At 45.9% G+C, this 288,358-nt stretch overlaps 3 protein-coding genes across 6 annotated transcripts in view; 2 read left to right on the forward strand and 1 right to left on the reverse strand.

Annotated features, from left to right (window-relative positions):
- Positions 1-1,857: 1,857 nt before the first annotated feature.
- On the reverse strand, positions 1,858-36,190 carry CHP1 (calcineurin like EF-hand protein 1). Its single transcript, XM_030214076.1, has 7 exons — positions 35,952-36,190; positions 21,469-21,541; positions 8,785-8,865; positions 7,444-7,571; positions 6,016-6,077; positions 4,441-4,563; positions 1,858-3,429 (listed from the first exon to the last, which is right to left on the reverse strand). The coding sequence occupies exons 1-7, from the start codon at positions 36,016-36,018 to the stop codon at positions 3,376-3,378; spliced, it is 588 nt and encodes a 195-aa protein (XP_030069936.1). The 5' UTR covers positions 36,019-36,190; the 3' UTR covers positions 1,858-3,375.
- A 27,426-nt stretch (positions 36,191-63,616) lies between these two features.
- Positions 63,617-188,867, forward strand: EXD1 (exonuclease 3'-5' domain containing 1). Of its 4 annotated transcripts, XM_030214545.1 has the most exons (12): positions 63,617-63,698; positions 64,142-64,302; positions 104,034-104,102; positions 117,446-117,506; positions 130,850-130,980; positions 133,086-133,144; positions 133,896-133,982; positions 137,452-137,556; positions 137,659-137,739; positions 154,693-154,836; positions 157,638-157,829; positions 187,786-188,867. In XM_030214545.1, the coding sequence occupies exons 2-12, from the start codon at positions 64,170-64,172 to the stop codon at positions 188,440-188,442; spliced, it is 1,719 nt and encodes a 572-aa protein (XP_030070405.1). In that variant the 5' UTR covers positions 63,617-63,698; positions 64,142-64,169; the 3' UTR covers positions 188,443-188,867. The 4 variants fall into 4 exon arrangements, with proteins under 4 accessions (XP_030070405.1, XP_030070406.1, XP_030070407.1 ...); XM_030214546.1 differs by lacking the exon at positions 104,034-104,102; XM_030214547.1 differs by lacking the exons at positions 63,617-63,698; positions 104,034-104,102 and having other exon boundaries at positions 64,222-64,302; positions 130,855-130,980.
- A 60,292-nt stretch (positions 188,868-249,159) lies between these two features.
- INO80 (INO80 complex ATPase subunit) overlaps positions 249,160-288,358 on the forward strand; it is a 462,811-nt gene continuing 423,612 nt past the window's right edge. The window contains exons 1-2 of the mRNA XM_030213886.1: positions 249,160-249,297; positions 263,413-263,613. Coding sequence (XP_030069746.1) covers positions 263,471-263,613 — 143 coding nt within the window. The 5' untranslated portion in view covers positions 249,160-249,297; positions 263,413-263,470. The remainder of the gene's footprint in view (positions 249,298-263,412; positions 263,614-288,358) is intronic.

A 288,358-nucleotide genomic window follows, 5' to 3' on the forward strand; every position in this document is an offset into this window, starting at 1 on the left:
AGGTAACATGAACAGCTTAAAGGCACGGCGGCAGGAAGGAGAAGGCGGCAGGAGAGAATCGCTGGACACGGATTGGATGGGAGGGCAGGTCAGAGGAGAATCGCTGGACATGGCGAGGACGGCAGGGGAGAGAGGAGGAATCGCTTAGATGAGAGCCTTCCTAGGGCCAGTTTCATTTTTCACGAAACAGGCTTTGTTGCTTGTTTAACATGTTGTGAAGGACCTTCAGAATTCATGCATCCAGACTGCTAAACTCACAGTTTTCTGGTAGGCAGGTGCAAATAGTCATTGATCCTTTGGTGTATATTAATGTTATTTTTTATTATTTTTTTGTACTTTTTAGTGCTCCATTATTCAAAAATTTCATATTTAATTTCACAATTTCTTCATTATAATACTGTTTAGGCATGTTCATTCACTTAACTGGCAACAAAGTGCAAGACCTCAGGAACCTCAACTGACTGCCATTTTGTCCAAGAAGACGACCGAAGCAGAAGAGTAAGAAAGAACCTTCTGCCCTGACCAAGTTGCTAAACCTGGCCAAGTTGGTTGAGGTTCCTGAGGTCTTGGACTTTGCTAGCAGTTAAGTGAATGAACATGCCTAAGCAGTGTTATATTTAAAGAAATTAGTTGTGAAATGAAATATGAGATTTTTGAATAATGTAGCACTAAAAACACAAAAAAATATACACCAAAGGATCAATGATGATTTGCACATGACCGCAAGAAAACTGAGTTTAGCAGTATGCATGCATAAATTCTGAAGATCCTTCACAACATGTTAAATTATATTAAAAATTTTTGATTTGTGCTTGGGACGGGTTTGAAGGTATTTATATATGTTAATCCCCGCACTGCCTTAAGTAATACTGTCCAGCACTCAGCAAGATATGTACATAAGTATTGCCATACTAGGACAGACCGAAGGTCCATCAAGCCCAGCATCCTGTTTCCAACAGTGACCAATCCAGGTTACAAATATCTGGTAAGATCCCCAAACACTACAATACATTTTATGCTGCTTATCCTAATGCATTTTCTCCAAGTCCATAATGGCTTATGAACTTTTCTTTTAGGAAGCTATCCAAACCATTTTTAAACACCGCTAACCTAACTGCTTTTACTACATTCTCCAGCAACGAATTCCAGCGTTTAATTACAGGTCAAGTGAAGAAATATTATTTTCTCCAATTCACTTTAAATTTACTACTCTTAGCTTCATTGCATGCACCCTAGTCCTAGTATTTCTGGAAAGAGTAAACAAAAACGATTCCCATCTACCCGTTCCAATCAACTCATTATTTTATAGACCTTTATCATATCTCCCCCTCACCCATCTCTTCTCCAAGCTGAAGCATCCTAGACGCTTTAGCCTTTCCTCATAGGGAAATTTTCCCATCCTTTTTATCATTTTCATCACCCTTCTCTGTACCTTTTCTAATTCCACTATATCTTTTTTTGAGAGGCGGTGACCAGAATTGCACACAATATTTGAGGTGCGGTCACAATGGAGTGCTACAAAGACATTATAACATCCTCATTTTTGTTTTCCATTCCTTTCCTAATACCTAATAAGTTGTTGGGTATTATTTACTATTTACTTTCTTAGCTGCCACTGCACACTGAGTAGTGCATTTCAATGTATCATCAACAGTGACTCCTAATGTGGAACCTTGCATTACATAGCTATAGTTCGGGTTCCTCTTTCCCACATGCATGTGCAAATCCAAAATGTTACCAAATATTGTTATCACCCAGTTATCACTAGTTGGCTCATTAGCCAATTTAGTTTAATATGCACCTCAACAGCACACAATTTTGCATGCCAGTTATATGACATATATAAAAGGCACAACATTCACACTGCAAAATTTAATAACTAAAGTGCACACTGTTCAGTCTTAAGACTACACCAATACATTTAGTCACAAGCAAAGAATTTCAAAACTGATTTAACAGTTGAATTTTAAACAAAATCACAAAGATTACAAAATATAACGTCTCAGTTAACCAATGAGTGTTCATTGTGTTTCTTCTCCTTAAACAAAAAAATCCTGCATGGCATAAATTGAAGGAAAAGAAAAAGGCAAAATGGCACCCACCACTTCCTTTTCCTTCATATGGTACTTGGGGAACTGGCAGCAGTCCATACTTTTTGACCATGCTAAGCTTTGGTGCTCTTAGTCAAGAAAATTAACAATAATTAAAAAAAAAACAAAAAAAAACAACAACCCCACAACAACCTTCCAGTAACCAGATGGGCACAAGTTTAGAGTTATAATTCTGATGACCAACATGTTCTGTGTTCTTTCCTAAAAAGTAACGAGACATCACCTAAATTATATATTAAAATTATGTCCTAAAAAAAGTGATTCAAGTAAAATAATAAACTAGATAAACTATGCCTCCTCCTTCAAAGCACTTATAGATCAAAGCACTCAGAAATGCAGTAGTGTTGCAGAGCCAGTCTGGTTGCTGGCCTTGTCTTTGCTTTACCCATGAGGACACAGAAGTGTGCATCAGTACTGCCATGGGGAGCTAGGTACAGAAGCAGATGACTGGCACAAAAAAAAAAATCTCTGCTCTTACAAGTATTTCCTAAAGAAAATTGTTTGTGCCAAACCACTTATAATGGCAAGACATAGCAGCAGTAGGATCCTAAGACAGAAATGGAATATGAAAGAAAGTCACAGAGGGATAAGGCCCCAGCCTATTCCAGTTCATTGCTGCCGACTCCAGCTCTCTCAGATCGTGCTCAAGTTAGAAACTAAATGACAGCTTTCTGATCATTGGCTCTGGGAAGTATAATTAACAAGCTGTGGCCCAGCTCTTTGATATTCTGGAAGGAGCACAGTTTGGGTAAGGTCACAATGCTTCCCTTGCCACACTATCCACTTACAGCACCTTTATTAACACCCACCGCTCGTAATCTCAAAGATTGCACTGGCTAGATTAAAAAATTAAATGCTGGCTTGGGGCAAAAATGCTCTTCATAGAAAGGAGCACAGGTCTTCAAACTACTGCCTCTCAATATAGCAACAGCCTGGAGGTAAGAGGCAGATGTACTGAATAGTTAGTAAATCAGGTCCAAAACACAGAGAGCTGCTAAATTCACTCCCTACCACTTCACTTTAAACAGAATGGGAAAGTCTTAGGGTGTACCACATTATAACTCGAGTAGCTGTACTAGAGTACTGAAGTCCTGTTTTCATCCTCTCTCCAAAAGGGAAAGTAGGGGTAATGAGAGATAACGTAGGTGTATAAAAAGCTTGGGAAAAGAATGTAGGGGAAGAAGTTGATATTACAGGACAAATTCACTGAGGCTGAAAGCGAGAGGGAAAATGGTCCTTTCCACGAGGCAGAACTTCTCTTACATCAATGCAGGAAGCGTATGCTCATTTTCTGTTCAACATCCACCTTCTCCAAAACCTGTAAATAAGAATATGAGATGAGAGATCTGACAGAGGCATAGGCATATAGGTCAGGATCCGCCCTCACCAAAGCCTTAAGCTAGATGTATATTAAGTACAGACACAGCAGGATTCAGAAGCTGAAGAGGCCCTGGTGCAGAAATATCCCCAGTGGATGTAAATGGAAGTCAGCTTCCAAAAGGAGCAAAAGAAATTACCAGAATGAAAAAGGATGGTAGCGACACTGAATAGACTAACACTGGAAAGGTATTATTGCTTTGGCCTTGACCATTAAAAAAAAAAAAAAAGGCTAGCACACAAGGAAGAACGATTAAGGATCAGGTTGCTTTGGAGCTGTGGCACGGGATCAGACAGACAGATTAGCCTTGCAGTCCCTTTATGCTTTTTTTTTTAGTGGAAGCAAAGTGAGGTTTTCACTAGCAAGGTCAGCCAAGAATGCTACGGGGACATTGCTCACAGCCCTTAGCAACACTTAGTAAGTGGATATTGGCATGAGGGGGGTGTCTTATGTTTGAAAGCACTGAAAAAGGACATTAAAAAAAGGGGGACATTAAATAAGGGAGTGGAGGAGTGGCCTAGTGGTTAGAGTGGTGGACTTTGGTCCTGGAGAACTGGGTTCGATTCCCACTGCAGGCACAGGCAGCTGCTTGTGACTCTGGGCAAGTCACTTAACCCTCCATTGCCCCAGGTACAAATAAGTACCTGTATATAATATGTAAGCCGCATTGAGCCCGCTACGAGTGGGAAAGTGCGGGGTACAAATGTAAGAAAAATAAATAAAAATCCAGGTTGAGTTGCAAATGAAGGTTCCTGCTGCTTGCTAAACCCAAATGAGTAGGTAACCCCCCCTCCCCAAAAAATACAAGATATTACAAAAAGCACCAGAATTCTCCCACCTCTGTACTCCCCCCTCCCCCCCCCCCAAAGGCAGCCCTAGCTTAACAAGATAACTTCAGTCTTAAAATAGCAAAGGATGTGGTATTCTTGTCATAAGGAGTTATTTTCTAACCTTCACAAACTCAGTGAAGGAGATGGCACTGTCTCCATCCAGGTCAGCCTCCTGGATTGTCCGATCTGCAATGCTGCCCAACTGCTCATCTGAGATGTTCACACCAACCATCATACGCAATACCTGCAGAGGTACAGGGACCTGAATGTTATGCTTTGTATTCCAAGCATCTACTACCCCCAGAGTCAGTCATGAATGCACAATTAACCTCAGACAGAAGAGGCTCTGCCACCCCATCTTTTTTATAAATATCCCAAGACCATATCCACTGTGTGAAAAGCTATACCATCAGATTCAGGGTAGCAAAACAGATGAAAGCAGCTATGTTCAGTCACAATGTGCCCCTCATCTGTCATTGTAATCCAAAAATAGCTTTGCTGTTCAGATGTATCTAGCATGTAATTAGATCATTCAATGCATTCATCAGCACAGTCACACCTTATTAAAAGATACAAGCAGCTTCAATCTCAAGGTGAGGGCTGCCAGGGTAAACCCAGTTAACCCATTATCAAAACAGAAAGCCTGGTGCTAGAAGCAGCACTTAGAGTTTCTCACAGTTTTAAAAAGCATACATAGTCTCTCTTATAATTGCAAGTAGTATACTAATGACATACTTTGTATTGTTATTTGAATATTTTTTACTGCTGTAATTGTCTATTGCTCATGTTTGATTTACTCTTACTGTACACTGCCTTGAGTGAATTCCTTCAAAAAGACGGTAAGTAAAAAATAAAAATGTATACATTTATAAAACAAAACCTCCCCCCCCCCCCAGCTACCAGTGCTTCAAGTGAGGTGGCTTTACTTGACACTAGATAGGTCAAGGGTGGGGAGCTTCTACTCTACCCTGATGGCCTATGAGGACAGTTTAAGCTGTCGCTTAAGACGAACTTCACTATGAATTTAATAGGAGACAGTATAAGGATGGGCAATTGTCTTGAAGTTTATGCAATATCAAGAGATTTCATGCTTGCAACTGCCCATAGGGCTCTTGATATCATCAGCAGTAAGCAAACATCTGCAAGGGTGTGTCAAAGCACAAGCCTTGGCGTCTCACAAATCTTCAGTGGCTGAGCCAGGAGTTTATTTAGAATGTTTCTAAGCCACCTCTGCAATCCAAACGTAAGTAGTGTATAAGACAAAACCAAAAATGTAAAAAAAAAGCCTATAGTGAGCACATCAACCTCTTCCCCTTGAAATCCCAAATCCACCTAACAAAGAAATACCATGAGACCTAAGGTGGGAGGGGGGGGGGGGGGTCAGGAGAAATGCTCTCACCATGTAACAGCCTAGCTTTCACCACTAAGGAACTAGTAATCTATTCTAAAAAAAACTGGTGCCATAATAGAGAACACCCCTGCCCTAGGATTTCTTAAGCTCATTTACAGAAGGTCTAATACCCCTTGACTAAAGCACAGTCATACCATAGTGTATGCCAAGTCAGTTCTGACTAACAGACTAAAGCAGTTATTTAAAAACACAAGACTGCATATAAGACGGAGTCCAGATACATATCTCTCCCATACAAAAAAGGATACAAAACTGGTGCACCAAACCACAAACACTTGAACTTACCTGAAGGAGCTCATCCCGAGAAATCCTGTCATCTTTGTCCAAGTCATAGAGACAGAAAGCAACTTGGAAGGAAAATAAACAAAAACAGTATTATTCTATCTGTCTTCCTATCCTTGAGAGCTGTGCAGAGCAAAGGAATGGAGCCTCCACAGACTGACTTGGGGCAAGAAGGGCTGAAGGTCTCGAGCTACGAGGCTTTACTTGAATGGTACCTGCTTGAACATCCTCGCCAGACAAATTTAGTTTCTGTAGAGATGGCATACATGAGAGACAAGGAATAACATGCCCAAAGGGGAAAAGGTATGTTCAAATCACTATGTACAGAATAATGGTTTAGGCTCGTATAGCAAACCACTACCATTCACCTAGTTGGCAAATTGTTTTAACATTAAACAATTTTTATTGAATAAATAAAAAACAAATATTCAATATTTTTACCCCATAATCCTTCCCTACTCCCTTCCCCTCCTCCAACGAGCATCCCATACAAGCCAGATACAAATACTGAAGGGCTTGGACTCTTACATCACTCCAAAACACCAACAATAATTTATTCCAGTACAGCCCCCCGCCACCCAAAAAAAACTAGCTCAGAAACAAAGGAAGCAAAAAGCTCTCATCCCCAAACTTAGCAATGTAAGGCATAATGTATAACGATTCCCTCCTGTTGATGTACACTGCAATACTGAAAGACCATAACCAACAACCCCCACCCCCCAACAAGTACAAGGAGGGCTGAAAGGAAAAAACATGAGAGGTAGAACCTGAAAATCTCACCATTCCTTCTTTCCTCCCCTTTCACCAATCCCCTTCAAATTTTGAAAACTGGAAAATAATAAACCCCAAAACACAAACAAACTTATGCTCCTATACCTCCTACTGTTATACAATAAGTGAAAGCCCTCCTTCTCTTCGCCAAATCCCCCATCCCCTAGTCTAAAAAACCTCTCCCCCATCTAAACAATAATTCTGTGGAAAGCAGTCCAAACTTAGGTCTGAGATTACAACTGTCTGGAAAGCCCACCCAAAATATTTACAGTGGAACTCCGTACCCTCGGAGAAAGATGGTAAATTGTTAAAAAAAAAAAAAAAAATAGCACTGAACTGAAGAAGGTGCAGCAGAGGCAGTGTTCATATCTTGGGGTGTGGGGGTGGAGCTCCAGCTGCTGCACAAAGCTGCCACTTAGTGAACAGCCTCAGATCTGTACAAGTATTGGGACCTCCAACCATAGACCCAGGGCTATCATTACAAGGACTGGACTAGAGAATGAGGAGGCTTTAACACAACAAAAACATATTCCATATCCTTAAGAAGGTTCTAGATGTGAAGGCTGGCTCACGGTGCCATTACCTAACTCAAAAGGAACAAAAAAAAAGTAACACATTGAACAAGTAAAAGTACTGCTGAAGCAACAAGCGGATTCTTACAGCGAAGTTTGTTGCTACGGCTATTTAGTGGTTCTGATCCACTTAGGTCTTTGCTCTTCTCATTATCTTCAATAGGTCGAAAATGAGCCAGAGTCCTCATGAACCCACGGAAGTTTACCTGGTCCTCTCTAGGGTAAAAAAAAACAGACACACTAAATTATATACCATCATTAAACTCTGAACAATGCATGGATTCAAGTGGGCTTCCTCAGCCAGCCCTGGGTTGTTAAGTACAATAAACAGACTGACCCAATGTGACTTAAACCAGGGAAGTATGAAGCAGACAAGCTGAACATGCAATTTAAGTGTGGACCCTACTACATATGTGTAGTAATGCACTACAACCTTTTCCTAAACCTGTCCTGGGGACCTCACAATCTGTAGTGTTTAAGATATCCAAAATTTGCATTTAATGGAAACCCCAGATATGCATGTTTGGGAAGTCTTCATCCACACAGAGCACAATAGTTCCAAATTCACTTACAGGCAACATTAAGAGATCCACTTTAAAATTCAACCCACAGGAAGCATTGTCATACTGTTAAATAACAGCTACTCGTTTCTTATCACATTTACTCTCCCCTCTTGCATTCTTGCTACATGTTTAACTTCCCTGAAAGTAGTTAAGAGTATAAGAAGTCTGTGGGGTATTTGGTTTTCCTGCTGTTGCTGGTCCTCCAGTTTGAGAGCTTGTGCTCCAGTACAAGTGGTGTCTAAGAAGCGGTCAACACCATACGCCAAACACTTCAGTCTTTGGCAGATATGAGCAGAAGTATCCAAGTCTACCTTGAAACTCACTTAGAGTGACTTCAGTCTGACTGGCAGATACAAGCAGAAGTATCCAAGTCTACCTTGAAACTCACTTAAAGAGAGACTTGAAATATGCATTATCTATATGGGGGGGGGGGGGGGGGGTGATCTGTATGCAGTTTGTTCCGAGTGAATTTATGGAATATCTTATATTTGTTCTTATTACTAATGCATTTTTTGTACATTATGTCCTCCTACCTTGCACCTTTGGTGATAAGCAGGCTATAAATTGCAAGCAAAACACATTAGTGATGTGGGCAGGGTTTCCGATTCAGAAAGCCTGAACTTTGTCTGCTGACCTGTAATTACAGGACATGGTGCTGGTGTAGAAGGGGTGGGCAAAGTTCAAGCCTTCACGGTTCAAGGTCATGCAAAAGGGAACCTATACTCTGGTCTTAGGTCCAACTTACTTCTCTGCTAAGGACCTGGCTGACTGAAAGAAGGCATCACTCCTACTCTACCTGAAATATTAACAGCTTAAGCCACCGATGAAAAGGCATGAGGCAAACATCTAAAAGATAAGAAACTTACCCCTCAGGGAAAAAGGCATTGATAATCCGGTCTCCTAGCGGGTTGATGGCCAGCTCTGGAATACGCTGGAAGTCTTCCCGGCTGCAGACAACAAGAAACAGAATAGTCTGTTTATTAAAATTTGCTATACCAAACTTTCACAGACCAGAGTTGACTATACATCTAAAAAAAAAAATGTTTGAAATTATATATTAAAAACAAAACACCTCCATTGAAGATCAAGAACCTACAGCTCACACTCAGACCAGCCACACTTAACACGATGAATTCAACATCCCACAGGTATCAGTATGATATAAAAGCGTGAGGTTTAGAAGCAGAAATAATTTTCTTTTAATTATAGAACATCAAATCGTGGAGTGGTTGGTCAGAGGGCTTCATATTATAATCCCACATGAAATCAAAGTAGAATGTATCTCACAGGAAGGAAGAGAGGGCTACCTATTCACAGTTAGCAAATAGAATTATGGAGAGGGATCGGGGTTGTGTGAAATTTTAGAGTTTTGATATCCATGCAGTGGAGGAGTGGCCTAGTGGTTAGGGTGGTGGACTTTGGTCCTGGGGAACTGAGGACGTGAGTTCGATTCCCGGCACAGGCAGCTCCTTGTGACTCTGGGCAAGTCACTTAACCCTCCATTGCCTGCCGCATTGAGTCTGCCATGAGTGGGAAAGTGCGGGGTACAAATGTAACAAAAACAAACATGCAGTGTAATCTGGAGTCCAATGTAAAGAAGCATATGGTATAATGAGACAGGTACATGAGTTATGGCCTCACAGGTATTTAGGGCAGCCATTTCTTTGGTTATTATTAATGGGGCTTCCAAAGAGTGTTAAGAATGCAAGCTTATGAAAAAAACAAACAAAAAAAAAACCCAGGAAGGACAATGGGAAGCTTTGTAATGAAAGGGCTTCTCTTGTTGCAGGAATTGGAAAGGATTATATTTCTAATGGTAACTTTTCAGCACTCAGGAATAACCAGCCCAGGTACTTAATATAGGCTGGGCCACCGGTTACGGTCAAGTCAGGATCAACTGTTAGAAATTCCAATGGTTAAGGAAATTAAGATGGAAAGAACTATACAGGACATTTTTAGTAGTGGCCCCCACTTCACCATTTAAGGATGTATGGATGAATTATATATGTTAGAAAAACTACCTAGAAACTTGGCTACTCCTAGTTTAAGCGATGGGCATTTGGAGATATAGAAAAGCCAACTCATTATTAAATTTCAGGTGATGGAAGGGAACTAGTGCGGTAATCTAGGGATCTATTAATTATGATTATTTGATTTATAAAGGATTTTAAATTAATGTTATGTTAACTATAAATGTTACTATGAACAAACTGTTCATTGTTCCCTCCCATCGACAGATGGCCATCAAAACTCTTTCGTAATGCAACTTCTAGTTGTTCCTTCCCCCCCCCCCCCCCCCCCCCCCCATGAAGTCAGAGCTGCATGAATCCCAACGGTTCTCGCAAGTCTACAGTGCCCTGAGAGATTCTAACTTAAATTTAGCAGAGACAGGAGCAGCAAGTGAAGAGACATTACTTGAAAAATTTGAAGAATTATTTTGGCCCCAGATACACATTCAACGCATGTGCCATTTCTTTCCAACATGCCATTCAGTTGGAAAGAATAAAAAAAGAAATAAATAGTAACTGAATGTCATGAATCCTGCCAGTAATCTTATGTAAATTTCCATCCCTCAGGCATCCTGAACATGGTGTCTAACGAACTGGAAGAATTCTTTCAGTACAGTCAGGATTACCAAGGAAAGGGGATTTCCAATGTTAAGAGCCCCTCCTCTGGCAAGCTTACATGCCTCCAGTACTCAAGAAGCGTTAAAGCTAAAGTATTTTTTTTCTGCCTCTCCTTTTAGAAAGATGTGTTCCCTTGGCTCACTTAAAAAAAAAAAAAAAATCCCAAAAAGCCTTAAACCCACAATCTACTTCTGGGTAATCAGATTATGAGGCTTCAGTAGACTGGTACAGATGGAACCTATATGCAAGGGTAATTGAAGTGTAGAAGACACATCAGCTTTTGACAAGCTTCCTAAAACCATCACATTTTTCAACTAGCTCTACCAAGAAGCTGAAGCTGTTTTGTCAGAAGAAAGTGGGGTTATGCCTCATTAACTGCAATTGGAGGTCTCTAGCCTTAAGCTGAACAAAAAAGTACAAAGCTTGCACACTCCCACAGATCAGACTTTTTGCACAGCGCAGTGTCCATCACTACTGAAGATCAGAATTTCACAACAGACTGTATGGTAAACATTAGGGAGCTTTTGCTGTACAAGAAATCATAACCCTCACTACTACAGATTGCATTCCTAGGTAACTAGAAGTTATGATGCGGTTCCATAGAACGTTAGCAGGTTTGGGACAGAGAGAGGGGCAATGGTGAGTTATATTAAATATGAGAACTAGTATGCTCATTTATCCAAAATAGTAGAAGGCCATACAGAAGATGACAAAACTAATGTTGAGAAAAGGGACATCCTGCAGGAAGTAAACCTTATGCTACCAACAGCTAAGATGTCCTTAGTTTGGACAGACTAAGTAGTACAGGAAACAGAACAGGACTGCTAGCAAGGCACCATAGGCCTTTCGGGATGGGTTTTTTTTTTTTTGCCCTTCATCCTTACTCCTGCTCCACCACTGCAATTATCATTCTTTGGCTCATGGATAGGCTGAGCAGGTCTGCACTGGTTTCACCTAGTAGGAATTCTGGTTCTATAAAAAAAATGTAAGAACATAAGCATTGCCATACCGGGACAGATCGAAGGTCCATCAAGCCCAGTATCCCATTTCCAACAGTAGCCAATCCAGGTCATAAGTACCTGGCAAGATCCCAAAACAGTAAAACAGATTTTATGCTGCTTCTTGTAGAAATAAGAAGTGGATTTTCCCCAAGTCCATCTTAATAATGGATTCTTGACTTTTCTTTCAGGAAGTTTATCCAAACCTTTTTAAAAACTCTGCTAAACTAACTGCTGTTACCATATTCTCTGACAATGAATTCCAGAGTTTAATTACATGTTGAGTGAAGACTTTTTTTTCTGGTTTGTTTTAAAAATGTATTACTTAGTAGCTTAAGCTTAATTGCGTGTCCCCTAGTCTAGGTATTTTTGGAAAGAACATGGGATTCATGTCTATCTGTTCCACTCCACTCAGTATTATAGACCTCTATCATTTCTCCTCTCAGTCGTCTCTTTTCCAAGCTGAAGAACTCTAGCCGCTATAGCCTTTCCTCATAGGGAAGTCGTCCCATCCCCTTTATCATTTTCGTCACCATTCTCTGTACCTTTTCTGATTCTGCTATATTGTTTTTGAGATGCAGTGACCAGAATTGCACACAGTATTCGAGGTGCGGTCGTACCACGGAGCGATACAAAGGCATTATAACATCCTCATTTTTGTTTTTTATCCCTTTCCTAATAATTCCTAAGATTCTATTTGCTTTCTTAGTTGCTGCTGCTGCTGCCTGAAATGCAAGCCTGTGTTCTATTACTATGTGTTCCATGTCTCTTAAATGAAGAATTTGTAATGAGACTATAAAAGGTGAAGGCAATGAAGCATCTCTTTACACCCGGAGGCCTGCTTTCCTGGAACAGCTGCTGGAGACCTGAGCCTGCTGGCCCAAGCTGGAGTATACAGAGAGCAGTGGCAGACAAGGAACCAGTTTTACCAACACATAATTTTTTTAATTAAAATTCTCTTTAGAAACTATTAGTTTCCTCAATCCTATTTCCATATCAAAATTGGAAGTGGTTTATGGCTTCAGTGATTCAAAGAAAGATTTTGTTATGTTTTGAGCTCAGCTTTTTGATGTTCAAGAACTATTCTTTTTCAATAAAAGAATGCTGAAGCAAATGGGACATTTTCATTTCATTTTTTCATCCCCAAAAAGTGGGGTAAGCATGTAGAGCATGGCTCATGAAATTCTTCCCAGTCCCTCTGCATGTAAAATGTATGGGTGTATGATGGGGTGGAAGTTGGTGTGTGCGTGTGTGTGTGGGGATCATCAGGAGATTGGGGGGGGGGGGGGGGGGTAGATTAGAAACATGCAAATCGCTACTAGCATACAAGACCCTGTGCGACTGCTCCTGTCGCCCCTGCTCAAGACCAGCCCTGCTCAGGCTCGTATGCTAGTAGCGATCTCCGATCTGCATGTTTTATTGTATAGTCTCTGTACAATTTTCAATCACCATCTACTTCTGGGACCGCAGCTTCTTTAAATTGCTCTAAAGCAAGGGTTCTCAACTCAGCCCTCAGGACACACCTAGCCATTCAGGTTTTTAGGATTTCCACAATGAGTATGCATGAAATTCCATTCAGATATAAATCTCATACATACTCATTGTGGAAATCCTAGAAACCTGACTGACTAGGTGTGTCCCAAAGACTGGTTGAGAATCCCTGTTCTAGAGTGATTTTCCTAGTCCTCAAGTTGCTCTAGCAGGGTTACCACTTGCACCTCCAGCCAGTTCTTTGAAATCTGTAGCTTGCTCCTCAATTTGGCACTTAACTGCCTCCACCCGCTGCTCTATCTCCACCAGGTGTGGCAGCAGGCCTCGGTAACCTCTTCAGCTCTCAGATGTTGGTCACTACTTCTTGTAGTATTTTAAGCTCTGTAAACATGGCCTACAGGTCTGCATTTGTAATTGTCTCAGCACAGAGGTCTCTTCACATCCTACCCACCCACCTTAGCAGTGGCTTGTAGCCCTGCCATATTGTCTTGTCCTGTTTGGGAGGTGGTCTTAATATTCTTCACCTTCTGCCCTACAATTGATAAAAATGTTTGCAAACCAGTAGTGGGAAACAGGCTGCTCAGTGACTTGCGCACCAGCACCTTTAAGGAGGGGGAGGCATGCTCCTCCCAGTGTTGGTGCTTTTTGGGTATCTGAGGATCTGTTGTCCCGGTGCTCCTGGCACCATGCATCGAGGAAGGCCGATACTAGTGCCCAGTGTCGAGGCAGGTGGAGACCCACTCAATGTTGGTGCACTCCCAGTGGATGCCGAAGTTGGAGCAGTCACGGAGGTCGATGTTACCGGTGCTGAAGTTGATGGTCTGGCCTTCAAACAGCCAAAGAGATGTTCCACTTGAGCCAGTTGCACCCACATTTAACAGATCACAATCAGAGGGGTCATGATCTGGCCCAAGGCACCCAATGCACCAGCTGTGCAGGTCTGTGGAAGAAGTCACGTGTCTACACTTGGGCGCACTTTTGAAGCCACTGGGGGTTTTCTGTGACATTGAAAAGAGAACCTTGGCTCAACTCCTCAATTTTCAGCAGAGATAAAATGGGCAGTGTTCAAATTGAGACACCCGGGAGGGATTAGAAAACATGAAAAAGGATCTGTGAAAGCTAGAAGATTGGTCTAAGGCTTGGCAATTAAAATTCAATGCGAAGAAATGCAAAGTGATGCACTTAGGGAGTAGAAATCCACGGGAGACGTATGTGTTAGGTGGTGCGAGTCTGATAGGTACTGAGGGGGAGAGGGATCTTGGGGTGATAGTATCTGAGGATTTGAAGGCGACAAAACAGTGTGACAAGGCGGTGGCCATAAGTAGAAGGTTGCTAGGCTGTATAGAGAGGGGAGTGACCAGCAGAAGAGAAGAGGATTTAATGCCCCTGTATAAGTTGTTGGTGAGGCCCCACCTGGAGTATTGTGTTCAGTTCTGGAGGCCGTATCTTGCTAAGGATGTAAAAAGAATTGAAGCGGTGCAAAGAAAAGCTACAAGGATGGTATGGGATTTGCGTTACAAGACGTATGAGGAGAGACTTGCTGAATTAAACATGTATACTCTGGAGGAAAGGAGAAACAGGGGTGATATGATACAGACGTTCAAATATTTGAAAGGTATTAATCTGCAAACAAACCTTTTCCACAGATGGGAAGGTGGTAGAATGAGAGGACATGAAATGAGATTGAAGGGGGGCAGACTCAAAAAAAAAGTCAGGAAGTATTTTTTCACGGAGAGAGTAGTGGATGCTTGGAATGCCCTCCCGCGGGAGGTGGTGGAAATGAAAACGGTAACGGAATTCAAACATGCGTGGGATAAGCATAAAGGAATCCTGTGCAGAAGGAATGGATCCTCAGGAGCTTAGTTGAGATCGGGAGGCGGGGCTGGTGGTTGGGAGGCGGGGATAGTGCTGGGCAGATTTATAAGGTCTGTGCCAGAGCCGGTGGTGGGAGGCGGGGCTGGTGGGTGGGAGGCGGGGATAGTGCTGGGCAGACTTATACAGTCTGTGCCCTGAAGAGCACAGGTACAAATAAAAGTAGGGTATACACAAAAAGTAGCACATATGAGCTGTCTTGTTGGGCAGACTGGATGGACCGTGCAGGTCTTTTTCTGCCGTCATCTACTATGTTACTATGTTACATATTTCACTGTAGCCTTCCTCCGTCCTGGCTGCTTTTCGTGCCATTTTACTAGTTTTAAGATGCCATCTGCAGGTCCTTTATTTTGGTTTCCATTCCCTGTGTTCCCTTCCCAGTACTAGTCTGCCTTGTAAATCTTCATGATGCCGATGTGTTCCCTTAGGGAACTGTTTCCGGCTGTACTGCAGGCTGAGTTTCCATGGCTGTGCTTTCTGGATATTCTGCAGCGCTAGCAGTCTGTCTTGGCAGTGTTTTTGTTTTTTTAACTTTCTTTTGGGACAGATCCTATGGAATTCTGCTCCCCTTTTGTCTCTTCAGGGACTCCTTTCCTTTGGGCTTGGAGTTGGCAGGACTTGAGTGTCTATTCTTGTTGATTTCATTACATTTTATATCTACATATGGGAAAAACTTTCAAATAAATAAAAAGTAAAAAAGAAAATCTTTTGTCCTCCACCTTTTAAGACACTACCTATCCAACTGGAACAGCTTTCGACTTTTTACAGCTAGACCACACATAGAAGATTATTAGAAATAACGGACTGCCTACTATTGTTTTGAGTGAACCAGTGTGGTGGCAATCTTCGCCTACTGCTAGCAAGCTCCACCTACTGGCTTCAACCCATATAATGGGCTAGATAGACTCGTACCATCTCCTGTTCTCAATCTAACCTTCTTGGTGCTACAGTAGTAGTACAGTTGTGGGCAAGTATGAAGAGCAATTCAAAGCCTTGGTTGCCCTATCATGAAGGCAAGTTGTATAAGTGATAGAGGACAGACAAGAAAGGGACTGCACCAAGATACAAACATCTGCAAAAACAATTTAAAAAACAAATACGATAAAGTTAGAGGATCAAGAAAATTGGAATACATGCTTTAACATCAGACTGTATGGAATCAAAAGTGGCATATAAATGTTAATAACATACATAAGAAAATTGCTGCAAGCCTGCTTTCCTGAGTTGCCGGCCATATTGCAATTTGAAATTTGAGACCACAAATGGTATTTATCATTCAATAAGTGTTTCTAATTTGTGAAGTTAGAAGACTTAAATATAAACAGTATAATGCTGTTATCTGGAATATATTTCTGATCTGAGAATGTGAAAGGGTAGAATTCAACCAATGTTTCACAACTGCATCTGCAACATATAGCTCTGGGTGCTGGTCAGAACCACATTGCCAAAATACAGAAGTTCACAACCTATTGGGATGCCTTGTACAACAAAAACCTATCATGGCAACAGGACAAAAAAAAAAAAAAAAGACTCAATTTGAGAATGTTAATGAAATTCCTGTAACTATGTCAAAGGCAGTCTTGCATGCAAACAAGGCAATAAAGTACAAATAAAAGACAATATTTTTCACTCACTGTATAGTTAAGCTCTGGAACTCTTTGTTGGGTGGTACAAGCAGTTAATCTTGCTGTATTTAAAAAAGGTTTGGACAAATTCCTGGAGGAAAATAAAGTCTATAAATCAGTGGTTCCCAAACCTGGTCCTGGAGGTACTCCAGCCAGTCAGGTTTTCAGGATATCCACAATAAATATTCACGAGATTTGCAAGCAGTGGAGGCAGTGCATGCAAACCTCTTTCCTGAATATTCATTGTGGATATCCTGAAAACCTGACTGGCTGGAGTGCCTCCAGGACCAGGTTTGAGAATCACTGCCATAAACCATTAAGGTAGACCTAGGGAATGCCACTGCTTATCCTTGGGATTATGTAGCATGAAATCCAGGTACTTGTGACCTGGACTGGCCGTTGTTGTAAACAGGATAAGCAGCTGATGGACTCTTGGTCTGACCTAGTAGGGTAACTTTTTTTCACGCTTTTCAAATCTTTATTGCAAAAATAAACCATACATAACAAAAATAACTAATCATAGCCAATATCCAACAATTTTACAAGCATCCCTAAGCACCCCATCCCTCAGAGTATAATTCCATGGGGATCCCCCTCTAGAACCCAGTAGAGCAACTCTTGTTATCTCATGGTTGCCAAAACTAAGAAGCATGAGAATTGCACCTGCTCCGCAGAGCTTGAAAGGGAGCAAATCTGAACACCGAGATCTTCTGGTTAGTATTATTTATATTAAGGGCCACTGGTCTTTCCTGGTGACACCTTTGAAATTGTGGATATCTTAATATACCCCCAGATTCTATATATGGCACTGAAAGTCTTCTGGGATGCACGCACAAATAAAATTGGATAATGAGCTCCTGCTGGTTCCAATCCCAAAATGGTCACTGGGACCTCCCACAGCAGTCTCACAAGGCTGCTCGGGGAGTCCCAGCAGCCATACTAGCTGAGGAGCCAGCAGGGGCAAGAGTGACTATGGATCGCTCTTGACCAGAAGCCACTAGACCACAAGGAGATTTAAAAGATAGGCTCAAGTATTCCAAAGGGGGGGAGGGTACGCGCAAGTCATTAGACCATCACGACATTTAAAAAGTAGGCCCAGGGAGGGAGGGGGGGGGGGGAATTTACATTATATCTTTAAAAACTAGAAAATGTATACAGGGTACATTTCCTGTTGCATAGAAACTAGTGGCTGCAATGGCTCTCTCTGTTGGTACATACTTCATTGAATCCATGACTTATAATTTATCGTTTACAACTGGCCGTACTGTAATTATTTTGGTTATTTGGTATAAATAAAACCTCTTTTGAAATCAAATTTTAAAAATGTAGGCCTGGGGAGGGCTTTCAGGTAGTAAGGCAGAAGGACTGTGGCAACTGGCCTGGGAGGACATGCTCTCTCCTGGGGAGGGATGGGGGAGCAGCTGTTTTCATTTTTGGCCAAACTGAACTCCAAATTTCAGCTGCTGAGTCAGTTTCAGTCGAAACTGAGAAACCCAGTTTCAGCTGGCCTTTACTCCATTCAAATCAACCCACTCCATTCCCTTGTTACACTGATGTGCGATTTCACTGTATTTTCCCCATATATGTTGAGAGGTAATCTATCTGAAATCCTAAATAAAATACATTTTTTATACAGTCAGAACAAAAGCAGGTAGCTATTCTTTTCATAATTTCATATCAGATTCTTCCTAACCAGTGATTCAGTTTGGATCAAATTCACCCTACTATCAAAAATTTAGATAAAATATAACCACTTAAGTAACACACAAAACAGAGGGTGTGCTTTAGGGATCCCCAAATTAATGAGCTAAGTCTAGGTAATTATCCAATTGGTCAAGTAAACATAAATAAATACTTTTATTTCTCCTGCATCACATCTGTGTAATGAGAGAGATTTAAAAAAAAAAAAAAAAGGTTTTCAGCTAAACAGACTTCAAGTTGGAAGAGATTTTACATATTTCCAAACACCATGCCTTGTGCAATTCTACCAGCAATCACATCACATAGAGAATGACATGGGGACAAAATTTGTTCCTGTCCCCGTGGGTTCTGTCTCTGTCTCCATCCCGTCCCCATGGGCTCTGTCCTCATCTGCAGAAGCCTCGAACAATTATGATTTTACTAGTAAAAAAGGCCCATTTCTGACACAAATGAAACGGGCGCTAGCAAGGTTTTCCTCGGAGTGTCTATGTTTGAGAGAGTGTATGTGAGAGTGACTGTGTGTGACAGAGTGACTGTGCGAGTGTGTGTGTGTGTGTGAGAGAGAGAATGAGTCTGGGTGCGAGTGTGTCTGTGAGAGAGAGAGTGTGTGTGTGTGAGAATGAGAGTGTGTGCAAGTGCGTATGTGAGAGACAGTGCGAGAGAGAGAGTGTTTCACACAGATACAGTGTGTGCGAGAGAGTGTGTGTGAGAGACAGACTCTCTGTGAGACAGTGTATGAAACCAAGAGTGTGTGAGTGACTGTGACACATAGAGAGTGAATGTGATACAGTGTGAGAGACAGTGTGTGAGAGTGAGAGAGAGAAAGACTGACAGTGAGAGAGAGTGTGTATGTGACAGAGATACCTCCCTCCCTCTCTCTGGTGTCAGCCCCCCCCTCTCTCTGGTGTCAGCCCCCCCCTCTCTCTGGTGTCTGAGCATTACTGTGCAGGACGCTGAGCTCAGGCTGTGCTTCAAGGAACTGACCAATCCTATTTAATAGAATGCACCTCCAACATTCTGAAGCCGAGAAACCTCGTGTGGTTGGTCACTTCTGCTTGTGACGAACCCGAAAGTACGTCATGTCAATTCAGGAGATGGATACAGAGAGCAGGAATGCCTCAGCCATGCAGTCAGCTTCAGAATGTTGGAGGTGTATTTTATTATTTAGGACTAGTAAAACAGGCCCGTTTCTGACACAAATGAAACGGGCGCTAGCAAGGTTTTCCTCAGAGTGTGTGAGAGAGAGAGTGTGTGAGAGTGACTCTGTGAGAGAGAGAATGTGCGAGTGTGTGTGTGTGTGACAGAGAGAGAGTGATACTGGGTGCGAGTGTAGACAGTGTGTGCCAGTGAGTTGAAGAGAGAGAGATACAGTGTCTGTGTGTGCATGAGTGAGAGACAGCTGAAATAGTTGGTTTGGGGGGGGGGGGTGTAGACTGTGTGAAACAGAGAGAGAGAGAGAGAATTAGAGTGTTTGTCAGACAGTGTGTGTGTGTCCGAGAGTGGAAGACAGAGATACACAATGTCTGTGGGTGTATCAGTGAGAGACAGGTCCAGTGGGGGATGGTGTGTGTGTGTGTGTGTGAGTGTGAGAGAGAGAGATTTTCTTCAGTCTGCAGCTGTTCTACTGTAGCGACGGGCGGGCTCTTTGCAGCTCGAGTCCTGTCATATCAGTTGGTGCAGGTAGGATTTCAGCGCTAGGAGAGAGAGACCTGCGCGAGGAAGTGAGGCATCAGGTTTTAAGCGGGAGGAGGATTTCAGCGCGAGGGACAGATTCAGGCGGTTGTTTGTTGAGCAGCGCGAGGAACTGAGAGGCAGCTCTTTCTTCTGTTCAGGAGGGCTCAGAGTGCAGGAGGGCGGGACACGGTGCGAGGGGCGGGAGGGCGGAAGACGGCCCGAGCAACTTAGCCAGCTGGCTGTTCTGATCAGCTGGGCTCCGAGGGCGGGAGGGCTTCGAGGGCAGTGCTATGACAGCGAGGAGTGATGACGAAGCCTACGAATGGAGGGCTCATAGGACGGCAGGGCTCCGAGGGCGGGGCTTTGAGAGTGAGTGGTACGATTCCTGTGGAGGGTGGAGCTATTACGAAGCCTACGAACACCAGGGCTTCAGGCTTCACTGCAACGTTGCTGGCTTCAGAACGTTGGCGGTGCTTTTTATTATATAGGATATTTAAAAAGGAATATGCTGTACAACTATTGTGTATAAATTACAAATAGAAAACAATAATAACCCTCTACCCTTCCAACCCCAATAGCTGATTTCTACTACCCCAAGGAATCCTAATCCACCCTGTTAAAATGTCCAGGGGTACAAAATACAACCCGTTCTGTATGCCCTAGAGGGGAGAAATGCGCCCTATGAATCACTGTCTAGCTCTCCTGTCTTCCACAGTCCTTCCTGCACTAGAAGATTTTATTTATTTATTTATTTATTGCATTTGTATCCCACATTTTTCCACCTCTTTGCAGACTCAATGTGGCTTACAGAGTTGTTGTTGTTATTATATAAAGAATAGCAAAATCAAGAATGAACATTTGAATGTAAGAAGCAAAACAGTTTTGATAATAGGTAGTGTCATAAGGTAACATGGTCAAGATTTAAACAAACAGATATAAGCAAAACATTTCTGATAGTAGGTAGGTAGGTAGGTAGTTAATCGTTGATAGTGGGTGGGCAGAGATGTCATGGGTGGGTGGGCAGAGATGTCCTCTTAGAAGATGTGCTGGTAGCAGAATGTACCATGCAAATTTTGCTAGTTGTGGACAGCATGTTTGCTTGTTTTTCCAGAACATCAAAATATAGTTGTCTGCATTACTCAAGCATAAATAACAGTCCAGTTCATTAACAGGCTTCAAAGTAGAAAATGGCATAAAGACAAAGTTTGTCCCCGTCTTTATGGGATCTATCCGCGCCCCGTCCCCATCCCCGTGTCATTCTCTACATCACAGCACATCATCCGTTCTCTGTGAACTTTTAAATAAGGGCATCTCCAAAGTGCCCCTGCCCGCCAGTGTTCATCACCATCATACAGTGAAGACTTAACCTTTCCTATGATATTTGACAGTGGCCTGTGGAACAAATAAAACTTCTTAATCTAATCTAGTTATCTCTGGAAATGCGTGCCAGAAAGCTTCTGAATCCAGGTATATAGGATTAAGGCATTGGTAGTATGGATACCACCTATTCTATCCTCCCCTTAGAAGTAGGCTACAAATGAGATCTGTATGGTAGTGCTTACCAGAGGGTCCCATTCTCTCCTTTGTCCAGGCTAGTGAACCGACTGTACAAGCGAGTGATTTGACTGTGGGAAACTGGGGAATAAAACAGAGAAGAAAAAGAAGAGTGTGAGCCACAGTCAAGCACCAAACTCTGCTCTATACAGTCAAATGCCAGAGTAGCCCAGCTCAGCCCCTGGTTTAGGTACTACATCTGGTCTTATACTAACGGGACAGAAAACTGAATTATATCTTTTCTATTTGTATTGCACAATTTCTACCTGTAAAAAACTATGAGTTGGGAGACAATGAAGTAAGAATCTTGAAATATTTTGTTAGGAAACTACCCTTTTAGGTCCAGAGAGCAATACTGGGCATTTAAAAATTAATTTGCCTTAATGTAATTGAGTGTTCTTTAAATTAAAGGTCTCAGTGTCTCACTAACTCTCAGAAGTATTCACTTGATCAATTAAAAATATTGGAGGCTTCTGTACATGCACTTTGTATACACTTGATAACTGGGGGAGAGGGGGAAAGGCATAAACAAATCTTTAGCTAAAACTTTGTTGTTTTTGTAATGCCCACCAAGTTTCCTGTTAACCAGATTTGCCAGTAATGTGTCTAGTGGTTGATCCTCTCCTTCAGAGAGCAGCTTAAGGAGTTTTTCCCTTCCTTTTCCAGAGCAGACCGATAGGATCTGGAGTAAAGTTTCAGCAATCTGTTTATAGGAGTGTAGGAGGGCTAGAAAGAGGGAGTATTGATTCACAGAGAGGAAAGAGGCAGAACATGCCTGTAATTGCAGAATAAGGCTGAACTCTGACACAGTCATGTCCATGCTTGCCAGATTTCATCTTGAGCAAGAGCAATAGAAGGTGCTGACTAGGGAGTGTCAGTTCAAATAAAAGGAGAGGAATCAACATTCAGACCATAAAGAGATCTCTAGCAAGGAGTTATGACCTAAAGCTTACAGCAATAGGGCGACATCCAGGGCTCCACTGACTCTCTGAGGCCTTTTGCTAAGGTCCCATTGCCATACATACGTTTTTGAGGCTGTAAGCTCTTTGGGGCATGGATTTAGAGTTCAGGTACAATACAAAGAATGTAGTCACCTTGAACACTTGGCAAGGTGGGATCAAGAGGCCTCCCGTCCATAGTTGGGTAGGACTTTTGTAGTACAAAGAATCAGAGGGCAGCCGTTACTAGAGTGCTTGGCAAGGTGCATTAAATCACGGGTGGGCAACCAGTTAAGAGGGCTACAATCCAGATGGGTTTTCAAGATTTCCACAATGGATGTGCATTAAATCTATTTGCAAACAATGGAAGCAGTACATAGAAATCAATTTCACACACATTCACTGTGGAAATATTGAAAACCCTTCTGGGTTGTGACCCTTAAGGACTGGGGTTACCCACCCCTGAATTTGTCAGGAAAAACTCAAAAATTACCTATACAATTGTATGTAAACCACCTCAACTCATACTTGAAAGGAGCAGTATATCAAATGATATACATGATAACATTCAAGAAACATGTCCACAATCCCAATTAAAAATAAATAAATAAAAACATTGGAGCAACACCTGGTTTTGTAAACTGTTACAATATTTATAAAAACTGGTCTGCAATTCCTCTGACAGGAAGCTTATGCAAATTTCTCAAAAGCAGCCTTGAAATTAAGGGAATAGGAGTTGCCCCTGTCCTAGACAGCATGACCTTAGAGCCTCAACAGGAGGGAGGTAATCAGACTCTGGTCAGGTACAGCTGTTCCCAAGATTTTTTGGGAAAGTAGAAATGGATGTAAAGAGTTTTTTTTTTTTTTTTGGGGGGGGGGGGGGGGGGAGGGGGTGTAGCTTCATTTTTCCTGTCCCCTTCCACTCCCCCAATCTAGAGGTGGAAAAAGATTGCCAAATCCTGATTCCCCCCCCCCCCCAAGCATTCATATTTAAGGGAAGAACAAATTCCAGAAAAGGATGCACTACTATAACTATGTGTGGCTTTTTTTTTTGGCCTGCAGTTTTTCCTCCATCTTTTCTGTCTAGCACTAAGATGCTTTATTTGCAAGCGCCTGGAGAGTGTCTTCCTATTTTAAACAGGCCCATTCTCCCCCCATTCCTATTGTAGGAATCAAATCGAAAGGTCCCAAGACTGAAGTCATACACCAGGACTCTTTCAGAATTCTGGATCATGGGCTCTAAATCCAGTCAAGTTTCATACTTCTTGGTAACCCTTCAACTCCTTCCCCCTTAAAAAGGGGGATGGGGAAGGGGAAGCAGCAGACTGAATATGGCCTCCATAGTATCCCCGATGTAAAGAAATCCTAACCAAACCAGAGCAGGTCCAAAGGTTAGCCCATTTATATGTAGTTTTGGCAGGCAATGCAAAATTAGGAAAAAAATTCCCTAGATGATGGCAAAAGCTCAGTTAGTACATCTTATTACTTTAAGGCAATGTTTCCCAACCATTATGTGCAGTGGTATGCTGGAGCAGGCTCTCAAGGGCTCGCGAGAGCCGTTTGTTAAGTTTTTAAGAATTTTGGGAGCCGGTTGTTAAAGTAGGCCTCCCCATGGCTACTTTAACAACTGACTCCCAAAATGTGGGCTTGGGCCCCCTCCTGAATTCATTTTTACTTTGCTGGCAGTAATGCTGGCCACACCAGCCAAGTAAATAGACTGTTGCTCCCTGTTTCTGACTCTGAGCATCAGGCTGAGACTTTTCATGCAAGCGCAAGAAGGTTCCAGAATGCTGTTCAGAACCAGAAACAAGCAGCAGAGAATGGTGGCAGTCCATTTATTGGCTAGTGGGGCTCGACAAAGGTATGCCTAGCATGCCCGCACAAGGGAGGGGAGAGAGAGGCATGTATTCCCCCCAAAAAAAAGAATTTCAGGGCCGGCTATGCCCGGAGAGAGAGCTCATTGTTCAAAATTTACCAGCACACCCCTGATTATGTGCCACTGAAGTGTCACCACTGCCTGATATTTAGATCTGGACAGCACCGAGTTCTGTTCTCAACAACACGCACACTAGACGTGACACATAAATGCACAAGAGCTCCTTTCCAAAAACATACACAGTCACACATGCCTCATCTTCCCAGCTACGGTATCAGTCCCATAGCGGGAATTAGTCGCTGTAAAGGGCACCACTTTCACTGCCAACTCCTTTCTCTCTTTGAACCTTTCCTTTCAAGCTTCAGTTTTAGCCCTAGGCCGAGTATTACTAGCAGCAGTAGTGGAGAAGCTCTGGAAGGTAACAAACTCTGCTCATACCACCATAAAATCTCCCTTCTCTTGCACATAGGAGGGAAGGGTCATAATGAACTAGCATGTGTCCCTCTGCCCTCATCTTTTGTTTTCACAATTTGGAAGATAGACTTATGGGACTTTGAGTTCTGCAAACACTGGCATGGTGCAGGCTTGAAGAGGCTGAGAGCACTGCTTTAACAAAAAAGCAGCTCTGCTTCAACATCCACAACAGGGGTGTAGCCAGATATCAGATTTTGGGTGGGCACCAAGTGTTTTCCCCCCCCCCCCCCCCAAAAAAAAAAAATATTTCAGCTGGTGGGACAATGCTTCTCTCCACCTTGGCAGCCTGCAGCAGGCACGCGCTGAAAATGAGAATACGCAGGTGCCAATATCGTGGAGAGCAGCGTTTTTGTTACCATCAGGATGAAGTCTTCAGCTGGAGGAGCTTGGGATCCCCAATAGCTACCGAAATGTGTGCTACTGTTGGGTGGGCCTGAGCCCTAACTGGATGGGTCTTGGCCCACCCAGGCCCACCTGTGGCTACGCCACTGATCCACACAAAATGTTTGGTTTCAGTCCTTTAAAGAACAGGGCTTTTTAAAGTGGAGTTTTATTTCTGCATTACTGAGGTTCTCTACAGCTGGTTCTGGAAATTGATATTTCTAAATCTTCTAGAAAACTTCCACCTAAGTAAAGGTTTGTTTTGTTTGTAGGGGTTAGGGTAACCTTCCTCCTTCTCCCCCCCCCCCCCCTCCCATTTTGGTTTTTGCTTTTTTTTCTGAATTTTAGGTTTCAGGTTATACATTCTAAGGGTATAGATGACTTGGTTCTCAGCTCTTTCCAGACATGTGTTAAAGGAGGAAGGTTACCCTAACCCCTACAAAGAAAACAAACCTTTACTTAGGTGGAAGTTTTCTAGAAGATTTAGAAATATCAATTTCCAGAACCAGCTTCTGCCATTACTCAAGGGCGACACTAACTGGTCAGACTTGGTTCTCTGGCAGCCAGGTTCTAAACTGAGCTGCAGCTTGCATCCCTAGACCAAGGGCTGTCACTGCAATGGCTAAATTGAGTTGAAAAGGGTACAGAAAAATAGAATAAGTCATTTTGAGTAATTATAAAGGCTCATGAAAATACCTACTGTATCTGCCTTGAGCTACAATTGAGAAAGTTGCAAGCTGAATCTTAAAATTTGAAACACACACAAAAAATAAAAATAAACAAAAAAAAAAAAAAATCAAACACCCATACACAATAATTCAGTGTAGTTCCAAATGGACTGGAGGAGAATGGCAGGCCAGAGAGCATGTGTCTCTTCTTCAGGTGTCAAGAGTTTTACAATACTACTCAAAGCACACTGCCTAACTTCAAAATTGTTAAAACAAAACAAAACAAAACAATATATACACATAAACCTTTCAAGAAATCAGAGGCTGATGCCAGTGTTAACATGCTGTTGGCACCAGATATGCACACACTTTACTGCGTAACCAAATGTTTAGAGAGTTTGAGCATTGGTGTTAATGTTTGCAGTAAAGATATACATTTCAATACAATTTGTGGCTAAGTTTTGTTTTGCAATGCACCGGAGGAAATGACCTATAACACCAAAACGTTTTTGCCACATCAGGGGCAGCATAGGTTTTGAGGAGAGGATTTCTGGTCAAATTTTCAAATTGAACTGTCTGTTTGGTCTTCCTTAACAAAGAGGATCCTGTAAGTTTTAAAGACGGAAAGACGGACAGGAAGGAACAAACATACACGTGTCAGAGCAAAACCAAAAGTAAAGGCACACATTTGCACCTGTTCTTCTGCACCAAAAATAGGAGCCTTGCAAAAATTCCATGTGCTAGTAATATTTGAGAGACTCCTATTTAGGCACTGAAAGAAAAAGCACAGATGTAGGTGGGCTGGCTGGCACTTCTGTTTTTCTGGGCATGCACATGAGACTATTGCAAAACCTTTGTGTGCAGGTGTAGGGCATGTTCCTCCCTTCATTTCCTGTTGAATAGCACAATTTAACCATGCATAACATTTAAATATAATTTGCTTCAAGCATTGCTGATCTAGTTTTTATATTACTGTTGCTCAAAGCCATGCACAGATGGACCAACAACACACTGGCCCCTCAATTTCCTTCAAGAGCTGAATTGAACATCTAGTATCTCAGTTCAGATAACCTTGAATTGTTCCGATGTAAAAGAACAAATCACTTTAAAAAGGTGGAAAGAGTACTGTAATGAAATTTAAGCAGACTCATTTGTTCTCTCCCCCCCCCCCCTTCTTTTTTAAACTGGCACAGGATACCTGTGTCGCTCTGAGCCAGGTGATGAATGCCAAGAACTGGAACAGACATTCTGTGAGCTGGGAGACAGCACAGTAATTCCCCTTATCTGCTGTAAGGCATGTCATTGCTAGAAAGTGAGGACAATACACAAGGTCTGATGTGAAGCATGGAGTGAAGCAGTGATGGCACTAGAAATGCCAGATCCACTGCTGTTATGGAGGTGGCAGCATCCACCAAACATCCATGTGGCAGTGGATTTCACACCCCTTTCATAGGAGCAGACTAACAAAACTGGCATCATCATATATCTATAATTAAGCTTATTTGTTCTATATGCATCTGTTCTCATTTGAAATGTTATCTACCATATTGATGACATGGTTATTCAAAGCATATTGTGGAGGACTGGGCATCCATTTGCCTCGCTCCCTTTTCAGATCATTTCTAAAATGTGTCCTAGGACACTTATTTAACATTCCCCACAGAGGAGGTCTTGTACTAAAGCTTAGCTAGAGTTATGGGCCCTGCTGCAGATAACTGGAGCTAAGCTTTAATAACAGACCCCCCCCCCCCCCCCGCCCCCCAGAGGAAGCTGACCCTATTCTCTCTTTTCTTTAACAGTTCCCAACCCACAACAGGACATTGCCTCCTATTAGCCTTGTGAGATAATTTTCTGAACTAATTTGACCGAGTGGCTAAAATTCATGTAATATTAAAAGCACATTTTTTAAAAATTCTAGAATTGGCAAGACTTTCCTTTATTTAAAAGGATGTTGGCTCTGTCCCATTAAGCCATTCTAGTAATTTTGTTTCAGAATACCTGCTACCATTTCTGATCTTTCCACCATCACCTCTGAAGCTCTTTTCAAAAATCTAGTCACCTTCCAATCCTCAAGTACTGTAGCTGATTGTAATGAGATTTAAATTACAGGGCTATTAGTAATTTTACTTTGAGTTCTTTCAGAATTCTAGGTCTATAAGGAACAACTGTAAGACTGGATGGTAATCTGTCAAATAGCTTGATTACATCTTCCAGGTTCACAATGATGTGCTTCAGTTCCTAAGTCAACCCCATCAAGAAATGTTTCAGGCGTTCTTATATAAAACAGTCTCTTCCGTAAAATACAAAAAAAAACAAAAACAAAGAATTTAGGGTTTTGGGATTTTTTTTTTTTTAGTGCTATGGCCTTGTCCTTCCCAGTGCTCCTTTAACCCCTTATCTAAAAAGGGTCACTGGTCTCCAAGTCACACACTCAGAGGGAGATGCTCAGAGAGTACCACGCTTGCAATGTTTCATTTAGACTGGTTTTAACCACTCTAAAATAAGCTTTATTGTGCATCTAATAAAGAGGCTTTCGGCCACTGCTTTACCGTGCACAGAAGCAATGACCAAAAGTCTCATGCTAATAAGCTCACTAGTATTAAGATGATGAGCGAGCTACCGCTTCCGTGCAGTGCACAGAGAAATGGAGCATGGAAACCCCCTGCTCTAACTAAAATTTGACAGCTTTGCAGCTGTCGGTAGGTTTTAGTTGTTAGGGCAGGACCACTTACAGCCCTCTCTGCCCAGGATTTCTGCTGGAGCGTGAAAGTGAGGACACAAAGGCAGAAGGCTGCACTGCTGCACCTGTCAGAGGCACCTCCAGTTGCTGGAGGAAGGCAAGAGTTCTGGCTGTTTCTTTTTTTGCATTTTCCTAAAGATCAGGCAGCAGCTTAGCACTGCTATGAATCTAGTAGAGGAGGTTGAGTATCCCTGCTTCTGGATAATAAAAAGTCCTCTTCCTACTGTTTTGGAAGGGGTGGTTTTAAATGCATGGGAGCACCCCCCCCCCCCCCCCCCCCCCCCCCCCGTTCACTGAACATGCAAACAAGAACTATGCCTACTGCACAGCTCTTGTGGGCATGCACCAGGAACGTTCCAACCTCTTTACCGATCAATGCTCAAAACGGCTGTTAGTTTTGAGCATCAGTTTCTATTTGCTTCTCATTGTGAGAGCCAATATTTTCTGGCACTGTAGGAAACAGTGACAGTTCTGTGCATCTCCCCCTTCAAATCACAAATTGCATTTCCAACTTTTTTTTTTAGTCAAAAGACAAATATGACTTTATAACCAAAGCTCTTGAAACTAGTCGCCATTCTATCCTCCAGATGTGAGACTTTGCAATCCATAGTTTGTAGGAAACTCTCAGTTCGGGCTATTAGTGGTAGGAGGCCTTTGGCCCAGTGGCGTACCAAGGGCGGGGCGGTGGGGGCGGTCCACCCCGAGTGCACATCGCTGGAGGGGTGCAGAGAGCAGCTGCGCACCTATCGGCTTCGCTGGTTCCCTGCTCCCTCTGCCCCGGAACAGGTTACTTCCTGTTCCGGGGCAGAGGGAGCCAGCGGAGCCGAGAGCCCCGTGGCTGCTCCCAGCAGCTAAGTATGCACCCGGGGGGGGGTGCATCGGTGATCCACCCCGGGTTGCAGCCGACCTAAGATCGTCACTGCTTTGGCCACAGATTAAAAATACATAAACAAAGAACCTGTAGATGAGACTGCATCCTGAGAGTAAAAAGTGATTGGAAAGATAATTTCTCAAGAGTCTTTCCAATGTTTAACGCCATCAAATTGTTTCCAGGTCCATGTATATATACAGCTGGAAGGCTCTCCATGTTCTTTTCATGCATGGCCCAACAATTTGGATGACCCCCTTTGCTTGAATCCATGAAGCACTTCCAGAATCCTACCTTGACCTCCATCACTGTCAAATGTGGAAGGCTAGTCCAGTGGCTCAGTGCAAGTGCTACACACTTCCATGTGGAAAGTGTCTAGTTCCATTATCGATTAGGTTTCCTGCACTCTAGGTCAGCCAGGAATGCTATGGAGGCAGCATTCATAGCCCATGCGGAAGGGAGTCTGGATCATTAATAAGGACATCATTTGGTAGCTGGCGTTGAGTCCATGGTACAGGGTACCTGAGGGAGCCCTGGTGTGTGGCTTTCAGCCCATATACAAAGCCCATAGTTAAGAAAATAAGTGGCCAAAATAGTCATGATCAGGAATCACAGCTCCAGCCTCAGCCAGTTTTGCTTTTAGAAACGTAGAAACATGATGACAGATAAAGGTCAAATGGCCCATCCAGTTTGCCCATCCTCCGTAACCACTAACTCTTCCTTCTCCTAAGGGATCCCACATGCCCATGCTTTCTTAAACGCTGACAGTCCTCGTCTCCATGACCTCCACCGGGAGGCCATTCCACACTTCCACCACCCTTTCCATGAACGAATACTTTCTTAGATTCCTCCTAAGCCTATTTCCTCTTAACTTTATCATATGCCCCCTCATTCCAGACTTTTTCTTCATTTGAAAAAGGCTCACTTCTTGTACATTAATGCCCCTGATATATTTAAACTTCTCCATCATATCTCCTCTGTCCCTCCTCTCTTCCAGCATATACATGTTGAGGTCCATGGACCTGTCCCCATATGTTTTGACAGAGACCATTTACCAATTTTGTAGCCACACTCTGGACCGACTCCAGTCTGTTTATATCCTTCCGTAGGTGCGGTCTCCAGAATTGCACACAGTACTCTAAATGGGGCCTCACCAGAGACTTATACAAGGGCACTATCACCTCTTTGTTCCTGCTGGTCATTCCTCTCCTTATGCACCCAAGCATCCTTCTGGCTATGACCGCCGCTTTTTCTACCTGTCTGGAAACTTTAAGGTCACCAGACACAATAACCCCCAAGTCCCACTCTTCTTTTGTACACAGAAGCACTTCACCCCCTATATTGTACTGTTCCCTTGGATTCTTGTGACCCAAGTGCATGATCCTGCATTTTTTTTTGCATCAAATCTTAGTTGCCAAATATTGGACCATTCCTCAAGCTTCGCTAGGTCCTTCCTCATGTCATCCACACCTTCCTGGGTGTCCACCCTGTTGCAGAGTTTGGTATCATCCAAAAAGAGACAACCCTTAACAGGCAGCCCTTCTGCAATATCATTCACAAAGATGTTAAAAACAGCTGGCCCTAGGACTGATCCCTGCAGTTCTCCACTGATAACATCCCTATCTTCAGAGCAAGTTCCATTTACTACTACCCACAGTCTCCTTCTGTTTTTTAACACAGCCAGTTACTCTAGGTCTCATACCAAGGGTACACAGTTTATTTATGAGTCGCCTGTGTGGAACTGTGTCGAAAGCTTTGCTGAAATCTAAGTACACCACATCTAGTGCCCCTCCCATTTCCATGTCCGGTCAACCAGTGAAAGAAATCAATCAGATTCATCTGACATGACCTGCCTCTAGTGAAGCCATGCTGCCTCGGGCCCTGCAGTCCATTTAATTCAAGAATCCTTTGACTAACTAGAGGGACAGAAGCCATGAATACAAAAGTTTAAAAACAAACAAAAAAAACCAATAAGAAACTATTTTGCTTTATTAACAAGCAAAAGCATGGCCAATTCACACAAGCTTACAAGAAAATATGTTACCAGCTGGTGGAGTACATGCAAGTCTTGCCACAAGACTCCAGACGGAAGGCTATTGGTGGTAATGGAACCATGATACAGGCTAAAGCAACATACATATGCAACTGGAAAAGATAAGGTTTGAGTGTGCCGATGGAAGATGGGAACATACATGCCAAACTTTATTCACCATTGGGGGGGGGGGGGGGAGGTTTGCTCAGGCTAGATAAAAGTGTGTTGGATTCCAGGAGGTAATACTCAGGGCAGAAGTGATAGGACAATCCAGGGACAAGTGACTTGTAAAAGACATGGGGAGGTTCCTCCAGTATACTTTGTCAAGATCTACAGTGCCTCTCCTGGGTTATCTCCAGTGCACAAGCTTTAAGGGGATAAATGCTATACACCAATATACCCCATCCCTTCGTGTTATGTAAAAATGGCTCTCCAGTCTGCTTTTACCTTTCATTTATATGATGATCGTTGAGAGCTTGGAAACAGGCTCAGTCCCCCAGAAGAAGAAAGCCTCTAACCGCCCCAAATTAAAGAATAATAAAAAAAAATAAACCAACAAAACAAAAACACCTTATGGATACTGACAATACCAGTTACTATCCAATTGCAAACTTGTCATCTCTCACCTCAATACACCTGGGTCTTAATTAACTACTATTATCCTATGCGGATGACATCCTGCTTCTCTTACTAGTGACAGCATAAAACAAAGAAACAACTCAGTCTGTAACAACTGGCATGAATGCTGTTAGCACATAAACTGAAATTGAATGCGCAAAAAAACCAAGGTCCTGCGGTTCCGAAAGCAGGGAGTTGAGGTCCCATCATCAATGTCTTTGTCCAATGGTCAAAGTTCTACAGTTGAGTCTGAAACCAGAGTACTAGGGGTCTTGCTTGATTCTTCACTCACCTACTCTTCCCATATTAACTAGCTATGGAAGAAAGTACTATTCAAAATGAGACCGCTACGTCTAGTCAGATCATTCCTTGACCAAAAAGCCTTTGCACTACTAGTCTAAATGTTAGTCCTACCTCACTTGGATTACTGTAACGTTCTATTTCTTGGTATTGTGTCAATATCAGAAAACAAAACTGCAAATCATACAGAATACAGCTGTTAGACTAATGTACAGATTTACTAGTGTTTCAACTCATCTTAAACTGCACTGGTTTCCCACGCAGAAAGTTCAAGGCTGCTTGTTTAGTTTTTCAAATCTTACAAGGTTTCACCTCTGAACTGCTGACTAAGACTGCTTCGCTAAGTTTGGTCCAGTCTAACAGACTGAAAGAACAACTGATGCTAGCATCACCGTTTCAAAAGACAATTCGAAATCAGAAGATTTTCAGCTCTCCATTCCCTGTACTTGGAGTTAAAATATGGAACCCTCTACCTATTGCCATCAGAATAGAAAACAGCTACCTTAGCTTCATAACAATCCATTATTGACTTCTACCTCCTAGTATCATCCATTATCCTTCCCTATAATGTTTTTGATCTCATGCATTACACCAATGGTCTCTAATTGTTCTCATACTTCACACTAACATTATTGGCTTTTCTCTCACCTAGAATGTAAACTGCACTGAACCTAGGAAAGGGTAGCAGTATACAATAATTGATTTGATTTCTAGGAAAGGTAACAATCAGCTGTCTTCAAACAACTAGATTTCCTGAAAAAGACTTAACATTTTACATCCTAACCAAACTAGGTTTAGAAAAGGCCATAGCACTTATAGGGATTACTACATTTCTCTATCAACAATTTGCTCAGGATAAGTCCTTAGCCCTTATTTCCTTATACCTATTTACAACTTTTGATACTATTGATCACACTCTACATCATCATCTATGGGAAACTGGTATCACAAATACTGCGTTTGCTTCATACCTTTCGGGCTGCACTAATAGTGTTATTCTTAGTCCAGCCCTTGCAGTTCCCTCAGTGGTCCCCCAGTGGCCCCTATATTAACTAACATCTTCCTGTCCCCACTTCTCTATACGACACATTCACTAGGCCTCACTCTTATTTGCTGATATCCAGATGTTATATCCTATTGATTACACCAGTGGTCCCCAAACCTGGTCCTGGAGGCACCTAGCCAGTCAGGTTTTCAGGATATCCACAATGAATATTCATGAGAGAGATTTGCATGCACTGCCTCAACGGTATGCAAATCTCTCCCATGAACTGTGGATATCCTGAAAACCTGACTTGCTAGGTGCCTCCAGGACCAGGTTTAGGAACTATATAGAACCAAAACTTAAATTTGAGGCCTCAGATCTAGTGTCATAGGACAGTTTATATAAACTTAAGATTTATGCAGTTCAAAATCTTTTCTCTTCTTCGTCTCTTTGTGTTCTGATCCATTCTTTTATCATTAGCCAATTGGACTACTGTACTGCTCTATACAATGGCGTACGTCAATGGCGTAACTTAGATGACTCCAGATAGTCCAAAAGCTGGCAATCAAACTGCTAACTAAAAAAAAAAAAAAAAAAAATCAGCCATGTTGCTAGATTGTTTAATGTCTCTGGCCCCTCTCCGTGGAATACACTACTGTTATTTGTACAGTTAGAGACATCCAACTCATAAAAAAATAAAATAAAATTAATCCTTGCTGCCTTTGGAAACTAATTCTCCCCCCCCACATTCCCCATTTCACTGAGCCAGATGAGCGCTGGTGTATGCTACTTCAAATCTAATGAAAAGCTGTTTACCAGGGCCGGCTCAAGGGACTGTAGCACCCTGAGCTGAAGTGTAGCCAGGTTGTGACGCAGTAGCGTAGCCACAGGTGGGCCTGGGTGGGCCAGGGCCCACCCACTTAGGGCTCAGGCCCACCCAACAGTAGCACATGTTTAGCAGTAGCTGATGGGGATTCCAAGCTCTACCAACTGAAGACTTCCCCTTGATGGTAATGAAAATGGTGTGCTCCACGTTACTGGCACCTGTGGATGCTCAGTTTTCAGCGCATGCCTGCTGCAGACTGCCAAGGTGGAGAGAAACATTTTTCCACCAGCTTAGATATTTTTTTGGGGGGAGGAGGAGAACACTTGGTGCCCACCCACTTCTAGCCTAGGCCCACCCAAAATCTGCTGTCTGGCTACGCCCCTGTTGTGACGCCAGGGGGAGTGGAGAGGCACGGGCACACACTGCATAACCACACATGCGCATTGCGTAAATGCGACGGACTGGCTGAAAAATAGGCGCAGTCACCATCCAAAGTCCGTTTGGGGAAGCAGTAGCTCCCCTGGTGCCCCACCTTGCTACGCCACTGGCCTTGAGTCAACTTTTGGTTTGGTGCCCTCCTAGTACATCCCCTCTGGCCACTATTAAAATCAGTTTTCCCCTCCTAAATACTAGCCTTAGGTGAAACTCTGTGTTTGGGAAGGAAAAACTACCTTTAAAAGATAAGGGGGGGGGGGGGGGGGAAGTGACCTAAGACAGAGAGGAAGGGGTTTGCTTGCTCTTTTTTTTTTTTTTTTTTGTTATCCCTGCAGACACAACATTAACAGGTAAGCTCTGGGCCAGCTTAACCTACAGCGCCAGTGACATCACAGGCACAGGTATCTGGCACCCTTTATTTCAGGTTGACCTGGGCAAGAGCCTCACCTGGTTCATAGGTTAAGCCAGCCTTGCTGTTTAGGATGCCTTTCCTTTCATCTAGTTTTCTTACTAATTTTTCTATCCTGTTATAACTGGTGTATTCCTTTCATTCCAGAATAACATTTTGGTGTTGTAAACCACCTAGACAGCTTCAATTGAGCAGTATATCAAATTTTTAACAAACCTGGAAACTACGAACATTTTTCGTGCACAATTTGCATCACCTTTCATTAAATAGCACGCTTAATTAAAGAGTTTATTTCCAAAACCTTTTAAGTCCCATGCAAGTCAATTGCACATCTTAAATTTTCCCTAGATCATCTCCATGAAGGGAACATTTAAGCAGTCTTCTTTTAATTAAAAACAGCTTATATTAATCATATCAAGATGGCTAACGTAAGACCCAACAGGGCATTTTACTAATCATATGGTTTCATTTACAACACTTCTACAAATTAAGTACAGAACCCGACACGACAATCTCCGGGCCAAGCAAGTGATCTTATTTTAGCCAAACAGATCAGTAGCTCGTGGGATTAAACGTTAACTTCTCCCACAGGGCCAACAGATAAGAGTTCACAATTGTTGTTGCACTGCAGTATGCTAGTGTAAGAGAAGGGCAAGGTGCCCGTACTGAAGAGCTTTCCTCCTACGCTTTGGCTCTAAAAATTGACAAGTTCACTCAGGATAGAGCACGGTTCAGGTTTAGAAATACCAAATTTAATAAAATCTACTCAAAGCAAAGAGAACTTATTTAGCTCTGATCCATCCCCTCCCTCCTCCAACTCTGGCTAAGCCATCCCTGCTCTTCCTGTCCTTCCAAGAAGCCAGCGACAAGTACAACTTGAATCGGGGCACCAACAGCTCGGCCGGGCCCCGTTCGCCGCTCTAGCCCATGACGTCACTTACAGCCGGTCTCCTTCTTGATCTCTTCGATCTCCTCGTCTCTCAGTAAGGTGGAAGCCCGTGAACCCATCCTCGCCCGCGCACACACTCGATCAGTGTCGGAGAACCAGACACGGGTCCAGCACTATCATTAACCGCCTGGTAACCGTGAATTTGTGATAACACACTATAAAAGGCCAGCCGAGAACAGCCTTGTCTTCTTTAAAAGCCACTCGTTCAGCCCCTGGCCCTAATGTGAACTTGAAGGGGAGGGGATAAAGAGAAGGAGCAGCGGGATTGGCGAACACAGAGATTCGTGCCCCGCCTCATTCTTCTTAGCGCCTGCAGCGGTAGAGACGGTTAATGGCAGCGTATTAATGCCATTATTATGGCTCCTCAAGAGGAATGCAAGAGTAGTTCATGATTTCCACAAATGTTTGCTTTAATATTAACATCTAACATGGGATAAGAAAACTTGAGCTGTTTACAAGTAATAAATAATAATTAAAAAAAGGAAAATCAAATGATGCCTTTCTTATTGGACTAACAATATATATTTTGTTACAAGCATTTAAAGGGAGAACCTTCTTTAGGACAAGTATGAAGAAAAGATTAATTCTCTCTCTCTCTCTCTCTCTCTCTATATATATATATATATTGGGACCCCATTTTCAGCTCACAAACTAAGTGCTCTCCTAACTGGCTGTGCTCCCCATCCTTGTGGTCTGGTATCTCCCTCTTCTGTCCCCCCTCCCTCCATCATCTTTCATTCTCCCCCAAGTTTCCAAGCTTATTCAAATTTTGATGTACCCCCCCAGGGTTGGGGACCTTCAGGGCAGTTTATAAATAACATAAAATAGAGAATACATCAATTTAAAAGGAGAATAAAAAGTAACTCAGATAGCATAGTAGGAATATAGGGTTACCATACATCCAGATTCCCCCAGACATGTCCAATTTTCAGGGGATTGTCGGAGTTCCGGCAATTTTTACCAGCCTGTTTGTCCAGGTATCTGGACAGACAGGCAGGCGGGCCTTCTCTCTCCCCTGCCTGAACCTACCATAATGCGCCCTGGACTAGTGGCCACCTCAGGGCAGGAAAGAACCCCACTCTTTCCTTCCCGCTGTCACTGTGGCCAGGGTGATTATTGCCACTACTTGGAAGTTACCTCAGATCCCTGTCCTCGACCAGGTAGTTCAGAAACTGGACCAGTGGTGCAACATGTACTCCTTACTGCTCTCCGCTGTTTTAGAGTGCGGACTTTCAAGAGGCGCTGGAAAGCGTACCAGCAGTGGAAGGAGGCTTTTGGACAATAAACTTTGAATACCTTTTCTTAGCATAATTGTGGTTCATTCTGTGTTGGGGAGAGAAGAGAGGGTGGGGGTAAGGGAGGTAGAGAATTTGTTTGTTTTCGATAGATACACAGTTTTCTGAACTGGTTGTTGTATTGGTATTTTTCAATAAAATTTAAAAAAATAATAAAACTTTTATATTAAAATAAAGTATTTGTTTATTTAAATAAAAACACAGGCAGGGCAACATATTTAGTAACAACAGGAAACATATATACAATAATCAAAAGGGTGGGGGAAGGAGAAAGGATCACTGAGTGCAGGGGTCAGAGGGAGAGAGGCTCCCTAGAGCTCGTGGAGCTGCCTCAGGAGATGGGGTAGACTAAGGGTCCTGGGCCTAGGATAGGAGCATTCTCAAGGGCAGATAATATGCACCCTTGAGAATGCTCCATCCTGGCCAGAGCTTCCGGTGCTCTTAGTCACCAGTCAATGGCCTTATGCACAGCCTCCTTGGCTCCTTTCCAATATAGCCTCACTTCCAGGGGCAGATACAGGGCAAAGAGCAGCTGCTCCTGGAAGCACCACAGCCTCAGCTCTCAGAATTTATTGTATTTATTTATTGCATTTGTATCCCACATTTCCCCGCCTATTTGCAGGCTCAATGTGGCTTACATTGTACCGTGATGGCGATCGCCATTTCTGGTACAGAAATACAGAGTGGTGATTGCGTTAAAGTTCATAAGTAATAGAATGAATTAGGTAGTCTAGGAGGAAGAATTAAGTATTATCCAGTTCTGGTATAAGTTTCCTTGTGTTGCAGGGTTCAGGTGTTTAGGGTGGGTCGTTGTGGTATGCCTTTTTGAACAAGTTGGTTTTTAGTGATTTCCGAAAGATTGTTAGGTCATGCATTGCTTTCATAATGTTTGGTAGTGCATTCAAAAGTTGTGTACTTATATAGGAGAAGCTGGATGCATATGTTGATTTATAATTTAGACCTTTGCAGCTTGGGTAGTGGAGATTTAGGTATGTGCGTGCTGACTTTTTTTGTGTTTCTGGTTGGTAAGTCTATAAGGTCTGCAATGTAGCTCAGGGCCTCGCCATGAATGATTTTGTGAGCCAGGGTGCAAAATTTGAACGCAATTCGTTCTTTGATTGGCTTGAATAGCAGGTACATGACAGATGTTTGACATGACATGCCTTCTCCTGCCTCCACCTCCATCTCACAGTGCAGCATGATAGAGAGGCTGTTGTGATTGTCAATCCACATAGAACCTTGCAGTATTTGCAGACTATATAACACTAGTGGATCAGTAAAGATACCACACATATTGCAGAGGAGATAGAGTGCAGGATGTAGCCTAGGGGTTGGAAAGTTTAACATCATTCAGGGGTGGGGGGTGGTCGGTTCAAATCACAACACTAGTACCTATCACCCTGAGCTGTTTCCCTCACCTTCCTGCATTTTGCACTCCTCTCCGTAGGGAAGGAGGCTTCCCCATTCTAAGAGACATTGCTATGCAGGGGAGGTAGTCTACTGGTTGGAAGGCTTGACATCATCCAGGGGTGCTTAGCACCTCTCACCCTGAGCAGTTCCCCTCTCCTTGCCTTTTGCACTTTCCTCCCTAGGGAAGGAGGGTTCTCCATTCTAAGAGGAACTGCTATACAGGTGAAGGAGGTAACCTAGTGGTTAGAAGGCTTAACCCTGTCATTCAGATGTTACAAGAAATGATTTATTTTGGGGAAAATAGCTCTAGAGCAACTCGCCACTGTTTATAATTTAAGAGCAGGCGCTGTATTTATAAGTTTTAGGATATTAATTTCTCCACCAATCACCAAAGGTGATAATTGCAATAAATTAAATATATATATAGCTTCAATATACTCAGAACACAAAGAGACCGTATTTTTAGCTTCAAAAAGATTGATTTAATATACAATTGCACACGAGAGTTAGGTTTTTAAGAGATCTTTACAGGTAATCTGTGCATAAAATAGAACAAAGTAGCAGGTAGGTTAACTTACAAGTCCTTGTTACAAGCATGCTGTGGTCCAGCTGATTGATGAGCACATGTTGAGGAGCAAGGCATCAGGGCTTCTGCAGTGAATGGATCTGAGTTGCTTGCAGCTGAAGAGAATCTGAGTTGTTTGCAGTGAAGAGAATCTGAGTCTTGGGGAAACAGCTTTTGCTTTTATACCTTGCAAGCTGCAGGAGGATATGCCATGTGGATCTTTGCTGGCTTCCTGGTTTTTTGCACACAACCCCTGAGTCCTGGTCTCATGTTTGCACACGACCCCTGAGTCCTGGTCTCATTTCTTATGACATCACGAGACTTGCTGTCTGGCAAATGGTCTTTTGATGTCCTGTTCAGTCTCTGGGGCAGATACACATTACAAGTCCTTCCTTTCTGCACATGTCTGGAAGCTGATGGGAGGGGCAGGTATACCTTTGACAAGCAAATGTCCTGTTTATGCTTCCTCTGAGTTCTTTTGTTTTCAATGGGGTATTCAGGTGTCCACCTTAGTCAATCTTTTGTTAGGTGGGAGGGCAGAGGAAGCTCTTTTGTTAAGTGTTTGTACTTAACTATCCCTGCTATCAGAAGTTCCCAGAAAAAGGAATGGAGAGAGAGGGGCTTGAAATGAAACTATTTTCTCTGCTGCAGTGTAAAAGCTGCACAAATATATTGGTGTATATATATATATATATATATAATCCAGCAAAATATAATAAACTGATACCATTACACAGAGACAGTTAGCTCAGATCTCAGCACCAGCCCCCCAAGCCATTCACCTCACCCCACACCACCCCAGAGACAGCCAACACAATCAAGAACATAACTTGTGCACAATACCCTACCCACACCCCCAGGGAAGGAGGCCCAAGCAGTCACTCTCTCTCAGGTCTTCCTGTACCCCAGGTAGGATATTACCCCCCCCCCCCTCGTGAGGATGAAATAGCACGTTTCTTTTATCAGAAACAGCCTTGCTACTAACAAGGAGTCCTGAAGGGAAAGTTAAGCTGCCAACATCTGCATACCATTTTTCTCACTGTCCCCACACACACATCATAACATCATTACACGCCAACATCAAATCAATGCTGAAAGATCAGCACCAATATTTTAGTAGTTCTATAAATGGCATGGAAATGTAGGCAGATTCTATAAACAGCACGGAAACTAGTTAGGCATATTCTGCAAATGGTGCAGAAATTTAGGCAGCAACTGGTGCTATGCATAATTATGTACAAGATGCACAGCCATTATAGAATTATGCTTAGCACCTATATTTTTCCACACAAATTCTTTAGTGCCACGTATAGAATCTGGCCCTACGTGTATAAAATGTATTGTTTGAGAAGGAAAATAAAAAAAGATTGATGGGCATGGAAATATGTTGATCTAAGATTCCTTATGAAATCAAGATAAAAGTTGGGGAATTGTAAGAAAGCACACATTAAGTATTGTTTGTGAGAAACGGAGACATTTGTAAAGAATGCAGCAAGTATGTGTTGAGTTGAAAGTCAAGAGTAAGTGAAAAGGCAAATTTTTGTCACATCTGCATGAGGAGTTTTTGCAAGCAGAACAACATTACAGCAAGATGAGATAAGCAGACCTGGGATGGGAGGGGGAGGCAGAGGGGAAGAGAGACTTCGGAAGAAAAGGTGACAGATGATGCTGGACCAAGGGGGTACAGTGGAGGGAAGAGATAGAGACTGGAAAGGGTGGAGAGATGCTGGATCCCAGAGTAAGTAGAGGACAAAGAGAGAGTGAGAGAGATCAACCAGACCCTGAAGGAAGAGAGGGAGAGAGTGATGCCACACTGTGGAAGAGGGGAAGAGAGAGGGATAGATGGGCCCAGGGTGGGATATGTGGAAGGAGGGAAGATGGTGACAAGTTGGATAAGAGAAGGGAAAGGGACACTGAGAAGAGATGCTAGGAGTGGAGGGAGCATAGAACAGGGACACAGAGAAGAAAATGCTGGACACCTGGGGAGGAATGGGATACTGAGAGGGCAGGTGCTGAATATGGGGGGGGGGGGGGGGGGGAAGAGATAAGGATGCAGAGGAAAGATGGACATATATAGAGAGAAGAAATGTCAAAAGGCCAGGAGATCCTGTAAAAATATTTTAGGAACTCCCCCCCCCCCCCCCCCCCAGAGAAAAACAGAACAGAGATAACAAAGGTAGAAAAAGGGTTTTTTTTCCCTGAAGTTATTCATTGTAATATGTCAGCTTTGGGAAACGTGCACCTCTGTTATCTTGCATTCCAGTTTCTATTATAGTATGAGGCAGGTGCCTTCCCCAAGTCAATGGGTGGCCTAGGAATTCCAAATTTAGAAGTATATTATTGGTCAGCATGTCTTAAATTTTTACAAAATCTATATGGTTAATCTGAACAAACCCACTGGTTAAGATTAGAAGCTTTAATTTTTGCCCCTCTTATGCCTATGGAAGAAATATTTAATCTTCATGTTGTTTTACTAAATAAACGTTCAGATCATCCTTTTCTCAAGTCTCTAATATATAGATTAAAATCTGTGGTAAAGCTCAAAGCTCAAGATCCCTATCTTTATTCACACTCATCTCAGCTACTACTACTACTATTTAGCATTTCTATAGCGCTACAAGGCGTACGCAGCGCTGCATAAACATAGAAGCTAAATAATTTGTCAGAAAAATGGGACCACATATATTTAAATCAGTTAAAAACAGGGAAACTGATTCTATTCTTCACATTATTTTTCAAACTGTACTGAACCAAAAAGACATTGAAAAAAATTATTGGTACAGGAATTTAATCTCTCTAAAATGCTCAATGTACACTATTTGCTCTTAGTACTCTATATTAGCCTCACACCTCCAGGGTAAATGTTCACTATTTAAGTTGTAATAATTTTAAACAACTGAAGTCTCATAAGCCCAGGGTACCTGTATATCTGAAAGAGAAAGACTTAGTTATTTTTTTATTTCTCCTGATGAAGTAGCGAAACAGAAGGATTCTTTTGTCAATAAAGAATACTGGACATGTAGTTTGAGCAGAGTTGAGGGGCGCTCACCCTGGATGTGGGATAGAGGGTCATTAACACCCGGGTGGAGAAGCTAAGTAACCCTTTATTTGTTGTGCTGTGCACATGCCTTGAATTTTGGGTGATTACTTCCAGTTTTTGAAACATTGAATGTTTGAGATATTAACTTTATATCTCTAGGATTTAGTAATATTAGATAGCTCCCTCTGTTTTTTTTTGCTGCAGATTTTTCTCCGATTGGAGTTGTTTTAGTCTGCAGTGGTTTTTGGAGGGGGTTGAAGCCTATGATGATAGACCGTTAAGGGGCTGTCCAAATATAGAGGTACCCTGAGCTTATGAGGCTTCAGTTGTTTAAAATTATTACAACTTAAGTAGTGAAAATTTACCCTGGAGGTGTGAGGCTAAAATTGAGTACTAACACCTTATTGGGTGCTCTTGAGCAGATTTTTGCTCTCTCTAAAATCAAATAAACACAACATATTAAGATCTCAAACTCATTGGGAAACATTACTTGTTAGGAAGTTACATCAAAAGAAATTGATCTCAATTATATCAATGTTTATTCAAAATCTCAAACACTATCATAGAACATAAGAATAAAGCATAAAGAAAAATATGGGTGATTTCTTCTGGGAAAACATATGGCTATATTCTCATATCAATGAGTAGAATAAGTACTCAACTAAAATTCTTAATATTAGTGGTGATCCTAGGTCAGCTGCCACCCAGGGCGGATCGCCGATGTGCACCCCCCCCCCCCCCCCCCCCCCCCGGTTGCATTCTTGGCTGCGGAGGGTGCAGAGAGCAGCCACGGCCTGTCACGCTCCACTGGCTCACTGCTCCTCTGCCCCGGTACCAGTGAGCCGACAGGCGTGCGGCTGCTCTCTGCCCCTCCAGCAGTGTGCACCTGGGTGGACCGCCCCCACCGCCCCGCCCTTCCTACGCCACTGCTTAATATGACTATATATAACTTACCAAATTATTCATAAAGGACTACCTGAATCATCCACTTTCTGTTGGAAAGGTTGTCGGTGTGAAGGAACTTTTGATCACGTGTGATGGGACTGTGTATTAATTAAAAACTTTGGAACTCAGTTATACAGCAATATTAAAAAATAATAAACTCCAAATTTCCCATGACAATAAAATGGCATATTAGGATTAAGTCTAATCACTTTTCTTTCCATTGAAAATTTATTAGTTCAGTCCCTGTATTTGTCAGCAAGATATGTACTAGCAAAACACTAGAAATGTGGATGGACATACACACTCAGAATATACAGTTAAAATGGAAAATTTGACAAATTATTTGAAAGACAACAGCAAAAAGTTTGAAGAAATATAGAACCCTTTTTTAAAACTATCCTTTATGACATTAGTATTTTTAAAGTGGGCTTTACCTCCCGTTTTGTAACATTGAATGGTCATGCTCAAAATATTACATCAATAGTTTATTTTTGCTTTCACAATTTCTTACTATAAATCATAGTATTATTTGAAACAGAATCTTGAAGGCAATGCAGTTTTTGTTAGTTGGTTATCTTTTTACACGTGCTTATAAAGCGAAGTTTCTTACCTGAAGCAGGTATTCTCCGAGGACAGCAGGCTGGATATTCTCACGTGTGGGTGACGTCACGTCGGCCCCGGAGGATTTTCGCAAAAAATCTACAGAAGTCTCTTCTGGAGCGTTCCACAGCGCATGGTGCTCCAACTGCGCATGCGTGCGTGTAGTTTCCCCGCCCATTGTGTGGTCACGCTCCTCAGTTGAATCCAATAGTTAAACAGAAAAACAACTCCAAAGGGGAGGTGGGAGGGTTTGTGAGAATATCCAGCCTGCTGTCCTCGGAGAATACCTGCTTCAGGTAAGAAACTTCACTTTCTCCGAGGACAAGCAGGCTGATATTCTCACGTGTGGGGTATCCCTAGCCCCCAGGCTCACTCAAAACAATAACCACTGGTCAATTGGACCTCGCAACTGCGAGGGCATAACAAGGATTGACCTGAAACAAGAAACATCTGAGAGTGCAGCCTGGAACAGAATAAAAATGGGCCTAGGAGGGTTGGAGTTGGATTCTAAACCCCAAACAGATTCTGCACCACGACTGCCCAAACCGACTGTTGCGTCGACTGTCCTGCTGAAGGCAGTAGTGAGATGTGAATGTGTGGACTGATGACCATGTCGCAGCCTTGCAGATCTCTTCAATAGTGGCTGACCTCAGATGAGCCACTGACGCAGCCATGGCTCTAACAGTATGAGCCGTGACATGGCCCACTAAAGTCAGCCCAGCTTGGGCGTAAGTGAAGGAAATGCAATCTGCTAGCCAATTAGATATGGTGCATTTCCAGACAGCAACTCCCCTCTTGTTGGGATTAAAAGAAATAAACAACTGGGCGGACTGTCTATGGGGGTTTGTCCGCTCCACGTAAAAGGCCAATGCTCTTTTGCAGTCCAAAGTGTGCAGCTTGCTTTCGCCAGGACTTGTATGAGGATGGGGAAAAAATGTTGGGAAGACAATTGACTGGTTCAGATGGAACTCCGACACCACCTTTGGTCTCCGTATCTCAAAAAAGATATAGTAGAATTGGAAAAGGTACAGCGAAGGGCGACGAAAATGATAGTGGGGATGGGACGACTTTCCTATGAAGAGAGGCTGAGAAGGCTAGGGCTTTTCAGCTTGGAGAAGAGACGGCTGAGGGGAGATATGATAGAAGTGTATAAAATAATGAGTGGAATGGATCGGGTGGATGTGAAGCGACTGTTCACGCTATCCAAAAATACTAGGACTAGAGGGCATGAGTTGAAGCTACAGTGTGGTAAATTTAAAACGAATCGGAGAAAATTTTTCTTCACCCAACGTGTAATTAGACTCTGGAATTCGTTGCCGGAGAACGTGGTACGGGCGGTTAGCTTGACGGAGTTTAAAAAGGGGTTAGATAGATTCCTAAAGGACAAGTCCATAGACCGCTATTAAATGGACTTGGAAAAATTCCGCATTTTTAGGTATAACTTGTCTGGAATGTTTTTACGTTTGGGGAGCGTCCCAGGTGCCCTTGACCTGGATTGGCCACTGTCGGTGACAGGATGCTGGGCTAGATGGACCTTTGGTCTTTCCCAGTATGGCATTACTTATGTACTTATAAGAACTTAGGGTGTGTGCGGAGAACTACTCTGTTTTGATGAAATTTAAGGTAAGGAGCATGAACTACTAGGGCCTGAAGCTCACTGACCATACAAGCTGAAGTAACAGCCACCAAGAAAATTACCTTCCAGGTCAAGTACTTCAGATGGCAGGAATTAAGTGGCTCAAAAGGGGGTTTCATCAGCTGGGTGAGAACGACATTGAGATCCCATGACACTGGAGGAGGTTTGACAGGGGGCTTTGACAAAAGCAAACCTCTCATGAAGCGAACAACTAAAGGCTGTCCAGAGATAGGCTGACCTTCTACACGTTGATGGTAAGCACTAATCGCACTAAGGTGAACTCTTACGGAGTTGGTCTTGAGACCAGACTCTGATAAATGTAGAAGGTACTCAAGCAAAGTCTGTGTAGGGCATGAAAAGGGATCTAGGGCCCTGCTGTCACACCAGATGGCAAACCTCTTCCATTTAAATGAATAACACCTTTTAGTGGAATCTTTCCTGGAAGCAAGCAAGACTCGGGAGACACCCTCAGAAAGACCCAGGGAGGCAAATTCTAAGCTCTGAACATCCAGGCTGAGAGAGCCAGAGACTGGAGGTTGGGATGTAGAAGCGCCCCCTCGTTCTGAGTGATGAGGATTGGAGAACTCTCCAATCTCCACGGTTCTTCAGAGGACAACTCCAGAAGAAGAGGGAACCAGATCTGACACGGCCAGAAGGGCGCAATCAGAATCATGGTTCCGCGGTCTTGCTTGAGTTTCAGCAAAGTCTTCCCCACCAGAGGTATGGGAGGATACGCGTACAGAAGGCCTGTCCCCCAATGAAGGAGAAAGGCATCCGACGCTAGCCTGCCGTGGGCCTGAAGTCTGGAACAGAACTGAGGAACCTTGTGATTGAATTGAGTGGCAAAAAGATCCACCGAGGGGGTGCCCCACTCTGGGAAGATCTTCCTGGCGACAGCCATGTTCAGTGACCACTTGTGAGGTTGCATTATCCTGCTCAATCTGTCGGCCAGACTGTTGTTTACGCCTGCCAGATAAACAGCTTGGAGACACATGCCGTGTTGACGAGCCCAAAGCCACATCTGAACGGCCTCCTGACACAAAGGGCGAGATCCGGTGCCCCCTTGCTTGTTTGTGTAGTACATTGCAACCTGATTGTCTGTTTGAATCAGAATAATTTGGTTGGATAACCGATCTCTGAAAGCCTTTAGAGCGTTCCAGATCGCTCGTAACTCCAGGAGGTTGATCTGAAGACGCTTTTCCTGAAGGGACCAAGCTCCTTGAGTGTGAAGCCCATCTACATGCGCTCCCCACCCGAGGAGGGATGCATCCATCGTCAGCACTTTTTGTGGCTGAGGAATTTGGAATGGGCGCCTCAAAACCAGATTGGATCGAATTGTCCACCACTGAAGGGAATTCAGAAAGTCGATGGACAGCTGGATCACATCTTCTAGATTCCCTGCAGCTTGAAACTACTGGGAAGCTAGGGTCGACTGAGCCGATCTCATGTGAAGACGTGCCATGGGAGTTACATGAACTGTGGAAGCCATGCGCCCCAGAAGTCTCAACATCTGCCGAGCTGTGATCTGCTGAGACGCTTGAACCCTGGAGGCTAGACACAGAAGGTTGTCCACTCTTGGCTCGGGAAGGTAGGCACAAGCCGTCTTCGTACACAACAGAGCCCCAATGAATCCAATTTTTGAACTGGGTTGAGATAGGACTTTGGGTAATTGATGACAAACCCTAGAAGCTCCAGCACTCGAATAGTCATCCGCATGGACTGTAAAGCTCCTGCCTGGGAGGTGCTCTTCACCAGCCAATCGTCCAGATAAGGGAACACATGCACTCCCAGTCTGCGTAGAGACGCTGCAACGACTGCCAGGCACTTGGTAAATACCCTGGGCACAGACGCCAAGCCAAAGGGCAGCACACAGTACTGAAAGTGCTGCGTTCCCAGCCGAAACCGCAGATACTTCCTGTGAGCTGGAAGTATCGAAATGTGAGTGTAAGCGTCCTTTAAGTCCAGAGAGCATAGCCAATCGTTTTCCTGAATCATGGGGAGAAGGGTGCCCTGCGAAAGCATCCTGAACTTTTCTCAAACCACATATTTGTTCAGGCCCCTGAAGTCTAGGATGGGACACTGTCTTGTCTGAAAAGGAGGTGAGCCCTTAGGTCCCGCAAGGCCCCGAAGGACCTTAGAGGACAGCCGTGCAACCCCAAGTCTTCACCCGCGGCGACCGCCGTTCACCAAGGGTTGAGCCCCCAGCTGCAGGCGGTCAACGGGACTTCCGGAACCGCGGGGTTGACGAACTGACCCAGAACTGGAACCAGGAGTGAAGAGGGCAGGTGGAAAACAGAGGAGTCCAAAACCGGCAACAGGTTAGGGCAGGCAGCTCACAGCGTAGTCTGAAACAGGCAAAAGGTCAAGGCAGGCGGCTAGCAGAGTAATCCAGAAACTGTCCAAAGGTCAAAACCAGGAGAGCTAGGAAACCAACTGAGAACTGGAACACACAAAGACTGGCCTCAGGAAACAGAACCTGAAGCAATGTCTTATCTCAGGCCCGTTCCTTAAATACTATCAGCAATCAACCGCCCAGCCCCAGCCAACATGGCCGGCCAATCAGAACCTGGTTACTGACAAACTTCTTCTGATTGGTTCCGTCCGACCTCCCAGGCGGGACTACAGCACCGGCCTCCCAATCTAACTCCTCAGAGGCGGAGCTTTGGGTTCTCGCACCTGAAAGTGAAGGAGACGCCGGCCATCGCGTCTCGGCGCCATTCTCCCCACTGACGCAAGCACGGACCCCATAGCCAGCGATCGAGAGCCCAGCAGCCGCGATCGCCGGCCCACGGCCTCGGCCCCGGACTGGGCGGCTATCGCCGCGGTGAGCCCCAGTTCTCCGCCGCGGCCTCGAGAAGGCTGGCCCTCGCCGTGATGGACACCGGTTCCTGCTTTCCGCAGAGGAGCAGCCGGAGGGAGCGACGGATGTGACAGACGCATCCCCCCTGTTTTCTTTTCCACAAGAAAGTACCTGGAATAGAATCCCAGCCCTTCTTGCCCTGGTGGAACGGGTTCAACCGCATTGGCGCTGAGAAGGGCGGAGAGTTCCTCTGCAAATACCTGCTTGTGCTGGGAGCTGAAGGACTGAGCTCCCGGTGGGCAATTTGGAGGTTTGGTTTCCAGATTGAGGGTGTATCCTAACCGGACTATTTGAAGAACCCACCGATCGGAGGTTATCAGAGGCCACCTTTGGTGAAAAAATTTTAACCTCCCCCCGACAGGCAGATCGTCCGGCACGGACACATTTATGGTGGCTATGCTCAACTGGAGCCAGTCAAAAACCCGTCCCCGGGTTTTGCTGGGGAGCTTCAGGGGCCTGTTTAGGCGCACGCTGTTGACGCGAACGAGCGTGCTGTGGCAGAGCCTGAACCGGCTGTCGAGAAGTAGGAGTGTACTTATGGCCCCTAGAGGTGTAAGGCACACTTCTCTTCCCTTTAAAAAACTTCCTAGAAGAGGAAGTGGATGCAGAAGGCGCCCGGTGGGAGAGAGAGTCCATAGCGTTATCACGCTAATAGAGATGATCAATCAACTCTTCGACCTTCTCACCGAAAAGATGATCCCCCCGGCAAGGGATATTCGCAATTTTCTGCTGAGTTCTCTCCTCCAGGTCAGAGGCACGCAGCCATGAGAGTCTGCGCATCGCTATACCCATAGCAGAAAATCTGGATGTCACATCGCAAGTGTAGTAAATGCCCCTGGACAGGAACTTGTGACACGCCTTCTGCTACCTGACCACTTGGCGAAAAGGCTCAGCCTGCTCCAGTGGGAGTGCATTAACCAAACTCTCAAGCTGCCGCACTGAGTTCTGCAAATGAATGCTCGTAAAGAGCTGGTAGGACTGAATTTTGGAAGCGAGCATGCCAGCCTGATACGCGTTCCTCCCAAAAGAATCTAAGGTTCTATGTTCTCGCCCCGGGGGCACCGAGGCAAAGTTCCTAGAACTCTTAGCTCTTCTGAGAGCGGAATCCACCATCGCAGAGTCATGAGGCAACTGAGGCCGGACGAAACTGGGTTCCCCATGGATCCGATACTGGGATTCAGCTTTTTGGGGGATAGTTGGACAAGAAAGAGGCTTCTCCCAGTTCCTCATCAGCACTTCCCTGAGTGTATTGTGAAAAGGAGCTGTGGTAGAAGACTTAGGTGGAGATGGATAATCCAGGACCTCGAGCATCTTGGCCCTGGGCTCATCCACAGTCTCCACAGGGAAGGGAATGGCCTCAGACATTTCCCGCACAAAAGATGAAAAAGACAAGCTCTCCGAAGGGGAGAGCTGTCTCTGAGGTGAGGGGGTCGAATCAGATGGAAGACCTAGGGAATCCTCGGCAGAGAAAACTCCATGACCCCCATCTTCATCAGATGAGCCATCATCGGATGGGGCTAATAACTCAGAAAGAGCCGCCCGGATCCGAGCCTGTCTCGACATAGAGGTGCGGTGACCTTGATGACAGTGTCAAGAAGTAGACTCCCCAGGAGACTCCGGTGAACCTTCCTCCACCGAAGGCAATGGAGAGTTGACCCGGGAGGCAGCTGGCTCCGATACCGGAAGTGGTACCGGAGAAGGCGACCTCACCACCGGCAAAAGGCACGGTGCCGCAGGCGCATCCGGCACCATCGGTACCGGTACCTCCGGTGCCGAGCGCAAAGGTTGCAGCACCACTTCCATGAAATCTGGAAAAATAGCCTTGATGCGCTCATCTACAGACGCTGTCGGGGAAGGCTGCGATGCCGGTGTGGGCGTCAGAGGCAGAATCTGCAGAGGCTGGGGAGCCGGTACCGGGCTGCCAGACGACCTGCGCGTCAATACGTCCATAACAGAGGGAGAGCGATCCTCTCGGCACCAACGCTTCTCGGGTACCGAATGCCTCGATGACCTGGAGCTCGCGGTACTTTGTCGAGAAGGAGATGACGGTGCTTCTTGGCCTTCACCCGACGCCCGTCATTGAGACTCCTCGGTACCTGTGAGGAAGACGTGGAATCCACACGCTTCCTCGGGGTCGGGTCCGATAGAGGTCGGTCCCGGGGGGGCCTGCAAAGCAGGAGGTGCCAAGGCGGGTGGAGACCCGCTCGATGCATCACTGCTCCCAGTATGCATCGGTTTCTTGGCAGCCTGTACCCGGTCTCCCGATGCCAACGCTGCCCTCGACATCGACGGTACCGATGTGGACGCCGACGCCGAGGTACCGGACCCAAAAAGCTTTTCTCTTTGGGCCTCTCGAGAAAGTTGAGTGTGCTTTTTCATTTTCAGGCACAACTTACAACTTTCCTGAAGATGGTCGGGCCCAAGGCACTGAAGGCACCATGAGTGCAGATCAGTGCTAGAGATGGTCCGGTTGCAGCTGGCGCATGGCTTGAAGCCGCTGGGCGTCTTCGATGACATCGCGGGAAAAATCGCCTCCGCAAAATCAAAGGACGCGATTGTGTCAGAAAAAGAGACACACAAAAAAAGGGAAAATACCCGGTCGAGCGACCTAAGAAGGGTCGCACAAAAAAAGAAAGGAAACTTAGAAAAACGAAAAAACTACGAAAGTAAACAGTTTTTTTTTTCTTAAACACCCGAAAGGGTAAAAACGAACTCGTATGAAGAGAACTTCAACTCCGAAGGCCTAAGAAAAACACGAAGCCCTTGACAGAACTCCGTGTCTCCTCAGATGTGGAAAAGAAAGAACTGAGGAGCGTGACCGCGCCATGGGCGGGAAACCACACGCGCGCATGCGCAGTTGGAGCGCCATGCGCGGTGGAACGCTCCAGAAGAGACTTCTGTAGAGTTTTTGCTGAAAATCCTCCGGGGCCGACGTGACGTCACCCACACGTGAGAATATCAGCCTGCTTGTCCTCTGAGAATTACTTGTCATTGGATGTTCTGGACAGTCTGATTTCATCAAATTTTTGTTATATGTTACTACAAAAATCAATAAAATGTATTACAAAGATTTGAACACACTCACACAAAAAAAATAAAATAAATGCCAATCAGTACGATATATACCCAAATATTCAGATAATTCCCAAGAACTCTTGTACTCATTACTCAACCTAGTATGTTGTGAAGGATCTTCACACCTACTGCATCTTGGCAGCTAAATCTATGATTTTTCTGCAGTATTTATTAGGTCTGCCACCTCTGTTCGGGCAGCGGAAGCCATGGGCTCTCTGTACTATCCTGGAAAGAACTGCATATCCCCTCTAGATACTTAATCACCCCAACCTGGTATCTGCTCATGACAGGGTTACACAGTCAAGGCAGTATAAACCTATCAAACATAAACGGCAAGTGACCATACTCACTTGCAAATGCGCAGTACAGACTTACCTCTCTGTCCTGCCCTTGCGTCATGATGTCAGAGGGCGGAACAGAGAGGGAAACGGAGTCGAATTGTCGGCCGCCGCCGCCGCCTGGAAAGGAACATCGCACGAAACAACCTTCAGCCTCCCCCCCTTATCCCCGCTGACGCTCCCGCCCCCCTCCATATTGGGCCCCCTGCACTGACCTGACAGCGCCTCTCACCTCCGTGTAGAAGCGCTGCAGGCAGCAGCAGAGCGATCTGCTGCTGCCTGCAGCGCTTTCACGCGGAGGTGAGAGGCGCTGTCAGGTCAATGCAGGGGGCCCAGCACGGAGGGGGGCCGTGGTTGCTGGACTTGGGGTGAGAGCAGGGCACAGAGGAGGGTTGCTGGACATGGGGGGGGGGAGGCCAAGGGAAAGACGAGGGTTGGTGGATATGGGGGGGGAGGATCGGTGGATGGGGTGAGGCCAGGGGAGAGAGGAGGGTTGCAATACTCGCCTGTGTTTACGGGCTTAACGGCTAGTGTAATTAGAAAGGAACCCAGTATTTAGTAGATAAAGAAATATAGTTTATTAGCATTGAGATCTTACCCAAAGACAGTACAAGCAGTTCAGGCATTCACATGGTAGTACAGTACTTCAGGACTGATGACATGTGCCTTCAAAGGTTACTGGCTTCTTCTCTGTCTCTCCCTCTCTCTAAGGCACTGCTTAGGTAGCAGACCTTTTATACATTTTTCATCCCATAGATTCCAATGAACATTTCACTTTCCCACCTGCACTTTTGTCATAATTGGCACATATATCCAATTATGCTCAAGTTCCAACTTTTCTTATCTTTCATCCAATTAGGACCGAGTTTCAACCTTAGCAAGTTTGCTTATCTCTTATCCAATTATGACCAAGTCTCAGCTCTCCTATCCCCAAACTTCGCTCATCCTTAAATTTAGCTTTTCTGCACCTGGCCCAATTATTTTTTTTTTATAGTTTCTCAGCATGCCAATGTCCAGCTATACACAACCCTTGCCAACCTTGTAACTCTGCCAAGGTTAAGCAGGCTGTCACATTTCTTTAGTGAAGTATCAGGACTGAGAGATGCTATGATTTTAGAGGCCTAGTTTACTTTAGAAAGCCTGAACCTGTTTTTCACTGCATTCAATTTGTGACAATTATTTACAGCAGTCAGATGTAATCCTCATTGATCCTTTAGTATGTTTTTATCTGACAGATTTGTATTTTATATTTTGTTCTTTTGACTTTTCTTTATATATCACTAGTAAAAAAGGCCCGTTTCTGACAGAAATGAAACGGGCGCTAGCAAGGTTTTCCTCGGAGTGTGTATGTTTGATAGAGTGTGTTTGACAGTGACTGTGTGTGTGAGAGAGAGAGAGATAGAATGAATGTGTGAGTGTGTGTGTGAGAGAGAGAGAGTGAGACTGTCTCCTGTGTCCCCTGCCCGCCTTTCCAGCCACTCAGCGATTGTTCTATCTCCCCTGCTCCCCTTCCAGGCACCCAGCGATTCTCCTCTGTCCCCTTTCCCCCCTGTAGCCACCCAGCGATTCTCCTCGCTCCCCTGCCCCCACTCCAGCCGTGTGTGTGTGAGAGTGAGTATGTGGAAGACAGAGACAGTGAAAGTGTGTGTGTGTGTCTGTGTGAAAGTGTGACTGAGAGTGAGTTAAGAGAGTGAGAGTGTGTATATGTATTTGTGTCTGTATGAGACAGAGAAAGTGTGTGTGTGTCTGTGTGAGAGAGTGTGTATATGTGTGTGTGTGTGTCGTGCGCGGTCGTGTTGAAAGAGAATGTGCGAGGCTAGTGTCAAAATGAAGAGACAGCAGCAAAAGTTTGCATAGCAGAGCACAACCATTTGAGCCAGTTGTTACCTTATCTCCCCTGCCGTCCCCTCCATACCCAATGATTCTTTTTTTGTCTTCCATCCCCTCCGTGTCCCGTGTGTGTGTGAGAGAGAGAGAGATGGTAGTAGTCCCTGTGACAGTGGAGGGTCAGTTGCTCCTTATAGGCAGTTGAGAGTGAGAGTGAGAAAAAGTGTGCATGTGGTGTTTTTTTCCCTCCCCTCTCATCTCCTCCGTGTCCCTTGTGTGTGTGTGTGTGTGTCTGAATACAACGATTTATTTTGTTTTTATTTCTCAAGTGTAGTGAGAATGTGTATATGTGTGTGAGAGAGAGAGAGAGAGTCAGAGAAAGTGTATGTGTGTGTGAGAGTGAGTGTGTTGAAGAGAGAGACAGTGAAAGTGTGTGTGTGTCTGTGTGAAAGAGAGACTGTGAGAGTGATTTAAGTGAGAGAGTGAGAGTGTGTATATGTATGTGTGTCTGTGAAAGAGAGTGTGCAAGGCTAGGGTTCAAAATGGGAAGACAGCAGCAAAATGTTCCATAGCAGAACACAACCATTTGAGCTATTTCTCAGTTATAGGCAGTTAAGAGAGAGGGAGATAGTGAGATAGTGAAAGGGAGTGTGTACTGATGGTTTTTTTTCCCTCCCCTCTCATCTCCTCCCTGTCCCTTGTGTGTGTGTGTTCTAGAGAGAGTGAGAGAGAGGTTAGTTTGGATGTTAGAGATGCAGTGAGAGGCAGCTGTGGGAGGGGGGGTTGTATTTGAGGGAGTCTGCCACTCTCCTTGTTCTGTGTGCCACATGTGATGTTACTGAGGTGCAGCCACTCCTTGTGAGAAACTTGTCTGACCTGCCTTCTGTGATGTGTGCTGCTGTTGATCATATCTGTGGTCTCGGGACAGCCTGTCTGCTGACACCATCACCGAGCCTGTCTGCGTCGATTGAGTGTTGAAAAGCAGCAGCAACAACAATGAAAAAGACTTGCCTCTCTCCTAGCCCGATCGTAGCTACTGTTTAGTGTATTTTTTTAATTGGTGGCTCGTGCCAGAAGGCAGATTAATGATCGTGTGAGGACATTTTCGTGCAGTTGCTAACAGTAAAAAGAAAGACGTATGGTGCCCTCGAGATGAATTAAGTGTATTGTTTTGCGATGTTGTCAGTGTTGAGGCTGCATTTTCACCTTTTCGTAGAAATCCTGAGTTTCATGAAAAGGAGATCAGGCTGACAGGCGATCTCAGCGTCTTGTTCTTGAGGACATACCTTTGACACCTTTGCTGCATCAGCATGCAAGCGTGAGGCAGTGGACAAAGAAATGATATTAAAAGTCTGGTGTTTAAAAAGTTCAATTTTTTACCTTGCAACTAAAGTGAAGGAATGCCAGATGGTTCAGATTATTTTCAATGTCTAGCTTGGCCGAGCAAAAGGTTAGAAAGGTCAGTGAGAAATGAAACTCTGTCCCTTGTGATTGATGGATTGCTAATGCAAACACATATGTATCCTATTATGAACAAGGTATATTGCAGGCAATTTAAAAGTAGATTCTAAATAATTCTAGATATAAATGAGTTAGATTTTAGAAGTTCTTGATATGTAGATTTTGTTATAAGGAGATAGCTTAGATATAGATATAGAGACCATTATAAGTATGTAGAATATGTCTTATAAGGATGCTTACTTTAGAATATGCTGTATTCTGTGTAAATTAATAATTCTGTGTGGAATGTCTGTTCAACTCTCTGTCTGACGTTCTGAGTAGGGCTGCAGTGAAAAGATCAACATATGGTTTGACTTAGCCATAGTTCTGGCTGATTTGATGAATGGAGCTGATAGGTGAAAAAGGTCAGGACTAGTCAGCTCTCTTCTCCTTGATTAATTATAGGTAAAATGTAGGAATGGGTCCTGGAAGAAATAACAAACTATAGCTGTATGCTATTAAGTAAGATTGGCCCTTGACCCCTTTAATGAATGCCAGAGTTTAGTTAGCAGTTAGTACTAGGAATATGAGAATAATAAATGTAAGAAGGTAAAATTATGTATAATCATACCTGATAATTTTCTTTCCATTAATCATAGCTGATCAATCCATAGACTGGTGGGTTGTGTCCATCTACCAGCAGGTGGAGATAGAGAGCAAACTTTTGCCTCCCTATATGTGGTCATGTGCTGCCGGAAACTCCTCAGTATGTCGATATCAAAGCTCCATCCGCAGGACTCAGCACTTAGAGAATTACACCCACGAAGGGACACTCTGCCCAGCTCACCACCGCCGAAACGGGGGAGGGGAATTAACCCAGCTCATCCCCACACAAGTGGGGGAGGGGAATCCGTCCAGCTCATCCCCGCGGAGCGGGGGAGGGACACCACACCCGCCGATGCGGGGGGATCTGGCTTATCCTGCAACCGCAACCGCGGGAGGAGCTGACTGACCCGAACACCGCCGAAGCGGGAGGGGTACAAAACTGCCCTACAGCCGCACGAAGCGGGAGGGAGTGCCGGCAGAATTTCAAGTCTCAATCCAGCCCCGTAAAACGGAGGGGAGAGGAATGCAGCAGCTCACTGTAACACAAACTCGTCTTAACTCTTGAAGAATCCAAGTGAAAAAACTTGAACACGAAGTCTTTCTGAAGTAACTGAAGACTAAACTTGAACCTGAAATGCAACCAGAATAAAAACAGTACAGATATCTGGGAGGGGCTATGGATTGATCAGCTATGATTAATGAAAGAAAATTATCAGGTATGATTATACATAATTTTACCTTCCATATCATCAAGCTGATCAATCCATAGACTGGTGGGATGTACCGAAGCAGTACTCACCCAGGGCGGGACATAGAAATCCCTGACCGCAACACTGAAGCTCCAAACCGGGCCTCCGCCCGAGCAGCCACAGTCAAGCGGTAATGCTTGGAGAATGTATGGGCCGAAGCCCAAGTTGCCGCCTTGCATATCTCTTCCAAGGAGACGGAACCGGCCTCTGCCATCGAGGCCGCCTGAGCTCTTGTGGAGTGAGCCTTCAGCTGGATAGGCGGCACCTTCCCCGCGGCCACATAAGCCGCTGCAATGGCTTCCTTGACCCATCTTGCCACTGTAGGCTTAGCAGCCTGCAGACCCTTACGAGGACCTGCATACAGGACAAACAGATGATCCGATTTCCGGAAATCATTGGTCACTTCCAAGTATCTGATGATGACTCGTCTCACATCCAGATATTTAAGAGCAGAGTACTCCTCTGGGTAGTCCTCCTACGAAAGGAAGGGAGACAGAGCTGCTGATTCACATGGAAGCGAGAAACAATCTTGGGCAGAAAGGAAGGCACTGTGCGAATAGTCACTCCTGCCTCAGTGAACTGCAGAAAAGGCTCTCGACATGAGAGCGCCTGGAGCTCGGAAACTCTTCTGGCTGAAGTGATAGCCACCAAAAAGACTGCTTTCAACGTCAGGTCTTTCCGAGATGCCCTTGACAAGGGTTCAAACGGCGGCTTCTGCAATGCTCTTAGCACCAGGTTGAGATTCCACGCAGGCACCACTGAGTGCAGAGGAGGGCGCAGGTGATTAACTCCCTTGAGAAAGCGCACCACATCTGGCTGCGAAGCCAGGGAAGCACCCTTCAGGCGGCCCCTGAAGCAAGCCAGAGCCGCTACCTGGACTTTAAGGGAACTGAGCGACAGGCCTTTGTCCAGACCTTCTTGCAGGAACGCCAACACTGAAGAAATTGGAGCAGTGAAAGGAGAAAGTGAGCTTGCTTCACACCACGCTGCAAAGATACGCCAAACCCTGGCGTAAGCAGTAGAAGTAGAGCGCTTCCTCGCTCTCAGCATAGTGGCGATGACCTTGTCTGAGAAGCCCTTCTTCCTCAGACGCTGCCGCTCAATAGCCAGGCCGTAAGACCAAAGGGGGAGGGATCCTCCATCACCACGGGACCCTGATGTAACAGGCCCTGCTCAACTGGCAGCCGCAGAGGATCGTCGACTGAGAGCCTGATCAAGTCCGCATACCAGGGACGTCTGGGCCAATCCGGACCCACCAGGATTACCCTGCCGGGATGCTTTGCCACCCGGTCTAGCACCCTGCCCAACATGGGCCAGGGCGGGAACACATAGAGAAGCTCTTGTGTCGGCCACTGTTGGAGAAGAGCATCTACTCCCAGGGATCGAGGGTCCCGTCCTCTGCTGAAAAAGCGCGGCACTTGGCAATTGGCCGATGACGCCATCAGATCTAGGCTCGGCTGGCCCCAGCGCTTCGTGATGTCCAAGAACGCCTGAGCAGATAGCTGCCACTCTCCGGGCTCCAAGGTATGGCGACTGAGAAAGTCCGCCTTGACATTCATGACTCCGGCAATGTGGGCCGCTGACAGCTGTTCCAGGTTCGCTTCTGCCCACTGGCATAGACTCATAGCCTCCTTGGCTAGAGGGGCGCTCTTGGTACCTCCCTGGCGGTTGACATAGGCCACAGCCGTGGCATTGTCCGACAGGACCCGTACAGGCTTCAACACCAGTACCGGGATGAACTCCAAAAGCGCCAACCGAATGGCTCTGAGTTCCAGGAGGTTGATAGACCACTTTGCCTCTGCAGGAGACCAGAGCCCCTGCGCTGTCCTTCCCAAACAGTGGGCTCCCCAGCCCGACAAAGAGGCGTCCGTCGTGACGACAATCCACTCTGGGGTCACCAGAGGCATTCCCGCAGACAACTTGTCTGTCTGCATCCACCAGCTCAGCGCCTTGCGCACTGCTGGGTCCAAGGGAAGGCGCACAGCATAATCCTCCGACATCGGAGTCCAGCGCTGCAGCAGAGAGTGTTGAAGTGGTCTCATATGAGCCCTGGCCCAGGGCACTACTTCCATCGTGGCCGTCATAGAGCCCAACAGCTGCACATAGTCCCAAGCCCGAAGAGGAGAGGCTACTAGGAACTGGTCCACCTGAGCCTGAAGTTTGACAATCCGATTGTCTGGCAGGAACACTCTGCCCACTTGGGTGTCGAATCGAACTCCCAGATACTCCAGGGACTGAGTCGGGCGCAGCTGGCTCTTCTCCCAGTTGATGATCCATCCCAGGGAGCTCAAAAGAGCAACTACCCGGTCCACAGCTTTGCCGCACTCTGCATAAGAGGGGGCTCGGATCAACCAGTCGTCCAGATAAGGATGGACTTGTACTCCTTCCTTTCGCAGGAAGGCCGCTATGACCACCATTACTTTGGAAAAGGTCCGCGGAGCAGTAGCCAACCCGAAAGGGAGGGCTCTGAACTGGAAGTGTCGGCCCAGGACTGCAAAACGCAGAAAGCGTTGATGAGGAGGCCAGATGGGAATATGCAAGTATGCTTCCTTGATGTCCAAGGATGCCAGGTACTCCCCTGCCTTCACTGCCGCTATAACAGAGCGGAGAGTCTCCATGCGAAAGTGCCGCACTTTCAAGGCCCGATTGACCCCTTTGAGGTCGAGGATAGGCCGGACAGAACCTCCTTTCTTTGGTACCACAAAGTAAATGGAGTAACGCCCCTTGCCAAGCTGACTTTCTGGCACCGGAACGACCGCACCCAGGCGGATCAGATTGTCCAAAGTCTGCTGCACTGCCACAGCTTTGACCGGAGACTTGCAGGGAGAGAGTACAAACCCGTCTTTTAAGGGTCGGCAGAACTCTAGCTTGTAGCCGTCTCTGATGACTTCCAGCACCCAAGCATCTGAAGTTATTGTGGTCCACTCGCCCAGAAACGAGGACAGCCGTCCTCCAATCTGCACTGGGCCGTGGACCAAGACCCCGTCATTGGGTACGAGACCCTGGGGGAGGACCGGAGGGAGCACCTCCGGGACGGCGGTCTCTGCGAAAGGAATGCTGCTTGGGGGAGAAATTCCTCTTAAAGGAAGAGGGGGCAGAAGAACCCGACCTGCCCGGGCGGTACCGACGGGCTTCCTGAAACCGTCCTCTGGAGGTACCGGGACGAGCACTAGCCCGAGCCCTGACCTCTGGTAACTTCTTGCCCTTAGACGTGCCGAGATCGGTCACGATTTTGTCCAGCTCGACCCCAAAGAGCAGCTTGCCTTTAAAAGGCAATCTAGCCAGGCGGGATTTAGAGGCGTGGTCAGCAGACCAATGTTTCAGCCAAAGCCACCGCCGCGCAGAGACTGTCTGAGCCATGCCTTTAGCTGAGGCTCTCAAGACATCATACAGCAAGTCTGCCAAATAGGCTAAGCCCGATTCCAGGGCCGGCCCCTTTAGGGCCGTGCCACCTTCCACCGGCAACGCCGTTTTCTTAGTCACCGCAGTGATTAAAGAATCCACGGTAGGCCACAGATAGGCCTCACGCTCACTCACAGCCAAAGGATAGAGGCGGGACATAGCCCTAGCCACTTTAAGGCTCGCTTCTGGGGCATCCCATTGAGCCGAAATTAAGGTGTGCATGGCATCATGCACGTGGAAGGTTCTAGGCGGGCGCTTCGTCCCCAGCATAATGGCAGAGCCAACAGGGGCTGAGGGAGAGACGTCCTCCGGAGAGGAAATCTTCAAAGTGTCCATGGCCTGTAACAACAGGTTGGGCAAATCCTCTGGGCTAAAAAGCCGCGCTGCAGAGGGGTCATCCGCTCCAACCGAGCGGGGATCCGTCTCCTCCAAGGAATCCGCAAAGGACCGTTGGGAGACCTCAGACACGCTGCCCTCATCTACATCGGAGGAGACAAATTCCTCCAAGGCCTGGGAATCAACCCGAGGGCGTTTGCCTCTGGGAACCTCAACCTCTTTACCAGACGAGGGAGCAGGGGCAGCGTTGTGCATGAGGAAGGCCTGATGCAGCAGCAAAACAAACTCGGGGGAGAAACCCCCCAGACTGTGCACTTCCGCAGCCTGGGCAACAGCCCTAGACGCACTCTCAACCGGCGCTCGAAATAGCGGGGGAGAGACATGCTGCGCATCCAAAATGGCGTCCGGCGCGAAACTCCGCGAAGGAGCCGCGCGGGAAGAACGGCTCTTAACATTAGCCGGTTTTGTGCCGTCGCCCAAATTAAGGGCGTTCATGGCATTAATGTCTCCAACCTCAAGGGCGGCCCCCGAAGAAGCCGTCCGAGCCGCGTGGCCGGCCAAGATGGCGGAGGCGAGGAGCGGGGGATGGGCGTTTATGGCGGGAAAAAACCGCCACGCCGGAGGAAGGACCGGGACATTCATCGGTCACGAAACTGTCCCCAAACAAGGGCGAATCAGGCTTGAAGACCCCCGCATCCCCTCTAGAAGCGCTCCAGCGATCCGGGGAGCGACCCTTTGCGCCCTCGCCCTCCGACGCCATTGCCACGAGGAGAAGAATCGGGGAACCCCCTGCCCGCTATAAAAAGGTAAAATTACCTGCTTGCCGCTCCGAGCTGTAACGAACTGGTGTCCCAGTGAGTAGCTGCAATGAACGTTTAAATAAACGTCAAAATAAACGCCTTTAAAGACGTTTAAAAATTTTTTTTTTTTTTTTTTAAACGGAGCCAGCGGGAGGGGGGGAGAAAAGGAGGGACCTGGCACCACCAGGTTTGCACTTGCTCAAAAGAGCCCTCAACCCCAGGCCTCAACAAAACCTAAGGATTAGGCTTGGAGGCCTAGCCAGAGCTGCTGCTGTGTGTGACCACCACCTGCTGAGATAGAGAACATACTGAGGAGTTTCCGGCAGCACATGACCACATATAGGGAGGCAAAAGTTTGCTCTCTATCTCCACCTGCTGGTAGATGGACACAACCCACCAGTCTATGGATTGATCAGCTTGATGATATGGAATATCCATTATCCTCTAAGTGAATCCAGGTTAAGCTATAGATGAGAAATCAATCATAATAACATGCAGGAGTTCTGGAGCCCAAATGTCTAGCTTGAGGGGCCCCCAGGTCATAGGTCAGTTTAGGATGTCTGGAACCTATGTAACTGATATTTGTATAGAGCTGATTGGTTGAGGCAAGGTAATCAATCTATTCCTTAACCAATTGGAGAGTAAGGGGGCTAGGCTAGGCTAGATAGAACTGTATTTAAGTGGGAGAAGAAGCAGTTTACGTCAGAAGGAGCTCAGAAGAAAGAGAAGGACAGAAGGAACAGACAGAAGAAGGAGAAGACAGCATAAGAAGAGAAGCAGCTGAGACAGAAGCCACAAAGACACAGAGAGCTGAGAAAGAGAAGAAGAGACTTAATGCTGATGTCCTGCTTTGTTTGCTGGCAAATAAAGAAGATTTCTCTCTCATTCTGGTGTGCTGTTTGACTCCTGAAGTATCATAAATTCATGCATCAATTCCTGCAACAAGCGCTAGTTTTTTTGAGTGTTAGGAAACTTGTTTTAGTCATCTGACATTGGTCGTCTGTGCAGCTGCTCCTCCTCTCCCCTTTGACGTCGTTGGCTGTGCTTCTCCGGGGCTTTCTCCAGGGGCAGTGATGTAAGGAGAGAGGCTGAGCGGCTGCAGGGACCTGGCAGTCTGAGATGGTTCTGAACGGAGGTGCGTTGTATGAGTTGTTTTTCCTGTGGCCCCCCCACCCGTCATCGATGTTGGTGAATTGCTCTGCCTCCGCCCTCAACGTCATAACGTTTGACGCGAGGGCGGTGAATTGCTCCGCCTCCGCCCTCAACGTCATAACGTTTGACGCGAGGGCGGGGTCCAGCGACTGTGTTTTTCGAGGCTTCAGAGTTTCGAACATACGAACCTTGGCTTCAGTGACGTGAGAAGCCAATAGAACGTTGAGGGTGCGTTTTATAGGGGGCAGATGGGCGTGGCTGAGTACTGAGGGTGAGTAGTCCCAATAGTAGCCTAGCCTACCAGGCAGTGTTGCCAGGTGGGCGGTTTTACCGCCCAATTGGGCGGTTTTCCGCGACCCGCCGCGGGAAATTTTTGCCCGCGGCGGGTTGCGGTTTTTTGGGCTGGTTTTTGTGCTTCGGGCGGTTTTTTCGGCCGCGGGGGGGCGGGGTTAGTGACGTTTTTGGGTGGGGTTAATGACGTTTTGGGCGGGGTTAGTGACGTGGGAGGCGGGGCCGATGACGTGGGAGGCGGGGCCGATGACGGGGAGGCGGGGCCGATGACGGGGAGGCGGGGCCGATGACGTGAGAGGCGGGGCCGATGACGGGGAGGCGGGGCCGGTGACGTGGGAGGCGGGGCCGGTGACGGCGGGGGCGGGGTTGATGACGCGGGGGTGGGGGTGTCAGGGGCGGGGTTTGTGTTTGGGCGGTTTTTGGGCTGTTTTTTGGGCTCCAGTGGGCTGGAAAAAAATTTTCCACCTGGCAACCCTGCTACCAGGACAGTTCAGGGCTTCACTGCCACAGATGGAGTGAGCTTCAGAACTCTGAGGGGGGATTTTATTTATATAGATGTTTGCTTATCACATCATTATTTTCATCTCCTCTACTACTCAACCGGCAGCAGAATGCTAAATGCACAGTTCAACCACTGAGAACCTCAACCGACTTCGGGACTTCACCAGGGCACGAAGGCCAACTCCTTCTACAACATACCTGTTCATTCTCCTGTTCCCTGTACGATACAGCACATGGCAATTTCCACTCCTTCAAGTTTACTTAAAAGGCTAAAAACAAACTAAAATGAAAACATAAATCAAGAGATAGACATACAGGGCTTTTTTTTTTTGCGGGGGGGGGGGGGGGGTACTGAGTACCGGCACCTTTTCCATTTTCTGCTAAAATTGACCCTTGGCATGGGATGGACCTCAAGTTTTAATGAAAGAGCTCAGGCTCCACACAACAATTCTGCCTTGCCATAGATTCTGTGACTGATTGCAGGTGGCCTGGCTATTGTGGGGTGGGTCCTCAGTAAATAATCACCTCACCCTTGAAGGGTGGCCCTGGCCAGGCATTTGAGTACCGGCATCGTTTTTGTTAGAAAAAACACGCTGTAGACATGTATTAATCAAGTACAATACCAAATCCTTTAGTTCTAAAAAACGAGATTCTTTGTGTGTGTGTGTGTGTGTGGAGTTCTTTAGTACGGCCAGGCTTTGAAGAGGGCTGGGGGCGGGGGGAAACAGTCCTATAGAGGGCGTTATTCGAATTCCCCCTCACACCCAGCAGTTTCAGAACTTCGGCCCTCGCGGTGCCTCCAGTAGTACTTCTGCGCTTTCTCCAGTAGTTGACTTAACGCTGCTGCCTCCAAAGGTCCAGGGACATAAGGGTACAGGCCAGGGCGTGGAATCATGCTTCCGAGTCTTCTTCGAACTCGTTTTGATTACACAGGGAATAGGAAGGGGGCTGCTGGCGCTTGCTTGGTGGGCGGGAGAGTTTGGATTAAAGTTGAGCTGAAAGTAACCGTCTGCTCATAGGGAAAGCCTTGTGTGCCCTGATGAGGGAAAGATGTTAGCCCCGAGGACGCCGGTGGCGGAAAATCCACACACGCTCAACGCTGAGGAAAGCAAGCGTGACATATTAATACCGAGAACTGACGAAATGGGGGGGGGGGGGAACGTTGGCAAATTGCACTCTAACGTGTGTTTAGGAGCGGTATTTTCTAGTGAAGGACGTCTCCGCTCCCCTGAATCTGTAGAATTCTTACCAATACCATTCCAGGTCTTGTTTTTACAATGCTTCTGAACTGTCTTATTTTCTTGCTTCCCATAGATTAGCTCCTCTATTATCTACCAGATTCATGGAGCCCAACATCGATCGCAGTTTCCTAAATCGTATTCTGGGAAAGAAAACGAAAATCACATTGAGTTACGGCTCCTTCCAGGGCATCTTACAACATGTGGATCCCAGCAGAACTATACTCTTGAGTGACGGTAAATGCGACTCAGCTCAGCTTTAAGGGTATCCGAGGGGGTGGTAGGGTCACTGCTAGGAAACGATTGTAGTTGGTGATTTGCTCAACCGCCTTTCAATATACTTACAAAGCAGTGGCCAAACATGAATACAAACAAAATTTGGACAATTTGCCTTTGTTTGCACTACCAGACTTTAACCCTGAAGACAATGCTTCAGCTGCAACCATTGAAAATAATGCTTTGCCCTAACTTACACTCGCTCCCAATTGGAACCCAAGTCATCCCAATACCATATAACGCCACTCTGTCCTATCAAGTGCCTTTTCTGTATCCCATGACAAAGCAACCAAAGAATCGGGCAACTTAGGTGCAATTGTCAAAGTATCCTAAAAAGTAAATTAATTATCTGAATAAGTACATAAATAGTGCCACATTGGGAAAAGACCAAGGGTCCATCAAGCCCAGCATCCTGTCCACTCAGATCCCAAACAAGGCAAAAATACTGAAAAGTCTCATGGAGAGTTTCTTGGCATAAATTTTGTAATCCATATCAATTAAAGAAATAGGCCTGTAATTACCAACTTCGGAGTGACCATGACCTGGCTTGGGGATCACTGTTTTTGGTTTCCCAAAGGACTCATACTCCCTTCTAACAAAGCATGATAATACCCTACTAAATAGGGAAATCCTTTTTAAATTGTACTAACAAGTGCCCATACCTATTTTGGGAATGGGAAAGAGATCTGGGCAAAAAAATTGACTGCCCTGCCTCTTTACTTAATACTGAATTAGGTTGCAAGCTGCAACCTATCAAAGATGTGTGATTGAAATGTAGACAGACATCTTTATTCCAGCTCTGTTTCTTCCAACCTAATTTCCTCCTCCTGTCCTTGGCTTTGCCCACTATGTAGTTTATAGACTGCCCCAACTTGACATTTCATCCTTTAGATTGTAAGCTCCTTTGAGCAGGGACTGTCCTTCTTTGCGAAACTGTACAGCGCTGCGTAACCCTAGTAGCGCTTTAGAAATGTTAAGTAGTAGTAGTAGTAGTAGTAGTAGAACAAATGTTTATCTCGCCAGGGCCTGCTCAAGAGATTGTTGTGTCCGGAACCAACTTCTGCTTATTGCAGTCTCCAAATTTCTGGGTGGTTCCATTATAGAAGAAGGAAGGAACCTGTATTTTACAATGAGGTTTAATAAACAGGAGTGGTGAGCCTATCTGGTCCATTAAGCAAGGAAGCCAATTAGGAGAGAGTTTGTTTCCCCTTCCCAGCGCAGCCGTCATCCCCGTTTACTCAAAACAGCAAACAAACCTATGAGCTGCTGCATCCACATTATCTTGTTTTTTTTTTTTTTAATTGTTGGTCCATCTGTAACAAGTCTAAAGCTGTTTCATCTGGATAGGCAGTGCCTTAAAAGGTGGAGGACAAAAGTTTTTTTTTTTTAACCTATTGGACAGCTTTTTAATTTATTTGAAAGCTTCCCATTTGTAGATATAAATATCATAAAATAACAATTGAATATCACTAAAACAACTTACAAATTATTATAACTGGTAGAAACAGCAATTTTAAATTCTGTATTTTGTGATCATTTTTCTACACTAAAAACAAAATAAATACACTGTGTACAATACAAATGGCCAAATTTCAGTGAGGATAGCCTGTTTCCTGATGGGTTCATCTTAAATGTTGTTGTAATCTGCCTTGGTAAGCATGGTGTTATAAAAATGATGGAATATATTGAAATTAAATGGAAGTAGAATTAAATTCTCTTTTCACTGGGGCACATGCATTCACATCTTACTACTACTACTATTTAGCATTTCTATAGCGCTACAAGGCGTACGCAGCGCTGCACAAACATAGAAGAAAGACAGTCCCTGCTCAAAGAGCTTACAATCTAATAGACAAGAAATAAAGTAATCAAATCAATTAATGTGTACAGGAAGGAGGAGAGGAGGGTAGGTTTGTAGAATTTTACCTTTTAGATACACAAATGGATTATTCTGTTGTTTGAGCATGTTTCAGGGACAAGTGGTTTATAAGTCAAAATAATAAAAATATTTTCTGTCAAACAGATCTCTCATTTGTGAAAACATAACTAAATGGGCTATAAGCCCCTAATGCAGCCCATTGGTTTTCTTATATTTTGTTCTTGTTATGGCTCATACTGTGCCAAAATTGGAAATACAGTGAGACAGAAAAATAGAATTCAGTAACATCCAAAACTTGTTTTTTTATGTTTTAATCATCTTTATTAAAAGCAAAACATGTTAGTTGATAAGCTTCATACAGAACGAGAAAAAAACAGTAAACCATCCAACATGGCACAATAAAAACTTTTACTTTTACCCCAAGAACCCTTCCCCTCCCATACTCCCCTTCCTCCTTATAAGCCCACCTGACTGTTTCCCCCCCCCCCCCCCCAAAATAACACAATAGATGTATAGATCAGTAGGACTCAAAGTGTTTCATAACAAATAAAGGCATAAACCACACAGTTTATACCAAATTGTTTAACCACACTTTGTTTTTGCCTTTGGGGTTAATAAGCAATACCATGTGCATGTAAGGTCTAGATAAACAAATGTGAACAATATATGTTTAAGGCATATGCCCTAAATATGTAATACTTGGTAGCAATAATTAAACAGTGATGGAATATTCACATAGGCAGCCAACAGATTTATTTTCCACCGAAAATAACTTTGTATAAACTTGGTGACTAATACTGTGCTGCTTGCTATTTTGTATTTTGGCGGTGTATTGTTTGCCTGCATAATAAAATTGCACTTGCAAATATTTTTCTGACACGGACTGAGAAAAATGCTATTAAAAATTATATTACAAAGCATGAAGTTGACTTGGTTAACTTCTGCTGTATATCAACCAGTAGTAAATAATAGTAATAAACAATATTAAGTGCATTTTTATAATATACTACTGCATTCTTCAAAACAGAAGGAGCAAGTTTCCACAAACTATCTAGGCACATGTAAAAAAAAAAAAAAAGCTTTCAAATGTTTCCAGGTTTCAACCTAATACATGTTAAATGTGGGATATGAATGTCATAAATAGAAACTCTGAATGTTAAGCACCTGATTCTCATAACATGATGTCTGTTTTAGTGGCCCATTACCAGGAGAAAAAAAATCTCTAAACGAATATAACACGTGCTAGGGTGTCCCTGTAATCAGCCCCTCCAACTGACCACTGATTTAAGATTTATAACAAATTACTACTCTACCTATGAAAAGTTATCCTGTTTTTATGCTTCCTCTGTTTACTTCCGTATGCTGCACAAGCTGGCATGTTTGAAAATATAAGTGAGATTAAATAAAAATGCTACCAACAATAAAGAACGACAACGTAGATGCAGCAGCTCATAGGTTTGCATGGGGAAGGGAAAACTCAGATTGACCTAATTGGTTTCAGCGTTTTGAAGCCACTTCATCTCCTGTCTATTAAACCTGCTTGGTGTTTTCTGATCACTTTGTTTCCAGTTGGGTTGGGCCTAGTGACTAATCACATTCTACCACTTTCTGTTCTTCATTTTCTCCTAAGACGTTTTTTGGGGATCTTATTTCAAATTTTTTCTTTACCCTTACTGTCCTCTCGCCCCCCCCCTTTCACACCTACATCACATCTGTCTGATATTGATTCCTTCAGTTTACTTTTTGTTCTCAATTTCTTTCCTTTGTATCTAATTATGTGTGAGTTTGTTAAAATATTTGCTATATTGCCTTTCCATAACATCATAGCTACATTTAATTTCTCATTGTCCTCTCTTCATTCTCTTTCTACCTTTCACCTAATTATCAGTGTTCCATTTCCTACCCTTATTGTCCTCATTTCTCTGCTCTCTCATTCTTTCCACAGCCTCTTATTACTTCCTGGCTTTCACCCATTTTCTGGTCCCCTATTTCCACTCTCATTCCCTCTATGGCTTTAACTTCCTCTTTCTCATCTGTCACCAGCCCTATCGCTTTCCCTGTTATTCATCCCCTTTCCACCTCCATTCTCTTTCTTAGCCCCCATCCAGACTCCTATTCCCCTTTTACCTCCCTCATTTGTATCCGTTTTCCTCTTTTTCAGTTCTATCTTCAAAACTACTGTAGTGGGTTAATAGATATAAATTGGGTGAAAGCTTGGCTCTTCAACCAAACCTTTAACAGAAGAAGTAAATGACACTGGCTGCACGTATGGCAGGACATGTTTATCCACTCATACCCTAACCAAGATAATGTTCAAGCTCCTCATTTGCAACTCTCTTTAACTAGTCCCTTATTTTCTTACTCCTGTTACTCTATCTTATCTATCTATATGTTCCATCTTTGCTTACACCCTATGCTATTCAAATGTTTTATTGTGTATTTTGGCATTGTAATGTATATTATGCCATATTTTATGTTGTTGTTTAAATATTTTTACCTCTGTAATTGTCTATTGCTTATGTTTGACTTATTCTTGCTGTAGACTGCCTTGAGTGAATTCCTTCAAAAAGGCGGTAAATAAATCCAAATAAAAACAATTTGTCAGGCAATATGCAGAAATAGTTTTCTGCTTTCATGATGAGCAATATGATTCAATATATACTACTAAAGCCAGAAATTGTGGTGAGCTCGAGTTTTTTTTAATTACTTTTTATTTAATCACAAACAATTCCAAGCATTGACAAACATCTTTTGTTTATACAAAAAAAAAATTCCGACACCCCTCCCTCATCTACCAATCATCCAACCCTAATCCAATGTCAAGAAAAACATCCTGTTCCAAATGTGGTGGGAGTCCTTATACCAAGCCCAGATAGTGATCCTAACCAGGACCACAACAATTAGCTTGCTCAACTAAGGGAGCTGCTAAGAGATTCCTACCTACTTCAGCTCTTAAGATGAATATATATATATTTTTATTTTTAAGATCCGCATCACTATGGGTTTTACAAGAATCATGGTACAGAACCCTTGTTGGCGTTCATTTGATATGTTTCAGTATTTGTTGGATGGAAAGCTCAGCTGCCCCAATTACACCCCTAGACCACCAGGGATTGTAAGATAGGGCCCAGTGGGGGAAGAACTCAGGGGATCCTGGAGGAGGGGCAACTCCTGTTTGGGAGAGGGGGGAGACAAATGGAACAAAACACAAATTCCATATCATCAAGCTGATCAATCCATAGACTGGTGGGTTGTGTCCATCTACCAGCAGGTGGAGATAGAGAGCAAACTTTTGCCTCCCTATATGTGGTCATGTGCTGCCGGAAACTCCTCAGTATGTTCTCTATCTCAGCAGGTGGTGGTCACACACAGCAGCAGCTCTGGCTAGGCCTCCAAGCCTAATTTTTAGGTTTTGTTGAGTGCCTGGGGTTGAGGGCTATTTTGAGCAAGTGCAAACCTGGTGGTGCCAGGTCCCTCCTTTTCTCCCCCCTCCCGCTGGCTCCGTTAAAAAAAAAAAAAAAAAAAAAAGAAAAAAATTTTGAACGTCCTTAAAGGCGTTTATTTCGACGTTTATTTAAACGTTTATTGCAGCTACTCACTGGGACACCAGGTCGTTACAGCTCGGAGCGGACAGCAGGTAATTTTTACCTTTTTATAGCGGGCAGGGGGTTCCCCGATTTATCTCCACGTGGCATATGGCGTCGGAGGGCGAGGGCGTAAAGAGTCGCTCCCCGGATCGCTTGGTCGCTTCTAGAGGGGATGCGGGGGTCTTAAAGCCTGATTCGCCCTTGTTGGGTGACAGTTTCGTGGCCGATGAATGTCCCGGTCCTTCCTCCGGCGTGGCGATTTTTCCCGCCATAAACGCCCATCCCCCGCTCCTCGCCTCCGCCATCTTGGCCGGCCACGCGGCTCAGACGGCTTCTTCTTGGGCCGCCCTTGAGGTTGGAGACATTAATGCCATGAACGCCCTTAATTTGGGCGACGGCACAAAAGCGGCTAAAGTTAAGCGCCGTTCTTCCCGCGCGGCTCCTTCGCGGAGTGTCGCGCCGGACGCCATTTTGGATGCGCAGCATGTCTCTCCCCCGCTCTTGCGAGCGCCGGTTGAGGGTGCGTCTAGGGCTGTTGCCCAGGCTGCGGAAGTACACAGTCTAGGGGGTTTCTCCCCCGAGTTTGTTTTGCTGCTGCATCAGGCCTTCCTTATGCAAAACGCTGCCCCTGCTCCCTCGTCTGGTAAAGAGGTTGAGGTTCCCAGAGGTAAACGCCCTCAGGTTGATTCCCAGGCCTTGGAGGACTTTGTCTCCTCCGATGTAGATGAGGGCAGCGTATCTGAGGTCTCCCAACGGTCCTTTGCGGATTCCTTGGAGGAGACGGATCCCCGCTCGGATGGAGCGGATGACCCCTCTGCAGCGCGGCTTTTTAGCTCAGAGGATTTGTCCAACCTGTTGGTACAGGCCATGGACACTTTGAAGATTTCCTCTCCGGAGGACGTCTCTCCCTCAGCCCCTGTTGGCTCTGCCATTATGCTGGGGACGAAGCGCCCGCCTAGAACCTTCCACGTGCATGATGCCATGCACACCTTAATTGCGGCTCAATGGGCTGTCCCGGAAGCGAGCCTTAAAGTGGCTAGGGCTATGTCCCGCCTCTATCCTCTGACTGAAAGTGAACGTGAGGCCTATCTGTGGCCTACCGTGGATTCTTTAATCACTGCGGTGACTAAGAAAACGGCGTTGCCGGTGGAAGGTGGCACGGCCCTAAAGGTCGCCCAAGACAGAAGATTGGAGGCGGCCTTAAGGTCGTCCTTTGAGGCAGCTGCTTTAAGTTTGCAGGCCTCAATTTGCGGCTCCTATGTGGCCAGGGCGTGCCTGACTATGGTGCAGCGGGCTTTCCCCTCGGATCTTTCCTTGAGGGCTGATTGGCCGGCCCTGGAATCGGGCTTAGCCTATTTGGCAGACTTGCTGTATGATGTCTTGAGGGCCTCAGCGAAAGGCATGGCTCAGACAATCTCTGCGCGGCGGTGGCTTTGGCTGAAACATTGGTCTGCTGACCACGCCTCTAAATCCCGCCTGGCTAGATTGCCTTTTAAAGGCAAGCTGCTCTTTGGGGTCGAGCTGGACAAAATCGTGACCGATCTCGGCACGTCTAAGGGCAAGAAGTTACCAGAGGTCAGGGCTCGGGCTAGTACTCGCCCTGGTACCTCCAGAGGACGGTTTCAGGAAGCCCGTCGGTACCGCCCGGGCAGGTCGGGCTCCTCTGCCCCCTCTTCCTTCAAGAGGAACTTCTCCCCCAAGCAGCATTCCTTTCGCAGAGACCGCCGTCCCGGAGGTGCTCCCTCCGGTCCTCCCCCAGGGTCTCGTACCCAATGACGGGGCCTTGCTCCACGCCCCAGTGCAGATTGGAGGACGGCTGTCCTCGTTTATGGGCGAGTGGACCACAATAACTTCAGACGCTTGGGTGCTGGAAGTCATCAGAGACGGCTACAAGCTAGAGTTCTGCCGACCCTTAAGAGACGGGTTTGTACTCTCTCCCTGCAAGTCACCGGTCAAAGCTGTGGTAGTGCAGCAGACCTTGAACAATCTGATCCGCCTGGGGGCGGTCGTTCCGGTGCCAGAAAATCAGCTTGGCAAGGGATGTTACTCCTTTTTCTTTGTGATACCAAAGAAAGGAGGTTCTGTACGGCCTATCCTCGACCTCAAAGGGCACTTTCGCATGGAGACCCTCCGCTCTGTTACAGCGGCAGTGAAGGCAGGAGAGTTCCTGGCATCCTTGGACATCAAGGAAGCGTACTTGCATATTCCCATCTGGCCTCCTCATCAACGCTTTCTGCGTTTTGCAGTACTGGGCCGACACTTCCAGTTCAGAGCCCTCCCGTTCGGGTTGGCTACTGCTCCGCGAACCTTCTCCAAAGTAATGGTGGTCATCGCGGCCTTCCTGAGGAAGGAAGGAGTTCAAGTCCATCCTTATCCTGATCCAAGCCCCCTCTTATGCAGAGTGCGGCAAAGCTGTGAACCGGGTGGTTGCTCTTTTGAGCTCCCTGGGGTGGATCATCAACTGGAAGTAAAGCCAGCTGCGCCCGACTCAGTCCCTGGAGTATCTGGGAGTTCGATTCGACACCCAAGTGGGCAGAGTGTTCCTGCCAGACAATCGGATTGTCAAGTTTCAGGCTCAGGTGGACTAGTTCCTAGTAGCCTCTCCTATTCGGGCTTGGGACTACGTGCAGCTGTTGGGCTCTATGACGGCCACGATGGAAGTAGTACCCTGGGCCAGGGCTCATATGAGACCACTACAACAATCTCTGCTGCTGCGCTGGACTCCGATGTCGGAGGATTATGCTGTGCGCCTTCCCTTGGACCCAGCAGTGCGCAAGGCGCTGAGCTGGTGGACGCAGACAGACAAGTTGTCTGCAGGAATGCCTCTGGTGACCCCGGAGTGGATTGTCGTCACGACAGATGCCTCTTTGATGGGCTGGGGAGCCCACTGCTTGGGAAGGACAGCGCAGGGGCTCTGGTCTCCTGCAGAGGCAAGTGGTCTATCAACCTCCTGGAACTCAGAGCCATTCGGTTGGTGTTGTTGGAGTTCATCCCGGTACTGGTGTTGAAGCCTGTACGGGTCCTGTCGGACAATGCCACGGCTGTGGCCTATGTCAACCGCCAGGGAGGTACCAAGAGCGCCCCTCTAGCCAAGGAGGCCATGAATCTATGCCAGTGGGCGGAAGCGAACCTGGAACAGCTGTCAGCGGCCCACATTGCCGGAGTCATGAATGTCAAGGCGGACTTTCTCAGTTGCCATACCTTGGAGCCCGGAGAGTGGCAGCTATCTGCTCAGGCGTTCTTGGGCATCACGAAGCGCTGGGGCCAGCCGAGCCTAGATCTGATGGCGTCATCGGCCAATTGTCAAGTGCCGCGCTTTTTCAGCAGAGGACGGGACCCTCGATCCCTGGGAGTAGATGCTCTTCTCCAACAGTGGCCGACACAAGAGCTTCTCTATGTGTTCCCGCCCTGGCCCATGTTGGGCAGGGTGCTAGACCGGGTGGCAAAGCATCCCGGCAGGGTAATCCTGGTGGGTCCGGATTGGCCCTGGTATGCGGACTTGATCAGGCTCTCAGTCGGCGATCCTCTGCGGCTGTCAGTGGAGCAGGGCCTGTTTCATCAGGGCCCCGTGGTGATGGAGGATCCCTCCCCCTTTGGTCTTACGGCCTGGCTATTGAGCGGCAGCGTCTGAGAAAGAAGGGCTTCTCAGACAAGGTCATCGCCACTATGCTGAGAGCGAGGAAGCGCTCTACTTCTACTGCTTACGCCAGGGTTTGGCGTATCTTTGCAGCGTGGTGTGAAGCAGGCTCACTTTCTCCCTGCACTGCTCCAATTTCTTCAGTGTTGGCGTTCCTGCAAGAAGGTCTGGACAAAGGCCTGTCGCTCAGTTCCCTGAAAGTTCAGGTAGCGGCTCTGGCTTGCTTCAGGGGCTGCCTGAAGGGTGCTTCCCTGGCTTCGCAGCCAGATGTGGTACGCTTTCTCAAGGGAGTTAATCACCTGCGCCCTCCTCTGCACTCAGTGGTGCCTGCGTGGAATCTCAACCTGGTGCTAAGAGCATTGCAGAAGCCGCCTTTTGAACCCTTGTCGAGGGCATCTCTGAAAGACCTGACGTTGAAAGCAGTCTTTTTGGTGGCTATCACTTCAGCCAGAAGAGTTTCCGAGCTCCAGGCACTCTCATGTCGAGAGCTTTTTCTGCAGTTCACTGAGGCAGGAGTGACTATTCGCACAGTGCCTTCCTTCCTGCCCAAGATTGTTTTCGCTTCCATGTGATTCAGCAGCTCTGTCTCCCTTCCTTTCGTAGGGAGGTCTACCCAGAGGAATACTCTGCTCTCAATTTCTGGATGTGAGACGAGTCATCATCAGATACTTGGAAGTGACCAATGATTTCCGGAAATCGGATCATCTGTTTGTCCTGTTTACAGGTCCTCGTAAGGGTCTGCAGGCTTCTAAGCCTACAGTGGCAAGATGGGCAAGGAAGCCATTGCAGCGGCTTAGGTGGCCGCGGGGAAGGCCCATACCTTTGCCAGGCATTACCGCTTGACTGTGGCTGCTCGGGCGGAGGCCCGGTTTGGAGCTTCAGTGTTGCGGTCAGGGATTTCTATGTCCCGCCCTGGGTGAGTACTGCTTCGGTACATCCCACCAGTCTATGGATTGATCAGCTTGATGATATGGAAGGTAAAATTATGTATCATACCTGATAATTTTCTTTCCATTAATCATAGCTGATCAATCCATAGCCCCTCCCAGATATCTGTACTGTTTATATTCTGGTTGAATTTTAGGTTCAAGTTTAGCCTTCAGTTACTTCAGGAGGACTTCGTGTTCAAGTTCTTCTTTCACTTGGATTCTTCAAGAGTTGAGACGAGTTTGTGTTACAGTGAGCTGCTGCATTCCTCTTCCCTCCGTTTTACGGGGCTGGATTGAGATTTAAATTCTGCCGGCACTCCCTCCCGCTTCGTGCGGCTGTAGGGCAGCTTTGTACCCCTCCCGCTTCGGCGGTGTTAGGGTCAGTCAGCTCCTCCCGCGGTTGCGGTTGCAGGATAAGCCAGATCCCCCCGCATCGGCGGGTGTGGTGTCCCTCCCCCGCTCCGCGGGGATGAGCTGGACGGATTCCCCTCCCCCACTTGTGTGGGGATGAGCTGGGTTAATTCCCCTCCCCCGTTTCGGCGGTGGTGAGCTGGGCAGAGTGTCCCTTCGTGGGTGTAATTCTCTAAGTGCTGAGTCCTGCGGATGGAGCTTTGATATCGACATACTGAGGAGTTTCCGGCAGCACATGACCACATATAGGGAGGCAAAAGTTTGCTCTCTATCTCCACCTGCTGGTAGATGGACACAACCCACCAGTCTATGGATTGATCAGCTATGATTAATGGAAAGAAAATTATCAGGTATGATACATAATTTTACCTTTCTGGTTTTCACCAACAACATAATGGTAATTTCTGGATGAAACTGAAACCAGGCAGAAAAAGGATTTCACAACACAATCCTGACTCAATCCTTCAAACAAGAAGGCTGCAACCCCAAAACAATCTTCAAGAATATTGCCTCTTCCCTTAAAATACCTAGAGAAAATCCTATTGCAGTACAAAGAGAAGACAGCCATAGAGAGAATCCCCCTTGTAGTGACACACAGTCCAGAGCTAGAAAAATTTAGAAGAATCATAAAAGATTTACAGCTATTAATTCATCCTCAACTGAAAGAGATATTCCCAGCCCCACCAGTGCTGACCGTCCAACAGCCACCTAATCTGAAACAGAAATTAGTGAAAAGCAAGCTCCCAATATAAGCTCAAAAAGAAAAGAATGGGGAGGAAGTGACGTCACGAGCTCCGATGGCTGCCTGTGTCTGGAGCTTCGTCGCATTCCCGCTTTCATTTAACTAACAATAGCACTTCACGTCCTTAAACTGCTACCCGGTTCTGCGGAAAATTTGCTGGACTTCACCTAGATCGAGTGTACCTGGTCGAGGAAGATGTCCGTGGTCCGCAAGGAGAGTGAGCGGCAGTCAGCGCGGCAAACGAGTAAGGCCGCGAGCCGCCCTGTGCAGGCATCGGCTCATGCTTCCCACTGTGATTCAGATTCAGCTGTGTCCACTGCAGAGGCAGGCGGTGTGCCTACTAAACGTGGCATTTCTAAAGATCTAGCCAAGTGCCTGCAGGCGACCCGTGAAGAAATTAAATCCTCTAAGGAGGAAATATTGCACAGAATGGATGTTTTGTGCGTGGATTTGCGCAAGTTGGGGGGCGGGTGGAGGACCTAGAGGCGCGAACTGAAGAACAAGCAGAACATCTGAATGGGGCAGATGTAAAACTTACAAAATGTTTTGATTATATAGATGAGTTGCAATACAAAGTGGACGATCAAGAAAACCGGGGGAGAAGGAACAACCTCCGATTTCGAGGGGTCCCAGAAGTCGGAGACAAAGAGGATGTCGGTGCGGTGGTCAGATTGCTCTGTAGTAAGCTGCTTGATTTGGAGTACATTATGGTGGAATGAGCACACAGAGCATTGGGAAAGAGGTTCGATAATAAGCCATGGGACATCGTGGTTTGCTTTTCTTCTTACGCTATGAAAGAGCGCTTGATGCTGCGGGCTCATCAGGTCCCCTATATCGACTACAAGGAGGCACAAGTCAAGGTGTTCCAAGACCTGTCTCAGCTGACTTTGGCTAAGCGACGCACAATGAAACCTGCCCTGGATATCTTACTTGTAAATAAAATCCCGTACCGATGGACTTTTCCCTTTGGACTTTGCTTCACAGTGGGGGGGAAGGATGCACTGTCTTTGACTTTTACCTGAAGTTTGGAAGATACTACACGAGGAAGGGTTGAAGGCTGCTGAACACCGCCGGTGGATACTGCCCCTGTGGCTCGGGCTAAACTCCAGCAGTGGAAGCGTGTTTCTAACAAATCCAAGAGCCTATTGAAGGCTACCTGAGGAGCTTTCCTGATATGGTTTATATGACATTATGCTTATTGATGGGGCCTATCTCTGTACTCTAATGTTTATTCTTTTTTTTTTTTTGTTACATTTGTACCCCGCGCTTTCCCACTCATGGCAGGCTCAATGCGGCAGGCAATGAAGGGTTAAGTGACTTGCCCAGTCACAAGGAGCTGCCTGTGCCGGGAATCGAACTTAGTTCCTCAGTTCCCCAGGACCAAAGTCCACCACCCTAACCACTAGGCCACTCTAGATAGAGTTTGTTCTAATGTTGCTAGTGATGAGTAAGAAAGGGGTGTGGAGAAGAAGGGGAGTTCTTGTTGACTTCTGTGTGTGCTGTTTTTTTTGGGGGGGGAGGGGGCTGTGTCTGAGGTAGCGGGGATGTGTTGGAGAGTTGGGTATTGGGTGGTAATTCGGGTTAGTGGTTCACTTTCTTTGGTTAGCCTAGTAAAGGGGCCTTGTTGGTCTCTGTCTAGTATTTCATGACAAGTGGTAGGGGGGAGGAGAGGGAGGTTTGGGAATTGGGGAGTATTGTTGTGCTTTCGGAGGGGGGAAGGGTTGGAAGAGGGGGGGGGGTTCTTCCTTTTTTTTTTTTTTTTCTCTTTTCTCACTCATTCTATTTTCTTGCCATTCCAAAGTTGGTGCCTTGCCAGGTCCTTTCTTCAGGCGTTCTGTGGTATAAATGATTGTGGATCTTAAATTCTTGACTTACAATGTTAAGGGTCTCAACTCTCCTCAAAAGCATCATAAGTTATTTAGGGAATTACTGTTACATACTCCCCATGTGGTATTTTTGCAGGAGACCCACTTTCAGAGGGACCATGAAAAATTTCTCACTCATCGTCAGTACCAGAATGTCTTCTGTGCTTCCGATGCCAGCACCTCGAGAAAGCGGGGGGTTGTGATTTTGCTTCATTCTTCTTTGCAGGTCCAGGTGCAGAAAGTTAAGTGTGATCCAGGGGGTTGTTACTTTTGCATGTGCTTCTTAATAACTCTGCCTTCTCTCTAGTTGCTGTCTATGCACCTAACGAATCTCAGGGAGAATTTTATGTTCAGCTTAGCAAGGTGGTGCAGGCTGACCCGTTTGGTAAGTTGGTGTTGGGGTGTGATTTTAACGCAACGTTCAGTCTGCATATTGACAAGACTGGAGTAATTTCTCGGTCTGATCTTAAAAACTCCAAGGCTTTGGCGGCTCTAGCCCACACTTTAGCAGTTTGTGATGTGTGGCACTTGCATCACCCTAGGGAAAGGAATTACTCTTTTTATTCCCACTCTCATGATTCTTATTCTCGCATAGACCATACACTCCTTGATATATCTCTGTCTCAAGGTGGAAGTACCTCTGGTATAGGAGCTATTACTATTTCTGATCACTCCCCTACTTGGCTACATCTTTCATCTTTTTCTGAGGTGGATAAGGACACTAGGTGGACCCTAAATGTTTCGTTGTTACGGGATGAGAAGTTATTAGCTGTATACCACACTCACTTGAAGGAATACCTTGATATCAACTTGGACTCAGGTCCTTCTATGGGGATTGTTTGGGACGCTTTGAAGGCTGTAACAAGGGTTTTTTTCTTAAAGCATGCTAGTATTCAGGCTAAGGCCAGGAGACAAGAGATCGCAGTTTGTATGTCCCAGTTATCTAGTTTGAAGGAGTGGCACAAGGCCTCGCAATCTGTGTCTCTTTTGCAGGAGATTCAGGCCCTTCGTCGTAGATTGGATCATATATATTCCGAACAATTACAGTTTGTCAGAGGCCAACAACAGTTGCATCATTACTTCAATCAGAATAAACCTGGTCGCTCTTTAGCTCTTCGGTTGAGACAGTGGCAGTTTGATCGGACAATCTTGCGCATTGGAGATGGTAAGAATAAGGTATTGACTCAATCTTCCTTGATCCGTCAACGCTTCCAGTCCTTTTACAGGTCTCTATACTCTGCAGATTCCCATATCCATCATGATGCAATCGAGGCCTTTCTTTCATCACAGTCTCTTCCCTCTTTGTCTGATGCGCAGCGTGACGCTATTAAGGTGGATGAAATTGTTTCTATAATTAAAGACTTGCCGACAGGAAAGGCCCCTGGTCTGGATGGGCTGCCGAACGATTGTTATAGGGTATTTAGGGGTGAATTGGCTCCTCTTTTAGCTAAAATTTGTAATGGTGTTCATGAGGGAAAGGTGCTTCCATCTTCAATGATGGAAGCATGGATAGCAGTAATTCCAAAGCAGGGTAAAGATAGGGTTGAATGTGCCTCTTATCGCCCTATATCCATTCTCAACTCTGATATTAAAATTATAGCCAAGGTTTTAGCAAATCGTCTAGCTGCAGTTCATCCTGATCAAGTCGGTTTCATTCCTCATAGGCAGGCTAAAGATAATGTGCGTCGCATGATTAATGTGCTGCATGTAGCTAATAAGTCAAAGACTTCCCTGTGTCTTTTGGGTCTGGATGCCGAAAAGGCTTTTGACTGAGTTCATTGGCCCTTTATGCTCAGTGTGATGGAGAGGTTAGGGATAGGCCAGGGCTTTAGAAGTTTGACTCGAGCTCTTTATCATTCTCCCAAAGCCTGTGTGCATATCAGTGGTGGTAATTCTCAGATGTTTCCTTTATCTAGAGGGCCTAGACAGGGTTGCCCCCTTTCGCCTATGCTATTTGCACTGGTCATGGAACCTCTTGACATTGCTATCCATGCTAATCCTGATATTCCGGGGCTTCAGGTTGCGGGTCAGGAATATAAGTTGGCACTTTTCGCTGACGATATATTGCTCTCTTTAACTAAACCCCTAATTTCATTGCCTAATCTAACTCAGCTTTTAGAGGTATACTCTTCCGTCTCTGGATTTAAGCTTAATATGTCTAAATCTGAGGCAATGGTGGTGGGTATTCCTGGCCCAGTTTTGGCGTCCTTACAAGAAGCCTTTCCGTTTCACTTGGTGACTACTACTACTACTTAACATTTCTAAAGCGCTACTAGGGTTACGCAGCGCTGTACAATTTAACATGGAAGGACAGTCCCTGCTCAAGGAGCTTACAATCTAAAAGACAGGTGTACAATCTAAAGACAAGTGTACAATCTAAAAGATAAGTGTAGAGTCAATCTGATAGGGCATACTATATTTCTCGAGAGGTTAGGTGCCAAAGGCAGCTTTGAAGAGGTGAGTTTTAAGCAGAGATTTGAAGATGGGTAGGGAGGGGGCTTGGCGTAGGGGTTGAGGAAGATTGTTCCAGGCATTAAATACCTAGGGGTTATTCTTACTAGCAAATTCTCTGATTTATTCGCAGTTAATTACCCTCCTCTTTTAAATGATTTATATAAAGATTTGGAGGCTTGGGGATCTATCAAATTATCGTGGTTTGGTAGGATTGCTACAGTGAAAATGAATGTGCTGCCACGCTTGTTGTACCTTTTTCAGGTCCTTCCTCTGCATTTGTCTCGATCCTTCCTCTTAGGCATTCAGAATCGCCTTCTTCATTTTATCTGGTCCAACAAAAGGCCGCCGCGTCTTTCTCGAGTGTTATACAAGGACCAACAAATGGGAGGCCTGGGTGTTCCAAATGTATACTGGTATTATAAAGCTGCTCAGGTGCTTGTAGCTATTGAGTGGTACCATGCCAGCCCCCATAAGAGGTGGATAGGCCTCGAACAAGACTCGGTTGGAGCGTGTTTGTTGCGCCATCTGATTTGGCTTCCGCGGAAGTATCGAAACTTGGACAAGGGGATTTTTCATTCAATTTCGACAACTTTCCATTATTGGGACAGCTTGTTCGCTAAGCAGGATTTGATGCTTTCTAAGTTAACTCCCATTATTATTTTATTTTTTTTCTAACTTTGAAAATTTTTTTATTGCATTTTGTCATAAATGTACATACATCACCATATAACCTTGAATAAACATCAATTATTATAACTATCTCACATGTGTGCCTCAATATTCTCCTTAATCAGTTGCATACCGTATTACATTTAATCATCCATATACCAACATAACCATATAACTTTGAGTAAACATCAATTGTGATAGCTGTCTCTCCACTGTGCCTCTATACACACTCTGATCAGCTATGTTGGGTTGCTTCTTTTCCCGTCCGTTGCATGTACAGTCAACAACCCATAACTTACTTCCCTCCCCAGATCTTGGAGGCTTAACTTTGTTGCAGCAGGCAGACTATCTCTTAGCTACGATATGTCTTCCCGTGTTCAACTCTATAATCCCCCCCCCTGCTCCTTGTACCTTCCTCCCTCCATTAATGCCCCCCATGTAATCCCCCATTAATTATGCATATATATTTAATTTCCCCCCTCCCCTTTCCCTGGAATGCCTATTGGCCTCTTTAAAGATGCTCTATCATGTGTTGTACCCTTTCCCATCCCTTCCTGCGTTTAAGTTCACCCTCCCTTCTATAGACCGTTAATCTCTCCATGTACCACAATTGCCTTACTTGGACTTTCCATTCCCCTATATCGGGGGTGTCCACTGACTTCCAGCCACGTGCAATGAGACATTTTGCTGCTGCCAATCCCCAGCGCATCATTTTACTCTCTTCCCACACCGCTCGTTCATTGTGCATTCCCAGTAAGCAGGCCTTTGGGTTACACACCAGGGATACTCCCATAGTTTTGACCAGCACTTTCATCACTGCTTGCCAGAATGGCACCACCCCCGGGCAGGTCCACCATACATGGAGAAATGTGACTATCTGTGACCTGCATCTCCAACACTCTGCCAAGGTCCCGGGGTACATTTTTTTCAACCTTTCTGGTGTGTAGTACCACCGCGTGAGGACTTTATAGGCATTCTCTTGTATCAATACACAAACTGAGGCCTTCTGAACTTCCCCACATATGTGTTCCCATTCCTCCTCTGTGACGTGACAATGTAAGTCCCACTCTCACGCTCCCTGGAATGAATATGCCCTCTCTTCCTCCCCCTGGAGGTAGCGGTACACCACTGAGATGGACCTTGGGACTTTTCGCAACAAGCTCCACAAGTTTTCCAACCATTCCCCCTCCCGTGGTGTTCCCCATCCCTGCTTCCCCATGAAATGTATTTAATTGTGTATGCGCAAATCTGTCTCCCTCAGGGATCCCATACCTATCTCTCATCTCCTCAGAGGTCCACAAGCCACTCCCATGCATCCCATCTCTAAATCTCTCCACTCCCCTCCGCTCCCATCTAGCAAACGTAGCATTCTCCCTACCCGCTATGAATTTAGGCTCCCACCTAAGGTGAGCCAGTGATGACACTGCCGCTGGGCGCCTCCTTCTTCTCCTCAACATTCCCCATACTTCCAATAGGTGACCTAGAAAAGGGTTGCCCCTCCCTCTTTGCCCTCTCCCCAATCTCTCGGAAGTCCACAATAATGATCTCAACGTCCTCTGTGGCCAGTAGGCTTGTTCCACCTGAATAGCAGGCTTCTCCCTACCCCGTTCCCAATCCAAAATCATCTTCAATTGAGAACCCCAATAGTACCACTCCAAATTGGGGACCGCTCTCCCTCCCCTCTCCTTTCCCCCCCACAAGACCCTTTGTGCCAGCCGCGGTCTCTTGTTTCCCCATTCAATATGGTACTCTGTAGCCTTTTAAGAAATGATTTCGGCACCGCAATTGCCAGTGTCTGGAAGAGAAACAATATGCGTGGTAGCACATTCATTTTAATCACAGCCATCCTCCCGCACCATGATAGCCATTTAGTTTTTCCATCTCAACATGTCATTTTGTATCTGCTCTTGCAAGCGTCCATAGTTAAGCGCAAATAACCTCTCTAGGTCCCCCGGCAATTGGATCCCTAGGTACCTAATTCTGTGTCTCGCCTACTTAAACTCAAACCGGGCTTTTAGCTCTGCCTCCTCCTCCTCCCTTAAGGAGACTCCCAAAATCTCACTTTTGTCCCTATTTATTTTGAGCCCTGCATATTTCTCATACTCCTCAAATATCCCCAAGATAATCGGCAGAGTGTCTCCCGGGTCCTTTATATATAGTAGCATGTCATCGGCAAACATCGCTATGCGGTGTTCCCGGTCTCCAATCCTCATCCCTCTTATCCCTGGGTGGTCTCTGATCGCCAAGGCCAATGGTTCCACATAAAGGGCAAAAAGCAGTGGGGACAGCGGGCACCCCTGCCGGGTGCCTCTACCAATCGAGAAAAAGGGTGAGTAACCCCCATTGATATTCAGGCACGCCTTTGGGTTCTTATACAGTGCCTCCACCCAGAGACTAAAATTCCCTCCCAGGCCCATTCTCTGAAGCACTACCCTCAAGAAGCTCCAATTCAGCCTGTCGAAGGCCTTTTAGGCATCTATCGACAGTATAGCTACCCCTGTTCTTGTGTGCTGTGCCTCCCACATCAGGTGTAGTGTTCTTCTGATATTATCTCCTACTTTGCCTCCCCGGTATAAAACCTGCTTGGTCCGACTCTATTAATGTAGGTAACAGTCTGCCCAATCTGTTGGCCAATACCTTAGCTATGATTTTAGCATCCACATTGAGCAAGGAGATGGGTCTATAGGACCCACACTCCATCGGGTCTTTCCCCGGTTTAGGTATGACCGTCACTTCCGCCTCCATCATTGATCTCGGGAGCTCCCCACCCTCCAGTACCCCATTACCCACCCTCAACAACAACAGGCTTACCAGACTCTGGAATTGTTTATAAAATCTTGCTGTAAATCCATCTAGTCCGGGAGCCTTACCATTGGGTAGTTTTAGAATGACCCCCGTGATCTCCCCCTGACGCATTGGTTCCTCCATCCTTTGGCGTCCCTCCTCATTCAAGCTCTGGAGAGGAAGCGAGTCTAGATATCCAGCAACCGTCTCCGGGGACTTTCCCTCTGGAGCTCTATACAGGCCTTTATAATAGCTGAGGAATCCCTTCTCTGTGTCGGGGTCCGTATACAGCTACCCTCCCGTAACATCTTTAATTTTTTGTATCTTAGATTTTACCCGTTTCGCTCTCAAACATCTGGCCAGCATGGCTCCCAATTTGTTAGCAAACTCGAAGAACTGCTGCCGGAGTCTTGTCCTCATGTATTCCACCTCCTCCATCTGCCCCTGCACTAGCTCCTCCCACACCCGGGGGGACGGGTTTCTCTGGTGCGTTCGTTCTAGTTTGCATAATCTTTGTCGCAACTCCATCATCTTTTGTCCCCGCTCCCTCTTTTTCCTTGCTCCCCATTTAATCAGTATACCCCTCACCACCGCCTTCATTGCGTCCCACAGTACCCCATCCCCCACTTCCCCTGTGTCATTTGTTCTCCAGTACTCCTGTAAACCGGTCTTCAACTTCCTCCCTCACTTGTTCCTCTCCCAGGAGTAACTCGTTAAGTTTCCACCTGGTGTTCTGCCTCCTGGGACCCCATCCCTGTAGTCTAATCCATATCATAGCATGATCCGAGATGTGAATTGGTTCTATTTCAGTCTCCACTATCATTGGCGCCCAGTTGCGGTGTACCCACAGCCCATCTATCCTAGTATAGGTGTTAGCTGCATGAGAGTAGAATGTGTACCCTCTTTGTGTGCCCCGTACTATTCTCCAGCTGTCTACGAACTCCATATTAGCCAAGAATTTTCGTAATGCCTTTCTCCCCAGTCCTGACTGGTACCCCCCTCCTCCCGAGTGGTCTAATCGCGCATCCGGGGCAATGTTAAAATCTCCTCCCACTATTACCTGCCCTCCTATAAACCCTTGAATCTCCTCCCACAGTGTGCGAAAAAAGTCCCCTTGTCCTGTATTTGGGGCATACATGTTGACCAACGTCACCTCCTTCCCTTGTAGCAGCCCCAGAATGGCCACACACCTCCCCGTTGTGTCTTTGAATTCCTTCATGTTAGTCAGTCCACAGGTCTGTCTTAGCATTATAGCCACGCCCCCTACCTTCCTCCCTCCTGTCTCCTGGTGAACGATCACCTCATTGTACATTCTAGAACATAGCAAATGCCCATATCTGGGTCTCAAATGTGTCTCTTGCAAGAACAAAACATCACATCGCAGCCTATTAATCTCTTTCATTACCCTTGCTCTCTTTCCTGGGTTATTAAGGCCATTCACATTCCAGGAACCCACCTTCAAATCCCCCCCTCCCCCTGATCCCCCCCTTCCCTCCCCTACCCGACATGCCTACCGCAGTCAGGCAATAAGGAGGCTCCGCGTTCCCCCCCCCACTCATACCTCCCTTTATTATCCTTCCCTCCCCTTCGTCCCACGTACTCTTTGCGGGCATCATTAAGCAAGTTTGACATTGGGCCCCCTCCCCGCTATTTTACTCCTCTTATGGCCCCGCTTCCCATGTCAAACAGCATCCTAACATCCCCTCCCCAGGCAGTCAAGTTCCTAGACATGTCTTTCATACTCATCCAAGTACTGTCTCTCTTAGGCTTCAGGAAGCAGTTCTATCGCCCTTCTTTCCTCTCCTCACTGCCACCTGCCATGCCGAGTCCGGTCGTGGATCCCCTGCCCTTTTTGGCTGGGGCTCTTGGGCTGGGACGTCCTCGCACCCCAGTGCTCTAAGCGCCGCCCAAGCTTCTTCCAGTGTTTTCACTTTCTTTGATTTTCTCTTCACCGTAAGCCAGACAGCAAAAGGGTACAACCATCGGTACCGGATTCCTTTGTTTCGCATGAACCCTGTCACTTCTCGCATTGTCCTTCTTTTTTGCAGGGTTACGCCAGCCAGATCTTGATATACTCCTATCTTGTATGTTTTCCATGTTATTACTTTCTGCTGCCTGGCTTTAGCCAAAATCCGTTCTTTAGTGGGAAAGTCTAAAAAGCATGCGATAATATCTCTGGGTGCCAGATCTCTCTGTGGCCCCGTGCTTCAATGTGCTCTTTGTAGGCGGATCTCCTGCTGCCCACCCTCCTCTTCTGGATTCAGAATAAACTGACACAGTTCCTTTATCACGGTCTCCGAGTTCATAAAAATGTCCAGCTCTGGAATTCCTTTAAACCGCAGGTTTTTGCAGCGGGATCTGTTTTCCAGATCTTCCACCTGGTCTTTTAGTTGTTGGATCTCCGCCGTGTCGACAGGCGTCTCCATCTTTTTGTCCTTTACTTCCGCCTGCACACGTTCAAGTTGTTCCTCCACCACCTCTACTCGTGTTCCCAAGTCTCGGATCTCCGCCCGCATCTCCCGGAGCGTGTTCTGGACATCTGTTCGGTAGCCCGCCAGCTCCAACTTCAGTTCTTTAAACCAGCCCACCACCTTTGCTTTCGAAATCTCTTCAGCATTTTCCCCCTCATCTCTGTGACTCTCCTCTTCCGAGTCCGATGGGATATCGCTCAGCTTTTCCACTCCTTGGCTATTAGCTGCTGTCTCTGGTTTCCCCTTACCAGCAGGATCCGCCGTGAATCTAAATTTTTCAAGGCTCTTTCTCGGTGGCATCTTGGGGCGCTGCTCTCTTTGTTCCCCCTCCTCCTCCGTTCCGTCTTCTTTGGGCTACGACTGTTTGCTGTGCACTCGTCTGCCCTGAACCCAGTCTGAGCACAATGCTGTGTCTCCAAGGCCGTGCCACTCCCTGCTGCGGGGCCACTCTGACGTTATGACTGCTGGGCTGCTCAGGCTGCTATCTGGCCAGTCACTCCTGAAGCTACTGCCTCCTTGTCTCTGCTGGTCCCGGGGTTCTTCTCCTCTCACTGGAGCACTCCCCTTCTCCTCTCTACTGTCCTCGCTCCCCCCACTTCTTCAATTGCACATAGCTCTCCCTGCAGTCACACCACGAGTCAGGGGGGGGAGGGGAAGAAGGGATGCAGCACAAGCCTCAATTTAGTCCGGTCCCGCCAATCCCCACTCCAGCACTCTCTCTCTAGTGCCTCTGCTGTAGGTTATCTGCTAAAGTAGGGAGGGAGAGCGCAATCCGGCTCTGCTGCACTTTTACCTCCGTCTCCGCCGCTCTCCCGCTCCAGCCGCCATCTTGTCCGGCTTCAGCTGCTCTTTAGGAGGGTTCCCCGTGTCTCCCGATGTTGCTCGCCACTGTCGCGCCTCTCCCCCGTCGTTCCCCTACTTCGCCCTAAGCTGTATTTTTGTTTGGGGGGGGGTCCAGCGACCTCGAACCCGGGGGCCTCGTCAGGGTTCTCGCGGAGCTCACTCCTCGGCGGCCATCTTGGATCGCGGCTCCACCGGAAGTCCGTTAACTCCCATTATTAATAATCCACTTTTTCCCCCCTGGGTCTGGTATTGAACTTTTTCAAATTGGTCTGCAGCTGGCCTAGAATCATGGGGTCAATTTTTTGATGAAGGTGCTTTCATTCTGTTCCAAAGTTTGACTGAAAATTATGCTATCTCAACTAAAGACTTTTTTTGCTTATATGCAGGTGAAACATTTTCTTTCTGCTGGAGAAATAAAGGCATAAGTTTTGTGAGAAGATTCTTTTTTGGAGGACCTGTGTGAGGACTCCAAGGGGACGAAGGGATTGATCACTTGTTTGTATTCATTTCAGCGTTGGCGGATTTGGACCTCTGGTGACTATCGGGAGCTGGGGGTGACGTTGACTGACGATGACTGGAATTTTATGGAACGCGCTTTGTCTAGGATTTCTATTTCTATCCCATTTAAGGAAAATGCATTAAAACTTTTGTACTGATGGCACCTGACGCCTGTTCGTCTTCATCATATGTTCTCGCAGGTATCTTCATTGTGTTGGAGAGGATGTGGGCAAGAGGGCACCATGGGGCATCTCTGGTGGACCTGTGTTAAAGTTTGAGCCTTCTGGAAGTCTGTGCAGTACAGGCTCCAGAGGTGGCTCTCCAAGCCAATAAAGTGGTCCCCAGAGTTTTTTCCTTTTTCCGAAGAAACCTCCTGGCCTGTCCACTTCTCAATCTCTGTTGGTAAGACATGCTATGTTGGCTGCCAGGGTTACTTTGGCAGCTTCATGGAAGTCTCCACAGGTGCCTTCAATTATCAAGTGGCTAAATAAGCTTTGGTATGTGTGTGAAATGGAGAGGCTATGGGCTAAATTCAATAAAACATTATCTAAGTGGGAAGCAATCTGGCACCCTTTTTTGGACAATTGTTCTTGTCATGGAATATAAATAGGTGACAATATAGTAGATGGGGTGAGGGTTTTTTTTCTCCACTAGGATGGGATGGGTTGAGATGGGGTATCTAGGAAACGTGGTATGAAAATCCATAAATATTGAAGTATCTTGAGTTACAATTGCATTGGTGATTGATGTTATCATGGGTGATATGTATGTTCTATGAAAGATAATTCTATTATATTGGCGAGTTGTTTAGTTGCCTTTGAGACTGCAATGTTTGTATTGTCGCTTTTCTCCAGTTTTTTTTCTCAATAAAGACTCTTTCAATTAAAAAAAAAAAAGAATAGAATGGCACACATCCCTGCAATATATCTATGTGAGCAAGTGCAAGGTGATGCATGTGGGAAAAAAGAACCCGAATTATAGCTACGTCATGCAAGGTTCCACGTTAGAGTTACGGACCAAGAAAGGGATCTGAGTGTTGTCGTCGATAATACACTGAAACCTTCTGCTCAGTGTGCTGCTGCGGCTCGGAAAGCGAATAGAATGTTGGGTATTAGGAAAGGTATGGAAAACAGGTGTGAGGATGTTATAATGCCATTATATCACTCCATGGTGCGACCGCACCTTGAGTATTGTGTTCAATTCTGGTCGCCGCATCTCAAGAAAGATATAGTGGAATTGGAAAAGGTGCAGCGAAGGGCGACGAAAATGATAGTGGGGATGGGACGACTTCCCTATGAAAGACTAAGGAGGCTAGGGCTTTTCAGCTTGGAGAAGAGACAGCTGAGGGGAGACATGATAGAGGTATATAAAATGAGTGGAGTGGAACAGGTGGATGTGAAGCGTCTGTTCACACTTTCCAAAAATACTAGGACTAGGGGGCATGCGATGAAACTACAGTGTAGTAAATTTAAAACAAATCGGAGAAAATGTTTCTTCACCCAACATGTAATTAAACTCCGGAATTCGTTGCCGGAGAACGTGGTGAAGGCGGTTAGCTTGGCAGAGTTTAAAAGGGGGTTAGACGGTTTCCTAAAGGACAAGTCCATAAACCGCTACTAAATGGACTTGGAAAAATCCACAATTCCGGGAATAACATGTATAGAATGTTTGTACGTTTGGGAAGCTTGCCAGGTGCCCTTGGCCTGGATTGGCCGCTGTCGTGGACAGGATGCTGGGCTCGATGGACCCTTGGTCTTTTCCCAGTGTGGCATTACTTATGTACTTACAAACTGTGCCAACACATCTCGCAGGATCCCACAGTCATTCACATGGGAAAAGCATTTAGCATAAGGGGATCCTTCACATGCTCATCTTCAAATGTGGTATATATCATTAAATTTAAAAAGTGTGATAAAGGGTGCTATATTGGAGAACAAAGCCAGATGCTAAAGATGAGACTCAATTTACAAAGACATAATATTGAATATCCCAATGCCAACCAGGATGTCACCTATATGGGACAGCACTTTACAAAACCAGAACACTGCATCAATGATCTTATGATGAGAATACTAAAAGGAAATTTTAAGACAATCCAGGAACATAAGACCTTTGAAGTCAAAATGATGAAATATTTTGACACTTACCAGACTGGACTTAACAGAGATCTGGGCTTTCTGTCCCAATATAAACCATTAAATTATACTGCTTTGTCACTGTCTTATCAGCTATCCATCTCTCTCTGTCTTTCACCCACCTAGCTCTCCCTGTTTCTTACCTAATACACCCCATGCTCTTCTGTCTTTCACCCACCTAGCTCTCCCTGTTTCTCACCTAATACACCCCATGCTCTTCCTGTGAAATTGTCATTGGAATTCTTTTGTGTTTCACTTATATATTTTTATATTTGTCAACATTTGCTTGTTTTTGATATGAAGAAGGGTTACTTTCAAAAGCTAACTGAAAAATATATTAAGTTAGTCCAATAAAAAATGTAATGTTCTTTTCTCTGTTTTGATTTATTTCTATTTATTACAAAACAAGTTAGAAATTAAACATTAAATTTAGAAATGAAATGCTTGAGAAAACAAGGCTGTGTTTAGTTTTCTTGTGAAAGCTAATACAATCAGTGACCAACCTAATGTCATTGGAGAGTGAATCCCAAAGACTTGGACCAACAATGGAAAATATCTAGACGGTATAGTGCATTTCCTAACCCTTTTATTTAAAGGAGCCACAAGAGAATTCTGGAGATAAACCTGCAAAGGCTGATTGGCTAAGTATACTTTCAGCATTGGTTTTAAATAGACGATATTCCATGTAGTGCCTTTAAATATGATTAGCAGTAACGTAAACCTAATTTAGTGTAATTTAAAGAGAATGATATGGTCAAACCTTCTCTTTCCCATAATCCCTTTGCCAGCCACATTTTGAAGAAGGCCAGGGAAAATAACATGTAATTGTTTTACTTAATTTATTACTGTCTATTATTAGATGAGGGTAAAGGATAGAGCCTCCAGATGAGCCTGCCCTGCTTGAGCAGCAATAATAATACATCCTTTCAAGGCAAGAGCCAGGTGAGGCACTGGCTAAGGACGCCAAAAGCCTGCTGTTCAGCCTTCACAGTGTTGACAACGTGTCTTACTCTGCCTCCATTGTATGCAAATCTGTCTTATGCATATTCATTGTGGTCTTCCTGAAAACCTGACTGGCTAAGTATATCCCAAGGACTGGGTTGAAACCCCCCCCAGAGGCAGATACTAACTTGCTTTTTAGGTACTCTGGCCTACTTTGTCGCAGGGCCTTGAAAATCAGAGAGTCTAAATTTGTCCCAGTAGGGTACTGGTAGCTATTGTAGGATTTGTGCAGGAAGGGTGTGATGTCATACTGCTTGTAACTCTCTATCCATTGTGCTGCAGCATTCTGAATTAGTTGGAACTGGTGCAAACTTTGATTTGACCAATGTTGAGGGCATTACAGTAGTCTAGCTGTGACACTGATCACCACATAAACCACTGTGATCGACTCATAAGACTCGTGTTACTTTTTAAAACCTCACATGGGATCACATGACGCTATGCGAGGGAGAATGCTAATCACGACTTCTGCCGCCTCTTCTAAAACCTGATTTTGCAACTGAACTTAAGCCCCTTACACACCAAGGTTTGGAGGGCGTACGTTTCTTACCACTATTACTTTGCTACGATTGCACCTTCCTGAAATGGCATCGAAACTGCCAAGGAAAGACAAAAATTGGTCCTGGAGGACAAGATGGTGGCACCCCAGAGCCCCTTAGGCCTGACGATCAGCTCTGCATGGGTTGTGGAGGTTGGAACAGAGGTAACTACCCTGATGGGAGGCTATGCTAGATAAACAGCTCTTGCCAGTCAACAAGAAGTTGGGACAGGTTTAGTGCAAACGTGAAGAGCTAGGCTGAGATTTCATACTATTCAAGCAATGGATCGGTAAATTAGATGACAGTGTAACAATACCAGAGGATTCACAGGCTAAAATGCAAAAAGCACTGGTGACTTGCCAAGAAAACTGGAGGACCTGGAAAACCACTCCAGAAGGAGCAACCTCTGGTTAGTGTGGCTGCCTGAGTCCATTCTTCAAAAAGAACTGCTTGGGTATTTGGAGGCCTGGTTTCCTCTGGAATTATACCTTTCAGACCACCTTGGCCCATTCTGGGTTGAAAAGAGCCCACAGAGTGGGATCTTGGCAATCAATCAGTACAAGGCCACAAGTAGTGATCCTTAAGATTTTAAACTATGGAAGTTCTGTAGGCATTCAAGGCTTTGTCATGAAAACATAAAATGTTCTTATTTTCATAAAACTATTCCGCAGGGATGTCCTCCAAGCAGCGCAGTTTTGTGCCAGTGTGCTCCCAGCTTTTTGACTGAGAGATCAGGTTTGCATTTTTGAGACACATGCAAGTGGACTGGGTTCATCAAGGCTAAACTAATTTTGAAATAGTAAAGGCAGCCTGTGAAATTCTTAAACAGTTGGGTAGCGGGAGCATGAGTGGTAACAGCATAGGATACCTTTCTGGCCCGGGACCGTGAGATGGATTCATTTGGGAGCTGTCAATGCAGATAGAATGACTGTCTATGTGAATGGTGGATATTTGACTACTCAAGTATGTCGTCTGAGTGCGGTTTGGTTTGGATATAGAAGACCCCGTTGGAGTGATCAGAAGTCACAGCATTTGGCAATTTTTCTCCTTTGTGGTATAATATTCTGTTTCATTTTTGGGTATGCTTTGTTCATTATATAGCAGGACTCCTGATGAAGGCATGTGAACCGAAACACAGCCCATGTTGGGTCCATCTAACAGCACATGTACTTCTATTTGAGATTGTACTCCAGTTTGAGACCGTGTGCATGACAATAAATTTTGGATTTATATTGTCCTGGAACATATTTTCTGTGTTCATTTCCACCTTTTTGTTTTCCTGTTGTGATTTGTGGAAGGTTCTTCTTGTTTTTAAAGATTTTACATATTGTGGACAGTTAACACAATCTCTTTGATTAATGTTTGGGCCTGGACCCTAAGGAGTGCGACAGCAATTTGGTTTGCATATTCCCTTGAGGCTATGTGGGCTCTACTACAGCTTCATTGAGCAGAGTGGCTTAACATTGGTACACTTTGTGATTGGGGGAGGGTGAATGTACAGCATCTTTTCATGTCCATCTCTTTTCTTCCCCATATTTGAAGATCTAGAGCAAGAAGATCAGAGAGTGCATGGACTACTTCAGGGTACATTATCTCCCATTTTAATGGAGTACTTTTTGTTCAACAAAACCTGAGTTATGACTAACTTTTCTTGAGCTCTAGTGTTTACAGAGGGGATCTTACGATGTACAACGTTTTAGGTTTAATCTCCCTTTAATATTTTTATTATTTTTTCCATCCACCTTGCTGCACAGAGGTCAACTGACATTTTGGTCAAGATATCGATACTCTGGCATTCTGCACTTATTTTGTTTCCAGTGATGATCTTGCAACTGTATGGCTCATGACTATCTGAGGGGGACTCCATCCATGGTTTATATGTGGGGGTATTATAATTCCCCCTGTTTTGTTACAATTTTCAGTGAGTTGTGTTTGATTAGTTGGACTAATTGGAAATATATTCACTGTTTGTGGGGGATTGCATGTTAGGTTATGGGTTGGGAGGGGAGGAATTGTTATAGCGAGGGAGTGGGATCTACATATGGGAGTCTTTTGAAGGGGTAGCTATTTTACGTGATGTTCCTGTTTTGAGGACTAATGAGAAGGGGGTATGGGATTTTAGAGGTGGGAGGGGTTTTAGCAGGAAATGAGGATGGATTGGAATAGCAAGGGTTTTGGGGGGGGGGGGGGGGAAGGTTGCAACGGTCATATGGATGACTCCTGGTGTGGTCTAAGAGTACAATATATGTAAAACACCATGATTTATCCTTGATATGTTTCTGAGACCACTTAGAATCCAGGGTGAGAGTCCTCACCGAGGCTATACTCAGATACCACAACATGGAGGTGGGGGAGGCAGGGGACTGAGACAGTTCTTTACCAGGGATGGATATAATATATTGAGGTGGATTGTCCAGATCTTGGATGTCGTTTAAAGTGCAGGTTGTCACTGACCAGGCAGTAGAGTACGAGTGGGGTCCTTTCGGTGGCGACCTTGAGGCCAAACTTTTGGCAATCGTACTACCTTGGCGTACTCACAATGCAAAAACGGGGACACACAGCTCAGTTTGAAAAAAATATGGAAAACCTTCCTCCTTTGGTATGAGTGTGATCAAATACCTGGTGTGGCTGATGCTAGTAATCTGAGCTCTTTATAGTTACTCTACACTGTTGTGATCTAATTGTCACTTTGTGGATGAAGCATTAGTTCTTCTGTGTATGGGTTTTTAGGTAGACCAGTGGTTCCCAAACCTGATCCTGGAGGCACCCCAGCCAGTCAAGTTTTCAGGATATCCACTGCATATTCATGAGAGCGATTTGCATGCAAATCTATCTCATGAATATTCATTGTGAATATGTTGAAACTCTGAGTGGATGGGGTGCCCACAGGACCAGATTTGAGAGCCACTGAGGCAGGTAATGGGAGGACTTAATTTTTATACAGAATAGGATTTATGCCTGACTGTGGATTTGGTTACTGAGTGAGTTTTATTTTGGGGGGTTGGGGGAGTTGGGAGGTAGGATTCTGCTTGGTGTGTTGCTGTTTATTGCAAATTTTAAATGGGAGCCCCTCCCCACAAGAACTGATATACTGTATTAAAAATATATATATTTCTTGCAATGTTAAACTCTATAAATTAATGTGCATTCATATTCTGCCTTTTTTTAATTCCAGAGTGCAATAAATTTTTAATTTTTGAAAAAAAAAAAAAAGAAATGTGGGGGCTGTTAATTCATGTATAAAATGTTAAAACGTTTTACAACAGCTACTTCAGAAGTTTGATGTTGTAATTCTTAAGGAAACTCACCATAATGATACTGAGCATGCTAAACTCAGGTGATGGTGGGTTTGTGAATGTGTAGCTGCAGTGGCACAGAGGAAGAAGGGACGGGTAGCCATTTTGGCAGACCAGGTCCTGGTAATTGCAGCTGATCCAGGAGGTGGGTATCTGCTTTGTCAGGTGACGATAGTGCAGCAGGTGTTATTTCTATGGATCATTTATGCCCCTAATCAGTTTTTATAAGAGTGACCTAGCTTGTTGTACAACATCAGTTTCACCCTTTAATATTAGGAGGGGATTCTAACATGGCATGGGACCCAAACTTTGATAAATCGCACAACCCCAGATCGGAGTGGCTTAGCACAGCTAGAGGCTTACCAAACGTGTAGTCTATTAGACCTGGTTGATGTTTGGCAAGTACTGCACCTCTGGGACAGAAATTACACTCACCTTTCTCAAGCACACTACACACAATCCTGCATAGATTATCTTGTAGCATCTTGTACTTTATTTCCTTCATAAATAAGGTGAAGATGGAGCTATATGCTGTCTCTGATCATGCTTGGGTGTGGATGGATTGGGGTCCTCGCGGGGTGGAGGGCAGAAATTTTAGATGGACTTTTCCCTTGGCCCTTTTATAAAGATTCTAAGTTTCAGGAGCGGCTACTTCATTGTTGGAGTGACTATAAGGTATACAACTCTGCTCATGAGATTGACCTGTTAGTTTGTTGGGAAGCGGGCGGGGGGACGGCCGCGCATGTGCGGTGGGCGTGCCCTGCGTGTGGGGCCGCCCGCGATGTTTTTGTTCCGGTTGGTGGGGGCTGCCGTGGGCGTCAACCCCAGTCGTGGGAACAATCAGCCTGCTGTCCTCGGAGAACACCTGCTACAGGTATGTATCATTCGCTAACCCTTTGTGCCAGGGGCTCAATAGAAAGAGCAAATAGCAGGGAAGAGAGAGGGCATCCCTGACGGGTGCCCCTTTGGATATTGAATTGGGCAGAATATCCTCCATTTACTTCTAGCTACCGGGGATTCATACAAACATTGAAGCCATCCCACAAATTTGGTCCCAAAACCCATTGACTGCAGGACTTCCCACAGGTAGGACCATTCTACCCTGTCGAAGGCCTTTTCGGCATCTGTGGCTGTGGCAGCACTCTACCTAGGCAATCCGCCATTATCTTAGCTAAAATTTTTACATCTATATTTAGTAGGGATATCAGCCTGTAAGAATCACAAAAAGTCGGGTCTCGTCCTGGCTTTAAAAGAACCGATATCCCCGCCTTGTGCATGCTAGGAGGGAGAGTGTCCCGAAAAGCAATCGTTTCCCTCCCTCCTCAAGAGAGGGGCTAACTGAAACATATATTTTGTAAAATTTGGCAGTATACCCATCCATCCCAGGGGCCTTCCCCCCTCCCCTCCCTGAGACCTTTTATCACTCTTAACACTTCATCCAAGGATAAGGGGGATTCTAACTCTTCATTTTGCTTATCAGAAAGTCTCTTTAGTCCCAGCTCAGTCAAATACTTTTGTATCTCCGGTTTCGAGGCTCCTTCACCCCTGGAGTATAAAGTGGTATAGAATTGCACAAATTGTTCTCTGATTTCCCTGTCTTGATGGAGGAGGACATCCCCAGCCACTTTTATTTTAGTTATAGTACATTTAGCCTGACGCTGGCGAAGAAAGCGCACCAACATGCTTCCTGCCTTGTTGCTAAACTCAAAAACGTTTTGTTGCACCAAGCGTGTACAGAATTCCATCTTTCCTACTTGGATAGGAAGCCACTTTCTACAAATGAGACCAGGCAGTTGAGTAAATATGACTCATCACTATCTTCTGTTTCATACTTGCTTCACTTTTTAGGTAGAGCGTTTGTGTTGGGTTCTGTTAATGCAGAAATGTCATCATCACGATGATGGAATCACAACTTTATAAATGAGTCATTTTATGAGCTTACAACTATATGGCTTCTCCAGGAACAGTGTATAATGCCATAGAGGTTTCAAACTTTGTCCACATATTGGCCATTATTTACTAATACTTAGCACACGATAATGGTGTTATCGCGCATTATCTGCCACAAAGTCCATTTTATTCAATGCTTAGATTCAGTCACCATGGGGGTTTCAGTAACAAACAAAACAGTCAGTGGGCTCTGAGGTAGGTAAAGCTGTTTATGCACTGAGCACTTATGCTGAGCCATTATGCTGAGTCAATTAATATTGTATTACCAGGAGAGGCTCCTGCCCATTTAAATCACAGTGAGCTGCCCATCCCCAGATTTTCAGTGGCTTTTAACCTCAGAGTGCTACTGAAAAATCTAGTGTGGCTGCTGCAGCAGAGTCAGAACACACCAGGATTTACCTGGCCAGCAGAAATATTTTAGTACGTTAATCAGACAGGTGCCCAGATAAAGTTAGGTCAGCAGCAAGGCAGTCCAGCATAGTCTGGGCACTTATCTGGTACCAGTCTGAATATCGCTGGTACCCAGATAAGTTCTGGTGGCTACTTTTCTCCACTACTGCCAACTCCAGACTTCGCGCCTTCTGTCTCGCTGCACCCTACGCCTGGAATAAACTTCCTGAGCCCCTACGTCTTGCCCTATCCTTGGCCACCTTTAAATCTAGACTGAAAGCCCACCTCTTTAACATTGCTTTTGACTCGTAACCACTTGTAACCACTCGCCTCCACCTACTCTCCTCCTTCCTGTACACATTAATTGATTTGATTTGCTTTATTTTTTGTCTATTAGATTGTAAGCTCTTTGAGCAGGGACTGTCTTTCTTCTATGTTTGTGCAGCGCTGCGTACGCCTTGCAGCGCTATAGAAATGCTAAATAGTAGTAGTAAGTGGCTGTCACGTTTTCAAGGCAGAAACTAGGTTTGTGAGCCCTTGGGGCCACTGCTGTGGAGCAGCAGTGGCAGGCAAAACCACCCCACACCAGAGACAAGGCAGAACTCTGACAGAAACAGCTAGACTTCACCTGCCCTTGACCGCCCTTCCCCAGGAGTTGAGCCCCTGGGTGCAGGCGGCCGGCAGGACTTACTGGACAGGGCAGGCACTGGATACCAACTAGGCTGAACAGGAACTGAGGGTCAGAGGGGAAAGGAATATACATGGGCAGCAAGGCAGAAAACTGGGCTAGGACTCGCAGACAGACAATACTACACAAAGCAGGGAATGGACAAGCTAAAGGATAGGAACTGAAAGCTGCCATGCAGCCACTGAAGCAGGGTTCAAATACTGACAGACAAGAGACAGGACTGAAAGCTGCAGAGCAACCACTAAGCAAGAGACACAGACAAACAGAAACTAGACAAAGAATACAGACCAGAAACAAGACTAGGGAAGTAAGCAAATAAACCTAAGCTAAACTACACACAGATAACTAGAAACAGACAAGGAACTAAACAAGAAACCAGACTAGGCAGAAGTGCAACAAAGCACTAACAAACCAGGGACCTTAGACGATGCAAAGGCAAAATCAGAAGGTTTCCAGGTGGTAATAAACCCATCAGCAGCTGAAACAGATGCAGCAATCATGAGGCAGCTACGGGTGAGGCTAGTTGCCAAACTTCAAACCAAGTCTGGAGGACTGGAATATCTGGACCGAACCAGAAAGAACGTCTTTAAAGTTTGTCAGCCACCGGTTCTGGCCACCAGAGGGCAAGAGGAACACAAACCAAGACACAGGCAGAAAGCATACTGAAGCACAGAGAGGCTTAACACACACAGGTGCAGTATAGTGGAGTAATCAGAGCCATGCTGGAAGCAGCCAGCACACAGAGACAGAACTAACTCAGGAAGAACAGACAGAAGCCAGCTCAGAAGCTGACCGCCGGAAATAAGGTGAGTCACGACCACAATCGTGACAGTGGCAAAAGCTGTCCTGGAGATTATTAATTCAAGTCATTAAAACCCCCCAAAAACTAGGGATTGGGAAATATTTAGATTAGAGAGACAGTTGAGAATAGAACATCAGTGTTTTGGATGTACACATTAGGCCAGTCATAGGCAAAAGCTCTTAGATGTCCACACTGCTTTAAATTAGTTGTTTTAGCACAGAGCAGTGAAATCCCTGAATTACTACAAATTCCAGCTGTACAAACATGGGACTAAGTGCAGTAGACTTATGGCTCGGTTAATATTGACTAGGGAAGGCCCGAAGTGGATCTTGGTTCTTAAAAACAGAGGGAGGATGGGTCACAAAGGATGAGGAGATAATGTACTATCTTTGTCGCCTATTATAAACAGCTGTATGCTGAACCACCTGAGCAGGGGCTACCAAGTCAAATATACCTAGATGGTTTTGAATTTACCGAGATTACATCTGTTGGATTTAGCCTATTTGAATTTACCAATTCAATGTGACAAAATGTATTGGGCAATTAAAGTTCGTTGATGAAGGCTCCAGGGGAGGATGGTTTTAGAGCTGAGTTCTGTAAGCTTCTAGGTAAGAAGATAGTAACACCCCTAGCGAATATGTTTAATGTGAAGGTGAATGCAGAGGCATTGCCTCTACCACTTAATTTGGCTCAGATTGTAGTGTTGCCGAAGCCTGGGAAGGATTTTATTATTCCTGAATCCTATCGACCAGTATCATTACTGAATTATGAAGTTAAACTATTAGCTGAAATTATGGCTAGTTGGTTAATGAGGGTGCTATCTTCACTCGTACATGATTCACAAGCGGGGTTTGTTCAGGGTTGTTCAATAACCAAACATTTGATGATGATCTTCCCTGGAGCAAAGGGTACAAAGTAGATTCCCTTCCATCTTAATTGACTTTGACATGGAGAAAGTGTTTCACCGGGTCCACGTAGTTCCTTTATGCCACCTTAGATAAGTATGGGTTTACTGGTTGATTTGTATCCATGAGCAGGGCTCTCTATTCTTCCCCTAGGGCAAAACGTTTGGTCAGTGGTACTGAATCAGAAAGTTTTCTCTCGGGGCATGAAGCAGGGTTGTCTATTATGTCCTCTGCTTTTTATATTAACACGAGACCCTTTTCTGAGAGAGATTCGTGAGAACCCAGATATCTTGGGTGCCCTTAGTTTCAAAGTAGCAGCTTTTTGCAGATGATGTTTTAGTACATTTAACAAATCCTCAGGGGTCTTTGCTGTTGCTGTTAGAGCTTTTCCAGGAGTATGGGATTCTACAGGTTCCTGCTTGAACCTAAATAAGTTAGAGGCTTTGCCTTCCATCAGATCAGGTGAAGAATATGTGGGGAGACCGGTTTCAATTGAAACGGACTGAGAATTACTTTAAATATCTGGTTATTCAACTAATAATTGATATCTTTTCACTACTCCGCCAATGTTCCTTTGATATTGGAAGCTACAAGGAAGCAGATGTATGGATGGATGGAGGGATTTGCTGCTCTCATTGCTGAGGAGAATCAGACTAAGTGTGGTAATATTTCCCATATGATTGTCTTTAATATAGATGCTTCCTCTTAGGCTATTGCAGAAAGATCTGAGAAGTCTATCAGCTGTTTAACAAGTTTTGTTGGGCAGGCAGGAAACCCAAACTGAGGTTCCATTTTATGTTGGGTAGTTGGAGGCAAGGGGGTGGGCCAGTGGTGTGCTGGAGCCGGCTCGCAAGAGCCGGTTGTTAAATTTTCTTCCGGCTTGCGAGCCGGTTGTTAAAAATAGCAAGCCGGCTCTGGCTCTCTTCCCTCCCTCCGGATCCGCCTCATCGCCCGCTTGTTTTTTGAATTCTTCGGGGCAGGCAGTCTTGCCTGCCCGCTTCCAGCGTTGACTGTCCTCCCTTGCCGATTCGCGCTTTAAAAATGGCCACTGAGACTTCTAGAGGCGGTTTCGTGAGACTTCGGCTGAAGTCTTGGCGGCCATTTTGAAGCGCGAATCAGCAAGGGAGGACAGTCGGCGCTGGAAGCGGGCAGGCAAGACTGCCTGCCCCGAAGAATTCAAAAAACAAGCAGGCGGTGAGGGACTTGATCGGGAGGGAGGAAGGAGAAGAATTTGCGAAACAACTTGGGAGGGGGTGGCAGGGGGGAAAGGGGAGTTGCAGCTGGGCATGGGTGGATGGCGGGGGTCGCTGGGTATGGGTGCATGCAGGGCAGGGGAGAGGAGGGTCACTGCTGGACATGGGTGCATGCAGGGCAGGGGAGAGGAGGGTACACTGCTGGACATGGGTGCATGCAGGGCAGGGGAAAGGAGGGTCACTACTGGACATGGGTGCATGCAGGGGAGAGGAGGGTCACTGCTGGACATCTGGGTGCATGCAGGGCAGAGGAGGGTTGCTGGGTATGGATGCATGCAGGGCAGGGGAGAGGAGAGTACACTGCTGGACATGGGTGCATGCAGGGCAGGGGAAAGGAGGGTCACTGCTGGACATGGGTGCATGCAGGGGAGAGGAGGGTCACTGCTGGACATCTGGGTGCATGGAGGGCAGGGGAAAGGAGGGTCACTGCTGGACATGGGTACATGCAGGGGAGAGGAGGGTCACTGCTGGACATCTGGGTGCATGCAGGGCAGAGGAGGGTCGCTGGGTATAGGTGCATGCAGGGCAGGGGAGAGGAGGGTACACTGCTGGACATGGGTGCATGCAGGGCAGGGGAAAGGAGGGTCACTGCTGGACATGGATGCATGCAGGGCAGGGGAAAGGAGGGTCACTGCTGGACATGGGTACATGCAGGGGAGAGGAGGGTCACTGCTGGACATCTGGGTGCATGCAGGGCAGAGGAGGGTCGCTGGGCATGGGTGCATGCAGGGCAGGGGAGAGGAGGGTCACTGCTGGACATGGGTGCATGCAGGGGAGAGGAGGGTACACTGCTGGACATGGGTGCATGCAGGGCAGGGGAAAGGAGGGTCACTGCTGGACATGGGTGCATGCAGGGGAGAGGAGGGTCACTGCTGGACATCTGGGTGCATGCAGGGCAGGGGAAAGGAGGGTCACTGCTGGACATGGGTACATGGAGGGGAGAGGAGGGTCACTGCTGGACATCAGGGTGCATGCAAGGCATGGCAGAGGAGGGTCGCTGGGTATGGGTGCATGCAGGGCAGGGGAGAGGAGGGGAGAGAGAAGAAATGCTGGACATGGATGGAGGGGAGAGAAGAGTGAGGAAGGAGATGAGATGAGGGAAAAGGAAGAGAGGAGAAAAACTGCACATGGATGAAGAAAATAGGCAGAAGCTGAGGACCAGAAATGAAGAAGAAAGGAGGAAAGAAATAAATGGAAAGGAAGCCCTGGAAACGGAGTTAAGAGGACAGATAGCAGCAGAATCGGATACTGGGCCAGCATGATCAGAAAAACAGTCACCAGACAACAAAGGTAGAAAAAAAAAACATTTTATTTTCATTGTAGTGTTTGGAATATGTTCACTTTGAGAATCAGGTGCTCAACATTAAAAGTTTATATTTATTTACTTATTTATGGCATTTTATCCCACATTAAACATGAATTAGATTGGAACCTGGGATCATTTAATTTTTTTTCCTGGAGAGAGTAATGCATTGCCCCCCCTGGCTATAGCCAGCTCTGCAATTTTGGGGGGGGGGGGGCGCAGAGGTGGACCGGGGAGAGAGCCTGTTGTTAAAAATTTACCAGCACACCACTGGGGTGGGGGCTGTATATGCTGAACTTTAAGATGTACAGTCAAGCTTGCTTGGTGAGACACATTAGAGCAGAGATTTTCAACCTGAAAACCCCGACTGGTTGGGTGTGCCCTGAGGACTACGCCTGCATTAGAGATTGGCTGCTTATGAAGAGTCAGTTTACTCCTATTGATATGGAAAGGACCTCTTATGCTCCCTATAATTTTTACTCTTTCCTTCACACTCCGGGTGCCCAATTTCCCCAATGTTTTAAGAGTATAATCTTGAGTCCAATATGGGTTGTGTGGAGTGGTCTCAGGTCTATGGTGGTGGTGGGGACGGGACACACTGGTTACTGACTGACTTTCATTGAGAGGGAATACGGCTTTTGAACCGGGGATGGACAATATTGCCTTTGTGGAATGGGAAAGGAAGAGTATCACTTGACTGGAGCACCTTTTAATTGAGGATGATAACCTTATATCTTTTGAGGACCTTCAGCAACCTATAGACGCTAGGTGGGGGAATAGGTTTGCTTAATGCCAGGTTCAACACTGTATTGCCTCTCTGGCCAAGGAATCAGTTCAGCAGGGAATGGGAGCACAGATAAGGGAATTCTTTAATGGTATTTCAGAGCATGAGATTTCTGGAATTCATAAGGCCTTGATGAAATTGGAGATGGGAAAGGATTTAGGAGTGGTATGGCAAAATGGGCTAGAGATCGCAACATTACATTAGATGATTGGGATGTGTTGGCAAATATTAAAGGTATACCAGTACTCATAACAGGGATATGACTTTAGGAATGTTATTTTTGTATGTTTCATAGGACTTATTTTACTCAGTTATATTGGGTAGGTTACAGTCCCCTATTTGTCTTAAATGCAATAGGGAGGACAACACTTTGAGGCATATTTTCAAAGCTCTTAGCCTTCCAAAGTTCCATAGGTTTCTATGGAACTTTGGAAGGCTAAGTGCTTTGAAAATGTGCAGGATTGTCACTTATTTTGGCCAATGATAGTAATTTTGGGCTAGTTTGGTTAGATATATGATCTTGACTTTGGGACATGGAGTCTTATGCTCAGTAGAACAATTGCTTTTGGATAAGCCGGGTTCCTTTAGGGGAAAAGACCAGGGGAGAGCGCGTTTAATTCATAAAACATGTCTGGTGGCACTGAAGTGTGTATAACAGTATTGAACATCTGATCTTCCAGCTTATTGGCATTGGAGGAATCAACTACATCTCGCAAGCTGGGAAGCGAGAGATGCTAGAGGTTCCCCAACATGGAAAAAAACGTTTTCTGTTAGTGTGGGAAGCTTACTTGCATACCTTAAGTTTGAAAGGGTGAAGTTTATTGTTCAGTCGCTTGTGATGTTTCAATTTTGAGTGGGATGAGATGTGTGGGCCTACCAGGAGTTGAAAATTTATGGGGTAGGAGGGAAGGGAGTTGGGGTATTCTTGATATATAGACTCTGCGGGTCATAAGAACCAATACCCTTAGATAGTTAAGTCAAGAAGTTGGGTTTGCGAGTGGAATGGGGAGGGGATACATCGCATGTTTTTTGATTATGGATTTTGATGGCAGCTTTGCGTACATGATATATTGCAGTACACATGAGGGAAGGACTGTGGAGCTGTCTTTATTTTTTGGGGGGGAGTGGGGATCTGTTTGAGTTGTATAACAAACTGGTGATTGACTGCTGTCTATTCTGTTATTGCTCTTGCATTATTGTATTTTTTCAATAGTCATCAATGAAATTGTTTTAACAAAGTCTTATTGGTACGGGTGTATGTTTCTTTGAGATGGGAATCCTGGGTGGGAGTGGGGAGAGATAGTATGGAAGAGTTATGATGATATGGCTAGAGGGCTTGGGTATTTATAGGGAGGAAGCTATAAGACCCAATCCTTTCCCCTTTGTAATAAAATATTGAGTTGTTCCTAATTAAGTTCAGCTTTCTGGCTTCTTTTCTAAAGATATATATGATGCTTTGGCATTGTTTGTATGTTTTTCAGATTTATTGAGTTTGTGGGGGGGTATCTTTTTGTACTTCATGGTCTGTGGACTTCATATTCATTTGAGATCTTAGAGAGGACTTCTGTTCATTGTACGAGGTTATTGTAATGTGTAAAAATGAATAAAAACATTTGAACTAACAAAGCCTTGCATGGCATCTGCAAACTAGCTCTAGTTTTATGCTGTTAGCTGTTTCCTTTGCTTTTCATGGAGTAGTTCATTTAATATTGTACTTTAAAAGCAATGCATAAGACTCAAACGAGAGAGATTGTTATTACTGTTGCTGAACATATTTTATAGAATAGCCTTCCAGGTTTCTTGTAACTTGAAACTGAAATCTCCTTACTTTAAACTGTCAGGGATTTTTCTGATATTAACTATATTTTTGCTTCAGTTAAGGACTTGGAAACCAGCAGGAATCTTCCAGGAGTGAAACTGTTTTTTGGTCATGATATAGTGAATGGTAAGAATTTCTGCTGTCTGTTTAGAATATAGCATTAGATCTTGGGTAGTGCCAAACCAGAGAACAGTCACAAGTGAGGTTTCATTTGAGAAAATGCTTGCACACGTAGGGCTAGATTTAATAAAAGGTGTTGTGGTAAATATTGCACAGTGATGTTATAAGTCCTGTTTTATGCAGTAGAGACTAGTTACTAATTATGTGCGTTAATGACAGTAGCACGTGAGTTGCCTACAGCAGGAAGTCAGTTTTCTCATGTCAGGTGCACCAGATAAAATCTTTAATTAGAGACTGAGGAGAGGATGTGGTTTAATGGTTAAAGCAGTGAGCTGAGAACCAGAGAAATCAGGGTTCAAAACCTACTTCTGCCACTGATATTCCTTGTAACACTGGGCAAGTATTTTATCTCCTACTGCTTTGGGTTCCAATTTAAATGTTTTTTTTAATAGCTTTTATTAAAGAGTGCAGCAAATCACAACAGTAAATAATCAGTTTGGGCACAACATCAACCACAAACACAGTAAAAAAATATTTCAACAGATATCTCCCTACTAGAAAGCTGTACAGATATTCTTTAACCCCCCTCCCCAACCTACTCCCCCCCCCCCCCCCCCATACTCTGCTGTGTCTATAGGACAAGAATGGAAGAGTCTGGGCAGGCAGACCACTTCACATATGGGCCCCAAACATTATGGTACGATAATAAGCGTCCAATTTCAATTTAAGCTCTTTTGGGTAGGGTCATATTGTACATGAATACTTAATCCACTGTACCATGCTCTGTGTGTCCAGTACCACTATAAAAAAGGTATTAAGTATTACCTGCCAGTGGTAGGGCAGAACATGATGGCTTATTTCTTCTCTTGTTTGTGTCATCATCAAGTGTTATTTAAAATTACAATTTACTATTAAAATTGAGTAGGAGAAAAAGCAGATTAAAATGATTATAAGAGTCACAAGAGAAAGGGGGTATATTGGATATTCTGTTTAAGGGCTAATAGTTTGGAAAAGGTAAATGAGATCAGAAACTTACATGTTATGTGGTGCAGAGAATGAGAGTTGTGTTAGAACTACTTTGAATATATAATATAAACAGTTTATATTGTCTGCACTATAGTCTTAATAAAAAAAAAAATTAAACAATGAAAAGCAGCTCAAATGGTTGGATCTTGAGTTCTTGAAACTAACCTCGCAGACCATTTAGTAAAATCGGTTCAAAATCTCTGTTCTGCTGTAATTTCATGGGGCAGCTTGTACTGTTTACTTGTGACAGATTATATGGCTGTATATTTATTTAAGCTATATATATGAACCTGATCCCTGTATTTCTGCAGTCCTCTGTGATTAGCCCTTATGAACAACTGTGTTTTGCTCTCAGCATCTTTTGGAGCTTTGTTACTGCTTACCTCTGGGAATGCTAGGAGGAGTAGAATTACTCCCTCCCTCCATTTGCTCTCTCTGAGGAATTTGAGCGAGATGATAGCTGTACCTAGATCATAGATCAATGTGTAGAGGGCTTGAATTCTCCATGTTGTGACAGTAAACTACTGCTTGTTGTTTTTTCCTCTCTGGGTAGTAAGGCATAGTGATTTTTTTTTTAGCTGTGCAGTTACCAGTGCTGCTGCTGTAATTTCTGTTAGTCCTGTGTTTCAGTAGTCAAATTACCAGGCGCTGACAGTTCCTCCTATCTGGAAGAGAGGCTAATCACAGACATGGACTCATTGTGTACAGAATCCCTAATCTGTTGCAATACAACTGTAAATGATTTGTTTAATCTTGTCATCAACTGGATTGAATAAAGAATGGGATTAAGGATTGGAGTTTATTCTTGGTAACTAGCAGTCTCTGGTTTGTCTCTGAAATAGACTCAATACACAACACTACATTTAAGAGCATACTCAGTACATAACACTGATCCTCCATTCTTCCTGATCAATCATCAATTTTTACCATATTTACTATAATAAATCTCCTGAAATTCCCTGTCTATACAAAGTAACCAGAGAGGGAAAAACAGTATACACAAATAGCAAAGCAAAGAAGAAAAGCACAAGTGGGCCTTCAAGACTGAGACAACAGGAGTCCTTTATTTAGATCAGACCCAACACTGACCGACGATGTTTCACAGGAGTCTTTCTTTTCTCATGCGGGGAGTTGTATACTAACCTAGGAACTTGTTTTTAGTGTACTCCCTACTTGTGTACTTTGTTATTGAACTTGGACCCTTGAGGCAGGCATTGCTTACGGCGAAACATGGCTCGTGGTCTTGAAGGCCCAGTTGTGCTTTTCTTTTTTGCTTTGCTGTCTATACAGCATTGTTTAACAGAAATATTGTGAACAGAAATATTTAATAATAGTCTCAATTTCAGCCATACCACACTAAAATTGTGTTTATTTTTTTAACCAGATGTACTTAGTTCTATTCTCTATAGCAAGCTTCTTTTCAAAGTCCCGCTTAGGCTGCCTTATTAATGTTTTATATCTGCCAGTTCTCATTCTTATTTTCTTCATTAGAGTCTGTTTTTTATTTTTTTGGAAGAAGCCTTTTAGGTTTTCAACTGCTTTTTCCAGCTCACTGTTAAAACACACTGGTCATAATTTGATCTTCTTTTGATTTTGTTTTCAGTATTTAAGTTTCCTTAGTGTCAAGCTCCACTGTGGGTGTTATCCCCTCCGACCAGAGATGGAGGTAGAGAAAACTGAGTTTTACCAGTGACCTCACCGGTATTAGCTGGTGGTGCTCCCTGGAAAGATCTAGTATTTTCTTTACCCAAGTAGATGGTAGGTCGTGCTGTCTGTTGCTCCTGTTCCTGCCCTAGTTCTCTTTTTTATCTGCTGGCCGTATAGTGGTATTAGCTGTTGCTGCTCCCTGGAAAGATCTAGTATTTTCTGTACCTCAGCAGATGGTAGGTCATACTATCTTGTGCTCTTGTCCCTGGCCTAATTCCCTGCTGTGCTGGCTGCGGCCATAGCCGCACAGCTGGGGTGAGCCTAAAGGCTGCTCCCAGGTTATCCAGTCCCTGGACTGGACCTGGTCGAGTCAAGCTTGGCTCTGCTGCCCTGTCGCACTTCTTAGCGTCCACTGGGTGAGGGCTTGTGGCTTAGTCCTGGAACCTGCTCAAGGGGTGCAGGTTCCGCTTGCCTGCCCACTCTTTTTGGGTGTCCTTTCCCTGGGCTCCCCTGTAGCTACCAGGCATTAAAAAAAAAAAAAATCAAAATCCTAATTGGTTTGCCTGACTTTATTCTTGGGTGCAGGGTATAAAGATTTTTGCTGAAAAAGAAAAAACATTTGAGAGAGTAGGAGGATTGGCAGAGATGCCAGAGCCCTATGCCCAAGTCAGCTCGAGCAGCTAGGCAGGCCTGCACTTGCCAGTCATGTGGTCAGGCATGCTTGCAAGCAGACGCTGCAGTGTCTGTAAGAGCTGGCAGATCCTGTGATGGGCCATTTCCAACTTTGGAAATGGGTCAGGGTGGGTGGTGGCTGTTGGATCTACCGCCTCTTCTCTGTGCTCCAAGGCATTGGAACCCGCATTCCTGATGATCTTGGCAGGAATGGTGGTTTTTTTGTCCCAGCTTGTGATTTCTCCTCCTGCTATTTCTCATCGGCAGGATTCCTCACAACCCCCATCAGGACTGGGGGGGGGGCTCATCTTCACACTCACCTTGGGTCTGCCTGCAGGGGGGTCACCAAGATTTTTTTGCCTCCAGATCTTGACTCAGATGGTCAAACAAGCCCTGCAGGAGGAAGTTGGCCCTTGGGCTAGTGGTGGCCAAGTCCTGCATGGGATGTCAGTGGGCCGTGTATGTCCCAGCCAGCTCCAGGGCATTGGGGAAGACCTGGAGGTCCTTTCTGACCCTCATTCTCTCCAATTCAGATTTAGACAGTGTTCCTTCAAGGGAAGGAGAGGCGGAGCGGTCCCATGTGATTGGCTCTTCTGTCATGAGGAACTCTCTTACCTCGTTGAGATTACAGAGACTCTTGGGATGCTCAAGTTGCCTGCTGTGGACGCGTTGAAAGGGAATTCTCTTGGAGACCTTGTGGGGCCCCAAACCACTTTATGGTTCAAAAGCACTTGCCCGCATGATGCTGGTGGAGTGGGAGGCCACGGATGGGGCTTAGGCCTTTTGATTAACTTTATTCCTTCACCCCTGGGGAGGTGAAGAAGTACTGGCCAAATTTTAAGGTGGATTCTCTTAGCTGTAACCAAATTGGCACTACAAATCGAGTAGGGCGTTGGAAGTGATGTTGGTGCAAATCTTGTGCTATAGCTGAAGATCTGACCGTGTTTGTGAATCCTGTCGATGGGAGTCAATATAAACTAAAATTCTTCACATATTGCAGGATTGATCACGTCATCTATATATTAAAATGTAGTTGTACTTCCGATTTGGGTATGGTATGGTGAGGGCAGAGGTCTGAATGCTCCAGACCTTCCCCTCCATAATCTGCTACTTAGTTGCACTATAAGTTTGAGAGTTGGGGTTTGTGAGAGACCAAGTGGTTTTGAAGAACCTTGGGAAAATAAGAGCAGCTTTGGAGTGGGCAGGCACTGAGAGGACCCCTTCGTTGCTCATCAGCTTTGATGCAGAAAAAGCATTTGATAGAGTGGTGTGGATATTTCTCCATGGACCACTTTCAGCTTATGGGATGCAGGGTTTTTTTTTGTGTAGGCAATTAGGGCACTTTATACCCACCCTCAAGCTAGAATTTAGGTTAACGGGAGCCTCTCTGACCAATTTGATCAAGGCGGTACAAGACAAGGTTGCCCATTGTCCCCATTGTTGCTTGTTCTCACCCTTGATCCTCTCATTCAAGAGATACAAACTAACCCCAAGATCCTGGAATGCAAGTAGGGATGAGTCAGTTTATGATCACGTCTTTTGCGGATGATGTGGTTTTTCTTACGAGCCCCCATCAGTCACCTGTTGGAAAAAATTTGTGAATATGGGGATTTTGCGGGTTTCCATTTAAATTTAGATAAATCAGAGACATTGGCAGGGATGGAGGCTATGAGGAGGAGATGAACTTCATTTCCGCTTTAGTGGGCACGAGGCTCTGTTAGATATTTAGAGGTGCAGTTATCGATTGGACCTCTCCCAACTTTATCGATAAACTTTTATAAGATACATGAACGCAGTTGGAACTTTGGGCTCACTTGTTGCTTTCATTGATGGGACACATCCAGTTATATTGTATGGTCATTTTCCCACATTGGTTATATGTCCTTCAGACCCTTCCTCTCTGTTTACTGCGCAAAGACATTAAGGCACTGCATTGTATAGTAAGTGCCTTTTGTTGGTCTGGTAGGAAACCCAAACTGCACTGGCATTATATGATTGGTAACTGGCAGCAAGATAGCTTGGGTATCCCTGATATCTGATTGATTGTACAATCAGGCTTGTCTTTTTTTGTCATCTGTGTGATTGGTTTCTGAATACAGATAGGTATACAGATGTTTCCTTGGAGACAGCCTATTTTAGTCCGCGGCATCCCATCACTCTTTTGCATTCACGGTTTTCTACGCTTTCTCCACAGCTTAAATGTAGTCCTTTACTTTGTCTGCTTTGCTACTTGTGGAGGGACTTGCTTTCTGGGTGGGGGCAAGATCCATGCAGTACGGTGGTGTTACCATTGATAGGGAATGTGGGTTTTTGGCCCTGGCGATTGCAGGCTTGGAATGCATCAAACACTTATTAAGTGAAGACGGTCTGATAGGAAATCCAAACTGCACTGGCATTGTATGATTGGTAACTGGCAGCAAGGTGGCTTGGGTATCCCTGATATCTGATTGATTGTACAGTCAGGCTTGTCTTTTATGTCATCTGTGTGATTGGTTTCTGAATACAGATAGGTATACGGATGTTTCCTTGGAGACAGCCTATTTTAGTCCGTGGCATTCCATAATTCTTTTGCATGCATGGTTTTCTACGCTTCCTCCACAGCTTAAATGTAGTCCTTTACTTCGTCTGCTTTGGTATTTGTTGAGGGACTTGCTTTCTGGGTGGGGGCAAGCTCCATGTAGTACGGTGTGGTTACCATTGATAAGGAATGTGGGTTTTCGATCTGGTCTGGATCATGTTTTCTTTTGGCGCTGGCGATTGCAGGCTTGGAGTACGTTGAACACTTAAGTGAAGAAGGGTTTTGCAGCCTTGCAACAGAAAGTTTCCCTCCCACAAGTGGATTGTTTTGCTTATTTGCAATTTGTATTTACTTTTGGGCTCAACTGGCTGGGACTATGATCCTTTCTTTCGGTGCTCGTTGGAGAGAATTTCTCAAAGGTGATGTGTTGGGTCAGTTTTCCATCTTTTGGTTTCATAAATTTATTAACCCAACGGCAAAATGCACTTATGTATCTGTATGGGATGCTTGAAATAGGGAGGTGGGTCACCCACTGAGGGGCACGTTGACAAGTGTTATGTTTACACAAATCCCAGAATTGGTTCATCAGGCCAAACTGCAGGAATGTCAGTATCTATAGTACTGCATCATGCTTACTTTTCTCAATATCATGCCTTTCATGCAGCATATATGGACACCCCTTGCTGTGTGAAATGTAGGGAACAGGATAATACATTTTTCCATGGCATCTGGGCCTGTAGGAAAATTAGGGCCTTCTGGATAGCCCTTAATACCTGTCTGCATTGGAGGGTATTTTTTTCTTTCAACCTCTTTATTGGGCTCTTGAAATAAATGTAAATTAATAGGTAAAGCATACATTGTGGGTAAGAAATCTATCTTAAGTTATTGGCTGCAAGATTCCCCTCCAACATTTTGATGGGAGGAACAAATTTCATGCTTTGATTTGGGAATCCTATGAGGCTAGTACTTGCCCAAAGTGCCAGAAGGCCTTTCTGCTTGTTTGGGACCCTTATCTAGCTTCATTTATGACCACTGCTCATAGCCAAGTTATTAAATTTTGAGACAGGACTGGTACCTGCATAGCGATGGGGGGTGGAGGGGGAGTTGGGGTGGGCAAGTTGGCCTTTCATGGCTGAGGTCATTAGAGTCAAGACCTCAAGCTGTTTTGTGTTTTTCTCTCTCTTTAGATGCTTTATGGCCTGGTGGGAGGTTGTGTATGGGGGGATCTAATGTTCATAAATATATTATGCCATGTTACTGAAAATTTCTCTTGTTTTTTTTTTTTTTCTTGTTTAATAAAAAGATTATATTAATAATGTAATTGTGATAAGAGTTATGTAGGTAACGTGGAGGGGCATAATCGAACGGGGGTGGCCAACTCTAATGACGGCCCCGTAAAGCGGCATGCCCGACCGTATTATCGAAACAAGATGGCCGGCCATCTTTCGTTTCGATAATACGGTCGGGGCTGGCCAAATCTCAACATTTGGGCCGGCCTTAGAGATTGCCGGCGTTAGAGATCGCCACCATGGGTTGTTGCCGATAATGGAAACTAATAGCGGCCATCTCAAACCCAGCCAAATCCAAGCCATTTGGTCATGGAGGAGCCAGCATTTGTAGTGCACTGGTCCCCCTCACATCCAGGACACCAACCGGGCACCCTAGGGGGCACTGCAGTGGACTTCACAAATTGATCCCAGGTGCATAGCTCCCTTACCTTGGGTGCTGAGCCCCCCAAACGCCCCCCAACACCCACTCACCACAACTGTACACCACTACCATAGCCCTTAGGGATGAAGGGGGGCACCTAGATGTGGGTACAGTGGGTTTCGGGTGGGTTTTGGAGGGCTCACATTTACCACCACAAGTGTAACAGGTGGGGGTGGGTGGGCCTGGGTCCGCCTGCCTGAAGTGCACTGCAGTACCCACTAAAACTGCTCCAGGGACCTGCATACTGCTGTGATGGAGTTGGGTATGACATTTGAGGCTGGCAAAAAAACGTTAAAAATTTTTTTTTTTTTTTTTTTAGGGTGGGAGGGGGTTGGTGACCACTGGGGGAGTAAGGAGAGGTGATCCCCGATTCCCGCCAGTGGTCATCTGGTCAGTTCGGGCACCTTTTCAAGTCTTTGTCGTGAACAAAAAAGGACCAAGTAAAATTGGCCAAATGCTCATTACAGCCAGCCTTTTTTCCATTATCGGCCGAGGCCTGCCATCTCTTAACCACGCCCCTGTCTTGCCTTCAGTACACTGCTGACACGCTCCCTTGAACTTTGGTGGGCCCTGCGACGGAAAGCAGTTGAAGCCGGCCAAAATCGGCTTTCTATTATACCGATTTGGCCGGGTTTAGGAGAAGGCCGGCCATCTCCCGATTTGTGTCGGAAGACGGCCGCCCTTCTCTTTTGAAAATAAGTAGGATAGTAACATAGAGGGGCATAATCAAACGGCGCCGGCCATCTTCGGGGCCGGCTCCGCGAGTGGGCGGAGCCAAGCGTATTTTCAAAATATGCTTGGCACTGGCCAAATCGCTCGCCGGGTTTGGAACAGGATCGCCGAGTTTAGATGAGATGGCCGGCTCCGATTTTCAGCCATAATGGAAACTGGACCCGGCCATCTAAAACCCGGCGAAATGCAAGGCATTTGGCCATGGGAGGCGCCAGCATTTGTAGTGCACTGGCCCCCCCTGACATGCCAGGGCACCCTAGGGGGCACTTAAAAAATCTAAAAAAAAAAGAAATTAGCTTCTAGGTGCATAGCACCCTTCCCTTGTGTGCTGAGCCCCCCAAACCCCCCCCCCCCCAAAAAAAAACCCACTACCCACAAGTCTACACCATTACCATAGCCCTAAGGGGTGAAGGGGGGCACCTACATGTAGGTACAGTGGATTTGGGTTTTTTTTGGAGGGCTCAACATTAACCACCACAAGTGGAACAGGTGGGGGGGGGGGGGGGAGGGGATGAGCCTGGGTCCACCTGCCTGAAGTGCAGTGCACCCACTAAAAACTGCTCCAGGGACCTGCATACCGCTGTCAGGGAGCTGGGTATGACATTTGAGGCTGGCATACAGGCTGGCAAAAAATGTTTTAATTGTTTGTTTTTTTTTTTAGTGGGAGGGGGTTGGTGACCACTGGGGGAGTAAGGGGAGGTGATCCCCGCTTCCCTCCGGTGGTCATCTGGTCAGTTGGGGCTCTTTTTTGGGACTTGGTCCTAAAAATACATGGACCAAGTCCGGCCGGCGAAATGCTTGTTCGAGCCGGCCTCTTTTTTCCATTATAAGGTGAAGCCGGCCATCTCGTACCCCCCCCCCCCCCCCCCCCCCCCCCACCGTCCTGCCTTCACTACCCTCCCAACACGCCCCCTTGAAGGTTGGCTGGCGCCGTGACGAAACAGTAGTTGAAGCCGGCCAAAATCGGCTTTTGATAATACCGATTTGGCCGGAATCAGGAGATCGCCGGCCATCTCCCGATTTATGTCGGAAGATCGCCGCCAATCCCTTTCGAAAATAAGCCTGTAAGTAACATAGTAGATGATGGCAGAGAAAGACCTGTACGGTCCATCCAGTCTGCCCAACAAGATAAACTCTTATGTGCTATTTTATGTGTATACCTGACCTTGATTTGTATCTGCCATTTTCAGGGCACAGAAAGTAGAAGTCTACCCAGCACTAGCCCCGCCTCCCTCCACCGGCTCTGCCACCCAATCTCCACTAAGCTTCTGAGGATCCATTCCTTCTGAACAGGATTCCTTTATGTTTATCCCACACATTTTTGAATTCTGTTACCGTGTTCTTCACCACCACCTCTCGCGGGAGGGCATTCCAAGTATCCACCACTCTCTCCGTGAAAAAATACTTCCTGACATTTTTCTTGAGTCTTCCCCCCTTCAATCTCATTTCATGTCCTCTAGTTCTACCGCCTCCCCATCTACGGAAAAGGTTTGTTTGCGGATTAATACCTTTCAAATATTTGAACGTCTGTATCATATCACCCCTGTTTCTCCTTTCCTCCAGGGTATGCATGTTCAGGTCAGCAAGTCTCTCCTCATACATCTTGTAACGCAAATCCCATACCATTCTTGTAGCTTTTCTTTGCACCACTTCAATTCTTTTTACATCCTTAGCAAGATACGGCCTCCAAAACTGAACACAATACTCCAGGTGGGGCCTCACCAACGACTTATACAGGGGCATCAACATCTCCTTTCTTCTGCTGGTCACACCTCTCTCTATACAGCCTAGCAACCTTCTAGCTACGGCCACCGCCTTGTCACATTGTTTCGTCGCCTTCAGATTCTCAGATACTATCACCCCAAGATTCCTCTCCCTGTCTGTACATATCAGACTCTCAAGGCCTAACACATACGTCTCCCGTGGATTTCTACTCCCTAAGTGCATCACTTTGCATTTCTTCGCATTGAATTTTAATTGCCAAACCATAGACCATTCTTCTAGCTTCTGCAGATTCGTTTTCATGTTTTCCACTCCCTCCTGAGTGTCCACTCTATTACAAATCTTAGTATCATCCGCAAAAAGGCAAACTTTACCTTCTAACCCTTCAGCAATGTCACTCACAAATATATTGAACAGAATCGGCCCCAGCACCGATCCCTGAGGCACTCCACTACTCACCTTTCCCTTCTCCGAGCGAATTCCATTAACCACCACCCTCTGGCCTCTGTCCGTCAACCAGTTCCTAATCCAGTTCACCACGTCGGGTCCTATCTTCAGCCTGTCAAGTTTATTCAAGAGCCTCCTGTGGGGAACCATGTCAAAAGCTTTGCTGAAATCTAAGTAGATTACGTCTATAGCATGTCCATGATTCAATTCTCCGGTCACCCAGTCAAAGAATTCAATGAGATTCGTTTGGCACGATTTACCTTTGGTAAAACCATGTTGCCTCAGATCTTGCAACTTATTGGCTTCCAGGAAATTCACAATCTTTCCTTCCGCATCACTTCCATTAGTTTTCCAATAACCGAAGTGAGGCTTACCGGCCTGTAGTTTCCAGCTTCTTCCCTATCACCACTTTTGTGAAGAGGGACCACATCCACTGTTCTCCAATCCCACGGAACCTCTCCCGTCTCCAAAGATTTATTAAACAAATCTTTAAGAGGATCCGCTAGAACCTTTCTGAGCTCCCGCAATATCCTGGGGTGGATCCTGTCCGGTCCCATGGTTTTGTCCACCTTTAGATTTTCAAGTTGTTCGTACACACTCTCTTCCGTGAATGGTGCTATATCCACTCCATTCTCATATGTACTTTTGCCAGTCAATCGCTGTCCTTCTCCAGGATTTTTTTCTGTGAAAACAGAGCAAAAGTATCTATTTAGCAAATTTGCCTTTTCTTCATCATCTACATAGCGGTTCGCAGCATCTTTCAGTCTCACAATTCCCTTTTTAGTCTTCCTCCTTTCACTAATATACATGAAGAAATTTTTGTCACCCCTTCTTCTAGCCATTTGTTCTTCCACTTGCGCTTTCGCCAGACGTATCTCTCTCTTGGCTTCTTTCAGTTTCATCCGGTATTCCTCTCCGTGTTCCTCTTCTTGAGTTTTTCTGTATTTCAGGAACGCCAACTCTTTAGCCTTTATTTTCTCAGCCACTTGCTTGGAGAACCATATTGGTTTCCTTTTTCTCTTGCTTTTATTTACTCTCCTTACATAAAGGTTTGTGGCCATATTTATAGCTTCTTTCAGCCTGGACCACTGTCCTTCCACTTCTTGTACGTCCTCCCAGCCCATCAGCTCCTTCTTCAGGTATTCCCCCATTTTACTGAAGTCAGCATGCTTGAAATCCAGGATTTGAGTTTTGAGTGGCCGCCCTCCACTTCAGTTGCCATATCAAACCAAACTGTTTGATGGTCACTGCTGCCCAGGTGGGCACCCACTCAGACATTTGACACACTATCCCCATTTGGGAACACCAGATCTAGCGTGGCTCCCTCCCTCGTGGGTTCCGTCACCATTTGTCTGAGCAGAGCACTTTGAAAAGCATCCACGATCTCTCTACTTCTTTCCGATTCTGCAGATGGAACCTTCCAATCTACATCCGGCAGATTGAAATCTCCCAGCAACAGCACCTCTCTCTTCTCTCCCAACTTTTGAATATCTTATGTGGGAGGTCTGTAGACAACATCCATGTGGACAGAGGTTCTATCATCTCTTTTTAAGGTGATCCATATCGCTTCTTCCTTTCCCCAGGTCCCTGTCATTTCATTTCAAACCAGCGGACCATCAGTGTTTCAGACATGAAGGAGGGAGCCCCATTAATAGCTCATTGCTTATTGATGCAGCACAGCTTTTCTCAATTTAGTTTTTTTGTGACTGATTGGGTGTTCCGTGACTGAAGAGGCGAGGACTTGACAAGCTTTTACAAAAAGCAGCATTGGATTTTTCATTTGAAATCTCTGATGCCAGTGGGATTGAACAACCATATTGATGTCATTTTATGAATGGATGTTGGCATTATGTTACATAGGAGTTTGTGATTGGTCGGAGGTAGGTGGCGTTTCAGAGGTATAAGAGTGCCATTTTCTCCTGCTGAAATGTTAGCAGCTTCCATGTTGAGAGCAGAATGAAAGAAAGTAAGCCTGGGAGAAAGGGATTTATGTGATCATAGTTGTATTTGGTGAGATTCTAGATAATGGGATTTTATTTTGCAGGTAAATCAGCATTTAGTGGTGGAGGTTTTTGACCAGTGATTGAATTAGCTTGGTTTTGGTGGCTGATACCTCAAAAGAAGTAGAGGACTTAATGCTGTGTCACAGACCTCTAAGGTCTTTTCCTCCAACGAGTGGATAGATCACAAGTAATTGTTGTCAGTTCAATCCTTTTGTCTTCAGTCCACGCATTCACATCTCACTACTGTCTTGAGCAAACACCCCACATGATAGATGGTTTGATCAGACAGTTCTACAGAATTTATTTGACAGCTAGAATACAACTCCATCCTCCTAGACCGTTCTTTTCTGTTCAGTGCTGAACCTTCACAACAGTCCTGTTAGTATTATTTGTTCACCTAACACTTTTTCCTTTTTTCTTCCCAAACAAAACTCTGTAAGCCACATTGAGCCTGCAAATAGGTGGGAAATGTGGGATACAAATGAAATAAATAAATACTGACCTTGCTGTTGCAAGTCCCTATTGACTGTTTTTGGTGAGCCTGGTAGCTAGGGATTCTCACATGTGAGAAGGTAATGTCCTGCTGTCCTTGGAGAACACCTGCTACCAGTGAGTAACTTTGCTTTCTCCTTTGTCTCTTAAAATGTTGAACAACCCTTTTTTTGTAATTGAATGCTAAATATCTGGAATCATCAAACCTTCAGGTGCTGCCAACAGTGGGGCATGAATGAGATGCTGTGCCGTCTTTGTATTAGCAGTGTTGGTGACAAGAATTCACCTGGAATTGTGTGCCGTGGATTCTCTATGAAGGCTGTTATGTTAGTGTTGTCAGTGGACAGAGCTGTTGAAAAAGCTGCTGTTTCATGTTTCAGTGGAACTCATGGATGAAGCAGAACAAAGTGCTATGGAAGAGACTGCATCAGCACCCACCAGGTACGTCAGACAGAGTAACCTCCATTTTCCATTTTTTTCCTAATTTTATAGCAGTAAACAGCTTAGCAAAGTCCATTAATTTAGGATTTCCAAGTCCTTTAATTTGGAAGGAGGAAAAGACCTCAGATGCTCAGCTTGTCTGCATTGTTATAACCCTGACAGCTGTGTGAACGTCCTAATAGGTCAGAAACACCTCCTCTAATTACTTTTGAAAAATGTTTCTTTAGATAATTTTAATTCTTTATTAATCAATGACATTGATAACTTGTAACGTCAAATTGGTATTTTTCCATACAAATCTTAGGACTTGAAGAACACTTCTGTACTGAAGAAGTCTGTCTTTTGTTTGTTTGGTTTGCTCAACAGAGTGCCTCCGTTTCACGATATGCTTCTTCGGGAGCCAAACCATCAGCTTTGTTTTCTTAAAGCCCTGACAGAGTGCCTTCAAGTACTTCCCCACCTGGGGAAGTACTTGAAGGCACCCTTTCAGGGCTTTAAAAAACAAAGCTGACGGATTGGCTCCCAAACATAGATTTATAAAGAATTAATTAAAATTATCTAAAAAAAAAAAACAATTATCTAAAAAGTTTTTTCAAAAATAATTAGAGGTTTTTCTGACCTAGGAGGACATTCACACTGCTGTCAGGGTTGTAGCAATATAGACAACAAGCCGAGCATCTGAGGTCTTTTCCTCCTAAATTAGTGGACTTGGAACTCCTGAAATTAATGGGCTTAAAATAATTTGATTGAACAACAAGTACAATCTATTATTCTTGCTTTCATTGATTATTTGAATATTCTAAACACCAAGATCCCTGCCATATTAGGTTTCAATAAGCTTAGAAATATACCATAACATGAAAAAAAAAGGAATGTGCAGATTAGTACAAGTTTTGCATATGTCATATTTCCCCCTTCTTTCTCCCTTCCTCTCCTCCATCCTATTTATTTATTTATTTATTTATTATTTAGATTTTGCTCACACCTTTTTCAGTAGTAGCTCAAGGTGAGTTACACTCAAGTACACTGGATATTTCTCTGTCCCAGGAGGGCTCACAATCTTCTCTCCTTTCCTTCCTTTCTTTCGTCCATCCCATTTTTTCTTGACCCTCCCTCCCCCCCCCCCCAAAAAAAAAAAAAAAGAAAACAGAGATCCCAAACACTCCTTCACTGATGTTGAGTAGCATCCCATATCACATTGTGACTTATTTAACCTAAGGCTAGTGAATATTAAAGCCTCTCCAGGTATCATAAGGCTCCCATACTTTGGGAAAGGCAGCTACCCTGTTGTAACGCAAGGCTGTCGGTGTTGTCATCATGCAGATGACCATTGATATGGGAGACCCATCTATCTGCTTCCAATACACTAACGATATTCTGGCTGCAGTAGCTATAGCAGCTACTAATAATATTTCCATATCATCATGCTGATCAATCCATAGACTGGTGGGTTGTGTCCATCTACCAGCAGGTGGAGATAGAGAGCAAACTTTGCCTCCCTATATGTGGTCATGTGCTGCCGGAAACTCCTCAGTATGTTCTCTATCTCAGCAGGTGGTGGTCACACACAGCAGCAGCTCTGGCTAGGCCTCCAAGCCTAATTTTTAGGTTTTGTTGAGTGCCTGGGGTTGAGGGCTCTTCTTGAGCAAGTGCAAACCTGGTGGCGCCAGGTCCCTCCTTTTCTCCCCCCTCCCGCTGGCTCCGTTGAAAAAAATAAAAAAATTTTTGAACGTCCTTAAAGGCGTTTATTTCGACGTTTATTTAAACGTTTATTGCAGCTACTCACTGGGACACCAGGTCGTTACAGCTCGGAGCGGAAAGCAGGTAATTTTTACCTTTTATAGCGGGCAGGGGGTTCCCCGATTGGTCTCCACGTGGCCTATGGCGTCGGAGGGCGAGGGCGCAAAGAGTCGCTCCCCGGATCGCGTGTGCGCTTCTAGAGGGGATGCGGGGGTCTTAAAGTCTGATCGCCCTTGTTGGGTGACAGTTTCGTGACCGATGAGTGTCCCGGTCCTTCCTCCGGTGTGGCGGTTTTTCCCGCCATAAACGCCCATCCCCCGCGGCTCGCCTCCGCCATATTGGCCGGCCACGCGGCTCGGACGGCTTCTTCTTGGGCCGCCCTTGAGGTGGGAGACATTGATGCCATGAACGCCCTTAATTTGGGCGACGGCACAAAAGCGGCTAAAGTTAAGCGCCGTTTTTCCCGCGCGGCTCCTTCGCGGAGTGTCGCGCCGGACGCCATCTTGGATGCGCAGCATGTCTCTCCCCCGCTCTTGCAAGCGCCGGTTGAGGGTGCGTCTAGGGCTGTAGCCCAGGCTGCGGAAGTGCACAGTCTGGGGGGTTTCTCCCCCGAGTTTGTTTTGCTGCTGCATCAGGCCTCCCTTATGCAAAATGCTGCCCCTGCTCCCTCGTCTGGTAAAGAGGTTGAGGCCCCCGGAGGTAAACGCCCTCGGGTTGATTCCCAGGCCTTGGAGGACTTTGTCTTCTCCGATGTAGATGAGGGCAGCGTATCTGAGTTCTCCCAACGGTCCTTTGCGGATTCCTTGGAGGAGACGGATCCCCGCTCGGATGGAGCGGATGACCCCTCTGCAGCGCGGCTCTTTAGCTCAGAGGATTTGCCCAACCTGTTAATGCAGGCCATGGGCATTTTGAAGATTTCCTCTCCGGAGGACGTCTCTGTTGGAATGTAATTTGTATTTTACATGCATTGCCTGTCACCTATTATTTCTCTGTGATTACTCTGTGACCTCTGATGTGAATTACTTAGAGAGGTCACACAGCTATGCAACTTCCTGTGGGGGTTAGATGCAGCACATGCAGCACATGGAGCACATGGAGCTCATGATCTCTCCTAACCTGAGAGGATCTATGGTGGTGTGAGCATCCATTACCATCTAAGCACATGGAAGGAGCTGATAATACAAATGTATAGTAATATGTATATATATGCCTGTCTGATTATAATCTAACTACAAACTGTGAGTAAACAGATGTTTTGTTACTTCAACTTTAAAGTGACTCAGCAGTGAATTATTCAGGGGTGAATGAGAGAGAGATGAAGAAAGAAATTAACATTTCTAAAGCTGAAGCTGTGTGTACTAAAATCTGCTAATTATTTACTACAAATAATCCAACAAAAGGGTTATGGGCCCAGGGTCCAGGAATTGAAAAAGAAGAGAAATATTACCAGGCAGAAAAAAAGGCCACATTTTTCTCTTAAGTTTTAAAGGAAAGATTCAGTCTGTCTCTCTCTCCCCCCACACAGCAGACAGAAGGCTAAGAAAATGGCTGAGGGAAGAAATTCACCATTTTTCTATTCTCTCAAGGTGCCTAAATTAACTGAGTTTAATTATCAGAAGTGGGAACTAAGATTCATATGTCTCCTTCGAGCAAAAAGATTAAATATATGCTTAGACCAAGACAGAACAGCTGAAAATATGGCTGAATGGGACAATGCAAACTATTATGTGAAGTGCATGCTTTTGGAAGCTCTCTCAGAGAAACAAGCCATATTAGTGGAGGGAAAAGATACACCAAAGGACATTTTATGTAAACTGAGAACTATGTATGCAACTACATATGCAAAGCAGCAACCAATTTGGCTGGCAGAGTTGAATGAAACCAAATTAAGGGATAAAAGTAAGTGTAATGATCACATTATGCATCTTATGTCTTCATTTCAAAAGTTAGAACTTTCAGGAATTCCCATGTGTGATGCATTGAAAAGAGCATTTCTTTTTACCTCACTATCAAAGAAGTTTGATGTTTTTAGGTCTGTAAATGAGGCCATTGAAGGGCAATCTTTTGAACAGGCAACATCAAAACTAAGGCAGGAATGCATAATAAATGATTCTGAGGAGATGTGTTCTCAAAGCAAGTCAGAGAGAAATGAAACAAATTTCTTGGCAAAGAACAGAGGAAGGCGGAGCTATGGGAAAACTCCACCCAAGGGCAAGCTGATTTGCTACTCATGTGGAAAGGAGGGACATGTATCTAAATGGTGTAAGGAAACACAAAACACTCCCTCTAGCTCACCTAAGCCAATGGAACTAAAGAATTTTCAAACCAGGAAATGTATGAAGGACAAAGATAAACACAAGGGCTTTCTAATGGCAGAAAAATCTTTGACTATGGTAAATAATAATTCAAATGAAAGTACTTGGATTTTGGATTCAGGGAGCACATGCCATTTAACCAATTGTAAAGATTTCTTTCAGGAAATGTGTCCAGAGGAAGGTATTCTTAAAACTGCAAACGCAGGGACTGCTAAGATCCAAGCAAAAGGTATTGGATTCTTAAAATGCAAAGTGTCTAATGAAGTTAAAGAAATTCCTGTAAGTGATGTCTTGTATATTCCCCAAGCAGTTTGCAATATGCTTAGTGTATCTACATTAGATAAGAAGGGATTTGCGATTCATTTTGAAAACAGTAAGTGCACAATCTCTAAAAATGATGAAGTGTATGCTGAAGCTTTTATGCATAATGATGTTTATAAGCTGAACATTTCAGGTGAAGCCTCACATATGGCGCAAGTAAGGAAGAATGATGGTAAATGTAGTCTGGAAATCTGGCATCGCCGCCTGGGACATCGTGATTCTAAGGTGATCCAGGATCTTTACAGTAAGCAACTGGCCACCGGCATTCAGATAAGTGCAGATACTGGTAAAATGGAGAAATGCATAGACTGTGTTACTCAAAAAGGTGTAAGACCCTCATTTCCTGCATACACAGGAAATAGGAGTAATAAAGTGCTGGACTTAATACACAGTGACTTATGTGGACCGTTTAATATCCCATCATTGGGAAATAACAGATTTGTGCTAATATTCTTGGATGATTTCTCTAGATATTGTGTGGCCTATTTGCTGAAAAAAAAAAGTCAAGTCACAGACATGCTGAAGAAATACGTAACCATGGTGAGCAATAAATTTGAAAGAAAACCAAAGGTTCTTCAGACCGACAATGGTGGTGAGTTCACTTCACAAAGCATGCGCACATTTCTAGAACAAGAAGGCATTCAGCATATCACAACAGTAGCTTATACACCAGAGCAAAATTCTGTTGCAGAGAGAAAATTTAGGTCACTTGTGGAAATGACCAGATGTATGCTGTCAGATAGCAATCTCCCTAAAAGACTATGGGGGGAAGCTATTCTCACAGCAGTGTACCTACAAAACAGAATGCCAACTAAAGGCGCTGAGCGCACACCACATGAGACATGGCATGGTAGGAAGCCAAACCTGTCACACATAAGAACATTTGGAAGTACAGCATATGCTCATATACCAAAGCAAAGAAGGCATAAGCTGGATTCCACAACAGAAAGGGGCATTTTAGTTGGCTATGCTCCAGGACACAAAGGATATAGAATTTTGAATCTGAAAACTGGCATTGTTGGAATAAGACATGTTACATATTTTGATGAAAACAAAAGGGTTGATAAAGGCTGGATTATCCCAGATGAGCCTTATCATCCAGAATATGAAACTAGAACCATAATAGACATGCCAGTGTATATAAATGCCATACCAAGGCAGATGTCTGAAAGCAACTCACCTGTATCTAACGAGGAACAGGCAGAGGAAACAGACACAGAAAGGATCATTGAAGAAGACAGTACAGTTGGAGAAGGGGAATCAATTGGAGAAGGACTCTCAGATTTAGAGGATGCGGAAAGGTCAGACCAACCTGTTGTCAGACGCTCATCCAGGGAAAACAAAGGTGTTCCACCCCCAAGACTGTCTTACCTAACAAAGTCAGCAGAAGCTCAAGAGCCCTTAACATGGGATGAGATTGAGAAAATGCCAGCAGAAGAAGCTGCTGAATGGCGTAAAGCTGCACAAGAAGAAATTGATGCATTGGATAAAAATAATACTTGGATTCTTACAAAATTACCTCCTGGCAAGAAAGCTATAGGATGCAAATGGGTATTCAAGTTAAAAAGGAATGCACAAGGAAAAGTGGAAAGGTATAAAGCCAGATTAGTCGCAAAGGGATATCTTCAAAAATATGGAGAAGATTTTGATGAAGTGTTTGCACCTGTAGTGAAACACACGACAATCAGAACACTTCTGAGCATTGCAGTCTCAAAAGGCATGCAAGTCAACCACATTGATGTGAAAACAGCGTTTCTTCACGGAGATATAACTGAAGACTTGTATATGGAACAGCCAACAGGTTTCATAAATACAAAACAAAGACAGCTAGTGTGTAAATTAAACAAAGGTCTTTATGGATTAAAGCAAAGTGCAGAATGTTGGAATGAAAAATTGCATGAAATATTGACAAATTTAGGATTTAAGCAAGGTGAAGCAGATAAATGCTTGTACACTAGGTGCACAAATGGACAATATGCATACATTTTAGCTTTTGTTGATGATCTGCTCATTGCAAGCAAAAGTGAGCAAGAGTACAAGGACATTGTAAAGTGTTTAAACCACAATGTTGAGATAAAAGAACTTGGTAATGTGTCATACTATCTTGGTATAGAAATTGAGAAACAAAATGATGGTTCTTATCTTCTAAGCCAGAAGCAGAAAATAAATGAGCTTATTGAAAGTTTAGGTATGCAAGATGCCCAAGTTGTAAGCACTCCCATGATCACTGATTTTCTGAAGGATGAAACAGTAAGAGAACCTTTACCAGATAACATCCAATATAGATCAGCCATAGGTAAGCTTTTATATCTAGCTACCACATACAGGGCTGATATAGCAAATGCAGTAGGAATTTTGAGCAGAAGGGTCAGCTCACCTACCAAATCAGATTGGACTGCAGTTAAAAGGATGGTAAGGTATTTAAAGGGTACCATTGATTGTAAATTAAAGGTTTCAGCCAATAGTAATCCAAAACTAATATGTTACTGTGATTCAGATTGGGCAGGGGATCATTCTAATTATAAATCCACAAGTGGATATGTGTTTATGTATGGAAATGTACAAATTTCATGGGCCAGTCATAAACAAAGTATTGTGAGTCTGTCTTCTACAGAAGCTGAATATGTGGCCGTATCGGAAGCGTGCAGAGAACTGATGTGGATTGAAAAACTTTTGCTGGATTTCGGAATAGCTGAACAGAGACCAATCCAGATAATGGAAGATAATCAGAGCTGCATCCGACTGTCACAGAATGACAAGGTTCAGTCACGCACCAAGCACATCGCAACGAAATACCACAACGTGCGAGAGTTGGCGAAAGAAGGGGTCATCAGTCTACACTATTGTCACACCAGTGAGATGACAGCTGACATCATGACCAAACCGTTACCCAGAGAACATTTTGTGAATCTGCGTATAAAGCTTGGACTTTGTATGAATAAATAATTGCATGACAGTTATGCATGAGAAGGGGTTTGTTGGAATGTAATTTGTATTTTACATGCATTGCCTGTCACCTATTATTTCTCTGTGATTACTCTGTGACCTCTGATGTGAATTACTTAGAGAGGTCACACAGCTATGCAACTTCCTGTGGGGGTTAGATGCAGCACATGCAGCACATGGAGCACATGGAGCTCATGATCTCTCCTAACCTGAGAGGATCTATGGTGGTGTGAGCATCCATTACCATCTAAGCACATGGAAGGAGCTGATAATACAAATGTATAGTAATATGTATATATATGCCTGTCTGATTATAATCTAACTACAAACTGTGAGTAAACAGATGTTTTGTTACTTCAACTTTAAAGTGACTCAGCAGTGAATTATTCAGGGGTGAATGAGAGAGAGATGAAGAAAGAAATTAACATTTCTAAAGCTGAAGCTGTGTGTACTAAAATCTGCTAATTATTTACTACAAATAATCCAACAGTCTCTCCCTCAGCCTCTGTTGGCTCTGCCATTATGCTGGAGACAAAGCGCCCGCATAGAACCTTCCACGTGCATGAGGTCATGCACACCTTAATTTCGGCTCAATGGGATGTCCCAGAAGCGAGCCTTAAAGTGGCTAGGGCTATGTCCCGCCTCTATCCTTTGCCTGAAAGTGAACGTGAGGCCTATCTGTGGCCTACCGTGGTTTCTTTAATCACTGCGGTGACTAAGAAAACGGCGTTGCCGGTGGAAGGTGGCACGGCCCTAAAGGACGCCCAAGACAGAAGATTGGAGGCGGCCTTAAGGTCGTCCTTTGAGGCGGCTGCTTTAAGTTTGCAGGCCTCAGTTTGCGGCTCCTATGTGGCAGGACGTGCCTGTCTATGGTGCAGCGGGCTTCCCCCTCGGATCATTCCTTGAGGGCTGATTGGCCGGCCCTGGAATCGGGCTTAGCCTATTTGGCAGACTTGCTGTATGATGTCTTGAGGGCCTCAGCTAAAGGCATGGCTCAGACAATCTCTGCGCGGCGGTGGCTTTGGCTGAAGCATAGGTCTGCTGACCACGCCTCTAAATCCCGCCTGGCTAGATTGCCTTTTAAAGGCAAGCTGCTCTTTGGGGTCGAGCTGGACAAAATCGTGACCGATTTCGGCACGTCTAAGGGCAAGAAGTTACCAGAGGTCGGGGCTCGGGCTAGTGCTCGCCCCGGTACCTCCAGAGGACGGTTTCAGGAAGCCCGTCGGTACCGCCCGGGCAGGTCGGGCTCCTCTGCCCCCTCTTCCTTCAAGAGGAACTTCTCCCCCAAGCAGCATTCCTTTCCCAGAGACCGCCGTCCCGGAGGTGCTCCCTCCGGTCCTCCCCTAGGGTCTTGTACCCAATGACGGGGCCTTGGTCCACGCCCCAGTGCAGATTGGAGGACGGCTGTCCTCGGTTCTGGACGAGTGGACCACAATAACTTCAGACGCTTGGGTGCTGGAAGTCATCAGAGACGGCTACAAGCTAGAGTTCTGCCGACCCTTAAGAGACGGGTTTGTACTCTCTCCCTGCAAGTCTCCGGTCAAAGCTGTGTCAGTGCAGCAGACCTTGGACAATCTGATCCGCCTGGGTGCGGTCGTTCCGGTGCCAGAAAATCAGCTTGGCAAGGGACGTTACTCCATTTACTTTGTGGTACCAAAGAAAGGAGGTTCTGTACGGCCTATCCTCGACCTCAAAGGGGTCAATCAGGCACTTTCGCATGGAGACCCTCCGCTCTGTTATAGCGGCTGTGAAGGCAGGAGAGTTCCTGGCATCCTTGGACATCAAGGAAGCGGACTTGCATATTCCCATCTGGCCTCCTCATCAACGCTTTCTGCGTTTTGCAGTACTGGGCCGACACTTCCAGTTCAGAGCCCTCCCGTTCGGGTTGGCTACTGCTCCGCGGACTTTCTCCAAAGTAATGGTGGTCATCGCGGCCTTCCTGAGGAAGGAAGGAGTACAAGTCCATCCTTATCTGGACGACTGGTTGATCCGAGCCCCCTCTTATGCAGAGTGCGGCAAAGCTGTGAACCGGGTGGTTGCTCTTTTGAGCTCCCTGGGGTGGATCATCAACTGGGAGAAAAGCCAGCTGCACCCAACTCAGTCCCTGGAGTATCTGGGAGTTCGATTCGACACCCAAGTGGGCAGAGTGTTCCTGCCAGACAATCGGATTGTCAAGCTTCAGGCTCAGATGGACCAGTTCCTAGTTGCCTCTCCTCTTCGGGCTTGGGACTATGTGCAGCTGTTGGGCTATGACGGCCACGATGGAAGTAGTGCCCTGGGCCAGGGCTCATATGAGACCACTACAACACTCTCTGCTGCAGCGCTGGACTCCGATGTTGGAGGATTATGCTGTGCGCCTTCCCTTGGACCCAGCAGTGCGCAAGGCGCTGAGCTGGTGGACGCAGACAGACAAGTTGTCTGCAGGAATGCCTCTGGTGACCCCGGAGTGGATTGTCGTCACGACGGACGCCTCTTTGTCGGGCTGGGGAGCCCACTGCTTGGGAAGGACAGCGCAGGGGCTCTGGTCTCCTGCAGAGGCAAGTGGTCTATCAACCTCCTGGAACTCAGAGCCATTCGGTTGGCGCTTTTGGAGTTCATCCCGGTACTGGCGTTGAAGCCTGTACGGGTCCTGTCGGACAATGCCACGGCTGTGGTCTATGTCAACCGCCAGGGAGGTACCAAGAGCGCCCCTCTAGCCAAGGAGGCCATGAATCTATGCCTGTGGGCGGAAGCGAACCTGGAACAGCTGTCAGCGGCCCACATTGCCGGAGTCATGAATGTCAAGGCGGACTTTCTCAGTCGCCATACCTTGGAGCCCGGAGAGTGGCAGCTATCTGCTCAGGCGTTCTTGGACATCACGAAGCGCTGGGGCCAGCCGAGCCTAGATCTGATGGCGTCATCGGCCAATTGCCAACTGCCGCGCTTTTTCAGCAGAGGACGGGACCCTCGCTCCCTGGGAGAGATGCTCTTCTCCAACAGTGGCCGACACAAGAGATTCTCTATGTGTTCCCGCCCTGGCCCATGTTGGGCAGGGTGCTAGACCGGGTGGCAAAGCATCCGGGCCGGATAATCCTGTTGGGTCCGGATTGGCCCAGACGTCCCTGGTATGCAGACTTGATCAGGCTCTCAGTGGACGAACCTCTGCGACTGCCAGTGGAGCAGGGCCTGTTACATCAGGGTCCCGTGGTGATGGAGGATCCCTCCCCCTTTGGTCTTACGGCCTGGCTATTGAGCGGCAGAGTCTGAGGAAGAAGGGCTTCTCAGACAAGGTCATCGCCATTCTGCTGAGAGCGAGGTAGCCCTCTACTTCTACTGCTTACGCCAGGGTTTGGCGTACCTTTGCAGCGTGGTGTGAAGCAGGTTCAATTTCTCCATTTACTGCTCCAATTTCCTCAGTGCTGGCGTTCCTGCAAGAAGGTCTGGAGAAAGGCCTGTCGCTCAGTTCCCTGAAAGTCCAGGTAGCGGCCCTGGCTTGCTTCAGGGGCCGCCTGAAGGGTGCTTCCCTGGCTTCGCAGCCAGATGTGGTGCGTTTCCTCAAGGGAGTTAATCACCTGCGCCCTCCTCTGCACTCAGTGGTGCCTGCGTGGAATCTCAACCTGATGCTAAGAGCCTTGCAAAAGCCGCCTTTTGAACCCTTGTCGAGGGCATCTCTGAAAGACCTGACGTTGAAAGCAGTCTTTTTGGTGGCTATCACTTCAGCCAGAAGAGTTTCCGAGCTCCAGGCACTCTCTTGTCGAGAGCCTTTTCTGCAGTTCACGGAGGCAGGAGTGACTATTCGCACAGTGCCTTCCTTCCTACCCAAGATTGTTTCTCGCTTCCATGTGAGTCAGCAGCTCTGTCTCCCTTCCTTTCGTAGGGAGGACTACCCAGAAGAGTATTCTGCTCTCAAATATCTGGATGTGAGACAGGTCATCATCAGATACTTGGAAGTGACCAATGATTTCCGGAAATCGGATCATCTGTTTGTCCTGTTTGCAGGTCCTCGTAGGGGTCTGCAGGCTGCTAAGCCTACAGTGGCAAGATGGGTCAAGGAAGCCATTGCAGCGGCTTATGTGGCCGCGGGGAAGGTGCCGCCTATCCAGCTGAAGGCTCACTCCACTAGAGCTCAGGCGGCCTCGATGGCAGAGGCCGGGTCCGTCTCCTTGGCAGAGATATGCAGGCGGCAACTTGAGCATCGGCCCATACATTCTCCAAGCATTACCGCTTGACTGTGGCTGCTCGGGCGGAGGCCCGGTTTGGAGCTTCAGTGTTGAGGTCAGGGATTTCAATGTCCCGCCCTGGGTGAGTACTGCTTCGGTACATCCCACCAGTCTATGGATTGATCAGCATGATGATATGGAAGGTAAAATTATGTATCATACCTGATAATTTTCTTTCCATTAATCATAGCTGATCAATCCATAGCCCCTCCCAGATATCTGTACTGTTTATATTCTGGTTGAATTTTAGGTTCAAGTTTAGTCTTCAGTTCCTTCAGGAGGACTTCGTGTTCAAGTTTTTTCACTTGGATTCTTCAAGAGTTGAGACGAGTTTGTGTTACAGTGAGCTGCTGCATTCCTCTCCCCTCCGTTTTACGGGGCTGGATTGAGACTTTAATTCTGCCGGCACTCCCTCCCGCTTCGTGCGGCTGTAGGGCAGCTTTGTACCCCTCCCGCTTCGGCGGTGTTAGGGTCAGTCAGCTCCTCCCGCGGTTGCGGTTGCAGGATAAGCCAGATCCCCCCGCATCGGCGGGTGTGGTGTCCCTCCCCCGCTCCGCGGGGATGAGCTGGACGGATTCCCCTCCCCCACTTGTGTGGGGATGAGCTGGGTTAATTCCCCTCCCCCGTTTCGGCGGTGGTGAGCTGGGCAGAGTGTCCCTTTGTGGGTGTAATTCTCTAAGTGCTGAGTCCTGCGGATGGAGCTTTGATATCGACATACTGAGGAGTTTCCGGCAGCACATGACCACATATAGGGAGGCAAAGTTTGCTCTCTATCTCCACCTGCTGGTAGATGGACACAACCCACCAGTCTATGGATTGATCAGCTATGATTAATGGAAAGAAAATTATCAGGTATGATACATAATTTTACCTTATTGCCTCGAATACCTGGGACTCCCACATTCAATAGCATATACAAATACAAAACGGGAAGTTGTATTCCGCTTTTTGCCCAGAGGCTAAGTGTGGATGCCCAATACCCTATTTATTAAACATATAACTTCTCATAACACTCGTGCTTTAGGACAGTTCCACCATATATGCAAGAATGTCCCCTGGTCTCCACATCCACGCCAGCAGCTATTGTGCCTGTGCCATATATCCTTTTCAATCTTTGTGAAACTTACATTATGTGAAAAAAAAATGGGCACAAGAGTAAATCTCTGCTGGCCAGAAACAAATATTCTCCAAGATGCACTTTTTCATCTTTTTGTAGTGTGAGGAAAAAATTCTGCAGGCAGATATTAAAATTTTTGCATTGGTGGAAGCTTTGTAGAATGAGACCATGGTTCTTTATAGCCACCTCTCATAGGGCTGGTCTTGGCTACTACTATTTAACATTTCTAAAGCGCTACTAGGGTTACGCAGCGCTGTACAATTTAACATAGAAGGACAGTCCCTGCTCAAAGAGCTTACAATCTAAAGGACAAATGTACAGTCAGTCAAGAATTATGGCGTCTATTCTTTTAAACACTGAGATACCAGAGCTGCCGTTACTTTTGTTTGATTAGATGATGACAAAAATGGTCCACTTTCTGTGTTTATCTGTCCTCTCTTTAGAAATCAAATATAATTTGTGTAATAAAAGAATAGTTGATGTCTAAATTTCAGATGTGATTAAAGATGCAGTGGTTTAGAGAGCCTGACAACCAAATGATATGCAGCTTTATACGTTTTCCCTCAGTGTGTAGTTTTAACTGGTTTGGAAGAAGAAATTTATAATCTTGTTATGTATATATGTTTTTAAGGATTATGTTGCAAAACAGGCTGTGTGCTCCCAGTTCCCTTGTAGATGATAGGTTTAGTGTTTCACGTTTTGCAGTAAAGATCTATCTGCAGAGAAATTGGAAATGGATGGAAGTAACATTGTCGGATGCAGTGTGGAAGAGCCTGCATCTAGTTCACAGAAGACGTGGACCTGCCCAACAAGTGCCTTCAAGCGAGACCTGGAAGGTAATTGAGTGAAATAAGTCAGTTATAATTTACTTCTTTTTGCACTATCCTCATTTGGGTTCCAGGGCTCTGTCCACTCCTGGTTCTCCTCTTATCTCTCCCACCGTACCTTCAGAGTACATTCTCATGGATCTTCCTCCACCCCCATCCCGCTCTCTGTTGGAGTTCCTCAGGGATCTGTCCTTGGACCCCTTCTTTTTTCAATCTACACCTCTTCCCTGGGCTCGCTGATCTCATCTCATGGTTTCCAATACCATCTTTATGCTGACAACACCCAGCTTTACCTCTCCACACCAGAAATCACTGCGGAAACCCAGGCCAAAGTATCAGCCTGCTTATCCGACATTGCTGCCTGGATGTCCAACCGCCACCTGAAACTGAACATGGCCAAGACCAAGCTCATTTTCTTTCCACCCAAACCCACTTCTCCTCTCCCTCCACTCTCTATTTCAGTCGACAACACCCTCATCCTCCCCGTCTCATCTGCCCATCTCCCTCTCCTTCTCTGCCCATATCCAGCAGACAACCAAGACCTGTCGCTTCTTTCTCTATAAAATCAGCAAAATTCGCCCCTTCCTCTCCGAGCACACCACCCGAACTCTCATCCACTCTCTCATCACCTCTCGCCTTGACTACTGCAACCTACTTCTCACTGACCTCCCACTTAACCATCTATCCTCCCTTCAATCCGTTCAGAACTCTGCTGCACGTCTTATCTTCCGCCTAGACTGATATGCTCATATCACCCCTCTCCTCAAGTCACTTCACTGGCTTCCGATCAGGTACCGCATACAGTTCAAGCTTCTCCTACTAACCTACAAATGCACTCAATCTGCAGCCCCTCATTACCTCTCTCCTCTCATCTCCCCTTACGCTCTTACCCGTAACCTCCGCTCACAGGACAAATCCCTCCTCTCAGTACCCTTCTCCACCACCGCCAACTCCAGGCTCCGCCTTTTTTGCCTCGCCTCACCCTATGCTTGGAATAAACTCCTTGAGCCCATACACCAAGCCCCCTCCCTGTCCATCTTCAAATCCTTGCTCAAAGCCCACCTTTTCAATGTCGCTTTCGGCACCTAACCATTGTACCTCTATCCAGGAAATCTAGACTGCCCCCAATTTGATTGACTGCACTTTTTGTCCTTTAGATTGTAAGCTCCTTTGAGCAGGGACTGTCCTTCTTTGTTAGATTGTACAGCGCTGCGTAACCCTGGTAGCGCTTTAGAAATGTTAAATAGTAGTAGTAGTGTACAGTACTTTTAGCCTGTAAGATGAGCATTAATTAAAAAAAACAAAACACAGTCTTTGGTACTTTAGAAACTACTACTACTACTATTTAGTATTTCTATAGCGCTACAAGGCGTATGCAGCGCTGCACAAACATAGAAGAAAGACAGTCCCTGCTCAAAGAGCTTACAATCTAATAGACAAAAAATAAATAAAGTAATCAAATCAATTAATGTGAACGGGAAGGAAGAGAGGAGGGTAGGTGGAGGCGAGTGGTTACAAGTGGTTACGAGTCAAAAGCATTGTTAAAGAGGTGGGCTTTCAGTCTAGGTTTAAAGGTGGCCAAGGATGGGGCAAGACGTAGGGGCTCAGGAAGTTTATTCCAGGCGTAGGGTGCAGCGAGACAGAAGGCGCGAAGTCTGGAGTTGGCAGTAGTGGAGAAGGGAACAGATAGGAAGGATTTATCCATGGAGCGGCGTGCACGGGAAGGGGTGTAGGGAAGGACGAGTGTGGAGAGATACTGGGGAGCAGCAGAGTGAGTACATTTATAGGTTAGTAGAAGAAGTTTGAACAGGATGTGAAAACGGATAGGGAGCCAGTGAAGGGTCTTGAGGAGAGGGGTAGTATGAGTAAAGCGACCCTGGCGGAAGACGAGACGGGCAGCAGAAACTAAAGTAGATCTTTAGTTGTGCCACTGCTCAAGAAGTGGGTATGTTTATTTTAAGTTTAATGTGCAGAAATCTGCTTTCTATGTGAACAGCTGCAGAATATGTATTAGGACTATAGTGAAGTTCTTCAGTGTCCGTGCATTCAGGATTTGCTCTGATTGTAGAGGATGTGTGCCAGTTACTTCACTGTGGCTTTTTTTCTGTTAATAGAGGCAGAAGATGTGCAATACATTGTAATTGATGGCTTCCAGCATAATTTTGGCCCAGTCGTACGTATGGTTTTTCATTGTGTTTAATATTTTTCATGGATACAGCAACAATCCTATGGACAGTACCAAGGGTGGGTTTGGTGGGCAACACTTTTCTCCAAGACAAATATACAGATACTTCCTTGACAAGCAACAGCAGTGGTAGTGCCGCATATCGGTGCCTAGATCCAACCATGGTTTCCAGCAAACTGGAATCATATTATGAAGCCACATAGAAAGTGGTACCCACGCTCAAGTGATCAACATTGCAAGGCATTGAGCAAAACACTAAACAGCCAGGGCATAAGAGCCCCAAAATAGAGTCCATATATGAATAAATTGAGTAATCTTCTTTTGACTGTACCCAAGACAGGTAGGCGCTCCATGCGTAGTGTTCAGCGTAGTGTTGTCTTAAATCATTTTGAATTTTGTGGCCCTGGTCATTCTGTGGAAAACTGCACTGTACCAACTCCATAGACATCTGAGATTTTCCAACCCATAGCCAGATTGAGTGGGAGTTTAAATGTTTACTTTCAAGCAACTGACTTCTTATTGGCCTGAGTGCACATTTTAGATGTATCTTTCATGTAAGCTTTAGAAACTTAGTGTGTTAAATATGCAGCTGCTCCCTTGGTTGGCTTCCCACTTTGGAAGGGATAGTGCTATAGAAATGATAGTAGTAGTATGTTTTTGAAAAGCAGCCTTTAATTGCCGTTTCTCCCCTTGGGTAGTAGTTGGGAATGAGTTCACACTTGTTTACATCTTTCTCCAGATTCACCACATTAAGTGCCAGAATGTGATTGGCATAGCTGCAGAGGGCTTGAATCTCTGTCGAAATGGAAAGCTTTTATGGCTTCAGGTAAACATGCAAAGGGTGTTATGTTTAATTACTTGGGTTTTTTTTTTGGGGGGGGGGGAAGCTTAGTGGTTTTGGTAGTTCATGGTTCCTGCTGTCTCCTGGAGATTTTGGATTAGGGGTCATTAACCATAATTTACATTCCCATAAATAGCTATCTCCTTGTGCTCTCTGGTGGCTGGTTGGGAGTTCACACCTTATTTGCACACTTGGTTACAGAAGTTCCACTCTGTGACATAGTTTGTATAGGAACATACATATGCAGTTAGGTCATCTCTTCAAAGAGGATATGATGTAATTGTTCTCATAATAAGTTACACACAGTAAAACAATTAATTTGAGAGAACTAAACTCCTGTTATAGCAAAACAAGCCCATTTGGAGCGATTAAACTGAGAGCCACCATAATTACACATTTGCTAGAAAACTATGGCATCAGCTCATAGACATTTTCAAAAGCAATCACCCATGTCAAATTTAATTATCAGTCAGAAAAGATCCTTGCAATACCCAAAGCATGAAGTGTAAGAAAGTGTCCAAAATTATAAGATTTTAAATGTGGGACTTCCACTGTGTTATGATTCTGCTAAGACAGGCAGGGGAATGACTGGGACTCGCTTCTGCTCGGCCTGTTAGGGATTAAGCTGACGTCTGAGGCAGCAGACGTCAGAAGTCAGTTCTATTTAAACCTACCTCTCCCTACAGCCCATGCTTTAGCGTTGATTCCTGTTAGCTTGAGCCTCTTTCCCTTTCTCTGTCTGTGCTAGCAGTGGCATAGCCACAGGTGGGCCTGGGTATTTAGGGCTAAGGTCCACCCAACAGTACCATACGTTTAGTGGTAGCTGGTGGGTATCCCAAGCTCCACCAGTTGAAGCTGAGGGTAACGAAAACACTACTCTCCATGATACCGGCACCTGCGCATGCCTGCTGCAGACTGCCAAGGTGGAAAGAAGTGTTTTCCTGCCAGCTGAGATATGTTTTTGGTGGTGGCGGGGGAACACTTGGTGCCTACCCAAAATCTGTTGTCTGGCTACGCCCCTGTAGTGCTAGTAGCATACTGTGCTTCTGTTGGGGTTTGCTTACTCTGCCTGTTGCTTGTAGCTTCTCTGTGTGCTGGTTGTTTCCAGCGAATGCTTGATTGTTTCCCTGGCCTAGCTGCTTTCCTTGATTACCTTGCTTCCGTGCAGCTGTGGGTGCTCTGTTTGCTCTGTCTGTGTGCTGCTGTCCTGGTAGGAACATTGTTTGTTTTTCCCCTTTGTTAGCTTTAAGCTTTAAACCTTTGTCTGCATGCTTCTTCCGGACTTGTGTGTTAAAAGCAGCTCTTCCCTTTAGCATGCTTTAACTCTTTGTCTGCTGTGTTTGTCTCCTGTTTCTTGTGAGCTTTGCTCATTATCTGATTGGTGTATGTAAAGGCAGCTTTCCCTGTTTGCTTGCTTTTCCCTTTGTCTCTAGTGTCTGTTGTTTGACTCTGTGGCACAGCCTTGTGTATTCTTGTGAGTGGATTCCCTTGACCCTTGAGTGCTGAGTGGCACAGTCTTGTGTATTCCTATAAGTGGTTTCCCTTTATCCTTGAGTGCTGTGTAGCACAGCTTTGTGTATTCCTATAAGTGGTTTCCCTTTATCCTTGAGTGCTGTGTAGCACAGCTTTGTGTATTCCTATAGGTGGCTTCCCTTTACCCTTGAGTGCTGTATGGTACAGCCTAGAGTGTTCCTATGAATGGCTTCCCTTTTCCCTTGAGTGTATGGTACAGCCTAGAGTGTTCCTGTGGAGCTTCGCTCTTGTGTAGAGTCTATGTCCCATTCTGTCCTCGGCTTTCCCTTTTTCCCTGTGAGCTCTGCCTCTGCTACCTGTGTTTCTGTGTAGCCTTTGCATTCTGTTTCTCTGGTTGTAGCCTGTACCTGCCAGCCTTTTGTTTGTCACCCTTCCCCTGTGTCACTAGCTAGCGCTGTGTGCGTTGCATGTGCTCCAGTCCCTTTTCGGACCCCTCGTTGTTCTTTTCCCTTCCCTAGTGTATGACTCGGTTCTAGTTCGACCGTGAGGCACGTACGCTTGGACTCTGTACGAGTGGGTTCCCATTCGGCAGTGAGGCTGAGTGGTCTATCTCCCTTTTCTTGATGCTAGTTGATTATCCTGAGTGTGCGGGGTTTTGTGGCCGTGATATTGCTTAGTGCCTAGGCACAAGGGCTCATGAACAGTTTAACACACTGGCCACAAGTCAATCCCACACACATAAAAGGCCATGCACTGGATCTATTAACATACAAACTATCCAGTGACCGAACCTTTTCGGTAATGGAACAGCAATGGAAAAGCGTACCTTGGTCTGCACTTCAAAATTAACTATGACCTTATGCTGGAAGAAGAAAGGTCTTCCCCAAACGCATCAATGGGCCTTATATAAAACAAGAGGTAAAATAGACCCCAAAACATTTTGGCAAGAAATATACGATAACAATTGGGCACTAAAAAACAATTTAACTGACTTCACTGTTTGGGACGAACGATGCAACGAAATCCTCAACAAAATAGCACCCATACGTATAAAATCAGCACAAAAACGCAATAAAATACTCTGGTTTAACGAAGAACTAAAAATTCTAAAAACACACACTAGAAAATTAGAATGAAACTGGAAAAAAATAAAAAAGCGAACGATCACTAAAGGCCTGGAAAGAAAGTCAAACAAAATACAAATATAAAATAAGACAACCCAAAAGAAACTTCTACAGGGAGCAAATAGGCACAGATTACAAAGACACAAAGAAATTATACAAACTAATAAACAACTTACTTAACACCAAAACGGTAACTACACCGAATGCAAACTTCCCACATGCAGACAATCTTGCCAAATACTTTGAAGAAAAAATTACCAATCTACACAAGAATCTGCATTAGGGAAATATTAATCCAGAAACCTTTATAAACTAACTAGATCCGATCCCAAGGGAGTACCTGGCAGACCGTATTTGGAATACCTTCACTCATCTAAGCACTGAAATAATAGCTCACGCATTCAGAAAATTCTCCTCCGCCCACTGCCAACTAGATACCTGCCCCAACTATATAATGACCCCCCCCCCCCAATCAATACGTCACAGAACTCACCACCTTAATTATCTATTAAAAAAAAGGCCTATCCCTTCAGGACAGAGGAAATATCCTACTAACTCCCATCCCAACAGACACAAAAAAAAAAATCAGAAGACACCTCGAACTACAGACTGATTAGCATCCATGCCCCTAACAACTAAATTGACAGAAGGCATAGTCGCCAAACAACTAACAGTACCTCACTGATTTCAACATACTGCACGAATCTCAATCTTGCTGATCACAGTAACTGATTATTGACCTGATGGTGTCTATATGTCTTCTTTTCCCAGACATTGCAATATCTCATAGCAAAAATGTTTGTAGCATGAACCAAACAGGCTTCTTCTAAATGGATGATTTTTTTTTAAATTTGTAGATTGCCACAAGGAAGCATGTATATCTGTTTGACATTTTGGTCTTAGGGGCCCGAGCCTTTAGGAATGGGCTTCAGACATTATTAGAGGACAAGAATATTTTAAAGGTGAGCTGTGTGAGCATATTTAGGCTACAAAAGGAGGCCCTCTGAAAAACAGAATGAAAGGTAAGGGTTTCTAACAAAGTTTTCATCTTCTTTACCTTTTAGGTCATCCATGACTGCCGCTGGCTTTCTGACTGTCTGTCTCACCAGTATGGGATTGTTCTCAGCAATGTCTTTGACACACAGGTAACCCTACAGTTCTGGGCTAGGTAACATTAACAATAGAGCAGCTTTCCTATCTGGTTCTAAAGTTTCATCTAACAGGTTGAGTGTTTAGGATATCTTTGGTCTGAGATCAATTTGATTATACAAAGTGCAAAAGATAGGCCTGGCTAGCTTATGAACTTTTCAACTGATTGCAGTGCTTGCATTGTAGGTCAGACTATGTGCTGTGAAGAAGAGGGGTGCTGAATCCAAGTGTGGGGCATGTATGCTGGAGTTTGCCAACACCAGAAAACGAGTATCAGTAACCAATACTATGTGAAGGTCCATCAAGCCCAGTATCCTGTTTCCTACAGTAAACATAAGAACAGCCACAATGGTCCATCTAGGCCAGTATCCTGTTTCCAGCACTGACCAAACCAGGTCACAAGTACCTGACAGAAACCCAAATAGTGGCAATATTCCATGTTACCAATCCCAGGCAAGCAGTAGCTTCCCCATGTCTTTCTCAATAGCAGACTATGAACTTACCTCCAGCCTCTTTTTAAACCCAGATACGCCAACTGCTTTTACTACATCCTCCGGCAAAGAGCTCCACAGCTTAACTATTTGTTGAGTGCAGCAGGGGCTGGGGGCTGGGATGGAGGAGATTACTTGCAGGGGGGAGGGTTAGATTTCTGTCCCCAAGCATGTGCAGCCTGAGAGAAAAAGCAGCCGCTTGGCAATGGCAAGCAATGGGCAGAGTGAAGTGCAGCGCTGGAGGAAGATCTGCAGTGGCTGTTCTTTCGGGTCCTCCCCAGCCTTCAAGGGGGGAGTCCAGCGCTGGAGTTTTCTCTCTCCTGCTCCTGTCGGGATGCGATCACCCAGGTCTCGACAGGAGCAAGAGAGAGAGAGTCCAGCGCCAGTCCCCCCTTGGAGGCCTGGGCCCAAGGAATTTTGCCTCCCCCCGCCCCTCCGCAGCCCTGTTCCTAGATAGTATAGAGGTAGGAATTACATCCCTTCGGAGTACTCACCAGATAGGTCACCAGTTAGATCTCATGGCTTGGGGTGCAGACAATGAGAATCGGAAGAAGATATAGGATAGGCCCCCTCCTCCCCTAATATGGTTGGACCATTTGTTATCACATTTTCTAATCCAGACAAGAAAATATAATTGGAAATAAGAAACATAACAACTTACACTCACATATAGTTTGTAGCAGAATAGACCAGGAAACCTTCTGGCTAAAAGTTGAAGACAAACTGTAAAAATTAGACTACTGGAACAATGGAATGACTTAACTGAGGCAGTCTTAGATGAAACAGCCCCAAGGAAGGAAAAAAAGATCAGAAAACAAAGGAAAGTCCCCTGGTTTACTGACACACTACTAATCCTAAAGAAGTCATGCAGGAAACGAGAAAGAATCTGGAGAAAAACTCAGAAGAGTACAGCAGATAGAGAAGCATGAAGAAAATTAGTTAATGCCTATAAATTTCAAATCAAATTAGCTAGGCAAAGCTACTTTTCAGAGAGGATAGGGAAAGGTAAACCAAATTTGAGGAAATTATATCAGATACTAGATTATCTAGCGAAACTCGAGGATCTAATAAACTGTATGACCTCTATCCCCTCCACGGAGTCCTTAACATGTTACTTTGAAAAGAAAGTCACAGATATAAGTTTAATAATAGAAGGAAAACCTGTTGATCAAACAGCCTTCACAGATATTCTATCAAGTGGGGAGATGGTAAAAAAAGAAGAAAATGGAACACACAGCAGAGAGATACTGGACGGGATTTCTTCCAGTATCAGAAGAAGAATTTTAAATGGCAGTACTAAAATACTCAAAGTCCCAATGCGTATTGGATAGACGCCCAGCTTTCTTATTAATAAGACAACCATCAGAGAGCTATCTGAAACTTGGGAAATGATGGATAACAGATTCCTTATACAATAGCGCCTTTCCTAAACAACTAGGAAAGATCATTCTCACCCAATCCCGAAAAATCAGAAGGGTGACCTAGGAGATGTAACCAATTACAGACCAGTGGCCTCGATACCTCTACATGTCAAGATCCTAGAAAGCATAGTTGCTGAGTGGAGTGGCCTAGTCTCATCCACTCTCTCATTACCTCTCGCCTTGACTACTGCAACCTACTCCTGACCGGCCTCCCACGTAGCCATCTATCCCCCCTTCAGTCCATCCAGAACTCTGCCACACGTCTTATCTTCCGCCTTAACCGATATACTCATATCACCCCTCTCCTCAAGTCACTCCACTGGCTCCCAATCAGATACCGCATACAGTTCAAGCTTCTCTTACTCACCTACAAATGCACTCGATCTGCGGCCCCTCTTTACCTCTCTACCCTCATCTCCCCTTACGTCCCTACCTGTAACCTCCGCTCTCAAGACAAATCCCTCCTTTCAGTACCCTTCTCCACCACCTCCAACTCCAGGCTCCGCCCCTTCTGTCTCGCCTCACCCCATGCCTGGAACAAACTCCCTGAGCCCATACGCCGTGCCCCCTCCCTACCCATCTTCAAATCAATGCTCAAAGCCCACCTCTTCAATGTCGCCTTCGGCACCTAATCACTACACCTCTTCTCAGAAAATCTTAACTACCCCAACTTGACATTTCATCCTTTAGATTGTAAGCTCTTCCGAGCAGGGATCGTCCTTAATTGTTAATTTGTACAGCGCTGCGTAACCCTAGTAGCGCTGTAGAAATGTTAAGTAGTAGTAGTAGTAGTAGTAGTAGTAGTAGTGGTTAGGGTGGTGGACTCTGGTCCTGGGGAACTGAGAAACTGAGTTCAATTCCCACTTCAGGCACAGGCAGCTCCTTGTGACTCTGGGCAAGTCACTTAACCCTCCATTGCCCCATGTAAGCAGCATTGAGTCTGCCAAGAGTGTGAAAGCGCGGGGTACAAATGTAACAAAAAATAAATTACTAAATATTTAGAGCAGTTTAACTTATTGCATCAAAATTGGTCAGGATTCAGGAAAAGCTACAGCACAGAGACACTGCTAGGCACACTGTTTAGCGAACTAAGTAAGTTTATGAGTTACGGTCAACAAATAGTGATTTTGCAGTTTGACCTCTCCAGTGCATTTGACATAGTGAATCAATAAATACTGTTATAAATCTTAGACTGCTTTTGGTATAGGAGGCCAAGACCTTGATTGGATAAGAGGATTCCTTGGACACAGAACTTACAGTGCGAAGATGAATGACCTTATTTTAGACAAATGGAAGGTGAGCATCAGAGTGCCACAGGGATCCCCCCCCCCATCTCCAGTATTATTCAATGTTCCTTGTCATCAAGCAGATGAAGCCATTACGTATGGGTTGTGTCCATCAACCAGCAGGGGGAGATAGAGAGCACTCAACTTTTCTCAGTGCCTCATGGCCAGCTAGCTCCACTGCCTCTTCAGTATTCTCTATCTCCCCAAGCAGGGTGGCAGCAGCTTCTTCGAGCTCCATCAAAAATCTGCCTGGGGGTGGCTCCTGGCTTGCCAGTTTTAGCCGGGGTGTTAGAGGCTATAGCAGCTTCACTTTGAAGGCACATAGGTCAGCCCTTTCCCTGCCTTACCCATGCCCCCGTGGATGTGGACATATTAGCTTGCTTTTCCCTGTCCTTTCCCACTCAGTGGATGCAGGCACATTGGTTCGCCTTTCCCTGACTTTCCCACTTATCTGAGCCTCCGGAGTGTTTTTATTTACCTCTTTTGCCTCTGCTTTCCTCACAGCGTTAAAAAAAAAAAAAAAAAAAAGCGATCTTGGAAAAGAGGTTTTTTTCTTGAGATTCTTCTCCAGGACCGGAGCTGTGATACTCGGTCTAGTGAGGTAAGAGTGTTTTCTGACTCCTCCGGGGTGGGCCCGCGATCAGGACATTTTTGGCGCGAACCGCCATTTTTGAATTTTACCGCCGTTTTCAGCGATGACTGTAAAGCTCTGTTCTAAATGTGGCAAGCGCAAATCAGCAGCGGGGCTCTGTAATTCGTGCTGTACAGACGGTAGAGCCGGTCCGAGTATGGCGAGCGGCGATCTTTTGCGCTCTGAGCTGGCAGTGGATGCCATTTTGGATTTTCCACATGGCGCGGCCTCCGTTGCGACGGAGAGCCCTGAATCCGGGGGGGGGGGTCCTCTGAGTGAGGCTAATAATAGAGCTGATAGCCCTGGGCAGGATCCGGGCGGTCAGGGAGCGGTTTTCTCCCCTGATTTTGTTTTAATGCTGCATAGGGCATACATGCTTAAAAGAGCTGTTCCACAGGGATCTTCAGACCCTCTGCCTGCCCCCCCCCTCCCCCCCCCCCCGCCGGTGGATCCTGGCCTTTTGGAGTTGGCTTTGCCTGTTTCTTATCCTCCAGTGCTAATTCCCCTTCTGAGTGTGGCGCACCCCCCTTCCCCCCCCCTCCCTTGGTCGGGCTATGAGGATTCTGAGGGGTCTGGCAGAACTTCTTGGGCTGAGGAGCCAGAGTCGGGTGCAGAATTGCCACAGGAGCTTGATGATCCGTCTGCGGTGAGGATTTTCCACCGCGAGGAGCTGCCAGCGCTTATTTCAGATGTCTTACAAGCCCTCTTGATTGAAGATCCTGGGAGTGCCACAGCCTCCTCGGTTAATCCAAGGATGGCTAGTACCAGAAAGCCTGCTCGAGCCTTTCCTTTGCATGACTCCATCCAAGAGCTTATTTCGGCTCAATGGGCTGACCCCAAGGGACCTTTGAAGGTTGCCAGGGCTATGGGGCAATTATACCCTCTGAGTGAGGAACATTTGGCTCGCTTTGCAGTGCCTAAAGTGGATGCCCTGGTCACGGCTGTGACAAAGAGAACTACCCTCCCTGTTGAAGGAGGTGTTGCCCTGAAGGATATTCAAGACCGCAGGCTTGATTCAGCTCTGAAGCGGTCCTTTGATTTGGCAGGTCTCACTGTTCGGGTGTCTGCATGCAGTTGTTATGCTGCTAGAGCCTGCCTGGCTTGGTTACAGCAGGCAGTGGAACCGGTGATGGAGCGGAGACCTTATCTGAAGTGGCTCCGCGGATGGAGTCGGCCTTGTCCTTTTTGGCTGACGCCCTTTATGATATGGTCAGAGCTTCGGCTAAACAAATGGCTATAGCGGTGGCGGCTCGCCGCACTCTTTGGCTACGACATTGGGCGGCGGACATGGCCTCTAAGCAAAGGTTGGTGAAGTTGCCCTTTCAAGGCCTTCTCCTGTTTGGTGAGGAGCTGGAAAGCATTGTTAAAGGCCTGGGGGATTCCATACCTCAGTGCTTGCCCGAAGATAGGCCGAAGCCTTCCTCTAAGGGTCAGGCAGTCCGCTCCTCTTACAGACCTTGCTTCCGTGAAGCTAGAAGGTACCGCCCGGGGCTTGCTGCTGGGTTAACTTCGCGTGCCCGCTTTCAGCAGAGAAACTCCTTTTGCTCGGACAAACGTTCCGCAGCTGCCGGTTCAAGGCCTGGAGTTCAGGGGCAACCCTCTCAATGATGGTGCGCCAGCCCCCTCCTCGTTTCCTGTCATCGGAGGAAGACTTTCCCTATTTTTTGAGGAGTGGGCCAAAATCTCCGCAGATCAGTGGGTCTTGGACCTGATCAGAGACGGATACTGAATAGAATTCGATGCCCCGGTGAGAGACGTGTTTGTGGAGTGGTTTGCACAGTCTGTGCCAGATAGGGGCTGTGACCCTGGTGCCTCCCACCAAACAAGGTCTAGGCCGCTACTCCATTTACTTTGTGGTGCCACGAAAAGGCGGGTCTTTTCGCCCGATCCTGGACTTAAAAGAGCTAAACAAGTCCTTAAGAGTGCGACATTTTCACATGGAAACCCTGTGCTCCGTCATTGCGGCGGTACAGCCAGGAGAGTTTCTCATGTCTCTGGACCTGAAAGAAGCTTACTTGCACATACCAATTTGGCCCCCGCACCAGAGGTTTCTGCGGTTTGCGGTGTTGGGAAAACATTTCCAGTTTTGGGCCTTGCCTTTTGGCCTCGCCACAGCTCCCCGAACCTTCTCCAAGGTAATGGTGGTAGTAGCTGCCTTTCACAGGCGAGAGGGTATCCGGGTTCACCCGTACCTAGACGACTGGCTCATCAGAGCAGACTCAGAAAAAGAGAGTCACCTGGCTACAGCCAGAGTGGTTTCAGTCCTTCAATCTCTGGGCTGGGTCGTCAATATGGCCAAAAGTTACCTGACCCCATCGCAATCTCTATTTGGGGGCCAGGTTCGACACAGCCTCGGGCTAAGTGTTTCTTCCTGAACAAAGGCGGTGCAAGCTTCAGAATCAGGTCCGTCTGCTCCTGAGGATGCCCCGCCCGCGAGCTTGGGACATTGTCCAGCAGTTGGGATCGATGACGGCCACCTTGGAAGTGGTGCCATTGGCGAGAGCACACCTGAGACCTCTACAGTATTCTCTACTTCAACGATGGTCTCCAGTATCTCAGGATTATCAGTGCAGACTTTCTTGGCTCCCTGCGGCCCGCCTCAGTATGGAGTGGTGGCTCTCGGACAGCATGTTGTGGCGGGGAATGCCGCTGGCGCTCCCCGATTGGTGCCTAGTGGTGACAGATGCCAGCCTGAAGGGCTGGGGTGCACATTGCAAGGGGAAGCATGCCCAGGGTCTGTGGACTCCCGACGAGTCGGAGTGGTCTGTCAACCGCCTGGAGCTGAAAGCGGTGTTTCTGGCTCTTCTGGCCTTTCAAGTGACCCTGGAAGGATTGGCTGTCCGAGTGATGTTGGACAACACGACAGCAGTGGCCTACATAACTCGACAAGGCGGCACTGAGTACAGAGCTCTAGCCGTGCAGGCTGAACAAATTTGCCATGGGCCGAGCTGCATCTACAGTCCCTGTCAGCAGCTCACATTGCAGGTCAGAGCAACGTGCAAGCAGACTATCTAAGCAGGCATCAGATTGATCCAGCGTGGGAACTAGCAGACGATGTATTCCTGCAGATATGTGCCAAATGGGGCAAGCCAGTGATGGATCTTATGGCGAACAGTACCAATGCCAAAATCACGTACTTCTTCAGCAGACGGAGGGTTCCTCTGCCGGGTTGGATGCCTTGACTCAACCCTGGCCCCTGAGCTTGCTGTATGTCTTCCCTCCGTGGCCCTTGATAGGGTGAGTGCTCCTGCGGATTCGGCTGCATCCAGGAGAAGTGGTGCTCATCGCCCTGGATTGGCCCAGGAGGCCTTGGTATGCGGACCTCCGACAGATGCTGTTGGAGGCTCCCTTTCCGTTGCCTCTGGTACCGCACCTGTTGTCACAGGGTCCGGTGGCCATGGAGGATGCCTGCCGCTTTGGTCTTATGGCATGGTGATTGAGAGGGCGCAATTGAGAGATAAAGGCTACTCAAATAAGGTAATTTCCACTCTCCTGCAGGCCCGTAAGCACTCCACTTCCGTGGCTTATGCCAGGATTTGGCGCCAGTTTGAAGTCTGGTGTGTTTCAAGAGCGCTTTCTCCGTTGCGGGCTCCTGTCTCGCCGATTCTGGACTTTTTGCAGGATGGTGTACACAAAGGCTTGGCCTATAATTCCCTGCGGGTGCAAGTGGCAGCATTGCCCTCCCTGCGTGGCAAGGTTGAAGGCGTGTCCTTAGCTGCTCATCCAGATGTGGCACGGTTTCTTAGAGGGGTGCTTTAGCTCCGTCCTCCCGTGCGGGCACCTTGTCCAGCTTGGAACCTGGGGTTAGTATTGAAGGCCCTTCAGGGGGCTCCCTTTGAACCGCTTTGGCGTGCTTCAGAGAAAGATTTGACACTGAAGGCCGTCTTTTTAGTGGCCATTACCTCGGCGAGACGGGTGTCAGAGCTCCAGGTGCTGACCTGTAGAGACCCTTTTCTGCAATTCTCAGAGTCAGGGGTCACGGTTCGGACCGTGCCTTCCTTCATGCCTAAGGTGGTTTCAGCGTTTCACCTAAACCAGCCTGTTTTTTCTTCCCTCCTTTGTTGAGAAGGAGTTTCCAGATTCATTTGGGCAGTTACACCTTTTGGATGTGCACAGGACTCTGTTGCAGTATCTGCGAATTACAAATTCTTTCAGGACCTCTGATCATCTTTTTGTGCTGTTTGCAGGTCCTCGCAGAGGGTCTTCAGCGTCTAAAGCCACTATTGCCCGTTGGCTCAAAGAAGCTATCTTTTCAGCATATCTGCTGTCTGGCCAGGCTCCACCTGAAGCCTTTAAGGCACATTCCACAAGAGCGATTTCCTCTTCCTGGGCGGAAACAGGAGCACTATCTCTTCATGAGATTTGCAGTGCTGCAACATGGACTTCTAAGCTCTCTCTCGCCCGACATTACAGGCTGGATGTGGCTGCCAGGAGGGATTCGCGTTTTGGAGCACAGATGCTAGCGCGTGGTGTGGCTTGTTCCCACCCTATTTAGGGATTGCTTTGTTACATCCCATACGTAATGGCTTCATCTGCTTGATGACAAAGAAGGGAAAATCAGGTTCTTACCATGATAATTTTCTTTCATTTAGTCATAGCAGATGAAGCCATGAGCCCTCCCTGTATGATTGTCTGTATTGCAGTGATTCTGATTTTAGGTGCTGTTCTTGTTTCCTGAAGTTATATTCCTTCCTTGGGGAGTCGGAAAACAGTCTTCAGAATTCTTGTTACAATTATAGGAGGATAAGTTCATTCCCTCCAGTTCATGTTTTGGGAGGATGAGTTTATTCCCTTCAGGAGGATGCAAGTATTCCCTCCGTTTATATAAAGTGGAGGACGAGTTTATTCCCTCCAGGAGGATGTTCATTCCCTCCTTTTTTGAGTTCATGCCTTTGTTAAGGGGCCATCGTTCGCTGTGAGGAAAGTTCATGTTATTCCCATTGCAGTTTGCCATACTGCTTTGGAAGCTTCAAATACTGAAGAGGCAGTGGAGCTAGCTGGCCATGAGGCACTGAGAAAAGTTGAGTGCTATCTCCCCCTGCTGGTTGATGGACACAACCCATACGTAATGGCTTCATCTGCTATGACTAAAGGAAAGAAAATTATCATGGTAAGAACCTAATTTTTCCTTCTTATGGCCTCCTTAGATATTTTCATGGAAAAAGGAGTAAACTGCTTCTCTTATGCTGATGACATCATGTTATACTTTCCTTTTCAAAAAGGATAAGGATGCTGTTAATCTGCTGATAGATGTGGGCTCACCTTAGTAAAATAAAAAAAGGGATCCGAACTTAGGCCCAAAATTAAATTGCGACAAAACCAAATACCTAATTGTTACATCACCGAATGTAGATATATCAGACATACAGTTAAACCTCCAAGATATCCCCCTAAAAGTAGACAGAGAATTGAGAATATTAGGAATCATGGTAGACTGGAAAATCACTGTCAAAAAGTAGTCAAAAAAAGCATTCAATGTCCTTAGAAAGCTAAGACAAATATGTCACTGCTTCAGTGCCGAAAATTTCAAACTGCTGGTACAATCCCTCATCTAAATTGATTATTGCAATGTATTTAATGTAGGCTGCACCAAATTAGTAAGAAAAAGACTGCAGTCGGTGCAAAATATAGCAGCAAAACTAATATTCTCAAAGACCAAATTTGACAGTTACCCCACTATATATCTCTCTACACCGGTAGAAGCAAGAGGGATTTTCAAACGCTGTACAATGTTTTATCTAATTCTACTCAGAGAATTACCAGAATATGTAAATCAGTGGATAATGCTACCTAAAATCAAAAACAGGAGATGAGCTGGAAACCTCTTGGACTTATTCTCCGAGGACAAGCAGGCTGCTTGTTCTCACTGATGGGTGACGTCCACGGCAGCCCCGAGACCGGAATTTACCTAGCAACAAAAGATTGCTACAGCCTTCGATCGCGCGTGGGTGTGCATACTGTGCATGCGCGGACATCAGGTTCCTGCCCGTTGCGCGAGAGTCCTGTCAGTTTTTTCTTTTTCCGCGGTAGAGAGTGGTTGTGTATTAATAGCCGTCTCTCTCTGTGCCCGAGAAAAGCCGTCGTTTTTTTTGTCGCGAGTTAGTGCTTTTTTTCTTTTCTTCGTTCTCCTCTTGAAGACAGTTAATATGTTTAAAAAAAAATCTTTCTAGTAGTTCCCTTATTTCTTAGTTGGGCCCTCTTAAGTTTTCTTTCGCTGCCGTCGCGGCCCTTTTGGGCTGCACGTTCGCGTTTCTCTTTTTGTGCCCCTTTTTTCTTGGCACCATTGCAAATTTTGATTTCGCCGCCGCTATTTTTCCGTCCATGACATCGAGGATTCCCAGCGGCTTCAAGAAGTGCGGTTGGTGCAACCGGCAATCTCAGGTACCGATCCCCATTTGTGGTGTATCCAGTGCCTTGGGCCCGACCATCGCCCAGACGTGTGTAAGTTGTGTCTTAGCCTTAAAAAGTGGACACAGGCGTCGAGAGAGGCTCAGCGGGAACGTCTGTTTTGAGCCTTGCCCGGCACTTTGACGTCGACAGCAGTACTGAGGTCGGCGGCGTCGACATCGGCACCGGAGATGGCATCGACATCGGGAGAGCAGGTAATACCTGTCCGGAGACCACCGCACGCTGGGAGCAGTGCGCCGTCGAGTGGGTCTTCTGCTGCAAAGGCCCATCGGGACCGACCACTTTCGGTCCCGACCCCGAGGATGCGTGTGAATTCCACGTTCTCCTCGTCGGTACCGAGGAGTACCGATGCTGTGCATTGAACGAAGGCTAAGAAACATCGGCATCGATCTCCTTCTACACACGGTACCAGGAGCTCCAGGGCGTCGAGGGACTCGGCACCCGAGAAGCGTCGACACCAGGAGGCCCGCTCACCCTCCATCCAAGAGGTGTTGGTGCGTCGGTCTTCGGACAGTCCGGTACCGCCTCCTTCCTCTGCACAGGTTCTGCCTCCGGCTCCTGCACCGGCCCCACAGCCTTTCCTGGCAGACACTCTTGACGAGCGCCTCAGAGCCATTCTTCCAGGTCTCCTGGAGGGGCTGCTGCGCCAGTCTGTTCCGGTACTGGGGGGTGCTTGCGCCTTCGGTACCATTGATGGAAGCGGCAGCGAGCTCTGTGCCTGTGGTGCTGTCGCCGATGCTGCTTGCGGCTTCGGCTGCCACCCAGATCAACTCCCCATTGACATCGCTGGAGGGAGGTTCATCGCCGCCGGCACAGGAGTCGACTTCTCGACATCGTCATCAAGGACATGGTTCCTCCGAATCGAGTCGGGCCCGGTTTCGGACTGCAGTTCGTGAACTCTTGTCCGACACCGAGGAGGATGCCTCATGGGGAGAAGAGGAGGATCCCAGGTATTTCTTTTCTGAGGAGTCTTGTGGTCTTCCTTCTGATCCCACTCCTTCGCCTGAAAGGAAACTTTCTCCCCCGGAGAGCCTTTCTTTCTCCTCCTTTGTGCGGGAAATGTCTGTGGCTATTCCCTTCCCGGTGGTTTCTGAGGATGAGCCCAGGGCCGAGATGTTCGAGGTCCTTGACTATCCTTCACCACCTAAGGAGTCATCCACTGTTCCTCTGCATAATGTCCTTAAGCAGACATTGCTGAAGACCTGGACGAAACCACTAAGTAATCCCACCATCCCCCAAAAAGCTGAATCCCAGTATCGAATCCATGGGGAGCCTGAGTTGATGAAGTCGCAGTTACCTCACGACTCTATGGTTGTGGATTCTGCTCTCAAGAGAGCCAGAAGTTATAGAGATTTTGCCTCGGCGCCCCCGGGACGAGAATCTAGAACTTTGGAGTCTTTTGGGAGGAAGGCCTACCAGTCCTCCATGCTCGTGTCCAAGATTCAGTCGTACCAGCTCTACACGAGCATCCACATGCGGAACAATGTCAAGCAACTGGCGAACTTGGTGGATAAGCTCCCTCTGGAGCACGCCAGGCCTTTTCAGGAGGTAGTCAGGCAGCTGAAGGCGTGTCGTAAATTCCTGTCCAGGGGTGCTTACGATTCTTTTGATGTTGCATCCAGAGCTGTTGCATAAGGTATAGTGATGCGCAAACTCTCATGGCTGCATGCCTCTGACCTGGATAATAGGGTCCAACAGCAGCTGGCGGATGTTCCTTGCCAGGGGGATAATATTTTTGGCGAGAAAGTCGAGTAGGTGGTCGAACAGCTCAACTAACGGGAAACCGCTATGGACAATCTCTCCCACCGGGCGCCTTAAGCATCTACCTCATCAGGTAGACGTTTTTTCCGGGGAAGGCGGAATGCTCCCTATACTTACAATAAGCGTAGGTACAATCCACCTTCTCGATAGCATTCTCAGGCTCAACCCTAGCGCGCTCGTTCTTGTCAACAGCTTTCGCCTAGACAGGCCCCCGCAGCTCCCCAGCAAAAGCAAGGGACGGGCTTTTGACTGGCTCCTGTTGAGCACAGCCGCTATCAAAGTGTCTGTGCTGGACGATCTACCGGTCGGGGGGAGGTTAAAATTTTTTCACCAAAGGTGGCCTCTCATAACCTTCGATCGGAGAGTTCTCCAAATAGTCCAGCTAGGATACTCCCTCAATTTGATCTCCATCCCTCCAAATTGCCCACCGGGAGCTCTATCCTTCAGCTTCCAGCACAGGCAGGTACTTGCAGAGGAACTCTCTGCCCTTCTCAGCACCAGTGCGGTCGAGCCCATTCCACCAGGGCAAGAAGGGCTGGGATTCTATTCCAGGTACTTCCTTGTGCAAAAGAAAACAGGGGGGATGCGTCCCATCCTAGACCTAAGGGCCCTGAACAAATATCTGGTCCGAGAAAAGTTCAGGATGCTTTCCCTGGGCACCCTTCTTCCCGTGATTCAGAAAAACGACTTGGCTATGCTCGCGACTTAAAGGATGCTTATATGCACATCCCGATACTGCTAGTTCACAGGCACTATCTATGATTCCGTCTGGGAACACAGCACTTTCAGTATTGTGTGCTGCCCTTTGGGCTCACGTCTGCACCCAGGGTGTTTACCAAATGCCTGGCGGTAGTTGCAGCGTCGCTACGCAGACTGGGAGTGCATGTGTTCCCCTATCTCAACGATTGGCTGGTGAAGAACATCTCAGAGGCAGGAGCTCTGCAGTCCATGCAGATGACTATTCAACTCCTGGAGCTACTAGGGTTTGTCATAAATTACCCAAAGTCCCATCTTCTTCCAGTTCAGAAACTAGAATTCATAGGAGCTCTGCTGGATTCACAGACAGCTCATGCCTATCTTCCAGAGACGAGAGTGGACAACCTCCTGTCTCTTGTTTCCTTGGCCAGAGCGTCTCAGCAGATCACAGCTCGGCAGATGTTGAGGCTACAATCCATGTGACTCCCATGGCCCGTCTTCATATGCGATCATCTCAATGGACCCTAGCTTCCCAGTGGCTTAAGGCCGCGGGGGGATCTAGAGGATGCAATCCAGCTACCCACCGAATTTCGCAATTCCCTTCAGTGGTGGACAATTCGATCCAATTTGACTTTGGGACGTCCCTTCCAAATTCCTCAGCCGCAAAAAGTGCTGACTACGGATGCATCTCTATTGGGGTGGGGAGCCCATGTAGACGGGCTTCACACTCAAGGAGCTTGGTCCCTCCAGGAATCAAGTCTACAGATCAATCTCTTGGAGTTGCGAGCTCTAAGGGCTTTCAGAGATCGGCTGTCCAATCAAATTATTCAAATTCAGACAGACAATCAGGTTGCCATGTATTACGTCAAGAAGCAGGGGGGCACCGGATCTCACCCCCTGTGTCGGGAAGCCGTCCAGATGTGGCTATGGGCTCGCGCTCACAGCATGCTTCTCCAAGTCCCGTATCTGGCAGGCGTAAGCAGCAGTCTGGCCGACAGGTTGAGCAGGCTAATGCAACCTCACGAGTGGTCGCTCAACTCGGGCATGGTACACAAGATCTTCTGAGCGTGGGGCACCCCCTTGGTGGATTTTTTTGCCACTCAGACCAATCACAAGGTCCCTCAGTTCTGTTCCAGACTTCAGGCCCACGGCAGGCTAGCTTCGGATGCCTTTCTCCTTCATTGTGGGAGAGGCCTCCTGTATGCATATCCTCCCATACCTCTGGTGGGGAAGACTTTGCTGAAACTCAAGCAAGACTGCGGGACCATGATTCTGATAGCTCCTTTCTGGCCGTGTCAAATCTGGTTTCCTTTTCTTCTGGAGTTGTCCTCCGAAGAACCGTGGAGATTGGAGTGTTTTCCAACCCTCATTGCTCAGAACGAGGGGGCGCTTCTGCATCCCAACCTTCAGTCTCTGGCTCTCACGGCCTGGATGTTGAGGGCGTAGAGTTCGCCACCTTGGGTCTTTCTGAGGGTGTCTCCCGAGTCTTGCTTGCTTCCAGGAAAGATTCCACTAAGAGGAGTTATTCTTGCAAATGGAGGAGGTTTGCCGTCTGGTGTGACAGCGAGGCCCTAGATCCTCACTCTTGTCCTATACAGACCCTGCTTGAATACCTTCTACATTTATCAGAGTCTGATCTAAAGACCAACTCTGTAAGGGTTCATCTTAGTGCAATTAGTGCTTATCATCAACGTGTAGAGGGTAAGCCTATCTCTGGACAGGCTTTAGTTGTTTGCTTCATGAGAGGTTTGCTTTTGTCAAAGCCCCCTGTCAAACCTCCGCCAGTATCATGGGATCTCAATGTTGTTCTCACCCAGCTGATGAAGCCTCCTTTTGAGCCACTGAATTCCTGCCATCTGAAGTATTTGACCTGGAAGGTAATTTTCTTGGTGGCTGTTACTTCAACTCGTAGAGTCAGTGAGCTTCAAGTCTTGGTAGCCCATGCTCCTTATACTAAATTTCATCATAACAGTCCTCCGCACTCACCCAAAGTTCTTGCCAAAGGTGGTGTCAATTGTCTTGCCACCATTCTTTCCCCGTTCTCATACCCGCCCTGCTGAAGAGCCCTAACCTTTTTAACCTTTCCTTATATGAGAGCAGTTCCTTCCCCGTTATCATTTGATCACACTTCTTTGAACCTTTTCTAATTCTGCTGTTTTATCTTTTTTGAGATTCAGTGACCAGAATTGAACACAATACTCAAGATGAGGTCTCACCATGGAGCGATAGAGGCATTATAGTATTCTTGGTCTTTATTTACCATCCCTTTCCTAATAATTCCTAGAATCCTATTTGCATTTATGGCCGCTTCCGTACGCTGGGCAAAAGATTTCAGTGTATTGTCTACAATGACACCTAGATCTCTTTCTTGGGTACTGACTCCTAAGATGGACTCTAATATCAGGTAACTATGATTTGGATTGTTCTTCCCAATGTGCATCACTTTGCATTTGTCCACATTAAATTTTATCTGCCATTTGGATGCCCAATCTTCCAATTTCCTAAGGTCTTCCTGCAGTTTTTCACAGTCCACATATGTTTTGAGAACTTTGAATAGTTTTGTGTTATCTGCAGATTTAATCACCTCACTTGTTGTTCTCATTTCCTGATACTTTATAAATATGTTAAATAGCATTTTTCCCAGTACAGATCCCTGTAGCACTCCACTATTCACCCTCCACTGTTGAAACAAATGACCATTTAATCCTACCCTCTGTTTTCTGTCTAATAACTAATTCCTAATCCACAGAAGGACGTTGCTTCCTATCCTATGATTTTTTTAATTTTCTCAAGCGTTTCTCATGCCCATCCTGGTGAAAGTGTTCTGCAAACAAGCCTTAGTCGTCTTTTTGGAGTTAACTAAAGCCCATAGACAGTCCACCCAGCTTTTTGTTTCTTTTGACCCAAACAGGATCGTGGTAACCATCGGCAAACACATTTTCTCCTTTTGGCTAACAGAGTTCATCTCCTTCGCTTATGTCCAGGCTGGGCTGACATGTCAAGGCTCATAATGTCAGAGCCATGCTATGTCAGTAGCCCACTTGAGGTCAGTCTCCATCGAGAAGATTTGCAAAGCTGTGATGTGGTCTTTGGTCCACACATTCACATCTCACTATTACCTTGAGAAGGATACCTGACTTGATAGCCATTTCAGTCAGACAGTTCTGCAGAATTTGTTTGGTGTCTAGAATCCAACTCCATCCTCCTAGGCCCAGTTCTGTTCTGTTCCATGTTGCACTTTCACAAGTAGATTGTATATAGTATTGATTTCAAGGCCTCAATGTTCCGAGTCCCTATTGTCCTAGCATAGTTGTCTTCAGTGAGTCTGGTAGTTAGGGATTCCCAGATGTGAGAGTACTATCGGCCTGCTTGTCCTTGGAACCATCAAAGTTACTCAACTGTGTTCTCCAACGACAGCAGGCCAACTGTTCACATACCCTCACACTTCCCCTAGTTGTATTCTTTCAGCTGTATTGTTCTACTGAGGAACCTGTGCTCAGTGTTGGGTGGGAGGGCATTTGCATGGTGGGATGCTGCTAGAATTCTCTACGTGCTATATGTGCTAGGTAGCATCCACACTGGGCTCCATTGGATGATGTCACCCAGATATGAGAGTACTTGGCCTGCTATCCTCAGAGAACATCTGCTACGAGTGAATAACTTTGCTTTCTGTGTTCAACTTGACAAAATTAATCCTTCCCAGGTACAGTTCTATTCCTAGATTAACTACTGTAAGAATAATTAATGCTGGATTAGTGAAGTTTTAGGTACAACTTTAGCATTTTGATATAATCTTGGATTGATTCCCAAGTGTGAACAGAACATGAAACGAAAGCCAGTTACTTTGAAAATGAGTTCAGCTGTGAGCAAACAGTAGAAATGTCATGCACTGTGTAGCCCTCAGTAGAACTGGATCTCCAAGTATTATGTGGGGATGCTGTTCATAGAGTTAATGATGTACAGTGATCAGGCAGTAGAACTGAGAGAGCTTTGAAAAGGTAGAACCCAACAACTGGCTTGGCTTGTTGTTTTGTCACAAGAAGCCAAGAATAAACTGAACCATGTCATTCCATTCCTGCTATTTCCATTTACTTGCCACCTTCTATCACTAGCACTCTTGAGCTTTCCTGTGGCACTTCTTTTCCCTGCCAGCTTGATTTATCCTTCTCTTTTCTAAACCTTCTATAAAACGTGTTTTGCCTCATAAAAGTTCTTCTACTATGGTTTAGCTTGGGAATTCTTTTTTCGCCCCTAGATTGCAGATGTGTTGCTATTCTCCATGGGAACAGGTGGCTTCCTCCCACATTGCATCAGTACATTGGAGGAGAGTTTGATCCGCTACCTGGAGATGTCACCTGGGAAGGTGTCCTTTCTGAAGCACAGGCAGTGTGCTGTCCAGGTAAAGGATAGTTCACAGCTTTCCATCAGTAGCTGTGGCCTGGTGTACCTATCTGCTAGATAAGTGTCTAGAAAACGTCTCTCTCTATGTAGGAAGCATAGTGAACTGGCTATTGGCTGTATTAATGTGAGCCTTATTGGTCTGAGGATGACCTCTCCCATCTCCCCACTCCCACCCCACACGCACAAGTACATGCTGGGCTCATCCTACTTCACAAAGGTGCCAGTGACATTTTCAGCAGAACAAAATGACTGTTTTCCATACTGTTTGGAATTGTGTATATGTAAATACCCTGTGTATATATAAATACCTTTTCTAATGGTTGATTGTAGGATTTACCTATCACCTTGGCCACACTTCAATAATAATATTGTTTCAGGAGCCTACTGATAAATATGCAATTATTTCAAAACAGCTCCAAATCTCCCACTTCAATTTCACCGCAATCTTTCCTAGGATTATCATATACAGTTCTGTTCTTTCAGTTAGTCTTTGGGAACCTCAGCAGTGCTCATTGCTAATATTAGCGAGAAGCAATATTAGTAGCACCCACCTCTTCATTGGCTCTCCCAATTACCTCATCTTGAACTATTTATATTTAATACTTATACTTTTTCAATTCAAATTTGAATAGTAATGCTCATCTTTTTCTATAGATTGTATCTGGCTCGGGGGGTTAGAAGCGTCCAACACGCATGTTTCGCCCTCCCTCGGGCTGTCTCAAGGACATTCCCCTGAAAATCAAAATTTAACATTAACATCCTTAAAGAGATACCATTAGGGCTTACCTACTTCAAATGGCCCCATCTGGTTCCCCCATATTAAACTCAAGTTACTTTACCCTTAGCCGTATATAGCACCAGCTCTGCTACTACTTTCAGGGATCACCCCTCCGCAAAGATGGTGCCGGCATTTGTTTGTTGTTATTTAAACTATTCGTCACTAATGACGTCACAGATCCCCTGGTTTCCATAGCAGTGAGCACCGCAGAGGTTCCCAAAGACTAACTGAAAGAACAGACTGTATATGATAATCCTAGGAAAGATTGTGGTGAAATTGAAGTGGGAGATTTGGAGCTGTTTTGAAATAATTGCATGATTGTAAGATTTGTCATGAGTTATGGATGAAACAGCTCTCTAAAAAGTCCTTCAGTATTTTCTGTATTTCAGAACAGCATGGCTTATATGAGGCACATGATTTGGTGGTGGTGGCATAATTTTGATTTTGGTACCATTGCCAGTATAAAATAAACTAACATTTTCTTCTCACTGAAGACTTCATTGACTCCTTCAGTTGTTGAATATGTGGTGGTGGTAGGGTGAGAAGTCCAGAGGTCCAACATTGACTTCTGGTTAAAGGCTTGACTTGTGGATAGGAGATGCAGCAGGTATTCCCTACACTGAAAGGTCTTTTCAGTTGTGCCACTTAAGGAAAATTGAGATACCTGACTTGACAGTATAACATGGCTATGCCCTCTTAATTGTAGCCTTAAACTGCGACCTGTGGCATCTCATTTTAGTACGCTGAGCTTTAATATACTTCTCATGTTAAAGCCAGCAGTTAGTGCACTAGGTTGCTGATTTTTAAAATGGGTTAGTACAAAGATCCCTTATTTACTGAATTAGTCTGAACATAACATGCTGTTGAAAGAAAACAGTGGTGCAAGAATACCCGAAGACAAGGATAGGAAGTCTGAGCATTAGATAGATTAGCTTAAGTTTGTTTCTGTATAGATCGGTTAGTAAAGTACCAAGGCGCTGGTTCTCACCAGGGTGGCTGGAATCAGGAGTCATGTGGAAGATTTTGGGTCTTTGTAATTTTTTTTACAGTTGGGTAGTGATAGGAAAGAGACTGTAGTAGTTAGCTTGGCTAAGGATGTTTTTGTCCTACTAGTTACTCCCACATTACAAGCTTATGTACTGTGGTAGGCTTGTCGCATAGGGGGTCTTTTACTAAAGCTTAGCTCAAGTGTCTGCAGCAGGGCCCATTTTATTCCTATGGGCCCTGCTGCAGATAACTCAAGCTAAGCTTTAGTAAATGACTCCCTCAATGAATTAGCTTTACTTCTAGCTCCCACTCAGGGTTAATACTTTGGTTGCTTGGTGGGTGGTACCCACCAATGTTCAGGTCCCTTCTGCAGCCTATCAGTTGTATCCTTGGTTGAGTGTGGGCAAATATCTTGCTCTACAGATTCTTATGGCGGTGTGTAGGGACAATATAATTCCCACAAAACAGAATTCACCAAACACACACATACTAGAATCCAAAGCTCACTTCTTTGGGTCACTGATCAGTCACAGATACAGAGCTAACAAACTAAGAAGTTTAGTAAATAAAAAAGGAGAAACAGTGAACATGAAAAATACAATTCAGACAACAAATGGGAGAAAAAGGATTATACAAATAACACAAGTTGAAGTTTAGTTTAACTAATTAGTGACAGGGGAAACTCTAGTAACAGTTACCCACAGGATATTGTTCAGAAGTGAAACGGGATTCTGAGACAGATCTGGTTCTTGGAGTTTTAGCACATTCTGGGCTAGTTTTTTGTGGGTTGTTTCTGTAGGACAAATCATAGCCTAAAGCACAGACTTTCTAACCAGTAGTGCTGCAGAATGTTACAATATTATAAGCCTCATTTTGTAACTAATAAAAGTAAGATAAACTCATCAACTGCCAGGTACTGTAAAATACTGCAGAATCTTATCCAAACCAGAATAGCACTTTATGGGGTGGCTTAGAAGAGTAAAGGAAGGTGGTTATAGCAAACTAAGAAGTACTTTCTTTATGTGGGGGTGTAGGAAGATCCCAGTGAATGGCTTGTGCGTCCCGTCCCGCCGTTGTTGCTGAAAGTGTTAGCATTAAAAGTTGTGTACCTGCTGCCCCTCCGTCTAGTCATGCTGGATGAAATGATGTCTGACTTTGTGGCCCTTGTGGATGGATACCTTGATGGATGTCGGCAGAACCCACCAGCCCTACTTGGGAGCATGGAGGTAAGATCTTTGTGTTGGTCTGGGTTTCAGCAACCAAAGTAGCAGAGAGAGCCAGGGAACAAAGGAAAGATTATACAGGAGCCGTGCAGTGTAGATGAGCCTTTATTACAATACAGCCTGGCATGGCCATGCTTTGACAAGTGCCTGTGTCAGGAGTTCTATTAAATATAAATCAAAATATTTTAGTTGGGGGATAGATAAGATGAGGGTAGGGGGGGGGAAGAAGTCAGGAGGGGTGGGAAACAAAAACAAAAATAATTTTGTTGCTGGTTCTGAGCCTACAACTGTCTTTTTTTTTTTTTTTTTTTTGGATCTGAGGAAGCAGTTTGCACTGTGCTACCTTGGCGTTATTAAAATTTTGAAATATAAGAGGGTTCAAGGAGGGTGGGGGGGAGAAGGAGGGCTGACTGGGGATAAAAATGAAAATCTAATTGACGTTTGCTGCAATGACAGTTGTTGGTTGCACTGTTATTGTTCTTTTGTTGCAACATTCTGTGTGTATTTTCTGTTCTTTAAGTCAATAAACAGATTTAAACATAAATATAAATCAAAATAAATACATACATATATGAAGTGATAAACTAGTGAACTCAAAAAAAATATATAAAATCACTTAAGAAAATGAAAATGTTAAAAGATAAAGTGATTACACACAAATTAAATCTGTGACGTATTAAAAGTCAGTGATGAACATATATACATCTGTGACGTATTAAAAGTCAGTGATGAACATATATAATAAAGTTAGTATAATAATGGATATTCAGAGATTCATTTATATTTGTGTTGTGCGTATATGAGTAATAAAAAAAATGATACATATGTCAAAAACCATATCTATGGTATTAAAAGATAAATACAACCAAAACCATTATATAAGCAAATTGTAAACAATAAAGAAATCAATGTAAGAAGGAATATGCTTGCAGTTGCAATGTCCAACCAAAAAGGTAGGGACAGGTGTACCAATAGGATGTGTATCTCATATAATCTTCCAGAAATGGGCTATAGAAAGGAAACTAATTTTGTATAGAAAAATAGTGATGTGCATTGCGCAGGATTAGCTAAAAAATAATACACTGACTGTTAAGTTTATTCCCTCTGTTCTGTCCGATTTCATAAATGATGATTCTGAGATAAATGGCCATTTCAAGTGTGATATGCCCAATTTTGTTGTTATATAAATACAAAATTCTCATTTAAAAAATGGTCCCAGTAGACCATTTTGCATTTCTCATTTTGACCTCCATTTTATCTCTTATTCTTTTCTCTTCTTTTCCTTCCCCCTTTCTTTCCACTATCCCTCATCCTTGGTTTTTTTTCCATTCCACTCTTTCCTTCCCCTTCCCCCTCCACGGTATGAATACCAAATAAAACAGGGAGGAAATTGAAGAAAACTGATGCTAAAAACAGTTTGATGCAGGTCGTCATGTGGTTTGTTTTAGATTTTTAAGGATTCCTACAATTTGGCAGCAGAAATTTTCCTTATGTTAAATCATCTGAGGATTTCATTTTAGGAATCTAAAATGTATTTTTTTTTAAATTTAACTTCTTTATTATCAATACTTGGGCTGTAAGTTGAAATTTAACTTCTTTATTATCAATACTAGGGCTGTAAGTTGATTGCGGTTAACTCTGAAATTATTGCATTAATTATTAATTGCTGTTTCCATATCATCAAGCTGATCAATCCATAGACTGGTGGGTTGTGTCCATCTACCAGCAGGTGGAGATAGAGAGCAAACTTTTGCCTCCCTATATGTGGTCATGTGCTGCCGGAAACTCCTCAGTATGTTCTCTATCTCAGCAGGTGGTGGTCACACACAGCAGCAGCTCTGGCTAGGCCTCCAAGCCTAATTTTTAGGTTTTGTTGAGTGCCTGGGGTTGAGGGCTCTTTTGAGCAAGTGCAAACCTGGTGGTGCCAGGTCCCTCCTTTTCTCCCCCCTCCCGCTGGCTCCGTTAAAAAAAAAAAAAAAAAAAATTTTTGAACGTCCTTAAAGGCGTTTATTTCGACGTTTATTTAAGCGTCTATTGCAGCTACTCACTGGGACACCAGGTCGTTACAACTCGGAGCGGACAGCAGGTAATTTTTACCTTTTTTATAGCGGGCAGGGGGTTCCCCGATTCTTCTCCTCGTGGCATATGGCGTCGGAGGGCGAGGGCGCAAAGGGTCGCTCCCCGGGTCGCTTGAGCGCTTCTAGAGGGGATGCGGGGGTCTTAAAGCCTGATTCGCCCTTGTTGGGTGACAGTTTCGTGACCGATGAATGTCCCGGTCCTTCCTCCGGCGTGGCGGTTTTTCCCGCCATAAACGCCCATCCCCCGCTCCTCGCCTCCGCCATCTTGGCCGGCCACGCGGCTCGGACGGCTTCTTCTTGGGCCGCCCTTGAGGTTGGAGACATTAATGCCATGAACGCCCTTAATTTGGGCGACGGCACAGAAGCGGCTAAAGTTAAGAGCCGTTCTTCCCGCGCGGCTCCTTCGCGGAGTGTCGCGCTGGACGCCATCTTGGATGCGCAGCATGTCTCTCCCCCGCTATTGCGAGCGCCGGTTGAGGGTGCGTCTAGGGCTGTTGCCCAGGCTGCGGAAGTGCACAGTCTGGGGGGTTTCTCCCCCGAGTTTGTTTTGCTGCTGCATCAGGCCTTCCTCATGCACAACGCTGCCCCTGCTCCCTCGTCTGGTAAAGAGGTTGAGGTTCCCAGAGGTAAACGCCCTCGGGTTGATTCCCAGGCCTTGGAGGAATTTGTCTCCTCCGATGTAGATGAGGGCAGCGTGTCTGAGGTCTCCCAACGGTCCTTTGCGGATTCCTTGGAGGAGACGGATCCCCGCTCGGATGGAGCGGATGACCCCTCTGCAGCGCGGCTTTTTAGCCCAGAGGATTTGCCCAACCTGTTGTTACAGGCCATGGACACTTTGAAGATTTCCTCTCTGGAGGACGTCTCTCCCTCAGCCCCTGTTGGCTCTGCCATTATGCTGGGGACGAAGCGCCCGCCTAGAACCTTCCACGTGCATGATGCCATGCACACCTTAATTTCGGCTCAATGGGATGTCCCAGAAGTGAGCCTTAAAGTGGCTAGGGCTATGTCCCGCCTCTATCCTTTGGCTGTGAGTGAACGTGAGGCCTATCTGTGGCCTACCGTGGATTCTTTAATCACTGCGGTGACTAAGAAAACGGCGTTGCCGGTGGAAGGTGGCACGGCCCTAAAGGACGCCCAAGACAGAAGATTGGAGGTGGCCTTAAGGTCGTCCTTTGAGGCGGCTGCTTTAAGTTTGCAGGCCTCAGTTTGCGGCTCCTATGTGGCCAGGGCGTGCCTGACTATGGTGCAGCGGGCTTCCCCCTCGGATCATTCCTTGAGGGCTGATTGGCCGGCCCTGGAATCGGGCTTAGCCTATTTGGCAGACTTCCTGTATGATGTCTTGAGGGCCTCAGCGAAAGGCATGGCTCAGACAATCTCTGCGCGGCGGTGGCTTTGGCTGAAACATTGGTCTGCTGACCACGCCTCTAAATCCCGCCTGGCTAGGTTGCCTTTTAAAGGCAAGCTGCTCTTTGGGGTCGAGCTGGACAAAATCGTGACCGATCTCGGCACGTCTAAGGGCAAGAAATTACCAGAGGTCAGGGCTCGGGCTAGTACTCGTCCCGGTACCTCCAGAGGACGGTTGCAGGAAGCCCGTCGGTACCGCCCGGGCAAGTCGGGTTCCTCTGCCCCCTCTTCCTTCAATTTCTCCCCCAAGCAGCATTCCTTTCGCAGAGACCGCCGTCCCGGAGGTGCTCCCTCCGGTCCTCCCCCAGGGTCTCGTACCCAATGACGGGGTCTTGGTCCACGCCCCAGTGCAGATTGGAGGACGGCTGTCCTCGTTTCTGGGCGAGTGGACCACAATAACTTCAGACGCGTGGGTGCTGGAAGTCATCAGAGACGGCTACAAACTAGAGTTCTGCCGACCCTTAAAAGACGGGTTTGTACTCTCTCCCTGCAAGTCTCCGGTCAAAGCTGTGGCAGTGCAGCAGACCTTGGACAATCTGATCCGCTTGGGCGCGGTCGTTCCGGTGCCAGAAAGTCAGCTTGGCAAGGGACGTTACTCCATTTACTTTGTGGTACCAAAGAAAGGAGGTTCTGTCCGGCCTATCCTCGACCTCAAAGGGGTCAATCGGGCCTTGAAAGTGCGGCACTTTCGCATGGAGACTCTCCGCTCTGTTATAGCGGCAGTGAAGGCAGGAGAGTTCCTGGCATCCTTGGACATCAAGGAAGCGTACCTGCATATTCCCATTTGGCCTCCTCATCAACGCTTTCTGCGTGTTGCAGTCCTGGGACGACACTTCCAGTTCAGAGCCCTCCCTTTCGGGTTGGCTACTGCCCCGCGGACCTTTTCCAAAGTAATGGTGGTCATCGCGGCCTTCCTACGAAAGGAAGGGGTACAAGTCCATCCTTATCTGGACGACTGGTTGATCCGAGCCCCCTCTTATGCAGAGTGCGGCAAAGCTGTGGACCGGGTAGTTGCTCTTTTGAGCTCCCTGGGATGGATCATCAACTGGGAGAAGAGCCAGCTGCGCCCGACTCAGTCCCTGGAGTACCTGGGAGTTCGATTCGACACCCAAGTGGGCAGAGTGTTCCTGCCAGACAATCGGATTGTCAAACTTCAGGCTCAGGTGGACCAGTTCCTAGTAGCCTCTCCCCTTCGGGCTTGGGACTATGTGCAGCTGTTGGGCTCTATGACGGCCACGATGGAAGTTGTGCCCTGGGCCAGGGCTCATATGAGACCACTTTAACACTCTTTGCTGCAGCGCTGGACTCCGATGTCGGAGGATTATGCTGTGCGCCTTCCCTTGGACCCAGCAGTGCGCAAGGCGCTGAGCTGGTGGATGCAGACAGACAAGTTGTCTGCGGGAATGCCTCTGGTGACCCCAGAGTGGATTGTCGTCACGACGGACGCCTCGTTGTCGGGCCGGGGAGCCCACTGCTTGGGAAGGACAGCGCAGGGGCTCTGGTCTCCTGCAGAGGCAAAGTGGTCTATCAACCTCCTGGAACTCAGAGCCATTCGGTTGGCGCTTTTGGAGTTCATCCCGGTACTGGTGTTGAAGCCTGTACGGGTCCTGTCGGACAATGCCACGGCTGTGGCCTATGTCAACCGCCAGGGAGGTACCAAGAGCGCCCCTCTAGCCAAGGAGGCTATGAATCTTTGCCAGTGGGCGGAAGCGAACCTGGAGCAGCTTTCAGCGGCCCACATTGCCGGAGTCATGAATGTCAAGGCGGACTTTCTCAGTCGCCATACCTTGGAGCCCGGAGAGTGGCAGCTATCTGCTCAGGCGTTCTTGGACATCACGAAGCGCTGGGGCCAGCCGAGCCTAGATCTGATGGCGCCATCGGCCAATTGCCAAGTGCCGCGCTTTTTCAGCAGAGGACGGGACCCTCGATCCCTGGGAGTAGATGCTCTTCCCCAACAGTGGCCGACACAAGAGCTTCTCTATGTGTTCCCGCCCTGGCCCATGTTGGGCAGGGTGCTAGACCGGGTGGCAAAGCATCCCGGCAGGGTAATCCTGGTGGGTCCGGATTGGCCCAGGCGTCCCTGGTATGCGGACTTGATCAGGCTCTCAGTCGACGATCCTCTGCGGCTGCCAGTGGAGCAGGGCCTGTTACATCAGGGTCCCGTGGTGATGGAGGATCCCTCCCCCTTTGGTCTTACGGCCTGGCTATTGAGCGGCAGCGTCTGAGGAAGAAGGGCTTCTCAGACAAGGTCATCGCCACTATGCTGAGAGCGAGGAAGCGCTCTACTTCTACTGCTTACGCCAGGGTTTGGCGTATCTTTGCAGCGTGGTGTGAAGCAGGCTCACTTTCTCCCTTCACTGCTCCAATTTCTTCAGTGTTGGCGTTCCTGCAAGAAGGTCTGGAGAAAGGCCTGTCGCTCAGTTCCCTTAAAGTCCAGGTAGCGGCTCTGGCTTGCTTCAGGGGCCGCCTGAAGGGTGCTTCCCTGGCTTCGCAGCCAGATGTGGTGCGCTTTCTCAAGGGAGTTAATCACCTGCGCCCTCCTCTGCACTCAGTGGTGCCTGCGTGGAATCTCAACCTGGTACTAAGAGCATTGCAGAAGCCACCTTTTGAACTCTTGTCGAGGGCATCTCTGAAAGACCTGACGTTGAAAGCAGTCTTTTTGGTGGCTATCACTTCAGCCAGAAGAGTTTCCGAGCTCCAGGCGCTCTCATGTCGAGAGCCTTTTCTGCAGTTCACTGAGGCAGGAGTGACTATTCGCACAGTGCCTTCCTTCCTGCCCAAGATTGTTTCTCGCTTCCATGTGAATCAGCAGCTCTGTCTCCCTTCCTTTCGTAGGGAGGACTACCCAGAGGAGTACTCTGCTCTTAAATATCTGGATGTGAGACGAGTCATCATCAGATACTTGGAAGTGACCAATGATTTCCGGAAATCGGATCATCTGTTTGTCCTGTTTGCAGGTCCTCGTAAGGGTCTGCAGGCTGCTAAGCCTACAGTGGCACGATGGGTCAAGGAAGCCATTGCAGCGGCTTATGTGGCCGCGGGGAAGGTGCCGCCTATCCAGCTGAAGGCTCACTCCACGAGAGCTCAGGCGGCCTCGATGGCAGAGGCCGGATCCGTCTCCTTGGAAGAGATATGCAAGGCGGCAACTTGGGCTTCGGCTCATACATTCTCCAAGCATTACCGTTTGACTGTGGCTGCACGGGCGGAGGCCCGGTTTGGAGCTTCAGTGTTGAGGTCAGGGATTTCAATGTCCCGCCCTGGGTGAGTACTGCTTCGGTACATCCCACCAGTCTATGGATTGATCAGCTTGATGATATGGAAGGTAAAATTATGTATAATCATACCTGATAATTTTCTTTCCATTAATCATAGCTGATCAATCCATAGCCCCTCCCAGATATCTGTACTGTTTTTATTCTGGTTGCATTTCAGGTTCAAGTTTAGTCTTCAGTTACTTCAGAAAGACTTCGTGTTCAAGTTTTTTCACTTGGATTCTTCAAGAGTTAAGACGAGTTTGTGTTACAGTGAGCTGCTGCATTCCTCTCCCCTCCGTTTTACGGGGCTGGATTGAGACTTAAAATTCTGCCGGCACTCCCTCCCGCTTCGTGCGGCTGTAGGGCAGCTTTGTACCCCTCCCGCTTCGGCGGTGTTAGGGTCAGTCAGCTCCTCCTGCGGTTGCGGTTGCAGGATAAGCCAGATCCCCCCGCATCGGCGGGTGTGGTGTCCCTCCCCCGCTCCGCGGGGATGAGCTGGACGGATTCCCCTCCCCCACTTGTGTGGGGATGAGCTGGGTTAATTCCCCTCCCCCGTTTCGGCGGTGGTGAGCTGGGCAGAGTGTCCCTTCGTGGGTGTAATTCTCTAAGTGCTGAGTCCTGCGGATGGAGCTTTGATATCGACATACTGAGGAGTTTCCGGCAGCACATGACCACGTATAGGGAGGCAAAAGTTTGCTCTCTATCTCCACCTGCTGGTAGATGGACACAACCCACCAGTCTATGGATTGATCAGCTATGATTAATGGAAAGAAAATTATCAGGTATGATTATACATAATTTTACCTTTAAAAAAATATTGCATTGTAGCATTTCCTGTCTCCTTCAAACTTCTCTTCTGCCCCCTTTAACCCCTGTCCTCGGGGCAATCCGGCATCATTCCCCCCACCTGCACTGGTCTACCTTTAGAAGTGGTTTTCTGTTGGTTCCCGGCAGGTAGCAGCATTGCACATATACTGCCTGTGGCCTAATCTGAAGCTTTCCTTCTGGCCCAAGGAAAACAAAGCCATAGTGGAGAGATTAAATTAATTCTTTGCTTTGGTCTTCATCAAGGAAGATTTGGGAGAGATACTAGTGCCAGAAATGGTATTCAGAGCTGACGAGTCGGAGAAACTCAGTGAAATCTCTGTAAACCTGGAGGATGTAATGGCTCAATTTGACAAATTGAAGAGTAGCAATCTCTGGACCAGATGGTATTCATCCCAGAGTACGGATAGAATTGAAAAATGACCTTTCAGAACTATTGTTAGTAATATGTAATTTATCTTTAAAATCAAGCATGGTACCGGAAGATTGGAGAGTGGCCAAGGTGTCACAAGGTTAGGAGTAGAAGTGAGCCCTTGTGCTGATCCAAAGACCAGCAGTCAGAAACCCAACGCTTCACCTGCGGTGACCACCGTTCCCCAGCGGTAGAGCCCCTGGGTTCAGGTGGCCAACAGGACTTAGGAGTTGGGTGAGAAAGAGGACTCTGGTCAGACAGAAGGAGGCAAAAACAGAGCAGAGCAAAAGTCAGTACCAGGCAGTGGTCAAGGCAGGCAGTGATCCAGCAGTGGTCAGGTCAGGCAGCGATCCAGCAGTGGTCAGGTCCAGGCAGAAGTCAGGTCAGGCAGTGATCTAGCAGAGGTCAGGTGCAGGCAGTAGTCAGGTCAGGCAGCGATCCAGCAGAGGTCAGGTCAGGCAGTGATCAGGTCCAGGCAGTAGTTAGGTCAGGCAGCGATCCAGCAATGGTCAGGTCCAGGCAGTAGTCAGATTAGGCAGAACAGCAACAAGAAAAATGCACCAGACACCAAACAAGTAGCAGCTGAGGCAATGAGGTAGTGAGCAGTTCCTGGTTTTAAGGTGAAGGCCTCTGACGTCAGAGGAGACTCACCCAAAGTGTAGATGCGCCTTAAGTGTAGACGCACCCAAACTGGAGATATTTAAAGGAGAGGTATAAGTGCATCATAGATGAGTACATCTGGCTCCATGTTTGATATTTCAGGTTCATGACACAATGTAACGCCAATTTTTAAAAAAAGGTTCCAGAGGAGATCCAGGAAATTTATAGAATGGTGAGCCTGATGTCGGTGCCAGGCAAAATGGTAGAGACTATTATAAAGAACAAAATTACAGAGCATATTGAAAAGCATGGATTAATGAGACAAAGCCAAAATGGATTTAGTGAAGGGAAATCTTGCCTCACCAATCTATTACATTTCTTTGAAGGGGTGACCAAACATGTGGATAAAGGTGAGCTGGTTGATATTGTATATCTGAATTTTCAAAAGGTATTTGACAAAGTACCTCATGAAAGACTCCTGGGGAAATTGGAGAGTCATGGGATAGGAGATAGTGTCTTATTATGGATTAGAAACTGGTTAAAAGATAGAGAACAGAGAGTAGGGTTAAATGGTCAGTATTCTCAATGAAGAAGGGTAGATAGTGGGGTTCCCCAGGGGTCTGTGCTGGGACTGCTGCTTTTCAACATATTTATAAATGACCTAGAGATGGGAGTAATTGGTGAGGTAATTAAATCTGCTGACGACACAAAGTTATTCAAAGTTGTCAAATCGCAAGAGGATTGTGAAAAATTACAAGAGGAACTTACAAGACTGGGCTTCTAAATGGCAGATGACTCCCTGTAATTAATCTAACGGGTAAACAATTTTCTACTATACAATTAAAGTTCTTGCAAAAGGTTTAACATTTGTACCTTCGATTTATCGTGATGCATTCCAAACAAGGGTAGATCTGGCTAAATTCATTAGAACATTACAATTACGGGTTCATTTTGGAGACACACATTCAGATCACACAAGTTTTTCGAATGTTCGTCAGAAAAAGAAATGGACTCCCCCGGGACCAATGGACCTGGTAGTTGACACGTTTTCATCATGTATTAAGAGATCTCCGCAGTTTGGAACAAAAAAAGACATTTGTTAGACTTAGAGGGGCATAATCGAACGAAAACGTCTGTCTCCATGGGTGTTTATCTCCGAGAACGGGTCCGTGAAGGGGCGGACCAAACCGTATTTTCGCAAAAAATAGTCGTCCATGTTTTATTCGACAATTTGTGAGCTGGGCGTTTTTGTTTTTCAGCGATAATGGAAAATGAAAGCGCCCAGCTCAAAAACGAATAAATCCAAGGCATTTGTTCGTGGGAGGAGCCAGGATTCGTAGTGCACTGGTCCCCCTCACATGCCAGGACACCAACCAGGCACCCTAGGGGGCACTTTTACAAAAACAAAAAAAAAGGTAAAAGAGCTCCCAGGTGCATAGCACCCTTCCCTTGTGTGTTGAGCCCCCCAAATCCCCCTCAAAACCCACTGCCCACAAGTCTACACCATTATTATAGCCCTAAGGGGTGAAGGGGGGCACCTACATGTGGGTACAGTGGGGTTGGACGACTAATAAGCATTAAGCAGCACAATTGTAACAGGTAGGGGGGGGGATGGGCCTGGGTCCACCTGCCTGAAGTCCACTGCACCCCCTAACAACTGCTCCAGGGACCTGCATACTGCTGCCAGGGAGGTGGGTATGACATTTGAAGGTGAAAATAAAAAGTTGTGAAACATCATTTTTTTGTGGTGGGAGGAGGGGGTTAGTGACCACTGGCGGAGTCAGGGAAGGTCATCCCCGATTCCCTCTGGGGGTAATCTGGTCATTTAGGGCACTTTTTGGGGCCTTATTTGTGAAAAAAACGGGGTCCAGGAAAAGTGCCCTAAATTCTAGCTGCAAACGCATACTTTTTTTCCATTATCGGCGAAAGGCACCCATCTCTGTTCGGGTGATAACCATGCCCCAGTCCCGCCTTCACCACGCCTCCGACATGCCCCCGTCAACTTTGTACGCTTCTGTGATGGAGTGCAGTTGAAAACGTCCAAGTTCGGCTTTCGATTATACCGCGTTATTCGTTTTTGTGAGATAAACGTCTATCTCCCGATTTAGGTCGGAACTTGGGCGTTTTTCTCGTTCGATTATAAGCAGGATAATATAACATTGTAAGAAAGGAATGCTATACAAACCCTTGTGAATGATCCAGACACCATAATTTGATGTGCTGATAAAGGAGGGGCGGTGGTTTTTTTTTACACAAAGATGACTATTTTAGGGAAGCATTTCGTCAGCAGACGGTTCGACGTATTGTAAAATTCAAAAGGATCCTACTGATGACCTTCTTCAGAAAATAAAAAACATCACAGAAGAAGCGGTTCAACAAGGATTTTTATCCAAAAATGAGATGGCATATTTGTGTCATAAAAATGCCAAGATACCAATATTCTATTTACTCCCAAAAATACATAAAACTTTGATACAACCACCAGGATGTCCGATAGTATCAGCACGAGATTCTTTACTAGAGAGAATGTGTAAATACATTGATGGTTTTCTGTCTCCATTGGTCCCACAGATCACTTCATACATCAAGGATACAACCCATTTTTTTAACCAAAATTGAAGATCTCTCCTTAAGAAATATTTCAGGTACCTTAGAATAATCCCATAAGACTTGAGTGAGAAAAAATCATAACGGGAACAAGGGCACTGTCCCAAAGGAAGTTCAAGACAGGCCATAACTGATGGGTAAAATGAATGTGCACAGTTCAAAGAAGATAGCAAAAGGCAATACAAGAAAACAGTTTATTTCAAAGAAAAAGTCTCTGTACAATAAAGTTCAGGAACCTCTTATAACACAAAAAGTTAGTGCTCTCAAACAAAGTAAAGTTTCTGTCACATAACTTAAAACAAGGCAACTAACAACAGAACATGGCTAAATATACAGGCAGCTGATATCTCCCTGAAAGATAGCACAAACTGGACTTCACTCATGCCCACACATACTTACGAAGGATAGCAAAAGAAAGAAATGATCGCTGCTCTAAATCCAGACAACCTCTGCCGGGTAGCAAGGAAAAGAATGTTTAAAAATAAATGACTTTCCTATCCCCAGATCAACTGCTACAAAATAAATGTTTTAGTACACAAAATATCTCTCTCTTGTCAAGTAACACAGACTGTTTGCAACTAAAAAAAATATTCCTCTTTTCTCTACTAAGTGACATTACAAGAAACCTCTCTGTAAAATAAGCTCTCCAGCACTGTTTCTCACTTTATTCCAAAGTTCAAACAGTAATAAATGCTGTAACAAGCTGTTAGCCCTCTCACAAATATCCAAGGCTCTCAACAAGACTACAAGATAACAGGGCAGGAAAGATTCCTCCTTGAACCAGGACAAAAAAGAGGTAGACTTTAGCAACTTATGGAATTTTATTTACATTGTACAATTTAATATCCTGAACCATTAAGGGAAGAACAGTACATACACAAACTACAGATACTGACTTTTTATCATGCTCCCTCTTCCACAAATCATTTACAAGTTCTTTCTCTAATAAAGAATTACTGGTACACACAGTTTTAAACGCACTATTCATTTCCTACTCTCAATGAAATTAGTTGAGAATTAAAAATTAACCTCCCTCTTCAAAATCTAAATTAAAAAACATAGCAATACTTACAGCAGCTGGCTTCAAACTTATTTACATGCACACTTTCAAGTATACCTGTGACGTCTGTACCTCTCACCGCTTTAGGCCAGTGAACTTTATCACACCCTGTGGCCTTCCCCAACAGGATTCAATACCACTTCTCAGTTTGTCTGCTCCAGAGGATCCCTTCTCTGAGCTATCAATAAGTCTCCACAGACCAGCTGCAGGGATAGCCCAGGCTTCTTTTATTGGGGCAATCATGTGTAAATCCTATCGATGTGGTGGTGGTGGAAATTTAGTGTGGTCTGGTAAATTTTGGGATGCTAATTGTTTTTCACCCACCAAGATCCATTTATTAATAGCTTGAAAATGTCAGTCAGGATTTTCCCTTATTCTGTTTCTCATTGTAAGCAGTTAATTGTTTCAATAGGGAACCCTCGAATGAGCCATTTAGTAGCCAGCAAAAATTAGATTGCTGATGGTTCCACTTATACCATTTTTTATTTAATTTAGTAAGTTATTTTTTCTCTAAAAGAAAATATTTAATTACGTAGCCATTATATTAAAAACCTAGTATTTTAAAACACCTAACAATCGAGACTGAGGACCTACTAGGACTTGTTTTCTAAACTCGGTATTGTACTCACACCTAAGGCTGATCAGACCCTAGGACCTACCAGAGGTTTCTGCTATTGTAAAACACCTAGTCAGACAATAGTGACATAGGACCTAGCATAAGAGAAACATTTTTTTTTTTTACAGACTTTCAACATTCTAACAGTGGTTGCTGAATAATACCTTATAACAAACAAGCAAACAGCTCATTATACTTTTTACCCTCACAGCATTAATCAGTCCGCTTCCATTAGCTTGTTGTCCATAAGCAGTTTCTTGGCCTCAGTGATTGAATTACAAGTCTGCCAGCGGTCTTGAATGCAGATCCTTAGCCTGGCAGGAAATTGCAGTGCAAATTTAATTTTTTTCTCTACTAACTTGGAACACAGAAGATGAAACTTTTTCCGTTGCTCCTGCACTGCTAGCGTGTAATCTGGAAAAATCAGAATCTGCCGACCTTCATATTTTAGAGATTCCCTCCGCAGCTTAAACCCCTGGAGGATCTCTGTTCTGTGTTTGTAGTTTAAAATCTTCACCACCACGACGCGTGACCTGTTGTTTGCCTCCACCTTGCACCCCACCCGGTGCGCACGTTCTACCACCAAAGCGCCATTTGAATCTGTGAGGGCCAGCTCCTTCGCCAACCAACCTTCAAGCCATGGCCCTAAGTTCTTTTCGGGTAATTGCTCCGGAAGGCCCACGATTCTTACATTGTTGCGTCGCGAACGTCCCTCCAGATCCTCCAGCTTGTCCTTCTGGGCTTGCAATTGTCGTTGGAGATCTCTCAGATCGGGGCCATACCCACGTGTTTCATCCTCCAGTGCCGACATGCGCGTTTCCAAATCGCTCGTTCGGGTCCCCAAACCATCCAACGTAACTTGAAAATTATCCAAATTATTATTTAAAGCAGTCCATTTTGGGTCCCACGCCCTCTCAATCGCGGCGGTAAGCTGTATTATTTGTTGTTCAGTGAAACCCGATGGCATCACTTCACTCGAGGAGGCCTTCGCCATCTTCCCCTCTGAGGTACTTGCTTTTAATTTATCTTTTTTTGCAGATTTCTGCGCCATTCCGATCGGCGATTTGCCGAGATATTTGTCCATAGACAATTACAAAGTCACTCTTTGTCAAATGGCAGTCCAGCAACCAAAAAAATTAGATAATCCAGGGGTGGAAGTCCCGGAGCTCAAGCAACCCACGTGTGCCTAGCTCATAGTGTCACGTGACCTCTCGGAAAATTTTTTTTTAAAGATGCCACTTACCAATCTTCATCCTTACCAGGACCATCTGTGGTGTTTGGGATCCTGCAGCTGAACTGACACCCTTGTTTCTTTTCATGAATGTACCTGGAAATCTCCGGACTGAACCAGGATAGTTTCTTCTCCTTAAGGTGCCTGGAAATCTCCGGACTGAACCAGGACAATATCCTCTCTATCGACGTCCGGGTTTACCAATGTTTTTGGGCTGCTTGTAGCCCTCCCAAATTAGCATATACCAGCCATCCACAATTTGGGAGGATAAAAGAAACCAAAGCTACGTGCATATGAGAGAGTATTTTTATTTGCTTACCAAGTACAGATACAATTAATAGTTTCTCATGAAATCAGTACAGTTACCTACAGAGATATTCACTGCCTGCATCTTTGAAATACTGTTCTAATTCTGCTGCTTATATCGTTTGTTTCAGACAATGATTTACAAGACTTTTTCTGCAAATCATCCTTCTCATAGATTATTATCTGGTTCTCACCATCTGCTTTCCTAAACCTGTTTAAATCACATTCTCCCTTTTTGTTTACACTAGTTTCTTTCCCAAGCTTCTTGCCCGTAAGGGTATCATAATCCTATATAATAATTCTCACCTCCAACGTTCTGTCTTGCTGCCAGTGTTCATGGCTGAGTTGGTCTGCTAGGCTCCGAAGCCAGGCTGATGTCACATGCAGCACTGACCAACCGCATGACAACAGCAAGAGGCCCCGCCCCCGCCACCACACCCCTCCCACAAGGTCGTCGCAGCTGCTCCCCCCTCCAGCCCCCACGAGGTCACCGCCCAGGCCCAGCCACTTTCCCTCCAGGTCCGCCCACCCAAACAGACCTGCCAAGTCTCCCGCGAAACACGCGGCGCCAGCTCCCATTTCCGGCCACTGCTGCTTCTCCTGTTGAGCAGCAGCAGCTGCTATAAAAACAGCTGATTTTAAAAAGCAAATGCGGCACCGCAGGCAGCCATCAGGCATTGGCTGTCTGCTCTGCAGTTGCTCCTCTCGCCTCTCACATCGCTGCGCTCCTCCGGGTTCGTCTTCCAGGGGCAGAGACGTGAGAGGCAAACACCAATCACTAATCCCCGACTATAGGCAGTAAATCTGTTATCTCACCATGCTGTCTCTGAGGCAGTCTCCTGATGAGGTTGGCACAGATTTCTCCTTAGACTCCAGCTGTATCCACAGCGATTCTTAGTCTCGGATTCAGATAAGGTCTATCTTCTGAAAGCAGGTGTCACAGTCATTCAGTGTAGCGTCTCAGAGTGGATGTTGCTGAACCCAAAGGTATTTTCACCAGATATGTAGTTCACAAGGTTAGAACAACAAAGTCTCTTGCTCTCATCGAGCCTTCTAACCTTGAAGGGTTTCTCAGGTCTCTTTCTTCCTCTTGCCAGTCCCAACTGTCTGATCGTCTCAGAACAACTCACTTTCTTTAGTTCCCGCTTTCTTAGTACCTCTCGGTCAGATGATACCATGGGACCAATCAGGATCCTGTCCAGCTAACTCCATGAGCATGAAGCGTACTTTGTTCATGACCCTGAAGTTGTTACCTTATGGTCTGCATATCTGTCTTCAACCATGCTTTTTGGAGCCATGGGTCTCACTCCCCTTTCAGCTTCTCAGGGTGATAACAGGATGGTTGTAACACAGAATGTCCTTGGATGCGGTCTGCCTGCCAGTGATTTTCCAGAAGCTGAAAAGCTGGATCTTGCTGACACAGATGTGCTCAGGTCAGAGGTTGTAGAATCCATCTTGTTGTAACAGGATGTATTAGGCTTGTATGAACCAAGACCAACTCAGGTGAGATCTCAGGTAAATACCCCTACAGTCATGTGCTGAATGTAACTGTCCCAACCCATTGGAAAGTATTTTTTACGCCTAAAAGATGTACACACCTCCCAAACAAGCAACTGATGGACCTGATTTCTCCATTTCCAATATGTAGGCGGTTCAGTACTCGTCCACAACTATAAAATGTGTTTTCGGGCTACTAGGCACAGTTTACGGATTAGTAATGTACCACCTCTAGAATTCCCCCATTACTCCCTGCTTTGTCCAAAATGAGGTTCATTTGCTAGATGTTTTTGTGTTCTGTGAATTTATCTTTTTTGGTCCATTTTCGAAAAAAAAAAAAAAAAGTCCAAGTGAAAAACGCACAAAATCTTGCCATTGGGATTTAGGAGGAGCCAGCATTCTTAGTAGACTGGCCACACAGAAATCCCAGGAGAGCAATGGGGCACTGCAGTGGACTTCAAATAAATGCTCCCAGGTATGTTATAAAGGGCCTGCGGGAAAGCCCAACTATACCCCTTTGCTCTCTGAGGTCTAATTTGCCAGTCCAACCAAACCAAAGCATGGTCTGATACTGCATAGGGTCCAATTTCCACTTTAACAATAGAGGTTAACAATCCGGTAGAGGTAAAAAAATAGTCAATGCAGGACTGAGTAGAATGTGCCCTCGAAAGGTGAGTAAAGTCTTTCTTAGTTGGATGGAAAACCCTCCAGACATCTATCAAATCTAAGAGTTGACATATGGTAGGCAAGCCTCTCATAGAACATAGTAACATAACATAGTAAATGACGGCAGATAAAGACCTTTCTCCGAGGACAAGCAGGCTGCTTGTTCTCACGACTGGGTGACGTCCGCGGCAGCCCCCACCAACCGGAAAGAAGCTTCGCGGGACGGTCGGCACGCAGGGCACGCCCACCGCGCATGCGCGGCCGTCTTCCCGCCCGTGCGCGACCGCTCCCGCCAGTTCCTTTTTTTCCGCGACTGGAGAGAGTCGTGCTTTGCCGCTCTCTCTACTTCAGCCGCCGGATTCTTGCGATCGCGTATACTACTACTACTACTATTTAACATTTCTAGAGCGCTACGGATCGCGCTTCGTTTAATTAATTTCCTTTTAGTATTTTTCTGTTACAAAAAAAAAAAAAAAAAGAAAAAAGACTGCGCGTGTGGAGCACACGCTCCCCTTTTCCCTCGCTTCCAGCGGGGACGCCTCGTTGCGGCCTAGTGGCCGCTCGGTCGGCTAGTTTTTTCGTGGTGTGATTTTAGCCACCATTGCCGACTTTGACTTCGCCGACGCGATTTTTCCGTCGATGTCCTCGAAGGTCCCGAGTGGATTTAAAAAGTGTGGTCGCTGCGGCCGGCCGATCTCGCAGACCGACACCCACGCTTGGTGCCTCCAGTGCCTCGGGCCGGAGCACAATCTCAAGTCGTGTGCGCTGTGTCTCGGTCTCCGGAAACGGACTCAGGTTGCGAGGCAAGTTCTGCGGGACCGTCTTTTTGGAACTTGCGCCGGCCCCTCGACGTCGACCTCGACGGCATCGGTATCGAAGGCCGGATCTTCGGTACCGGTATCGATGCCCGAGACATCGGCACCGATGGCAGCGACCCCAGGAGAACAGGTCCCGTCGGCCCGCCGGTCCGCCGGTGAGAGTGGGGTTGAGAGGCCGCGTGGGCTGTCGGCCCCGGTCACTCCCTCAGCTCGTGAGCCACGGGACCGAACCCTGTCAGACCCGGTACCTCGAGACCGAGGGGGATCGACCTCCTCCTCCTCCATGCCCTCCGGCGCCGGTGACGTGCACCGGAAAAAGGACAAGAAGCGCCGTCACCGGGAGCCCTCGGTGCACCCTGAAGGGGAGTCGACGCCGAAGCGTCATCGTAGAGAGGAGAGATCTCCGTCGGTGGTGGAGGTACCGACGCGTCGGGGTTCCGGCACCTCGGTGCCGTCTCCTGGCCCCCAGCAGCTTCTGGCACCGACACCCTTACCGGCCCCACCGCCTTTCCCGGCAGCGGGCCTGGACGAGTGCCTCAGAGCCATCCTTCCGGGGATCCTGGAAGGGCTGATGCGCCAGGCTGTGCCGGCGTCGGGGGTGCTTGCGCCCCCGGCGCCGATGACTGTGGCGCCGGCGAGCTCTAGCCCGGCGCCGGGGCTGTCGACACCGCCGCCGCTTGCGGTGCCGGTCTCGACCGCCACGCAGGTGGAGTCCCCGTCGACGTCGATGGAGGGAGCTCCGTCCCCGCCGGCGCGGGAGTCCACCGCTCGACGACACCGAGGCCTCGGTGCCTCGACGTCGAGCCGGGCCCGGTACCGGACTCAGCTACATGAGCTAATGTCCGATACCGAGGATGAGGACTCGTGGGGGGAAGAGGAAGACCCGAGATATTTCTCCTCAGAGGAGTCTACGGGCCTTCCCTCGGACCCCACGCCGTCACCGGAGAGGAAGCTCTCACCTCCTGAGAGTCTCTCCTTTGCCTCCTTTGTGCGGGATATGTCCATAAGCATTCCCTTTCCCGTGGTCTCTGTGGAAGAGCCGAGGGCCGAGATGCTCGAGGTCCTCGACTATCCATCACCACCTAGAGAGTCCTCCACGGTACCGCTGCACAATGTCCTGAAGGAGACGCTGCTTCGGAACTGGGTGCGACCACTAACTAACCCCACCATTCCCAAGAAAGCAGAGTCCCAGTACAGGATCCACTCTGACCCAGAGCTCATGCGGCCCCAGTTGCCCCATGACTCAGCGGTCGTGGATTCTGCTCTCAAGAGGGCACGGAGTTCGAGGGATACCGCCTCGGCGCCCCCGGGGCGGGAGTCTCGCACTCTGGACTCATTTGGGAGGAAGGCCTACCAATCCTCCATGCTCGTGACCCGCATCCAATCTTACCTGCTCTATATGAGCATCCACATGCGGACCAATGTGCAACAGCTGGCGGACCTGGTCGATAAGCTCCCGCCGGAGCAGTCCAGGCCTTATCAGGAGGTGGTCAGGCAGCTGAAGGCGTGCAGAAAGTTCCTGTCCAGGGGGATTTTTGACACCTGTGACGTGGCATCTCGTGCTGCGGCCCAAGGTATAGTGATGCGCAGGCTCTCATGGCTGCGTGCCTCTGACCTGGACAACCGCACCCAGCAGAGACTGGCTGACGTCCCTTGCCGGGGGGATAATATTTTTGGCGAGAAGGTCGAGCAGATGGTTGACCAACTGCATCAGCGGGAAACCGCTCTCGACAAGCTCTCCCACCGGGCGCCTTCAGCACCCGCCCCCGCGGGCGGGCGTTTTTCCCGGGCCCGGCAGGCTGCACCCTATTCTTTTGCGAAGCGTAGGTACAACCAGCCGGCCCGAAGGCCTCGTCAGGCACAGGGACAGCCCCAGCGCGCTCGTTCCCGTCAACAGCGTGCGCCTAAGCAGCCCCCTGCGCCTCCACAGCAAAAGCCGGGGACGGGCTTTTGACTGGATCCATGGGAACATAGCCGCCCTACAAGTGTCCGTACCGGACGACCTGCCGGTCGGAGGGAGGTTAAAATTTTTTCACCAAAGGTGGCCTCTCATAACCTCCGACCAGTGGGTTCTCCAAATAGTGCGGTACGGATACGCCCTGAAGTTGGCCTCCCTGCCTCCAAATTGTCCTCCGGGAGCTCAGTCTTTCAGCTCCCATCACAAGCAGGTACTTGCAGAGGAACTCTCCGCCCTTCTCAGCGCCAATGCGGTCGAGCCCGTACCACCCGGGCAGGAAGGGCAGGGATTCTATTCCAGGTACTTCCTTGTGGAAAAGAAAACAGGGGGGATGCGTCCCATCCTAGACCTGAGAGGCCTGAACAAATTCCTGGTCAAAGAAAAGTTCAGGATGCTTTCCTTGGGCACCCTTCTGCCAATGATTCAGAAAAACGATTGGCTATGTTCCCTGGATTTAAAGGACGCATACACTCACATCGCGATACTGCCAGCTCACAGACAGTATCTCAGATTCCGCCTGGGCGCACGGCACTTTCAGTATTGTGTGCTGCCCTTTGGGCTCGCCTCTGCCCCACGAGTGTTTACAAAGTGCCTCGTGGTGGTAGCGGCCTACCTACGCAAGCTGGGAGTGCACGTGTTCCCTTATCTCGACGATTGGCTGGTCAAGAACACCTCGGAGGCAGGAGCCCTCCGGTCCATGCAGTGCACTATTCAACTTCTGGAGCTGCTGGGGTTTGTGATAAATTACCCAAAGTCCCATCTCCAGCCAACTCAGTCTCTGGAATTCATAGGAGCGCTGCTGAATTCCCAGATGGCTCAGGCCTACCTTCCCGAAGCGAGGGCCACCAATCTCTTGGCCCTGGCTTCGCGGACCAGAGCGTCTCAGCAGATCACAGCTCGGCAGATGTTGAGACTTCTGGGTCATATGGCCTCCACAGTTCATGTGACTCCCATGGCTCGTCTTCATATGAGATCTGCTCAATGGACCCTAGCTTCCCAGTGGTTCCAAGCCACCGGGAATCTAGAGGATGTCATCCGCCTCTCCACCAGTTACCGCACTTCACTGCTCTGGTGGACCATACGGACCAATTTGACCCTGGGACGTCCATTCCAAATTCCGCAGCCCACGAAAGTGCTGACGACGGATGCATCTCGCCTGGGGTGGGGAGCCCATGTCGATGGGCTTCACACCCAGGGTCTGTGGTCCCTCCAGGAAAAGGATCTACAGATCAACCTCCTGGAGCTCCGAGCGATCTGGAACGCACTGAAGGCTTTCAGAGATCGGCTGTCCTGCCAAATTATCCAAATTCGGACAGACAGGGTGCAATGTATTACGTCAACAAGCAGGGGGGCACCGGATCTCGCCCCCTGTGTCAGGAAGCCGTCGGTATGTGGCGTTGGGCGTGTCGGTTCGGCATGCTTCTCCAAGCCACGTACCTGGCAGGCGTAAACAACAGTCTGGCCGACAGACTGAGCAGAGTCATGCAACCGCACGAGTGGTCGCTCCATTCCCGAGTGGTACGCAAGATCTTCCGAGAGTGGGGCACCCCCTCGGTGGATCTTTTCGCCTCTCAGACCAACCACAAGCTGCCGCTGTTCTGTTCCAGACTTCAGACACACGGCAGGCTAGCGTCAGATGCCTTTCTCCTTCATTGGGGGACCGGCCTCCTGTATGCTTATCCTCCCATACCTTTGGTGGGGAAGACCTTACTGAAGCTCAAGCAAGACCGCGGCACCATGATTCTGATAGCGCCCTTTTGGCCCCGTCAGATCTGGTTCCCTCTTCTTCTGGAGTTGTCCTCAGAAGAACCGTGGAGATTGGAGTGTTTTCCGACTCTCATTTCGCAGAACGACGGAGCGTTGCTGCACCCCAACCTTCAATCCCTGGCTCTCACGGCCTGGATGTTGAGGGCGTAGACTTCGCTGCGTTGGGTCTGTCTGAGGGTGTCTCCCGGGTCTTGCTTGCCTCTAGGAAGGATTCCACTAAAAAGAGTTACTTTTTCAAGTGGAGGAGGTTTGTCGTTTGGTGTGAGAGCAAGGCCCTAGAACCTCGTTCTTGCCCTGCACAGAACCTGCTTGAATACCTTCTGCACTTATCAGAGTCTGGCCTCAAGACCAACTCAGTAAGGAATCACCTTAGTGCGATTAGTGCTTACCATTATCGTGTGGAAGGTAAAGCCATCTCTGGAGAGCCTTTAGTCGTTCGATTCATGAGAGGCTTGCTTTTGTCAAAGCCCCCTATCAAGCCTCCTACTGTGTCATGGGATCTCAACGTCGTCCTCACCCAGCTGATGAAACCTCCTTTTGAGCCACTGAATACCTGCCATCTGAAGTACTTGACCTGGAAGGTCATTTTCTTGGTGGCAGTTACTTCAGCTCGTAGGGTCAGTGAGCTTCAAGCCCTAGTAGCTCATGCTCCATATACTAAATTTCATCACAACAGAGTAGTGCTCCGCACTCACCCAAAGTTCCTGCCGAAGGTGGTGTCGGAGTTCCATCTTAACCAGTCAATTGTCTTGCCAACATTCTTCCCCAGGCCGCATACCCGCCCTGCTGAACGTCAGTTGCACACATTGGACTGCAAGAGAGCATTGGCCTTCTACTTGGAGCGGACACAGCCCAACAGACAGTCCGCCCAATTGTTTATTTCTTTCGACCCTAACAGGCTAGGGGTCGCTGTCGGGAAACGCACCATCTCCAATTGGCTAGCAGATTGCATTTCCTTCACTTACGCCCAGGCTGGGCTGACTCTTGAGGGTCATGTCACGGCTCATAGTGTCAGAGCCATGGCAGCGTCAGTGGCCCACTTGAAGTCAGCCACTATTGAAGAGATTTGCAAGGCTGCGACGTGGTCATCTGTCCACACATTCACATCACATTACTGCCTCCAGCAGGATACCCGACGCGACAGTCGGTTCGGGCAGTCGGTGCTGCAGAATCTGTTTGGGGTGTAAATCCAACTCCACCCTCCAGGACCCGAATTTATTCTGGTCAGGCTGCACTCTCAGTTAGTTGTTCTTCGTAGGTCAATTCCTGTTGTTTCCTCGCCGTTGCGAGGTTCCATTGACCTGGGTTCTTGTTTTGAGTGAGCCTGAGAGCTAGGGATACCCCAGTCGTGAGAACAAGCAGCCTGCTTGTCCTCGGAGAAAGGGTATGATACATACCTGTAGCAGTTGTTCTCCGAGGACAGCAGGCTGATTGTTCTCACCTACCCTCCCTCCTCCCCTTTGGAGTTGTGTGTTTCATCTTTTGCTAGTCATTCAACTGGCGGGAGCGGTCGCGCACGGGCGGGAAGACGGCCGCGCATGCGCGGTGGGCGTGCCCTGCGTGCCGACCGTCCCGCGAAGCTTCTTTCCGGTTGGTGGGGGCTGCCGCGGACGTCACCCAGTCGTGAGAACAATCAGCCTGCTGTCCTCGGAGAACAACTGCTACAGGTATGTATCATACCCTGTACAGTCCATCCAGTCTGCCTATCAAGATAAACTCATTTTACATGGTATGTGATACTTTACACCCGAGTTTGATTTGATCTTGCCATTCTCAGGGCACAGACCATAGAAGTCTGCCCAGCACTGTTCTTGTACTAAGTTCTGAAGCTAACGTCGAAACCCCTTAAAATTTGCACTCCAGCACAGACCATAGAAGTCTGCCCAGCACTGTTCTTGTACTAAGTTCTGAAGCTAACGTCGAAACCCCTTAAAATTTGCACTCCAGCACAGACCATAGAAGTCTGCCCAGCACTGTTCTTGTACTAAGTTCTGAAGCTAACGTCGAAACCCCTTAAAATTTGCACTCCAGCCCATCCCTATGTATTCAGTCACGATCAGGGCGTAGACCGTAGAAGTTTGTCCAGCACTGGTTTTGCTTCCCAATTACCAGTGTCGTCACCCAATCTCCGCTAAGATTCAGTGGATCCATTCCTTCTAAACAGAATTCCTTTGTTTATCCCCTCATGTTTGAATTCCATTACCATTTTCATCTCCACCACCTCCTGCGGGAGGGCATTCCACATATCCACCACCCTTTCTGTGAAAAAATACTTCCTGACATTAATCCTGAGTCTGCCCCCATTCAACCTCAATTCATGTTCTCTAGTTCTACCACCTTCCCGTCTCCGGAAAAGGTTTGTTTGCGGATTAACACCTTTCAAATATTTGAATGTCTGTATCATGTAACCCGTTTCTCCTTTCCTCCAAGGTGTATGTGTTCAGGTCAGCAAATCTCTCCTTGTACGATTTGCAACGCAAATCCCATACCATTTTTGTAGCTTTTCTTTGCACTTCTTCCAGTCTTTTTATAGCTTTAGCAAAATACGGCCTCCAAAACTGAACACAGTACTCCAAGTGGGGCCTCACCAACGACTTGTAGAGGAGCATCAACACCTCCTTTCTTCTGCTGGTTATACCCCTCTCTATGCATCCTAGCATCCTTCTGGCCATGGCCATCGCCTTGTCGCATTATTTCTTCACCTTTAGATCCTCAGACACCAACACCCCAAGGTCTCTCTCCTGAGTCGAGCTTACTAATCTTTCCCCTCCTATCCGGTATCTCTCTTGGGTTTCTGCACCCCAAGTGCATTAATCTATACTTCTTGGCATAAAATTTTAACTCAAACTCTAGAAGGAAACCTCTTACTGTATCTTTCTATAACATTTTTATAAGTATTTTCTTATCATCACATTAATTAAATAATATGAATTGTGCTCAGTGTTTGGCGCATTACACATGACCGCAGTCAAGAATCAAGGTTTGTAATGTCACCATCCTATCATCACAGCACAGAAACGCTAACCTTCCTACCTATACAATAGATTGCCTTTGCTTAGCAAATAATTCAAAAGTGTAGATGAAAAATTACACTTAGCGTATAGATTTTGTTTCTTGAGGTGGTGAGCTTGCTTGTTCCAACCAACATGTAGGCAGGGATCTACAGACTGTCCCGGTCAATGTGTAACACTGTGATTCTGTGAATTCAGTGAAAATTCCTTATCCAATACTCTTCTTCTCAAAGGGTTTAGTCACATTAAAAACTGGTAGCCCTCTTTAGTCCCCTACATGAGTCATGTTTCGCTAAGTTAGCGTCTTCAGGAGGACGATAGTAACAGCAGCTTTGGTAGAATCCAGACATACTGGAGTTCCTGAGCAACAGCATTCAAATTAAAACTCAACAAAGAAAAAATACACAATCTCATTCTCTCATCCCAATATAGCACAAACCACCCCACAACCATAAATACCTGGGAATACACTCTCCCAATTTCAGACAATCTGAAAATCCTCGGTATTACTTTAGACTGCAACTTAACACTAGAGAACCAAGCCACAGCCCCTACAGAGAAAATGTTTCACACAATGTGGAAACTCAAACGTATAAAGCAATTCTTCCCGAGGGCAATCTTTTGTAACATGATTCAATCAATGGTATTAACCCACATCGATTACTGCAACGGAATATATGCGGGTTGCAAAGAACAAATCTTAAAGAAACTTCAGACCGCCCAGAACACAGCAGCCAAGCTTATCTATGGAAAAACACGATTTATCTATGCAAAAAACTGCACTGGCTACCAATCAAAGAATGTATTACCTTTAAGGTTTGTACTATGGTTCACAAAATAATCCATGGACTAGCCCCAGGCTACATGACAGAACTGATAGACCTACCAATCAGAAACACAACTGAAATAACAAGAACACACCTAACCCTTCAGTTCCCAAGATGCAAGGGACTGAAGTATAAATCAACATACGCGTCCAATATAACTCTGAGCAACAGGCTGATAAACTACCTCTAAAGAGGCTCCAGCCCACCAGCTACAAAATAGACAACCTGGATAGTGGCGTGGAGGAGTAGCCTAGTGGTTAGTGCAGTGGACTTTGATCCTGGGGAACTGAGTTCGATTCCCACTGCAGCTCCTTGTGACTCTGGGCAAGTCACTTAACCCTCCATTGCCCCTGGTACAAAAATAAGTACCTGAATATCTGTAAACCGCTTTGAATGTAGTTGCAAAAACCTCAGAAAGGCGGTATATCAAGTCCCATTTCCCTTTCCCCTACAACCTGATCCAACCATGATGACCCCCTCCTCCGGGGATCATTCAGCTCCAACTTCTCTACAAATTCCTTCTTGCTGGCCTGATGTGGTGGATGCATTTTTAAAGAGCTAACTAGCTTCCTTTAGTTATATGCCCCCCAACCTCGGTGCCACAACACCACTTTTACCAACAAGCTACAAAGGAGCTTCCTAAGTATTACTGGAATCTCTCCTCATAGGCCAGCGGCACATCCTTCCACTGAACCCATGGACAACAAACAGGATTTCAGTGCTGTCCTAGGTGACCTTCAGGTGCTTATATCTAAAATATATAGTCCACTATGCATTGGGGTGCATACACCCCAGCTTTCCTACCAAGCAGTGACGTCTGAGGTAGCTCTTAAAAAATCTGAAACATCCAAGATGCAAGCCAACATACCAAAGGGGGAAGGGACCTTTGATTCCTTATGACACCAGATCCTCCTTGGTGCCCCAATTCATCGGCTGCATTGATGTGCTCCTGGACTCTCAAGTGATAAGCATACCTTCTTAGATGACTGTACAAAATCAGAATATTGTCCTTGTAACTTCACAATTTAGATCCAGAGCATCTTTTCTGGGTCCTGAGGCATATGGTGGTCACAGTCACCTTTGTAAGATTATGCATGTGAATTGTTCAGTGGCACCTTCAACTCTATTGAGACCAGCATCACCCCTGCCCACAAAAGTCAGCCTGTTGTCAAATGTAAAACACTTCTTGCATTGGTAGCAGGACAACACCAACTTCTCAAGCTGCCCGTTTCAGCCACCAAAATGCCATGTCTCTCTCACGGTGAATGCTACCACAACTGGTTGAGGAGTTCATGTTCCTCACATGTGAGCTCAAGGCTTATGGACGAAACACAAGATCACTGTATTTGTCAGTCAACTCAAGCTGCATGCTATCATCTTGCACTTCGCATGTTCAAAGAATGGGTTTGCAAAAGACATTATGAGGACAGGCAATCAAGTTCTCTATGTTCTATATCAGCAAGCAGGGTGGCTTGGTCTTCCTTTGACTTTGCCAAGAGCCAATTACAATATGAAATGTAGCTCTGTTTTAGGCCATATTGCTTATGGGCAACATAAATCATATGGAGGGGCATAATCGAACGGGGCGCCCAAATTTTCCTGAGGGTGTTCTCGCAGGACGTCTGCGCGAAGGGGCGGGGAAACCTGTATTATCAAAACAAGATGGGCGTCCATCTTTCAGTTCGATAATATGGCCGGGAACGCCCAAATCTCCACATTTAGGTTGACCTTAGAGATAGTCGTCCCTAGAGATGGTCATCTCCGATTTTCGGTGGTAATGGAAACTGAGGACGCCCATCTAAGAAATGACCAAATCCAAGCTCTTTGGTCGTGGGAGGAGCCTGCATTCATAGTGCACTGGTCCCCCTCACATGCCAGGGCACCCTAGGGGGGCACTGTAGTAGATTTCAGAAAAAGCTTCCAGGTGCATAGCTCCTTTACCTTGTGTGCAGAGCCCCCCAAAACCCACTCCCCACAACTGTACACCATTACCATAACCCTTAGGGATGAAGGGGGCACCTAGATGTGGGTACAGTGGGTTTGTGGTGGGTTTTGGAGGGCTGACATTTACCACCACAAGTTTAACAAATAGGGGGGGATGGACCTGGGTCTGCCTGCCTGAAGTGCACTGCAGTACCCACTAAAACTGCTCCAGGGGCCTGCATACTGCTGTCATGGAGCTGGATATGATATTTGAGGCTGGCACAGAGGCTAGAAAAAATATTTTTTAAGTTTTTTTTTTTTTAGGGTGGGAGGGGGTTAGTGACCACTGGGGGCGTATGGGGCGGTCATCCCCGATTCCCTCTGGTGGTGGTCTGGTCATTTAGGGCACATTTTTGTGGCTGGGTCGTAAAAAAAAAAAAAAAGGACCAAGTAAAGTTCACCAAGTGTTTGTCAGGGATGCCCTTTTTTTTCCCATTATCAGCCGAGGACGCCCATGTGTTAAGCATGCCCCAGTCCCGCCTTTGCTATGCTTCCGACACGCCCCCGGGAACTTTGGTCGTCCCCGCGACGGAAAGCAGTTGAGGGTGCCCAAAATTGGCTTTCGATTATGCCGATTTGGGCAACCCTGGGAGAAGGACGCCCATCACCCAATTTGTGTCGTAAGATGGGCGCCCTTCTCTTTTGAAAATGAGCCCAATGGACTCTGTTGCTGACTAAATCTTCACTTGTCTCTCAACAACTCTGTAGCACTGAGCTTATTCAAGAAAAGGGAAATCTTGATGTAGACATTTCTGCCATTCCAGAAAATGGGAAATATTAAAACTTCAATCTGCCTGCCACAGACTAGCTCACATTTATGTATGTTTTACTGTAACCCGCCTTGGGATAAGGCAGAATATAAATATGATAAATAAAAAAAATTACATCCTCTCTTTTTTTTTGTGGAATTGGGGCCAGCTGTATGCCTTTGTTGCATTCCTCCTAGTTTCCAAAATGCTCTAAAAGGGACATCAAAATGGGGCATATAATTCTGATAAATCGATTGGCTGAGACAAATTTATACCCCAGGTTCTTCACTCTTGCCTCATTACCACTTCCTCAAATGGAAAGCAAACCTACTTGCTGACCCAACAGGGAGGCCACTTACTGCAACCTGACTCAAGTCCCCATCCATGACTGATTGTGTGTTGAACACCACCAATTTCCCAGTCTCGCAAAGTGCCCAAGACATCCTTTTGACCTCCAGCTAAGAGCTTCTACCAGTTAAAATGATCTTGTTACACCGGTTGGTGCACAAACAGTAGCCAGAGTCTTGCCAGCTATCTTATTGTCACCTTCTGTCATATCTCTTGTCCCTCTCTGACTCAAGCATGCAGGCCACATTAGTACAGCTTCACCTCTTGGTCAGTGTAGTATGCCTAGTCCATGGCAAACCTGTGTCCATCCATCCCATGGTTACCCATTTCTGAGGGGCCTTATGAACACATAGCCTCCTGTGTAATAACCACCTCCAGCATGAGATCTCACTGCTTTCCTTTCTCAGCTACCCAAGGTCCTCTCCGAATCATTTGAGGGGGGAGGGCTCATTCAAGTGCCTTACCTGGAAAACAGCATTCCTTATAACTAGCTATGACATTTGGCATGCAGGATCAGTAAAGTGGAAACCATGGTACAACCCTCTGTATATCCAGTTACTCCCAAACTGAATAGTGCTCCACATGTATCTGAAGTTCTCCCTAAGGTGATAGTGGAGTTTCACAGCAATCAGCCCATTGTCATCCTGGCTTTCTTCCTGAGCTTCATTTTAGGAGGGCAGAAGCTTTCCTGCAGACATGCTTTACTGTTTTACCTATGGGCAACAAAGGACATTTGCAAATGCTCTCAGCTCTTTCATTTTAACCCAAACTGGCTCGTGAACTGCTAAATGAATTGTCTCCAATTAGGTTTGAGATGATATTGAGTTCTGTTACAGTCAGGATAACATGCTGACTCGAAAAGGAGTTGGGAATACCACACTACTGTTTCACTTTTGATCCACTATGGTCAGGAAATCAGGTTTTGCAAAACTTAACTATTTCTATTTCCATTAAAATTATGTTCATTAAGAAAATTAAATGTTTAAATATTTTGTGAGACATAGATTTCTTCTTTGGTTCACAAAATTGTCACACGATTATGGCTGCATTCATTATATGAATTTCTGTATAACTAATACTACTGTATTAATCATTAGATATCATGTTTGCTTATCAGAAACTAGACAAAACGAATAGAGGGGCCCTTTCACTAAAGGGTTGCTGTGTGACAACCCCCAAACTACTGCCAGCCTAACCAGTTCCGGTGCTGCTGGATTTAAAAAAATATATACTACAGGAGGTGGCAGTAAGTGCTTCCCCTTCCACATGGCCACATGGTAAATGCAAGTTTACTGCATGGCCATGTGATTTTTCGGGCTTTTTACCTGCTGAGGTAAAAACACGCGCCACCACCACCACAGGGCCCTTTTTACCGCAGCTTGGTAAAAGGACCCCAGAGATGCTAGCTTAGAAGCAAGGCAGCTTTGAAAATGCTTGATGATATGTGCTCTGATTGCCTATTCTGTACACCTATTTAAAAAAATAAAAGGGGGGAAAAGGACTGTGAGAGCATATGAAAAGTATGAGCTTAGGTCATTAGACTTTTTTGTCATCTCTTGTACAAATTTAAATGAAATTACATTAATGGTTCAAAAGTTATTTGTGAGACAGTGATCTTATGAGGCCAGCTTTCCTACAGGATACTAAGCTAAAATGGGAAGGGAAGGGATTACCTGTCTTTTCATGGTATGCATCAAATTTCTGTAGTTTTTTTTTGTTCTAAAAGATTTTAATGATAAAAATTTGACACTTTAAGTGTGCTGATACAGTGCTAGAATTTCCAGTCTTTTTGCGGTATATGATAATGTGTCTTCTGCTGCTCAAAATATATTAATGAAAGTGTTGAAACTATTGTAATGCAAATCATAGTTCTAAGATATACTGTGTGATCCTCCCAATGCAGGATACTCATTCTCAATGAATTTTTTTTCTATTTTAAATAGTTCTCTAGCATGGAGTTGCCAGAGGAGTTGCTCCACCTGTCTGCCTTGCAGGAAATGCGCAGAGAGAAAGCTGTAAAGGAATTCAAAATGAATGAGAGGGGTCTCCTGATCCGATCCCACAACCTTGGACAAGAGGAGGCACAGGACCACCTGGACAGTCAGGAACGTATGCATGCAACAAACCTCCACAACCATGGTTGGGTCAGCAACAACCTAAACTTTGAAGGAGAGAAGCTGGCAAAAAAATCTGTTGTATTGCAAGAAAGACTCTTCCTAGAGCATGGAGTATGGGTTTCCAGGAAGTGCAAAGAAGATGAAGCTGCTTCCAGTACAAAAGGACAGGCACAAAAAGTTAGTGCTCAGGTAGATTTCTCAATTCAAGAGCAAATGCAGAAGATGAGGGTGAGGGATAATGATGAAGCCAAGGAGCAGAGTACAGTGTCTGGTGCCATCCCTTTAGTAGTACGTAGTTCTCTTGGTGGCTCAGTTCAGGCCTTGAAAAAGCCAATGTTTTCTGCTTTGCCCTCTTATCCTGGCATCCTGCAAGGAGGCAGTCTTGGCTCCTTTCATTTGTTTAGACCACCAAGAGTAGAGGGTCCTGCAATTCGCTTTGGTCAGCCTCTGCAACTTGGCATCCGTATGCCTGCTCCAGTTTAAAAATCTTTCATTTCAGGTCTGTTTCACATGTACATATGAATACACTTATACTGGGGAAAATACATTTTTAACAAGATATAATTCAAAGCAAAAAAAAATGAAGCATTCATTTTCCTTGGCTCTGGATTCGTGTTTGGCTGTTTTTTCTTTTTACTTGGGAATTGTGTTGGAGAAAAGGTAGTAGAATTCATTGAACCTTCCCATAGGTATAAAATAGCAGCATTTAGCATGTGCTGAACTTTGACTACTTATTGAATAAAGCTTTACTGGTTTCCAGTACATCTGCCTGAGCAATAGCCACACCTAAAGAGGCATAATGGAAATACTTGGGTGAAAGAAGGGTGGGCACCAATTTGAATAATAAAAACCCCACAACCTCCCTCTATGGCTGGCTTAAATTTCAGTATACTGTTGAATAAAAATGCTTTATACTTATGTCATCTCTTTTTTAAGGAAATGCCTATTCTCTAACTTGTTTTAACAATCAGGTATATATACAAGAAGAAAAAAACAAAAGGTCAATTGTACCAAACCTTTTTTTCTCACAGGCACAAAATAGGAGGAAAAATGCTTTTGCGTTTAGCCAGAACCAAGCTTAGATATTGGCACAGGCACACTAAGCCAACATCGAGATTGAGGCTGGAAAAATCAGAGAGGGGGTAGTTCTGTATGGGGATAAAGATTGCTCACCACCTGCTCCTCAAGATAGTTCCATGGCCTTTCAGAGGTAAAAGTGCAGGCATCTCTGTACCCCTCACCAGTGATGTGACCTTTGGGGGACAAAGATATTAGACTGGCCACCCCAGCAATTCCCCCCAACAAAACATTTTTCACAGCTGCTGAGTGGAGCTTGCAGAAAGAGGAAAGCAGCCTCATCTTCCATCTTTGCTGCTTGGGTCCAGCTGGTACTTTGAAATACACCCAACAGTGTAGTTTGTGGCATTAGTTGAACTGGAAGTAGCTGCAGAGGAAGACTGCGGTCTGAGGCAATACTGCTCCCCCTCTACCTGCTGGCTCATATCAGTGTGTGTGAACAGAGGTAAAGAGAGGGATGATTAGGAGGATGTAGGCGGTAATCGTTTGGGGGTGTTTACTTGAGAGAGGATATATGTTAGGGAACAGGCTATGAGTGAAAGTTATTGTCTTGATAACCTACTAAAATATAAACAAAACATGAAGTACGGATCCAAATGTAAGACATAACGCATTATTTCGAAAATCCAATGTTACAGTAGCTTTCAAAGCAACAGTTTTTAGGTGCAAGCATGCTCGGAGCCAAGGTTTATCTCTTGCTAGAAATTCAAATAGTTCAGTTAAGACATCACCTCCAATGGCATGGAATTCCATGAACCAGGTATGTAACATTGAAAGGTTCTAGCCACTACTAAATTAATAGCTGGATATGATGCTACCTCGAAAAAGAATTGCTGGATTGATTTTAGTGTTAGTGATAGTAGAATTCATTACATTTAGCTAACTATCTCTTGGATGGATAAATGGAGGTATCTAAAAACCACCAATAAACTTAGCAAGTTTAGTTTTTGGAAAATAGACATTGCATGATTGCATTTTATTCCTACAAGCAACTGTACTAAGGTTTAGCAGAGGTTGGACAAATATCTACAGCTTCTACAAAACACAGCAGCAAAAATGGATAATCCAGTCAATTTAACCTATAATTAAACAGTTCACAGTTGTCAAGTGCTTCCTATTAAGGAATGATTGTAATTGAGGGAGGTCTTTACTACATGGTGTTCTGTAGTTAGATATGGAGGTGGAGATACAAGAATAGAAGAAACTTCTTACTCCTTTTGCCAGCCTGAGCCTTACTCCCTTTATCCTGAAGTAGCAGAATGATACTAGTCACTTGAGTGGATGTTTCCCATTTAGATTTTAGAAATTGTACACAGCTTTGATGTGTTTTGAGAAGGATAGTACCTAATTCAATAAGACATAATCCATGATATCATCAGATGGTATACACATGGCTAAATGTTTCTGACTTCATAAAAACACAATTTATTTTTCTGAGGATCTGCAGAGGATCCTGTACAGCCTCTTCTTTGCAATAGTTCAGATGAAAAAGACCTAAGGCTATCAAGAGATGTGGATCAGGCTATTTTTGCGTGTGTGTTGGGGGGGGGGGCTTTAATCTTTCTCAAAGCTAGGCTTAACTAGAGTCCTCTTCCACTTCTCAAAAATACATATTGTAGATATATATATATCTACAGTGTACACATGTAACAAAGAAAGTGAATAGTAGTAGAAAGGTGTCAACATTTGAGTCTGATATGGCCAGCAGATTCTTTACTGTGGTGGATGTCTTAAGTGTGGCAGGATGTTCATTACAAATATGCACAAAACTGATATAGATGCTTAGGCTCAGACAACAATGTGGGGAATGCTCAGCATTGTGTGAATATGTCCCCAAAGTCTAGGTGATTCTGAGTCTTAAATATGAAGGAGCTGTGACCTTCCTCTAACTCATTATGCTGTTTTTAGAAGATATATTAAAAAAACAAAATAGTTTTTATATATCTAAAAATTGTAGTTCCTCAGCAATCCTCCAGACCGTTCAAGATGCTTGGGTTATACACTCCTACCAGCAGAGGGAGACTGAGAACACTAAAACTTCTTATACAAGTAGCCTGTGCAGACTTCCTCCTAACCAGTATTTTCTCAGTCTCAGCAGAGGGTAGAAGTGTGCAGCCTGTGCAGTGTACTCAGTCTGGTAGGCCAGTTTGGGGTTTCTAGATTGGGTTGTAAATGTTAGAGAACCCACACTTGAATCTCTATTACAGGGTGTAAGTCCTAAGGGGCTTCTTATTCCCTGTGGGGTGTCACACCCGGGTGGCCAGGTCCCTCCCCCTGTGCTCTTCCTCTGGAGGACTGCTTGACCTCAGCTACAGACCTCGTTCTGTACCCTTGAGGTGTTTAGGCATCAGCAACGAGGTTTAAAAAAAAATAAATGTTTTTAAAAGGCAGCTATTTTGGCCGTTCTTGTGGCAGTCCAGAGATAAAACGTCTTCAAGAGCGTTCTTGCCTTAGGCGGTTTTGCCTATTAGTCTGTCAGAGCACAAAGCAACTGTTTGTTTTTATTGTGTTCACGGCCATTATGTCTAAGCTGGCGAGGTGTCGGTTTTGCGCGAAGTGCGGCGTTGAAGTGAAAGGTGGCCAATGTAAATTTTGTAGGGAGCCTACGTCAGCGCTCTTGCCCCCCGTGCTTTCCCCTGAGTCGGCGGAGGTGTTGGGCGGCGATTTGACCGCACATTCCGGGCCGGCAATGGCGTGGCCGTTTTTTGCGGGAAATGCGGCCATTTTGGCTGCGCGTCTCGGGTCGGCCTCGATGGAGCCGTTTTTGGCGGGAAGCGTGGCCCTTTTGGCTGTGCATTCCGTACCGGCGCCGGGGACCTGTGTGTGGCGGGAAGCGCGCCTAGTTTAGCTGCGGATCACGCGATGGACCTGCCACCGCGTGAGCGAGGGGGGGGTCTGTCGTGGAGACTGCGGGAAGTGTTGGGGCTTCAGCAGCGTCGGGGGGGGGGGGGGGAGTCTGGTTTCCCTCCTGAGTTTGGTCTCTGTATAATGCCTGGAGAGCTGGCCCCTCTCAGGCTGTTTGTTCCCCAGAGGCTGCTAGCTCAGTGGGAGTTAAGCGCCCGCGGGTGGATATTTCGGAGCCTAGGGAGATACTTTCTCTGCCTGGGTCGGAGGTTTGGAGTGACCCAGGAGAGGAGAATCAGGATGGGCTAAGGCCTGGGGAAGATTCTTCAGTGGTTCGCATTTTTCATAAGGAGGAGTTGTTAGAGCTCATTGATCTGGTGATCTCTACTTTGAAGTTTGCTCCGGTGGCCACTCCCTCTGTGGAGGGACCCCAGGTAGATCCCTTGGTTAAGGGGATTCGGAGAGCTTCCCGTTCCTTTCCCATGAATTCAGACATTAGAGACATGGTTTTTCAGGAATGGTCTGTGCCGGAGGCTGCATGTAAGGTGTCTAGGGCTATGGCGCAGCTGTATCCCTTGCCTCCGGAAGATTTGACCCTGCTGAAACCACCTACTGTGGATGCTGTGGTTACGGCGGTTATTAAGGCTAAAGCCATTCCGGTGCATGGCGGTACAGCCTTACGGGATCCTCAGGATAGGAAGCTAGAGTCCTTTCTGAAGCGCAGCTTTGATTTGTTGGCTTTGGCCTTGCAAGCCTCTGTGTGTGGGGGCTTGGTAGCCAGAGCTTGTTTCTGTTGGGCGGAGAAGCTCTTGGATGAGCCTGCATTAGATAGGACTGGTTTGGTTCAGGAGCTGGTCAAATTGGAGATGGGGTCTTCGTTTTTGGCGGACACCCTTTATGATTTACTAAGGGCTTCGGCAAAGAATATGGCTCTGGTGGTGACGGCTCGCAGGGCTCTTTGGCTTAAGGGCTGGGTGGCAGATGCGGCCTCTAAAGCAAAGTTGTGTTCTCTACCTTTCAAAGGTTCTATGTTGTTTGGAGAGGACTTGGATAAACTGATGAGTGGTCTTGGGAATACCAAGGTCTCACGGTTGCCGGAGTTACGGCCTAAGTCGGCTAGTCGAGGGGATTTGGCTAGAGGTCGGTTTAAGGATGTGAGGTGGTACAGGCCGGGCAGATTTGTATCCTTCTAAAAGCCGTTTTTTCCAGCAGACGCAGTCCTTTCAAGGGGGTCGTTTTGGAGGTCAGGACTCCTCCGGAGGTGCCGGAAATGTTAATAAGTCCTCCTTATGAAGGTGTGCGGGTCCAGCCTCTGGTGAAGGTCGGAGCGTGACTTTGTCTGTTTTATCAGGGGTGGACCCAAATTACTTCAGTTCAGTGGGTGCCGGAGGTCGTTCGCGACGGTTATGCGCTCGAGTTCGAGCACCCGCTGCCGCATCTGTTTCTTCCCTCTCCTTGTCACTCTCTAGTCAAGTTAAAGGCTATTCAAGAGACTCTGGGTCGCTTAATCCAGTTTGGAGCTGTGGTACCCGTTCCTCGGCACAAGCAGGGAATGGGGTTGTTATTCCTTTTACTTTGTGGTGCCGAAGAAGGAGGACCAGTTTTGACTCATTTTAGATCTCAAGAGGGTCAATGGGGAGCTCAAGGTGCCATCCTTCCGCATGGAGACTCTGCGCTCGGTCATAGTGGCTGTTCGTCAGGGAGAATTTCTCACGTCACTGGATCTCACGGAAGCGTATCTGCACGTGCCGATTCGAGAGGCCCATCAGCGTTTCCTTCGTTTTGCTGTTTTAGGGAGGCACTTTCAGTTCTGTGCTCTGCCTTTTGGTCTGGCAACGGCTCCACGCACCTTCTCCGAGATAATGGTAGTGGTAGCAGCAGCTTTGCGGAGGCAGGGAATTCTGGTGCATCCGTATCTCGACTGGTTGATCCGGGCGAAGTCTCGGGCTCACAGTGTTGCGGCAACGGCTCAGGTGGTCACGTTTCTGGAATCGCTCGGATGGGTAGTGAATGTAGTCAAAAGTCAGTTGATCCCATCGCAGAGTCTGGAGTACTTGGGAGTGCGGTTCGACACGGCAGTGGGTCGTGTTTTTCTGCCGGATTCTCGGATCGCCTCTCTTCAGCAGCAGGTCCGGCTGTTAATGTCTGTTCAGAGTCCGGTTTGAATGTACCTTCGGGTTCTGGGCCTCATGGCAGCGACAATAGAGGTAGTACCATGGGCCAGGGCGCATATGCGTCAGCTTCAGTCGGCTCTGTTGTCCCGGTGATCTCCCCAGGTACACAGTTTGGAGTTCCGGTTGCCATTGAGGGGGCTCCTCGGCGCAGTCTCCAGTGGTGGCTCTGCTCGGCCCATCTGAAAAAGGGCATGCCGTTGGAACCTCCTTAGTGGGTGATTCTGGTAACAGATGCCAGTCTGCTGGGCTGGGGAGTGCAGTGTCTCGGTCGGTCCGCGCAGGGGCGGTGTTCGACGGAGGAAGCTCAGTGGTCTATCAACTGGTTGGAGACGAGGGCAATTCGGGTAGCTCTGTTGGCATTTCGCTCAAGTGTGGTCGGAAAGGCGGTAAGTCATGTCTGACAAGGCGACAGCAGTAGCGTATGTCAACCGGCAGGGCGGTACAAAGAGTCAGCGGTTGGCAATCGAGACAGCTCTGCTCATGAGTTGGGCGGAAAGGCATCTAGGGCAGATTTCGGCGGCGCACGTGGCCGGGGTGGACAATGTGAACGCGGATTTTCTAAGCAGACACATGTTGGACCCCGGAGAATGGTCTCTGCACCAGTCGGTGTTCGACCAGATAGTTCTAAAGTGGGGAATGCCAGTAGTGGATCTCATGGCGTCGGCACAGAATGCTCAGGTTCCTTGGTATTTCAGTCGGCGTCGGGATCCGCGAGCGGAAGGGATCGATGCGTTGGTCCTTCCGTGGTCTCAGCGGGTGTTGCTGTACGTGTTTCCCCCGTGGCCCTTGATAGGTCGAGTCCTACAGAGGGTAGAATGTCATGGGGGTCCGATGGTGTTGGTGGCTCCGAATTGGCCGCGTCGGCCATGGTTCGGGGATCTGATGCGCCTGTTAGAAGGCGAACCTATGCGGCTGGGGGGCTCGGTGCTGTTGTCAGGGTCCAATTGTCATGCTGGATCCGGCTCGGTTCTCTCTTACGGTGTGGCCCTTGAGAGGGAACAGTTGAGAAGGAAAGGGTTTTCTCCTCAGGTGATTCAGACGATGCTGCAGTCTCGCAAATGTTCGACGTCTTTGGCTTATGTGCGTGTGTGGCGCATATTTGAAGATTGGTGTGGGGATCGGGCGTGTGTCCCTTTGACAGCTTCTGTGTCGTGCATTTTAGATTTCTTGCAGGATGGTTTTGAGAAGGTGCAGCTGGCTGTTTTGGCGTGTTTTCGGGGTAAGGTGCAGGGCAGGTCGGTTGCATCTTCCCCAGATGTGGTCCGTTTTTTGAGGGGGGTGAAGTTGCTTCGTCCTCCTCAGTGGCCGGTAGTTCCTCAGTGGGATCTTAATATCGTTCTTGACGCTTTGGCGGGTTCTCCTTTTGAGCCCTTGGAGTCTTGTTCGATAAAAGACCTTACTGTGAAGGTGGTCTTTTTGGTAGCTATATTGTCGGCTCGCAGGATTTCGGAACTTTAGGCTCTTTCGTGTAGGCCTCCGTTTCTGTGGTTTTCTAAGGAAAAGGTTCCGCTGCGTCCAGTGCCTTTGTTTTTGCCTAAGGTGGTATCCTTCTTTCATGTCAATCAGGTGATTTTGTTGCCGGTTTTGGGGGACTGGACAGGGGATGCTTCTCAGCGTTTGGTGAAATTGGATGTGCGCAGAGTGTTGAAGGTTTACTTGCGCAAGTCGGAGGAATTCAGGTCTTCGGACAGGTTATTTGTCCTTCATGGGGGGGGCCCAAGAAGGGAGCGGCTGCTTCTAAGGCATCTATAGCTCGGTGGTTGAAGGATGCCATCTCTTCGGCTTACATATTGCATGGCCGTACGGTGCCGGTGGGGCTCATGGCACATTCCACTAGGGGGATGGCTGCTTCTTGGGCAGAGAGCAGTTTTGTTCCACCGGTGGACATTTGTAGAGTGGCGGCGTGGTCCTCCCTGCATTCTTTTGTCAAACATTACAGAGTGGATGTACAGGCAAGGGAGGATGCCAGTTTTGGAGCTGCAATCCTGTCCTCTGGGCTTCGCAGGTCCCACCCTTAGATGTGTTTACTGCTTTGGTACGTTCCAAGCGTCTTGAACGGTCTGGAAGATTGCTGAGGAAGGTGAAATTAGGCCTTACCTGCTAATTTTCTTTCCTCTAGATCCTCCAGACCGTTCAAGAGCCCCCACCCAGTGTATCGGACAGTTCAGTATGATATTTTCTTTAGACTTCAGTTGCTGATATTTCTAGTAGCTCCTGTGATTTGGGTCCTGGAGTTTTACTAAGGGCAGTTTGTGGTACCGTTTGTGCCCATCTGCAGTTGAATTCCCCCGTCTTAAGGGAAGAAGATCTGAGTGTGGATTCAGTGGTTTTGTTTATGTGGAGGTGTTTTGTTCCTCAGCTTTGTTACTGTTTTACTGGTTAGTAGAAAGTCTGCACAGGCTATTTGTATAAGAAGTTTTAGTGTTCTCAGTCTCCCTCTGCTGGTAGGAGTGCATAACCCGAGCGTCTTGAACAGTCTGGAGGATCTAGAGGAAAGAAAATTAGCAGGTAAGGCCTAATTTCACCTTAATTATCTGTTTTTAGGTGTATTAAATATTTGTATTCTATTTTTTTATTAGTTTTTTTTCCCTTGTGCATCTGCTGTTCTTGAAAGAGCTGTAAATTCCTAGATGTGTTCTAGTTCTCTGTAATTCACCTTGAACTTCATCGTATAAGTGGAATATGAGACGTGGCAGGGCATTTTCGAAAGAAACGTCCAAGTTGGGATTTGGACATCTTTGTAAAACGTCCAAAGCCAGGGGTGGGGAAAACTGTATTTTTGAAAAAAGATGGACGTCTATCTTTCGTTTTGAAAATACCAAGGACGTCCTTGGATTTGGACATCTTTGACTTTCGTCGATTTTCGAAACCAAAGACGTCCATGTCTAAAATGTCCAACTGCATGCCAGTTGGATGGGGGAGGAGCCAACATTTGTAGTGCACTGGTCCCCCTGACATGCTAGGATACCAACCAGGCACCCTAGGGGGCACTGCAGTGGACTTCATAAATTGCTCCCAGGTACAAAGCTCCCTTACTGTGTGTGCTGAGCCCCCCCAAACCCCCTACCCCCAACTGTACACCACTACCATAGTCCTTATGGGTGAAGGAGGGGCACCTTGATGTGGGTGCAGTGGGTTTTGGAGGGCTCGCTGTTTCCTCCACAAACGTAACAGGTAGGGGGGGGGGGGGATATGGGCCTGGATCCGCCTGTCTGAAGTGCACTGCACCCACTAAAACTGCTCCAGGGACCTGCATGCACTGTCATGGACCCATGTATGACATCTGAGGCTGCCAATCAATATTTTTAATGTTTTTTTAGGGTGGGAGGGGGTTAGTGACATTGGGGGAGTAATGGGAGGTCATCCCCGATTCCCTACGGTGGTCATCTGGTCATTTCGTGCACCTTTTTGTGCCTTATTTGTAAAAAAAATAAGACGTCCGTGTGAAAACGGCCAAGTTTTACTTTAGGATGTCCCTACTTTTTTCAATATGGGTCAAAGACATCCAAGTGTTAGGCATGCCCAAGTCCCGCCTTCCCCACGCCTCCTTGAAATTTGGACATCCTTGTGATGGACTTCAGTTAGAGACATCCACAATTGGGTTTCGATTATACCAATTTGGACGTCTCTGGGAGATGGATGTCCATTTCTTTTGAAAATGAGCCTGATAATGTTAATTGTCTGCTTCCTGGCACAGATACAGCAAGATAAAAGTCTCTAGGATTTTGAGTACCTCACTGGGGGACAACCCCTATCAAGCTAGTTTCAGAAGTACAACCTTCACTGGTGAGGTAGAATGGGGGAGTAGCAAGAGGTGGCACAAGGAGAAGCCCCCTTGGAAGGGGAAGTGGAATCTCTGTTGTTGATGCAGAGGGTGTAGGTTCCGAGAATCCCTAGAGTACAGAGTTGACAAGCATGGAAGTCAGATTGCAGGTGCTGCTAATGGTTCAATCTAGGTTTGTGCCAGAGAAGATAGTGTTTGGGCACACGGAACTGGGTACTAGCAGATGTAGGGTCAAAGAGAGGTACTTGATTGTCTTAACAGAATTGGGTAATAGAATGGCCTCCAGATGATGGTGATGGAGACACTATATCTGAATTCAAGAAACCACTGGATAAACACAGTCCCCCCCCGAGATATTTAAAACCATTTAAGCGGCTAGGAATGGCACATGCCCGGTTAAATGGCACCTAATGGTTATCCAGTGCCGCTGAATAATCAGGGTTAGCGGCTAGGCGATAACCAGTTATATTGGGCAATATAGCCAGCTATCCCCGAATATTCAGCGCATAGCCGGCCACTAAAAGCCGCCACATCGGGCTGCGTAGATAGCTGGAACATCTTTGACCAATTCAAAAACTTAACCAGCTATCTCTGAATAGGAACTTGCCCGTTAAGTTTAAAATAGCAAAAATAAACCAGATACTCAAGGCTGATCACTTGAAATAGCCCAGCATTGAACATCTGGGCTGACCACCAATTGTAGGAGTTAGCCGTGCTCCCTCCCGTGGTCTGACTATCGGCCCCAGTATCTCTAAGGGAGAGGAAAGGATAGAAATTAGTAGAGGACATGTATAGGCAGACTTGAATACTACAGCTGTACCGAATAACATGTTTTACTATTCGACCCAATATGAATAATAAAAAATATTATTTGGCTGAATATGAATAATAGGCATTGACCTTTACTATAACAAATAATAGAAGAAGGCACGTGAAATCAGCTCAAGTGTTTGTCAGTAGGATTTAGTACAGTAGAGCCCCGGATTATTCGTATTCAAATTTTACTCGGCCAAATAAGAATCATGTATTTGGGGTACTATGTGGGAGCCAAATTGAATAAGAATATTTGGTGCAGCCCTATGATCCAGTTACAATTACAGTTTATTCAATTTTTATACTGCCTGGCTATTAAACAAGATCACAGCGGTGTACAACCAATAAAAATAAAACAAATAGACAACAAAGAGAAAGTAAACCACAATATGTGATAGGAAAGCTCAATCATACAAATCCAACCACTCACAGTAAAATTAAATTAAAACACATACATTCAAATCAGTCCCCTGAAAGGGAACTTCAAAAGCCACTTAATACAAAAGACTGATTTTTCCGACTGCAAGGCAAAAAGCAGAGCATTCCATAATACTGGGGCCACAACAAAAAGCGTCCTCCTCGTAGTCATCAAATGACACTCACACTAGGTACCTGCTAATTGTAAAGCATCTGACGAATGCAAATTTCTTGCAGGAACATAGGGTCTTAAGTCTGCAAACATTGGTAGAGCCTGTTCATGATACACCCTATGTGGCAGTACCAATTTCTTGAATTTAATTCTATATTGGACCGACAGCCAATGATACATATAAAGTGGAGTAATATAATCCGCCTTAACCACTCTTCCCAGTCCCTAGATTGCTGTATTTTGGAGTGTTTGAAGTTTCTTTAAAATAGTAGCAGAAAGGCCAGCCAACATATCAGCTTAATCCAATTGTGCCATAAATAATGCATGTAACAAAACAAAAGCTTTCTCATCTATATAACCACAAATAGTTTGTAATTTGTGAAGTATCATATAACCATGATTAACCATTGCATTAACGTGTTCATTAAGTTGATAATCAAACACCATACCCAAATATTTAAAAGTATCAACTACTCAAATTACTTTGTCTAGTAATGTCACAAACACCCGAAGTTGCTCCCTCCTTCTTGTAACCCAGCATGCCACTGTCACACTAGCATTTAAAACCATATGGTAAGTCCTCAGCCACTCAAATAAGCATTGTTGAATGCCTGTCACATCAAGCCGTTGTAGAAATCTTCACTACCAACAAGAAGTCATCTGCATACACATATGGACTAATCCAGTGATTCCCAAACCTGGTCCTGGAGGCACCCCAGCCGGTCAGGTTTTCAGGCTACCCACAATGAATATTCATGCCACATTTTCCAAAAGCTAGGTTTGTGAGCCATTGGGCCACTGCCGAGGAGCGGCAGTAGCAGGCAAAACCACCCCACACAGGGATAAGGCAGAACTCTGACAGGGCCAGCTAGACTTCACCTGCACTTGACCACCGTTCCTCAGGAGTTGAGCCCCTGGGTACAGGTGGCCGGCAGGACTTACTGGACCGGGCAGGAACTGGAAACCAGCAGGATACACACAGGGTCTAGAATACACAGGGAGGCTAGGCAGAATACTAGACTAGGACTCTCAGACAGACAAGAGACAGACCTGAAAGCTGCAAGCAGCCACTGAAACAGGGAACAAGGCTGATACACAAGAGACAGAACTGAAAGCTGCAAGCAGCCACTGAAACCGGGACCAAACACTGATAGACCAGAGACAGAACTGAAAGCTGCCAGGCAGCCACTGAACAAGAAACACAGGCAACCAAAAACTAGACAAAGACATACAAACAAGAAACAAGACTGGGAAACAAGCAATACAGAACACAAAGCTACACAAAGACTAAACTAGAATCAGGCAAGAATTACAGACTATAACTGGACTAGGCAGAAGTGCACCAGCACCCCAACATACCAGGGCTTTAGGCAATGCAAAGACAAAGCAGAGAGTTTCCAAATGGCTAATAAGCCCAGCAGCAGCTGAGATTCAGATGCAGCAATCACCAGGCAGCTACAGGTGCTGTGCAGGCTCAAACAAGACAAGCAAGTCTGGCAGGCCGGAAGATCCGGACTGGACTGGGATGAAGTCTGGAACAAGAAACAGCACACAGACAGTCCAATGCAGCCACCAGGTCTGGCCATCAGAGGACAAGAGGAACACAAACCAAAACACAGGCAGAAAGCATACTGAAGCACAGAGAGGCTTAACACCTACAGGTGCAGTATAGTGGAGTAATCATAGTCATGCTGGAAGCAGCCAGCACACAGAGACAGAACTAACTCAGAAAGACCAGACAGAAGCCAGCTTAGAAGCTGACTGCCAGAAATAGGGTAAGCCTGAGAGGGGTCACGACCACAGACGTGACAATTCATGAGATGCTTCCACTGCATACAAATCCATCTCATGAATATTCATTCTCCGAGGACAAGCAGGCTGCTTGTTCTCATTGATGGGTGACGTCCACGGCAGCCCCTCCAATCGGAACACTTTACTAGCAAAGGCCTTTGCTAGTCCTCGCGCGCCGATACGCACCGCGCATGCGCGGCCGTCTTCCCGCCCGAACCGGCTCATGTTTGTCAGTCTTCTTTTGTCCGCGCTCGGGACGGTCGTGTTTGCGCCGTTCGCGCCCCTTAAGTTGATCCTCGCGCGTCTTTGAGCTTTTTGCTTAGAAAAAAAAAAAAAAGGGATCTTGGAGAAAGACCTTTTCGGTCTTTTTCCCCTTCCCGTGTTTCCAGTTTTTGCCCCGCTAAGTTTCCTTTCGTTTTCGGGGTAGGCCCGTTTGAGGCCTCGGTTCGAGTTTTTCTCTCCCTCTTTTTGGTGCCTTTACCGCCATTACGAGTTTTGATTTCGCCGGCGTGATTTTTCCACCCATGTCATCGAAGTCTTCCAGCGGCTTCAAGAAGTGCATCCAGTGCGCCCGGGTAATCTCGCTCACTGATAGGCACGCGTCGTGTCTGGGGGCTGGGCACCGCCCGCAGGCCTGTAGTCTTTGCGCCCTTTTACAGAAAAGGACTCAGCGAGATTGGCCCAGTGGAACGTGTTGTTCTCGGGCTCTTCGTCGGCAACAGCACCGGGAGTATCGAGTGCATCGACGTCGACAGCTTCAAGACCTTCGACCTCGGCATCGACTGTATCGACTGCATCGAGGCATCGACCCTCTGCATCGTCGGTACCGAGACATCGAAAGGCTGCGTCGGCGTCGGTGGTACCGGGACCTCCACTAGTGCTGATGTCGTCGTACGGTGGTGCTTCGACTGGAGTGCAGGTGAGGGCTGTCCATTCCCCTGCTGGTGGCGGTGAGCCTTCGGGTGGGTCTCCCCCTACCCTGAGGGCTCCTGCGGTACAGCCCCCCCGAGACCGACCTTCGGCCTCAGCCCCGAGGAAGCGACGGTTGGATTCTACGTCCTCCTTGTCGGTACCGGGAAGTTCCGGTGACATGCTTCGTTTGAAAAAGTCAAAGAAGCATCGACACCGGTCTCCTTCCCGCATCGGTACCGAGAGCTCTGGGTCGCCGAGGGAGTCGGCACCCAGTAGGCATCGGCACCAGGAGGACCGCTCACCCTCTGTTCAGGAGGTGTCGATGCGCTCCACCTTGGACAGCCCGGAACAGCCTCCACGCCCGGAACAGACTCTGACCTCGACGCCTGCATCGGCTTCTATGTCTTTCTTCACAGCCGCCCTGCACGAGAGTCTCCGGGCCGTTCTTCCAGAGATCCTGGGAGAGCTGTTGCGCCCTTCCCCTCCGGTACCGGGGGGTGCTTGCGCCACCGGTACCGTCGAGTGAGGTGCCGGCTGGCCCCTTGCCTGGGGTGAGGTCTCCGACATCGGTGCCGCTTGCGGTACCGACTGCGGCCGCCTCCCAGGAAGGCTCCCCGACGACGTCGGCGGAGGGAGCTTCGCCGGTGCTGGCGAGGGAGTCTACCTCTCGACGCTCACACCGTGGCCGTGTTTCCATGGAGTCGAGCCAGGCACGGCTTCAGACACAGGTTCATGAACTTGTGTCTGATACCGATGGTGAGGCCTCGTGGGAGGAGGAGGAGGACATCAGATATTTCTCTGACGAGGAGTCTGATGGCCTTCCTTCTGATCCCACTCCCTCCCCTGAAAGGCAGCTTTCTCCTCCTGAGAGTCTGTCTTTTGCGGCCTTTGTCCGGGAGATGTCTACGGCCATCCCCTTCCCGGTGGTTGTGGAGGACGAGCCCAGGGCTGAAATGTTTGAGCTCCTGGACTATCCTTCTCCACCTAAGGAAGCGTCCACAGTACCCATGCATCATGTCCTAAAAAAGACATTGCTGGTGAACTGGACCAAGCCTCTAAGTAATCCCCACATTCCCAAGAAGATCGAGTCCCAGTACCAGATCCATGGGGACCCAGAGCTGATGCGCACTCAGTTGCCTCACGACTCTGGTGTTGTGGATCTGGCCCTAAAGAAGGCTAAGAGTTCTAGGGAGCATGCTTCGGCGCCCCTGGGCAAGGACTCTAGAATCTTAGACTCCTTTGGGAGGAAGGCCTACCATTCTTCTATGCTCGTGGCCAAAATCCAGTCTTACCAGCTCTACACGAGCATACACATGCGGAACAATGTGCGGCAGTTGGCGGGCTTGGTGGACAAGCTCCCTCCTGAGCAAGCCAAGCCATTTCAGGAGGTGGTCAGGCAGCTGAAGGCGTGCAGAAAATTCCTGACCCAGAGGGGTATATGATACCTTTGATGTTGCGTCCAGGGCCGCTGCTCAAGGTGTGGTGATGCGCAGACTCTCATGGCTGCGTGCCTCCGACCTGGAGAATAGGATCCAGCAGCGGATTGCGGACTCTCCTTGCCGAGCGGACAATATTTTTGGAGAGAAAGTCGAACAGGTGGTAGAGCAGCTCCACCAGCGGGATACCGCTTTCGACAAGTTCTCCCGCCGGCAGCCTTCAGCTTCTACCTCCACAGGTAGACGTTTTTTATGGGAGAAGGAAGACTGTACCCTACTCTTCTGGTAAGCGTAGGTACAATCCTCCTTCTCGACAGCCTGTGGCCCAGGCTAAGCCCCAGCGCGCTCGCTCTCGTCAGCAGCGTGCGCCTCAGCAAGGCCCCATGGCTCCCCAGCAAAAGCAGGAGGCGAGCTTTTGACTGGCTCCAGCAGAGCATAGCCAACATCAACGTGTCAGTGCCGGGCGACCTGCCATTCGGGGGGAGGTTGAAAGTTTTTCACCAAAGGTGGCCTCTGATAACCTCCGACCGTTGGGTTCTTCAAATAGTCCGGCAAGGATACACCCTCAATTTGGCCTCCAAACCTCCAAATTGCCCACCAGGAGCTCAGTCTTACAGCTTCCAGCACAAGCAGGTACTTGCAGAGGAACTCTCCGCCCTTCTCAGCGCCAATGCGGTCGAGCCCGTGCCATCCGGGCAAGAAGGGCTGGGATTCTATTCCAGGTACTTCCTTGTGGAAAAGAAAACAGGGGGGATGCGTCCCATCCTAGACCTAAGGACCCTGAACAAATATCTGGTCAAGGAAAAGTTCAGGATGCTTTCCCTGGGCACCCTTCTTCCCATGATTCAGGAAAACGACTGGTATGCTCTCTGGACTTGAAGGACGCCTACACGCACATCCCGATACTGCCAGCTCACAGACAGTATCTGCGATTTCAGCTGGGCACACGTCACTTCCAGTACTGTGTGCTACCCTTTGGGCTCGCCTCTGCGCCCAGAGTGTTCACGAAGTGCTTGGCTGTAGTAGCAGCGGCGCTTCGCAGGCTGGGAGTGCATGTGTTCCCCTATCTTGATGATTGGCTGGTGAAGAACACATCCGAGGCAGGAGCTCTACAGTCCATGCAGATGACTATTCGCCTCCTGGAGCTACTGGGGTTTGTGATAGATTATCCAAAGTCCCATCTTCTCCCAGTACAGAGACTCGAATTCATAGGAGCTCTGCTGGATTCTCGGACGGCTCGTGCCTATCTCCCAGAGACGAGAGCCAACAACTTGTTGTCCCTCGTCTCGCGGGTGCGAGCGTCCCAGCAGATCACAGCTCGACAGATGTCGAGATTGCTGGGCCACATGGCCTCCACAGTTCATGTGACTCCCATGGCCCGCCTTCACATGCGATCTGCTCAATGGACCCTAGCTTCCCAGTGGTTTCAGGCCGCTGGGGACCTAGAAGACGTGATCCACCTGTCCACGAGTTTTCTCAAATCCCTGTATTTGTGGACAATTTGGTCCAATTTGACTCTGGGACGCCCTTTCCAAATTCCTCAGCCGCAAAAAGTGCTGACTACGGATGCGTCTCTCCTGGGATGGGGAGCTCATGTCGATGGGCTTCAAACCCAGGGAAGCTGGTCCCTCCAGGAACGCGATCTGCAGATCAATCTCCTGGAGTTACGAGCGGTCTGGAATGCTCTGAAGGCTTTCAGAGATCGGTTGTCCCACCAAATTATCCAAATTCAGACAGACAACCAGGTTGCCATGTATTACATCAACAAGCAGGGGGGCACCGGATCTCGCCCCCTGTGTCAGGAAGCCATCAGCATTTGGCTCTGGGCTCGCCATCACGGCATGGTGCTCCAAGCCACATACCTGGGAGGCGTAAACAACAGTCTGGCCGACAGACTGAGCAGGATTATGCAACCTCACGAGTGGTCGCTCAACTCCCGAGTAGTGCGACAGATCTTCCAGGTGTGGGGCACCCCCTTGGTAGATCTCTTTGCATCTCGAGCCAACCACAAGGTCCCTCAGTTCTGTTCCAGGCTTCAGGCCAACGGCAGACTGGCATCGGATGCCTTCCTCCTGGACTGGGGGGAAGGTCTGCTGTATGCTTATCCTCCCATACCTCTGGTGGGGAAGACTTTGCTGAAACTCAAGCAAGACCGAGGCACCATGATTCTGATTGCTCCGCTTTGGCCGTGTCAGATCTGGTTCCCTCTTCTTCTGGAGTTGTCCTCCGAAGAACCGTGGAGATTGGAGTGTTTTCCGACCCTCATCACACAGGACGAAGGGGCGCTTCTGCATCCCAACCTCCAGTCTCTGGCTCTCACGGCCTGGATGTTGAGAGCATAGACTTTGCCTCTTTGGGTCTGTCAGAGGGTGTCTCCCGCATCTTGCTTGCTTCCAGGAAAGATTCCACTAAGAGGAGTTACTTCTTTTTATGGAGGAGGTTTGCCGTCTGGTGTGACAGCAAGGCCCTAGATCCTCGCTCTTGTCCTACACAGACCCTGCTTGAATACCTTCTGCACTTGTCTGAGTCTGGTCTCAAGACCAACTCTGTAAGGGTTCACCTTAGCGCAATCAGTGCATACCATTACCGTGTGGAAGGTAAGCCGATCTCAGGACAGCCTTTAGTTGTTCGCTTCATGAGAGGTTTGCTTTTGTCAAAGCCCCCCGTCAAGCCTCCTACAGTGTCATGGGATCTCAATGTCGTTCTCACCCAGCTGATGAAACCTCCTTTTGAGCCACTGAACTCCTGCCATCTGAAGTACTTGACCTGGAAGGTCATTTTCTTGGTGGCAGTTACTTCAGCTCGTAGAGTCAGTGAGCTTCAGGCCCTGGTAGCCCAGGCCCCTTACACCAAATTTCATCATAATAGAGTAGTCCTCCGCACTCACCCTAAGTTCTTGCCAAAGGTTGTGTCGGAGTTCCATCTGAACCAGTCAATTGTCTTGCCAACATTCTTTCCCCGTCCTCATTCCTGCCCTGCTGAACGTCAGCTGCACACATTGGACTGCAAAAGAGCATTGACCTTCTATCTGGAGCGGACACAGCCCAACAGACAGTCCGCCCAATTGTTTCTTTTGATCCCAACAGGAGGGGAGTGGCTGTGGGGAAACGCACCATATCCAATTGGCTAGCAGATTGCATTTCCTTCACTTACGCCCAGGCTGGGCTGGCTCTTCAGGGTCATGTAATGGCTCATAATGTTAGAGCCATGGCAGCGTCGGTGGCTCACTTGAAATCAGCCACTATTGAAGAGATTTGCAAAGCTGCGACGTGGTCATCTGTCCACACATTCACATCTCATTACTGCCTACAGCAGGATACCCAACGCGACAGTCGGTTCGGGCAGTCAGTGCTTCAGAATCTGTTCGGGGTTTAGAATCCAACTCCACCCCCCTAGGCCCATGTTTATTCTGTTCCAGGCTGCACTCTCAGTTAGTTGGATAAATTGTTAGGTCAATCTCAGTTATGTCCTCGCCGTTGCAAGGCCCAATTGACCATGTTTGTTGTTTTGAGTGAGCCTGGGGGCTAGGGATACCCCATCAGTGAGAACAAGCAGCCTGCTTGTCCTCGGAGAAAGCGAATGCTACATACCTGTAGAAGGTATTCTCCGAGGACAGCAGGCTGATTGTTCTCACAAACCCGCCCGCCTCCCCTTTGGAGTTGTGTCTTCCCTTGTCTTAGTCTTGCTACATATGGGACTGACGAACACGAGCCGGTTCGGGCGGGAAGACGGCCACGCATGCGCGGTGCGCATCGGCGCGCGAGGACTAGCAAAGGCCTTTGCTAGTAAAGTGTTCCGATTGGAGGGGCTGCCGTGGACGTCACCCATCAGTGAGAACAATCAGCCTGCTGTCCTCGGAGAATACCTTCTACAGGTATGTAGCATTCGCTTTGTGGATATCCTGAAAACCTGACTGGCTGGGGTGCCTCCAGGACCAGGTCTGGGAACCACTGGACTAATCCCATATGTTTGTATCAAGTTCACTAAAGCACTTAAATGTATGTCAAGACAGGATGTCTGGCAGAGCAGCCAGGGAAGATGGCAACGAAATATTGAGCTCCTGGTTGTCTGCTCCCAAACCAACCCCACCCCGAGATGCCAGTTGGATTGTCTATACCTTGCTGATGGTTGTGTGCCAGCACTAGATAGTGGATTGAAGGTGGGCAGAAGTTTGTTGAAGATTTTACAATTTGGCAGCATAGAAAGAGGGCGCATGAGATTGCCAATTGCTGGACCCACAACAGGCTGAGTCGGCATACATTTTCTAAGGCAGAGCAAGTGGCCTCAATGTTGGTGGCAGGATGTGTGTGTTCAAAACGTAAAAATCTGAAGAGACTCAGGTGGAACTTTTTCTATCACTGATTGATTGAATCATCTCTGAAAGTGTGGTTAACTCACCCAAACATTCAGCACGCGCAGGTGCGCTTGCCGTGCCTTGATGAAAGTTGGAGTGTGATCAAAATCACAATTATTAGCCTTTTACAGCTGGTGTGTTGACAAACTATTCAGTATTCATCCTTTTTCCACTGTACTGGTGTGTCCTAACAAGGGAAACATGTGGTTTTTCATCATTTCATGAAGTGTTTGTCCTGCTCTCTTAATTCTATGAGGTCACTCTCCCCATCTTTCATATGTTTGGGAGATATTTTATAGTTCATTTACAACAGTCGAGTTGGGGATACGCCAAACCGAAAATTTCTACTTCTATTAAAGATAGGTATGCGGCTAAGGCCTCAAAAGTCCAAAAGGACACGAGCCTAGGGGCGGGATTCAGCACCTTGTCCTTTCCAAAAGCTTCATCTACCCTGGACAATGTCTCCTGGGCACAGGGAAATGGGGATAGGGAAAATATGTGGCAAAAGGTGTTGCAAAAGATTAAAAAGTTAGGGGAACAGATTATGGACTTGGTAGTTGCTAAATTAGAAAATAAATTTGAGGCGATTACAGGACGCCTGGATGCTGCACAGTTAATGGAGTTGGAAGAAAATGTGGAGAAGGACTGCAAGGAGCAACTTCAGATGCAACACAGTTTGGAGGCCCTACAGGTCAAAATTGAAGATCAAAAAAATAGGAATCGTAGGTCAAACATTTGCATTTTTGGGAATCCTGAGGGTTATGAGGGAACATCACTCCTTAATTATATATATCAATTCATGATGACTTGTTTCCCAGGAGCCACATGAACCCCTCCGTTTCAAATAAAGAGTGCACAGGGAGTTCAGGCCTAAGCCGAATATAAGCATGCCTCCTCATGCATTTGTGGTCAGAGTGCTCCACTTTCAAGATACTGAATACATACTTAAACAAGCTCGCAGAGACAAATCCTACACATTTGATAACGTGGAAGTCAGAGTTATTCCTGATCTAAGTTTGGAAACCATTCATAAGGAATTCTCCGAGGATAAGCATGCTCTCATTCTCACGTGTGGGTAGATGGTGATCTGCGTCATCCGGTTCAGCATTTATGGCCATTTAAAAAAAAGAGCCTTCCCACTCGCTGCGAGAACACGGTCTTCTCAGTTTCGTTTTCTCCGTGTGAAGAGAAGCTGCGCTTTTTCAGTTTCTCTGCACACATCCAATTTTTTGAGCTTTTGAGTGCCTTCGGCCTTTTATTTTTTTCTTGTCCTTTTATCGCCTTGTTTCTTAAAAAAAAAAAAGTGTCTCTATTTTTTTCTAGGTTACTTTTGCCCGCGTTTAAGTTTCCTTTATTTTTCGATGTGGTCTACCTTTAGGCCCTGACTCCGGTCAGGAACCCCCTTTTTTTCATGCCTTTGCCCCTTTTTCAGGCACCATCGAGCCGTTTGATTTGGCCAGCGAGGTCTTCCCTTCCATGTCCACAAAGACTCCCAGTTGCTTCAAGCATTGCACCCAGTGCAACCAGACCATCTCAGGAAAAGACACCCATTCTTGGTGGCTACAGTGTCTTGGGCCTGACCATAGCCCTGCTGTGTTCTCTGCCTTCTTATGAAGAGAACCCAGGTTTCCTGGGAGGCTCAATGTGAAAAGATTTTTGGAGCCAGGTCTGGTTCCTTGACATCGGCATCAACGTTGAGTGTCGCACCGGCACTGGGTGTATAGGTAAGCATGGCTGCGTCGAGACCTCTAGACACTGGGAGCACTGAGGCATCGAGTGGGTCTCCACCTGTCTTGAAGGACTCCTGCTATACAGGCCCACTGGGACTGTCCATCGTCAGACCCGACCCAGAGGCGAAGTGAGGACTGAACGTTGTCCTCGTTTGGCACTAAGAAGCATGGGTGATATGCTTTGGATGAAGGCGAAGAAGCACCGTCACCAATCACCCTCGACACACGGTGATGGGAGCTCCAGGGTGCAGAGGGACATGGCACCTGAGAAGCGTCAGCACCGGGAGGGCCACTCTCCCTCCATCCATGAGGTGCCGATACAATTGTCTCCATGCAGCCAAGATCCTGCTCCTGTATTGGGCCCAGCAGTTCTGCAACCTGTGCCTCAGGCGATGCCCCAGATTTTCCCGATGTTGGCCCTTGATGAGCGCATCCGGACTTTGCTCCCTGAGCAGCTGGATGGCTTCATGCAGCGATGTGCTACGGTATCGGGGGTGCTTGCACCTACTATACCTCCCGCTGCGGCCATGCCTGGCCCTCAGCCTGCGGTGTGGCTTGCGACACCAGTGTCAACTGCCACGCAGGCTGGCACCCCTCTGAAGTCAGTGGAGGAAGCTTCACTGTTGTCGAAAAGGAAGCCAATCTCTCGATGCCGCTCTTGAGGACATGGTTCCTCGGCATTGTGGCAGGCTTGGTCTTGGTCATCTCGTAGAGAGATTCTATCCGACATGAGGAGGAGCGCTCATGGGAATCAGAGGAGGATCCCAGATACTTTTCCTCTGACGAGTCTTATGGGATTCCTTCTGAGCCCCCTCCACCACCTGAGAGCCCCTCTTTTCCAACTTTTGTGAAGGAAATGGCAGATGCTATTCAATTCCCTGTAGAAGTGGAAGATGAGCCCAGGGCCAAGATGCTCAAGGTCCTGGACTATACCTCCCCTCTTAAGGAGGCTGTGACGGCTCCTCTCCACGAGGTACTCAAGGTAGTCCTTGTTAGGAACTGGGCATCCCTTCTGTCAGTCCCTGTTGTCCCCAAGAAGATCAACAACCAATATCGTTGTCCAATACCATGATTTAATGAAGAACTGAAAGAATTAAAAACACAAGTCAGAAGATTAGAACGAGCATGGAATAAGAAAAAAAGATGACTCTGCTCTCAACGACTGGAAGCAACCACAAAGAAAATACAAATACACCATCAGACAATCTAAAAGATTATATTATAAAAACAAAATCGGACCAGGCTACAAGGATACACATAAACTCTTCCAACTTGTAAACAAACTACTAAATACCACACCGGTCACTTCTAACAACATAAACACCCCATCAGCAAACAATCTTGTAAATTACTTTAAAGAGAAAATTATAAAGCTACGACTCATGATACCCACCAACACAATTGATTGTGCAATCCTCCTTGAATGTTTAGACCCAACACCTGGGGAATATCCAGCAGACCGATCATGGACCAACTTTGACACACTATCGATCGATAACATCTCCCAATCGCTTAAAAGATACGCCAAGTCGCAATGCAAATTAGACATCTGCCCTAATAACCTTATAAGATTGGCTCCTCAACAACTCAAAACAGACCTCTCGAAGCACATGAATTACATGCTTCAAAATGGTCTCTTCCCAAAGGATAAAGGAAATATTCTCCTTACTCCTCTACCTAAAGAAGCAAAGAAAAGTACAAACGACCTAACCAACTATCGCCAAGTAGCATCTATCCCGCTGATAACCAAAATTATGGAAGGAGCAGTGACAAAACAGTTCACTAACCACCTAAATAAATACTCAATTCTGCACGAATCTCAATCAGGATTTCGATCGAACTACAGCACTGCAACAGTACTAGTAACTTTAATGAATAAATTTAAACAAGCAATAGCAATTGGTAACAACATACTTCTCTTACAATTTGACATGTCCAGTGCCTTCAACATGGTCAACCATGGAATATTATTACACATCTTGGAATACTTTGGAGTTGGAGGTAACATACTTAACTGGTTTAGAGGATTCCTGACCACAAGATCATACCAAGTAACAGCTAACGCGGAGATATCAGCCCCATGGACACCTGAATGTGGAGTCCCCCAAGGATCCCCCCTCTCACCAACCCTATTCAATCTAATGATGATACCCCTAGCCAAGCTACTAGCCAATCAAAACCTCAATCCATACATATATGCAGATGATGTCACGATCTACATCCCGTTCAAACATGATCTAAATGAAATCACCAACGATATCAACCAAAGCTTCCAAATCATGCATTCCTGGGCGGATGCATTCCAGCTAAAACTTAATGCAGAAAAAACACAATGTCTTATACTCACCTCACAACATAACACAAGCAAATTCACCACCATAACCACCCCAAACTTTTCCCTTCCCGTCTCAAACACTCTGAAAATTCTTGGAGTTACCATTGATCGAAATCTCACACTCGAAAACCACGTGAAGAACACAACTAAGAAGATGTTCCATTCCATGTGGAAACTCAAAAGAGTAAAACCGTTGTTCCCAAGGGCCATCTTTCGTAATCTGGTACAATCAATGGTACTAAGCCACCTGGACTATTGCAATGCACTCTACGCTGGCGGCAAAGAACAGACCATCAAGAAACTTCAAACAGCCCAGAATACCGCAGCCAGACTCATATTTGGAAAAACAAAATATGAAAGTGCAAAACCCCTAAGAGAGAAATTACACTGGCTCCCACTTAAAGAACGTACCGCGTTCAAGATCTGCACGATTGTTCATAAAATCATCTATGGAGATGCCCCGACCTACATGCTTGACCTCGTGGACCTGCCACCCAGAAATGCTAAAAGATCTGCCCGCACATTTCTTAATCTACACTTCCCCAGCTGTAAAGGATTAAAATACAGACTTAACACATGCGACCAGCTTCCCCTACATGAGCACACAGCTGTGGAATGCACTACCAACTAACTTGAAAACAATCAATGAAATAACCAACTTTCGCAAATCTCCAAAAACCTCTCTCTTCAACAAGGCCTACCACGATAATCCATAGCTTACTATAACACATCACCACTCCACCCTTATTCTGAATGTCTTCTTTCTATAACTGTTTGCTTAACTCTTTTTTTGTCCTCCTTGATCTCTTTGTAACACCAATTGTATCTATTTACCCTGGAATGGCGTTGCCATAACAGGTCTTTGTAAGCCATATTGAGCCTGCAAATAGGTGGGAAAATGTGGGATACAAGTGCAATAAATACATAAAATCCATGGTAAGCCTGGGTTTGTTGCCTCACGACTCCATAGTTGTGGAATCCGCTCTCAAAAGAGCCAGGAGTACTAGGGACTATGCCTCGGCTCCTCCAGGCAGAGAAGCTAGAACCCTGAATTATTTTGGGAGAAAGATGTACCAGGCCTCTATGCTCATATCCCGCATTCAATCATACCAGCTCTTCACGAGTGTTTACTTGTGGAACTCAGTGAGACAGCTGTCTGACTTGGTCGATATGCTCCCTCTGGAGCAGGCTGTCTTTTTGCCAGTTGGTCAAGCAGCAGAAGGCTTGTCGAAAGTTCTTGTCCAGGGGCACTTACGATACTTCTGATGTGGCATTCAGGATCTTTGCTGAAAGTATAGCAATGCGCAGACTCTCATGGCTGTATGTTTCTGATTTGGAACATTCTGTTCAGCAGAGGCTGGTGGACGCCCCTTGCTGGGGGGATAACCTTTTTGGAGAGAAGGTTGAGGAGGTCGTGACCAGTTCAAGAAACACACCAATACCATCTCTTTTCTCTCCTGCTGGGCGCCTTCTGCAACTACCTCCTCATCTAGGAGATTTTTTGGCAAGTCAAGGAGCGGACCCTATTACTACTCTAGGCATAGGTACACTCACTGTTGGCTCGCCAGCCTGCCCAGGCTCAGCCCCAGTGCAATAGTTTTTGTCAACAGCGTGGGCCTAAGGCCCCTGCTGCTCCCCAGTCAAAGCGAGGGACAAGCTTTTGACTGGCTCCAGCAGAGCACAGCAGCAGTACAAATGTCCCTCCTGGATGACTTGCCAGTCGGGGAAAGGTTAACATTTTTTCACCAAAGGTGGCCTCTCATAACCTCAGACCAGTGGGTTCTTCATATAGTCCGTCTCTGATACACCCTCAATTGGCATTCCAAACCCCCAAATTGCCCACCAAGGGTTCATTCAGCTCAGCACAGGCAGGTACTTACAGAGGAACTCTCTCCGCCCTTCTGAAGGCCCATGCGGTCGAGCAAGTTCCACCAGGGGAGGGAGGGCAGGGATTCTATTCCAGGTACTTCCTTGTGCAACAGAAGACAGGGGGATGCGTCCCATCATAGAACTGAGGGCCCTGAACAAATTTCTAGTTTGAGAAAAGTTCAGGATGGTTTCCCTCGGTACCCTTCTCTCAATGACTCAGAAAAATGATTGGCTATGCTCTCTGGAATTAAAGGACGCATATACTCATATCCCGATACTTCCTGCCCACAGATTTTGGCTGGGAACACATCACTTTCAGTACCGTGTGTTGCCTTTTGGCCTTGTGTCATCTCCTAGGGTCTTCACCAAGTGTCCAGTGTTAGTCACAGCATTGCTATGCAGATTGGGAGTTCATGTGTTCCCATATCTCCACGATTGGCTGGTGAAGGGTACCTCAGAGGATAGTGCTCGGGAGTCCATGCAGATAACTAGTCGGGTGCTAGAACTATTAGAGTTTGTCTTAAACTACCCCAAGTCCTATCTGCACCCTGCCCAGAAATTGGAATTCATAGTAGACCTGCTCGACACACAGAAGGTTCGAGCCTATCTCCTAGAGGCCAGAGTAGACAAACTAGTCTCGCTGGCGTCCAAGGTTCGGGCCTCTCGGCAGGTCACAGCTCGACAGACGTTGAGATTGCTGGACCATATGGCCTCCAGAGTCTACGTTACACCCATGACACGTCTTCAAATGAGACCAGCTCAATGGACCCTGGCTTCTCAGCCTGGAAGATGTCAACCAAATGTCCACAGAGCTTGTTCGCTCTCTTTAATGGTGGACAATTCGATCCAATTTGACTCTGGGACTTCCATTCCAAATTCCTCAGCCGCAAAAAGTGCTGATGACGGATGCATCTCTCCTGGGCTGGGGAACTTATATCGATGGGCTTCACACTCAAGGAACTTGGTCCCTCCAAGAAATGAATCTTCAGATCAACCTCCTGGAGTTTCGAGCAGTCTGGAATGCTCTAAAGGCCTTCAGAGATTGGCTGTCCCATCAAATTATTCTTGTTCAAACAATCAGGTTGCAATGTATTATATCAACAAGCAGGGGGAACCAGATCACGCCCTCTGTGACAGGAAGCTGTCTGGATGTGGCACTGGGCTCGCCTGCATGCCATGTTCCTTTGAACCACTTTTCTGGCGGGTGCAAACAACACCCTGGCCAACAGATTGAACAGGATAATGCAACCGCACGAGTGGTCTCTCCATATGGGCATGGCCCGCAAACATCTTCAGAGCGTGGGGCACTCAGTGGATCTTTTTGCCACTCAGATTAATCACAAGGTCCCTCAGTTCTGTTCCAGGCTTCAGGTCCACAACAGACTAGCGTTGGATGCCTTCCTCCTCAATTGGGGGACAGGTCTCCTTTATGAGTATCCGATACCTCTAGTGGGAAAGACTTTGTTGAAACTCGTGCAAGACCATAGAACCATGCTTCTGATTGCACTGTATGGCCGCGGCAGATTTGGTTGCGTCTTCTTCTATTATCCTCCAAAGAACCGTGGAAATGAGAATGTTTTCTGACCCTCATCGCTCAGAACAAGGGGTCGCTTCTACATCCCAACCTCCAGTCTCTGTCTCTCTCTCTCACAGCTTGGATGTTGAGAGCTTAGAATTTGCTTGGGTCTTTCAGAGGGTGTCTCCTGGGTCTTGCTGGCTTCCGGGAAAGATTCCACTAAGAGGTATTATTCTTTCAAATGGGGGATGTTTGCTGTCTGGTGTGACAGCAGGGCCCTAGATCTTCTTACTTGTCCTACACGTACCCTGCTTGAGTACCTTTTACACTTGTCAGTTTCTGGTCTCAAGACCAACTCTGTAAGGGTTCACCTTTGTGCAATTAGTGCTTATCAGCATGTAGAGGGTAAGCCTATCTCTGGACAGCCTTTAGTTGTTTGCTTCATGAGAGGTTTACTTTTGTTAAAGCCCCCTGTCAAACCTCCACCAGTGTCATGGAATCTCAACGCTGTTCTCACCCAGCTGATGAAAGCTCCTTTTGAGCCATTGAATTCCTGCCATCTGAAGTACTTGACCTGGAATTTTCTTGGTGGCTGTTACTTCAGCCTTATACTAAGTTTCATCACAAAAGAGTAGTCCTCTGCATGCACCCTAAGTTCCTGCCGAAGGTGATGTCGGAGTTCCATCTGAACCAGTCGATTGTCTTGCCAACATTCTTTTCCCGACCTCATGCCCATCCTGGTGAAAGCAGCTTGCACACCTTGGACCGCAAGAGAGCACTGGCCTACTATTTAAAGCAGACAAGCCCCCCTAGACAGTCCGCCCAGCTTTTTGTTTCTTTTGATCCCAACAGGATGGTGGTTGCTGTCAGGAAACACACCTTTTCTAATTGGTTGGCAGATTGTATTGGCACTTGCACATGAGAATATGAAGCCTGCAGTCCTTGGAGAATAGCTGCTACAGGAAAGAATCTTCGCTTTACCTCGAAAAGGTAAACGTGTTAAGCGAGACTTTGAAGCAATATCTACTGCCCAATGGCGCAGGCAGACCCAGCGGTGAGCAGTGATAGCCAACGCAAGTTCCTTAGCTGATGCCCAAAGAAGATCGAAAAACAAGTCCGCTAGATTTGCCAAGCCAGACTCTAAAGTGGGCAAATACCCTACAAGGTCTTCCATAGACAAAGCCTTTTGAACCCACGAAAGCCAAGCCCTAGCGGCGTAAGATCCGCATACTGAGGCATGAAGAAACAAAGTTGCTACCTTGTAAGCTGTTTTCAGGGATGATTGCAACTTACGATCCTGAGGGTCCTTAAGTGCTGTGCCACTTTCCACTGGCAAGGAAGTCTGTTTTTGTGAACACCGTGATCAATGAGTCCACTGTGGGTAACCGCAAGGACTCCAACTCGTTTGCTGGCAGCTGGTATAGGCGCACTATAGCCTGTGCTACCCGCAAACCAGTGTCTGGAGCATCCCATTGGGCTGAAATGAGGACTTTCATGGCCTCATGAATATGAAAAGCTTTTGGAGGCCTTTTTGTACCATAAGAACCTCCAGCGCATGGATAATGAGAGTCAGAAGCTCTTCCTTCCAGAACAGGCGAGCCACAGTGAGATCATCCCCTTCTTCTGGGGGCAGCTCACCCTCTTCTAGCAACTCAGAACCCTCAAGTACAGACCCCCTGAACCATGTCTGTCTGTCATCTGCCTTAGATAGCACTGACACCTCATCAACATCTCTGAGCCTCCAGATGCGGCTGCTTAGGCAAACAGCGTTGCGGGACTACCAGTCGCTTTTGGGAAGACGAGGACCCTGCAGAAACCTGAGAAAACCCAGACTGCTTTAACAAAAAGGCTTTGTGCATTAAAAGCATAAATTCAGGAGAAAACGGATCAGAGGTCATGTCTCCCTCCTTTATACCCTGTGTTAACTCTGCAGCTGACTCTGCCATGGAGCACTGCTCAACCGAGGAGTGCTCCACCAGGAAATCAAAGGCCTGCTGAGCAGACGAAAAAATGGTGCCAGCAGGAGCATGTGCCAACATCAGACCCAATATTTCCACCAAATGTGCATCTGAGACAGCTCCCAATTTGGCCAAAGTGGGTCTGTCAGCTGATTCTGACACCGCTGGTCCCGGCATGCTAAGCCGCACACATATCTCACAGGTCCCCAACACTGCTCTCCTGTTCCCATACCGGGAACAGCGCTTAATGGGCTCCGACAGGTTGGACATGGAGCTACCACCAAGGAAGATCAGATGAACCCCAACCCTCGCGCTCCACAGCTCCTCTGCTTGCCTTTTTTCTCCCCTCCCCCCAAGTATTTACCTCAGCTGCAAACTGTTCTCAATCGTTTTTTTTTTTTCTTTTAAATAGGCAGGAGAGGAAAACTGGACACCAAGAACCCTGGCACCAAAGGCCCTAAGCAAAAAGGGGATTCGGTGGGAGGAGGAGAGGGAGGGATTTGGCCCCACTGGGTGTACCCTGTCAATCTCAATCAGGGAGACCTCAATCCCAGATCCAGGCTACACCACCACCCTGGGAAGGGATAGGAGCCAGACACATTCAGAGCTGCACCTGCTAGATAGAATACTGAGGTTTAGATGGCTGCCCGTGACCAGATATGCAAACCTCTTAAGTTCTATCTCCACCTGCTGGTAGAGGGATATAATCCACAAGTCTCTGGATTGATCTGTGGGACTCTATGGAATTGTTGTTACAGATGGTCAAGAAAATGCCAGTAAACTAAAGTTAAACTTCACATGAAGGCCAACCTTGGTCCTGGAATTTACTACCCTGTGTGGCCATCGCAAAATATAGGGAAAGGGAATGGGGCTTGATATGGTTTTTGTAACTACATTCAAAGCAGTTTACATAGTATATACAGGTACTTATTTGTATCTGGGGCAATGGAGGGTTAAGTGACTTGCCCAGAGTCACAGCTTTACAAAAAGCATATTTCCTTTCAATACATTTGTACTGTGCCTGAATTTAACCTGCAATGAGCTAACCACGTGCTAAATATTTTTTCTAATTTTTGAGAGGGCGTGTCAAGGGTAGAGAGCGTGGGCATTCCTGTGCTAACCAGTTAGTGCATCTATATTACCACATACAAACTGGTTAGGGCACGGATACTGCAGGAGTCCTTAACATCTACAAAGTGGGTGGTGGTAAGTGCTTACTTGGTAATTTAAAAAACTGGGTGTGTGCTAATGGCAACATTAGTGCACCACCATTAGTGCAAACATTTTTTTTACAGCTGCAATAGAAATGGCCTTTGCATGCGGGAAAGACTTGCATATGGGTGTCCTAAGACCTACTTTTACCACAGCTTAGTAAAGGGCTCCAATAATAGTAAATACCGTTAGGGATAGGCATTTAAGACAACATGAAAACTGTCAATTATTTGGGGAGTAATGATTTCTATCTGAGAAGAGTGTGCACTAGTTAGAATATGGCCCCCTGAAGTAAAAAAAAAAAAAGGTCCAAAATGAAAATTCCCACAGGTAATGCAGGAAACTAAACAGAAGGCACACCCTTACTTATCTCATCTGCTTTATCACATTGTAGTGCCTACTATCTCTTTGCTTAAGGAGCTACGTGTAGAAACTGGTGTCTTGCAGAAGGTCATTTCTCATTTTTTTCTATTAGCATGACAGTGATTTTACATTTTGTGATGTCACAAGGAGCATTTAATGACTAACAATGCCATGTACATAAATGATATTAGTGTATAGAGCTATCTGTGCACAAAATTCACAGTGGCAGTGTCTGAACATCTTACTTTTGGGCACAAAGCATTCAGATGCTTTTTACAAGGTCACAGAATAACCAAACTGGAATTGCAAGTAGGTTTGGTAGCAATACTTCCCTGCCTATAACAATGCGAGAGTTCAAGAAACTGTGAACCTAGAGAGACTACTAGCTTTATAGAAAAAAAAAAAAAAGAAGAAGAAACAGGTGAGTACTAAATAGTAAGATTTCTATTTCTCTAGAGTTAGATGAGAACATAAGAATAGCCATACTGCCTCAGACCAATGGTCCATCTAGTCCAGTATCCTGCTTCTAACAGTGGTCAATCCAGGTCACAAGTACCTGAGAGAAACCCAATTAGTAGCAACATTCTATGCTACCAATCCCAGGGCAAGCAGTGGCTTCCCCCATGTCCATCTCAATAACAGACTATGGACTTTTCCTTCAGGAACTTATCCAAACCTTTTTTTAAACCCAGATATACTAACCATTGTTACCACATTCTCCAGCAGCAAGTTCCAGAGCTTAACTATTCTTTGAGAGGCCCTTTTACCAAGGCGAGGGAGGGCTAGAGAATGCCAAATTGGCACTACCGCCAGGCTAGTGTGTGTGCCCATTCTGAGTTTGGTATGCACCGAATCCTGCAGTAGAAAATAATTCTCTCTGTGTTAATAATTCTCCCCTTTTCATACTGCAGCATGACATGTTTATCCACTCCTACCCCAGCTGAGATAACATTTATCATATCTCTGACCTCATGTGCAACTTTCGTTAAATTATTCACCTTATTTTATAACTCCCCTTACTCTCTTCCCTAAATGTTCAGTCTTTGTTTATACCCTACGCTGTCAATTAAAATGTTCTATTATGTACTGTGTTGACATTGTAAGTAGCATACTATGCCATACTTTTGTATTGTTATTTTTACTTCTGTAATTGTCTGTTGCTTATGTTTGATTTATTCTTACTGTAAACCACCTTGACTGAATTCGTTCAAAAAGGCGGTAAATACTAATAAATTAAATTAATAATAATAAAAAAAAAGAGTAAAGAGTAGCCAGGACTACCTTATAAATTCCTGGTGGTCCTGGTGGGCAGGAATGACACTCCAGTAGTGGCAGCCATTTTGAGAGCAGAACCAGAATGGGTAGGAGTAACTGGGTACAGAGCTCTGGCCCCAACTACATCTCTGGACTATTACGGATTGTAAGATATCCCTGGGAGTACAACTGGAAAGCAGGAGTAGGGGCAACTCCTGTTTGGGAGGAAGGAGGGAGACAAACAAACAGAACCCCATCCAGAGAAAACACATGTCCCCTGATATTCAGAATGGCTGCTGACCAGTTAAATAGTGCTTAACTGGCTATCCCCCACTGAATATCCTCAGCGGCTAGCCAATAGCGGATCTTATGATATAACCGGCTATCCGCCAATTTTTAAAGTCAGTTTAGTGGCCATATTTATCCGTGTAAAAACAGGGGATATGTTTGGCCAGTTTAAAGATAACCGGCTAAGTCTGAAATGCCTGCACGGGAACGGGGATCCCACAGGAATCCCCTTTGGGTCTGCGGGAGTACAGTGGGAATGTAAGTAGGCCTGTGAAGTTCCCTTGGGGATGGAAGATGTTCCTGTGGGGTTTCAGGTGTATTATTATTATTATTATTTATTACATTTGTACCCCGTGCTTTCCCACTCAAAGCAGGCTCAATGCGGCTTACATAGTAATAGGGGTTACAGAGTGTTGCTAAAGAAAATATACGTGAAGTATATTAGAATAATGAGAGAGAAGGGAGATGGGATACGGGATAAACATAGGGAATTTTGGTGGGAGGTGTAGTCTGGTTCATTGTTTTTGTCTCCTGGATATGTGTTAATTATAACCTAAATTTTACAAAAGTATATATTCAACCGTTACTAATACATCAAAACCATACCTTTATTAATATTCAACCTAAAACATCACATTGGAAATGGAGATTCAATTTTACCCCTCGAAGTGGGTTAATTATCAACTATAACAGATGTCCATAATTACAAAGTTTATCTCCTTAAACTTTGCTTAAAGTGAATGTAGTCTTTTACTTATCTTGTTTGCATTCCCAAAACGGTACTGTAAAGTTCATCCATAAATCGATGTCGAATCTTCTGTTTGTTGATAAAAAACTGTCGTCAATCCCAACAGTATCTGTCTCCTTAAAGGAGTATAGTCTCTTCACACGCAATCTGCTGTACTCCAAAATAATCCTTCTGTTGGATACCACTCACAACGGTGTTGTAATCTCACATTATCCACTCAATTCACGGATTCGACATCGATTTATGGATGAACTTTACAGTACCGTTTTGGGAATGCAAACAAGATAAGTAAAAGACTACATTCACTTTAAGCAAAGTTTAAGGAGATAAACTTTGTAATTATGGACATCTGTTATAGTTGATAATTAACCCACTTCGAGGGGTAAAATTGAATCTCCATTTCCAATGTGATGTTTTAGGTTGAATATTAATAAAGGTATGGTTTTGATGTATTAGTAACGGTTGAATATATACTTTTGTAAAATTTAGGTTATAATTGAGAAGAATTAATTGTATTAACCGATAAATAGAGTGCTGTGACCAGAAGTGTTAGTTAACTGGATATGTGTTAGGGAGATGGGTTCATAGGGTTAGTATTTGGGTAGGCTTGTTTGAACAGGTGGGTTTTTAGTGATTTCCGGAAGGGGAGATATTCACTGATTGAACGGATAGGTTTGGGGAGGGCATTCCAGAGTTGGGGTAATGTAGGTCTAGGTAAGTTTGCAAAGTTTCAGACTTGTTTCTGGTGGGGAGGTCAATCAGATTGAGCATATAGCCTGGGGATTCGCCGTGAATAATCTTGTGGATTAATGTGTGGACCTTGAAGTTGATTTGTTCTCGGATAGGGAGCTAGTGAAGTTTTATACGAAGAGGAGTTGCACATTCAAATCGTGGTTTGCCAAAGATGAGTCTTGCTGCTGTATTTTGGGCAGTCTGAATTTTTTTCAGGATATGTGTCTTGCAGCCTAAGAAGATACTATTATAGTAGTAGACGTGGGTGACTACCATAGATTGTACCAAGTTGCGGAATGTTTTCAGGGGGAGATATGGTTTTATGCATTTCAGTATCCACATCATGTTGAACATTTTCTTTGTAGTGGATTTTGCGTGATTTTCGAGCGACAGATGGTTGTGTACCTTTAAGCCTGCTTCTTTTCTGCCAATCTGTCTGTCTGTGCCCAACACTGCTGATGAGCTTGGGTGCTGGTATTTGCGACACCCACTCACTACTACTACTTAGTGTTTCTATAGTGCTACTAGATACGTAGCGCTGTACACTTGAACATGAAGAGACAGTCCCTGCTCGATGGAGCTTATAATCTAATTAGGACAGACAAACAGGATAAATAAGAGATAAGGGAATTAATAAGGTGGGGATGATGAAATAAGGGTACTGAACGAGTAAGGGTTAGGAGTTAAAAGCAGCATCAAAAAGGTGGGCTTTTAGCCTAGATTTGAAGATGGCCAGAGATGGAGCTTGACGTACCAGCTCAGGAAGTCTATTCCAGGCATATGGTGAAGAAGGGTGCAGGTAAGAGAGATTTACTCAGTGAACGGAGTTCCCAGGGAGGAGTGTAGGGAGTGGAGAGGTATTGAGGAGCTGCAGAGTGAATGCACTTTTAAGTCAATAAGAGGAGTTTGAACTGTATGCGGAAATGGATAGGGAGCCAGTGAAGTGACTTGAGAGGGCTAATATGAGCATAGTGACACTGGTGAAATATAAGTCATGCAGTAGAAGTTTGAACAGATTGAAGAGGAGAGAGATAGCTACGTGGGAGACCTGTGAGAAGCAAGTTGCAATAGTCTAAGCGAGAGGTGATAAGAGTGTGGATTTTATTTATTTATTTGTTGCATTTATATCCCACATTTTCCCCACCTATTTGCAGGCTCAATGTGGCTTACATAGCACCATGCTGGTGACAAATACATAGTGATATCATGGTAGAGATCATGTGTGACAGACACATTATGGAATCGGAAAGGAGGAAGAGTTATGTTATGTCCATTTCGAGTATTAGATTCGTTGTGTTGCAGGGTTCAGGCATTTAAGTTGGATCATTCAGATATGCCTTTTTGAACAGGTAAGTTTTTAAGTGACTTCCGGAAATTTGATAGGTCTTGCGTTGTTTCACAGCGTTTGGTAGTGCGTGCTTATATAGAAGAAGCTGGATGCATAGGTTGATTTGTATTTGAGTCCTTTGCAACTTGGATGGTGGAGATTTAGGCTCAATTGCTTTGCTTCCATGCTACCAATACAGTGTGCAATTCTGAATTTTTGCACCTTACACAATGAGTACATGGTCTTCTTTAGGCCATGTAAACATCTAGAAATTGGTAAGTGACGCCAGTAAATAATGATTTTATCTGTTAATGTACAGTAGTATTGCAGAGGACTGTTTGCTTAATCAACCTTGAGTTCACGACCAAGCCACCACCTCCTCTTCACCCTTTAACCCTCTCCCTCCTCCAACCTACCCAGGCCTCTTTCTCCTCCTTTCCTGAGATCACCGAGGATGAAACTTCCCGCCTTCTTTCCTCCTCGAAATGCACCACCTGTTCCTCTGATCCCATCCCCACCAACCTACTCAACACCATCTCCCATACTGTCACCCCCTCCATCTGTCGCATCCTTAACCTCTCTCTCTCCACTGCAACTGTCCCTGAAACCTTCAAGCACGCCGTTGTCACACCTCTCCTCAAAAAAACTTCACTTGACTCTACCTGCCCCTCCAGCTACCGCCCCATCTCTCTTTTACCCTTCCTCTCCAAAATACTTGAGCGCGCCATTCACAGCCGCTGCCTTGATTTTCTCTCCTCTCATGCCATCCTCGATCCATTTCAATCAGGTTTTCGCCCTCTGCACTCGACAGAAATGGCACTCTCTAAAGTTTGCAATGACCCGCTCCTGGCCAAATCCAGAGGTCACTACTCCATCCTCATCCTCCTCGATCTTTCCGCCGCGTTTGACACTGTCAATCATGATTTACTTCTTGCCACGCTGTCCTCTTTTGGGTTCCAAGGCTCTGTCCTCTCCTGGTTCTCCTCTTATCTCTCCCACCGCACCTTCAGGGTACACGCCCATGGATCTTCCTCCACTCCCATCCCACTATCTGTTGGAGTTCCCCAGGGATCTGTCCTTGGACCCCTTCTTTTCTCAATCTACACCTCCTCCCTGGGCTCGCTGATCTCGTCTCATGGTTTTCAGTATCATCTTTATGCTGATGACACCCAGCTATACCTCTCCACACCTGACATCACCGCGGAGACACAGGCCAAGGTATCGGCCTGTTTATCCGACATTGCGGCATGGATGTCCAACCGTCACCTTAAACTGAACATGTCCAAGACCGAGCTCCTCGTCTTTCCTCCTAAACCCACTTCTCCTCTTCCTTCATTCTCTATCTCAGTTGTTAACACCCTCATCCTCCCCGTCCCATCTGCCCGCAACCTCGGAGTCATCTTCGACTCCTCCCTCTCCTTCTCTGCGCATATCCAACAGACTGCCAAGACCTGTCGCTTCTTCCTCTTCAACATCAGCAAAATTCGCCCTTTCCTCTCTGAGCACACCACCAGAACTCTCGTCCACGCTCTCATTACCTCTCGCCTCGATTACTGCAACTTACTCCTCACCGGCCTCCCACTCAGCCATCTATCCCCCCTTCAATCTGTTCAGAACGCTGCCGCACGTCTTATATTCCGCCAGAACCGATATACTCATATCACCCCTCTCCTCAAATCACTTTATTGGCTTATGATCAGATATCGCATACAATTCAAGCTCCTCCTCCTTACCTACAAATGCACTCAGTCTGCGGCTCCTCACTACCTCTCCACCCTCATCTCCCCCTATGTTCCCGCCCGTAACCTCCGCTCACAGGACAAAGCCCTTCTCTCTGTACCCTTCTCCACCACTGCCAACTCCAGGCTCCGCTCATTCTGCCTTGCCTCACCCTATGCCTGGAACAATCTTCCTTTACCCATACGCCATGCCCCCTCCCTACCCATCTTCAAATCTCTGCTTAAAACTCACCTCTTCAATGCTGCCTTCGGCGCCTAACCGCTTGAGAAATATAGATTGCCCCAATCTATCCACCCTATTAGATTAACTGTTCACTTGTCCTCTAGATTGTACACTTGTCTTTAGATTGTTCTCTTGTCTTTTAGATTGTAAGCTCTTTGAGCAGGGACTGTCCTTCTATGTTTAAATTGTACAGTGCTGCGTAACCCTAGTAGTGCTTTAGAAATGTTAGTAGTAGTAGTAGTATAAAGAGATAAGTACTTCTGAAATATGACACACACTGTGTAAATTGCATAATACTCATTCACTCTACTGTAATGCCTCCTTGCTACAACAATGCCACACAAGAACAGCTTTATAGAGGGGGGGACCACTGAACCATGGCTTATTCCCTGTCCTCTCCCCTCACTACATACATAGGGTTTTTCTGGTAGTGTGCTCAGAAAGGAAAGGGCGAATTTTGGTGATATAAAGAAACAACAGGTTTTAGCAGTCTGCAGAATATGTGCAGAGAAGGAGAGAGAGGAGTCGAAGATGACCCCAAGGTTACGGGAGGATGAGAGTGTTATCCACAGAAACAGAGAATGGGGGAAGAAGAGAGGTTGGTTTAGGGGGAAAGATAAGAAGCTCAGTCTTGGTAATGCTTAGTTTCAGATGGCGGTGAGATATCCAGGCAGCAATGTCAGACAGGCAGGCTGATACTTTGGCCTGGATTCCTGCTGAGATTTCTGGTGTGGATGGGTAGATCTGGGAGTCATCAGTGTAAAAATTATACTGAAAACCATGGGATGAGATCAGAGTACCAAGGGAAAATGTATAGATGGAGAAAAGAAGAGGTTCCAGGACAGATCCCTGAGGTACACCAACTGACAGTGGGATAGAAGGGGAGGAGGATCCACCAGAGTAAACACTAAAAGTACGATGGGAGAGACAGGAAGAAAACCAGGAAAGAACAGAGCCCTGAAATCCAAGTGAGGACAGCTTATCAAGGAGTAGGCTGTGATCAACAGTGTCAAAAGCAGCAGATAGATCGAGAAGGATGAGGATAGAATAGAAACCTTTGGATCTGGCCAGGAACAGGTCATTGGAGACTTTAGCAAGTGGTGTTTCAGTTGAATGAAGAGGGCGAAAGCCAGATTGAAGTGGATCGAGAATAGCTTGAGATGAATGAAAGTCAAGACAGTGGTGGTGAACAGCATGTTCAAGCATCTTGGATATGAAAAGGAGAAGGGAGATGGGGTGATAGTTGGAAGGAGAGGTTGGGTCCAATGAAGGTTTTTTTTAAGGAGTGGCCTGGTTCGCCCCTTGGCTTCAAGAGAGAAAGAGGAAGTGCGTGCACGCGCATGGGAACACCTGTCACAAAGGAGGAGGTCCGGCATGCAACTCCACTTAAAGCCTAGAGTGCATGAGAGCTCTGGGGATGACGAGCAGAGCATGTGATTGTGTACCCGTTGTACAGCGCCTGTGGCACAGCCCGGTCTGAGAGGAAATGGTGGGTGTCACTTTTGCAGCGAGCACTCTGAATTCCTGTTGACTGGATTGTCTAGCAGCTGTAGCCGATTTTCTTAAACGGTCACATCCTCCTTCCCAACTTTAAGTTTACAGTTGGACTCTGTGCATTTAAAATTTCTGTTTTCAATTGTTGATTAATACTATGTAAATTTTTTCCTTGTTCTTGGATAATTTTGTGGACTAAATATTGAATTTAGTTTTCTTCACTTGATATTATAAAAGAATAATATTTCAGAATTACTATATGTTTATGTAACAACATGAATGTAAAATGAAAAATTCATAAATAAAAAACAAAAAAAAAACAAAATTCTAATTCAAGAAGGTTCATTCTGGGGCTCCAGCATTCTCTTTCCTTAATTGCATGCCAGGGCAGGGCTCCAAAGGTAACGGAAATGAGTCATGCTGCTGAGTGAGAATAGCAGGCTCCAGCCAGGTCCACTGCCAGTGTATATAACAGGCTCAAAGGCAGTGAGGTCATTAATCAGCTGATTAAGCAGCTTAGTGCTGGTGGACAAGGAGCGAGCACATGGTTAGCAGCAGTGCTGTAGAACGAGAGGAGTGAGGATTCAGAAACTTGGGAGGCATCAGGAGCTGAGCAGCTATGGCACCAGAGGAGAGAAGGAGGCAGCAGGTGTGAGCAGATGGCACTGTACAAGAGAAGGAGGCAGCAATAGCTGAGCAGCTGTGGCACCAGAGGAGAGAGGGAGGCAGCAGGAGCTGAGTAGCTGTGGCACCAGAGACCAGAACAGACCAGAGGAGGAAGTGAGTAGTGACCAAGTCCTCCTGTCCTGACCCGCAGAAGAGAACTGCACAGAGGTGAGTCCGCTGACTACTTCTATTTTTTATTGAGGATTTTTAGTCCGGATTGCAGTACTCGATTGAAGCTTGGCCAGCAACAACTGAGGAGAGTGAGCCTACAGCAGGATCAGCAACAACTGAGAGTAAGCCTACAGCAGGATCGCCAACGTTGATTATATATAACGTTAATGGGAGGAGATCACGTGATGCAGTGAGGGGAAGAAGACGAGCGTTTCTCCTCTCCAGGGATTGAGGCCTAGTAAGAATCACCTTTTGAACACCAGGGCTGCAAGAACCTGCATGGACAAATATATCCAAACCTTAAGCGTGGAGATGACAGGCAAAACCCAGAAAATGGTGAAAGAAAAAGCGTGAGTGGCAGAGACAAAGATGGCGGACGGACAGCCGGAGTTCATGGAATTTACAGAGCAACAGCTAACGCAGATTACAAGAGCAATAGGGCAAGCACTGTAACCTAAGCTCCAACAACTCTCTGGCCAGATGACCAGTTTGGAAACATTGTTGGCTGAAACGATGAGAAGAGCAGGAGAGCTGGAAAACCGAGTGCCGGCGTTGGCGGATTCAGCCCCTGCAACGACAACAACCATAGAGAAACTTACTCAGCAACTGCGGGACCAAGCTCAGAAGTTGGAAGAGCTAGAGCTAGAGTAACCTTCGTTTAATAGGACTACCGGAATGAATTGCTGAGGGATTATTATCAACAGAACTGGAATGATGGTTGTCCTCAGAGCTGGCACTTTCGGACAGTAAAGGCCCACTGTGTCTAGAAAGAGCGCATAGAGTGGGTCAGCCCCAAGAAAATAAGCAGAAGCCACGCATGGTGGTGATAAAGGTTCACAATTATATTCATAAGCTGGAAATTCTGAGAGGCTAATCGACAGAAAAAAAGATTCTCTAACATATGATGGAATTCAAATAAAATGTTTTTCAAGATTATTCTGCATCGGTCCAGGAAAGGCGGTGGAGATTTTCACCACTGTGTTCTAATCTGGTGGTGCAGGGAGTGAGATTTGCCCTACAATACCCAGCAACTCTGAAAATATTGATGGAAGGAATATGGCGCACCTTTGAATCCCTGGAACAAACAGAAGACAGAGACAGCACCAATAGTATGGTACAATCAGGTCTCATGAGAATTGGTTCGCTTGACCATTGGATGGGGGAGCGGGGCCCCATTTGCACAAGATGATCTCAGGTCCTTCGTCACAGCTGTGGCGCAGGAGAATTAGGGGTACTATAAGAGGAGAGGGGGCAGGGAGGCAGGGAAGGGGAGGAAAGGAAAGGAAAGGAAAGGGGGAAGGTGCAGAGAGAAGGTAATGAGGAACTGGGGAGAGAGTCAAAGAGAAGCATAAGGGCTGTAAAGATAGCTGGAGTAAAAGAGAAGTGGTGGTATGAAAGTGACGTTTGATTGGTGCGGGTGAATGTGCAGAACCCTTGGGACTGGGACCCTGAGGGCTTGGAAAGTGAGAATGTTCTCAAGATAATTAGACTTCAAATGGGGAACACAAGATGCCTGCGCAACATAGCATGCGCCTATTAACCTGGAATGTGTGTGTGTGTGGGGGGGGGGGGGGGTCTGGAATGTGTGTGTGTGGGTGGGTGGGGGGGGGGGGTCACGTCTCCCATAAAGCGGACTAAGATATTACAGGCGCTGCAGCACCACAAAGCAGATGTACTATGTATACAGGAGATCAGACTCTCACAGCAGGAACACTTGAAGATGAAAGTTCGTTGGGTGGGAGAAGTCTGTTGTTCACCAGCGTTGGCCGTAGGGGTGGAGTGACGATTCTCATAAGACGTTCACTACAATGTAAATCTAAACTCCTATTTCATGATAATGTGGGGAGGTATCTAGCTGTACAAATTCAGGCAAGAGGGAGATAATTCGTAGTTCTTACAGTATATGGCCCGCTGGAGGGAGATAGGAAATTCTTCTCCACTTTCCTCAGCAGATGCCAGGCTCTCCCTCGTCTCCCTTTAATCGTAACGGGAGATATGAATCAGGTACTGGATCCCCTCATGGCTTGATCTGCTCCCGTAGATAGGGGCAGGGGTTACAAGGCCAGCACCTTAAAAAATCTTTGTGAATGATTGATGCATGGAGAGCACTTCACCCACTAGAAAAGGACTAAATGCACACCTCAAGGGCACATCGCACATTGTCCAGAATAGATTACATCCGGGTCCAGGAAGATTTTTCTCGAGAGTAGAACAGGTTCATCAGGGAGTTGAAGAGATCTCAGACCATGCGCCAGTTTGGACTGGAATTGATCCTGACCCTTATTTTCATGCACAAGGGGGGTTGGAGGTTTCCGTCCTACCTTTTCCATGATGAAGATTTAAAAAAATGTTTGTGTAAAAAAATGGGAAGCGTTCCTGTTAAATAATCAACAGCATGTAGATACCCCTTTATTATTTTGGCCAACAGGGAAGGCAGTACTAAGAGGAGACATAATTACATACATAAGCACGAGGAATAAAAGACTAACTCAGGGAATTATGGAATTAGAAAAGAAGCTACAGGCAATCAGGCAGAAATATGCTAGCACACACCAACCAGAATTGTATGAGAACATTAAATAGCATGATACATGAGCGGACAACTAAGAGGCTCCTATACACAAAACACACCTATTTTATGCAAGGGAACAAGTCAGGGAGGTTATTGGCAAACTTAGTAAGGAACAAAGGTGCCTCTAAATACATATTGAGTATAAGACGGCAGGATGGGAGGGTGACTAATAATCCTTGAGATATAGCAAACATATTTCAGAAGCATTTTGAAGATTTCTGTAAGCAGGAACTGCAGGTCTCAACCTTTGCGGTAGATATTCAAAACTATCTACACAGATCAGGTATGCCAACCCTCCAGGAAGAGGCAATAGCCTGGCTAAACTTGCCGTTGACAGCAAAAGAACTACAAGGGGCCATACGTAAATTAAAACTGTACTCAGCTCCTGGCCCAGATGGCTACTCTGGCGAGTTTTACAAAATGCTACAGACACAACTGATTGGGCCATTATTGGAGTATTTTGACTCTACGATAGAGAGGGGATCCTTTCCAATACACATGAACACGGCCGGGACGCGATCCTACTCAGCCAGCAGCAAACAGGCCCATCTCCTTGATAAATGTAGATGTGAAATTATCGAAACTGTTAGCTGATAGGTTGGCAGAGACCCTGCCAACTGTTGTGGCAGGGGACCAGGTAGGATTTGTGAAAGGGTGACATTCAGTGCTCAATGTAAGGAAATTACTATTAGCCATGTCACGTGGAGGGGCATAATCGAATGGGGCGCCCAAGTTTTCCTGAGGGCGTCCTCGCAGGACGCCCCCGTGAAGGGGCGGGGAAACCCGTATTATCGAAACAAGATGGGCATCCATCTTTTGTTTTGATAATATGCTCGGGGACGTCCACATCTCAACATTTAGGTCGACCTTAGAGACTGTCATCCCCGGTTTTTGGCCATAATGGAAACCGAGGATGCCCATCTCAAAAACGACCAAATCCAACTTATTTGGTCATGGGAGGAACTAGTATTCGTAGTGCACTAGTCCCCCTGACATGCCAGGACACCAACCGGGCACCCTAGGGGGCACTGCAGTGGACTGATGCACTAACTGAACGGAAAAACCCCTTCCCTTACCGATCCCTTAGTGATTCGGAAAGGAATGGGCCTGCATGAAGGAAATCGCATGTAAATGAGCTGCTCGGTTAGCTCATTTGCACACGATTTCCTTCCTAAGGAGGGGAAGCCAGTGCAAAGAAGCCAAGCGTTATGTGTGGCTGCTCTGCACATGCCAAAGACGGCTTCATACATGCAGACAAGCTGCATGTATCATAGCCATCTACAACCTTTAAAAAATACAAGTCCAGGTGAAAACATCCAAGTGCTCGTCAGGGACGTCTTTTTTTTTTTTTTTTTTAGTACGGGTGAAGGACGTCCAAGTGTTAGGCGCCTTCACTATGCCTCTGTCCCTGCGACGGGAAGTTGAAGATGTCCAAAATGTGAATGTTTGTGTGAGGACGTCCATGCCTTTACTATGCCTCGGACACCCCCTTTATTTATCTATTTATTTGATCACAAGTAGCAGCAGTGGGATATGAACTGGCCACGTCTGGATTGCAAGATCAGTGCTCTAACCACTAGGCCACTCCTCCACTCCACTCCCTTGAAATTTGGCCATCCCTGTGAGAGCTAGAGATGAGCAAGCTCTCACCAGAGCAATGCAGTTCTTTTTGTGGCCCAGGGTGTCAATTTGCTGTCCTCCAGAAGCCGAGATCACACAGAGGCCTGGACTTGCTGAATGTACGTTATTTGCCGGTTACTTGCACTACGAGACATAATGACTGGTACAGAGGAACAAGTGATTTTTCAGCAACATTAGAACTTGCAAGTCTGGGACCTCATCATTTTAGTTGGCAGATTCACACAATTCCAAAACGTAATCCTGGGAGGCTGAGAACCTCTCAGTTCCTCAGGACGGTGAGAGCAGCTTGGCGGTGGCTTTGTAAACCTCTTAATTTCTCTGCAGCAAATACGCCTTACTTGGCCCTGTACCACAACCTAGATTTCCTGCTGGGAACTGACTCAGTAGTGTTCGCACACTGGCGTACTAAAGGACTGAGCTACTTGTATCATGTGCTAATGGAGGACGGACAACTGCACAAGTTTGCAGATTTAAGAGAAAAGTATGGTTTGCCACAGACAGATATTTTTGCTTACATGCAACTACATCATTATGTGCGGAGCTTGGGTTGGGAAAATCTCAGCGAAGATGTGCAGGAGACTCTTCAAGAGGCACTAACACTGGAAGCTCAATCCCATGTACCCTTGAAATTTTATCATAGATTCCTGAGAGAGACCACAGAGGATCTTAACTATGATCTATTTGCATCCGGTTGGCCTGCAGATTTGGAGATGGCAGTGTCTGGAACACAGTTAAAGGCCTGCCTATTGGATACCCAGTCATGGGCACAAGATGTACAACTATGGGAACTACAATTCAAGTTTATATTACGTTTATATAGAGCACCTACATGGGCTTACAGGGTGGCACTCAGGACCTCAGATAATTGTGCTAAATGTGGAAGATCCCGGGCGACGCTGGGACATATGTTTTGGCATTGCCCTGTAGTCGCTGATTTCTGGCTCCAGATGTTTGCCCAGGTGTCAACTATGTGGTCACGCAGGGTCGCCCCAACACCGTTATTGTTACTGGACAAATTCCAAATAGCAAAGCCACGAGCTCCAGGCCTGACTGGTTTCCTGAAATGAGCTGTCTTGATGGGGAAGAAGGTAATTCTCATCTGCTGGTTAGACTCGACAGTGGTGTCTCCATCGCTTTGGTGAGCACAGATGATAACATTGTTGACAATGGAGCGTTTGGGTATAAAAACCATAACTTCAGAAAGAGGTGTTCGATTGCAGTGAGTTTGGGAGCGGTTCTGGGCCACCCTGACACCGGTGGCACAGAGCCATATCCTGAACCGGTAAGCCCAGGTCCTCCAGGCCTTGCTGATTGTAAATTGGAAGGAGTGGGGAAGAGGGTAGGGGGGAGGTAGGAAAGGGATTGGTTAGAAGGTAGAACAAAATGTTAGTAGAGAGACTCTTGGAAACCCATTTGATGACATTTGTATAAATGCTACTTACATTGTATTTGTTATCTTTCTGTCATCAATAAAAACGATTTAAACATATAACGCTAATGGTGCACAGGATATAGAATCCAACAACTCTAGTGGCATTGGACTCCTGATGCAGGCCAGGTGGCCAAAACACAGGTCCGTGTCGACTCAAGTTGTGCCTAGTTTTGATTAAAGTTGTAACAGCATCATTACTAACTTTGTGTGGTTTCGGTGTCATCTTTGCTGTTTCTGATTATCTTTGTAGTGTCTTGCCATTGTTGATGAAAGAGAGCTTTTAATTTCTACAAGATGCATAGTAAGTGTAGGGCTCAGTGTCCTGCTGCGTTTGTCACTCTGTTATATTGACATTGTGCTGATTTTGCATGTTTAGATAACCAATTCTCTCTATTTTTTGGAAATGTCTGTTTATTTAATTTATTTATTGTCCTTTCTAAGCTTCAGTATCTTATTCTTGATCTGGATTCTTTGGTAAGTCGTAGTTCTGCATGAATCAGGCTAGACAATTTCTCGCCATCTAGCAACACTGGCCCTCAGATCATGGAAAGAGAAAAGGCCAGCCCTGCTGCATCAACCTACCCCAACCCCACCCCTCCACCATGGTCTGGCATCTTTTTCAGTACAGTAAGAAATACATTTTTAATTTTTATTTCTTCTGTGTTGTATTGTTTTATAGAGAGCGTCACTGATTTGGTACTTCAGACCTGTGTAATTTTGTTATGCTAATGAAAAAGAAAGTCGACATACAGAAACTTATTGATTCAAACAGCGACCATGTTTCATATATGAAAAATAAGGGTATGAGTGAAGTATGGAATTGATTTAAATCAGTATTGGTCAATGCCAAAGAAGCGCCTTTTATGCTTTCCTCGAGTTGCAAGACAATTCTTTCTTGGAGATCACGTGATGGGACCAATGGCTTATAGAGGCACAAGGACTATTGTGCAAATCGTATGCCAGCAACAAAGATTACAGCTATACCAGGCTTTTCTCTATCAAGTAATACCAACAAAGTACCTGCGAACATCAAATCTGAAGTTGCAGACGTTGTGGTCGCCATGTGTACAACAGATGTGAGGCCTTTTCTATTGTTGAAGAGGACGGATTCAGGAATTTAGCATCAAAGGTCATCTCCATTGTTGCTAAATATCGGAATGCTGACCTAGACCAAGTCATGCCCTGTGTGTCAACTGTGTTTCATCATCTTGATGGTGTTGAGGAGAAAGAGAAGATTGCACTCATTGATAAGCTAACTTTAGTGCCACAGTTAATGTTAAACATTAATGTTAAACTGGTCTTATATCCCACTATGGTTCAAAGCTGGCTACACAAACACAAGAGACCAGAATCAATTTTCTGGGAATAATAAAAGAATATTATCCAGTATCAGAAATTTTGATGTAACACATATTTCTGAAACAAAAGAGCTTTCAGATTTTTCCTAAAATCAAAAATGGATTAGGAAGAATAATAAAAATAGCAGCAGAATCATTCCAAAACCTGGCCACTTAAAAAGCCAAACTTTGTTGATACTAAACCATGAATGATCTTAAAAACAAAACAAGCCAACTTAAAAAATACTCGCGCTTCAATGGATAACCAATGTAATTTTAGAAAACTAGGAGAAATACCATATCTAGATAAACCAAAAATCAACCGAACTGCAGTGTTTTGAATAGTCTGCAACCTCCTTATAAGGCCCCTATTGCATCCTAAATATAAGAGGCTACACGAGTGCCTGGACCAATAGTTTGAATTGATCTAGTTCAAAATAACTACACACAAAGCTTCCTCATCAAATAAAAAAAAACCTAACAAAACAAATTTCTTTACTATGGAAGAAACTTGATTTTCCAAAGAAATAACACTCTACTAGAATCCCCAGGATTTTAATTACTGGAGAAAATTCAAAGATGGCACAGTTGCTACAGATCATCTTAGGAATATTCGCTGGTTTAGTATTAAAACATAAAAACTTTGTATTCAATTTTAATTTGTGACAAAATATCCAATTGTCTATTATGGATATACAACGATGAATTATCAATGACTCAATTTCAGATAAAAGAATGGAATTAAAACAGAAATGTCATCAGTATAAATATAATGCAAAACATTATTGTTATGCAATAATGTATCCAAGGACAGTAAAAAAAACATTATTGTTATGCAATAATGTATCCAAGCACAGTAAAAAAAAAAAGCATTAAAAAGTAGAGGTGAAAGGGGTGAATCCCTGAGGAACTCCACAGGAAACCTGAGGAAAATAGCAAAAATCCCAAACTGAAGAAAATAAATTACATTGGCTCTATAAATATACAATAAAAAAAATTACTATGGAAATCTAATATCAACTGATCACTTTGATACCAAACATATTTTCAATATAGTCCTACCCTCTTTGCTTATGTTTGACTTAATTCTTGCTGTACACCACCTTGAGTGAATTCCTTCAAAAAGGTGGTAAATAAACTAATTGGGTAGCAGATGGAGCAGATTTGTTGGAGGTATTAATAGCCTGGGTATCTACCTGCTCCATCTGCTACCCAATTAGTTTATTTACCACCTTTTTGAAGGAATTTACTCAAGGTGGCGTACAGCAAGAATAAGTCAAACATAAGCAATAGACGATTACAGCAGTAAAATTTGAGCAGAAAATCATAAAACTTACAGATGTTATAATGTTTAAAGGAGATCCTATGATATTTATGACTGAACTGACACACCTCCTCACTGGTATCAAAACTGATAGATATTGGTCATCATTCTCTCCCCCTTCATTCTCTGTGGTGAAATCTTTTCCATTGAAATATTCATCTTCTAACTGTGCACTGGATCCCTGTTCTAGTTTTCTATTAAAAGCTACACCTGACCTGTTTATAGAATCCCTAAGATCACATATGGTAAAATTATGTATAATCATACCTGATAATTTTCTTTCCATTAATCATAGCTGATCAATCCATAGACTGGTGGGTTGTGTCCATCTACCAGCAGGTGGAGATAGAGAGCAAACTTTTGCCTCCCTATATGTGGTCATGTGCTGCCGGAAACTCCTCAGTATGTCGATATCAAAGCTCCATCCGCAGGACTCAGCACTTAGAGAATTACACCCACGAAGGGACACTCTGCCCAGCTCACCACCGCCGAAACGGGGGAGGGGAATTAACCCAGCTCATCCCCACACAAGTGGGGGAGGGGAATCCGTCCAGCTCATCCCCGCGGAGCGGGGGAGGGACACCACACCCGCCGATGCGGGGGGATCTGGCTTATCCTGCAACCGCAACCGCGGGAGGAGCTGACTGACCCTAACACCGCCGAAGCGGGAAGGGTACAAAGCTGCCCTACAGCCGCACGAAGCGGGAGGGAGTGCCGGCAGAATTTTAAGTCTCAATCCAGCCCCGTAAAACGGAGGGGAGAGGAATGCAGCAGCTCACTGTAACACAAACTCGTCTTAACTCTTGAAGAATCCAAGTGAAAAAACTTGAACACGAAGTCTTTCTGAAGTAACTGAAGACTAAACTTGAACCTGAAATGCAACCAGAATAAAAACAGTACAGATATCTGGGAGGGGCTATGGATTGATCAGCTATGATTAATGGAAAGAAAATTATCAGGTATGATTATACATAATTTTACCTTCCATATCATCAAGCTGATCAATCCATAGACTGGTGGGATGTACCGAAGCAGTACTCACCCAGGGCGGGACATTGAAATCCCTGACCTCAACACTGAAGCTCCAAACCGGGCCTCCGCCCGTGCAGCCACAGTCAAACGGTAATGCTTGGAGAATGTATGAGCCGAAGCCCAAGTTGCCGCCTTGCATATCTCTTCCAAGGAGACGGATCCGGCCTCTGCCATCGAGGCCGCCTGAGCTCTTGTGGAGTGAGCCTTCAGCTGGATAGGCGGCACCTTCCCTGCGGCCACATAAGCCGCTGCAATGGCTTCCTTGACCCATCTTGCCACTGTAGGCTTAGCAGCCTGCAGACCCTTACGAGGACCTGCACACAGGACAAACAGATGATCTGACTTCCGGAAATCATTGGTCACTTCCAAGTATCTGATGATGACTCGTCTCACATCCAGATATTTAAGAGCAGAGTACTCCTCTGGGTAGTCCTCCCTACGAAAGGAAGGGAGACAGAGCTGCTGATTCACATGGAATCGAGAAACAATCTTGGGCAGGAAGGAAGGCACTGTGCGAATAGTCACTCCTGCCTCAGTGAACTGCAGAAAAGGCTCTCGACAAGAGAGCGCCTGGAGCTCGGAAACTCTTCTGGCTGAAGTGATAGCCACCAAAAAGACTGCTTTCAACGTCAGGTCTTTCAGAGATGCCCTCGACAAGGGTTCAAAAGGCGGCTTCTGCAATGCTCTTAGCACCAGGTTGAGATTCCACGCAGGCACCACTGAGTGCAGAGGAGGGCGCAGGTGATTAACTCCCTTGAGAAAGCGCACCACATCTGGCTGCGAAGCCAGGGAAACACCCTTCAGGCGGCCCCTGAAGCAAGCCAGAGCCGCTACCTGGACTTTAAGGGAACTGAGCGACAGGCCTTTCTCTAGACCTTCTTGCAGGAACGCCAACACTGAAGAAATTGGAGCAGTGAAGGGAGAAAGTGAGCCTGCTTCACACCACGCTGCAAAGATACGCCAAACCCTGGCGTAAGCAGTAGAAGTAGAGCGCTACCTTGCTCTCAGCATAGTGGCGATGACCTTGTCTGAGAAGCCCTTCTTCCTCAGACGCTGCCGCTCAATAGCCAGGCCGTAAGACCAAAGGGGGAGGGATCCTCCATCACCACGGGACCCTGATGCAACAGGCCCTGCTCCACTGGCAGTCGCAGAGGATCGTCGACTGAGAGCCTGATCAAGTCCGCATACCAGGGACGTCTGGGCCAATCCGGACCCACCAGGATTACCCTGCCGGGATGCTTTGCCACCCGGTCTAGCACCCTGCCCAACATGGGCCAGGGCGGGAACACATAGAGAAGCTCTTGTGTCGGCCACTGTTGGAGAAGAGCATCTACTCCCAGGGATCGAGGGTCCCGTCCTCTGCTGAAGAAGCGCGGCACTTGGCAATTGGCCGATGACGCCATCAGATCTAGGCTCGGCTGGCCCCAGCGCTTCGTGATGTCCAAGAACGCCTGAGCAGATAGCTGCCACTCTCCGGGCTCCAAGGTATGGCGACTGAGAAAGTCCGCCTTGACATTCATGACTCCGGCAATGTGGGCCGCTGAAAGCTGCTCCAGGTTCGCTTCCGCCCACTGGCATAGATTCATAGCCTCCTTGGCTAGAGGGGCGCTCTTGGTACCTCCCTGGCGGTTGACATAGGCCACAGCCGTGGCATTGTCCGACAGAACCCGTACCGGTTTCAACGCCAGTACCGGGATGAACTCCAAAAGCGCCAACCGAATGGCTCTGAGTTCCAGGAGGTTGATAGACCACTTTGCCTCTGCAGGAGACCAGAGTCCCTGCGCTGTCCTTCCCAAACAGTGGGCTCCCCAGCCCGACAAGGAAGCGTCCGTCGTGACGACAATCCACTCTGGGGTCACCAGAGGCATTCCTGCAGACAACTTGTCCATCTGCGTCCACCAGCTCAGCGCCTTGCGCACTGCTGGGCCCAAGGGAAGGCGCACAGCATAATCCTCCGACACCGGAGTCCAGCGCTGCAGCAGAGAGTGTTGAAGTGGTCTCATATGAGCCCTGGCCCAGGGCACTACTTCCATCGTGGCCGTCATAGAGCCCAACAGCTGCACATAGTCCCAAGCCCGAAGAGGAGAGGCTACTAGGAACTGGTTCACCTGAGCCTGAAGCTTGACAATCCGATTGTCTGGCAGGAACACTCTGCCCACTTGGGTGTCGAATCGAACTCCCAGATACTCCAGGGACTGAGTGGGGCGCAGCTGGCTTTTCTCCCAGTTGATGATCCATCCCAGGGAGCTCAAAAGAGCAACCACCCGGTTCACAGCTTTGCCGCACTCTGCATAAGAGGGGGCTCGGATCAACCAGTCGTCCAGATAAGGATGGACTTGTACTCCTTCCTTCCTCAGGAAGGCCGCGATGACCACCATTACTTTGGAGAAGGTCCGCGGAGCAGTAGCCAACCCGAACGGGAGGGCTCTGAACTGGAAGTGTCGGCCCAGTACTGCAAAACGCAGGAAGCGTTGATGAGGAGGCCAGATGGGAATATGCAAGTACGCTTCCTTGATGTCCAAGGATGCCAGGTACTCCCCTGCCTTCACTGCCGCTATAACAGAGCGGAGAGTCTCCATGCGAAAGTGCCGAACTTTCAAGGCCCGATTGACCCCCTTGAGGTCGAGGATAGGCCGGACAGAACCTCCTTTCTTTGGTACCACAAAGTAAATGGAGTAACGTCCCTTGCCAAGCTGATTTTCTGGCACCGGAACGACCGCCCCCAGGCGGATGAGATTGTCCAAGGTCTGCTGCACTGCCACAGCTTTGACCGGAGACTTGCAGGGAGAGAGTACAAACCCGTCTCTTAAGGGTCGGCAGAACTCTAGCTTGTAGCCGTCTCTGATGACTTCCAGCACCCAAGCGTCTGAAGTTATTGTGGTCCACTCGCCCAGAAACGAGGACAGCCGTCCTCCAATCTGCACTGGGGCGTGGACCAAGACCCCGTCATTGGGTACGAGACCCTGGGGAAGGACCGGAGGGAGCACCTCCGGGACGGCGGTCTCTGCGAAAGGAACGCTGCTTGGGGGAGAAGGTCCTCTTAAAGGAAGAGGAGGCAGAAGAGCCCGACCTGCCCGGGCGGTACCGACGGGCTTCCTGAAACCGTCCTCTGGAGGTACCGGGGCGAGCACTAGCTCGAGCCCTGACCTCTGGTAACTTCTTGCCCTTAGACGTGCCGAGATCGGTCACGATTTTGTCCAGCTCGACCCCAAAGAGCAGCTTGCCTTTAAAAGGCAATCTAGCCAGGCGGGATTTAGAGGCGTGGTCAGCAGACCAATGCTTCAGCCAAAGCCACCGCCGCGCAGAGATTGTCTGAGCCATGCCTTTAGCTGAGGCTCTCAAGACATCATACAGCAAGTCTGCCAAATAGGCCAAGCCCGATTCCAGGGCCGGCCAATCATCCCTCAAGGAAGAATCCGAGGGGGAAGCCCGCCGCACCATAGTCAGGCACGCCCTGGCCACATAGGAACCGCAAACTGAGGCCTGCAAATTTAAAGCAGTAGCCTCGTAGGACGACCTTAAGGCCGCCTCCAATCTTCTGTCTTGGGCGTCCTTTAGGGCCGTGCCACCTTCCACCGGCAACGCCGTTTTCTTAGTCACCGCAGTGATTAAAGAATCCACGGTAGGCCACAGATAGGCCTCACGTTCACTCACAGCCAAAGGATAGAGGCGGGACATAGCCCTAGCCACTTTAAGGCTCGCTTCTGGGACATCCCATTGAGCCGAAATTAAGGTGTGCATAGCATCATGCACGTGGAAGGTTCTAGGCGGGCGCTTCGTCCCCAGCATAATGGCAGAGCCAACAGGGGCTGAGGGAGAGACGTCCTCCGGAGAGGAAATCTTCAAAGTGTCCATGGCCTGTAGCAACAGGTTGGGCAAATCCTCTGGGCTAAAAAGCCGCGCTGCAGAGGGGTCATCCGCTCCAACCGAGCGGGGATCCGTCTCCTCCAAGGAATCCGCAAAGGACCGTTGGGAGACCTCAGACACGCTGCCCTCATCTACATCGGAGGAGACAAATTCCTCCAAGGCCTGGGAATCAACCCGAGGGCGTTTACCTCTGGGAACCTCAACCTCTTTACCAGACGAGGGAGCAGGGGCAGCGTTGTGCATGAGGAAGGCCTGATGCAGCAGCAAAACAAACTCGGGGGAGAAACCCCCCAGACTGTGCACTTCCGCAGCCTGGGCAACAGCCCTAGACGCACCCTCAACCGGCGCTCGCAAGAGCGGGGGAGAGACATGCTGCGCATCCAAGATGGCGTCCGGCGCGACACTCCGCGAAGGAGCCGCGCGGGAAGAACGGCTCTTAACTTTAGCCGCTTTTGTGCCGTCGCCCAAATTAAGGGCGTTCATGGCATTAATGTCTCCAACCTCAAGGGCGGCCCAAGAAGAAGCCGTCCGAGCCGCGTGGCCGGCCAAGATGGCGGGGGCGAGGAGCGGGGGATGGGCGTTTATGGCGGGAAAAACCGCCACGCCGGAGGAAGGACCGGGACATACATCGGTCACGAAACTGTCACCCAACAAGGGCGAATCAGGCTTGAAGACCCCCGCATCCCCTCTAGAAGCGCTCCAGCGATCCGGGGAGCGACCCTTTGCGCCCTCGCCCTCCGACGCCATATGCCACGAGGAGAAGAATCGGGGAACCCCCTGCCCGCTATAAAAAGGTAAAAATTACCTGCTGTCCGCTCCGAGCTGTAACGACCTGGTGTCCCAGTGAGTAGCTGCAATAGACGCTTAAATAAACGTCGAAATAAACGCCTTTAAGGACGTTCAAAAATTTTTTTTTTTTTTTTAACGGAGCCAGCGGGAGGGGGGAGAAAAGGAGGGACCTGGCACCACCAGGTTTGCACTTGCTCAAAAGAGCCCTCAACCCCAGGCACTCAACAAAACCTAAAAATTAGGCTTGGAGGCCTAGCCAGAGCTGCTGCTGTGTGTGACCACCACCTGCTGAGATAGAGAACATACTGAGGAGTTTCCGGCAGCACATGACCACATATAGGGAGGCAAAAGTTTGCTCTCTATCTCCACCTGCTGGTAGATGGACACAACCCACCAGTCTATGGATTGATCAGCTTGATGATATGGAACTATCTTTTGCTATCCTTAGGTCATTTCCTTGCAGAAAAAGGGTCCATAATGTTAACCCCCGTCCTTAAAAATCCCGACAAAAATAAACAATGTAACAAATTACAGGCCAGTGGTCTCTATCTCTTTACTAGTAAAGGTGATTGAAGGAATAGTTGCTCACCAAATTATGGATTATCTGTCCTCCTTTTCCCTTTGTCACCATATAGTCTAGTTTCAGCCTCAGTTTCAGCACAGAAACAGTCCTAACCACATAAATTGTTAACCTAAGGAAAGAAATTAGCCTAAGTAGGATGATCATCCTTATGCAATTTGATATGTCAAGTGCATTTGATGTGGTAGAACAGTTTGCACTAATGGAGAACTTAGTATAGGAGAGTCTGTCCTAAATTGGTTCAGAGGATTTTTTAAATTATAGATCCTATCGAGTCAAATCTCCTAATTCCATCTCCCCTCAATGGGCTCCAGACTGCGGAGTCCCACAGGGATCTCCCTTTCACACATCTTATTCAATATCATGATGTCCCCCTTAGAAAATGTGCTCAATGCCCATAGTTATAATAATGTTATTTATGTGGATGATGAAACCATCTACATCCCTTTCAAAGGTTCTACTGAAGAAGTGATATCTATCATCAGATCTGGTCTAGACCTGATGGAGAATTGGGCCTCCACCTTTAAACTAAAATTGAATAGAGAGAAAACAAAATTTCTGTTATTATCTAAACCTCACCGTGTCATAAACTGTCACAACTGATAATGTAACTTATCCATTGGAGTCCCAACTAAAGATACATGTGGGCTCATTTTGAAAAGAGAAAAACATCCAAAAAGAGGCAATCTGCATTTGGATGTTTTTCTCCCAAAAACGTCCAAACTGGTATTTTCAAAACCAAATTTTAGATGTTTTTCTATGAAGTCCATCAGAAGTGTGTTCAAATCACAAGAGGGCGTGTTAAGGGTGAGATTTGGGCATTCCTAACACTTAAGACGCTTTTCAGCCATAATGGGACAGAACAAAGCCATCCAAGACTAACACAGACCTTTTGAGCTAGACCTTTTTTTTATAATGAAAAAGGCACAAAAAGGTACCCTAAATGACCAGATGACCACTGGAGGGAATCAGGGGTGACTTCCCCTTACTCCCCCCAGTGGTCACTAACTGTCCCCACCCCCTAAAAATGTGATTAACCCATTAGTGCCCAATGTTCCCATATGGCTTATTATGGGAACATTGGGCACTAATGGGTTAAAAACATTACTTGCCAGCCTCTATGTCAACCTCAGATGTTATACTCAAGTCCGCTAGAACAGCATGGTGGGTGCAGTGCACTGCAGACAGGTGGACCCAGGCCCATACCTCTCCCTACCTGTTACACGTGGAGGAAACTGTGAGCCCTCCAAAACTCACCAGAAACCCACTGTACCCACATATAGGTGCCCCCTTCACACATAAGGGCTATGGTAGTGGTTTACAATTGGGGGTAGTGGGTTTTGCGTGGCTCAGCAGACAAGATAAGGGAGCAATGGTGAGATTTGTACCTGGGTGCATTTGATAAAGTCCACTGCAGTGCCCCCTAGGGTGCCCTATTGCTTTCCTGGGATGTCAGGGGGACCAGTCTACTAAAAATGCTGGCTCCTCCTACATCCCAATGGCTTGATTTTGTGCGTTTTGCACTTGGACCTTGTTTGTTTGAAAACGGACCAAAAAAACCAAAACGTCCAAATCATTAAACCTTTTATTTTCGAAAACAAAAGGTAGACGTTTTTTCTTTTTTTGAAAATGACCTTCTTTTCTATTCAGACTTTGGAATTTTTTTGCAAAACGTCCAAAGTCGGACTTAGACGTCATATCGAAAATGCCCCTCATGGTATAATAATTGATTTCTACATGTTCATTTAACATCCAAATCATAAAAACCTTTAAAGCAACGTGGAAACTAAAAAGAATCGGGCATCTCTTCCCTAATGCCTTTTATTCTGGCTGTAAGGAATCTTCCGTGAAAAAACTGCAGACAGCTCAAAATACAGCAGCCAGATTAATCTACAAGGTTACGAGATTTGAAAGTGCAGCCCCCTTTGCTTATAAAGTTACACTGGCTCCCAATCAAAGCCAGAATAACATCAAACTATGTACATTTGTTTTCAAAACTCTTTATGGTTTAACCCCTGATTATATGCAACATTTAATTGATTTCCTCCTTTGCAATGCTTTCCCTGGTTCAAGAGATTATCTAACTCTCCACTATCCCAGTTGCAAAAATGTGATCTAGAAGTTAATCTATATGTCCAGATTCTCTTATTTCTGTACCAAATGGTGGAATTCCCTCCTGAAATTCATCAGATGGGAACCTAATTATTTGATATTCCAGAAATACCTTAAAGCCTCTCTGTTTAAGCAATTTCTCACGGATCATCATAATTAATTCAAACCCCTAATTGTACAATCATTCGATTCCTCAGTTCTATTCTAATTGTTATTATACACGGACTATAAATTGTTACCTTTTTATGTCTAGTATTCGTTTCCATATTACATATTGTAATTACTCAATCCTCATTTATTACTACTTAATGTATACTATCCCACATCACTTTTGAACTGTTAATCACAATAACTTGCTAGCCACATTGAATCTGATCTATTGGGATAATGTGGGTTATAAATGAAATAAATAAATAAATAAATACATACATGTATTCCGCTAGAAAAACCATCCTTCATTACTGAAATGGAATTTATGTGGGATGTAAAGAACAAACCTTAAAGAAACTTCAGACTGCTCAAAACACGGCAACTAGGCTTATGTTTGGTAAAACGCGATTTGAAAGCGCAAAACCCCTCCGCGAAAAACTACACTGGTTCCCAGCCAAAGAACGCATCACCTTCAAAACCTGCACCCTGGTTTACAAAATCATCTACGGAGAAGCCCCGAGTTACATGACAGACTTGATCGACTTACCAATTAGAAATACATCTGAATCAACACGATCTTATCTAAATCTGCAATACCCAAGCTGCAAAGGACTTAAATACAAAACAACTTACACATCTAGTTTTTCCTACATAAGCACACAACTGTGGAACGCATTACCAATAGCCTTGAAAACGACGTACGACCACCTAAAATTCCGGAAATCACTAAAAACCAACCTGTTTAAAAAGGTATACCCTACTTATCCAACTTAAATGCCTAATCTCTGCAACACAAACAAACTAAAGCACGTAATGGACATAACACAACTCCTCTGTTCTCCGATTCCCTAATGTGGCTGTGCCACATGAACTTGATCTTAGCACATCATCACCGTGTATTTGTTCACACCGGAGCCTGCAAAGGCCTCTCCGGTACTATGTAAGCCACATTGAGCCTACAAATAGGTGGGAAAATGGGGAATACTGTCACACTGATCAGGAAACGTGAGCCCTTGGGCCACTACCGATAACCGGCAGCGGCAGAACCACCCAAACAGGCCGCAAGGCGGACCACAGACAGACGGGCACAAGCCGGACTGGAACAGCTGGACAGGAGCAGAAGCAATAAGTAGTAAGCAGAATAGTCCATGAAACAAGCAGAGTCTTACTGGCAGGCAGCAAAGCAGCAGGGAAACCAGGAACCACAGAGTCTGTAGGCGGGTGGCAATCAATAGGAAACCAGGAATCAAGCAAGGTCTTGGGCAGGCAGCAATCAGTAGAATAAAGCAGGAAGAAAGCAGAGTCTCGGATAGGCAGCAGACAGTAGAAAAGACCAGGAAACAAGCAGAGTCTTGGACCGGCAGCAGACAGTAGAACAAACCAGGAAACAAGCAGAGTCTTGGGCAGGCAGCAGACAGTCGAATAAACCAGGAAACAAGCAGCGTCTTGGGCAGGCAGCAGACAGTCAAATAAACCAGGAAACAAGCAGAGTCTAGCAGAAACAGAAAGTAGCAAGGATAGCATAGCAACAATCTCTCGCAGAACACTCTTCTGAGGACCTCTGTTGCAAAGGCAAACCAGAAAGTTCCCAGGTGCTAGATAAAGGCAATACCAGCTGAGGTCACGATTAAGGGTGAGGCTTGATTGCAGGAACAGCAGCACGGCTTGGCAAGAACAGGATCCAGGAACGGATTTGGCCAGACTGGAATGGGATTCATGATTTTCACCCAGGCTTCAGGATTTTCAAGCCGGCTTGACTTGGCTGGGGGAACCCCAACGCAAGTACAGCTTGGAAAATAGTCACAATTGTGACAGATACAAATGTAACAAATAAATAAATAACTTTGTAAGAGCGAATTTAAAAATAAAACCAACACCAAACCAATCCAGTACCTTCTCAACAATATCAATTTCCTCGAGTGACTGTAGTAAAAGTTTATGATCCACTAGAACTAGATCAAATGCTGCCGAAAGATCAAATTGTAGCAATACAGCGTATTTCCCTTCACTCAAGAAACATCTAGCATTATTTAACAAGGAACTGACAACTGTTTCTGTACTAAAAATGGGTTGAAACCCTAAGAGGAATGTAAAATAGAAAACGTATCCAAATACTGGTTTAATTGTAAAGTTACCAGTCCCTCCATCAACTTAGTAAAAAACAGAATTGATGCTATCGGTCTATAATTAGATGTGGTAGTAGCAATTGGGGTAATAATTATTTCACCCAAATTGGAGAGACAACTGACCTCTGGCCACACAAGGCAACCACAGCTACATAAAGTTATGTAGCTGTATAGTATATTGATAACTGGCAAACGGAACTGTGTATCTTAGCTACTCAATTACTGGATGAAAATCGTACCTCAGAAAATATAAAACTGACAGTGAAGTCAGTTTTGGACAAGTTTTGTGTACGTCAAGACAATGTGTTCACTACAGACAATGCTAGTAATATGAACCCTGCCTTTTGAGAAAACACATGAATTGGATGTTTGTCATGCTCTAACTCTTGTTTTGTCGCATGGGCTGCGGCAGACAAGTTTGTATGGCACTAGTTTGCCACCTGAGGTAGCCCAACTTATTGGCACCTCGAAAGAACTAGCGACATTGTCAAAAAGAATAAAAATTAACAATCAGCTGGTAACATCATTTAAACAATGTGTAGTAACATGATGAACAGTGTGCTGTTAACAATTAAATCAGTGGCAACAAATTTTTTGATCTCCATACACTGAATGCTCATCCAGGTTGTAATAGAATTTGTTTTTCGTCTGCTGGCTGATGTCATTCAAGTTTTGGAACCAGTGGATGTGGACACAAAATGCCTTTCTACTGACAAAAATACTTCACAATTCATTAGCACAAACTGAATATGCACAGGCACTGTTCAACTTGACAGAGATAGTGAATAGCAGCAGACATTCCAGATGACTTGTCTGTCTTGCAGCAACCCAGTAAGATGAAACTAGAGGAAACTTTATTAGGAGACCTCTATTCTTATTATCTTCAAATATATCTGAGGTATGTATATATTTTATTTTGTTAGCTATTTCAATATGTTATAGCTATTTGTAATGACAATACTACTTGCAAAATACACCTTCACAATCAAAACCATGCCATCTGCCTTTTCTCAGGGGGATGCATACATGACTACCACTGACAAAATTACTTATGACATCTTATCTTACTGGTCGTTAAAATAAACTAAACAGAAAAAATTTCCTGGAGTTGCCAGACAAGTCGCATATGATCTTAATGTTCATTTTTATCGGCTGTGTTCTTCAAGAGACAATCACAGCTAGGACCACATACTGTGGATGGACTTCTGCTTCTGAAGGAGTAAAGAAATAACTTTGTTAGTGGAGGAGTAGCCTAGTGGTTAGCGCAGTGGACTTTGATCCTGGGGAACCGAGTTCGATTGCCACTGCAGCTCCTTGTGACTCTGGTCAAAGTTACTTAACCCCAGGGGCGTATCTGCGTGGGGCCTCAGGGGCCTGGGCCCCCGCAGATTTCGCCCTGGACCCCCCTACCGCTGCCAACCCTCCCCCTCCGTTGCTCGCCTACCTTCGCTGGCGGGGGACCCCAACCCCCGCCAGCCGAGGTCCGCGTCCTCCTGCCGCTGCCGGCTGCCTTTGGTCCTTTAATTCTTCCATTGAAGCTGGCGCCGACGAAAGTTTCTTTTGTCTGACGTCCTGCACGTACAACGTGCAACGTGCAGCGACGTCAGATTCAAAAGAAACTTTTTCGTCGGCGCCAGCTTCAATGGAAGAATGAAAGGACCAAAGGCAGCCGGCAGCGGCAGGAGGACGCGGACCTCGGCTGGCGGGGGTTGGGGTCCCCCGCCAGCGAAGGTAGGCGAGCAACGGAGGGGGAGGGTTAGCAATGGCAGCGGCTGGGGGGAGGGGGATCGGCAATGGCGGCGGCGGCGGGGGGGGGGGCTATAATGTGCCCCCCCTCTCTGGCCCTGGCCCCCCCTACCGCCGCAGTTCAGATACGCCCCTGCTTAACCCTCCATTGCCCCTGGTACAAAATAAGTACCTGAATATATATATAAACCGCTTTGAATGTAGTTGCAAAAACCTCAAAAAGGCGGTATATTAAATCCCATTTCCTTTTCCCCTTATGGGGATAACGGAGATTACTCACAGGGACGGGTTAGATTTCTGTCCTTGTGCAACTCTCTAATCTGAAATTATGTCTAGCCACCCTCGTGTCAATTTTAAGTTTTTCCACAACACTTCAATTAAAACTGCTAAACAGCCTATAGAACGGAAAAAATTAACAAGCAAAACCAACTTTTGCTGATTCAGCTACAGTAAAACTACTAAGACGAATATAGAATCGGGCAAAGTTCCACCTGTAGAGGAATGGCACAGGCCTGAATTAAATTCCTAAATTTAGCATTTCAGCATTATTTTAAAACCGGAGGCATCGCGGAAGCAAGACACCTATTCTTTGAGTCCACAACACCTCACCTGTAATAATAAACTATGGTAGAGTGACGCAATTTCCTGCCAACCAGTGTCGTCGTCTAAACGAAATTCGAAGCTCGCGAGAGTTACTTTTCCAAAAAGGAGATCTGCTGGCTCATCGACGTCTTGTTATCATCATCGTAAACGTTCGGCAATTTCCGTCAGTCTCAGGCTGTATGAAGCGAACGGCCGAGTGTGTCGATCAAGGGTTACCCGAAATCGTGTTTGGAGTAAGGACTGGTTTGGGGCGCGTGTGGTTGACAGCTGCTGCTGGACTCCCAGTTCCAATATGAGGAAGCTTCGATCGGGGGTCGGCGGCTCTCTTTGCCCGTGGACTGTCTGTCTCGCACCAGCTCGATTGTTTTGGCCTGGCCAATGGCGCCTCTCCCCCCGCCATGGCTCCCCGTGTCCCTGCTCTCTCAGTGAGTGAAAGTGGCTGCCGCTGCCGGCCCAGCGCCCGCAGCCGCAGCGCCGCCGCCATCTTGGCGTTCCAGGAGCCGAGAGGCGGGTGGAGGAGAGAGGAGCGCGAGCGGAGGCGCAGCGCCCACAGGACGGAGCGCTCCAGAGAGAGACGGCTGGAGCCCGCAGAGGATCCTCCGCCTCCTCGCCCCGCGCGGGCTCCGAGGTATGACGGTGAACGGGCTGGGGGCGTACGGCAGTCAGGGCGGCCAGGGGTCTGGAGAGGCGTCGAAGCGGCCCCGCGGTCAGGGCCCGGAGGGAGGCTTCTTAGTCTGTATGGGCCTCCTCTTAAAGGGCCAGCCCCCTCCCCCACCTCCGCGGGGCTGGCTAGGAGGCCCCTGCGAGCGGGCTAATGACGAGGAGCCCCGGGGCCAACGGTGCAAGTTTGGAACTAGCCGCAGGGTCCCGGTGCAGCGCCGATAGCACGTGTGTGCGTGCTTCTTACATATATGTACAAGAAGTGCTCACACCTTGGCTTTCTCTGCAGGAATCATGACAGGGGTACATTATGTATGTAAGGGCTGTTTTTTTTTTTTCCAAGCCTGGGAACGGGACAGTGGCCGTGACCATGATTATGAAGACTTAAGTTTCCTAGCTGGAGAATGAGAACCACTAGTGAAAATAGAACTGTACCAATGGTATTCAGATGCTGATTTGAATTAAGGAAATCTTATTTGCTTATGACCGTGATTTTTAATTTCAGTTTAGGGATTTGGCTTTAGCTCAGCTGAGCTGACGCCTTTTTTTTTTTTTTTACTGCTTCTATTAGTTTTACCTTCTTAATACCAAAAGTAGTATTCACGTTGCTTACCAAAATATCTTTCAAAATGTATTAGGAACTCTTAAAACATACGATTATAATACCTTAAAGTTTAGAGTCTGTTACGTTACTAACAGATTGGGTGTCCTAGTTCCTGTAGGCGTGGACATCTGAATTGAGCCTTGTGACCTGAGCCTTTTCTGTGAGCTGTCGTTTCCCTGTACAGCTCTCAGTAATTAACCATTAATCTTCTGGGGTTTCTTTTCTCCCGATACTCTTTTTAAAATGGAAAGAACAACGGAGGGAGCATAATAAAGCATTGCATATGAAGATCACGTTTGAAATTTAAAAGTAAAACATTAAAATTTTTGTAACCTAGTGAAAGTTTAACATAGTAATTTACTCCTCTCGATTAAAGCTGCATATTTTCGGAAATGGACTGTGACTTCAAACTTATAAAAGGTTGCATGTTTTTCCATGCATCCATAAAACTATACTGTAATGCTGACAAAGCTGGTCATGTCAGTGTCAGAAGGGGTGACCATGCTTTTGTCCAAGGGCAAAGTAATAATTGATAGTGGGATAGCTTAAGAGTGAGAGTGTTGGAGATGGGCACCCTTATGCTGGTTCCACCCAGAACTGTTAGGTGGTCTGCTGTGTTAAAAAAAAAAAAATATATATATATATATGTATATTTGTTACATTTGTACCCTGCACTTTCCCACTCATGGCAGGCTCAATGCGGCTTACATGGGGCAACGGAGGGTTAAGTGACTTGCCCATAGTCATAAGGAGCAGCTGCCTGTGCCTGAAGTGGGAATTGAACTCAGTTCCCCAGGACGAAAGTTCACCACCCTAACCACTAGGCCACTCCTGTCTTATGCTAACATTTTAGGGTGCCCATTGACTTTTGGTTAGGTAATACTAAAGCAGTGTTTTGGGGATGCATAATTATCAACTTGGGCTATCATTAAGATGTTATTTTACCACATGTCCCATTTTATGCAGCGAGACCTAGTTTCTAGTAACTGGGGTTAACAGTAAAAAACCAAACCTGTATCCGCTGTTCATAACTTCCTTGTGGTTAGAGTAGTGGACTTTGATCCCGGGGAACTGGGTTCAATTCCCACTGTAGGTCCTTGTGACTCTAGGCAAGTCAGTTAACCCACTGTTGCCCCAGGTACAAATTAAGTACCTGTACATATAAGTATGTAAGTATTGCCATACTGGGACAGACCAAAGGTCCATCGTGCCCAGCATCCTGTTTCCAACAGTGGCCAATCCAGGTCACAAATACCTGGCAAGGTCCCCCAAAAAGTACGAAACATTTTATGCTGCTTATCCCAGAAATATTGGATTTTCCCTAAGTCCAATTTAATAATGGTCTTCACGTCTTGTTCCACTCCACTCATTATTTTATAGACCTCTATCGTATCTCCCCTCAGCTGTCTTTTCTCCAAACTGAAGAGCCCTAGGCGCTTTAACCTTTCCTCATAGAGATGTCATCCCATCCCCTTTATCATTTTTGTCACCCTTCTCTGCACCTTTTCTAATTCCACTATATCGTTTTTGAGATGTGGCGATCAGAATTGAACACAATATTTGAGGTGCTGTCACACCATGGAGTGATACAAAGGCATTATAATATCCTAATTTTTGCTTTCCGTTCCTTTCCTAATAATATCTAACATTCTATTTGCTTTCTTAGCCACAACAGCACACTGAGCAGAAGGTTTCAATGTATCATCAACAGTGACACCTAGATCCCTTTCTTGGTCGGTGACTCCTAACGTGGAATCTTGCATGATGTAGCTATAATTCGGGTTCCTCTTTCCCACATGAATCAATTTGCACTTGCTCACATTAAACGTCATCTGCCATTTAGATGCCCAGTCTCGTAAGGTCCTCTTATAATTTTTCACAATCCTCCCTCGATTTAACGACTTTGAATAACATCGTGTCATTAGCAAATTTAATTACCTCACTAGTTACCCCCATCTCTAGGTCATTTATACATATGTTAAAAAGCAGCAGTCCCAGCACAGACCCCTGGGGAACCCCACTAACTACCCTTCTCCATTGAGTATACTGACCATTTAACCCTACTCTCTGTTTTTTATCTTTTAACCAGTTTTTAATCCACAATAAAATAGTACCTCCTATCCCATGACTCTCCAATTTCCTCTGGAGTCTTTCACGAGGTACTTTGTCATAGTCCTTCTGAAAATCCAGATACACAATATCAACCGGCTCACCTTTATCCACGTTTGTTCACCCCTTCAAAGAAATGTAATAGATTGATGAGGCAAGATTTCCCTTTGCTAAATCCATGTTAGCTTTGTCTCATTAATCCATGCTTTTGAATATGCTCTGTAATTTTGTTCTTTATAATAGTCTCTACCATTTTGCCTGGCACCGACGTAAGACTCACCGGTCTATAATTTCCCGGATCTCTGTATATAATATGTAAACTGCTTGAATTGTAACCACAGAAAGGCGAGTATATCGAGTCTCATCCCCTTTCCCTCTTAACCTGTGGCTTTTCTTGGGCAATGAGTATAGGTGTAATAGATAAACACTGGCTAATGTGCATTTCTTCTTAGTTTGATTTTCAGCCGGACATTTTTCCAAGCCTGACTTTCTCTTCTTTGAGCCTGTTGGGACCGGGGATATTATGGAGTCAGAATTCATTTGTCCTCATCTGTAATCAAACCACCCTTCAGTCTCTACCTGTCTTCTTTGTTTTGACCTAATCTTTCGTCACACCATGAGTCCAGCATAGAAGTTCATCGATGTTTATTTTTCCTCTTGCTTCAGCCTGTCCCTTGTACGTTGACATTGGTCTTGCTAGCATCTTGTATACCTTTTTCCTCTTATCTAAGTCTGGATTTCCTTATTACTATTAACACTGCTCATCTCTTCAAACATTTGGCCTTGGTACTTGCTTTGACCTCTTTAGCAAAATATATTCTTGCATATGTTTTTGCTACTAAGTATCTAAGCCCCTCAGTTATGCAGTGTCCTCTCTCAAACTTTCATACTTTACATTTCGTCTCCATGTCTTTGTTACTATAAATTATGTTTCTGATCTTCAGTCTTCCTGTTCATTTTACCCACCTTTGAGGACTTTTCTACTATTTTCTTGTTTTAAAATTTTTCCTGAAGACAAATAATGTCGATGATTATACTTTTAAGAACATAAGAATAGCCATACTGGGTCAGACCAGTGGCCCATGTAGCCCAGTATCTTGTTTCTGGCAGTGGCCAATCCAGGTCACAAGGACCTGGCAGAAACTCAAATAGTAGCAACATTCCATGGTATCAATCCTAGGGCAAGCAGTTGCTTTCCCATGTTTGTCGCAATAGCAGACTATGGACTTTTCCTTCAGGAACTTATCAAAATCTTTTTTAAACCCAGATACACTAGCTGCTGTTACTACATCCTCTGGCACAGAGTTCTAGAGTTTAACTGTTCTTTGAGTGGAAAAATATTTTTCTATTTGTTTTAAAAGTATTTCCATGTAACTTGATAAACTTTAGTGTGCCCTAGTTTTTGTACTTTTTGAAAGAGTAAAATATCGATTCACTTCTATTCGTTCTACACCCCTCAGGATTTTGTAGACATCAGTCATATCTTTCCTTAGCCAATATATTGAACTTTTTCGAGATCTTGTTAGGTATCTGTGACCTGATTGGCCACTGTTGGAAACAGGATGCTGGGTTTGATGGATCTTTGGTCTGTCCCAGTGTAACACTACTTATATACTTATCTCTTTTCCAAGTTGAAGAGCCCTTTAGCCTTTCCTCATATGAATTTGGTCGCTCTTCTTTGAACCTTTTCAATTGCGCTATATCTTTTTTGAGATACGGCGACCAGAACTGAACACGATACCCAAGGTGAGGTCGCACCATGGAGCGATACAGAGGCATTATAGTATTTTTGGTCTTATTTGATATCCCTTTCCAATTCCTAGCATCCTTTTTGCTTTTTTTGGCCACAGCTGCACACTGGGCAGAAGATTTTATCTTATTGTCTACAATACCACCTAGATCTACACCTTCCCAATTGTAGAGGAAATAAATACAAGACCTACTACGCATCCAGTTTCTCCTTTTTTGGGCAGCCAGCTTTGGAACGCTCTATCCAGACCAATCCGATTAATAAACAACTTCTTGCCCTTTAGAAAAATGCTGAAAGCTCATCTCTTTAAGCAAGCCTACCCTAATGCCCCAACCTAATCTCGCCAACCTCCACTCCCAATTCTGTTCTGACTTAAATACCAACCTCCCATCCTTCTCTTTCCATCTCTCCTTAATTTTATCCCTCCTTACCTCTTTTCTCCCAAATTACACTATCCTATCCTGTCTACCCTCTTTTATCCTAGTCATATATTATGTAGCTCAACTTATCATACACTACTAAGCCCGACTTTATATTTATTACTGTTTTATTGAAAATTCTATTCTTAATTTTGTATTTCAAGTTACTATGTAAGCCGCATTGAACCTGCATTGTGTGGGAAAGCGCGGGGTACAAATGTAATAAATGGGTGCTGACCCCAAGCATCAGTAACTGTGATTTGGATTATTCCTCCCAATGTACATCACTTTGCATTTGTCCACTTTAAATTTCATTTTAATTGCGGTCCTGCAGATCCACACTTCCCGACCCAGGACCTATCTGAAGTATGCCTTTGTGGTCTAGGGTAGGACGGGCCTCAGCAATCCTCAGTCTCTGCTGCCCTTGCCACTCTTAAGTTCAAATTGTCAGCTGAAATCTTTAGGTGGGTGAGGGGGCTTGGGCATGAATGCTGTAGCCTATGGTGCTCAGCGTTTAACATCTCCCCCCCCCCCAAAAAAAAAAAAACATAAACACTGACTTGTAGACATTTATTTTTGTTAATCACCTGCATTAACAGTGATTAATCAATAGCACTAATATAAAATATATATATAGAGAGAGTCTGGAATAAGCAGCTCTTAATGTTTTGTTGAAGCAATATTTCATATATGTGTTGGAATAGCTTACATTGTGGTGCTCATTTTCGAAGCGTATGGAAGCCCATGTGCTTTAAAAGTCAAAATCTTGATTTTTGCAATGGCAGAATAGGGGTGCCCAAATAGCAAGGGGGCGTGTTCTGGGCAGATCTGGGGAAACCTGAAATCTGGATGTCCTACAGCAATTGGCGAAGGGGAAGAAATGTCATGTCTAAAGAGAACAATGTCCTTATTTAGGTCTGTTTCAGGAACGTCCAAGTTACAGAAATGTGCTCTGATTGAGCAGCTGTCCACTGGAGGGATTAAGGCATGACACCACATTAATCCCCCAGTGGTTGCCCTCTGAAAATGAGGCTGGATATCAGGTTCTGTGATACATTCAGGTATTGTGGGCATTCTTAACAGCAGGAAGCAGGTCAGAGGCGTAGCCTAATGAGTGATGCAGTTAACTGGGAGCCAAGGGACCCAGGTTCAAAATCCCACTTCAATACTTTATTTATTTTAAATTGTGAGTGTTTCAGAAACAGAAAAAATATCCACTACCAACACCTGCAATCCTGATGCTATTGAAGTGGTGTACATCCAAGTACAGCAGGTATTTTTCTGTTTTGGAGGGCTTACAGTTACAACCAGAGAGTTAAAGTGGAATTTGAACCTGGGTCTCTTGGTTTCCAGTCCACTCCACTAACCACTAGGCTGATCCTGTGCTCTGCATGGACGTCTGCGTTGCCATTTTCTAAGAATGTATAGAGACGTACATTTCCCTTGTTTGTCCTTATTCAAAATTTGAACATTTCGGTATGTAAAATGGATCTTAATGCTGGATGTTTCCAGCGCATGGACATCCATCTCGCACATATTCAAACAAACTCTATCCTGTTTGAAAATATGTGTGAGATGGACGTCCTTTCGAAAATGCCCCTGAATGTGTTTGTGTTCACTCCTCTTTCAAATGCAACTAATTTTGTACATTACATATATATGTTTGTAGTCTGCTGCTTAGCAAATATTAAAGTTAAGCAAAATTGGATCCTGCAGCAAAAGTGGATCCAACTTTAGCCAATTGCAGTTGCGTAATTCTCATTGCAAGCTCACGTCACCTACTCAGACAGTGGTTTAATAACTGTGGAGTGGCACTTTCTTCATCTACAGTGGGTAGAAGCCTGGAATGTGGATTAAGGGGATGTAAAGAAAAAAAAAAAGAAGCTGTACATAAGTTATTGCCACACTGGGACAGACCAAAGGTCCATCAAACTCAGTATCCTGTTTCCACTCCAGGTCACAAATACCTGGCAAGGTCCAAGAAAAGCTCAATACATTTTATGATGCTTGTCCCAGAAATAAGCAGTAGATTTTCCCAAGTCAGTTTAGGAAGCCGTCCAGACCCTTTTTAAACCCTGCTGAGCTAACCGCCTTTACCACATTCTCTGGCAACGAATTCCAGAGTTTAATTACACGTTGAGTGAAGAAAAACTTTCTCCGAGTTGTATTAAGTTTACTACTTTGTAGCTTCATCGCATTCCTAGTATTTTTGGAAAGAATAAATGGTTCACATCTACCCGTTCCACTCCACTCATTATTTTATAGACCTCTGATGCAAATATGATAGTCATCACCTGGACCACATTTTCCCAAAGTAGGGGAAGGAACTCCTTCAAGGCCAGGTGCACCGTCTGCATCTCCAGGCGGTCGATGGACCACCATGACTCCAGAGATGATCAAGTGCCCTGGGCCACGTGGCCCAGGCAGTGAGCTCTCCAGCTGAGGAGACTTGCGTTGGTAGTCACCACCACCCTTGAGGGGCTTCTAATGAGATCCCCCCCCCCCCCCCCCCCCCGAAGGTGCCCAGATAGTCACACCAGTCCAGACTTGAAAGTTAAGTGCTGGCTTGTTTTTGGCTAATTGGAAAAGTTAAAAAGTTCATATATATTTTTCTCACTGTTGCACTTTAAATGAGCTTAAGAAAGTGGTTTGAAAACAGCGTGGTGATAGTTATTTATGTTTGATGGAGGAAAAAGGCTCTGTAACCCCGGTCAAAAATGTATGATTATATGACTCACGGGGTGAGTTCTTCATCGGCTAAAAAACTTCTCTATAATATTGTGGTTCAGTCCTTGTTTGAGTTAAAGGCACTTTAAATGACTGCACATAAAAAAAAAATGGAGTTTTAGCCCAATGATAGAAATTAAGTACTGGGTTGAAAGTTTAAACATGTCTCACTAAAGACTACAGTCCTTTAGTTTCTGAGGGCTTTTCTCCTACACATAAAAAGATATTTCAGCATTGTTTGAATATCGTATACTAGTGCAAAATGTTTGCTAGAATCAGAAGAGGATCCCAGATACTTTTCCTTGGATGAGTCTTATGGGATTCCTTCTGAGCCCTCTCTACCACCTAAAAGGAGACCAGGCTTTCTGGCAGAGACTTTCTTTCCCATCTTTTGTAAAGGAAATGGCTGATGCCATTCCATTTCCTTTGGAGGATGAACCCAGGGCCAAGATGCTCGAGGTCTTGGACTATACATCTCCTAAGGAGGCTGTGACTGCTTCTCTCTACGTGGTACTCAAGGCAGTCCTCGTTAGGAACTGGGGGGTCCCCTCTGTCGGTCCCTGTTGTCTCCAAGAAGATTGACACTCAGTATCAGATCCACAGTGAGCCTGGGTTTGTGTGGCCTCAGTTGCCTTGCGACTCCATGGTGGTGGAATCCGATCTCAAGAGACATGAGTACTAGGGACTATGCCTCGGCTCCCCCAGGGGCACTTATGACACTTCTGATGTGGCATCCAGGATCTCTGCTCAGAGTATAACAATGCGCAGACTCATGGCTGTGTGTTTCTGACTTGGAACATTCTGTTCAGCAGAGGTTGGTGGATGCCCCTTGCCAGGGGATAACCTTTTTGGAGAGAAGGTTGAGGAGGTTGTTGACCAAATCAAGAAACACACTGATACTATCTATTCTCTGTCCCGCTTGGCGCCTTCTGCATCCACCTCCTCATCTAGGAGGGTTTTTTGGCAAGTCAAGGAGTGCTCCCTACTACTTCTCTAGGCATAGGTACACTCCTTTGGCTCGTCAGCCTGCTCAGACTCATCCACAGGACGCTCGGCTCGTCCTTGTCAACAGCATGCGCCTAAGACCTCTGCTGCTCCCCAGTCAAAGCAAAGGACGAGTTTTTGACTGGCTCCAGCAGAGCATAGCTGCAGTAAAAGTGTCCATTTTAGACGACTTGCTGGTTGGGGGAGGTTAACATTTTTTCACTAAAGGTGGCGTCTCATAACCTCCAGCCAGTGGGTTCTTCAAATAGTTCGTCTCTGATACACCCTCATTTGGCATTGCAAACCCTCAAATTACCCACTGAGAGTGCATTCATTCATCTCTCAGCACAGGCAGGTACTTGCAGTGGAACTCTCCGCCATTCTCAAGGTTCCTGCGGTCGAACCCATTCCACCAGGGGAAGAAGGGCAGGGATTCTATTCCAGGTACTTCCTTGTACAGAAAAAGACAAGGGGGATGCGTCCCATCCTAAACCTGAGGGCCCTGAACAAATTTCTAGTCCAAGAAAAGTTCAGGATGGTTTGTCTTGTCACCTTTCTCCATGATTCAGAAAAATGATTGGCTGTGCTCTCTGGACTTAAAAGGATGGATATGCTCATATCCCGATATGCCTTGCCCACTGGAAGTATCTTCGATTTCAACTGGGAACACTAACCCATTATAAACCATAAGCTGTATTTCTTTGTTTATTTCTCTGTTTATTACCCTCCTCTCACCTACCAACACCCATTCTGTTAGAATATCAATGAAATGCTTTGATGTCCCCATGCATACCCCCACCCTCCTACTCTGTCAGACTGTCAAAGTAATGCTTTGATGTTTCTCTTATATATACTACCTGCTACCACATTTGCTTATTTCCGATCTGACGAAGAAGGGCAACCTTCGAAAGCTAATCAAGAAATGTATTAAGTTATGTCCAATAAAAAAGGTATCATCTTATTTTCTTTTCCATGTTTTATTTTGTTTGATTTCTATTGATAAACTGGGAACACATCACTTTCAGTACTGCATGTTGCCTTTGGCCTTGTGTCAGCTCTCGGAGCATATTCAAAAGAATGGATTAATGAGACAATCAACATGGATTTAGTGAAGGGAAATCTTGCCTCCCCAATCTACTACATTTCTTTGAAGGGGTGGGTAAAGGTGAGCCAGTTGATATTGTGTATCTGGATTTTCAGAAGGCGTTTGACAAGTACCTAATGAAAGACTCCAGAGGAAATTGGAGAGTCATGGGATAGGAGGTAGTGTTCTATTGTGGATTAAAAGATTAGAAAATAGAGAGTAGGGTTAAATGGTCAGTATTCTCAATGGAAAAGGGTTCCCTAGGGGTCTGTGCTGGGACTGCTGCTTTTTAACATATGTATAAATGACCTAGAGATGGGAGTAACTAGCAAGGTAATTAAATTTGCTGATGACACAAAGTTATTCAAAGTCATTAAATCGTGGGAGGATTGTGAAAAATTACAAGAGGACCTTATGAGACTGGGAGACTGGGTGTGTAAATGGCAGATTACATTTAATGTGATCAAGTGCAAAGTGATGCATGTGGGAAAGAGGAACCCGAATTATAGCTACGTCATGCAAGGTTCCACATTAGGAGTCAGGGACTAAGAAAGGGATCTAGGTGTCGTCGTCGATGATACGTTGAAATCCTCTGCTCAGTGTGCTGCTGCTGCAGCTAAGAAAGCAAATAGAATGTTAGGTATTATTAGGAAAGGAATGGAAAACAAAAATGAGGATGTTATGATGCCTTTGTATCGCTCCATTGTGTGACTGCACCTCAAATATTGTGTTCAATTCTGGTTGCTGCATCTCAAAAAAGATATAGTGGAATTAGAAAAGGTGCAGAGAAGGGTGATGAAAATGATAAAGGGGATGGGATGACTTCCCTATGAGGAAAGGCTAAAGCGGCAAGGGCTCTTCAGCTTGGAGAAAAGGCAGCTGAGAGGAGATATGATAGAGGTCTATAAAATTAATGAGTGGAGTTGAATGGGTAGATTTGAAGCGTCTGTTTACGCTTTCCAAAAATACTAGGACTAGGGGGCATGCGATGAAGCTACAATGTAGTAAATTTAAAATGAATCGGAGAAAATGTTTCTTCACTCAACGTGTAATTAAACTCTGGAATTCGTTTCCAGAGAATGTGGTAAAGGCGGTTAGCTTAGTGGAGTTTAAAAAAGGTTTAGATGGCTTCCTAAAGAAAAAGTCCATAGACCGTTATTAAATGGACTTGGGGAAAATCCACTGTTTCTGGGATAAGCAGTATAAAATGTTTTGTACTTTTTTGTGATCTTGCCAGGTATTTGTGACCTGAATTGGCCACTGTTGGAAACGGGATGCTGGGCTTGATGGACCTTTGATCTTTTCCAGTTTGGCAATACTTATGTACTTATGTCTTCACCAAGTGTTTAGCAGTAGTCGCAGCATCGCTACGCAGATTGGGAGTCCATGTGTTCCCATATCTTGACATTTGGCTGGTGAAGAGCACCTCTGAGTCCATGCGGATGACTATTCGGGTGCTGGAGCTACTAGGGTTCATTTTAAACTACCCCAAGTCCCATCTACACCCTGTCCAGCAGTTGGAGTTCATAAGAGCCCTTCTCGATATACAGATGGTTCGAGCCTACCTCCAAGAAGCCAGAGCATACAATCTTGTTTTACTGGTGTCCAAGGTTCAAGCCTCTCAGCCGTTCACAGCTCAGCGGATGTTGAGATTGCTGGCCCTCATGACTTCCACAGTATATGTTACACCCATGACACATCTTCAGATGAGTTCAGCTCAATGGACCCTGGTTTCTCAATGGTATCAAGCCACGAGGAGTCTGGAGGATGCCATCCAAGTGTCCCCAGAGCTTGCTCGCTCTCTTTAGTGGTGGACTGTTTGATCCAGTTTGACTCGGGATTTTTCATTCCAAATTCCATAGCCTCAAAAGGTGCTGACGATGGATGCATCTCTCCTGGGATGGTGAGCTTGTGTAGATGGGCTTCACACTCAAGGAACTTGGTCTCCACAGGAAACGAATCTTCAGATCAACCTCCTGGAGCTTCAAGTGGTCTGGAACGCTGTAAAAACTTTCAGAAATTGCCTGTCCCATCAAATTATTCTTGTTCAAACACAATCAGGTTGCAATATATTACATCAACAAGCAGGAGGGCACTGGATCATGCCCTCTGTTTCAGGAAGCTGTCCAGATGGGGCATTGGGCTTGCCAGCACAGCATGTTCCTTCAAGCCACTTTATCTGGCAGGCACAAACAACACCCTGGCTGACAGGCTGTGCAGGATAATGCAGCCACTTGAGTGGTCTCTTCACGTTGGCATGGCCCGCGAGATCTTCCGAGCATGAAGCACTTGGATATTTTTGCCACTGAGATCAACCACAAGGTCCCTCAGTTCTGTTCCAGGCTTCAGGCCCACAACAGACTAGCGTTGGATGTCTTCCTTTTTAATTGGGGGACAGGTCTCCTTTATGTGTATCCGATACCTCTAGTGGGAAGGACTTTGTTGAAACTTGTGCAAGACCGTGGAACCATGATTCTGATTGTGCCGTACTGGCGTGGCAGATTTGGTTCCATCTGCTGGAATTATCTTCCGAAGAATCGTGTAGATTAGAATGTTTTCTGACCCTCATCGCTCAGAACAAAGGGTCGCTTCTACATACTAACCTCCAGTCTCTGGCTCTCACAGCTTGGATGTTGAGAGCTTAGAATTCGCTTGGGTCTTTCAGAGGGTGTCTCCCGAGTCTTGTTTCCAGGAAAGGTTCCACTAAGAGGTGTTACTCTTTTAAATAGAGAAGGTTTGCTGTCTGGTGTGAGAGCAGGGCCCTGGATCCTCTTACTTGTCCTACACATACCCTGCTTGAGTACCTTCTACACTTGTCAGTTTCTGGTATCAAGACCAACTCCGTAAGGGTTCACCTTAGTTCAATTAAGGCTTACCACACGTTGATGATATGCACATCTCTGGACAGCCTTTAGTTTTTTGAGAGGTTTGCTTTTGTCAAAGCCCCATGTCAGATCTCCACCAGTGTCATGGGATTTCGGTGTCGTTCTCACCCAGCTGATGAAAGCTTTGTTTGAGCCACTGAATTCCTGGCTTCTGAAGTACTTGACCTGGAAGGCATTTTCTTGGTGGCTGTACTTCAGCACGTAGGGTCAGTGAGCTTCAGGCTTTGGTAGTGGATGCACCTTTTATGCTAAGTTTAATCACAACAGAGTAGTTTATGCTCACCCTAAGTTCCTGCCGAAGGTGGTGTCGGAGTTCAATCTGAACCAGTCGATTTCTCTTGCCAACATTTTTTCCCCGATCTCATACCCATCTTAGCAAAAGCAGCTTGCACACCTTGGATTGCAGGGGAGCATTGGACTACTACATGGAGCGGACAAGGCTCCACAGACTGTCTGCCAAGCTTTTTGTTTCTGTTGATCCCAACAGGATGGGGGGGGGGGGGGGGGGGGGGGGTCGCCATCGGGGAAACACACCATCTCAATTTGGCTGGCAGATTGCATTTCCTTCACTTATGCCCAGGCTAGGCTGGCTTTGGAGGATCATCTCACAGCTCATAATGTCAGATCCATGGCTTCGTTGGTAGCCCACTTGTCGGCCTCCATTGAAGAAATTTGCAAGGCTATAACGTGGTCTTCACACTTTCACATCACACTACTGCCTTGAGCAGGATACCCAACATGGCGGTCGGTTTGGGCAGGCAGTGTTGCAGAATCTGTTTGATATCTGGAATCCTGTTCCACCCTCCTAGGCCTGATTTATTCTGTTCCAGGCTGCACCCTCATTCAGATTGTATATAGTTTCAGGTTAATCTGTGTTATGTCCTCACTGTTTCGAGGCCCAGTTAACCAGTCTTTGTTGTTTTTGGTGAGCCTGGATGCTAGGGATTGCCCCCACGGGTGAGCATATGCAAGCCTGCTTGTCCTCCGGGAAATTGAAGATACTTAACCAGTAGCAGGTATTCTCCGAGGACAGCAGACTTCATATTCTCACAATCCCGCCAGCCTCCCCTTGGAGTTTTCTCCATTATTTTATTTTTATTCTTTTTGCTTTAAAATTAAACTGAGGAAACCACGTTCTCGAGGCGGTTGGGAAGGCTCTCGTGTATGCACAGTGAGGTGTAACTCGTGCATCACAAAGCTCTGATTTTTTTTTAATACTTTGGAATAAATGTTGGACCTGGCGACATGGATCGGTGTCTACCACTTGTGAGAATAAGAAGCCTGCTGTCCTCTGAGAATACCGGCTACAGGTAAGTATCTTCGTTTTATGGTTGCCTGGCCATTGGATTTCTGCTATATTGAGGACATTTGTCAAAGATTTCAGACCTCTGAACTGCACTGAACCTTTTCTGAGAACTTAAAAAAAGTTTAGCTGAGGATGAGATCCCATAAGTTATGTATTTACATTTTTTTTTTTTTAAAGATTTTGCTTGTTACATTTTCTTCACTGTCTCCTTTCAGGTCTGTGCAATATTGTGTTTCAAGGAGCTTGTACACTGCATGAAGAGGAGGAGGTTCTATGGCCTCACAGCCGGGTGTCACAGAGGATGGCTACTGTACAGAATTTGCAAAGCCCCTCTACTTGCAGTATTTGGAGAGAGCCCTGCGACTGGATCAGTTCCTTCAGCAAACCTCTGCTATCTTTAACAGAACCGTCTCCAGGTACGGAAATCTTTTCTCATTTAGTACTGATTTAAAGAAAACAAAAAAACAGTAAAGTACATAAAATTTAAAATATATATTGTATAAGGCCCTCAAAGAAGTATAGACAGAGAACCATAATATAGGGGACGGGTATTGGGGATATGGGAAAAAATGAAGTGAATCAGATGGTCAAACATGAAAATAGAAAATCTATCAACCAAGTCCAAGTAATTTCTAATGTTATATCCTACCTGCTGTCATAGAAAAAGATAACAGATAATATTGATGTCCTATGCTCCTCATGATGTATCAGCACCTAAAGAATTATCCTCACTCAGTAGGACTCATGAATTAAAACTAAAGCAAAGTTTTTATTTTTCGTTGTATATGAGCTTAAACATTTAGCATACATATTAAAAGCTCGTGGTGGAAACAGGAAGTTATGTGAGAGGGGGGGCAGTTCGCAGTAGAGGGAAAATTTCTGGGCAGCTTGTGAGAGTGGCTGCTGCCTGGTGCCCCTCTGATAAGAGAAATTGATTTTTTTTAAAGAAGACTGGGAAGGTGAGGGGAAGGGAAGGAGATGGACTGTGGTGGGGAGAAAGGGAAGAGATGCCTAAACTGCAGTGCCCCTTGGAGCTGTTTTTAAGTTAGCCCAGTGTTGGAGGCAGGAGGGATGAGAGAGAGAAAGGGAAACGTTGTACCGGAGGTTGGGGGAGGGGACTAGGGAAAGAAATGATGGACCTGGAAACAGAGAAGGAGGGAGAGAAGAGAATGACAGAGATATTGGGACCCAGAGAAGGCAGGCCTGGGTGAGGGGAATATGCTGGATGGAAGGTTAGTTGGTAAGAAAGAGAGATATGTTGACCCAGGGGGTGAGAGGGAGGGAGAGAAGGAGAAATGTTGGACCTGGGTGTGGGATGGAGGGATAGATGTTGGATCATGGGGTGAGAGGAGGGAAGGTTGGGAGGCATAAGTGCGGGAGCAATGTTGGACCTTTGAGGGGGAGGAGAGAGAGAGAGGAGGTAAGATGATGGACTGTGATGAGAGGGAGAGGAGGGAAGAGAGATGGGTCAAGAAGATGGTGGAGGAAAAAGGACGGGGAGATGTCAGGCCATGAGAGGGAGAGGAGTGGCTGGGCTACAAGAATGGAGGGAGGGGATAAACTGAAGATTGTAGAATCATGTGGGAGAGGATGTGAGGGTGTGACAAGGAGATGAATGAGAAGAGGATAGTGAGTACAGAGGTAGAAATGTAACGAGTAGTACATGAAAGATAGAAGGGAATAGGAGGCTGGGGATGGAGTGAGATGGGAGAGCTAGAGAATGAGAAAAGGAGATGGAAAGTTGCTAGGTAGATGAAAAGTAAAAAGAAGAAGAAAGGTGAGGAAGAAGGTGAAATTTGAGTGGACTGAGAGGCAGAAAAGAAAAAAGGGAGAGAGGAGCTAAAAGGAAAGCTCACTATATCAGAGAGAGGTTTAGTGAGGGAATGAAAAGTCAAGAGAGAAGAGAAAAGACAAATGGACAGCAGCCACTGGAAAGGGAATTATCAGAAGACACAGGAAAGGAGGAGAAACAAAATGGGACCAACATGATGGAAAAATAAAATATCCAGACAATAAAGGTTGAAAAAAGTGTGTTGTTTTGAATTTATTAAGTGGAATATGTTAGCATTGGGATATGTGCATCACAGATCTTTGTATTTTGTTTAGTTGCTTAGCCAGACAGGTGATTGAGGGGTGGGGAGTGGCCCTGAGCCTAAAGTGGGTGGGTATCAGATTTTTCTCCCCACCCTGCCCAAATGCAATATATATAAATACATAGGCTGGTGGGGATTCCCCAGTCTGGTTGCCAGAACTCTGTAAGCTCTGCAGCTGGTGGCAGCTTGGGGACACTGCTGCTAGTTGAAGAGGTTAGAAATTTATGGCTGCCAGACCGGAGAAGGTGATCTTCAGCTGGTAGGGCTTTGGAATCCCCATCAGCCATAGCAAGGGGGAGGTGGCTAATTTTGGGGTGCCTGGGACCTTGTGTGTTCAGTACAAAAAGATGTGCTTGTCTGTTTGTGTTTCTCCAGTGTTGTACTTGCTGAGTTTAATTTCTAGGGGTTCCCAGTTCAGTTTCTCTTTGTTTGTGATCCCTTGTTCTGTATTTGGTGAAGGTCTGTCTGCGTTGTGTGTGAAGAAGTCATTTAAGTTGTTTTATGTGTGTTAGTAATGCCAGGTGGGGAGAGCGGGGAAGGGGGCTGAGAGAAGAGGGGATCAGGGGCCCCCTCCTTAATTTGTGCCCTGGGCCCCAGCATGTCTAAAACTGGCCCTGACAGTGTCTCTCCCCCTTTGTGGTTTTATTGACTATATTGTGATTATTTGCAAGAGATCGAACTACATAGTATTCTGTTTTTGTCAGGTTATGAGATCTTTTTTTTTTTTTTTAAATGTTGTTCAATGGTGTCAGTATCCCTTTGCACACATTGATTGAATGTATATATAATCCATTATACACAAATAAAACAAAAGATACTAGTGTATCTGCTGTGACCCAAGAGACACCTCAAAATCTGGACTGAATCCTTCAAACAAAAAGTCTACAACCACTGAATAAGCTCCAAGAATGTTGCCTCCGCTCTTAAAATACCCAGAGAAAACCTATTGCAATATGAGGAAAAAGCCACAGAGAGAATCCCCCTTGTAGTGACATACAACCCAGAGCTAGAAAAATTGAGAAGAATCGTAAAAGATCTACAGCCACTGTTCCAGGAGGATGAACTACTGAAAGAGAGATTCCCATCTCCACCGGTGCTGGCCTTCCGACAGCCACCCAACTTAAAACACAAACTAGTGAAAAGCAAGCTCCCAATGGAAACTCAAAAGAAGAGCGTGGCACACATCCTTGCAATATATCTAGCTGCAAACCGTGCCAACCTATTTCACAGGATTCCACAGTCATTCACAAAGGAAATAGATTCAACATAAGTACATAAGTATTGCCATACTGGGAAAGACCAAAGGTCCATCAAGACCAGCATCCTGTTTCCAACAGTGGCCAATCCAGGTCACAAATACCTGGCAAGATCCCAAAAAAGTACAAAACATTTTATACTGCTTATCCCAGAAATAGAGTCATTCCGTGTCAAGTGGACCAATTTTAAAGGTCGTCCCCACCTCACCATCTCAGATTTTGATGAAATTTGGTACATAGTTTATGATATAAAACTAAGCTGTGCAAAATTTTAGTTCAAAAGACTAAAAATTGGAGGTTCTAGGGGACCTCAAGTAAAGGGTTGCAAAATGTCGCCTGAGCAAAAATGACATTTTGGGCCAACTTCCAGAAGCTGTAAAACTGGAAGTTTTAGTAGTACAAGGGGGATATTTGGAGAACCTGCACTACGTTTAGGGCTTAATGAACTGGCAAAACCCCATGTTCCTAGTCCTCTTACTTTTTGAATGGTTTAGGCTCAAACTTTGCCAAAAAAACGGCAAAATCAATTTACAGCGATGTTGAGGCTGCTGTAGTTTCTAAACTTGTTGGCCTTTCAGGTTGATTTTTGGTAGGTGTACTAAATGCACGGCTGTAATGAGGCAATCCAATTTGCAGCACTTTCCTTCAAGTGGTTGAAAACTTATAAGCGTTCAAAGTTGGTATAAAAAGCATTTTTGCCCATTTTGGGCTATCTTTGATGCCTTTGATCTCCAGTGGGACAGCTTCAATATTCTTTCTTTTAGCACCATTAGAAAGAGCAGATTTCCTTCTATCAGAATATGTAGTTTTCATTTTGGAGTCTCTTTATATAAGGATTGCAAAAATGCCCTCAAATGTTTGCGGGCAGCAGCCTGTGATTTCTTCACTACACCCTTGATACAAGTGTAGTAAAAGTGATTCTTCTTTCAAAAAGCACCAATTTTTTAAAATAAAGAACACATGTTATAAAACTGTATTCAAGAAAACTAAAAAACAGGAATGTTTTTTAGGATGTGGAAGGATGAGGCCAGGTTTCATAACAGGTTTAAAGAAAACTGCAGTCAGTTAGGATGACCGACTTGGCCAATTATGATTGGTGGACCCTGTTGCAAGGCGTCTGAGTGTCTGTTGCTGGTGTTTCTTCACCCTTGCTACAGTTTGGCCTCTTAGTGAACTGTAGGCATCAAAGTAAGCCTAGTAACAGACACTCAGGAGCCAGGAGGTACCAGAAGCATACAATTGGGCAATGAAACAAACAATTCTGCCTTGCAACAGGGTTCACCAATCATAATTGGCCAAGTCTAACTGGCTAAAGAAGTTTTCTTTAAACATTATGTTTTAAAACTGTGTTCAAGTAAACTAAAAAAACAGGGTGGAAACCATTGTATACATACTTCTTGTTGAAGAAACTCGCACCTGCACGGACAGGCTGATTTATATTGAATTAAATGCCACAAATGAAGATATTAATCACTTTAGACTGAAGTAAAATTTTACTCATTGAAAACCTGATTGCAAGAATAAATGCGTTTGTTGAACTGATGCTAATGGTCATCAATGGATCCAGAAAGATCAGATGAATTTCCACTTTGCTCAGTTGGCTGTTCAAGTACATCAGAGTGTCATTTACTGACATACAATAAAAATAAAGGTTTGAAATTAATTGGAGAGCTTGTGCCTGATCAACAGAAGTTGTTACAAGAGCGTTCTGGTCAACTTTTCAATGCTGGATCAACTATTTGCCTTCATCATGAATCCTTACTGTTGAAAAAGTTTGAATTTTTGCAAAGAACCTGCTGTAACCCATTTTCCAAAGGTGGTCATAATGCAAAAAGGGGCTTAAGAGTGCTGGATGACACACTAGCAGCCCAGCTAAAGGCCTTAACAAGCAAAATATTTGTGCCGGGTCAGAAACTATGTCCATCTTGTCGAAAAGACGTCAGTAACAGAGCTGCTGATTCTTTATCATCATCAACAACAGCAGATGATGAACATAGTGACATTTCTGGCAAGTTGAACACAAGTCTTGGTATTTCTCCATTAAAGTTCAAAAGACGTCAGCAAGCGTGATGTACGAGGCTACACCAAGCGCAAAATCAGGTGATTGCAAAATACTTTGAGTCATCTTGCAGTTGCTGGTGGCTTAGACCTAAATGAGTTTGAAACTCAACCTTCTACCAGTCAGAAATGTGACAAATGTTCTGATTATGATGACCTGCTAAACGAGTTGAAAAACAAAGTCCAAGTTTCAGCAAATCATGCAGAAAAACTGCAAATACTAACTTTAGCACCAAACAGCTGGTCTATTGAAAGAACTGCCTCAGAATTCATGGTTTCAACTAGAATGGTTAAAAAAGCAAGAAATCTGAAATCAGTTTGTGGAATTCTGGCAAAACCAGACAAGAAGAAAGGTAAAGTTTTACCAGAAGAAACAGAAAAAAAATTCTTGGCTTTTTTGAAGATGATGAATTCAGTAGACTGTGCCCAGGGAAAAAAGATTTTGTCTCTGTCAGAACTGGCACTGAAAAAATTCAAATGCAAAAGCGCTTGCTGCTTAGCAATCTAAAAGAAATGTATGTTGCATATCGTACTCGAAATGGGCCAGAAGTGGGTTTTTCCAAATTTTGTGAGCTAAGGCCAAAATGGTGTGTCACTGTTGGCTCATCTGGTATGCATTCAGTGTGTTGTTTGTGTCATTCATCAAAATGTGAAGCTTATGCTTGCTGGAAACCATCTGCTGAACGAAGATTACAAAGCACTGATGGCTAAAACTGTGTGCAATTTGGAATGCAAAGAATGCATGCTTCACAGGTGTGAAATATGTCCAGGTAAAGATGTGCTTGAAAATTACCTGACAGAAGTGTTCAGTGATGCTGACCCAGGTGAAACAATTGAGTTTAAGCAGTGGGTTCATACAGATCGCACCACACTGGAGACCAAACAGATGTATGTTGATGATTTTGTATCTGAGCTTGCATTGAAAGTTTCAAACCTGTCAATTCACCATTACATTTCCAAACATCAGACACAATACTTAAAAACTGTTAAAGAAAACCTAAATCCTTGTGAAATTGTTGTTCTCTTGGGCTTTGCTGAAAACTACTCCTTTATTGTCCAAGATGCTGTTCAAGGTTTCCACTGAGAAAACAGTCAAGCTACACTGCATCCATTTGTTGTGTACTTCCGTGATGCTTCAAGTGAAATTCAGTGCATAAGTGTTTGCATAATAAGTGACAGCTTGTGGCATGATGCAGTTGCTGTACATGCATTCTTGGAAAAATTTAATCGCGTTCTTGAAAAGCAAAATTGGAGAAATAAAATATGTAACATACTTTAGTGATGGCTCAGCTGCACAATACAAGAACTTCAAAAACTTTGCCAACTTGTGCTATCATCAAAATGAATTTGGAATAAGTGCACAGTGGAATTTCTTTGGCACAAGCCATGGCAAGTCACCATGTGATGCCATAGGTGGTACAACAAAGCGACTAGCTGCTCAGGCTAGTTTGCAACGACCTAAAAATAGCCAAATTCTCACAGCACAAGGCTTGTTTGAATTTTGTGATCAAAAAATAAATAAAATCAAGTTCATTTTTGTTTCCAAGGATGAAATTGAATCTTCAAGATCTGCACAAGAGGAAAGATTCAGTAAAGCTTCCACAGTTGCTGGAACTCGTGAAAAGCACCAGTTTATTCCCATTGACTTGAACCAAATTTCAGTCAGTAGAGTGTCAAATGATTCCTCCTCATTTGTTGTCAAACTGTCAGTCAGATGACCCAGTGAGTGTACCTGGCATAAATGTGTCTCAGTTTCAGCCTGGGCAGTATGTTGCCTGTGTTTATGACAACAAATGGTGGATTGGCAATGTCTGTGACACATCATTTGAAGAACATGATGCCTTGGTCAACTTTATGCATCCATGCGGGCCTGCACGATCATTTCATTGGCCTAGCAGAAGAGATTCTTGTTGGATTTCCGAACAGCATATTTTAGCAGTTCTTCCAGTACCAGCAACTACAGCACTTGGACGACAGTATACATTTCCAGAAACAGCAGTGAAACTTATCAGTGAAAAATTCTTGTCACTTCAGCACTGAGGTTTTACTTGGGAACCATTAAGACACCCCCATTAGGCTTGAGAAACTAGGCAAAGACAACCAAATGAGGCTTGGGAACCTCAAGTAAGATGCCCACCTTCAGGCTTGGGAACCTGTGCCAAGTGGCTGGACTTGCCTGGCTATCGGGCGTGACCTCTTGGCGATGAGGTTGCCACTTCCTATTGAATTGGTAGTGGCGTAGCCACCATGGACCAATGCATGCTTAAAGCAACTGAGTGACTTATACAGCAATTAGAAACATCGATGGGCCCTATATCCGTTTCATCTATCATTCAACAATACTGACCAAAAAACACTTTTTTTGCAATCCTTATATGGAGAGACTCCAAATTGAAAACTACATATTCTGATAGAAGGAAATCTGCTCTTTCTAATGGTGCTAAAAGAAAGAATATTGAAGCTGTCCCACTGGAGATCAAGGGCATCAAAGATAGCCCAAAATGGGCAAAAATGCTTTTTATACCAACTTTTGAAAGCTTATATAATTTATTAACCACTTGAAGGAAAGTGCTGCAAATTGGAATGCCTCATTACAGCCGTGCATTTAGTACACCTACCAAAAATCAACCTGAAAGGCCAACAAGTTTAGAAACTACAGCAGCCTCAACATCGCTGTAAATTGATTTTTGCCGTTTTTTTGGCAAAGTTTGAGCCTAAACCATTCAAAAAGTAAGAGGACTAGGAACATGGGGTTTTGCCAGTTCATTAAGCCCTAAAAGTAATGCAGGTTCTCTAAATATCACCCTTGTACTACTAAAACTTCCAGTTTTACAGCTTCTGGAAGTTGGCCCAAAATGTCATTTTTGCTCAGGCGACATTTTGCAACCCTTTACTTGAGGTCCCCTAGAACCTCCAATTTTTAGTCTTTTGAACTAAAATTTTGCACAGCTTAGTTTTATATCATAAACTATGTACCAAATTTCATCAAAATCTGAGATGGTGAGGTGGGGACCCCTGGTCCACTTGACACGGAATGTACTCAATAGTGGATTTTCCCCAAGTCCATTTAATAACGGTCTATGGACTTTTCCTTTAGGAAGCTGTCCAAACCTTTTTTAAACTCTGCTAAGCTAACCGCCTTTACCACATTCTCTGGCAACGAATTCCAGAGTTTAATTACACGTTGAGTGAAGAAAACGTTTCTCCGATTCGTTTTAAATTTACTACATTGTAGCTTCATCGCATGCCCCCTAGTCCTAGTATTTTTGGAAAGTGTAAACAGACGCTTCACATCTACCCGTTCAACTCCACTCATTATTTTATAGACCTCTATCATATCTCCCCTCAGCTGCCTTTTCTCCAAGCTGAAGAGCCCTAGCCGCTTTAGCCTTTCCTCATAGGGAAGTCGTCCCATCCCCTTTATCATTTTCGTTGCCCTTCTCTGCACCTTTTCTAATTCCACTAGTATCTTTTTTGAGATGCAGCGACCAGAATTGAACACAATATTCGAGGTGTGGTCGCATCATGGAGCGATACAAAGGCCTTATAACATCCTCATTTTTGTTTTCCATTCCTTTCCTAATAATACCTAACATTCTATTTGCTTTCTCAGCTGCAGCAGCACACTGAGCAGAAGGTTTCAACGTATCAGTGACGACACCTAGATCCCTTTCTTGGTCCCTGACTCCTAATGTGGAACCTTGCATGATGTAGCTATAATTCGGGTTCCTCTTTCCCACATGCATCACTTTGCACTTGCTCACATTAAACGTCATCTGCCATTTAGACGCCCAGTCTCCCGGTCTTGTAAGGTCCTCTTTTAATTTTCGCAATCCTCCCGCGATTTAGCGACTTTGAATAACTTTGTGTCATCAGCAAATTTAATTACCTCGCTAGTTACTCCCATCTCTAGGTCATTTATACATATGTTAAAAAGCAGCAGTCCCAGCACAGACCCCTAGGGAACCCTTTTCCATTGAGAATACTGACCATTTAACCCTACTCTCTGTTTTCTATCTTTTAACCAGTTTTTAATCCAGAATAGAACACTATCTCCTATCCCATGACTCTCCAATTTCCTATGGAGTCTTTCATGAGGTACTTTGTCAAACACCTTCTGAAAATCCAGATATACTATCAACCGGCTCACCTTTATCCACATGTTCACCCCTTCAAAGAAACGTAGTAGATTGGTGAGGCAAGATTTCCCTTCACTAAATCCATGTTGACTTTGTCTCATTAATCCATTGTTTTGAATATGCTCTGTAATTTTGTTCTTAATAGTAGTCTCTAACATTTTGCCTGGCACCGATGTCAGACTCACTGGTCTATAATTTCTCGGATCTTCTCTGTAACCTTTTTAAAAAATCGGCGTTACATTGGCCACACTCCAATCTTCTGGTGCCACGCTCGATTTTAAGGATAAATTACATATTTCTAACAGCTCTGCAAGCTATTTTTTCAGTCCTATCAATACTCTTGGATGAATGCCATCCGGTCCAGGAGATTTGCTACTTTTCAGTTTGTAGAACTGCCCCATTACATTCTCCAGGTTTACAGAGAATTCATTAAATTTCCCCACCTCGTCAGCTTTGATTACCATTTCTGGCACCGGTATCCCACCCAAATCTTCCTCTGTGAAGACCGAAGCAAAGAATTAATTTAATCTCTCTCATTACAGCTTTGTCTTCCCTAATCGCCCCTTTTACTCCTCTGTCATCTAGTGGTCCAACCGATTCTTTTGCTGGCTTCCTGCTTTTAATATACCTAAAAAAAAATTTACTATGTGTTTTTTGTGCCTCCAATGCAATCTTTTTTTTTTTTTTTTTTGAAGCCCCTCTTAGCCTTCCTTATCAGCGCTTTGCATTTGACTCGACATTCCTCATGCTGTTTCTTATTTTTAGTCGATTCCTTCTTCCATTTTCTGAAGGATTTTCTTTTAGCTCTAATAGCTTCCTTCACCTCACTTTTTAACCACGCCGGCTGTCGTTTGGTCTTCCGTCGTCCTTTTTTAATACGTGAAATATATTTGGCCTGGGCTTCCAGGATGGTGCTTTTGGACAGCATCCACGCCTGATGTAAATTTTTGATCCTTGCAGTCGCTCCTCTTTTTTTTTTTTTTCACCGTTCTTTTCATTTTATCATACTCTCCTTTTTTAAAGTTAAACGCTAATGTATTTGATTTCGTATGTTTTTACTTCAAAGCTAATATCAAATCCGATCGTATTATGATCACTGTTATCAAGTGGCCCCAGCACCATTACCTCCCGCACCAGATCTTGCGCTCCACTAAGGACTAGGTCTAGAATTTTTCCTTCTCTCATCGGATCCTGTACCAGCTGCTCCGTAAAGCTGTCCTTGATTTCATCAAGGAATTTTACCTCCCTAGCGTGTCCTGATGTTACATTTACCCAGTCAATATCGGGGTAATTGAAATCACCCATTATTATTGTGTTGCCCAGTTCGTTTGCGTCCCTAATTTCCTTTAACATTTCTGCATCCGTCTGTTCATCCTTTTTCCCTTTACACATGGAATTTCAATCCACAGTGATTCCAAGAAGTGTTTTGTTTCCTGCAGAATTTTCAATCTATTTGATTCAAGGCTCTCGTTAATATACAGTGCTACCCCCTCCACCAATTCGATCCACCCTATCACTACGATATAATTTGTACCCCGATATGACAGTGTCCCACTGGTTATCCTCCTTCCACCAGGTCTCAGAGATGCCTATTATATCTAATTTTTCATTTAGTGCAATATATTCTAACTCTCCTATCTTATTTCTTAGGCTCCTGGCATTCACATATAGACATTTCAAACTATGTTTGATGTTCCTATTTACATCATGCTTAGTACTTGACAGTATTAATTTGCAATCTTTTGTCTGATTTTTATTTTTATTTTTATTTGACACCTGGTCTACTACGGTCTCTTTTGTAACCTCACTATCTTCCCTGTTTTGGTGATATTTTTAGAAGATACCTTATCCCGAACCATGAGCTTTTGACCGACTGTCGGCCTTCCCCCCGTTTCTAGTTTAAAAGCTGCTCTATCTCCTTTTTAATTGCCGATGCCAGCAGCCTGGTCCCACCCTGGTTAAGGTGGAGCCCATCCTTTCGGAATAGGCTCCACCTTCCCCAGAATGTTGCCCAGTTCCTAACAAATCTAAAACTCTCCTCCCTGCACCAACGTCTCATCCACGCCTTGAGACTCCAGAGCTCTGCCTGTCTCTAGGGCCCTGCGCGTGGAACGGGTAGCATTTCAGAAAATGCTACCCTAAAGGATCTGGATTTGAGCTTTCTACCTAAGAGCCTAAATTTGGCTTCCAGAACCTCTCTCCCACATTTTCCTATGTCATTGGTACCCACATGTACCAAGACAGCTGGCTCCTCCACAGCACTATCTAAAATCCTATCTAGGTGACGCGTGAGGTCTGCCACCTTTGCACCAGGCAGGCAAGTCACCAGGTGATCCTCACGTCCACTAGCTGTTACAAAGAATAATTTGTACTTGGGGATAGCTAGAGCACTCACTAATATTTGTAATTAAAAAAAAAAAAAAAAATATATATATATATATTTTATGATTCTCCACCAGTTGCCAATTACAGCAACAAGATTCACGATTACACTGAATGAAAGGAATTAAGTATATTTATTGGATTACATTAACCTGCATTACCAGGTTTAAGAAAGAACAGACCATATATTTAACTTCAGAGGGTTTCTTTTAAAATACAAATCATGTAAATAATATGGCAAGTGAGAGGTAGTTTTGGAATCTTTACAGAAGAATTGTGCTTTAAAAATACAAGGTAACAGGTGTAAAAGTTAAGGTCATGATTTAACTTACAAGTCCTCTGTTATAGAAGCTGAGTGATGAGCCGCATGGTCACAGGAGGGGTCCTCATGGCAGGGAGCAGAGAAATCCTGCAAAGAATTCCTTGATTGCAGAGGAGAGAGAGAGAGTCTGTAGCAGGGCTTCTGCAGAGATGGATCTGGGTTGCAGCTGAAGAGAAGAATCTGAATCTTGGGGAAACAGCTTTTGCTTTTATACTCTTAGTTTGCAGGGAAGAATGAGTGCATGTCCTGGATCATTTGCTTCCTGGTTTGCACTGGACCCTGGGTATTTGCAAAGCATTGTGGTATCTTGGTCTCATGCCTTATGACATCACAAGACTTCCTGCCTGGATTTTGCTGACAAATGGTCTTTTGAAGGCTTCCTGTCTCCCTGTGTCCCGCCCTCGTGTGATGGAATTTCTTCGAGGGTGGGACACAGGGAGGGAAGGAAGGGCGAACGGAGGCGATCTGGCGCTGCCTGCTGCGCTTTCGGAGGTCAGGCACTGTGAGTTCAATGGAGAGGGCCTGGCCCGGGTGGAGGGGGGCCGGCGGCAACTTCAGCGGGGAACTTGGAAGTGGTAGCGGCAGGGGCGGGGTGGCGATCCCGGGCGGTTGGTAACAAGGTGGGGAGAGACCTGTGACACGTCAGTCACTCATCATTTATATAGTAGGATTGTATGATTTCTTTAGTGTTTCCTTCTTAGATGGTAATTAAATGTATTTAAAACTCTGTAAGAGCACTCCTTGCTTGTTACCCTAATTACAATAACTGACAAAGAGTTGTCCTAGGGGAGGGTGGATGGGAAGACTAAGCTAGATCCTGCTGCTAGATTCTATCTGTTAATGCTGTGGTACAAAGTTTTTAAAACTTAGTGGAAAAGACTATGGAGATTAGTTGATAAAATTTGCTTTTTATATTTTGCCTAACACTAACCTACTTCTTCCTTTAAACCCCAATCTTTAAGTTCCCAAAGCACATAGCAAAATAGCGTTCACTTACCAGAGAAATGTCCTCTTCTCTCGGAACTTCTCAGAGAAGCTATCCTTCACATTCTGATCTTCAAATGTGGTATATATATCATTCAGTATAAAAAGTGTGAAGAAGGGTGGTTTACTGGAGAAACAAGCCAGATGCTAAAGATGAGATTTAATCTACATAGACATTACATGAAAAATGCCAGTGTCAACCAGGATGTCACCTCTGTGGGACTGCACTTTACAAAACCAGAACAGTGCATAAATGATTTTGTGATTTGAATACTAAAAGGAAACTTTAAGACAATCCAGGAACACAAGACCTTTGAAGTCAAAATGATGAAATATTTTGACACTCCCCTGACAGGACTTAGATTTGGGTTTTCCAGCCCATTATAAACCATAAAATTCTACTGCATGTCACCTTCTTTATCTACCATCCATCTCTCCCTGTCTGTTATCCACTCAGGTCCCCCTGTTTTTCACCTAAGCCACCCTACTCTCTTCCTGAGAGACTGTCATTGAAGTGCCTTTGTGTTTCACTTTTTATATATATACACTGATGTTTGCCAACATTTGCTTATTTCTGATCTGAAGGGTTTCCTTTGAAACTAATCAAAAAATGTATTGTTAGTCCAATGAAAAAGGTATCATCTTATTTTCTTTTCTCTGTTTTGTTTTATTTCTATTTATTACTTATATGGGAGGAGTTCCATCCACTTTATCATTTTGGTCACTCTTCTTTGAACCTTTTCTAATTCAGCTATATCTTTTTTGAGATACGGCGACCAGAATTGAACACAAAACTTAAGGTGGGCACACCATGGAGCGATACCGAGGCAGACACTGGAGACCCTGGGTGTGGACACCCGCCGCAAAAAGTGAATCTGACCCTGCAGCTTGAGGCTCTATTGTTAGATCAGAAACACCATGCAGCGGGCGGTGTGGAAAAGGACTCCCAGGTGCTCCAGTGTCTGCATGGGAACAAGGTGGCTCTTGGCCACATGACAATCCAGCCGAAGGATTGCAGAAGAACCACCAACTGAGAAATGGCCTGCACACACGCCCGAGCTGGGAAGGCATCCAGGTTCACCCGTCTCAAGGTCACCACCACTAGCACCATGCACCTTGGAAATGGTACACGGGGCTGTCCTGCCTGAGAATTGCAAAACGGAAAAACCCCTGGTGTGGAAGCCAGGTGGGAATATGCAAATAGGTCTCCCTGAGATCGAGTGCTATGAGGAACTTGTCAGGCTGAACCGCCACAATGACTGACAGCAGATTTTTCATTCAAAAATGGCGGATCCTGAAGCAGTGATTGACCGGTTTCAGGTCCAACACCGGATGAGTGGAGCCTCCTTTTTTGCACCACAAAATAGATGGTGCCCCGTTCTAGTAAAGAACAGGAATCAACACCCCCAACTGCAGCAACGTGGAGTGCACGGCCACCCACTTGTGGGCACCGACGCATGGGGAGGTGGGGTGGGGAGAGGAAAAAAGTTATCGATGGGAGAAGAGAACTCTAGCTTGTAACAATCTCGAACAAGCTCCAAGACCCAATTGTCCGTCATAATTTTGGCCCACTCCTTTTTGTAAAAGTTGGACAGCTATCCCCCTATAGGGATCAATGAGTGAGCTGGCACTTCAACATTGGGAGGGTCGAGAAGTGGAGTAAGGCCATCCCAAAGAGCCAGGAGTGCACTTGTCCATCCGAAGAGCCTGCTTCTGCTGGTACCGAAACTTCCCAGGAAAGGAAGGCCACCCTGGACAATTTCTCTTGCTGTCTCAAAACTGAGCCCTCATCTGACCTGACTTAGCGGAAGCATGGGGTTTGTTGAATCCTCCAGGATCCTTGACCAGCTTCTCCAGATCCTCTCCTAACAACTGCCTGCCCTTAAAAGGTAGCTTCACCAGATGCTGCTTCAAAGCCGCATCTGCTGCCCAGAGGCGCAGCCACAGCAAATGGCACCTACAACTGCCAGAGACCTTTGCTTAGCCAGCGCCCTGACCAAATCATACAGATTATCTACTAAATAAGTGAGATCCATTTCCACATCAAGAAATTCAGACGAAGGCTGTCCCCCCCCCCCCCCATATCCTACAAAACTTCTGCCTCTTGTTGCGCCCAGGAAAGACAAGCCTCGGCTGCATAAGAACTGCAGACTGCTGCCTATAACACTAAGGCAGAACCCTTGAACAAAAGCTTGAGAACGGACTCCAGCTTATGGTCCTGGACATCCTTGAGGGCAATGCCCGCTTCCACCTGCAAGGTGGTCGTCTTTTTCACCACCACCACTAAGTCATCCACCTTAGAAATGAAACATGACCAAGACTGAGCTTCTTATCTTTCCCCCTAAACCAACTTTTCCTCCTCCCCCATTCTCTATTTCTGTGGATAACACTCTCATCCTTCCTATCTCATCAGCTCGTAACCTTGGGGTCATCTTTGACTCCTCCCTCTTCTTCTCTGCACATATTCAGCAGACTGCTAAAACCTGTCATTTCTTTCTCTATCACCAAAATTCACCCTTTCCTCTGAGCACACTACCAGAACCCTCATCCACACTCTTTTCACCTCTCGCTTAGCCTATTGCAACTTGCGTCTCACAGGTCTCCCACTTAGCCATCTCTATCCTCTGCAATCTGTTCAAAATTCTGCTGCACGACTAATATTCTGCCAGTTTCGTTATGCTCATATTAGCCCTCTCCTCAAGTCACTTCACTGGCTTCCTATCTGTTTCCGCATACAAACTCCTCTTATTGACCTATAAGTGCATTTACTCTGCAGCTCCTCAGTACCTCTCCACTCTCATCTCTCCCTACATTCCTCCCCAGGAACTCCGTTCACTGGGTAAATATCTCTCTCTTCTGCACCCTTCTTCTCCACTGCTAACAGACTCCGTTCCTTTTATCTTGCTGCACCATATGCCTGGAATAGACTTCCTGAGCCGGTACATCAAGCTCCATCTCTGGCCGTCTTCAAATCTAAGCTAAAAGCCCACCTTTTTGATGCTTCTTTTAATTCCTAACCCTTATTCACTTGTTCAGAACCCTGATTTTATCATCCTCACTTTAATATTCCCTTATCTCTTGTTTGTCCTAATTAGATTGTAAGCTCTGTCGAGCAGGGACTGTCTCTTCATGTTCAAGTCCACAGTGCTGCGTACGTCTAGTAGAGCTATACAAATGTAGTACTAGTAGTTAGTTGAAACTTGTCTAATTCTTCCCTGGTCACCCGAAGACCTGCATCTTGGGTACCCCACTGGGTGGACATGAATTTCTGTATCGCTTTGTGAATCGGGAAAGCCTTGGGCGTCTTTTTGGTGATAGCCATCTTCAGATTAGATACTAGTAGTAATTCTTTACCCATGGATTATATGTTTATAGCGTTGGTGTACTTTTAGGAACTTTAGTTAACCTGGCAGTTACTTAGAAGTTATTGAAAGTCTGTATACAGACCTACAAATCTGTGCAACTTAGACAAAAAAGTTTGGACCTTTTGTGTAAAAAGAGGTCTGAGAGAGAACCTTATATTAGAAAGCTTGTCTGATTTTTATATTTTAAAATAGCTAAATTATGACTAAATATAAAATTGCATCTAAACATATAAAAGAAGTTCACTTAATTTAAGCAATCAGTGCTAGAATTTTTACAATTACTCATGGTACGCATATAGTTCTGTGAGATGACTTTTGGCTAATAAGACTTAATATGTATAGTCTGAGAGAAGCAAAATGAAACTGGCTTCAAATGAAATGATTTTTCTTGTACTTCCAAGTGATATAAAGCTCATTTTTGTACTACCTGTCTCACATGATGAAAATTGCCTTTAAAGTGGACTCTCGCAAAGTATGAACATTTTCAGTGAGGTACATCGGGAAACTATAGCTTTCTATTGCACAAAATTAAAACATGTTGCTCATTTCAACTACTAACAGATAAAATTTGAAAGCTTTTCCTTTAATATCTTTGGCACAGTTGTTTGCTGAAAGAGGAATTCCTATGCGAGACTGAATAAAATTCCATTTTTGGTAATATCTCAGCATGTGTCCCAACTCAAAATGACTTGCAGTTTCTGAATCATACACAATTCTGAATAAGTGGTGCAAATTTCACAGCTGTAGACCGCTTAATGGCAGAGTTATTAAAACCTAAGAAGTGCCCAAACCTTTAGTCAACACAGACTGTGCCGACCACCCTGTTGGATAAAAAGCCAATATCTTGAAAACCGTTGTAAATAGAAATCTGAAATTTTACAGTTTTCAATCTTATATATTGGTCTACATTCTGGTATTATATTACCAATTTCTGAAATGGTGAGATGGGGACCATTGGTTGAATTGACATGGAATGACCCCTCTGCCTTGGTGAATCAAAAGGGGATAGAGAGCAGCAGAATGTGGTTGCGAAGAGAGTGTTGTTGGCTTACCTGAAGATCGTGCAAGAGTTCCATCAATCAGATCATTTATTTTGTTTGGAGTTGAGAACAAAGGGGCTGCGGTGTCAAAGGTTACTATAGTTCGTTAGTCCGATGCAACGGCTTCCTTAAGCTATCTTCTTAATGGGAAGCTTGCGCCTTCAGTTCTTAAAGTGCATTCCATGCATGGTGTGACTGCTTCGTGGGCCAAAATTAGTCTGATTCTTCCACAGGGTATATATATAGAGAGAGGTTTTGCTTGTCTTTTTTTTTTTTTTTTTTTTTTAATGTTTATTTATATTTATTGAACATACACATATCGCACAGAAATAATTGTAAACAAACAGTATCGCCACTTCCCTCTGCAACATCAACATTGGTTTTTGTTTTGTTTTTATTACTCTGTAATCCCCTTATATGCCCCTTACCCCCTCCCCCTCCCTCTACCCCCTTCCTCCCACTTAGTTAATTGGCAAGGCAGGGTCCGGCTGCGCCGACCACTCAATATACGAGTCCCATATTCGATGATACACTATCAGGTGACCTTGTCGCATCGCCGTTAGCTTAGACATTAGGTGAATGTAGTCCAGTTTCCTTATAACAGTCCTGAGTCCCGGCAGAGTTTGTTGTTTCCATGCCGCTGCCAACACCAACTTACCAGCCACCAATATCTGGGTGGCCAGCTGATACACATATTTTTTGGACCCCTGGGGTCGCATATGCAGAAGGCAAAAGTCCATTGTCATAGGAAAGTCTGATTTCGTTATGCTTATAATCAACCTCACCACTCCTGTCCAGTATTGTTGAGCATGAGGACAGGCCCACCATATATGAGCCATATCTCCTAACATTTCACATTGACGCCAACAGAGAGCCGACCCCCCTTTAAACATTTTAGCTAATCTCTGTGGTGTGTAATACCAGCTATACAATATTTTGTAGCCATTTTCTACAAGAGCATTGGAAATTGACACCTTAAGCAACGAAACAAACACTCGTTCCCATACTGAGTATTCATAAGAGACCCCCAGTATTTTTTCCCATTTATGTGTATAGTATAGAATTGGCTGTGTTTGTAATAAAAGCACTTTATATAGCCTAGAGATTCCCCCTCTACCCCCTCCACCAGCCATAGCCCTCTCTAATTGCGTTTCTTCCAAACTCAACTCTTCCTTTGCTCGCCTCAAAATGTAGTCCCTTAGTTGGCTATATTGAAATGCATTAGATGTTGGGATCCCATATTCCTCTTGCACTTCTGCAAAGGTTAGTATTTCCCCCTCCTCCCACATCTGCCCCAACTCCCATAAGCCTCCCCGCTCCCAGTTCCTATAACGCGAATCCAAAGATCCCGGTGTGAATCCTGGTGCATGACTTATTGCGGTATGTAAAAAGTGTGTGCGTCCTCGAAAGAATCTACTACGAATGTTACTCCAGGTTGTGAGTGGCCACCGAATAATCGGCGGCACTTCTTTTATTATCTCTCTGATCTCTCGTTCAGAGAGCCAAGGGATAACCCTCAAGGGGTGCGAGCCGCACCAAGTCTGCTCCATAGCCTTCCAAGCCTTCCCACCTCCCTGCAACCACTCTGCTAAAATGCGAAGGTGAGCCGCCTGATAGTAAAGCAAAAACGAGGGCACCCCCATACCCCCATGTACTCTCGGCTGATGCATCACTGACCGAAGCACCCGTGGCGGTTTCCTTTTCCATATGAAGGAGAAGACTCTGCGCTGCAACCTCTTAAGAAACTTGTCAGGTAGAGAAATAGGAAGCGCCATAAATAAGTAGAGCAGCTTCGGCAGCAGGATCATTTTAATCGCATTTATCCGACCCATCCACGAGATTGTTAGGCCCTCCCATCTCTCCATTTCCAAGAAAAGTTCCCGTACCCTTACAGGGAAATTGGCCGCATACAGATCCTCCAATCGCTTTGTAATATTCACCCCCAAGTATTTGATACTTCTGGGGGCCCACCTAAAGGGGAAAGTGGCTCGCAACCTTGCTACTTGGTCCACTGGTATGGAGATGTTCAACACCTCGGATTTCTCCATGTTAACCTTAAATCCAGCCACCCAGCCAAAGTCCCGCAATGCCGCCCCTATAATTGGAAGTGATGTACTGGGATTTGTTACAGTGAGGAGGATATCATCCGCAAATAATAGCACCCGAGTTTCAGTGGTTCCCATCCTCAGTCCTCGTACGTCTGGATGTGATCTAATGTAAGCCGCCAATGGCTCCACGACCAAGGCGAAAAGGAGTGGTGACAAGGCACATCCCTGTCTCGTCCCCCGCCGCAACAAAAATGGTATGGACTGGCTCCCATTGACCCTAACCGAGGCCGTGGGCGCTCGATATAATAGATATATCCAGTGCATGAACCCTTCTGGAATACCCACTCTCTTCAGGGTTGCAAACAAAAATGGCCAATGCACCCTGTCAAATGCCTTTTCTGCGTCTAATGAAAGGATACATAGCGGCTGTTGTTTTATATGTGCAAATTGAATAAGGTGAAGTGCCCTGCGAATATTATCAAATGTTTGGCGCGCCCGCACGAACCCCGCTTGATCTTCGTGAACTAGTTGCGGTAAATACTGCTGCAGACGGGATGCCAGGATCGCAGTAAAGATTTTATAGAGAGATTGGCCTGTAAGAGCCGCACAGCTGTGGATCTTTGCCTGGTTTGGGTAGGACTATGATGTTCGCCTGGTGCCAGGTCTCCGGAAGAGACCTCCGTTCTCCCAAATCATTAAACACCTTCAGCAGCAGAGGAGCCACCAGGGACCCAAAGGTTTTGTAAAACTTATTCGTAAATCCATCAGGTCCTGGTGCTTTGCTGGGTGCTAATTCCTTTATTGCCTGTAAGACCTCTTCTAACTCAATTGGTCTGGAAAGTCTAAGCTTGGCACTCTCCGTAAGTGTGGGCAGTACATTCCTATCCAGGAAGGCCTCGATCTCAACTTCCTCTTGACTAATATCTGGAGTATAGAGTTTTTCATAAAAGCTCCTAAAAGCTTCTTGTATGGCCTGAGGATCCGTTATGCGGTCCCCCCTGTCATTTCTCAGCTGAGTGACGTGCGCTTTTTTTGCCTGCTGTTTTAATTTGTGCGCCAATACCCTGCTGGCCTTGTTGCCAAACTCAAAATGGGTCTGGCGTATCCTCTGCAGTTGCTCAGAGAGGTCCGCCAATTGGAGCTCCCTGATCTCTTGCCTTAACTTATGCGCTTGGTCTAGCAGAGTTCGTGCTGGGCCTCCCTTACCCTGTCTACTTATTAATTTCTCCACCTGTGCCAATTGCTTGCGCCCTGACTCCTCTGCTCGAGTTCTTTCTCGTCGCACATGTGCTTTCAAGGCAATAAAGTGGCCTCTCATCACCGCCTTGAAGCCCTCCCAAAGCACCCCTGGGGTCACCTCCCCATTATCGTTAAATTGGATATATTCTTTGATTCTTCTCAAATTGAAGTACATGAGTCACCTCTGCCAGCAATGCATCATCCAAGCGCCACTGTGGGGCCTCCCTCCTCCCCTCTTGCGTTTGTAAAACAAGGGTGACCGGGCTATGATCTGACCAGGTTCGCGGCTCTATGTGTTGATCTTTAACACTGCCCATCGCCATAGCATCCCCCAGCCAAAAATCAATACGGGAGAAGGAGTTATGAACTTGGGAAAAGCATGTGTAATCTCTTTGTGTTGGGTTGGCCTGCCTCCACAGATCACTCAACTGCCACCTTGCTATAAATGTGTGAAGTAGCTCCCGTCCCTGTTTAGCATATTGTATTGATGTAGAGGAGTTATCCAACTGTGGGTTAGGAGTAATATAGTCTCCTCCCACCAGCACAGCTCCCTCCCCATGTGCCAGCAATATCTGATCTAGTCGATGAAAAAATTCCCCATGGTCTGCATTGGGCCCATAAACGTTAACTAAAGTGTAGGTCTGTGTTCCCAATTGGATAACTAATAAGATATAACGACCTTCCTTGTCTCTACTGACCTTTTTAATCTGCCATGGATGGGAATCATTAAGTGCTACCATGACCCTCCTACTTTTGGTGCCTGAATTGTTCGATGCAAAGAACATATGCGGATACTGGCGATGCCTACATAGCCTCTCATGTTGCTTTTTTAAATGAGTCTCCTGAATCAGGGCTATATCTATTTTTAAGCGGATCAGCTCCCGAAATAGGAGCTGTCGCTTCATTGGCACATTTAAGCCTCTGACATTCAGGATCGCTAGTGTTACATCTTGCATTCCATCACCTCCCATAGGCGCCCTAAGCCAGCCCAAGTATAGTCTCCCGCCTTGTCATCCCCTTGTTCCTCTCCTCTTGTCCATCTGCTCCCCCGCCTCCCCCCCTCACCCTGTCCCTCCCTCCCTTCCACCCCCCTCACCCTATGTTCATGTAGATCCTCTCTCATATATGAAAGAGTATCCCGTAGAGGAAGTACCTCACCCCTCCACTCGCCCTCTTAGTGCCACTGAACAACATAACAACTGTTCTCCCGCTATATATCAACCAAAACCATTACAAACCGGAACCAAATAGCTCTTGCGAGCCTTAAATTCTGAACTTCCATTGGGCCCAGACCCAACGCATGTTAACACATCCTTTGTGCCCCCCTTACCCACAGTCATGTAAGTTGGCCAGCCGACTGCTGACGTTGCAATCTCTTCTGTCCCTTACCCACTCACTGCCATTTCGAGTGGGATGCCGGGGCTCTATCACGTCTTATTTTCCCCGGAGTCTCCGGCGGGATTTCCTGCTGTATTTCTGGAAGAACCGCTCTGGCTTCAGCTAGGGATCTTGCTTGGTGCATGCGGCCTTCCTTGTAGAATGCTAGAGCAAAGGGATGCTTCCAGCGGTAGCGGATTCCAAGCTCCTGCAGCCTTCTTGTTATCGACTTCAATTCCGCTCGTCGTTTTAAAGTGGCCAGTGCCAGGTCCTGGTAGATCTCCACCTGATGCGTGTCCCACTTGACACTTTGTAGGCTTCTGGCCGCCTGAAACACCTTCTCTTTTAACTTGTAGTCCTGAAAACAGGCTATGATGTCCTTAGGCAAGTTGTTCCGGGCTGGGCCCAGCGTTCTGTGAGAGCGCTCAAGCACGACTGCAGTTGCTTCCACTGGGCTACCAGCCTCTTTCAATATAGCGCTCACCACCTGCTGCACTACTGTCTCACAGTCGGCATATTCCGGGGTTTCAGGAATACCCCTAAACCGCAAATTGTGCCGCAGACTTCTGTTCTCTAAATCTTCCATCTTGTCAGCCAACTGTTGCTGACCCAGACGGACGTCCGCGATCGCTCGGTCTAGCGATCCAAGCTCCTCCGTGTGTTCCTCCACTCGGGACTCCATCTCCTCCATCTGATTCCCCAGCTCTCTAATTTCACCGCGGAGATCGGAGCCTAGCGTCTCCAGCTCCGCCCGGACCGCCTTTACGTCCGCACGGATCTCCAGTAGCCACTCTTCTAGCTCTGCGAGCGGGTCTGCTGCTGTCCGATCTGGGTCCTCACCAAAGAGGCAGGGGCTCTGCTGCAATTCGCCGTCTGAGTGTTTACCAGCTCGCTCGGGCTGATTTTCCAGGCCCGCCACGCGGTTTGCCGTCTTCCCGCCTTTAAAGCCAAATTGGCTGAGTTCTGGCTGCATATTTATCGCCGCCCGGAGCGCCACCGGTTCTGTGGGTGCTGCGGATCAAAATCGCACCGGGAGGACACGATCAGTGGGAGAACTCACGCTTTTTTTTACTTCAGTGAGCGGGAGCTAACTGTTTAAGCCTCCATCTTTATTGGTGACGTCACTTCCTCTATCAGGTTTTGGTTGTCTTTACATACATTCATAAAGCACTATCAGTTGGATTTGCAGGTGAAGCAGGATGCGGCTTTGATGCTAGTGCATTGACTTGCTGCCTTCGGGGATCCATTTGGTACTTCCCAAGCGTCAGCATCTGAACCAGTCTGGAGGGGTGACCAGAAAGGAGAAATTGGGTCTTACCTGCTAATTTTCTTTCTTTAGGCCCTTCAGACTGGTTCAGAACCCACCTGTTTTTGTATTCCAATTTCGGATCACGGAAGTCTTGCCACTTGTGTCATAGACCTTAGGTGGAGGATTTGGTGTGTTCAGCTGGACATTCTGTATATAGTTCATTTAGTTTGGGGTTTTTGGGTTTTTTTTTTGTGTGTTTTAATAAAGTGGCCGTTGAAAGTGATGCAGCAGCAGCGGAGTTCAAAAGAGGTTTGGACGGCTTCCTAAAGGAAAAGTCCATAGACCGTTATTAAATGGACTTGGGGAAAGTCCACTATTTCTGGGATAAGCAGTATAAAATGTTTTGTACATTTTTGGGATCTTGCCGGGTATTTGTGATCTGGATTGGCCACTGTTGGAAACAGGATGCTGGGTTCGATGGACCTTTGGTCTTTCCCAGTATGGCTGTACTTATGTAGCATGACACAACCTGGAGGAGTGAGTTGTGTCTAGAGAACAGCTGTATAGGTATTTGCTTTATTCTGCTTTGTGGCTACCATATGGACTTGGTTGGCCACTGTACAGGATTAATATACAGGTTTCAGGAGTCACGTGACACTATGCACAGGAGCGGCCGCTAGTCATTTCGCTCCTGCCAACTCCTCGATAACCCTACCGAAAAATCAATGCAAATAGAGCAAACTCGCACAAGTAGAGGATCTATACGGCAGAAAAAAAAATTGAGATTCTCTCTAAGTTGAAAGTGGAGAGAATGGCAGCCAAATCGGCGAGAAAAGAGAAGGAGTAAAGTCGGCCGGCAGAGGACAAAATGGCGGCCCCGGCTAGCCTGGGTTCCTTGATGTTCGGATCCGTATGGGCAGCAGAAATAGTTGGTGAAGTAACTAACGCGCTTGAATCCATATTGGAAAAAAAACTTGAGTTCTTTGGAAACCAAATTGGAAGCTTTACACAATAATGTTGCCCACATTAAAGCGGATATGATGCAGTACCAGCAGTAGTCTAGTGACCTCGAGGATCGCATGGCTAAAATGGAGACAGATAACAGCAAGCTTGAGAAAAAGATAGCATCATACGCTGACAAACTTGAAGACCTTGAAAATAGGTTGAGACGCAATAACTTGCGTATTGTGGGACTGGCCGAGGATCAGGGAGATCGAGATTTGAAAAATTTCTTAGAAGCTTGGCTTAACAAAGAACTTGAGCTGCCGCCGACTCTGGGCCCGCTCCGAATTGAGAGGGCACATCCCTAGGTCCCAGGCAGAGACTGATGGCAGACCAAGAGTGGTCATCTGCTGGGTTCTTAATGTTTTGCACATAAGACCGCAATTCTGCAAGCATTGAGAGGCGGAAAGGAACTGCGCAGCGGTAATCAGAGAGTCCTGTGCTTTCAGGACTACTCTGCTGGAGTAGGTGCTCAAAGAAGGCAATTTTCGCCTGTTTGTACTGAATTGGTGCAGCGTAAAATTAAATTTGCCGCCTTATACCCTGCGAAACTAAGAATACACCAATCGGCTATTAAGATCTACAACACCGCAGAGGAAGCCAGGGC

This window comes from Microcaecilia unicolor, chromosome 9 (genome assembly GCF_901765095.1).
Source record: "Microcaecilia unicolor chromosome 9, aMicUni1.1, whole genome shotgun sequence".
In the NCBI taxonomy this organism is placed as follows: domain Eukaryota; kingdom Metazoa; phylum Chordata; class Amphibia; order Gymnophiona; family Siphonopidae; genus Microcaecilia; species Microcaecilia unicolor.

Coding starts and splice junctions, on each gene's coding strand:
- CHP1 (XM_030214076.1), bottom strand. CDS start 36,018: ATGGGTTCACGGGCTTCCACCTTACTGAGAGACGAGGAGATCGAAGAG. Junction 7,572..8,784: donor AATGCCTTTTTCCCTGAGGG/GTAAGTTTCTTA, acceptor TTTTTACCCTAG/AGAGGACCAGGTAAACTTCC. Junction 4,564..6,015: donor CTCGGGATGAGCTCCTTCAG/GTAAGTTCAAGT, acceptor GTACCTCTGCAG/GTATTGCGTATGATGGTTGG.
- EXD1 (XM_030214545.1), top strand. CDS start 64,170: ATGGAGCCCAACATCGATCGCAGTTTCCTAAATCGTATTCTGGGAAAG. Junction 137,740..154,692: donor GCAATGTCTTTGACACACAG/GTAACCCTACAG, acceptor TTTCGCCCCTAG/ATTGCAGATGTGTTGCTATT. Junction 157,830..187,785: donor CCCTACTTGGGAGCATGGAG/GTAAGATCTTTG, acceptor TATTTTAAATAG/TTCTCTAGCATGGAGTTGCC.